The following is a 255,487-nucleotide window of genomic DNA, read 5'->3' on the forward strand; positions in this document are numbered from 1 at the left end:
TTTCTAATATTGTATTGATCTTCAAGACAAATTATTTTACATATAATGTAATTTAATTACACTCATAAGCTATAATATAGAGATAAGCCTTTAAATATTATAAACAAAGATTTATAGAATCAAGAAGCGATGAGCTAATCCCAAGTTTTCCTAATCCTTTTAAATGTTATCTCTGAACTTAAAAAAAACCTATGGAATTTTTTTTACTTAGATCCCTTCTAATCTTTTGTTACAATGTCTTTCCCTTCCTAAGAGCTGCTGGACACTTAAATGTACATTGATGTTACCACTTCTCTGCATTAATTTTTTAATGCTTTTTACTTATTGTATTGCACATTTTATGTATTGTAATAATTAAATTGAAAACTCACAGATTACAATTTCCTCTCGAATCTAATTTGATGAAAATGGAAGATTCTATTCACGATTAAATTCTGGGATAAAAGTGCTCAATCTGACAATGCTGAAAAATAAAACCAGTTTAGTTAGTATTAAATTATTAAAAATAAATAACAAACAAGTCTATAAGTTATATTAGTATAATATTTTGTTTAATGATAAACAGTTCACACAAATAAATCCACAAATAAATTACAAAATTCATCTTATGCTTTTTGTTATGAAGAAATTTGGTGGATTAAATTATAAGAAGTGAAATTAATTCATCAAGACATCTAAGTCTAGTATGTTGTGGTTTAACTGCTTTCAACGATGGCTGTTATTCTTCTGAATGAAAATGCATAACCTTACCCTATAGGCCACTCAAAGACTTTAGTTGTTGGTTGAAGTTGGAGATTTTTATTGTTATTCCTTTTGTTTGGACACTGCTTGAATACCTTCTCTTTATTAAGATAAAGATTTGTCTGTTAATTGGTATAATGAACTAACAAGGGGCTCAGAAATGGATGGGTGGTGGATTTCAAAAATCATTTCTACAAAAGTTGGTGTTGTGGTGCAACAAGTACCCGAGAGTGGAAAGTGACTAGACGAAAGTCTAGTGAAGATATGTTTGTAAGATATAGCGATCCAAGTAACAAAATATTTAGACACTGTTTTTTTTTTTTATATTACCAGAATTCATGTATATGCTATATTTGTCTATACATTGTGGAGGACTTTTCACGATAGCTTTAGATTTTTACTAAAGTAAAACTTGTCAGCTTTTATCCATTTGTCCTAACATTGCATAAGAAAAGCTGAACAATTTTTTGTAATTAAGAATTACATTAAACCTGATCAAAGTTTAGATATTTATTTTAAAGCATGATAGAGGAACCGCAGCTGATACAATTTTTTTTTTTTTTCATTTCTACTTACGTAGGAAGAAATTGTTGTTTGAAAAAAGTCAATAAAATGATTATAGACATTTATATATGTCATTTGCCATAAACAAAGGATTGAATGCAACAAGATATGAGATACAAGTCCCACAAAACGGCATCACCATTTTCTAGCGATTACCCATTGTCTTCTACCCAGAGTAGGCCAAGCCCACTGAAACACAGAAAATCTCTCACCTGTACAAGCGACACCTTCACTCTATTCAACACTGGGACTGGTCGTGTATGTAAATCAATATTCTTAATGAAAGTGAAAGTAATTGTATCTCTTTCATCTGTTGTGCTTTATATGCATCACCGCATTGTGATTGTGACAGATTATGTAATTAAACAACTTAAGATACAACTTCTGCTAGGTCACAGAGAATGAATTGCAAAAGGTACTTCACAGTTGGGGACAGTAACATCATGTGTTGCATCGACTACTCTTTTACCAGCATTAAATCGAATGAACATGTGATTTATGTGTAGATAGCTGATTGGTGACAGCACATTATCCACTTTGCTTCTACTTAATAAAACAGTAATTAATTCTTCTAATCTAATATCATTGCAGATGTAAAATAGTTATTTAAAAATTATTGGTTTTTAATAAACATACGAATAATCAAATGTTCTATTAAATGTAAATAAAACATAGTTTGTTTAAATTTAAACATATTGTCAGATATTGGAATAACACTAGACAAAAAAATTTGTATCTAACATGTTGCACAACTGTCCTTACTGTAATTTGGGTGCTGATCTCAAATATGCTATTGAAATTGTGTTATGTAAAGGTTTTACATAAATCGTAAATTTGTAATGTTTTTTTTATAAGAAACTCATTTTGAAGAACTGCTAGTTACAGTTCAGAGTGGCTTCTGCATTTTTACTTTTAAACAATATGCAGACATCCTAAATAAAGAAAAAATAAAGCAGTTTTATTAGATAATGGTAACAAACAAGCATCCATTCAAGCAGCTCATGCGGTTTACATAAAAGAAATATATGAAACTGTGGAATCAATATTAAAAGCAATAAAATACAAAGAGCATATATGCAAGTTTCCAGTCATTTGAAAGTTTTTGCGTTGCTTCTTGGTTTACAAGGAGAGTTTAAAAAATATTGTTTTCGTTGTTTTTGGGGTAGTCATGGTACAAAAAGTCATTACTAAGTAAAGAACTGGCCATTCTGGCAGAACTTTATGGCCAGTGAAAAAAATGTAAAGCATTTATTATTAATTATGAGTGGTAAAATCATACCGTAGCCATTTCACGTAAAACTTGGACTAATGAAAAATTTTATAGAGCCACTAGACAAAATGGACGAGGATTTAATCATTTAACAATAGGTTTTCCTAGTTCAAGGAGAGTACATTTATCAGTCCACAAATCAAAACAGTGCTTAAGGATATAACTTTTGAGGATAAACTTAGGGAATATGAGTTAGCTGCATGGAAGTCCTTCAAAGACATTGTTGGTATTTTTTAGGAAACAGTAAAGATGAAAACTATGTTTTTATATTTAATAAGCAGTTAAAACCCTACAAACATTTAGCATGTAGGATGTTATTAAGAAATTCATTTCCTACAGTCCCACGTAGACTTTTATCCTGAAAATTTGGGCTCTGTCAGTGATGAGCAGCAAGAGCGTTTCAGTCAGGATATTCTGACTGTGGAACATCATTACCAAGGAAGATGGGATCTTGGAATGATGGTCGACTATTGTTAGTTTTTATTTAGACAAACTGATCAAACATCATACAAGCGAAAACATTTGTCAACATATTTTAAAAATTCAGTTCCAATGATTTAAATGTTCAAAAACTCTATTGAATATATTTCAATTCATCTGTATTTGAATAAACAAAAATTTAGCCGATTTAAACAAATTATAAATAACTACACACAAATAATAACTTTTTTGAAATACTGTTATCACACTGATAACAATATCTTTGTGTAATTTTGTTATTACACAAGATTTTTCTAAGTTTTGAATTCAGCCCCCAAAATTTGTTAAAATCACCATGTACAATTCTAGATATACATTTTTTTTTTTAATGTTTTACTGCGTTTTAAAAATTCTATTAGACATTTACGGTACTTACTTTTTATTCAATCCAGATTTGAAACTACGGTTGATAGTCACTTTAATTAAAATTTTCCTTATCTTCCATAATCATTCTCCACTTTCAATATTACATTTGAGAATCAGTAACCATTTTTTTGTCACAGCTTCCACGAATTTAAAAGTACTCCCAGTACAGCACCTACAACTCAAAATCACTTGGCAAAAAGATTAGTAATGACTTAATATGAACTGTTCATTTTTTTTTTTTTTTTTTTTTTTTTTTTTTTTCGTAGGAGGAGGAAAAAGCTCTAACAGCCACCGTCTGCACCCGGAACAGACGGTAGTGTCGGGCTCTCACCGACTAAAAAACCTCCCCCTTAGGGAGGAGGACCCTATTAGGGATTGTGATCGCGGACGCGACTTAACTAATAATAAAATAATATTTACGTTGTACCTGAAAAAACATACACAGCATATACAAAATTTATATCTATTTTTATAAAACTTAATTTACACTCCTTATCTAAGTAATTTTAATGTAAAATTTATGTTGAACCTGAAATAGAAACATACACAAAAATAGACATAAAAAATTCCCTAAAGGAAAGTTCCTATCAGGGGACCCTACTGGGACTATGCACCTACCGCGATTTTATAAGAATATTATACTATCAACTTAAAAACTACACAACTTATTTTTAACATGAAAATTTATAATATTAAACAATAATAACAAAAGTAAGTACCTTTAGTAGAAAATTATCTTACAATAAAAGGGAGTACCACAATGTAAGGAGGGCCACTTACATGGCAGCTCTCCCTTAGAATATTAAATGAACCGTTGAGTTACCTGAAACAAAAGAAAATAAGACAAATTCAATTAGCGGTTGTGAAATTAATATAGTTTTGTTTTAATTATTAAATTCATTTCATGTATGATAGCATTGAACTTTTTCTAACAAAAATATTTATTAGGAATGATTAGGTGGTCCATTTTTACTCCTTAGATATTTAACCTGAGGTAGAAGTATTTATATAGACATTTTTTGCAGAAATAGAATCGCTACCTAGGTAGTTACACAAGAAAAGCTATACCCTCCTCCAGACTAGATAGATATAAAGAACACTGAATTTTTTACGGACCCCGCATCATTAGATATCCATTGAGAAATCATTGAAAAACACCCTTTTAATAGATCAAGGTAGAAGAAAATAAAGGGAAAAAGTGGAAGTTAGAAGGTTAGAAAGGAATAATCCACAGAATATTGCTATACATAACAACTTGCTCAAAAAAATTCTAAGCCCCTTTTAAGGCAGCAAAGATTCCTCTTGTACAAGATCAGAGCGCTTTACAAAGAATAGATGCAAAAACATTATTCTGAATTAAGGTTCACTGATGTAGATGGTAACAAATCTATATCGCATCCAGGAATGTGTATTATATGAACCTACTTGGCCGAGCTAAAATTTTCAGCTAAGAATAATGTTGAATGGTAACAAAAATCGATACAGGATATCGGTATACCACCTGATCCTTTTACTAATTTTTATATTATTTTTTTTTAAATCATACTTAATATTTTTATAGAATGAAATGCATCATTTATTTTCTTATTATTTTTTTGTAATTTTATATAGGTTTCCACTTGCTTTGATTGCTCTGGTATTTAAAATTCATTAAATATTTATGTGCCATCTACTTTATAAGTATATTCTACAAATTTTGACAAAGATGTGCAAGCATGGTTTCATTAAATTTACATTTAATGTAATAAAAATAGAGTTTAATACATACTGGAGATACAGGGTACTGCAAAAAACGGTCAGTGGAAATTAATATGGCAAGTTTAACTTATCTAATTACTGTGTTTTGGTGGTTTATATTTCAAATAAAATATTTATCAGAGACAAATTAGGCATTGACCAGATACTGTCATTTCTTGATATGTAACGCTATTATTTCTTTTCTTTATTATACTGTTGTTTCCTTTATTGCATTTATGTTGTAATTTGCCACACAAAATTTCTGTTTCGCATGACATTTAATGACAGATCTACCTAAAATTTTTTTTAAATTTAGAAATAAAAGTACCTGCAGTATCAAAAGAGAAAGTTGCCTATCAATGATATAAACTGGAGTCTAAACTAATGGCCTGACCCTCTCTTTTTCTGTTTAGCCTCTGGAACCACCATAAGGTATTACTTTAGAAGATGATATGTATGAATGCAAATTAAGTGTAGTTTTGTTCAGTCTCACATCGACTATTCCTGAAATATGTGGTTAATTGAAACCCTACCGTGAAAGAACACTAATATCCACAATCTAGTATTCAAATCCATTTAAAAGTCTTTACTAGGATTTGAACCTTAGAACTCTCGACTTTGAAATCATTTGACTTGCAATGACGAGTTAACCACTAGACTAGCCACAGTGAGCTAATGCCCTGACCTTGGCCCCTGGTACAAGGCAAGTGATAATGGTTGGCTGAATTCACAGAGTGAGTATTTCCATTACTTGGTTGCTCTAACTGAAGCTAAACATTATATAAACGGATGGAGTCTTAATAAATACTAGTATTATCATGAAATTATATGGTGTAGTAAAGAATTAGTAGTACCTTAATATTTTACCATTTGGCAACACAGCTATACATTTATCGCCACGGCTAATCCAAAGATCAAATCCATCGAGCAGCTGAAAGAATCGGTCAATCTGGTAGTCTGAAGAAATAGGATGCAGCATGAAGTGAAGAGTTGATGAGATGTGGAATGTAATCTGGTAATCTGTATTATTTCTAGTCTCATTTTTATTTATAGTTTGTAAATTTTTGTAGTGAGGAAGATAACGTTAATTTCACACTTTGATCTTGATCGCACTTTAATTTCACACTTTATTTACACCAATCACTTTATTTACCCCACAATTTCAAAATATGTGAAAATAAAATAATTACACACTAAAAACCAGAATCAGTACACGCCTTTTTAATATGCAAGACAAATATATTACATACAAAAATTATTAAATTTTGAAGTAATTTGGATTACTGTTTTGCTAGATGGATTTTTTTTCAAATAATCATTCTACTTAGGTTTTTACCACAAAAAAATGGTAAATTTTGCAACTAAGTTAATTTTTTTAATAAAAAAATAAGCAAATAAAGTGAAATAATTTATTATGGCACCTCTAAAATCAGCTGACTCTGGTTTGAAAAAATTAAACTAACATGCAAGCATGCATCTTCTCTGAAGCAGGTTGGCTGAATGCAGATTGGGGAAAGCAAAGGGGTATTCAAAATTTAAAATATTTCAAATAAAATAAAAAATTCTTAAAACTGTAATTAGATATAAATATGCTCTAACCTTCAATTTGATTAACACCTAACAAAAAAATTTAAGAAAAAGCTTATGTAATATAATATTATCAAATAAAAAAAAAAAAAAATTAAAATTAAACATATATTATATCCTACATGAACCAGATTTAAAAGCTGCATTTAATTAAGAAATTGCCTCTATATATTTACTTATTTTTTAAATTTTTTGAACTTATTTAAATGATTAATTTTGTCAATGAAATGAACAAAATTTAACTAATTTACAAAAAAGGTAATTTTAAAAACCCACTCATTAATATTTCAAATTAAATTTTATATAGCAATTAAAACTAAAAAAAGGAATTTTTATGTGATTAAATTTTTAATTAAAATATAAATTTAAATTATAAAATTTAATTTTTTATGAATTTAAATTAAGTTATAAGGAGGACTTCAGCCACTGGTAGTGAAGTGATGAGCTGAAAAGACAAAGAAACATAATAAACATAGAATAACTATAAATATTATGAATAAACTATTTCTAACATTAACATATATCACCCCCCCAATAGATATACACAGCACCCCCCCAACCGAAACAATATCGGGATGATGAAATGCGGTCGCGACGCGGTACGAATGCTTTATGTACCCAGATTTCGCGAGAACTATTCATTGCATACAACATAGATATTTACAATGTCAATATGTAATCAAGAATTATAATTAAAAATAATTGTGTATCATATTAGGTAACTGATAAGCTAAGATTTTTTGTCTGTATAGGTAACTGATAAGCTAAGACTTTTCTGTCTGTATATACACTCTAATCTGTGTGTTGTTACAGTTACATAATTTGAAACTGTATTTCTAAAAATGAAATCGAATTAGAAGACTGAACTAGGGAAATATTAACCAGAAGATTTTTGTTTTATAATTTCAACAGAAAAATGTTATCAATTTGAAGAAATATAACTTAAGGGATTTTTCTATTATTTTCAATATTAAAAATAGAAGATTTTTTAAAGAAATCAATTACTCAGAGAGTCTTTAATCATAATGAATTTACTTGTATTTTTCATATTTCTTTTTTTCCCTTTTGTACCTGTGCAGGTGTATGCATTACTATCCAGACCTCTTAATTACCCCCTTTAAGATTCTCTTAAGAATGCATTTTCACAGCATAATATGGCCAATCCCAATTGGAATTAAAAAAACAAAAGTCTATAATCTATATTATTGAAAAAAGGTAAAGTTACTAATGAATAGCAAATGGAATCAAATTGTGATCAATGACAATCCAAGTGAAAAGGGGGTATTAAATAATGCAAATACTAAATGTAATATTGAAGTTACCTTTATCTGTAGGATTATAGAAAAAAATTAAATCTTATTATTAAGTAATCCATAAGGAGGTCTTTTTTGATCAGTGATATGTAATATAAGTACAAAGGAATTCTATATGTGAACAGCGGGGGGTGCAGAATGATTAATAGCAGGTGACAGGTACCGATTAAATCACAAATTCTAATCTTGTATAAGAAAAGAGAAGGTGCTCGATTTCAGTTTTACACGGTTTGGAAAAATGGTTTATAAAAAATATACATTTATAGAAATAAAGTAATAATTTCAGTGGGCAAGATATGGCATATACTTTAGAACACTAAAACCAAGGGGTTTATATATATTTAGTTTGCTCATACAAAAGGTTTAATGTAGTGTATTTTTAGGTTTAATATTCCTGTAAAAGTTATCAAAGGTGTAATAGTGATGGGCCTTTTAAATAGAACTAAAATGATTCCTGACCGACATACTGTAATAGTTCCTTGATGTTTCTGGGCAGAAGACCAGTATATGTTCAAATACTGTGTGACAGTGTCAAAAATAGATTTATGTAATGTTAGATGCTTTTAGAATACTTAGGGTAAGGTAGGAGATGTTTTTAAATGAAAGCTAAAAAATCTGATTGTGTGTTGTATCCTTAAATTTATTTATATATATAGATAATCAAAGGGACATTTTGGATTTGATTTTGTTGTTAAGTATGATTATTTATTTAAGAAATTACTTCATATAATTATAAAAATGAAGGTGAATTCACAAAGAAAAATAAAACGAGAGACTGTTTTACATAAACAGATCTAATACGATTGGAAAAAAGCCAATACTATGAATTAACAAATCACAAATTTCTATTTATTTTTTAATAAATGGTAAAGTTGTATAAACAGTCTTAAGTGGTTTATATACCCTCTTCCTTAAAATCAATTATATTATAATTTAACCTCTCTGAAGACACAGTTCTAATTTAATACTTGAAAATCAAATTATATTACATTTAAATTTAGATATTCTACTCAAATACAGCAGAATGAATGATATACATAAAATACCCATCAACTAAACTTAAATTAGTGTAATTAATGTTAGTCAATGTTAGTAAAACAATTTTTTATGATAAAACAGTTATATTTCTAAGCTACATAAAAAGAACATGCAATTACAAACTACATGAAATTACTAGCTACATAACAAGTACATGCAATTACAAGCTACCTAATTATTTTATGTATATTATTCAAATTACTGTATATGAGCCTACAAAACCCTGTAAACATAATCTGTATATGAAATATACATAGCAAAAAGATTTATCTCTCTCCAAAGAGGTTAAATTTAAATATTTAATTAAAAGGTTAGGAAACTAATGCTTATTAATATTTTTGAAAAATTGTATTTGCATTACATTAAAAAACAGAGAATTCACATAAAGAACAAAATTACAGTGTACTACTTGTTATTATGAAAATAAATGGAACCTTTACAGTATATGGTCATTTGACTTTTTTCTTGAACGTATGAATATAAACTGGGATTGTATTTTTCTTCCTATATGAAGTTTTACAAACGGCTATACATAAATTCAGTAAAATAATTGTAACTGAAAGAAAAAGCAGAGTAAAAAATTCTAAATGATTTCAATGAAGAAATTATTTGAAATAATTGGCTAACTTTTTTATATGAATGTGGTGACAAAAGAGATATACGGCATTGTTACATTAACCACTAAAGTATCTAACCTAACAAAGTTAAGAATTACATAAAAAATATATTAAAGCGTAGAATAAAATTCACTTAGAAGAAAAATGAGTAATTAAAAAAATTATGCCCTTATTTTTTCTTTCTACCTAGTCATCTGTAATCAGAATAAATAAACAATTTGCACCTGCTTGAAAATAATTAAAAAAATACTATTAAACTTTTTTGATTGTATTACAGTATTCAGAAGCTTGAGTGCCGGTTGGCAATTCACTACAAATGGGAACAAGTATTTGGATTTGAATATTCTGTTTTTATTTATTAGCGAGCTGAAAAAAATTAAAATAAATTTAGCTAAAACAGGAATGGTTGATTACACAATAAAACAGCTTTACAAAAGATTTCTTTTTCAGGTTACAATCGAGAGACCCAGAAATGAATGCAGGTAACTACAACTGAGGTCCAGGAAAAATTTAGAAATATGGGAAACAAAAATAAATTTTAAATTATCTTTAATTAAGAAAAGATAATTTCTTATTATTATAAACTCTTGAAAAATAAATGAAGAATACCTATGCAATAATGGAAAATATTTGTACAAGTGATAATTGGGGCTTTTATTTCTAGAATTTTCTAGAGAATTACAGAAAAAAGAAATTGAACAACATAGATGTGAAAATGTGTGGATGTCCAATAAGATTTGGTTCAATGATTTTGTATGAAAGAAGATTAAGATTGTTCAAGTGGGGAAATAACACAATTATTATGATCTGAAAAAAACTAAAGAAAGATAAGAGTATTTTAAATATGATATAAAACTGCACATTATTGTTTTTTAATTCAAACTACAATCTTACCTTAATACAGTATTTCCTAATAATTAAAGTATTCGATACATCAAATAATAAAATTTGATGGTTCCTGCAAGATATTCATCGTACTAATGTATTTGTACTTATTTTCAGTAGACATTAAAGGTAGCCAAGCGCAAGAAAAAACCTATCTATTCAGTACATATAAATTACACTTAACTATTTATAAGTAATGTATCCAGATGTAATATAAAAATTAGGCAATTGCTATAAAATTATTTAAAATATTAATACATTTTATAGCATTTTCTTGAATAAAATTCATTTCAGTTCTTACATAAAATTCACCAGTAATTAATATAAAAATTTTGCCAGTTGATGCATCCATTTCAAAAAAAGATTACATCACCCCTGCTTTTTTTTTAATAAAACAAATTTTGTAAAATGTAAGATTATTATTTATCTATAATAGATATTAAATTAAAATAAAAAAAGTTCAAAAATAAATTGTAACAACGTGCTTTAGAAAACCACGTTAAATTTAAGCTGTAAATTAAGAAAGAAATGTTTAATTTAAAACCGATATATTAAAAAAAAAATAATAAATCTATGTTGCATACAATAAAATAAATGTCCCTCACTTAAAATAATGTCCTAAATTGTGTGGTTTTCTTTTCTAGTAGATTGTTCAAAGTCCACACGAACGACTTGCACACCGCAACGGATACGCCACGACTGAAAGAATACGACGGTCTTTTACTGCGTATGACGTTCAAAAACAAGTTAATTACCGTTCTGTGTTTCTGATTGGTCAATCATATCTGAGTTGTGTAGTCTCTAGAGACTCAAGCGCTCCCTCATGACGTATCGTAATCCGTGCACAGTTAAAACAATTGACAAACAACTATAGACAATAGACAAACGAATTGAAAAACAAGTTAATTACTTTTCTGTGTTTCTGATTGGTCTATGGTATTACAGTTTAATCGTTCTAATGAATCCCTCCGACATAACTTCTTAGTAATTTTGAATAAATAATCACGTGAAAATATAAATCTAAATTTAAAATAAAAAGAAGGAAATTATTTCAAAACTATTTTTTTTGCCTTTACCTGTATTAAAATATTTTATAAAAACAAATTACGTCATCAGAATTGTCGATGTAGTCGAAAATTAACCGAATTTTTTTTCAATAGTAATTTACAGAACTGAACTTTTGTTTTTTGCACCGATATTTATTTTTTTCTGTTAAGTAAAAAAAATTGGTAATATTATGCTCTCCAAGACAGAATAAGGTATTAATTTGTTAATTAATATCAGTGAAAATTGCTAAATATAAAATGAATTTTGTTATAAATTAATTTCCATACATAATATTTTTTATTAAATGGGATATATTAGGTCCGGCCTTTGCTAACACCGAAGGTCTCGCACAAAAATTCTCCCTATATCTAACTTCAATTACACGATGCACTCAAATCATTTTTGATTGTGTCTTTAAACGCCAAAAATACTATCCTCATGCTAACAAAACAAGTGTTGAATGCAACAACGACAGTTTTGTCCTACAATTCAATTTACTTAAAGTCGTCTTGATTTACTTAAAAATCAAGAAACTCATTTACAAAGTTAGTTAGCCTCTAATAAAAACATATCCTTCTCTCTGCTCTGATCCGCATTCGGAGTGAGGTCACTGCCTATCATTGACAATGACTCGAGGCCTTTTACATTTTTGATGCACTTTGACCTCCAGCCTTTTACTAACAGATTCTGACTGAAAGCTCGTTTTCCCTGTGCTATTCGGCATTTTATATCGCTCCTGCTTCGTCCATCTTTAGTAATTCTACTTCCCAAATAACAGAATTCTTCTACCTCCATAATCTTTTCTCTTCCTATTTTTATATTAAATTGTCCATCTTCATTATTTCTAATCCGACGTCAGATTCATCATCTGTTGTCGAATTACATTCGCGAATGGTGAGGAAAGTGTTTAATACATAAATGCATTTATTTGGGTGTGGTAGTTTCTTCGCGTAAAATGTAACGGTTTTTTTTCTTTTACAGAATGGATGAGGGTGCGCGTGCAACGCACACGCAGTCATCCCGCACTCTGATTAGTTGACAGAATGGTGGGAATCTTAAAAAAAGTCGCAATCGTCGCCTCCCGGTACAAACGCCACGATGACCAGAAACATCCTCGAGATACGTCTAAATTTTTATTCACACACACACACACACGCAATGACATTCAAATATATATACGAGTATAAATATTGTATGGTAGGTGTGCCGTCACATACTAACAATGGGACTATAATAATAGAGAAAAAAATTTTATTCACACACACAATCACATATATATATATTTGTAAAACGTCACAAGATGGTCGAAGTGTACTAATATATATTTCATTTTTCATGAAAAATCCCGATTCGTTAGAACATGTCTCTTGGTGGTCAGGTGTATACTTGTTATATTAATATGTATATCGAAGTTTTGGAAAAATTTAGTACTTTTTAACAGGATCCGAATTTTCGGAAGAAAATCTCAAATATCTCGAAAACGGTCGGTCCTAGCGCTCTGATAAATTTTCTCAACCCCCTAGACCAAACCCCATCCGCTCCCAGTGGTTCCCGACAGTTGATAATATTTTCAAGTGCACCCAGGGAGCCATTCGGAAATTGGGGAGGGGGTGCGATGGGGTGCCACCGTAATATCTCGGCAACCGCTCGTTCGATTTTTACGATTCAAACGGCGTAAGTATCGGTAGGTCGAACGCTAACTGTTTAACGAATCTGGTACACACTTGATCGACCGGATCTTGGTTATCCGGAAATTAATTCGTTTAGCCCTATGTTTTGATCGCACTCACCCGACGTAAAACGTACCGATCCGATCTTTCGCTAAATACGCTCAAACCTGTGCGCTAGCGAAGCTGTAAGCAATAAACTTATCAAGACTGAAAAGTGGAAAATAAAAAATATTATATTAGGACGGTATCTCAGAATGGATTTGATAAGCTTTGACGGTGATATGTAACATTATGTCAAAGTCATAGCTTCAAATTCAAAATTTGATGTTTTTGACAATTTTTTCTTATGCGTGATGAATGGTCTAAAGAGTGGGGTTCAAACACGCATAAGAAAAAATTGGAAAAATCTTTTCCGCCATATTGAATCAAACTTAATTTTTTAAATAGGAAGATTGACGTATGATACATGATTTCGGTTTAAAATTTTACAAGAAAAACAGTGGTGAACGCCATTTTTCTGTTAACGCCTTCGTTATCGAGTTTTAAGCATTCAAATTTGGAATGATGAAAAAATCGTGTTAATAATAAAACGCGATGCTTGATCAATTTTATCTGCATTCATAATGCAGACAGTAGCAAAGCTGTAATATTGGTAATAATTAACAATGAAACGACAAATTATATCAACTGATATTATTTTCAAAATAAAAATTAACTTCCTCTGCTAATATCAGCTGATATTTATAAAATTAAACAAATCAGCTGGACTTAATTAAAAAATCTGATGTGGACACCACATGACTTCGTTGTACGCCAATTAAATTACATATACACATTGTTTTTTTAATGAAAAGTACATCAAATTTTATTTTATTAATTTTTTTTTTTTATTGTTTTTATTGAATTATTATTTGTTGAATACATTTTTTTTACAATAGGAGGTTAATAATTATTAATAAATCAATATATTTAAATTGCAAAAAAAAGGAGAATGAAGTCTGATTCGAACCTAGGTACCTTCCCCTTATACATCCTAATATTTCATTAATTAAAATTTTATTTTGTTATAACTCTGGAACCAATAAGAATAAGTATTTTTGACTTTTTCTTAATTACAGTTAGCCCTCAATGAGAATTTTTCAACGATATATCATAATTGGTGCTTATTTTCATTGGTTCCAGAGTTACAGCTCAATAAAATTTTTATTAATGAAATATCTTTATCTTACAAGGGAAAAAGGCACATCGGTTCGAATCAGACTTCATCTCCTTTTTTTTTAAATTTTAATATATTGATTTATTAATATTTATTAACCTCTGATTGTAAAAAAAATTACAGAAAATAATAATTCAATAATAATAAAAAAAAAATTAGAACAAAATTTTATAAAAAAAAAACTAGTTGGTTGTTGTTGTTATAGGACTCGAACCCTACCACGACGGAGCGCGATTAATTGACGCCTTAGATCAATCGGCCACAGCAACTTCCCGGGAGAGAGGATAGAAAATGTTGTATATAAGTTGCGCGGGAGAAAAATGAAATAAATATTAGTATACTTAAACCATCTTGTGACGTTTTACAAATTTATATATATGTGATTGTGTGTGAATTAAATTTTGTTGTTGGTCGCCATAAGAAGCTATTGCTTGCCAGCGGGTGATTAGTGAAAGACAGAAAGCCGCAATTCAGGTAAGATTATTCGGTACTTGGCAATCTATTTGATTGACTACTTTGTTAAATAAATACTCAAAAATTATTAAATAAATACTCAAAAAATTACGGTGTTAATTAGTCAAGGTTAGCGAGCGTAGGTTAAGTTTGGTTAAATAAAATAAATAAATATAAATAACCATTTATTAAAATTAATAAAGAGACTGTTTTGAATCTATGTTAAACTCTATATAGGCCCATTTTCCACCGAAATCCGATTGACTACTTTGTTTTTAAATAAAGCCACGGCTCAGCCACAGATTGGCGACGTATATTTTATTAAACGAACTAAAATGTAAAAAATAATTTTAGGACGGTATCTCAGAATGGATTTGACAACAAGTTTTGATGGTGATATTTAAGATTATCTGAAAGTCATAGCTTCAGATTGAAAATTTTATGTTTTTGACAATTTTTTCTTATGCGTGATGAATGACCTAAAGAGTTCAAACGCATAAGAACAAATTGGCAAAAACATCAAATCTTTAATTTGAAACTATAACTTTCACATAATCTTACATATCACCATCAAAACTTGTTGTCAAATCCATTCTTTTTTCTCGCCTTAAAATTAGATTTTAACATAATAATTACTTTTGATTGATTTGGGCAGGAATTTTTGGGTGGTATAAAACGAAAAAGTAGTGAACGTAATATTCAGATATAAATGCAATGTTAACCCCATTACATTCAAGATCTCATCAACTTTTTACTTCAGGCTGCATCCTATATCTTCAGAGTACCAGATTGATTCTTTATTACTCGATGGATTAGCTGTGGTGATGTGTAAAGCTGTGCTGCCAAATGATAAAAATCACGGTACTACTAATACTTTACTATTACAGTATCTTTTTTTTTTGTCTTCAGTCATTTGACTGGTTTGATGCAGCTCTCCAAGATTCCCTATCTAGTGCTAGTCGTTTCATTTCAGTATACCCTCTACATCCTACATCCCCAACAATTTGTTTTACATACTCCAAACGTGGCCTGCCTACACAATTTTTCCCTTCTACCTGTCCTTCTAATATTAAAGCGACTATTCCAGGATGCCTTAGTATGTGGCCTATAAGTCTGTCTCTTCTTTTAACTATATTTTTCCAAATGCTTCTTTTTTCATCTATTTGCCGCAATACCTCTTCATTTGTCACTTTATCCACCCATCTGATTTTTAACATTCTCCTATAGCACCACATTTCAAAAGCTTCTAATCTTTTCTTCTCAGATATTCCGATCGTCCAAGTTTCACTCCCATATAAAGCGACACTCCAAACATACACTTTCAAAAATCTTTTCCTGATATTTAAATTAATTTTTGATGTAAACAAATTATATTTCTTACTGAAGGCTCGTTTAGCTTGTGCTATTCGGCATTTTATATCGCTCCTGCTTCGTCCATCTTTACTAATTTTACTTCCCAAATAACAAAATTCTTCTACCTCCATAATCTTTTCTCCTCCTATTTTCACATTCAGTGGTCCATCTTTGTTATTTCTACTACATTTCATTACTTTTGTTTTGTTCTTGTTTATTTTCATGCGATAGTTCTTGCGTAGGACTTCATCTATGCCGTTCATTGTTTCTTCTAAATCCTTTTTACTCTCGGCTAGAATTACTATATCATCAGCAAATCGTAGCATCTTTATCTTTTCACCTTGTACTGTTACTCCGAATCTAAATTGTTCTTTCATATCATTAACTGCTAGTTCCATGTAAAGATTAAAAAGTAACGGAGATAGGGAACATCCTTGTCGGACTCCCTTTCTTATTAGAGCTTCTTTCTTATGTTCTTCAATTGTTATTGTTGCTGTTTGGTTCCTGTACATGTTAGCAATTGTTCTTCTATCTCTGTATTTGAACCCTAATTTTTTTAAAACACTGAACATTATATTCCAATCTACGTTATCGAAAGCCTTTTCTAGGTCTATAAACGCAAAGTATGTTGGTTTGTTTTTCTTTAATCTTCCTTCTACTATTAATCTGAGGCCTAAAATTGCTTCCCTTGTCCCTATACTTTTTCTGAAACCAAATTGGTCTTCTCCTAACACTTCTTCCACTCTCCTCTCAATTCTTCTGTATAAAATTCTAGTTAAGATTTTTGATGCATGACTAGTTAAACTAATTGTTCTATATTCTTCACATTTATCTGCCCCTGCTTTCTTTGGTATCATAACTATAACACTTTTTTTGAAGTCTGATGGAAATTCCCCTTTTTCATAAATATTACACACCAGTTTGTATAATCTATCAATCGCTTCCTCACCTGCACTGCGCAGTAATTCTACAGGTATTCCGTCTATTCCAGGAGCCTTTCTGCCATTTAAATCTTTTAATGCTCTCTTAAATTCAGATCTCAGTATTGTTTCTCCCATTTCATCCTCCTCAACTTCCTCTTCTTCCTCTATAACACCATTTTCTAATTCATTTCCTCCGTATAACTCTTCAATATATTCCACCCATCTATCGACTTTACCTTTCGTATTATATATTGGTGTACCATCTTTGTTTAACACATTATTAGATTTTAATTTATGTACCCCAAAATTTTCCTTAACTTTCCTGTATGCTCCGTCTATTTTACCAATGTTCATTTCTCTTTCCACTTCTGAACACTTTTCTTTAATCCACTTTTCTTTCGCCAGTTTGCACTTCCTATTTATAGCATTTCTTAATTGCCTATAGTTCCTTTTACTTTCTTCATCATTAGCATTCTTATATTTTCTACGTTCATCCATCAGCTGCAATATATCGTCTGAAACCCAAGGTTTTCTACCAGTTCTCTTTATTCCGCCTAAGTTTGCTTCTGCTGATTTAAGAATTTCCTTTTTAACATTCTCCCATTCTTCTTCTACATTTTCTACCTTATCTTTTTTTCTCAGACCTCTTGCGATGTCCTCCTCAAAAATCTTCTTTACCCCCCTCTTCCTTAAGCTTCTCTAAATTCCACCGATTCATCTGACAACTTTTCTTCAGGTTTTTAAACCCCAATCTACATTTCATTATCACCAAATTATGGTCGCTATCAATGTCTGCTCCAGGGTAAGTTTTGCAGTCAACAAGTTGATTTCTAAATCTTTGCTTAACCATGATATAATCTATCTGATACCTTGCAGTATCGCCTGGCTTTTTCCAAGTGTATATTCTTCTATTATGATTTTTAAATTGGGTGTTGGCAATTACTAAATTATACTTCGTGCAAAACTCTATAAGTCGGTCCCCTCTTTCATTCCTTTTGCCCAGCCCGTATTCACCCACTATATTTCCTTCCTTGCCTTTTCCAATGCTTGCATTCCAATCTCCAACTATTATTAAATTTTCATCTCCTTTTACGTGTTTAATTGCTTCATCAATCTCTTCGTATACACACTCTACCTCATCATCATCATGGGCGCTTGTAGGCATATAAACGTTAACAATCGTCGGTTTAGGTTTTGATTTTATCCTTATTACAATGATTCTATCGCTATGCGTTTTGAAATACTCCACTCTCCTCCCTATCTTCTTGTTCATCACGAAACCTACCCCTGCCTGCCCATTATTTGACGCTGAATTAATTACTCTAAAATCACCTGACCAAAAGTCGCCTTCCTCTTCCCACCGAACCTCACTAATTCCTACTATATCCACATTCACCCTATCCATTTCCCTACAGTATCATAATCACAATATATTAATGACATCTAATGTTATATATTAATAACATATACTAATGACATCTCCACTTTCATTGCTGGTAAATGATATTTATAACCACTGATATTCTTATGCAAAATTTACAAAATTTGCTGGAGTATTAAAAAAAATGAACATATAATTATGGCGTTTTATTTAAGAGATATCTTTTGTGTAAATAATACAAGTTAAAGTGGATTGGTTATAGTGTGGTGATCTGTTTATTTCTAAGACCTGGAATTGATAACATAGAGTTTACAGTGAGTACGAATTTAAATAAATTCTTTTTCAAATTAATAGTAGAAGGGGAGATTGCATAGCGAACGAGTAGCGAGAAATGACGTTAGAAAATAAAATTAAATTAGGTCTCGCTGCTGGAATTAGCGATGTGTTAAAATATTCAATCGAGCAAAACTGAAAAGTAATCGTTCAGATTCTCTCATCATTCATCATCCAACTCCGAGCTAGTGAAGAATTAAAAGTAGCAGTAAAATTTACTGTTCACTGAACATTAGCAGCATTCGCCTACATTAGTTATAGTAATATTCCAAGCGAGAACATGATTAAAATGATATAGTTGGTAATTCGAGATATTTCAATAATCGACTTGTTACTAACTTTTCATTCGAGAGATTCTATCACTAATAGATGTTATCAATTGAAAATCATCAAACGTTTTAAATCATTTTTATTTGTAAGGGGTTTCTATCACGCTATAATAATTTTAATTATTAATTCATTTCAACTATCAAGTTTTCTCTTTTTCGTTTATTATAATATTTCTTTGAATTGAGATTTTATAATCTAAGAGACGAAGTGGAAATTGGTGTGTATTTTTTGAGGTTATATTCTGTTCTAGTAAGTTACATTTTATTAACGTACAAAATTAATAACAAAACTTAATTCTTCGTCGCTAATTTTCGTCTTATTTATAGTTTGCATAAATATAAGTACAAAAGTAAGTTTTAATTTACATAAATTTTGTAAATAATTTTAATGAGTTGAAGTGGTTTCTCAAATTTAGCGTTGAATGATTGTTGTTAGTTAAAGGGTTTAATCCATTCCGTGAAATTTAATTAAATGCAATCAGTAATCGTGATACAAGCCGATAATGGAATTTTTTAGTGTTTTTAAAGGAAGAAAGTATTGATTGTTCATTTGAAATTATAAATAACTACAATTAGATATTATTCAAAGTGTTAAAAGCTAAAATTTAACATTAGATGAGGAATTGGAGTTTATTGGATATTTTTGTGTTTGTGACTTATCAATCAATTGATTCAAAATCACTTTGATAACTAATAAGATAATTCAATTATAATCTAATTAATCACTGTAACAAAAGTAATGGTAATGTAGTTTATTAACTTATACCACATTTAGCATAAGAGGTAACTGATGGGCTTTCTATGGTAGTGAAAAATATGTAACAGTTTGTCATTGTTTTAATGTGCAAAAGTAGAGATGAATTGGTTGTAATTTTTTTGACTTACTTATTTTTAACAGCTTTCTTTGCAAACATTATGTGCATTTATTTACTACCAATACCAGGTGACTTTACATACTAATATTATAAAATATAAGACAATTTACAATGTATTATAGCGGTTTGTTTAAAAGATACCTCATAGCTAAGTATAGTGAAATAGTGATATTTTTATTATAATTAATACTCAAATCTGTCAAGGGATGTTGTACATTTTGTTAAATTAGTGTTGAGGATTGTCTAGTTCTCAAAATTGATAGGATAGTTCTTTTCAAAATTGAAAATTCTTATTGACTAACAAAAGAGAAAGACAAGTTTTAACAGTTATGAATACAGAGATAATTACATTTTCCATGTTAAAAAATTCACATTAATGTTATAGATCAAGTTGAGGTGTGGTTAGTTTTGAAAAGAGAAACCAAGCTAAATTTTATAAATAAAACATTTTTAATGACTTAAGAATATTTTATATTGGCCTTGCGATTGAAATATATTGTTAGCTTCACAATCGCATAAAGCAATCAATAAATACACATATAAGAGATCAGAAAACCAACAATGAGACATTCACAGTTCATCAAACCACTAAGTATTTAGAATTACGTATGATCCATAGATATTTAATTAATCAATCTTATCTGGAGGTCACATAGAACCACGTAATACTGTAAAGTTGTACCTAGCCCACACAAATAGGTACATCATACATAATTGACACATTGCTGTACATAAAAATACATCACAATTTATATTAAAGGACTGAAGAACTAGATAAAAAACTGGCAGCAGTGAGATCTTAAAAATAAACCGGGTAATTATTTAGAAAGATTAGGCACACTCAAAAGTCAATAATCTTGGTATATGTTTTAGTCATCATGTTAATAATCAATAAACAAGAAAAAGGTGTCACTGTACTGTATTTTCTGAATTTTACCATATTTTTGTTCTAATAATAATAATAACGAATTTTTTTTGTTTTTTCTTGACTTGTAAAAATTTTTAAATAAAAAATTACATATTCCCATAGTTAGGTAGGTAGTTTAGTAAAGTTTAGGTCAGGGTTACCCAACCCACTAGGTTGGTCTAGTGGTGAATGCATCTTCCCAAATCAGCTGATTTGGAAGTTTAGAGTTCCCAGCGTCCCAAGTCCTAGTAAAGTCAGTTATTGTTACACGGATTTGAATACTAGATTGTGGATACTGGTGTTTTTTGGTCATTGGGTTTCAATTAACCACACATCTCAGGAATGGTCGAACTGAGACTATACAAGACTGCACTTTTACACTCGTACATATCATCCTCGTTCATCCTCTGAAGTATTATCAGAACGGTAATTATCGAGGCTAAACAGGAAAAAGAAAGGTCAGGGTTACCCACCGGGTTGGTCGTGGTGAACTCGTCATCGTAAATCAGCTGATTTGAAAGTTGAGAGTTCTAAGATTCAAATCCTAGTAAAGGCAGTTACTTTTATATGAAAAGTTTATACCGAAGTTAGGTTTCAATTGCCACATATCTTAGGAATGGTCGACCTGAGACTGTACAAGACTACACTTCATTTACATTCATACATATCATCCTCTGAAGTAATATCTTATTGTGGTTGCAGAGGCTAACAGAAAAGAAAGAGGTCACAGTTAAAATTAAGGTTAGGTTAGGTAACTGACTGAACTTCATATGATATAAACATAACCTAATATAATGCTTGCTTTGCATGCTAATTTTGACTAATTAACCGTAAATATTAAATTTGGTGGTTTAAAATGTAAACAAAAGAATGTTGATACCAATTCAAAACATTACCCTTGCTGCTACAGTAATAGGTAATTTTTTTCATTTTGAAATCATCCAAAGTCAAAAACTACAGTAAAGTGACATCTTTTATATAATTTTAATCAGCATGGTGAATACAACAATCTACACAGAGATTATTGGCTTTTGAATGCACATCATCTTTCTAAATAAATCTTGCTAACCAATCTAAACAGATCATTTCACACTGAATACTATCATCAAAATGACACACAGTTCATTTGACATATATAAACTGAAATATTCCAACTGCACAGTGTTCTACATTGTTCAAACAAAGGCTCGGTGAATACATGAAAGCTCTTCTTAGCTATATATTGTCAACCATCTCATAGATAAGTCACAAATCCACCTATATTGATAACAGTGTTGATGTTTTATTAATAAATGAGAAAATGACCATGTTTTAACAAACTTTAAGATTAAAGATCACAGATTTACAGATACATTTCAGATTCTACACACTTTTTGACCACATTCAAAATTTTTGTCTATTTAACTAAAAATAAACCTATCAGTAATTATATCAACCCACTGGTTGGTGTTACTGCTTGTACGTTAGATGAATCATTTTTTTGTATCTGTGTTTGTGTGTGTGTGTGTGTGAGACTTAATGTTGGAACTGGTACTTAAAGGTTATATGGGACCCCTACTGAAATCCAATCATTTTTTGCGTTTTACTTATTCTAGTAAATTTTCATCATTTATCTATTAGTTTATTATTTATAACATGAATTTAGAAGTATAAGATAATAATTATATATAACATTTGAACACAATTCAGCACGATAAATCTTACATACGTGTAACTTATTGAATATAATTTTTATTTTTAATGTTAATCAGATGAGATTAGCAAGAGAAGTGAGCATAGGTTATGTTTGATTAGATTATGTTAATTCTGTGTAATGATGAATCGCGCATGAATATAAACATAACCTAACCAAACATAACCTATACTCTCTTCATTCACTAACCCCATCTAATTGACGTTAAGTTTACTAGAACAAATAAAAGGCAAAAAACAATTGCATTACAGTAGGGGACCTGTATAACTGATATAAGCACCTTGGAATTAATTAGTAAAATGGTTTTTAAGGTTTATTGTCCCAAAATTTATATTCATTCTAAATTTGTATATTATAGATTAATTTTTATATTTTACTTTTTTTTAGGTTCTTCAGTAAAAATGAATAATCTGTTTAGAAGAATTACAAACACTGCAACAAATTTAATTCAATTATCGTGTAATTCTGGTAAGCTTTAATGATTTTATCATTATTTTTTAGATAAGTACTGTTTTCTTATAAAAAGAGAGAACTATGCATATTCATGTAATATTCTTACATGAATATTATTCATTTTCATATTCTTTTTATACAACTGTTTTTTTCTTTAAAAAATCAATAGATATTCAAGAATTTGACAAAGAACAGCGTGGTTAGTAATCCCTTATTAACAGAACCAAACTGCCCATTGATTCAACTGTAACTGTTCTTTTTATAAATATTTCTATATTGAGGTTAAACTGTAATTTCATCAATGAAAAATTGTGAAATATGTGAAAAACTTTGTGAATCTTACTTATAATGAGTTTTTTATTTTCACAATTTTGCTTAATGGACATTACTATTAAAAAATCATGTGTGATGATGTACAGAATTTCATTTATGTCTCAAAATCACTTATATCTGGTGTATTTCTTAAAATATCATTTATACACTTAGACAAATTGAATTTTATTTTAGCAAGATGTAATAAATTGAATATAATTTGCAATCAGCAGTTTAATGGTTGTTTTTCATTTTTTTTAAATATAAATTAGAAAAATTGTTTATAATTTTTCTATTAAAGCTACAGATATATTGCAATGTTTTGCTGTAGACACCAAATTACCCAGTCCATATAAAACAAAATTCATTTTACATGTAAATATACAGATTATGTTAGGTTGGGTTTGATGGTAAACCTTATTTTTTATATATAGTACTTGGTGATTCAGATTTGGGTTTTAAAATAATAAATTGAATCACTTATTTCATACTAAGAGAATTTCTATACTATTTACTTTTTTTATTTAATGCACTTTTTAAGGAAAAACTGTCCCTTACTTTACATTTACATAGTAAATAAGTTTTTCTCAATCCTTTTGATTACAAATAATTAAAGACCTCTTGTCTTTCATTTGGAAGTTCAGGGTTTGAATCCCAATCAGACATGTCCATTTCCACACTCGCACAAACAAGTCTCAGGCTTATGTGTGGAATTAATTCATCAGGTAATTAGGGTCATCACTGTCAAATAAATATGGTGTGGTATTTGTTGGTTTTCTCTGTTTGCAAAATAATCAGCAGTGTTCCTAGAAATTGTGATAGGTATTGGTGATGTTGAATATTTTTTTAGGTGGGAAACAATCTCTTGTAGTGTTTCAGAGAATTTTTAATGAACAACTCTCACCTTTAAATTTTGGTCCTTTGAGTATATGCTCTATTTTCTAACTGACTAGAACTTCTCAATTTAGTTCTGGTTTATAAAGTGTGTGTAATATAATTTTCCATTTTAAAAGGCTTGAAGATAAATATACATGTAGGATCAATTTCTGTGGGCTCTTAACATGAAGAGAAGAGATTTACTTGATGCCTTGATGGATTGAATTTCATTGCTATGTTTACCAGTATACAATCAATTAGGAATTATCAATCTTCACTTCTATCAAATGTGATTTTTAATACACTGTACTACTATTTTACTTATTGTGCTATTTTTTATTTATTTTTTAAACATTTACAGATGAAATCAGTTGATATAATAAATAGTCTAATCTATCAACTAGATAATCTAATCTATAAAATATAAGCTTTGTTGTAACACCAGAGCTAGTAGTGATACAACAAAACCTTAGAAAATGGATGTGATAATGTAACAATGCATATGCATATAAAACAGATGGATGACCTAGTGACAAAAGGCTGCCTTGGTTTATGTTTAAATATTGCAGTTGTGTCTAGTTGGCCAAGTACTATGCATGCATTCTGAGCTATTGCACATGTATATTGATAAGGGCTGTTGGGTTCAGAAGCTAGTTTCTGGGGATGTCGGCTCAGCTATAGTCAAGTAGTTGCAGCTCGTCCGTTGGAATCGAACTGAGCTTCCCGTGAGTGGCAGCTGGGTTCCCACTACAGTGTTGCAGTAGTGGCCTGCACAGCCCCACAGTGTCGGATGGGCATTGATCGTCTATCGCCGGCACAGTCAAGGCAGCTTTCTCCAAGTGATCCCACTTGGACTGGGTACTGCAGATAGACCTGTTGATTGGTCCACCAGCCAGGGTGTTTGAAGCTCAGCAAGTTGGGGTGGGTATGTAGCATCCTCGCCCCATGGCTCAGCAGATTGACCAGGCCTGCTGCTCTGGCAGGGATGTTGGCACCTGCCAAGAGGTCCCACATTGGGCCTGCCAGGGAACTTCTTTCTTCTTCAATTTCTTCCTCTTCTCCAGGCAGTGATTGGTGATGAAATAATCTTTCATTTTGCTGCTACCAATTTTTTATAGGTGCCTGAGAATGGTGGGACTGCAGCACTGTTGTGATGGGAGAGTTGTGCAGTCAGCTGGCTTGGTGGAGATAAACATATGTGTAGGCGAGTAGGTAGATTGCAAGTCACCCCCAACATCTGCCTGCTAGCATTGCACTTCCTGATACTAAGCACAGCATGTGACAACAATATATAAATCAAGAACACACTAACTGCTAAACAGCTCTCCAATGAGAGTTTGGATGGAAAGTTTGTAGTTCAATTTAATTCAGTCATGCACTAAATGAATACACGGTTAGGAGATTGTTTTTTTATATGGAAGCCTGAGCCTGTTTGTTAGTGGCTTTTTTATTTAGAGGGAAAGCTGGCTTTTTTAACATATGTGTTTTAGGTTTTTGACATAAAATGTAATGTTTTGCTCCCACCCTACATAAAGATACCCTGATCTTCCAGTGCTTGCCCTGAGACACTTCTTTGGATAGGTTGTTTGACTCATCTTATGTGAACGTTGCATTTGGATCATCTCTGACTCACTATTCATTTGTTGCTCTTTCTTCCTTGTAGTATTTTTGGTTACTAGGGTTTGGATCATTTTAAAAGTATAGTGCTATTTGTATTTGGATTTTTCCAGGGGCTCTTCCTACAGACCTATCCAGTTACTTAACTTTCTCTTTGGTTACTTTATGTAGGGTTATAATGCATATTGGGTAGGTCGGACAAAATATATACATATATTTACAGTCAGATAAGTATTTTACAATGAAGTTCTATAATCTTTTATAAAGCTAAAGCATCATTCATAGAATAAGTAAAATTGGACAAATAATATGTTTAGTAATTTTAAAAAAACCAATAATATAAAAATTAATAAGTTTTATTTTTAAGTTTTATTATTGATTTACTAGTTGTTATTTTTTCTGTGTAAATAAGTAAATATTTTATTGAAATCAGATATAATTGTGCATTACGTAGATCAGAACCAGATTGATAGGCAACTTAATCCAATATAATAAAAAGGGATTGCTTTAGCATTAGGGTTCAAGAAATACTGTAAATAAACCTTGCATCACAACAGTTTTACTTAATAAATTGAAAAAGAAGATAAATAATGGTTAAAGTTCATATTAATATGCACCATTAATAGTTATTTTAAGAAATAATAGTGATACAACTATGTGATAATAAATAAATAAAATTTACACTGAACAAATAAACATTTTAAGGAAATCAGATTTTCCTAAATGATCAGTTATTATACAAGAAACGTAAAATATTCAGTTTATGAAAAATTTAGAGTTTATGCAAATTATAGAAAATGTTAATTCAGTTTACACTATACACCACATTAGAACATTCTACATTAAGTGTAGTGTTGTAGAAGGAAACACAAACTATTTTAGCTCAATATTAAACAATATGAAACATGCTATATGTAATTTTGATATTATAAACAAGTATATACAATTTACATCTCGTACACATTATGATTATATTATAATAATTATGGCCCAAAAATCATTATCTTGGACACTTCACCATGAAATTGATATGCATCCACAACATAAATTTATGAAAGTATTGTGAGATAAATTAAAATATGCTAAACGATATTATATACTGACCATATATTAAAATATGTTAACTTAGTTAATCCATTAATTTATAGATTTTAATAGGCAGAATAAAACAACTAAAAGTAAGTGGAAGAAACGTTTATATTAAATAAATATCGAGAAATAAACACAGAGCTTTTCTGTAATACACAGAATTGCATCACAGAAGTGGTACGAACAACTAAAAAAAAATTACAATCTTGCTTTGAGCTATATTTTCTTTCTAAAAGGATTCTATTCCCTGGTACTATCATCAACATCACAGGTTATTAAGTAGATCCAAGATAAGGATAATAAATGTCACTTAAGAGTGAATCATGATAGAATGACACAAATTGTTAAAAAAATCATTGGAACATGTTTATTATTACCCTACAGTATTTTACACAAACATCATACAGCTTGGAAAATGTTTTTCTTCAGTTAATTGTATTATACTAGAATGCTGTTTCACTCTTTAATAATTTTAAAAGAAACTTTAATTTTTTTATAGTTATTGAACGTGGATATGCATCATTGGGCCATATGCATAAAACTGGGCCAATATATAAGTATCGACCAAATAGAAACCCGCTTGAAGGAAAATCACAAGCTAAAGGTATTGTACTAAAAACATTGATTAAAAAACCGAAGAAACCAAATTCGGCCAATAGAAAGTGTGTTTTAGTTCGTCTTAGTACCGGTAAAGAAATGGTTGCTTATATTCCAGGTATTGGACACAATCTACAAGAACACAATGTTGTATTAGTAGAACCTCATAGATTGCAAGATACACCTGGTGTTCGATTAAGATGTATTAGAGGTGTTTATGATTTACCACATGTTATAAAAGAAACAAGGAAGTAGATATAATTTATTATGTTTCATTTGTAGTTATTTGTATTTTTAATTGTCTAAAAAAATAAAACATTTAAGAAATGTACTTGAAATGTAATATTTCTAAACAGTTCCTCAAATTTTACCATTATTCCTTGAATAGTAGATGTAATTTCACAATTTGGTAAAGTTTAATTAGAAGGACGAACCAAATTGAAGATTAATTTAATAGGTGCATCATGAAATTCTACTGGGACTTTCATAACCTATTCTGCTTGTGAAAATAGTGGAAAAAATTCATATAAACATGTCCTAAATGCTTCATTTGCAAGTTACGGCTAGTGAAAGATTTTGTTCAGATTTCTGCCACCCTGGTGAAATGAGTGCGTACTGAAATTTTTAGGATATTAATTAAGGGGCAGAATTAGTGATTTCTTATAGGTTTTGACTTGAAAAATAAAATAAAATAGGTCCCAGAACCGTATCTACAGTAATTTTGAGAAATCTGGTGTGAAAATCAATAAATTGTGGTAAAAATCTGATTTTTATGATTGATGACAACAACTTTGTTAAATGTGATAAACACATAAAAAATGTAAAATTGTAGAAAATTTAATTCTGAACAAAATGGTACAAGATAAGTTAAATGAAACAAAGAAAAGTTGGGATAATTTATTTAAAACTTTAATTTATTTGGGGAAATTTTACTATAGCACTTATATCACATTATTTACAATAATGTTATCATAACAGTGTTTATGGGATGTATTTACTTGCTTTGTGTGTATCTTCAGCCAGTCAATTTCATGCAATAATAAATATGTTTTACAATAACATTTATCCAGTCATGTATAATTCTTTTTTTATTTATTCTAAATGAGTAAGTGAGTTAAATTATTGTTTAACAGTAACTCCCCCAGCAGCTTCCTGCATTCACCCACTGTTCACACTGGAATGCTTGTGTTGTCACTTTACTTATTACTATATGCTGACTGATAAAGCCGCCTCACAACCATGTCAAACACACCTCGCAGCACTCGCTTATGCTGTGAGTATATTCTTACTGACCATCCCACTGATCCAAGCAGTGTTTATACACCCTGTTGAAGCATGAGAATTCTCACTGTCCCTTATATTTTCTCAGGAATTTCTATTACGGTTCAGTAACTCTTCTCGTTTAACAACAGCTGTTGGATGTGTGCCATTGACAGTATTACAAAGAACAATTGTTAAACAGACCTGTTAGCCTGAGAAAAGGATCTCTTTTAGTACCCTTCTGGATTCCATTCATAAATATTTTCTTATACTTTCTTAATTGGAAGGAATCAGTTATTCAGGTCTTTTTTTTTTGTTCAGAGGTGGAGTAATCCCATTTACAGATGAAGTGTTGAACTTGCTAAAGGTTTCACAAGATGTTATTAAATGCGTATGTGTGCCTGCGCCCCACTGACTAAACCTCCACTCCTGGTTGCCCTCCCCTTCCTGGGTACCACTCTTATTGCATTTCATCAGACCAGACAGTTATCTGTGCTGTCAAGGCCAAACCTAAAGAAGTAGGCCCTGAACCCCACATGGCCTGCCAGAAACTATGTGAAGCAGTAATTCAATGAGTCATGGGGCCTCTCACACCAGCACCTGACATCCTTTACCAACCTATGCATCCACCTTCCTTTTGAACTGTTGTCCCAGCATTCCTGCCATTCATTGAGTATTTCATCCATGAGTGTCTGTTCTTTCTTTTCCATGGGTGACAGGGGCCCCATCTTACGTAGTCTTATCCATCTGATGAGAAAATCTATGGGAAGGAGTCCTGCAAGAACTTCAGCTGCATCTTTGGATACAGTTCTGTATGCCATCATTACTCTGAGGCAGTACCTGTCAAGTGCCTCCAGCTTACCCCTGTACATTTTGTATCTGGTGACTCGACGCCATATAGCAGTGTGGAGTACACCATGCTGACCAGAAGCCTCCTTCTTTGTTGCTTGGGGCCCTTGTTATTCAGTAGGAGGCCAGGCACCAACTTCATTGTTCTACCAGTTCTTTCACATGCCTCATGAACATGAGCTCCAAAGTGGAGCCGGGCATCTATTCAGTTGCCCAGATATTTAACGCCTGCCATGTCACTATCCTCTGACCTTCAAGTGTGATTGTCATGGTACTCCTTCTCTTGGTTTTGGTGATTGCCATAGCCTTGGTTTTTCCGGCACCATACATAGCTCAACACCATTCATCCAGGTGCTTATAATATAACAGGCACCGGAAATCCTTTCCATGGCTTCTTTTCTATTAGCTGCCTCGACCACCAGGGCCAAGTCATCCACTTATCCTATCTACTTGACTTTGGGAGTGGTGCAAGGTAAAATACCCCATCGTATACAATATTCCATAGGGTCAGCCCAAGGATCGACCCCTGTGGTATTTCCACCGTACGTTCTACCATCACACCGTCCACTTCACAGCGCAGCCTACGCTCTTTCAAGTATGATAAGAGTATTCTTCTGAGACACCCAGAAACTCTGAAAAACATCAGCACCTGGTGTATGGCAGTGTGCAAAGTGCTGTTAAAAGCATTCTGCACATTTAAGGTAACAAGCACACAGAGATTGCCACTGGGCCGATTCCCTTCAGCTCCAACAATTCTCCCCAACCAATTGACAGACACCAGCTACTGCATCTAAGGCGGACCTCCCCTTGTGAAAGCTGTACTGTCTTTTGGAGAGACCACCCACCTCCTCTATTGCCTTTGCGAGCCTCTGTTGCAACATACGTTTGAGAATCTTACCCACTGCGTCAATCATGGCCAATGGTGTGTAATATGACGGCATATTGGGTTCTTTCCCTGGCTTAAGGATTAAGACTAGTCTCTGCATCTTCCATATCTTGAGAAATCTCCCCTCTTTGAGGTAAGCATACCTGCAACATTGTCTCTTGCTCAGCCAGCCTGTGTCACAACCTTAATCACCAGGTATGTGAGAAGGTCTTGCCCGGGGGACCTGTCTGCAAGCATACATGATGTCGCAGCAGTAAGTTCATTGCCAGTGAAGGGTGGGGTAGATTCCTCTCCACTCTCTTCATCTTCCACATCCTCATGTGGGAAAAGGCACCTGATGATGTTCTCAACTTCCCTTTTGCTCTGCTATGCAGGTGCTCTAAACTATGTCCATTATACTGGTCTTGTTACAATATTTTAACATCCCTATAACACAGAATTTACAGTAGACCCATCCTCCAGGTAGTCTGTCATCTACATGTGTTTGGAGTCCCAGAATACGCTAGAGAATTTAATTTTGCAGGAAGCTGAGTTTTGAATTTTTTTAATTGTGGTGATCTATAATGCCAGTATTCTGTGCTTGTCATTTTTGTTGTGGGTCTTATTGATACACCCAGATTTTATCTTCTGTTACAATATTAAAAGAAAGTGATCTCCCTTGTCAAGATAACATTTCAGAAGCTGTTCATAGCATTCTTTATGTTGTTGTTTGTTCTTTTCTGTTAGTTTGCATGGTGTCCATGGTGAACAGATTTTACAGTTCCCAAGTAGTGTAATAATGTGTCCTACTTGTCTTTTTGTTATATCTATCTGCATAGCGATGTGTTTTATATGATGCACTGGTCATTTTCATTCTAACTCATCTTTTATGTGACTGATGTAATTCATCTGTAAGATAACGACCATCCCCATAAAAGCTTTCGTTCAAAAGGAGCTATTCAAAAGTCTAGTTGGAAGGTGTTGCCTTATCCACTTTACAGTCCTGATCAAGAAATTTTTTTTTTTTTTACATGACATCAAGCAATTCAAGGATGACTCGAACACCAAGGTGAACAATTTTTTATTAATGGAATAAGAATGCTCACAGGAAGAGTGGAAAAAGTACCTAAATGAAACCTAGGATTTTGTTGAACAGTCTAGTCAGTTACATTCTCATTGAATAAATGATATTTTTTCTAGTCACTTGCCTCTTTGATTTTTGAATGATTCTTCACACATAATGTAATACATTTTAAGAGAATCAGTTTTAAGACTGCCACCTACCATCCCAAACTGAATCTGTCTGAAGATTTGTACACTAATGAAATGTTATGTGTGAGAAGTTTGAAAGCATGTCTTCTTTAAAATTGGAAATTGATATGTGAACTAGTTTAAATTATGGGAAAATATTTGACGCTAATAGAGATATGTAGTGAAGACACTTTTATTAATAATGTAAAGAATATTGATGGCAGTGAAGATATTCTATGGACGGTGAGCAAATTATTCAAGACTTACTAGGAGTTAACAGTGGACTATTTACACTGGCTAACAATTTAGCAAATAATAGGATACAGTTATCAATATTGTGTCTGTATCAAATAAGTTTGCTTTGATGGCAGCAATGATGCAGCAAGTCTTCCCTGTTAATTTCTACAATGCTTATGAATAACACAGTACCCTTGAAAAAATGTCATACATTATTTCTGTATAAATCCAAATAAGTTTTAAAAGTACTTTCTTTGCACCTTATTTTTCTTGTCCTGTACTAGGCATCTGCCATTTTGGTAAAAACTAAAATTCTTAATTTTTTTCACCTTTTCTTTTTTGTCATCTTCTATAAATACTGTGACCAAATGATATAAATTGTACCTCCACTTGTACTTGTTATTACCAATGTTTCTTATATAAAGAAAAGCAGCAGTAAAGATGTGTGGAGAATTGACCAGTTCCTTTCTCCTTTAGAAGCATAGAAAAAAGTGTTAATATTTACGATGATTTAAAAGATGATGCTTACAGATTCAAATACGTAATTTTATTATTAATTTTAGATACTTCAATGAGCTTAGACTATTATAATCAATCTATATTTATCTATTTTTCCTTTTGTAAAGCTGAAATTTATGTTACTGTAAAGGAATGGAAGAAATTGATAATAATCTAATAAATTAATGCAAATAATTTTTAAATTTGATCATAATCGTCTTCCAAACGTAATTTTCTGTGTTTTTATTAATATTTATATTCATTAAGATTTTTTTTTAAATTTGGAAGCTCAGTATCAAGGAAGTTTTTCTGTTGATATGATTATTACCAAAATAAGACGAGCATCAACATTTCCAAATTTCAAATAAAAGATTTTTGATTTTAGGGGCTTCCTTATTCTGAGGGGAAAATTTATGAAAAAATTATAAATACATATTATAAGTACATGAAAAGTATTTGCTTTTACCAGCTTCTGATGAAAAAAGTTTTATTGCCCACTTTCTCACAGTATTTTGATCAACAGTTTCATCTCTATAAACAGCTTTTAGCCGATAATAAATGTCACTAGCATTCATCTTTTCCACTGTTAAAAATTCACTCACCCCATGTTATTTAAGATGCGTTGGTAAAACAGGCATTGGTTTGCTTGGCATTTCTCCCGCAACCACCCCATTCAGTCACCCTAAAGACCAAATGTCTGTGCCACAAATGGCTACTGAGCCTCGAAACAGTTTAGCGACCAGTGTCCTAACTAGCTCCTAGAACTAACCTAAAAGCTTCAGCAGAATAAGCGTGGTACCATACACCACTCGCTTGCATGTCCCACCATCCACTTGTCATATATCGCTAAAATATAACTACTAAAACATATGACTTTCAATAATTAAATTTACCTCATCAAAGACAGCAATTCGCTGCCATGCCTAGGCTGCTGAATGCCAACAAGTACTTGTCCACCATTAAAGTGTTTGGAGCCTTAATCTGGCTGGTAGCCAGCCATATCTCTCAATTAGCTTCTAATTCTAGTTGAACGAAGCAACCGCATCAAGGAACTACCACACAGTTCGATAATGCAGCTCTCTCCACATTGACTCGCCGCTTGTGAGTGGCCAATTTTCCCCCTGACTGTAAGTTCCAGGGTGGCCTGAGTTCTGGCTTCCCCAAGAGCTGGGTAGTCGATTATCATGTGCTCGTTCGACTGGACGTCCCGTCCCGCAGATACAGCTCATTATCAGCTGCCAGGCGGATCCGAAACAAATATTGGTTTAAATTTACATGGTTGGAGAGCACTTGGACACCCGTTGCCCTTAAAAACGAAGGAGAGGCACACAATCACCCCAGATAAATCTAAACAAGGACGGACCTTCCCTTAGTTGTGGCGTGCCATTCTTGCTGTCATGCTTCCATCGCGAGGCTGTAAAGTTCCTCCACAGGCGGGAGATGGGCAACTGTTCGAAATTTAGAACCGGTGCATTGCGATCACTATTCTGCTCCGGTACAGCCCTGGCTTGAAACCGCATCACAAATACCTCGGGCCCCCTACCTCTTCGCAATTTCCACATGATCGGCCGAACTTTCACCACTAAATTGATTGGGAGAGCCTTTCTCAATACGGTGGTAGCACTGGTATGTTTAAAACAAGCGCGTAGGAGATTATTTTAAACAGACGAGTGCATACGATTAAGGCTCTGCGCTGGGCACTCCTTAAATTTTGAATAAGTGGTCAATTTCTTTCCAACTTATGCGCCCAAACGGACGCAGCATAAGAGGTCATACTTTCGAAGACACCTCAGAATACCATGTACAAATGACAGCCCGATAGCCCGTAATCCTTCCTAGCAATCCTCCTAAGTATGTGTATCACAGAGACGGCGTCCGCCGCTACTTGCCTAATGTGGTTGCTAAACAGCAACTTCTCATCAAACAACACACCTAGGTACTTATGAACTCTAACTCTGCTGATTGCACAGTCTTTATACTTAATCTGGGGGTTACGACTTTACGATAATTTGTCTGCACCCTTAAGAAGTATGCATTTCGTCTTGGGCACAGAAATCTCTAAATTTTGCATGTCCTTCCAGCTCTCTGCAGTTGATAAAGCCGCCTGCGCCCGGTCTTCTAGTTGTGGTTGTGAATTACCACTAACAGGAGACAGTTATCGACGAAAGACTGGGCGTGACCCCTTCTAGGAATATCAATCCCAGGAATCCGTCGAATACCAGGTTCCACAGCAAGGGACTGAAAACGGAACGCTGCGGGTTTCCCCTAGTGACGGAAGTTGTCCGCAACTAGGTGCGCATACTTAAACAGAGCCGTACGGTTAGACAAATAATTACGCAGCACGGCCTGCAGGGCTACGGGAACATTGCGGCATTCCAACTCGTAGAGAACAGAACTCCAACACAAGGAAGGAAATGCTGCCTCTATGTCAGTAAAAATTACCAAAACATATTTACAGTCGATGCTTTACACCTTGGCAAGAGCATTTAAGATGCGATCCTCGATGCCAACCCCTTTCATGAAGCCGTCTTGGCCTCGATTTAGAAAACCGTTCATATCGATGTTTTCCCAGAGCCGTTCTACAACCAGCCTTTTAAGCAACTTTCCGATTACCGGCAAGAGGCTGATGAGCCGATAACTGCCGACCTCACTCGGATTCTTTCCTGATTTTAAGAGCATCCTCATCAAATCCACCTTCCAACAAGTCGGAAAGCAACCCCATCTTAGGCACCCCGAAAAAGCCTGCCAAGCGGCTTTCTTATGACAGGCAGCAGATGATAGAAAATATCCGGGTTAAGTTGGTCAATCCACGATGTCTTAGTGCCATTCGAGAAACCACTCGGTGTATATCTACGGGTTCTACAGCCCATGCGCCAGGTAGTGGTGTCTCACTCGCCCTAACGCCGACTTCTGTCTCACCCTCAGGAGCATCTGGAATAAGAGTATCCAGAAACGCCTGGTAAGTCGGCACAGATGTTAAGGTATGGTTATGACCACCAAACCCGCATCGAACACTGGACAGCACGTGCAGTGGCTTTGGCTGGTAACATGACTTCGCGAGCTGCCAGGGGTTGCGCTGCAACTCGCGCATGAAGTCTTGGCAAAACTTGAGTTTGGCTTCCTTGATGGCATGAACGTACTCATTACAGGCGCACCGGTAGATCTGCAGACCCTCAGCGCGCACGTCATCAACGATAATCCCCGTTGGGGTCGACGCCGGTATCTTTTCCTAGCGGACAAAACTTGCGCGCAGCACGCTAAGGGCAGGACCACCACTTTTTCCGGTGTTTCCGCCCAGATACCTCCTCCTCCATGTGCCATTGCAACCCCTGTAAGGCAGCTGCACACTCGCATCGCAGCCTGTCCTGATCCAGGCCCCTCACTCATCACTCATACTGGCCTCAAGCCAGACAGTCCCCATGACCAAGGTGACATCGATGCAACTTTCCCCCAGTTTGGAAGAGAAAGTTGGCGGTTGTTCTGCATTGTTAAGCAAGTAGAGGTTCTTGGCTTCAATGAACTGTGCGAGACCAGCACCTCTGGGGTTAGGGAGTGGTGAACCCCAGGCGGAAGATTTGGCATAAAACAGGCATACTCAATTCCATAACAATGGTGACTTAAAGAACATTTCATCTAGTTTTGAAATTTCAGTAGAAAGGTGATGAAATTACAAGATCGCCGCATCTCATGGTTTGTGATATTTTGTTCTGTTATATTCCAGGTTCCATTTACTTTTCAGCCGCCCCTCATATATCAGATTTTATATAAAGAAGAGTTAACATTTTCATTTTGCCAACTGACATTTTTTAACAGGATTTAAAAAAATGTACAGTAACATTATTACTGCTCCTTATAACTAACACATACAACTCCTTATAATGAATTCAGTGAGACTGCATTATTTCTAGCAGAAAAATTCTGAACGAAGAATTATAACCTAACTATTTTTAAAAAGAAAAATTCTTTTTTTAAGTTATGTACTGTTGTTTACTACTGAAAAGTAATAATGTCTAAAAATATAAATAAAAATATGTTAAATTACAAAAATGCATGTAAAAAAAGTTAGAATTTAAAAGTTACCGAAGCATTTATTGAGAATAATTTTTTCAAACATTCAGTAGTAGATAGTATGTATTTAAAACCACTATTTGAATACAATATTTAAAAAATATTAAAATTAATTTTACTTTAAATCTAGCATTCCCTTATTTAAGAACCATAATTTGTTAAAAAAAGAAAAAAATCGCCAAAGTTTATTTCAATTGTCCTTGCTTATTCTTCTATTTTAACAAGCTAAAAAATATCTTTTAATTTTTTATTTCACTCTTTTTTTATCAGATAATCCTCTTCAGTCTTCAGTAACAGCTAGAATGTATCTGTGTGCATTCTAGCTGTTACAAACAGTGACAATACCTTATCATCTAAAACGTGTGGAAACAAACCTAACAATGTACAAGGTCTATAAATAAAGTAATGAGACTAGTTTTCTTTGGCAGCCGAACTGGCAACACTGTAAAGTTACTAGTAAAATATGGTTATATGAACAGTTGATTTATATTAGATATTAATATTTTTAGTCTATTGTTGCCACGTGAGATGTAAACAAACCTTTCGTGGATCAAGTTTTTGTTGTGTGTTACAAAAATGAGTGATACTAATTATGAGCAATGTTGTGCAATCAAGTTTTGTGTTAAACTGTGTGAGAATGCTACTGAAACTTTTTCTAAATTTAAAAAGGCATATGGAGATGACGCTCTGTCATGAGCCCAAGTTTTTAGGCAGTTTAAAGCATTTTCAGATGGCTGGGAATCAGTTGTGGATGATTCATGCTCTGGAAGACCGTTAATGTCAAAAAGTGACGACAGTGTTGAGTGAACCAGAGACCTAATACGGTATGACTGGCGATTAACTGTCAGAATGATTGCAGAACAATTGAATTTGAACCATACCCCAAACCATCAAATTTTGACAAATGAATTGGACATTAAAAAATTTGTTCAAAATTGGTCTCATAAAACCTCACTGTTAACAGAAAAACAACAAGGTGGAAGTATGCCATGATCTTCTAGGGCGAATTGAAACTGATCTGATTTTTTTTTTAAATGTTATTGCTGGTGATGAATCTTGGATGTTTGAGTATGACCCAGAAACAAAATGCTGGAGCACGGAGTGGCACACTTCAAACTCAATATGTTCCAAAAAAACCAAAAATGAGCAAATCAAAAAAACCATGCTAATTTGTTTCTTTGATAGTAATGGCACTGTGTCCACAAGGAAATTTTGCCTTCAGAACAGACTGTAAATCAATATGTTTACCGAGAAATTCATGAAAGACAGCAGAAAAGAGTTGCCCACATGAGACCATGACAACTGGATGCTGCATCATGACAATGCACCTTATCACACTGCACTCTCAATTAATGAATTTTTGGCAAAGAGAATCATTCCTGTAGTTCGTCAACCACCTTATTCACCTGACTTGAGACCCTGCAACTTTTTCCTGTTACAAACTTTAAAAAAATACCTTAAAGGACATCATTTTGTTACAGTAGAAAACATTTTAAAAAATGTAACCAACCATCTGAAGGATATTCTGAATTCCAATACTGCTATGAAGAGTGGGAAAACCGTTTGAAGCGGTACCTGGCTTCCCAAGGGAACTATTCAAAGGTGATAAGAGTCCATGTATAATTGGATTGTAAATAGAAAGTTTAGCTGAACCAGTCTCATTACTTTATTTATAGACCTTGTGTATGAAGCTTGTTTGGAAATTGGTGGTAGGATTTTTGGCTCAGATTTTTCATCATCTTCGCTATCTTTGTTGTCATGGATGAGGATACTTTCAATGATAATATCAATAATTTCAGCTGCTGTTGTTACCTTGTCAGTCTTTGGATATTCACCAATATCAGATTAATATATTTGAAGGTACTGGAGTAGATTAAATTGATTAATCTATTTGCTGAATGGCAGATTATTACTTTTATCACCTTCTTTAAAAACTTGTGCATAGTTAGATGGACATGCCAAAATTAATGTTTTATTTTTTTCAACTGTGTCCAGTTTCAAGCTTTTTGAAGAATGTAGATGGCATGATCGGGTTAAATGTTATTTTATCATTTCTTTTTCATCATTGACTGCATTTTTCTTCTCTAAGACATCTGATTTTCTGATCTTTTAGATTGATCCATCGGTTGTAGTGCCCTATAGTCTTAGCAGAGAGAAGACAGTTTTCATTTGCGCGAGTTTATTTTTCTTTTTTTCCCATCTCATATTTCTTCTTCAAATATTTGAGCCAAAATCCATGCATCCATTGGTTTGGATCTTCACAACAACATTCTTAAAACATTCAGGTTTATAATTGTTTATCACTAATAACTGTTGTTTTTCAGTTCCTGTCATGTTGGCACCAACTGGAATAGTTACTTTTTTTTATAATTATCCATCTGTGTACTTTACCTTCAACCCTAGTGCCGTATCTGGCAGCATTTTAAAAATAACTTTTTTCTAGACCACACACTGGTAACATTAATGTCACTATTTTCTGCTTCATGATTAACTTAACCAAATGTGAGGTTATGTTTAAATTTTCTCAGCTAGTCATCTGATTTTTTCAAAGTTTCTTTCTGTATCCTTCATTTTAGCAAAGAATTTTGCAAAGTTTTAAAAATCAGGCCATTAACTAGAAAGTGTGAATTTCGTTACAGCTGAGACCACTGAAAAACTGCTTCATTTAGACCTTCGTAAACTGATATTTGATTTTTTTTTTATACAATTTTTGTTTCCTTTATTGTGTGGTGTATTCAGTAATGTTTCTTTGTTGCGCTTAAGAAGAAGCCAAATTAAATCATTTCCAATGACTGAGTAGTATTAATTTTTCCTTTGATAGCTATAATCTCAAAAAAAAAAAATATATATAATTGAAATATATGTGAAACAAATATTTATTGTAAATACCAAACAAGCTGTAATTGTTAAACTATACAAAAATACAGTAACTATTCTAAACCATGAGTGCAATAATCATGGTAACTTTAATGGTGAAAGTCAGATTGTTCTCTGATATTAACACAGCACTGTAACCCATGTGATTCTGACTTCCTTGTCTGAGTGATGAAAAATAAATTCACTGGTATAGTATCTTTAGTAATAGACTACCTATGAAGTTGTTAGACAGGTTAAAAAATGTGAAGAATATCTTAATGAAAACTGCAGTACAGTACAATATGCATCACCTCATGGATAATTACGGCCAACATTTTTAGCCTATATGAAGCAAAGGGAGCTTTACTGTGCTGTTGAGTTGTCAGCTCATCCTTGTTATATACCAGGTAAAAACGTTTTTTTAAATTCATAGAAAGGAGAAAATCAATTTACAATCTAGTGTCCATGTTTCTATTAAAAGAGTATAAATACTTGGTTCATTAGTCATTAATTTGTGAAAAATGTCATGTCCTTAATGAATATAAATTTTTACTGTTATAGGAAGATCTTGCCCTTTTCTTTTATGTGTACAAAGGTTTCTAAAAGTGTATTGGTTTGAATAATATTATAATAGAAAATATTTTATTGAATACTATTAATTGTATTCTTTTGTAAAGGAACCAGCCAAGTTCTTTCGAAACAGAATATGAGAGTTCTGTAACAGAAAGCATTTACTACATACTTATCTTTATAATTATCCTGACAGTTATAAAAATTTTATAAATATATATATTGCTTTTTGGATAGATGACAAATGAATACAAAATGAAAACAAAGTTGAAACAATGAACCAGATCATGGATGACCCGGCAAAAGTGGTTCAAACTGTTGGAATGGTTGCTTTAAAAAATTTTAAAACACTGTACACAGTGTTTTATGGCTACTTAGAAGTAGCCATACAACCAGCTTTGAACTGGTTCCTAAACATGTAACATGTCTTTCAAAATTTTCAGATGAAACAGTCAAAGCTTAGTTGAACAAAGGTTACAAAATAAAGCTATGATCCTGGGAAGTTAGATATTATATCCTTATGTGGACTGAGTAGATGAGGGATATAGAGGACTGATTGAAAAATTACTGAAAAGACAGATAGATGATGTTCATTCATATATTCAGCCTGTATTTTTTAACAGTTTGCCAGTGATCTATAACTGCACCCTGATAGGCAAGTATATATTTTATTTAACTGGACAAGTAAAGTAATGTATTTGACAATTTAGTGTAGATGTATATAAATTTGTGCCTCCAGAATGATTATGCCCTTTTTTCTATGAAATAGATGTCATTTGAAAATTAATCATTTCATTTTTGCTAGAAAATGGTGAGCTGTGTCTTTACAGTTTGTGTATATTATTAGTCAAGAACAAATCAGTCTGAAATTTCATTGAAAAAAAAAAGATAAGCCATTCTGGAGTGCTACCTGAGTAAACTCTAAAATACACAGAAAAACTTTGGATGTAAATTTTGTGTGAACAGATTAGTTAAAAGATTCTTTGTAAATATAAGAAAATATACAAAAAAAATTGAATTTTTTGTTGTTTTCAAAATAAAAAAATTGTGGCCAGGTTAAATTGATTTTTTTAAAATCATTATTATCTTCACTATTTTTAAAAATTTTTCTTATTTATTAGCTCTTTTATCTGAAGCTTTTTATTATGATCTGATTTACACTACATTTGTTCAGTTTCAAATATTCAGATATGGTAGAAATCATGGTAATAAACACTCACATTTTAAAACAAAAAATAGTTTAGTCTAAGTAAACAGTATTTTGATATTCACTTTCTTTGGTATTCAGTTGTTACAGATTCATTTCTTTCCTGTGAGAAACAAGTAATGGTTTTTTTTTAGCTTTAATCAAAACTATGTGATATTAATTTTATTTCTGAACATTTATCTGTATTTACAAGTTCAAAAATAATTAGGTTGTGCTTGAGACTGTAACATTTAAACCAAACTATCCAATTTGCACTGGCAGACATGATTATTTTCTGCAATTGCTAATAATTATGTAGCAGCATGGTCAAGTCATTTACATTTAAACAACAGCCAAATGTTTAAAGTTTTATTGTACTCTTTCTTCACATCTGATTAACTGGAACACTTAAACCATTTACTTGTGGTTGAAAGTAGCAGAAGTGTAGATATCTCATGTAAAGGTTAATATATAGGTTTTTTGAATTTTTATCAATAATGGTTTGTTTGATTGTACCTCTAATGTTGGCAAAATTAAAGTGTTATGATGTTCATTTATAACTTAAATTACAATGTTAAGTTATATTGTCTTGTATGTTCATCAGTATGTTTCTAAATATGTAATATTGTTTCAAAGCAATGAGATTTTGTTAGAACTGTTTACTCCATCACTCCAACATTTTGTTTAACTGTCATTTTACTTGTCCCACAAGCTATAATGATTCTTGTATTGTTTAGATATGCATTTATGATAACTTAGTTTTCTACTGTAGAAAAATCACATGTTTGGTGGCTTATTGAATGCTAAGTTAGTAATTTTAGTGTAATTTGTAAATACATCGTCAGTATATTAAATAACAGTAAGAAGTTAGTAGTCAGTTCAAAGAAATTGTATATTAAATCAGGAGAAACTGAAACAAATTATACATTTTTGTGTAAGGAGTCGGTATTTTTTTAAATTAAGTTGCTGTAAGAGGTTGAACTGTGAGAATCTTCTTGTAAAGGGATGTACAATTCCTGAAGCACCATTTATTAGGTATTTATATTGTTCATTGGAATCCACTTGCAAATTCTGTAGTATTGCCTAATACTTTCTGCAGAAAACTCGTAAAGTATTCCTACTACCACCTGTCCATAATGATTTTCTTCTTCCACGTAATTCTGATGCCTTCAATTTCCTTCAAACTTTAATCCCGTCAATTCTCTCTTAGCTACTGTTCTTCTTTGCATTCCTAATTCAACACCTTATATTTCCTTATCTGTGCTTGATCCTTTACATTCAAAGGTTTTATTTTCCTTTCCTTTTTCATTTTTTTACGATTTCACTAATTCACTCTGAAAGTTTTTTTCAGTATGTTCATATTGGCCAGAGCTGCCTCCCCAATACTCACCTTCAAATGGGCAAATCCTCTTCAGTCAACCAACTTTAAAACTTTATTACTGGACAGTCAACTTTTCTTACAGCCTCTTTTAATATAATAGTTGTAAATTTGCCTCATTCAGTACTAATAAATTAATTTAGTGTGTGTTTTAGCTTAAATGCTATTTGTGCCAAATACAGGTGGCACAGAGAGAGAAACAGGAAAATTTGAAATAATTAGAAAAAATGAAGTAAAGTTACTAACCTGTATTTGATGTTGAAAATATGTTCTACAAGAGTTTTCAATATACATTACTTTTTAGAAATTACTTCACCTAATTGCTGTCCATTTTTCATTCAGTAAGTCGATTCTGAAAATGTTGCATAGCGCTGGGCAATTTGTTCTCCAAGATGTAGGTAATTTCCTCATCAATCTGTTTTCTGAGCTGGCCAAGGTATCTCGGTCTAGTTTAGTGTACAATCCTCTTCAGATGTCATCATAAAAAGAAGTTGTAGACTGGAAGGTCTGGAGACCGGGGCGACCAAGTGATGTTAGTAGTCCTTGGTATTATGCACTCTCCAAACAAACATCTCATTGTTGCCATAGACTGTCGGGCAGTATGTGAGATGGCTTCGCCATGTTGAAATAAGGTTTGCTGATGGTCAAAATTTGGAAGAGAGTTGAACCTAGGAGTAAAAAATGTCTCTACCATGTTGACATAACATTGAGATGTCACTGTGACAGCAGAACCCCCTTCATCTTCTAGAAGTAAGGGCCTATAACCCCACGACATGAAACTGCACACCATACAGTAGGTTTAGCATTGTGTAATGGAATCTGAGCAGGGTTTGTTTGTGCCCAGTAATAGAACTTCTGCTTTTTCATGTATCCACTTTAGTGAAAATGGGCTTCATCTAATATCCAAAGATTTTCAATAAAGATAGCATTCTCATTGATTTTAGTCAACAGTTTTTCACAAAATTGCAGATGCAATACATATTCGTTAGATTTCAGTTCTTGGACAGTTTGAATTTTGTAAGGATAAAATTTCAGGTTATGGAGTATTCTTTCCACTCTCCAACATCCAAGCTCCAATAATGAAGGCAATTTTCCACACTGAACGACAGTGACTCCTTACCACTATAGGTTTAACAGCATCAATGTTTTCTGGCGTACATACAGACAATACATGCCCACTAGGTTTTTCAAAGTCGAACCAGTCTCTTCAAAGTTACAATTCCAAGTTTTGATCGTGTGTGAAGAAGGAACTTGACCGCTGGGCAGGATCTCATGGTGTTGCTGAAATACTCTTAATGCAGCTGTTACACAGTCACCGTGTTGGTAAAACGCCCCTATGGGAACTGCATGCTCTACACCATTCCACTGCTCCATCATAGCTAAATTTCCAGTACTACTCTGCAGTTTATTGTCTTCTCCCACTTAGGTAATTACAGGGCTGCCAACATCAAATTCAAAATTTCCCATTTCTCTGTTCCATCCTGTATTTATCAACTTATCCCCATTGTTATTTGTTACATGTTCAACATATGATCTTGCTGCTAAATCACTCCAGCTCCTCTGAACTGCACTATTAAAATTACTGTCAAAATTACCTCTGACTACATGGAGTTTTATTCATATTCATTTCTCTAATATAGCTCAAAATTGTTTTTGGCCTTAAGAATAATAGTGAATTTATAATTGTCAATGGCATGATAAACTAAGTTGTAATTTCCTGGATTCCTAATCCGATCATTGCATCTTAGTAATTTACAAAAAAGAGTTATAGGGGTTTTTAATTTGTTATAATGAGGTGTACTGTGTTGATTAAGGCTAAAATCAAAGAGCAAAAGGGACAGTTTTAGTTGGCACATGGCTGTAAATTGATTCCCTATCTTTCTGTTTGACAGCACCACTAGCAAAGATCGGGAACCCTCATTTTATATGCGATTCATTACTGTTAGTTAAAGTTGAGAAACTGTAGTTTTAAAACCCTGATATCCTTTGTCATACATCCTGTAGCATGTATCCAGGTTTTGTAGAAAGTGACAGACTTTCTTCAATAAATTTTGCAGTCTGAAATAATTCACAACATACAAAGTTTCACTGACCATCTAAAGTAGATTACTGTATTGAGCTATTTATAAAAATTAAACCCATACAGAATAATTGTCTGTAGAAAATACACTAGGTTTTAAAATTAAGGAACCAATAAAAATTTAATAATATATTTAAAATAGATTAAAAAAAGAGATAAGATAAGAAACAGATTAAAAAAAAGATAAGTACTCTCAGCTAATGACTTCTTATATTTGTGTTGAAATAGAAAATTATGGGTGCTATTTTCAATTTTGTAAATACACCTAAATTTTTAAATTGTGATTTCTTAATAAATGACTATCTTTTTGGCCCGCTGAGATATTTTCATAAATTCTATTTATCAAAATACTTCAATTATTTATTTCATTTTTACAGTTTTATAGAAAAAAAACAGTGAAAAATTTTGTATATGATTGATAGTGTAAGGGTAAGAAGGAAAAGATATAATTATTATTTTGATTATTTTTAAAACTAATTTAATTAGAATATTCAAAAAGTAGTACAAATTACATATTTATTTACCGCACTGTTTCTTAAAAGAAGTGCATGAAGGTATCGGTGAAAGATGTTTTCCCTATGATGTTTGCTGAACAACCAGTACCTACAATTAAAAATTGTGAAAGTCTCAACTGTAGAATTAAATAACTTGCATTTTGATGAGTTTGACATGTTAATGTGCAAAATTAATTTATTTCAGTAAAGAAAAAAAATGAGAAACCACTTCATTTTTACATCGTAACCTGTTATCAAAAATTTTTATTCTTAAGTACGATGACTTTTTTTGGGGGAAGGATTGATTATGCCTCATCCTGGTCTCCTACAACTGTTTTAGCTTATGATATAGTCTATTGTGTTTATTGTTACAATTATCTTTGACAGATTTTTTTTTTCTCGCTTGATGATATAATTCACCACAGAAGCATACGGAGAAGGTTATGTGTGGGAATATGGAAATTGAGTTTTATAGCATATGAAAAAGCCATGCCTGACCAGGATTGGACCCAGGACCCTCCGGTTAAAAGACTGAGATGCTACCACTCTGCCACAGAGATCTGCAGAAAAAATTTAAAAAAGCAATAAAATATAAGTTTTAAATTTTTTACACCGCTTACATTTTTTTGTCCAATTTTCAGTTACAATTATTGCACCATACACAAATACGCATGTAATCAAGACCAGATCATGAAGATTCTTTATATAGACTTAATGTACCAAACATTTATACTGACGTATAATCAATATATTTTTCAACCGAAGTAATTTTTCAAGGTTGCTTAGAAAGTTTTATTTATTTTTAAGCTCAACATAGTTTCATATTCTGTTATCTGTTCTCAGACTGGAAACTATACTATAGTGCCATTAATTTAACCAAATTTTTATTGTGTGTTTTTTTAATGTGTTAATTGAATTCATTGAAAATTTATATTTTTTTTAAAACCGATTTTAAAAACCATAATTTTTTGTAATAGATAAGATCAATTTCTAATAAATAATTAATGAAACGTTTAATTACCTGTTGCAATTAAGTATTTGACAACCTAACTTTTGAAAAATGAACTTTGAAGTAAATTAATCACAGTATGCAAACCCCTCCTCCCTAGAGAAGAGTATGCAGAGATAAAAAAATTATTGCTTTGAATCTGCTATTAAAATTCAGATAGTTTTAATAATGTTAATAAAAATTATGTTGAACCTGGGATATTATAATAAACGTTTAAATAAAAACTAATTGATTTTTTATTTTCCGTCTGTAGCTCTCCTATCTAGTAGGTATAGCAAATTAACGAAATGTCCGAAAGTTTTTAAGTGGAGTTTTTTTTAGAATATCGACGTTTCTCGACCCGTTGAGTCCAAAAAACTTAAGAAATCATTAAAATTTTTGGAAGACATAATTAAGTACTTGTTGCTCTGTATTTTGATTAGTAACTCCAGATTGGCCCGACATAAAATGTAAAAAATGCAGAGGAAGTTTTCGCTTTTTTGTGTAGCGATCGTAGAAAATTGAGTTTTAGTACGATGAAAGAAAGTATTCACTAAGTTTTAAAATCGGATCTGGAGTTAGGGGGGATACACTATATTATTTTTACACAGTTTTTACCCGTATCTCGAAAATCCGTTTACAAAAAAGTTGAAATTTGACACAGATGTTTGGCTATTTGACTCCATCAGACAAGGGGGCTGATTCAGGTTATAAAAATAACAAAAAATATCTCGTGGACAAATGCCCTACCTTGCTTCTTTTTCCATCTGTTCGCCATTTTTTTTTTTTTTTTATTATGTTAAGAACGGACTGAAATATTTAAATAAAATTTGGTGTATATGTACCGACAACATGTACAAAATAAATCGCTAATTCTGCCCCTAATTAACGGCCTAAAAATTTCAATATGACCTCATTTCACCAGGGCAACTGAAATCAGAGCGAAATCTTTCAGTAGCTGTAACACGCTAACTAAGCATTTTGGGACGTATGTTTATATGAACCGTTTTCCATTATTTTCAGGAGCAGAATAGTTTATGAAAGCCCCGAGAGAACTTCGTGATACATTCTGTATATTACAAACAATTTATAGTTTTTAAAAAATACTAATTTTAACCGGGTTCATTTAGCGCCTTAACAAACACACATTAATCGTTTGGTTAAATTAACGGCGCTGTTTAATGGTTACCGGTCTGAGAACGGATAAGAGAATATCAAACTGTGAATGAGCTTAAAAATAAATAACATTTATTTAATCGCCTTTGAAAATCGCTTCGATTGAAAAAATATTGTTTTGATCAGTATAATCTTTTGTTTACAGTTTATATTCAGTAGCGTATTCATGATTTGACCTTGATTGTCCATGTGTTTGTGTGCGCTAACAAATAGCACCTGTCTATGTATTTATCTACATATAAATACATATATTGTATTTATACAGTACAGTAGTTCCCCCTTTTCCTGTGATCTGCAGTCTGCCGTGCACGCGTTTAGTTCTGTGTTTGACCCACTTATCTTGCCTGTCCCATTCACATCTGCTGTAGCATTCATACATCTGCCTTTATTTCATCTCATATCGTTTCACCTACTACACCTATTTCTTTCTTCCTCGAAAAATCATCAGCTCACTCCTCTTCCTTTTCCTCTACCGGGTTTTTAGTTTCCTACATCGACTGCTGTTACTGCCTGTGCCGAACCGGGACATAAGATCGCGACAAACAACAGGCCGGCTCTACTGTTCACCTCCCCCACCTACGGGAAATCTGCGCATACCTCATTCTTAACACCACCTACCCTTCTAACTGTTCATCAGCCTTTTACCTCTCTCTTCACTTTTTCCTCGCCCCTTACCTTACCCCACGTCATATTCCATCATCGTTCGGCTTCATATTATCCATTCTTTCAATTCGGTTCCTATATTTTATTATGATGTTTTCTTTTGCCTTTACTTTTCGTATTCCACAACCTTTTACCGACTGAGTATGTCATATGGCGTGGTGATCTTTATTAGCGGTTCACAGTACGGTACTAAAGATGTTTCTTTTTTATTGAATTAGGTTTTTAGTACGGTTAAATCGTTTATCTTCCTGTTAATATAAATTTATTTTTTTACCTGAAATAAAATTAAACGGAAACACGGGGCGCGTTGCCTGTGTAATTTGTACTATTATAAATGAATGCTTTAAGATGACGAAGTAAATCATTAATCTGATCTTTACATAAAATTACAATGTTTAAAGATCACGTCAAATAAATTATCGATATAAAAAACAATTTATATGATAAAAAATAAACGTATTTAAAGTTCATATTAATCATTTAAATACAAACGTGAAATAATGTTAGTAAATAAAAAAATTACTAAGAAATAATTCACAATTCAGAAGCCGCTATTGCAAATTATATTGATCAAATACACTTGAAAGGGATGCCGATAAATTGAGTTTTTTTCTTAATTAGTAGTATTCAAAAATTCATCGACAAAATAATATTGTTTCCGTAAAAGAAAATCTTTTTCGTGTATTTTAAATAAACCGGTAGGAATATTTCCACTATATCGATTTGGTACACACGCCAGGAATCCAAGTACAATATGCTTCCGTTATTAACATTGCCTTTAATTCAGCAGGGTCGAATCGATCTGTCAGCAACTTTCACAACGAAACCCTCGCCATTTTCACGACAAATGCCACCGAAAACCTACTGTTGTTGGTAGACACGACCAGCAGATTTTTGCGTCTCGAGAAAGCGTTTCATCGATTTTGACGATCATACCGTTTCCCCCTTCCCATTTTACCTTCCTGTGCTGTTCAATGTAGTCGAGGCACACTTTTTTAATGAAATTATTCCATTCGACTACTGTATTCGGACCAATACCCGAATCACAAGCAACATTTGATAACACGAATGCCCAACTATACAGAAAACGTATGACCGTCATGAAGCTGAGGTTCACAGTTTTCAGTCAGGTAGTGACAGGCATATTGACGTTTGATGCAACAAACACAGGAAATGCGTCCTTCGTAATGACCGGAGTCATTAGTGTGTCCATTGCGACATTTCCTGGTTTCCGGTAGAATCTCACGCAGTTGCAGAAAATCGAAATAGCATCTTGTTCGTAAGTCGGCAAATTCCAAACACTTGTGTTAAAAAGCGATAGCGAAATTAAACTTCCACGATAAACACACAGAATAAGTTCTACGTAACCGATGTAATACATTACATACAGATACCTAATTTAATTTACGTCATGCTGGTAATGAAATTATTCTTATCTTATCCTCACCGTTCGAGGCATTTAAATAAATAGCATTTCTGTACTGTTAAATACGAAATAAATTGGGTATTTAAACTAATGATGCTGGTATTCGATAAAAGTACCGGTTTTTTATCATTATTTATTTTATTATAATAAGTGGTGTTAATTATACTTAACTTTATGCCAGTATTTAAGTATGCTACAAAGAAGGGAGAGAGAGAGAGAGTGAGTGAGTGAGAGCAGCGAGATTTTATTTATCTATTGCATTTATTTTAACATGTTCTTCTTATGATGTAACTGTACAATAGGGAAGGATTTTTTGTAATTCCTAGTTTAAAGTGTTAAAATGGAGTAACAATGATTTTTTTTTAATTTTCGGTTACAAATTAAGATATCAACTTGATTTTTGGAGCGTGTAATCTTCATGTGAATATCTAAAAACGGATTTCTAGATTTTTTAAATTCCAAGTTTTAAGGGTTAAAATGGATTTTGAATTTTTTTATACCCGGTTATTTTTTTAAATTTCTCTGTAACAAATGAAGATATCAACATGATTTTTGGTGATTGTAAATATCTAAAAACCAATTTCAAAATTTTTCGAAATTCAATCTTGAAAGGGGTGAAGAAATGTAAACAATGCTTGCAAATTTTCCTCATTTCTGACTATACTAAACGAGATATTCAGTAGATTGGGACTTGCAAATGCTCTACAGATAAATATTTAAAAACCATTTTCGGTTTTTTTTTTAATTTCGATTTTTTAAGGGGTGCGACGGTGTTCGGCGGGTGGCTCAACCAACACAGCCACTGTTGTTGTATGTACGATGCAACTGGTGTATCTTCTTCCGGTACTTGACTAAAAACCATAAAATAAAAGTTATTAAGAAAAAAAAAATGAGAAAAGTACGGTTACTTCCTAATGGTGTTTGTCGGGTAACGATAAAAACCGGGCAAAATACATTTTTACCGTACTTCGTACGGGTAACTAGTAATAACAAATATTTTTAAGATGGAGGCCGACTGTTTTGAAACCCATAATCATAGATCACTCAAATTTAACCCTGTACTGACCAAATGTTTGCTGTGAGGAAATTACAATACACTAATAGTTTTTATAAATTGAACACCCTTTAATTCTTATTTATTATTATTTTTCTCGCAAGCAAGAATTTAGTGAATACTGGGGGTCCAGGGGACAATGCCCCTTGGCTAGACTGGAAGGGCGAGTGAAGTGAACCCGGACCGGCTAAACATCCCCTGACCGCGACTGGAAACGCAAGTAGCCATACAACGCGGGCGAAGCCGCATGGGTCTGCTAGTATGCCTGTATATGAGTGATTCATAATCAACAGCCAGAAAAGATTACCGAAGATGGATTGATGAAAATTTGTATACAGGTTCTTCTTACGGTGTAAGTGCACACTAGAAAATGATTTTTTGAAATTTCGAGTAAAGGGTTAAAATTATTTTGACGTGTGCAATTTTCATGTGAATATCTAAAATCCAATTTTTAATTTTTTTTTTAAATTCGATCTTGAAAAGGATGAAGAAAGATAAAAAAAATTTCGAACAATGATTACATATTTTCCCCATTTCCGACTATACTAAACAAGATATTCACCCGATTTGGGCTTGCAAATACTCTTCAGATAAATATATAAACACCATTTTGAAATAACCACTTTAATATTTCAAGAGGTAAAACCATTAAATTTTTTTGCCGTTTTTTGCTACGCTTATTGAATCAATCTTTATGAGATTTGGTAACACTGTGAAGGTAATTTATGTTTGTGATTCTGATTATCTATTTCGCTAGCGAAGCCGCGACGAGAAATCTAAAAAGCAATTAGCGGGTCCTGTATTGTAAACGTGTTGCTGGGAAGAAATTATAGAGCATTGATATTTTTTATAAATTTAATAAGTGTTTATTTAATTTTATTTAAGTTTTAATTTTTATTTACCATTATTATTCTTACAAACATGAGTTTAATGAACTCAGGGGGTCTAGTGCGCAGAGTCCCCTGGCTAGACGGGAAGGGCGAGCGAAGCGAGCCCTAACCGGCTAAATAACTCCGGACTGCGTCGGGAAACGTAAGTAGTCAAATAGCGACGAGGATGTTAGCGTATAATATATATATATGAAAGTTTTTTAATATATTTCGTAAACAATGACTCGCGTCAATATGTATTATAGTGTTGATAGTTGGACAACAGTTGACCACGGAACAAAGACGATATCTCCCTCTTTTATAACCCTTTTACCCTGTTAGCCTTCTGGATATGAGCCCTTCTGGACCTTTAGAGCCCTTCCTCTTCCTCTATTCTTCTCTATCCTTCTTAGTGTATGTGTGTGTCTTCTGGCCATCTGCTGACCACTCGCTCACAACTGACGGAGCAAAAACCCTTTTATAACAACACACAATTACCGCCCAAACAATTATCTGATTTTAGGAAGCACGCACCCATCAATTTTTCTGACCGACCCGTCTTTACTTATCTTATATTTCTATTTATATCCTAAAAATGAGAAATCATTTTTGTTATTGGACAATTTTCTTTAAAAACGACAGCTTCACAAATATATCTTAGGTTTTAAGGATTATAAATTTAGATGGCCATCTTTTGATCTCGAATTGTGCGTTATAGTTTAATTTTTTCAACCTGCAGCTGCTGTTGATGTTTGTGACTCGTGCTCCTTTGTTCAGATATATATGAAATAATTTCACTAATATCTTTTGACATTTTTTATTTTATTTATCTTTTCGTATAGCTTTTTCTTCATGTAATAATATATAAATAGGAACGCGATCTTTGCTCGACTGCTCGCCGCAAAGGAAGGTCATTTTTTTTACAATTTTTTTATAACTTCGTAGAGCGTAAAACGACTGGACCGACTTATATCAGATGAATGTTCATGATGTTACGAATGACAAATGATGGATGGCAGCCGCTATTTTTTTCCGATTTGAGAAAATTCATCAAAACTTATTGATTTGGGTATCAAAAGAAATATAATTGTCTTTATAAAATTAGGGCCTTATATGTGTATTTATACTCGTGTAAATTAAATTTTTTTAATGTAGAAGATAAATTTGTCACTAAAACACATGTGTGGGTTTAAAAAAAGTTGTATAACATGTTGAAAATACCGAGCCTGACCTGTATTCGAGTCCGGTTCATTTTGGATAAAAAGATGAAACGTTACTACTGCAACAAGTAAATAGTTTTGTTTTAGTAAAAGTAAATACTGAATTTACCGATTTAAAATTAATTTTAAATTAATTCATTTAAATTAAGCATTTATCCTTTAATTAATTACGCTCAAAATAAAATATTTTTAAATAATAAAAAAATAACAGTGACATTAATATTTAAGTTACTCTTTATTTTTTTGTTTTTAATTAGTATAAATCTTTAACAGTATTAATGAAACTTTTTTCTGAGCTCGAGAATCTTGTTCGTATTATTTAAAATTTTGTTTGTTTTTGTGCAATCAGGTTTTGTAAAATTTAAAAATTATCTTTTAGGTTTTATTATTACTTTTTTTTTATTTGTGTTCTTTCGTTGATCTTATCAATTGCTATATTTTCATGTGATTTTATTTATTATTTTTTTTTTTACTTTAATTCATTTATCTGGTTGTAATGTTTATACCAAATTTTTAATGGAAATATTGAACGTTTTATTCATCTCATCCTATATATATATATATATATATATATATATATATTTGTTGTTTTCTTAATTTTGGGCAGAAGGAACATTACACTAATTATAGTTCTAAAGTTAATAAAATTATAAATAGGCTTGCTCAGGGATAAAGTTTTCCAAAATTTTGTTTTTGGTTCTGATTTTTATTATAGAAAAACTGATTTAATGAGAAATATTTGTCTTATAAACGAAAATAGTAATAGTCTTTTGGATAACATAATTGCCATTTGCTAGACCAAAATAACTTTAATATTAATCAATGATCAGTTATCTGGTGGTCTGCCGAACATGTTTCATTCATTAGCTTTAGCCTTAGGCTTAGTAATGTTAAAACTTTTAAAAAAAATTATAATAATTCCTAATTTCACGATTACGATTGTCCATTCGTATTTTAATTATCAAGAAAATCTAAAAGAACCCTTAAGAGATCGTCATCACCATAATTCACTTTTCACTATTTTTTTCTAGGATTAAAACTATGTTATAGGAAGTTGGTATAAATGATAACAATGTTAAGCTGCCGTAGAATAAAAAATTACAACCCATTAACTAAAAAAAAATGATACCTGTACTTATACGGAAGTTAAATTTCGTATTAATAGCTTGTGCAAACCGGTTGCGATACAGTTTTTTTTTTTCTGATCTAGGAGATCTCGCCTAATTAACAAACTATTTAAGGTACTTACTCCCCTGACCAGATGAAAAGAGAATTTATATTCCCATGATAAGTTACGTATAAGTCAAATAGGATCAGGTTACTGGAGAGCGTTGTGCGGAGAGGCAAACAAATTATTTTTCATCATAGAGATCTAGAAATCAATGATGACGTTGCTTCTCTTCGTACCGTGACAGCGATTTGGAGAAGCGAAGGATAAACAGTATATCGTCGTCCGTATTTCGTATATTCTCGGGTATTATCAAGTTCTTGACCACCATACAAGAGTGAATGAGTTAAAAGTGTTCGCGGTACTTCTATCATAAAGACCTGTCTTTCTTCTTTTAATTTTTGTTTCTCCCTTGTCTCAGTAGATAGGTACCTTAGAATTCAAATTATAATTTTTAACGTTGTATCGACTTACAATCTGCTTCCTGTTTTCAGATTGTTCCATACCGGTTAAGTAAATGCATTTTCGTTTCATCCTACTAAAATGTATGGATATATTTCACCCGATAATTCCAACTGCGGATTGTTTTCGTGTAACTGCTTTATATTTCTGGCCGTACAGTTCCAATCAAAGTAAAAATTGATTAAAAACATAAGAATTCAAATAGATGCCTTCAACTTTAGCCCGGATTCAGTCTGAGTGTAATTAAGAGTGGGATGTTCTATCCTCAGAGGAATCGTAAAATGAGGTAACCAAACTAAAGGAGTGTTTAAAGAGTTCTTTCAGGACAAGGACGTGTTTCTAGCTCAAAATTCCGTAAAAGGTCAGGATATCTTTACCTAGATGAGAAAAAGGCTTTACTGATTAACGATTTATCCCGGCCTGCTGAAAAAAATCATTTGTTCAGGTTCAAGATTTTCTAAGGAGAAGCCTCCCTCATTCATATGGAGAATTGTGAGAAGTATCTAACTGAATCCCAACGGTGGATATTTTGTCTACTTTTTTGGTTTTTAATATGTTCTTGCCAAATTTGTTTTACTGAAGGTTTATTATAACAATTTCCAGAAAGCTAAATGCGAGGATTGTGTATTGATAATTATTACATGTTAATATAATGAGATTTTGATGTATATTAATATAATAGAAATGCTAATATTGATTTAAGAATTCTTATTTTATCTCTATGAGTCACAGATATTTGCATAAAGATGGTATCGATTGTTTATATGTTATTGTAAATTAGAAATTACAGACCATGACCTCTCGTAATCCAATTATTTGTTTTGCATCTGTGTAATAATAGGCAAATTTCTCTGCTTATCACACTATACATTGTATTTTCTTTCTCTCTCCTTTTTAAATATTGTAAACATACTATTATTATTTTATTATTATTATTATTATTTTTATTATTATTATTATTATTATTTTATTGAATATAGTGGGCATCGACTACTGGGGTCATTAGTCCGTGTTACAAACTAAAAACACTTCGTCCTTAATGAAAGTGACTAGGTCAAATGCCAATCTTGTCAAACGGATCATCCGGATAAACGGACTTGTCGCAAAACCATAAAATCTCAGAAAAACCATTAGATGACAAGGGTATATAAGGCCCTTCTCACTTAAAATGTGCAATCCATTTCTGTAGAAATGTCGTCAAATAATCAAAGCGGGTGTAAAGGGCCCGCAACTATTAAAACACATCCTTAAAAAATTCGTCAAACTAAAACACTAGAACACAAAACTGAAGAAAACATAAAACACAGTTTAAACAAAAACACAGCCAAAATTGATTTCCATGAATATCCATTTAAATGAATGGATCATAGTTGCTCCAATAGACCGCTTCTTCTGAGAAACTCGATCATTTTCTTTTCTCTTTTATATTTGTCATTATATGACAAATCGTGAACCAGTTTAACGGTTAGCTTGAGCCTCATTCTGAGATCTCTACACAACGTGCACTCTTATATTATGTGTTTCACTGTGAGGTGTGTATCACAGCTTCCACATATGTTCTGTTCTCCCGCTAACATGTAGGTTTAGTATGACCTATTCAAAGTCTAGTAAGGGCGACTTGTTCTCGTCGAGTTAAACTATTTCTAGTTTTAATTGGAAGTGGGTTATACTTAATGTAATTAAGCCTCGTTGTAACAGCATCCTACCTCCTTATCCATTCTTTTCTGATGACCTGTTTACTATAGTTTGTAAGGTCGAACTAAAGGAATATTGACTTCTTTGCTGTTTGGCTGCTTTATTAGCTGCTTCATTACCAGGTATATCGACTAGCCAGGTGTTCATATCAAGATACATTGTTTACAGTTATCTTTATGGTCGGTTTAATGCTGTCAGTATATCTTGATCAAGCGCATTATGCGTGAAACCATTCCTTAAAGCAGTGATTGCACTTAAGGAATCGGAGCAGAGAAGCACTCTCTCCTCGTTATAATGTAATACATAACGAAGAGCTTGCTGAATTGCGTATAACTCTGCTGTGTAGACACTGGCTATTGTTGATAGGCTCCAAAAGTGGGATTCGTCATGTACGACTAAACAGCTTCCGTGGCCGTTCTCGGTCTTCAACCCATCAGTGAATACACGGGTGAGGTTTTTGTATTCAGTAATAAGTCGTCGAAAAGCATTTTGAATATAAACGTCTGTTAATCCCTGTTCTATCTTCTCCTTCAAATATAAGCGGTCCTCCACCGTTATCAACCACGGCGGGGCTTTTCTTCCGGAAACCGGTAGAACTTCTGGCAAATCAATACCATAGCTTCCACTGATCTCCATTCTTCTTATACCAGCTGGTCTAGAAAAGGTAGGTCTTTTTCGATACTGTTCGGCCTAACTATGTTTAAAAATGAAACAAGTTTTATATGTCTTGGGCAAACCAAGACACAAGCTGCATATCTTAGTAGAATTGTTTCCCTTCTGTAATTTACCGGCATAACACATGCTTCTGACAAAATGCTGTCCATCGGGCTTGTACGGAAAGCTCATAAAGCAAGTTTGTGATTCCTTTGTTATGGATCACGTCGAGTTTCTTAAGAGAAGACATTTTGGCGGAGCCATCGTAATCTATTCTAGATTGGACCAATGTTTTGTAAAGTCTCAACAATACTTCTTTATCAGAGCCTCAATTCAGATTTGACAAAAACTTGATGAAATTTAGGGCTTTCTGACACTTAGTTACTAGTTCTGTTATATACGCCCTCCACGAAAGGTATCTGTCCAAAGTGAGACCTAAGAAACAAACTGTTTCTTTATATCCAATTGTCCATCGTCAAAACTGGACTTCTATACGCCGATCACTTCTTAGAGAAATGCACACAACAAGTCTTTTCAAATGAGAACCGGAAACCATTAATGTTTGCTACTTCGACGAGTTTGTTAATACCCGTCTGTAGCTTGTATTTAATCATTGCGGTTTTCTGCTGGAGTAGAAAATCGCATGGTCGTCCACATATAAACTTCTTCCAATGTCAGATGGTATAGTGGGAATAAGCTTGTTCACCGCGATTCTGAACAAGGTTTCGCTAAGCGGCAATCCTTGTGGCACACAGTTTTCTTTTGCACCGTTTCCTGAGCGACGAATATTCGTTTGCAATTCTAAGTGTCTTTCATCTAAATAATAGCTAATAATAGTTGGGAGTCTTCCTCTTATTCTCCAATCTTGTAGTTGTTTTAAGATGCCGTATCTCCAACTCATATCAAAGGCTTTCTCTAAATCGAAAAAGACGGCAACATATTGTTTTTTATTTATAAAACTGTTTAACATGAAATTTTAAACGTTAATCATTTGGTCTGTGGTGGATTGACATTTACGATATCCCTCTTGATGGGGTGAAATCCATTCTTCTTTTTCAGGGACTCACATGATTCGACAGTTTATCATTCGTTCTAAAATTTTTCCTAGAGCGCAAGTAAGCGAAATAGATCGACAGCTCCGCTCATCGAAGGGATTTTCCCCTTACTTTAAAGTAGGAGCTATAATCGCTTTTTTCCATAATCTTGGTTATACTCGTATGAGTATATCAGAAATCCAAATTTGGTTAAAGAGTTCTAGTATTTTCTTCCTTGAAGTGATATCTAGCACTCTGATCATTTCATATCGGATGTTGTCTGGACCACCGGCAGTGTTCGTTGTTTTACTCAGAGCATGATTGAATCTTCTTCAGTGAATTCTTTATTATAATACAAATTAGTTTAAGTATCAAACAATATATCATTTTCTGTTACAGCTTTGTGTTTTTTTTTTAAATCATCATCATAATTATCCGTTGCGCTGACAGCTTCATAGTGACTCGCAAATTTCTCGGCTATGTCAGAAGGCGAGTCAAGGAGCTTTTCTTTATCTTTCATACAGGTAACCTGATGGAAGGTTGATCCAACGGATACCGCTTTGACTTTGCTCCATACTTCTTCCTAAGTTGTCTGTCCTGATAATCGAGGAGACATATTTTTACCAGGCGGTTCTTTTTTCAGTTAAAATAACTCTTTCGGCGCTAGCCCTGCATTTTTTAAAATTTTCTTGCGTAGGATGTTTCTTAAAAATGTTAAAAGCCCTTTTCTTCTTCTTAATAGCTTCAGGTACAGCATCCGACCACCAAGGAACAGGTGGACGTTGCATTACCCCTGAGGTTTGAGGGATGTGCCTTCATGCTGCAGCAGCGATGACATTTGTCACATGTTCAACCTCGCTGTTGAAGTCTCTAGTTCAGGGTGGAGCATTTCCTAAACTCTATTTTTTTATGTTGAGCGGTTATTTAAAATGTACTGGAGACCATCTTTGGAACTAGCTATAAAAAACATTAAACGGCTGCCATTTTGGTTACGGTTGTAATCCGAAAATTTTGAGTTATTGTTTTTTAATAATCTTCAGCTGATCTGTCAGAACCTTATCCCTTTTCATTTAACGTTTTTGAGTTGCCCCCTAAGGAAACTTGGATGGAATAGTCTTGTATCGAAAAATAGATTTTTTCAAGGTAAAAACATTTGCTAAATTTAATTTGATTAAAAAGTTATTTAACGATTCACAAATTTCGTTAAGATTTTGTGTAACTGAACTTTGGCGACCAAATAACACTTTTAAAAAGTTATTAGTGTGAATAATTTTATAGGTATTTACCCATTCTTTGCGAGTATAATGCATGATTCGTCCAGTTTCATCACGGCAGTTTTGAAACGAGTGAATACTGTACGTTTAAAGTATTTACTTTACAGAAGGTATCTTTACGACTCAATTACTGGTACTTTTTTTACCCGTTCACGTCGACTACTTTTTAGTTAATTACTAAGACTACCGCAATTTAACCGTCCTTCTAATTAAATGCCTCGAATCCTTGAATGATATAAACAATAATAAAAGTTAACGTCACTGACTACTGTTGATAAACATAAAATTAAAATAGTTTATAATAATATTTGTTTATAATTTAAGTCAACAGTTAAATGCCTCCGGGATTGAATTTACGTTATGAGAATAGAAGTACATAGCGTCACAGAGCGCCATATTGACCTTCCAAATTGTAACGTACACAGTCTGAAGCAGTTTATTAAAAATAGTTATAAATTTTATGAATGATAAACATGTTGAAGGTTAATTAATTTTTCATAAGTTAATATATAATTTAATTTAAAGTTTATTTATGTAGGATTAACTAATAAAAAAAGTTGGTGTACGAGTTTACACTATAGTTAATTACTCTGCGATTTATTTAAATGTAATTAAATGTCTTTTTCGTTATTTATTAATTACTAGATGAAGTTTATGATTTTACTTGTTAAAATAAATATATTTTAAACAATTTTTATAATACTCAAAATTATTAGATAAAACTATATTTTATTACTACTTTTTTTCTTAAATATTGATTTAAATGTAGAATTTAAACACTGAAGAGGGCCATCTTGATTGTTTATTGTTTAAATTTTGCAACTACCGGATTTTTTTTAATGGCCTTCCCCTTTTCAATGAAATACCAGCAAATTCTTGTCGGTTAAGAAAAATTAATGTTTGTGAAGGATGTTGTTATACGATGTGATGATGTTCAATACATTTTTATCAGTGTGTTGTTTGCTATCCGGTTGGTTAGAACGTTTAATATTTTAATATGTAAACATGGGACTTGAAGACATTTAGTCATTATTAATTTAAATAGTTTTGTTAATTCCAGGACAAAAGAGTATTAAAAAACAATAGATATATTAGTGGACTTTATAAAGTACTAGAATCAGATAGAATGCGGCGCGATTAGACTGTTGTGTTAAATTTTTTTCTGTTTATTTGAAAGAAATGGTATTCAAAATCACCTCGAACTGTTATGGTTGGATGTGCACTTATATTGTAACCCAGAATAAATCGCTGTGAATTCCAAAATATTAAATTTAGTTAGGTTAGGTATATGTATATCTGTAACTTTTTGATGAGAAGTTTGTAGGAGAATCTTGTAAAGGGGAGAATTAGGTTGATTAATTAAATATTAAATCATCCGGGTTTAGTTAACTTGATGATAGAAAGTAAAAATTGTAGGAAAGAAAAGATTGTATAAAACAGATAGCTGAGGAACTAGGCTGTAACAATTATAGTCAGGCTAAAAGATTAACACAACAAAAAGTAATGAAGGATAGCATCAAACGACTGACAGTTTAAAAAAAAACCGGCAAAGAGTTTTTCGCGGCTCCGCCGAGGACTTACGCAACTCTCGACAGACTACTAATTAGGAGAAAAATTCGATCTCCGTGGCGGAGTGGTAGTGTCTGGGTCTTTCATCGAGGGTTCTCGGGTTCGAATCCCAGTCAGGTATGGCATTTTTCATATGCTACAAAATTCTATTTACATAATCCACCTACAAGCTTCGAAAAGCTTCTGTGGTGAATTAATTCACCAAGAAAAAAAAATTAAGTTAAACATTAAATTACATTACTATGCAAGTGAAGAATTACGTAAAAGATTATTTTACTCTGAGGCAAATTGTGCATTACGTGATTTTTTCTACCCGTCATCTTCTTGACCGATTATGAACAAATTTAAATCTAAGATCGTATTCAGAAGTCATCGTAATAACATTTAATAAAAATTAGTTAATCGGGTCTGAAGATATCGAGTAAAACGATAGATCAAGGAAAAGGCAAAACAAAAAATAAGAAAAATAGGTTTATTGTCCCCCGTCCTTTAATTAAATAATTAAATACATAATCAAAGTGACATATTGATGTAATGGAATCATCTAGTTGGTATATAATGTGACTGTGCCCAGAAACGACAGTAAATAGAAAATAATATTTTGCCTTCACCATGTACAGGGGTTTAACTAAGACCATCAGAAAGTATCTTTGCTACCTAAGGGGCATTAAATTACATAAAACAATCTGATGTGGACATCACATGACTTCCTTGTACGCCGATTAAATTACATATACACATTTTTTTTTGTTGTACTTCATTTTAACTTATTTCATTTGAAAGTGAAATACGATCCTCCAATTCTTTAAAGTGGACATTTACACAATTGCTGAAATATTAGTTTTTATTATCATCAAATATTTATAAATTTATTAATTCAACAATCTTATATGAAATATTAGGGTAGAGTAAATGTCCCTTTATTTCTCGTATTACTAGATCAGTATTATTCGTGAGTTGCTGATTAACAAAAGTTTCAGATTTCTGGTGTGTTGTATAAATAAAAATTAATAATAATTAAACTATTAAGTTTGGTGAACTCCTGCATACTGGTTACGTATGTTAATTTCGACCTTACGGTGTAAAATATTCAGGTTTTATTATTGGATTATTTTGTGAATAATCAAAAAAAAAAAAATCATACAGGAAAAAGAAAGATAATATGAAGAAATATATCGTATATATATATATATATATATATATATATATATATATGTTAAAACCAAAGAAAGAATAAAAATATTAAGAGAACATGATAAATATAAAGAAGAAGAAAACGATAAGACCAATGAAAGAATAAAAAGATTAAGAGAGGATGATGAATACAAAAGAGAAAATTTGAAAACTAGAGAATGTGTACACAAGTTAAGATCAGAAGAATTATATCAAACCAAAGAGGAATTAAATGATTGGCAACAAAAAACAAATAAAAGAAATGATGATAAACTCCAACTTAGGAAGAATTTTGTTTGACAATATCAGAGGATTAATGAACTAAAAGATAAGAATTTTTTGCAATTTATTAAAGGTCGGGCATGTATGCCTCAGTGTATATGTTGTTCTTGTGAGGGTCTATTTTTCTGTCACTTTGCAGTTAACTTTAATGTAGATAAAATTAAACAGAAATTTCAGAATAAGTAAATAAAATTAGACAGAAATTAAACTAGAAAATCCAAAAATAATACGATTCTAAATTATAATTTTCAATTAATATTAAATAATCAGATGTTTCACCAAATCTATTACATATACACATATGTAATAATGCCTCTCCCTCTTTTTCCTGTTTAGCCTCCGGTAATTACCTTTCAGATAATACTTCAAGGATGATTGAGGGTGATATGTATGAGTCTAAATGAAGTGTCTCTAAATGAAGTCTTGTACAGTCTCAGTTCGACCGTTACTGAGATGTGGGTAATTGAAACCCAACCACCAAAAAACACCGGTATCCACGATCTAGTATTCAAATCGGTGTAAAAATAACTGACTTTACTATGACTTGAACGCTGGAACTGTCGACTTCCAAATCAGCTAACTTTGGAAGACGCGTTCACCACTAGTCCAACCCAGTGGGTTATGTAGTAATACCTTTTTTTTTTTTTTTTTTTTTTTTTTTTCCTACTCTCCCCGACCGGATATCCAATTAAGTATACTCAGTCGGGGAGAGTGTCCTTTTACTCTCAAAGGAGGCGTCCCCCACCCGCCGGCTATACGTCCGGCACGGCGGGTTGGCCTCCCCGGTCTCGGATCTTTTGTTTTACATTGCCTGCCTCTAATCCCCCGCTTTAGAGCCAAGGTCCGGCTATGCCGTCCCCCAGCGCCTCAGCAGGGAACCGGGACTCGGTCTTTACGCCTTTGGCCTCTAATCGACAGCGCCGACCCCACAAAGAGCCTAGGCTCCCGCAGGGACGACCCCGCCGACCGGGACTTGGTCTTTTATTTTAACCCAAACTCAAACTCCCCTGGAGTTCACCCCCTTCTCAGGTACCCGCACACCAAGGCGTACAGGCCCTCCATGGAGTGACTGTCCGCCCTACCCTACTGTTTATACTCCCATTCTTCTGTCTTCATCCTCTTTGGCCCGCAAGACCTCCCCGGCGAACCTGCGGAACCATTTCCAGTTCCATTGTTGTACCCCAACCAGTTTATGAGATTTTCTGGTGTAAGACCATTAATTACTATTTGACCTCTGTTAACGGCCCATCTTGGATATATGAACAACGTATGTTCGGCATCGTCGTTCTCTGGACAATAGATGCACTGCGGGGTGGCTCTCTTCCCGATCCTATACAGATACTGACCGAAAGAGCCGTGCCCCGTCAGTAATTGTGTCATGTAAAAATTGACATCTCCGAGTCTATTGTTATTCCAGGTTTTAATATTAGGGATTAGGCGTCTGGTCCATTCTCCCACTCTGGATGGCTCCCGCCCTGTCCACTCTTCTTGCCATTCTTGTTCTATAATCCCTTCCATCTCTTCTTTCGACATACCGCTGTGTCTGAGGGTTCTGGCTTTTATCTGAAGGTCTATGGGTAGGACCCCGGTCAGTACGCACAGCGCGTAATACGATACTGTACAGTAACTAGCAGCTACACGCAGCAATGCCAGTCTATGGACACTTCTCAACTTCTTTTTATTTCGCTGTATGTTCATTGCCGCCCCCCATATGGGAGCCGCATACAGTACCGTCGAAGTGATAGCCGCGGTTATCAATCTTCGAATAACCATTTTAGGTGTGCCGTGGTTTTGAAATAATCCTCTTAATCCCTTTACAGCAGGAGTAACTCTCCCACAAATCATATCAATATGCTTGCTGAACCTTAAACTTTTGTCCAGAAGTACCCCCAAGTATTTTGTTTCTTTTACTTCATCGATTCTCTGTCCTCTGATATTTAGATTCACACTTCTTAATGGTCTTCTACCCGAGAGGACCAGGCAACAGGATTTATTAGGAGCTATTTCTAATTTCTTATCCTCCATCCATTCATCTATTGTTCTAAGCGCTTGGTTTGCCTTGTTCTCCAGTTCATTAATATCTCTGTCTTCTACTAATATTGCGATATCATCCGCGTATCCTACTATCGATACCCCTTCGGGGTAGTTCAGCCTGAAGATTTTATCATAGAAAACATTCCATAAGGTTGGGCCAAGGACAGATCCCTGCGGCACCCCTCCGAATACCTGAAATATGGCTTTCCTTTCTAGGGTTTTGACCTCTATGAACCTATTTTGCAGATATTGATCTATCTGATTTACTAAGTATTTACTTATTTGCATGGCTTGAAGCGCCTCAATGATGGCTGTCCAGGGGACCGTACCAAATGCGTTTCTAACATCAAGCATTATGATCATGGGGATTTTTCTAGTCCTCCATGTACCGCTTCTGCAATTTAATGCCCAGTTTTTTACCTTCTCGACTGCGGTCACCGTGGACCGTCCCTTTCTAAATCCGTATTGTTCCGGATGTAGACATTGTTTTTCCTCTATTTCCTCTCTAAGTCTATTTTCTAACAACCTTTCAACTACTTTTCCCATATTATTTATGAGCGTAATCGGTCTATATGCTGTGTTCTCTTGAGTTTGTCCTGCCTTTGGGAGGAAGACTGTTCTTGCTTCCTTCCAGCATTCAGGGAAGCTTCTATTTTGTAGGCCGCAGCTGACTACATCGACTATTTCCCAAGGTACGATCCTAGCTATTATCTTAATGATGGCCGCTGGGATGCCATCTGGGCCGGGGCTTTTCTTTTTTTTTAATTTATTTATAGCTTCCATGACCTCTTTTTGTGTAAATCTTCCTCCCTGGCATTCTATCACCTCTCTATTATATTGCTCCTCCGTTCTGGGGAATAACTTTCTGATCTGCAACGCAGCCGTTTCTTCATTCAGTGTCGGAGCTTGTCTCCCAAGCCGCTTGGTTACTATTTTGAAAGCCCTTCCCCACGGATCAGCATTCAACTTCTCGCATAGTTCTAACCATTTCCTTCTTTTGGCCTGCTTTATGAGGAAGTTAAGCGTCTTTCTCGCTTTCCTATATTGCTCTGTCGCAATGTTACATCCTATTTCCGAACCAACTCTAGCTCGCAACCTCTGGGCCGTCCTCTTGTGTCTTTGCATAATTCTACGCTGTTCCTCTATCTCCCTGGACCACCAGTAGACCATATTATGTTTAATATTATTTCTCCTCGGTATGTTCGCCATCTCTTCTTTAACTATATTTTGGAATATTTCAGGTGTTATCTGAGTACTATTTCTAATTCTATTTGCCGCATTATTAGCCACTCTATACATCTGTTGATCAGACAGTCTGATATTGTTATTTATCTGTCTTATTTCTGGCCGTTGCTCTCTGAAGTTAACAAAGATGGCTCTGTGATCGCTGGCTGTTTCGTCATTAAGAACCATGAAATCAGCTGCATCAGTGCGCATCCTTCCATCAATTATAACTAAATCCAGGACCGATTGATGCCCTCTTGCTTGGTAGGTGGCCGTTCCGTCATTAATACATGTCATTCCTGTCGCTGCCAGCAATTCCTCCAGGAGTTTTCCTCTAGCGTTCGAGGAGACCGCTCCAGCTAGAACAGTCCTGCAGTTAAAGTCTCCAAGGACTACAATTCTCTTCCGAGCTCGTATAATGACTTGTTGGAGGTCAAGGAGTCTGTTCTTAAGAGATTCCCTGCTGCAGTTAGGGTTGATATATACACCTATTATAATCTTATCGCTTACCTCAACAGCAATGAGTCCGTCACCTCTACCATACAGATCATAATCCACATTTCCAACGATCTTTCTAATTGCCACATCACCATTCCCATCGGTCAGCCACTGTTCTCTGGCCGCCAAATACACATTAGGTTCGGTGGCCACCAAGAAGTCCGCTTCGTATCTAGCTGCTATTTCTATGCTCAAATCACTAGAGAGTCGGCTCCTGTTATTATTAACTAGTATTACTTTAGTCATGACCTTTGTTACAGCACGGGTTCCCGGTCCTATGTGAAGTGGCTCCACAGTCCATGCAGATGGTCGCCTCCTTGCAATCTTTAATTACATGGCCGGGTTTACCACAGTTGAAGCAGAGGTTTGAACGGTCCTGGCCTCTGCACTCTCTTCTGCTGTGACCGACATCCCAACATCGATGACATTTCTCTATATCCGTCCGGATGTAGGCCCTGCAACTCACCCACCCTACTCTCAGCCTTGCTGCAATTAGTTTCGTTGCATTCCTTTGACTTGTGACCACCGTGGCATTTTTTGTGTTTCCAAATGCCTCCCTTAGTGATGTGACCTGAAAGTTTTCTCCTTGTCCTAGTACCTTCTCTACCGCTTCCCTGATCTCTCGCTCAGTAGTGTCGCCTAGCATGTCTTTTACATGAACGACTGTTCTGCGGTCTCCTCTTGTTCTTATATCCACCTGGAGATCCTCTGCTCTGTTCTTCAGCAGGGAGGAAAACTCCCCCGCCTTCTGCGCCCCACTAATTCGGACCTCTAGTTGTTGATCCCTTCCCTGTTTAATTGACAGTATTTCGCCGGCCTCCTCAACCTTAACCTTTTCTTTCATGGTTTTCAACAGATCGGCATAAGATTTACCGGGGGCCCTTACTACGACCGTTTTACTTTCAACGACCGGGGGGGTTCCCCTTCTTGTTGATACCGACCTCGACCTTGCCCTCCCTTGTTCGCTCAGGCTAGGGAGTAACATTCTCGGCAAGGTCTTACCCTTCCTCATCATGTATATTACTATTTTCCTCACTATGATGCCCGCTGGACCACTGGGAACCACAAAGACAGCTGACTCCAGCTTACCTACAGCTCTTCATAAGGCCTTTATAATATGAGAGGCCATTATCTTATCTCCTTCTCTAGAGTCATAGATTGCCGTGTACCTAGTTCCGGTATTTGTGATCTTAACATCTTCGAGGATGGTGGGGTCTTGTAAGATCATTGCCCCAGGTGCCGTCCCAGCATACCGGCTGGATGGCTTTAATCCATTCAAATCGATGAAAAAACAGCTGTCATCTCCTGGTCTTAGATCTTTCTCCTGGGTCAGCCTGTTCATTACCCAGGTTGACCATCGTGTGGGTAATCTGTCTATCAGTTGTTCATCTGTCAGCTCTACATTTAGAATATCTGACATCTCGTTCCTGCCATGACTTTCGGTTTGCGTACTTTGGTCGACTGTGTCTGGAGTCTCATCATTTATTCGTTGTAAATCTTTATAAATTTCTGTCAGCTCCCTCTCATGAGCCTTGATTGCCGTTACACTGGTTTTTCCAGTTAGTTGCCTAAGCTGTAATAGTGCATTACCCAGCCGGTACGTAACCTCCTTCAAATTAAGGGGGGCCTCCTCTTCTTCTGATGAGCCTGCTCTCGGCCACTTGGCGGTTCTCCCCTCTACTGTCTTCCACTTTGCTTTTTTTGATTTAATCCTGTAATGTCCATGTCTTCTGAGACTTCAGAAACACCATCCCTCCTTCCGGCAGTTCCCCTCGAGGGCCCAGCCTCTGGAGAGGCCTTATCTTCTATTGGAAGCGAGCTTCGTCTTCTCATGACTCGGATTCGAAATCAGGGGTTGATTCCGAGTCCTATGATACCCCACACGGGCGGGTGCCCCCCAAAAAATTTTGGGGGGGTTTGGTTTAGGAAGTAAAATGTATGTGTCATGTAGTAATACCTATTAAATTACATATACACATTTTTAAAAGTACATAAAATTTTATTTCCCTAATAACTTCTGATTTTAAAATATTTTTTTATTGTTATTATTGAATAATTATTTACTGCAATTTTTTTTTACAATTATGGGTTAATATTTATTAATAAATCAATATATTTAAAATAAAAAAGAAGTTAAAAAATATCAATTTAAAAAAGAAGTTAAAAAAAAGGAGATGAAGTCTAATTCGAGCCTATGTGCCTTCCCTTGTAAGATTCAGATATTTCATTAATTAAAATTTTATTTGGCTATAACTCTGGAACCAATGAAAATAAGTACCACTCATGATATATCGTTGAAAAGCTCTCAGCCAGAGTTTATTACTGCAGTTAAGAAAAAGTCCAAATCCAAACTTTTGAGCTTTTTTGGTCACTTTTGGTTCAGTCGATTGCAATCAAAAAGGGAGGTGCACAATTAGACGCTGCAGTCCTAAATCCAAAATTTCATCATCCTTCGGCTAATCGTTGTAGAGTTATGCGAGATACATACATACAGACGTCACACTTAAACTAGTCAAAATGGATTCAGGGATGGTCAAAATGGATATTAACGTCGATCATAATACTTCCTTTACTTCGTACAAGGAAGTAAAAATTTACCTACCTTTTAGTAAATTTTTGAGATAAGGAATTTATAAGGTCCGTATCTCTTTGCCCTTTCACCGATTGTGATCAAAATCCTGATTTGAATCCAGACGAGATTGTATGGTAGATTATTCAAATGTCAAATGCATAATATTTTTTTATCAAATGTTAGAAAATAATTGAGAATAAAATCAATACAATGCCTTAGGTGTGAAAAAGTAGTAAAAAAAAAAAAAAAAAAAAACATATGAAGCTGATTATTTAAAATTCAACTGATAAAAGATGAAATGACGGAAAAATTTATTATACGTGTAGACAGTAGTAGTCAAAATTACTATTTCAACGAAGATAGTGAACTTGCTAAAAAATTGGTTGAATGATGGACTTTTATTATTTTTTAACATTAACACAAAGAAGAACGAAAAGTTATATTAACTGTAAGGAAACATATAGTAAAATAATCAATAACTTTTTTATTTATTTATTGTTTCTGATAATTAAAATCAGGTGTTAATTAATCAATAAAATGATTAATTTGAAATACTTAACAATGAACATGTATTATACAGAGCGTTCGGAGAGTCGCTGTGCAGTATGCTTTAGAATTATGCGGTGTATTCTGTTCTTTCAGCGTTAGGTTGTTACCCTGTCGGTTCGTTGGGTATTGCTCAATAATAAAGCTCTCGTAAAATGAGTGTGTAAATAGGGCTCTAAACTATTGTTTAAGATATAAATTATTCGCAAAATTAAATTAAATTGTTACATTAATGAACATATAAAGCATAAAAAGTGCATTTAAGTAAGTAATTTGCAACATACAGCGCGTATCTATGTATTCCGCGCGCATAGTGCACATCCGGACGCGCGACTATATAACCCCGTTTTACTGCCTTACCTACCAACCAAGCTGACAGCCATTTTTACACATGCATTGTTTAATGTTAATAAGTGGTTAATCGGCTGACATATCCGCGATGAAACTTTTTGCAGAAATTTTAGCTAACTTTACACCTATCCGCCAACCCCTTCGCGATAACCTACCTGTCAGCCCTTTCAAACTTAGGTTTAGTACATTGTTAACGTTTATTGTACAAATTTTCAAGCACCACATCGATGGATAAGGTTTCCCGGAAAAATTGCACCTTTCACCTGTCTTGCTTCGTCCCGCTACCAAAAACTTGTTAGCCCGCTCGGATCCGTAACATACATCGATTTCTAATAAATTTTATCCTCCACAAAGATCAAACCACTTTTTCGGCTCTATCTCTCCGACTATTCGATTCGTTTATCGGAATCGATAGCGATAAACCTAACGGTTCTTTCGGTAGAGGAACGCATTTTTCTCGTTGAACAAGTCTTTCGTAAAGGTGACAAGTATACTGATTTAGTGAAACACAAGTATTCTGAAAAGTTTCCAAATACTCCTGTTCCTCATCGAATGGAGTTCGAACTCTTGTCGAAAAAGTTTGGGCAACAGGCTCTGTTGAAGACGCTGCTCGAAATGGAAGACCACCAAAACTAACTAACAGAAGCTTCTTGATATTTCGGATGCTATGGCCGAAACTCTATCAAAGTTACTGCGTAAGTTAGCACAGCATCAGGATATCGGACTTGCTACTGCACATAAAGCTGTAAGAAAAGAAGTGAAATTTTTTCCTTACAAAATAATGTGTTGAAGAACTGAAATCTACAAATCGTCTCAAAATACTAAATTATTGTCTGTTTAAACGTTTTACTGACCAAAATTCCGTAGGTATCCTCGACATTACGTTTTTTACAGATAAAGCGTGGTTTCATCTGGGAGGATATATTAATCCACAAAATACACGAATGTGGTCGACAACTAACCCCCGTGAATTACGCGAACAATCTTTACACGAAGCGAAAATTTGACTCTGGCTCGCTATGAGTAGTACACGCATTGTGGATCAATTTTTTTTGAAAATACTGTTAATAGTGATCGATATAGTTTTTTTTAAGAAACTCCATTAGTCAAATTGAATTTACTCCGCAGATTACTCTCCATGGAGGGCAGTGATCAAGCAATGTATCGCAACAGACCATGCACGATTGACGAACTGAAGACGGCAATAACGGCATATGTACGAGACATTCCAGTACATCAGCTGGTTAAAGTGTTTGAAAGCAAATTTAAACGTGTGCACTGTTGTATTGATGTTGGAGAAGGTCGTTTTCAACACCTTTTATAAACTATTCCAGTTACTGTAATATCCCGTTTTTATAAAATAATGAAATAAAAATACAAAGTAATAGTTAAAAAGTTTCGTCATTACACTTCCTTAATTTCAGGGCACAAGAACATTCCGAACGCTGTGTCTTACTAGGATACTGGTACTATTATTACACATTAGGTGGAATTTTTAATCTTATATTAGTTTCGCAGAGTTAATCTTTTAGATCGAGTAGTATGATGATTTCGACCTGTTTCATCATCATAAGCTTGTATATCCGATGCAACGTATTATGAACTACAACTACTTCTCTTTTTTATTTGTAATTTTTTTTTTGTACGTTGATATTTTCCGTCGGTTTCGCTTGATCCTTCCATGAAAATTATGGAAAAGTCCCTTTTTATTATAGGCAAAATAGCAAACCTATCTTGACGCGGTTTGTATAATTTTTAATTATACTATGATCCTAATAATAGCGCACTTTATTTTTTTTATGGGATAAGGGCAGGTTAGAAATACGAAAATATCGCTTCTTCTAGTTTTTGTAACACTCTTCTTCTATGCGTCTCTCATTTTTTTGCCATGATTTCATTTTTGCTCATCTGTTCATTTTCTTCCTGTCCTTTTGTCTGCCGCAAGAATTTTTATATTGTAAATTATTCTTCGGAGGTTACCCCTAACGCAACAGACCTCTTCTTCAGATTTATCTTTTGGAGGTTCTCTTCCATTTGTTTCAGGTTATTTGATTTGCTTTTCATGTTCTACACCTTATTAAAAAATGTGTTATCTAATCTGTTTCCATCCAGATCATATGCCTCAACAAATTTAGCCTTCTTCTCCTTATCGCTATTTCTAGGTCTTTTTGATTTTGGTAGAACTCCTTGTTAAATTTCAATCTGAATCCTTTCTTTGTTACCATCGGACAATGGATTACCCTTAAGTGTATTTATTTAGAATCCATGAAGATTTTCGATACGTGGAATTTTGTAGTCAGTTAAGTTATTTTCATTTCATTAGTTACTCTCTTAGCCGAGTTCCAATTAACCAGATCTTTTTTTCCTGATTACTACTATATTAATATAGTAAAAATTACAACAAAAAAAATGAATGCCAGGTTTATTAGAATGTTCTTATTTTAATTGTTATGAAAATCGGACGATATATCTGGATAAGAAAATGTTAGATAAGCTGAACAAATCTCACTGTTCAATCAGAATAGTTTTCAACAAAAAATTAGTTTTCAACTCGCATTCGATGGTTATATGTATTCAGGATTTTATTAGTTTTTCATTTATAAATAAAAACAGATAACACTAATTATTATTTTTTTTTTTATTTATTTTTAATGATTATAATTTTATCGGTTGGACGCTACTTTTGATTCCATTCTGTTCTCGGGTAATTTTTTAATTTTAAAAAATCCTGTTAACTAAATCAGTTAATAATGTTAACTAAATATGAATCCTCAAGCGACTGTATTGTTTATTCTAATATTTGCCTTCCTCTACAGTTTTAGCATCTACACATCCCCTGTATTACTCGATTAATTAAACCTTAATGCCCTTATTATTTGAACCAATGATTTAGTTATTACCTTAAAAAATTATACCGCAAATTCCTTTTCTCTTCTATTCTTCTTTATATCGTCCTTTATCGATTCACTTAAATTTCAGTTTGCATATTTTTATATTAACCTCTTATAACAACATATATCAAAAGTTTATTTATTCTACTTTTTTTTCATTTCTTGTTTGTTTTTCATAAGTGCTACTAAAAAATTATACACTCCTCTTAATTATTTTTAAGAATTCTACCATTCGCTTTTGATTGTAGTAAATATTATTGTTATAATAATATCGATACGATATTTGAAAATAGATATTTTTTAGATATGATACTATGTAATTTTCCCAATACGATATTTCATTTATAATCATCATTGGAATACTATCGTAATTTTTAACTTCGGAAATTATTTTTTTTCATAAATTTTTATTTTTTGTTTAATAATGGATTTAAAGGTAATAACAGATAATTTAGTTATTTTATTAATCCGTTAACATAATTTAGGTTATACATACCCATTGTACTTGGTTTTCTTTTTGTTTTCGACCCTTTCTTTATTCTGAACTATATTCTTATTTTCCTTCATTGTGTGTGAATAATTGAAAAGAGGAAGTTTGTTGTGAAATCAACCGTGTGAATGAGTGAGTGAATGAGTGGTATGTGTGTGTATGTGAGGAGTACGATTAAAAGACTCGGCTCGTGTTTTGTATGCACGTGCGTATGTATATATCTACGTATGTGTGTACTTGCGATCGGTAAAGCTGACATTAATCAATAGAACACATGCACAGCATATATATGACATATATGCCAATAACCATAGGATATTCACCCTCTTTCTTCACGTCAAACGGTATCACCCCTTCCCCTTTATGGCATACCACACATGTAGGAGGAACAGATGCAGGGGACCATGCTCAGTTCTGTGTGGTTTTCCTTCCGCTTCCGCAACCCTTTACTATCCCCCTTCTATCACTTTAGCAGGCTACGTAGCCCACCCGAATCAAATCCAATATTCACCCCCTTCCCTTTAGCAACTGTACATACTCTTCCTATATACATCATCTACCCTTAATATGCTGACTCAACTGTCAGTTTGATTGCATTTTCAAGCCCTTTCCTAATATATTTTTGCAAAAATATCCTGTACCTTTTCTGTTATTTTTATATCTGTTTACAACCAGTTGTTAACAAATGACCGTTATTTTTTGTAATGATATATTTTTTCGTAATTGTGTTTGCGTTTTTTTTATTGTCTTAAATGTGTAGCTTTTCTGCGGGTAGAAAATTGATTTTAGGTTTTTTACCTTCCACATAAAAAAAGATTTAAAAAAAAATCTGTATCAATACTATTAATAATGTTATAATTGTATTATATTACTAGTATTTTCGTACATTAACATAAAAAAAATTACTCTGTTCCTTGTAGATACACTATTTTTATTGATATTTCTACAATTACTGCAATTCATCATTAGAGAAATTTGTAAGACAGCGTTTCTCAACCTGCGGATCGCGGTGATGTGAAAGAGGGGTCGCGAAATTAGTCTACAGCTTTACAAGTAAACGATAATGAAATCACTGTATGAGAAAAAAATCATTTATTTTAAATATTTTACTTACATTTATTAGTACACATATAAAGAAAACAGATTAATGAGATGGTTGCGTTTGTTTTTCGTTTAAAAGTCCCTCCATACTTGGATTTATGATAGAAACACACAAAAGCAAATCGTTTTCAAGTGACAATAGACGATTCCTATATTTAGTTTTTAGAGCAGCCGTAGACGAAAAACCCTTTCCACAGACGCAAGACGTGGCGAAAGGGATTAATATTTTCAATACTTCTGCGACTAAATTTCCATATTCACTTCGTCCAGCAAGCCAAAACGTATCTAAATCTTCAGATGAGAATTGTAATTGTAACGTTTTATCGGTAGGTATTTCGTTGAATCTCAACCGGTAACTTAACAGCTGCATCAGTCTTTTCATTAGGTGGATTCAGTACCCCTTTCTTCGAGAAATCATTTTTATCTTCCGGGAAATACTTCCGCCAACTGAATTTTTAGCTCACACAAATGCATCTTCATGCTATACAAACTACGACGGTTAATATGTCTTCTTCATCCAATTTTTTTTCAATATATTTGGTAGTGAGTGAAAACATAAAAAATGTTTGCTTTGAAGGCGAATAATTCAGATATCAGGTTTCTTAATGAAAGCTTGAACTTTATCTGTCATTAATAAAATGTTTTTGTCACGTCCTTGTAAATTCACATTCAAGTCGTTTAAATGCGAAACAGCAACATGTACTCATTATTCTGTAAAAACAATTAAAATTGTGTTTGTTTGTCGTGGTTAATATTATTAAGTTAATATTATTAACTCATCTCTCGATTCCAATAACCGGGTTAACAGTTTTCCCTGAGATAACCATTTGACTTCTACGGAAAAGAAGAGATTTTTTTCTTTTCACCCATTTGATCGCATAGTTTAGCAAGCAGCCGCGGCTAAATAGTTTTAACTAGATTTCATTGGGTTGGGGTTGGGGGGAGTCGCGAAATGTTCATTATATATTTTTTTACTTTTTGTGAGTCGTGGTGCTAAAAAGGTTGAGAATCTCTGTTGTAAGATATTAACCCTGATAGGCTACATCCAAATGCATAGTATCTTTTCTAACTTATGATTTTTTTTTGAGGCTATTACCCATTCATTCTGGTTTTGAAGTAATTATTTTTAACCTCACCATAATTACTACAGCCTGCCTTTTCAGTTATTGGTTGTTAAATTCCAGCTTTTGTCTTCCTCTTCATTTATTTTGAAAACTTACCTTCTTGTGCAGAAGGTAAGTTAAGGTACTTGTAAGATAGGACTGTGCGTCCTATCTTACAAAATTAATTACATCTGAAGGTCGTAATATATATTCTCAGCAATCTTAGATCGGTTGCTCAACCAAGTTGTAAGAAAGGAATTATTCGTCTTTTTTCAAGTTTCTACTACAAATTTCTTTTCTTTCCTATTCGACTTATGATCTCATTATTTCGTTTTTTATCAATCTATATAATTCGTACCATCTTCCTGTAAAATATTCTTAACAGATTTTTATACCGTGCTTTTTTTATTTTTTTGTTTTCTTTAATTCATTGTACGAGTACAGGGATACGAAAAATACAAATAGCTTTAAGAATAAACGTCAGATGCGTAGCGCTTTAAATTATATATATATAATTAATCATTTTCATAAAAAAAGTAGCTGGTTCTCAATTCATAGATATGATCAAGCGTATGAAGAAATGCTATTTAATTTTCTTTTTTGACGGTCACGTAGTAAATTCTTTCCGTTATTTTCCAGTAGTTCCTATAAATAATTATTTAGTGTTGATTTAGCATATCGTAATAATAGGTAAACTCAAGTTACAGTTAAAATCCAGATATTTACGAGCGAAATTTCAGGAAATTAATTGGAAAATTTGACGGAAAAAATATTTTACCTTATTCTGTAGAGCCTACCTTACTCTCTTGTTAATGGTTAGTTAACATCATTTCTCTGCATTATTTTTCTTAATTTACATCAAGAGCCTGGTCTTTTCACATCTTGCCTTTCTTGCAAACTTTTTTTACGAGCGGTGGTTTTTTGTTTAGACCTGTCTAATTTTAAATAAAAAATAAAATAGTTTTAATGAAATTAAAAAATATATATATCAAAATCCGATTTGAAAAGACGCATTAAAAAGTAAAATAATACTATTTTATAAGTGTACCTAAAATGGTGGGATGGGCTATACATTTTCCGATTCTACGTGCCAAAATAAAAAAAAAATTGATTTCCCCTTCATTTTTCTTCTATCCTCCATTTTGTATTTGTTAATGAAAGATTTATACCTCGTGATCGTATTGAGGAATCACAATAATATTGTTACACACATATTACAACATTGTCTAATTATAAAATATAAATTTAAAATTGGCGGCCCTGTTAATTTTTCAATCCTTTATCTCGGTAATTGTCATAATATTATCATAGTCAGTATATTATCATAATACTTTTTTTTTACAAAAATGTTACGCGTTTTATTACGGACAAAATGGTAGGCGATTGTGATTGGAAGAAGCCATACGAAGGTGATAGTAAGCTGTGTAAATTCGGGGATAGAAATGTGTGTCGCGGCATTCGAATCGGTGGCATCCTGACAGAGGCCAAACTGATGACTGTGTTGTGTTATCAAGTTTAGAAGGTCTAACAGACGACCTACGACCTACCTAAAGCCCATCAACAGACGACCTACCTAACCACCTACCTACCTACCTACCAACAGACGACCTACCTAAAGCCCATCAGGACAAGGAACGGAGGGGGTGGTGTGGTGACCGGGATCGTCGCAAGGCGGGTGTCATCCCCTACGGGAGTCAGGATCTGAACAAAATTATAAGTTAGTTTTGAAAATCGGTTTACAAATAATCCGATAACAATATGAAAATTTTTTGCCAGATTTCATTTCATCTATTACATCAGATACGTGATTTATTATTTTTTTTAATTAGTTTCAAAATATGTAATACTTTTTTCAAGATAAAAGTAATAAAACATAGTTACCTGAGATAATCCAATAATTTTATTTTCAAAACAATAATTAAGATCATTTTAAATAATTAACTTTTATTTTTAAAACGGCAGTGATTATTAATGATTGTTTTAAAAGTCAATCGAAGATGTTCAAAATGTCCACCGTTAGAATTACAAAAGTCTCTACTCTTCTTCTGAGAGAGTATTATCCACTCAAAATTTCCAGTATTCCTTATTTGATTAAATCGATTTTGGATTCACAGATTTAGAATTAAGAGTAAGATTTAGGTTAAGAGTTGAAATGTTATTTTCTTTAATCTTTTTTATTTCAAAGAAGGTTTTTTTATGTTTTTATTATTTTAACCTGTATCTTTAAATAATATCTGTTATTAGTTTTCATTTCTACTGCTATAATGCTTAGACTACAGTTGGATGAACCTTATAAGAGTATATGCTTATGTATCCAATTTTCAAATTAAACACACTAAAAACATACAGGTTAATACTTCAAAAATAATCATTAATTGAAAAAGGTAAAAAAAAAAGTGCGTTTCGATATCTCCAAGCCTGATCTCCGTGTCAAAATAGTAATAAAATAAAATAAAGTCGTTTCCTTAAGTCTGTGTCAAGTCATTACAAATAAAAAAAAAAAGTTATTTATGCTAAAAAATGGTTCAAAATGTTAAAGCATACACATATTAATGGTATGTATTTATTAAAAATTGGTATAAATTTTGTTATTGTTGATTTCTATTTATTATTAATTAATTGCAATGATTTGATACAAACTTACAACAGAAATGTAATTATTATTCTTTTTTTATTGGTATTTTAACCTAATGATGCGGTTTTTAATATTCGCAGCAGTAAAAAATTCACAACGTTAAATTTCCAAAACCCTACTGACGAGAGGAATTTTATTCATCATCGGATAATCGCAGCCATTTAGCGATGAGAACACAAATTTTTAAAGATTAAAATTCTCTGAATTTATTTCACGTTCGACAGCATTTTTATCGCTGCGGATGTTTTTGATTCTAAAGAAATCTAATTTTTAAAAAGATAAAAGGTCTTAGGTTGTACAGAATTTGATAGAAATTGTACCTAATTTTATTTGACGCATCGAATAAGAATTACATAAATGTAAGGAAGAAACTCTGATTTGTTAGAGTACAACGCACAACCAACATATATTCAATTAACGAGCATCAAATTTAAACTCGCTCACCTCTGTGACACTGCATAAGCGAGTATGAAAAAAATACACAAAGAGATTATGTTGTCTGTTGTCGACTTTAAACTGAGCATAACTCAAGAAAGATTCAACCAGTATTCATCAAATTTTCACATGCACAACTTCAGTTACAGTACTTGAAATTTAATCAATAATAATTTTAGAAATTTTTGAGCCACAAATTTTATATGTAGGCATATATAAATAGAATAGTTGCATTTTAAGTGAACATTTGTCGTACTTCTCATACTTCAAACGCAAATAAAATTCAATTTCACCCCCAAATCCCACCGTGCGACCGCAGATAATATCGTACATTTCTTCGAAAAATAGATTGTTACTTTTCTTTAACAAGTGTGTTTGGAATTTCTAAAAAATCTAAACATACTGTAAAATATCCTTCATTTCAATCTGCAATCAGCCCTGTACCTCACAGTGAAGTTATTCCAGTTCCTGAGCCACCTGTGAATGTATGTTTCGAAAGCAGCGATGAAGAATCAGGCAGTACTGAAGACAATAATGATTTTGATTTTGAATTATCTTCCAATTAGCCACATCTTATATCACAAGGTGAATTAAATGACTCGGTTAGGAATTGAAATTTATCAAATAATCAAGCTGAACCGTTAGGATCAAGACTGCAAGGTTGGAATTTACTTCAAAAAATACAAAAATTTTAGGCTTTCGAAGCCGACAAGAACTTTCTCAGTACTTTATTGATGAAAATAATTTGGTTTATTGGGCAAATATTGATGAGCTTATGTCGCACTTAAGACAAATTCATAAGCCTGAGGACTGGCGCCTTTTCATAGATTCGTCGAACTATAGTTTAAAAGTGGTTCTATTACACAACGGTAACAAATATCCTTCGATACCGATCGCTTATGGTATTAATTTGAAAGAGACCTACGATGTGATGAAAGATGTTCTTGAAAAAGTAAATTATAAAAACATAGCTGGAACATATGTGGTGAGTTGAAAGTTATAGCTATTTTGTTAGGTATGCAGTTAGGCTATTCTAAGTACATGTGTTTTCTTTGCGAATAAAAACAGCACAGCCGAGCTAGGTGAATAAACATTATTTTACGAAAGAGTGGAAGAAACGAGACAACTTAACTCCAAATGGAAAAAAAAATATTTTCCATGAGCCCTTAGTTGAAAAAAAAACAAAAAAAAATCACTTCTTTACCCCTCTCCATATCAAGCTAGGACTAATGAAAAATTTTGTAAAAGCAATGAAGAAGGCCAGTCCCGGATTTGTGTACATCTGACAAAAATTTCCGAATGTAAGTGAAGGAAAAATTAAAGAAGGAATAAGGAATATTTGTTGGTCCTCAAATAGAGAGGAGAGGGTTGTCAAAAATGATGTATTTAATTCAATGTTAAATAATGTAGAAAGTGCACCTTGGGGTTCATTTAAAGACGTTTGCAAAATCATGTTTTTAATTTTATAATGTATGATTTTTTTTTATTTCATTTAACATAACATTTCCCAATTCAGAATATATCAAATATGTATAAAAATTAATTTTTCGTTTATTAATATCCGTGTTTTATTTCATTATTTATCCCGATTATTTTGGCTTTATTTTTAATGATAATAGCTGATTTACTTTTATCTTTAATGGAAATATTAATATAATTGTGTGTGAAAAGTAATAACACTAAGTTTAATAATATAAACCCACCGGGTTAGTCTAGTGGTGAACGCGTCTTCCCAAATCAGCTGATCTGGAAGTCGATAGTTCCAGCGTTGAAGTCCTAGTAAAGTCAGTTATTTTTTCACGGATATGAATACTAGATCGTGGATACCGGTGTTCTTTGGTACGCATCTCAGGAACGGTCGACCTGAGACGGTACAAGACTACACTCATACATATCATCCTCATTCATCCTGTGAAGTATTATCTGAAAGGTAATTACCGGAGGCTAAACAAGAAAAAGAAAGAAAGTTTAATAATATAAAATAAATGGTTTAAACTACGACCATAAACTTGGAGATTATGTTATCATCATGACACAAATCAATTTTAATAAAGATGAACTTAATATGACAGCGTATGCATACAAATATAACATTAAACCAGATAAAATAAAATATATAACGAAACAAACTATCGACGCACAAGATTATATGAAAAAGATCCATAATAATGACATAAGAGATAACATAAGAAATAATGTAACAGATTTGATAAATAATACTATTTATAATATTATAAAAAATAAATTCACAAATAATGATATAATAAGCAATATGTCTTCAAAAGAAAAACAAAAAAATATTAAAATTAAATTAATCAATAATAATAAAGCACATATAGTGAAGGCAGATAAGACAGGTACACCCGTCATTATGTACATAGAACAGAACAAACAAAAAATTATGCGATTTATAAATGATAACAATTTTATAAAAAAATTAAATCTTAAATCTAAATATATCATAACTGATAATAAAAAAAAAATAAATTAAAAAAAATATATTAATACATATGTGCCGTATATGAAAGCTTTACCTAAAATATATAAAATTATTACTCTTTTCACCGACATATATTTTAAGTAAATTTTGGCCAATACATTAAAAAATTTAATCAGATTAAGCAAAACATACACTTTAAAAAAATGGTTTTATTATTATATAGATCCTTTACATAAAATTAACATAACTAAAAATACAAAATCTTTAGATATTTGTAATATGTATTCTAATATAGATTAAATAAAATTTAATCATTTAAAAACAAATATTTAAATATACAGTGCGTAAATGAATTAATTGATATGATTAAATTATGTTGTGATTATAGTTTTTTTTTACTTCTAATGTTTTTTTTTTTTTTTAGTTTTTTGGTTTTTATACTTTTCTACCTTTTGGTTTAGCGATGGGTGAACCGTTATCGTCAATTATGGCAGAAATATACCTAAAATTTTTAGAAGGTACTTATATTACAAAAATCCTATCCCAACATGGTATTATGATATACAAATATTATGTTGATGACACCATAATCCTACATAATGAAAATAATCAAAATGAATCGGATACAATATTAAATAAATTTAAGAAAATTTACAAACGCATAAAATTTACTACGAAAATAGAAAATGATGATTGTTTTAATTTTTTAGATATAAAAATTTATAACAATAAAATAAAATTAGAGATACATTGTAAACCTTATTTAAATTAAACAATAATAACTACAATTCATTTCATCCATGATCCCAAAAGAAGGCTGTTTTAATGCACTTTTATATATAGACATACATTACCTGAAACGTGATAAAGTTTCTCTAAACAAAGAAATAGAAATAATTAAAAATATTGCTATTACTAACTGTGATAATATTACTAATTTAAACAAATTATACAGTAGAATAAATAATAAAATTAATACAACTAACAATATAAAATTATCAACAGATAAAAACGAAAAATATGTATAAAAATGAATACACTCCATTTAGTCAAAAAATTGGAAAATTGTATAAAAAAAATTAACATACCTGCATATACTACAAATAATAAATTAATTAAATATATTAATAATAATAATTATAATAAGATATCGTAGAAATAATGATGCTAATATTGTTAAACAAGGATATATAATTTGGGTTGTAAAGATTGTGACATGATATATATCGGGGTGATCAATCGTAAATTCTCTATACGTGCAAAAGAACACTTAGATAGTATTAAAAACAATAAAATTTGCTAAACATATATTAGATAATGGTCATACATACAATCCAAATGCATTTAAGACATTTCTTATAATTATTTATAATACATCTATTTTACAAAAATATCAAATTTACAATAATCATAAAAATTTAATTAATGAACAAAAGTTTTTAAAGGTGATACATTGTTTAAACGTGCCCTGAATAAAGAGATAGGTGCTATAGGTCGGAAGTTTTCCACGCGATCAGCAGGTTTCCCTTTTTTCGGAATAGGAATTACCTCGTGTTTTCTTCATTCACATGGCACATTAGATGACCGTACCTTGTTGAGGAACCGAACCATAATCTGTTTTGCTGAACGGCCTAGGTGGGTGAGGAATTCATCAGGCATTACATTATCTGGTCCGACGCTCTTTCCAGGTTTTATTCATTTTAGCGCTGCCTCCATTTCTGCTAAACTAAATTCATCGTTAAATAGAGCTCTGCAATATCCTGAGTCGCCTCACTTTGTGCCTTTAATTTTGCTCTATCACGTCCAGTTTCTCATTCCAAAATGGGTCGCACCGCTTCACCCTTCCTCATTGTACGCTTTACCTCCACACTTGAAGATTACCTTTATAATGTTGTTTAGGAAGAAGTCAGGAATTTCCTCGATGAGTCCTTGAGAGAGCAACTCATCGGTTAATTTGGCGTATGCATCCCAGTTTGCTTTTCTCAGGTCCGTTTAGATTTGCCGCCTTTATTTTTATCTTTAGCCTTTTCAGTGAATTCTATCGCCAGGATATTGTGTCCAAATCCTCCGGGTGCTGATAAAAGTTCATTTTTAGTGGGTTTTAAAGAAACGTGTTCAAAAACTATGTCGGGATGAGAATTATTTCCAGAGTGAGATAGAAAGGTGAGGGCGGAATCATTATTTTCAATATGGGCAGCTGGGTTTGAGTGAATGAACTCTTCCAACTCCAACTGTGGATGCATAACCCCATCGTATTGAGAGAGCGTTTAGGTCGCCGCAGAGAACGCACTTTGAATCCCAAGTTGCTTCAAGCCGTACAAGTTTGGGCTTGTTTCTAGGTGGATTATATACAAAAAGGAGGCGCCGGTGTTTATTATTCTTCTATATTTCCAACTCTACAACCTCCTCCATCTTATCCGCTTCAGTCATAACTTTCTTTGTACTAAAATAAACTTTAAGTGACCTCTTCGCAGCGACTATGATTCCTGGTGAATGGAGTCTGTGTCTTGGTAGAGCATCTGTCTGGTAGCCAAGTTATTTAAAGAAATTCAAGGATTCGAAGCCGCTCCGCCCTCGACTATGCCATAAACGTCAACATCTTCATTTGAAATTATTTTTCTAAATTCTGTGAATTTGTCGTCGATCAATCCACCCGCATTCCAACTTAGTACCTTGATATGGGTGTTGTAAGGGTCTTTAGAAAGACCGTTTGCGGGTGACCGTTTTCTTTTTGGTCCAAGCATGTTGTTGGGCTGCCTGAGGCGTTAGAAGCGATCGTTTAGTTTTCTTATTTTTCAAAGATATCCTGGGGGCACGTAGTGTTACCTACACCGGACGCAAAAACCTTGATTTCACAAACCACCCGCAGATATAAAAACATATAATTTTCTTTTTTCCTTTCCTTTTTTACAATTTATTATGCAAAGTAAATTGAATAAATAACGTAAAGCATGTACTTAAAGAAGGATACAGCACAATAGTCATCTGTAGGATTTTATTTTTATGAAATTGGATGTTGGTAACGTCATTTAAATGCTGGTTGGCTTTTATGATAATTTTATATATAAAAAAAATTATTTAAATGTTAAAAGATTAAATGAATGCAAAAATATATAGTATATTCATTGCCCACCACCCCACTCTACTTAATATCATTCCGCCTCTATCGTTATGGTTATACCGTTTCTTTTTTTCTTAGATTGGTTTAATCTGAGTTTATTTACTTATTTGATATCTTGAAATCGGTTGGTTATACTTTAGTCTCGAGATAGCAGCTGTTAAGGATAGTTTTTTTACTGTTATTTCCCACGTGAAGGCAAATGATGAATAATGTTTTTAGCGCGCAATTATTTACATTTACTCAACATATTATTGATACGTCTGCAAATTATTAATATGATTTCGTTTTACTACGTACATGTTATTTTTTGGTTTCGAACAAAACTAATTCAAAATGTTTTTGGATTAAAAGGTTTTACCCGTTTAAATCTGTGCCAGATCTCAATTTTTAGTTTTTGTTCGGTATAACCCAAAAGTGACGTAAGAATTTATAATTCATTAAGCTTAAATTTATTTTAATTAGACATAGTAATTTACACAAATGAAATCATAGAAAAACGTTTATAACTTTTGAAGCGGAACAGAAATTTTTTATTTGCTAAACAATAAAAATAATAAAATTTGGGAATATTTTCAAGCTCTCAAATGTAAAAGTAATTTATGCGTAAGCCATCTAACTTTTCAATTTCAGTCCTTTGGTTTTTTTATGTTTTTAAATCGAAAAACACGTTTCAAGTAGACATTTTGATATTCAATACATTTTAATTTCAACGCGTTTTAATCATCAGACATGCTCTAATAAAAGAATTTAAAAAATAATAAAAATGCTCTAATAAAAAAAAATTATTTTTTAAAATTAAAAAAAAAAAAAATTTAAATATTAATATTTCCTTGTAATTATGAATTATCAGAAATGTCGCAAGGCGTCAAGAAAAATAAAAATAAGGAATTGAATACGAAAATCATACGATTACATGTGTAAAAAACGTTTTATCATGATAACTAACAAATATTAACAAAGAAGTCATGAGAAAAAAGAAGTAATTTATATAACTGGTAATATTTTTCCTCTGGAAATGCAGGAAGGAAACATGTGTTGATACAGTTTTTTTATAGTTAGTCTGCAGGTTTATTTATTAGTGAGGTAACAAGTATAGTTTGTAATGAAGGAAGATGGTTTAAAGTTGTTATTGTCCTTTAAAAGATTTTTGCAAGGTTCTTTCTTACCCACCCCAAGGGAGACATCCGTCTTACCTAGCGGTGTTTAGAATTCGATATATACACAAAAATAAGGTCTTTCCGACCTCTGTATGGTGCCCCGTTACGCTAAGATTATATAGTAATAGTGTGAAAGTCCCGTTATTTTTTGAAAAAAATTACAAGACAACATGAACTACTTTAGTCGGTGTCTCTTTTAACCTCTCTTCTTTTTCCAATACTTCTTATTTTCTCTTTTAACAATATAAAGCCCACTACCATTAGAAACCAAATAAACCGCTATCTTTTTATTTGTTGTGTTAAAATCTGTGTAAAATATAAATTCTTTTTCATATTTACAATCCGTCCGTTTGTTTTCTTTTGCGTTTCTATTTCTGGCACATTTTTCCCTTGAATTTAGAATACAGATTGTCATATTTTTATAGCATTTTATCATATTTAAAAAAGATAAGTTTTACCGTTTACGTATACCGTATTGTATTTCATTATTCCATGAAACCGTTACTTTTAGTTCGTCGCAAAGAAATGGAGTATTGTAAAACGGTTAACCTGTTTTCTATTCTCGGTATACCTTAGTTGATTTATTTATAACCCTTTTACGTTATTATTTATGAATATATAAACTTAATAATATATTACATTTTAAGATTATGAAATGTCTTCGAACAGTAAATTACGAAGTTAAAGTACATTGACAAAGAAAACAATCCCTCTTATTACAAAATAACAGGGTAAAAGATAAAATTCATTATATTTACAAAAATAGCCGAATTAAGCAGAAGAAAAGCTGATGTTTTATTATTAAACATCGAAATTAAAACTACATTAATTAATTCATTAATATGAAATTAAAATAAATAAAGTCTATTAAATAATATAATATTATTAACACTATCGTGATGTGCGTCTGCGTCCATATACACCAACGATATTTAAAACAGCAATCTAATCTCATGGCAGAAGTTGTAATTACTAGTACTATTGGAACGTGACTGTACACAGCAGTAGTTCGTAAGCACTTCGAATGTGAACTTCTCTTTGTCGACTTGTATATAAAATAGCGATATAAATATAATTTATTGATTAACTTTTTTTTAAATTTAAATTGAGACTGTTTTGACGTGTTAAGTTTGTGTTAAATATTTAAGTATACTGGAAAAAACATTACACTCAAAAATTGTTAAAAGAAATTTTAAAAATCTAAAACTTGATGGCCATTTCGATTGTTAAACAATCAACTTCACGAAACACTTAAAAATTATTCATACAGAAATTAGTAAAGAAAATAAAGAAAAATACAGTGGATTCCGGGTAATCAGACCACTCCGGGACCGTGACCATGTGGCCCTATTAATCGATATTAGCAAAAAATTAGGAGATTGCACAAAAGCAGTATATACTATTCAAACACGATTTAATGCCGTATTATTCATAATTTTATTTCTAATACAGTTCTGAAGTTTACATAAACAGAAATACAAAATGATTAACTTGCTTTTGTATCTTACATCATAAATAAAATACAAAATTTATAAATAAAATAGAGGTACAAATCAAAATAATGAGTTATTTCTAAGGTCAGTAAAACACAAAAATATGGCTTTAATGTTCTTGGTTAAACTTATCGAAAAACCTTATCTACTTTGCTCTGTTATCTCATTACATTACCTGGCGTTCTACAAATTTGGCTCAGATCCTCAGTTCTGCAAACGGGCTTCCTTCGCTGTCTTCTTGTATAAAATACCGCAAAAATCCGTCAATGAACTTTTTGTACCTTACGTGTTTGACTTTCGGGTTCATCATCTTCAACTTCGTCCAGTTTTGAGTGTAATCTTTTTGATCATTTCGTCATCACTCACACACAACTTGAAAGAATTGCGTATTGTGCAGACCAGTATGTACTAAATTTTTCTCCTAGTAGTTAACGAAAATTTACTTCCCTCCTAGATAACATTTAAACAACGGTTAAACGACTTTAATAACGAATAAAATTATGTTATTTTACGAGTAAAATAAAAAACAAACAAACGAACGAACTAGGGGCAGTATAAGCGGCATTTTGGCCGTTAAACCGTCGCAAATTATACCAGTGCACGAATTTTTACACGAGTTATACCAATACGTCCAATAGGGTTTTTAAATTTTTTACCAAACTGGTCCAATTATACGGCGGTCCTGAATAACCAGTGGTTCTATTGACCGGAATGTAGTGAATAAATAAAAAAAATTAATTGATAATTATTCTTGCTTCTTTTTTCACTTGTTTCTTTTAATTTATTTACATATAGCTTACTGTTTTTCTTCTATGTTTATTGATAATGATCTTTTAACAATAAAAATGATCATCAAGTTTTACATTTTTAATAAAATTTTTGTAAACGCTTTATCAGCATAATCTTACTTTCCAATTTATTTTAATAATAGTTTTGTATTGCTCTTCGTTTTTATTTATTAATTTAAAGTTTAATAATATTTAAATACCACAGATTTATTTTAAAATTGTCATTGAAAAAGACTTTCATTAGTTGTTTCTTTATCTTATTAAAACAACTTGACCTTGTTGTTAGTTGTTTTTCAGTGTTTTATAATAAAAGAGATAGATTTTTGATTTATTTATAATAAATTAATCTGTTAATTTTTACTACCTATTCTAGTGTTACTCGTGGGTAAACCCATTTAAAATACCGGAGATGAAAGAGGAACCTTTTTTTTACTTGCCTTTTGTTGGAATAATGATGTTACCTAAGTACAGTTAATCGTTATTGTGAACCGAGTAAAAATGTTACTTGTGAGGCGGAATGGAATTTTGGTGAGATTGGCATGTCTGACGTGAAATCCTTGTTATTTTTAAGAACGGGTATGTTGTTTTAGGGAGTGTCTGATGTCTTATCTACGGATATCTACTACAATTCAATTATATCATCTAAAATTCATACAACCCATTTAGCTCAAGTTTGTGGAAAAAAAAATATTTTTCTAGCTCGGTTCTAGTTTCGTAGTTCTTCAATTTTCCATAAATCTTATTCTTCTAACCATATAATATGGCACAAAGTTGCTGGCTACACGCAAACTGATATATGATTCATAACTCACTCCTGAAAATGGTAAATGATTTTAAAGAATGACATGCATCCCGTACCGTTCGTATTACAAAAATCAAAGAATCTCATTTCTTTTCTCACTGATCTGAATCCTAAGATCGTAAACATATCAAGGTCTTTGAAATTCAAGTAATATTCAACTCTGCAAGAGATACTTCTGGCTGTGTAATGAATATCATTACTCCAAAGAAATTGGTTTTGATTGGTATTTTTTGAAACTCTAGTTTTTTTACATTCATCAAGCCATAATGTAAATACCTACTGAAGTAGGTATTATTTATAATAAATTAATGCCTTATTTCCTAAAGTAAAACAATGCACCGTGTAACATTCATTATCTTAACCCGGTAGTGAAATCTGATCTTTAGTGGTTTTCATTATAATAATACGTCAGATTGCCTTTCCAACATATTACCAATTGTAGATTGATCATATATCCCAGTTTTTCAAATAATTGTGTCACACAACAATTTTCTCAAAAGTTATATATACATTTCTGTGACTCTTATTCAGTCTTTCAGATCAAAAATGATCCCTTTTATTTAAGTTCCAAGTATTTCAATATGACTTTATTTTACCCAAGGAAATCGCTTCTTGGCCTCTGGCCCCGTGCTGTATAAATTTATATACTGGTACCGGTAGCGATTTTCTTCAACAAGTACAGCGTGCCTACGTTCACGTCGTCGGGGCTGACAACGTTCAGTAGCTGTCAGTCAACCTGCGCTGCTATGGAGTCTAGACTACGCAGCCGCATAGTGTGTTACAGTAATGCCACTGTCGGCTAAGTAAGGACGTTTCTTGTGCGCTGCTTGTTGGAAGGTGGCTTTGGTGAGGGTGCTCTTAAGATCAGGAAAGGATACGAGTGAGGTCAGCAGTTATCGGCCCATCAGCCTCTTGCCGGTAATCGGCAAGTTGCTTGAAAGGCTGGTTGTGGAACGGCTCTGGGAAAACATCGATATGAACTCACTTCTAAATCGAGGCCAGTATGGCTTTATGAAAGGGGTTAGCACCGAGGATTGCATCTTAAATGTTCTTCCTGAGGTGGAAGACGCCAACTGTAAATATGTTTTGGCAATTTTTATTGACATAGAGGCAGTATTTCCTTCCTTGTATTGGAGTTCTGTCCTCTATGAGTTGGAACGCCGCAATGTTCCCGTAGGCCTGCAGGCCGTAGTACGTGACTACTTGTCTGATCGCACGGCTCTGTTTAAGGATGCGCACCTAGTTGTGGAAAAGTCTGTCACCAGGGGAAAACCGCAGGGCTCGAGGTAATTCACGACCGCAGCTAGAACATCGAGCGCAGGCGGCTTTGTCAACCGCAGACTTTGTACATGCAGTACAAATGTACATTCAAAATTTAAAAATTTCTGTGCCCAAGACGAAGTTTATGCTTCTCAAGGGTGCAGACAAATTATCATACAATCGTAACCCCCGTATTAAGTATAAAGGCTGTGTAATCAGCCGAGTTCGATTTCATAGGTACCTAGGTGTTTTGTTTGATGAGAAGTTTCTGTTTAGCAACTACATTAGGCAAGTAGCGGCGGATGCCGTCTCTGTGATGCACAAACGTAGGAGGATTGCTCGGATAAACTATGGGTTGTCGGACCGTCAAATGTACATAGTGTACCGTGGTGTCTTCGAAAGCATGATTTCTTACGTAGTGCCCGTCTGGGTGCATAGTTTGGATATGAATAGAGCACTTGTTCAAAATTTAAGGAGTGTCCAGCATTAATTGGTGTTTTTAAAATAACTTCCAACTAGGCACCACCGTATTGCGAAAAGCTCTTTCAACCGATTTAGTGGTGAAAGTTCGGGCAGCCAAGTGGAGATTGCGAAGAGCCCGTGAGGCCGAAGTATTTATTATGCGGTTTCGAGCCGGGCCAGTACCGGAGCGGAACGGTGATCACAATGTACCGGGTACAAATTTCGAACAGTCTCCCCTTCTCCCGCCTGCAGAGGAGGCTTCAAAGCCTCGGGATGGAAGTATGGTTGCTGAAATGGCACACCACGTCTAAGACAAGATCCTTGTATAAATTTATACAGGATCTGGGAGGGATGGTATGCCTCAACTTCGTTTTTAAGAGCAATGGGTGCCCAGATGCTCACCAACCACGCCAATTTGACCAGTATCTGTTTGGTTCCGCTTGGCAGTTGATGAGCTGTGCGTCTTCGGGGAGGTCCAGTCGAACGAACACCTGATGTTTGACTGCCCTGCTTCGGGGAGCCAGAGACCGGGCCACCTTGGAACTTAGAGGTCAAGGAGAAAATTAGCCAATCACAAGCGGCGAATCATTATGGTGGGAGCCGCATTGTGGGACCGTGTGGGAGTTCCTTGATGCGGTTGATTTGTTCAATCGGCATCAGTAGTTTACTTAAGGGAAAGACTCTCACCGCATTGCTGGGGGAAGCTGACAATCAGTATTGCTGATCACTAGCCAATTACGGCTTCAAGCGCTTTAAAATGGTGGGTAGGTACTTGCTGACATTCAGCAACCTAGACGTGGCAGCGAATTGCTGTCTAGGACAAAATAAATTTTAATTTATTGCTGTCTTTTCTTTTTGTAGTTAACGGGGTGCGCCAACCCATTTTAGTAATATATGACAAGTGAGCTGTGGGACACGCAAGCGGGTGGTGTGGGGCACTGCGCATAGTCCGCTCACGCTGTTAGGTATAAGCTTTAGGAGCAATTTAGGATACTGGTCGGTAAATTGTTTTGAGGCTCAGTTGCCATTTCTGGAAAGGACATTCGATCTTATGCTTTGGGGCGACCGAATAGGTTGGTGACAGGAGAAATGCCTGACAAACCAATTGCCCTTGGAGCAGAAATCAGGTCGAAATGTTCGCAAGTTTTAACTCGAAAACGAAGCGTTTCCAGACTCATGTTTATCTTTATGAAATTCTTCCCGTTTCTTCATGAGACACCTTTACTTATATATATATATATGAGAAGTATTTTAGAAAGTTCTTCCATAACTTGTAGGCGTATTCCTCTCATTAAAGTAATGAAAATATTTCATTTAAACATAAATCCGGAAACACTTTATTTTCAAGTTACGGCTAGTGAAAGATTCCGTCCTAATTTCTTCGAATATTAAACAATGACTACGGACACAAATTATTGAGAGAAATTGTTTTATATGAAATATTACGTGAAAGAATTTAAAAAATTGTGTCTCAGAACTATATCTTCAGTACTTTTATAAAAATTGTTGTAAACCCCAGAAAATGGAATAGGAAAGTATTTTTTTTAGATTTGGTGCAAATTTGTTTTGTTAAATTATTAGTAACAGAATAAACTTCAAGATAACATTTGTAGAGAATTTTATTTTAGAAAATTTTTTTATTGAAGTCAATAAAATCAATTAAATTTTTTTTAAATCCATTTTTACTTAAAAGCAAACAACAAAAAAAGAATTTCTGAATATGTTGCATTTTAAATGATAGCCTTATACTTCCAAAACAATTTTAAAACAAAATTTAAATTATTATTTGAAATGTCCATCTCCAGTGTAAATGCAAATTTCAGCGCGATAGGTGTTCATAAAATTTTGCACTGGCCTAGTCATCTCTGCAGGCTTACTGAACTTTCTTTATTATACCTTTTTTCTCCACCTTTGGGCCGGACCTGATTTAATATTAACCCACCTTGAGAATGCACACATCCGAGGAAGAATCAGGGGTAATTATTGACACCTTCCCTTCTTCCGCCATCGGATGATATTGACTAACATCGTGAACACCGTGTGCCATAGTCCCCATGATGTTATCTGGAGAAATAACGCTGAATTCTGACCATCATGCTTCTCTATGCTGCAGGAACTGATCCCACACGAACACCGTGTTTTTGCGGTCTCCTCCTCCCCGCAGAGGGTCTCTCCATGCCCACAGATATTCTTAAATTGCCCGTGACCGGTAAGGAGTTGAGTCATCTAGTACCCCAGTTCCCGTGTTTGCGATACAGCCATGTGTGGAGATCTGTGATCAGTCTGTACGTCCATCTGACCTTCATCGACTGATCTCATTTATGATTATAATTTATATCACTTAATGGTTGTGATGCACAAACTCAGAAGAATTACTCGGAAGGACTATGGGCTGTCGGGCCGCCAATGTACATGGTGTACCGAGAAGTCTTCGAAAGCATGACCGTTTACGCGGTACCAGTATGGGCGCATAGAGTGGAAAAAAATAGAAAACTTATTATTCTACATTTAAGGAGTGCCTAGCGCAGAGCTCTCATTGAATGCACTGGTGTTTTTAAAACAACCTCCTACAGGCTACTACCGTATTGGGAAAGGCTCTCCCAATCGATTTAGAGGTGAAAGTTTGAGTAGCAATGTGGAAATTGCGAATAGGTCGGGTATTTCGGATGTGGTTTCGAGCCGCATGTGTACCGGAGCGGAACGATGATCACAATGCTCCGGATATAAATTTCGTACAGTTGCCCATCTCCCGCTTGCGGAAGAGGTTTCAAAGCCTCCCGATGGAAGCATGGCAGCGTGAATAAAACACCACGATTAAGGGAAGGTCTTTGAATAATTTTATACAAGACTTGGGGGGATGGTACGCCTCAAGATCATTTTTAAGGGCAACGAGGGACCAAGTGCTCACCAACCGCGTAAATTTGAAACAGTATACGTTCAGGTTCCGCTTAACATCTAATTAGCTGTGTGTCTGCGGGGATGTCCGTTCGAACTTAAATTTGATGTACGACTGCCCCGATCTTGGAGGGCCAGATCTCGGCCCACTCTGGAACATAGAAGTGAAAATTGGCCACTCATAAGCGGCGAGTCGTGTGGCGTGAGCCGCACTGTCGGACCGAATGGGAGTTCCGTGATGCAGTTGCATTGTTCAACCGGCATCAATAGTTCTTTTTTAAGGGAGGACTCTAACCGCACTGCTGGAAGAAGCTACCCTTGAGTAATAATCGACCATCGACCTATAGCTCCAAGCAGCTATAATGGATGGACAGGTACTTGCTGGCATACAGCGACCAAGGCGAGGCAGCGAATTACCGTCATTTAATTAAATCGACGAAATAAATTTTTAATTTATGACGCTCATATATTTTATTATAAGATGGGGTGCATCTATCCGTTGAGAAAATATATGACATTTGAACGTCTGGACACAAAAGCAACTGGTATAATAGGCCGTGCTTATACCGTTCACGCAATTAAGTTAGCTCTAGGAGCTATTAGCAACTGGGTCGCTTAAACTGTTTTAAGGTACAGTAGCCCTTCGAGGCACGGACATTCGGTCTCATCCTCTTCTTTCTTTCTTTTTCCTGTTTAGCCTCCGGTAACTACCGTTTAGATAATTCTTCAGAGGATGAATGAGGATGATATGTATGAGTGTAAATGAAGTGTAGTCTTGTACAATCTCAGTTCGACCATTCCTGAGATGTGTGGTTAATTGAAACCCAACCACCAAAGAACACCGGTATCCACGATCTAGTATTCAAATCCGTGTAAAAATAACTGGCTTTACTTCGGTCGGGGGGGGGGGGGTAATGTGGCGACCGGAACGTCACTAGGCGGGAGTCTTCCCCTACGGGGTTGGGATGACCACACCACGCCCCGTTTTTCCACTCATTTTATGTAACAAAATTTATCTAAAGTCCACAAATATTTAACGATCATAAAACTCTCCCCTATATTAAATAAAGGTAAAACAAATAAACTATTGTTTCAACTTTTTAAGAATAATATAAAAAATAATGTACGTATTCTTAAAATCAAAATTTTTAAAGAAGATAACCATTAATAAAGTTTTATTTCTATAATCTCCATTCAGTTCTATAGTATTCAATCTATTAAGATAAGTGTTGTACAAACAATTTACTTCTTTTAATAAATACGAGTATATGTGTTTAGGTTAAAAAAAGGATACTCTGTTCCCATTTCTTTGACTATTATGTTCTGCATATATGTAACCTATAAAATGTTTACTGATAACCTGACCTACATTTCCTATTGCAAAAAATAAACCTTTAAATGAAGGCCACACTACTTTCTCTCTCTTTTTCTCTCTATTCCTGTTTTCTTCCATTTATTTTCTTAGAATTCTTTGAATCCCTTAACTACTGTCACTAAGTACCTTGTTATATAGACATACAATATTTTGTTGACTCAGACCGGACGAACGTAGGCCGGCTATTTTTTTTTTTTTACCAGAATTACTCGGACCTACTGCCGATTGTTTATAAAACTGTGTCAACTAAAACCTATTCAAAACTCACCCATTTTTACTATTCTTGGATATTAGATTGTTTACCTTTTTTTCTCTTCCCTTTTTTTTATGATAAAAAATAAGCTGTTAAAATGAAAGCGTAACGTATTAGTTTTTGTAAAAAAAAAAATGGTGAACCAATGTGCAAAAACTTAATTAAAATTAAAAATAAATGGTACTTGCAAATGTAAAAAATATATATATCAGATTTTTCTTTGTTCCTAACCACCACAGCACCAGTTTCTTTTATTTTGATTACTCGTACTTTAAAAGACATGTAACATTTCTCCCTGCCTCTATGATGAAAAAGCACTATATTTTTCCCCGCTAGAGTTATTAAATTAATTCGGTAACTTAAAATTTAAATATCCAACTGTACTTATAATTATTATATTCACTATTCTCTGGATGGAAAACAGTTAATTTTAAATATTCATTGACATTTTCCACTTTTATTATTTTTTTTATACTAGTGTAAAAAGTTTTCTCGTGTAACTATGTTAAAAAAAATTGATGTGGACACCACATGACTTCCTTGAATGCCTATTAAATTATCAAATACACTTTTTTTTTCACTAATAACTTCTGATTTTTTTCTTTATTGTTATTACTGAATAATTATTTATTGTAAACCTTTTTACAACCTGAGTGAAAAATAATTTTTTAAATAGATTTGTTATCCTTCAGATTTAGAATTATAATATTGCAGGATAAAAAACATCCTGCATCTCGAGTAAATTAAAAATACGATATATTGTATAATTATAAATATTAAGACCCTAGTGTTACTCACGGAAATCATCTAATACATTACATTAAAAACCATTCTATACTTGATTTTAGATCGATGACTATTTACAGATTAATATTTAATACAAATTTCAGTGGCGTAAGAACTAAATCTTCTTATATGAATGTACAGTTTTGATCATGTTTATTAGTTTTCTGTTATATTTTCCTGACATTAGTTATTAATTCTTTTTTAGTGGAAAAATAATGAGATATATATATATATATATATATATATATATATATATATGCATTCACTTTGATCGGCTCCCCCACCTAAAATATCAAAGCATTTTTTTGAGCTACTTGCATTATTACTTTGCTTAGGATTTTTTTTTTTTTAAGTAAAAAGATTTCGGTTAAAAATATACAATAAACAAAAAGATAGTTTTTTTCGATTTTTGAGGAAGGGGAGAATTTGGGAGCAATTTTTTTTTTAAATACGATAATATATGCATTTACTGAGCTTAATAAAAAGTTTTTTGCAAAACTTTTAGAAAATTGACCCGAAAGAAACTATCTACTCCACCCACTAGAGATATTGACCCCAAACCTTTACCCACAAATTTCCCTATATATACGAATTTCTGTGCCAAATTTCATCAAAATCAGTTTTTCCACAAAAGTATTAACTTCAAACACACCAACACATGTACGTAGGTACATACAAAAATTATGCCCCACTTTTGTTTTTTGGGGTCCCTGGGTCATGAAACTTCTTCGAAAAATGCAAAACAAAAACCCATTTTTTAACTGATTACCACACCATTAGAGCTATGATGCCAGGAAAGTAAAACGAAGCAAGTATAAACTAATAATTTGAAATTATAATTCGGTTCTAATATCCTTTGAAATGGTCCAGAGTTTAAAGACATCATACAAGAAAGTTTTTGTCCTGTCGGGTTCAATGGGTATTGTACAATTTTATTGAAATTGTGCATAATATTAATTGATCTCTCTCTTTTACAAGTTGATCAGTAAATTCTATTAGAAATTTACAGAAAAACAATCAATCGCTAATCTCTACGAAGAATATAGGATCCAGAGTACGACCAAGATAAAATCTAATTCATACTTACTTTCGATCCTAAAGGACTCATATAAATCCTAAGAAATCTCATAGAACAGTAAAGTTTTACGGAAATTAATATATTACTTAAAGGAATTAAAGCTTCCTCTGTAAGTAATATTTCAGCATTTATAAAAAAAATAAAGACAATAAATTTATCTTTTAATTTATTGTCATTTGGTTCTTTAGATGTTTATCCGAAATTGATAAGTCTGATTTCTTGTTTCTCTAGGTTTTAAAACCTTTCTTTGATGGTAAAAAGTTTTCTTATGTTGCTAATTAACCGATTAAACCTTTTCGATTAGTTTCGTGTAAATGTTTTGTGTATAACTATGGAGTATTATTCACTTAAAGGTGGTATTTAAAAATGGAGCACAGGGACTCTCCAAACACTTGTATAAAATATCTCAAACCTTATATACTCGTTTAAAAACAAAATATGGAAGAAAAATAAATGAAATTTAGTGAAGTTAGTTTAGTCGGGCTTTCCAAAATTAATATTCTTTAGAAAATTAAGAAGAATAATTTATCATCTCATTTTTTTTGACTACTTTTTACAAATTTTAATAAAAAAAACTGTAAAGTTTTATAAAAAAAAATCATTCGTCTATTCAAGTGTTTAATTATAACAATTTAATTTTAAACCTTGTAATGACACATTAAACCAAATTTCTATAAACATTTAAAAATATTTTCTGTTTTTAAATATCTTGTTTTTTTAAATGTATATCGACTAAATTATAAAATTACTTATTAAAAAAGTAGTACAAAATTTAATCGTAATAATAAAAATTCAATTAAAAAGTAAAATATTATCAATAGTAGTTACACACCAGAACAAATAAATGTCTTAAGTTTCATTAGCTACTTATTTTCTTTAAAAAATATTTGATTAAGATCTTTAATTCGGCACGGGGGCCCCCTCCACCGCGTGTCGCTTAATCCCACCCCTCCGCTATCATGGTTTTAGCATTTCTGTGTTACTTTTCTTTTACTTACCTTAGCTTATAAATAGCTTTCTCCTTGTATTAACAATAGTGTCAACTGTTTTAATTTTCGTTTTTGTCCTTTTTCTCGTTCGAGAAAAAATATTCTATGTAATTTTAAACGTACATGTTATTTATTGAATAAAATTATTCCTTATTTACTGTAATTATTTGATAAATTCCCTTGTGTTGAGGCCATTACAGCTTTAACCTTTAGCTAGTGAGTGTTCTAGGTTGTTTTTTTTTAATGAAGATTTTGACCTTGGTCAAAAGAAATACTATGTAACCACCTCAAGGGTTGTAACGAGTGTTTCTTGTTCTTGTTTCTGTCGTTATTGTTCTTGTTGTCTTGTTTAGTTAATTCTTTAAGTTTTCTTAAAGTGTTGCCTTTCTTTTATCTATGAAATGTTCTTGTATTCTAAAAAATAAAAATTCCATTAATCGAGATAGAAATTATAAAGTCATTTATTTCATAAAATTAAGTCGGTATAACAATTTAATATAGATATTTAAAATAAATAAACAAAAGTAAAAGAAGTAAAATGTTTTATTAAACTTGTGTAAGGAACTGTTCATTAATTATATCAAATAATTATTTTCTATCTCTGGTTGTATTAACCGGTCAATTAATTTAGTTTAGTTATTCGTTGCGATTTGTTCTAGTTAAGTGAGAATATAATATGAAAAAATAAAACAGTTAAGGGGGATATACTGAGCGTTTGTTTTAAAACACAACCCAAGCAAATAAGTTTTAGAAACGTTAATACAATAATTTCGGATGAAAAGGTTGGCATCACTAGCTGCTGTTGCTGTTGTTTTATAATCACCTGATATAACATTATATTTATTTTTTGTGAACAGTTAGTTATTTTTGGTCTAGACAGTATCTGATTTTTTTTAAAGAAGAAATGATTTTAAACACGGAAAATAGGGTTTTTATAGTGGGAAAGTTTTTAACCACTAAATCTTTTATTTGGGCTAAAAAGCTTTTCAGTCACAGTTTCCGAGTAAGAATACACCAAATAAATCTTCGATTCATAGTTTAATAAAAAAATATAGAAGGATAGTTTCCAGGCTAAGAATAATTGGCCTCATATTCTTTAACGCTCTTAATGCAGACCTCTACCAAGAAATTGTAAAAAAAAATCATTTAAATTTTTAATTAAATGAAAAATATTCATTGTTTCACCAAGATGGGGACACATGTCACACGGCGAGAGCAACGATGGACCTTTTGAGAAATTTCTTTGGTGAAACAGTAATATCTATTGATTTATGGCCAGCTAGGTCACCTGTCTCCTCCTGTAGATTTTCTTCTCTAGGGATATGTAATAGGTTGTATGTTCAAAAATAATCCACATACCACTGAAGAACTGAAAGCCGATATAACTCAAGAATTACGAAAAATTGTAAGTAGTATAAATGTGCCATATTAACTAATCGTTTTTCATTTTGCTTCATACCCAATTTGGACTTTTTTGACCATCGATTTTTTTCTTGTTACCTGTAATTTTTTAGGTAATGTCTATTTCAGTCTAGAATTTTTTTTTAATTTTATTTAAAAACTGTTACGTTCATTTTAATAAGCTAAATTTGAAAATGTATATTCTAATAATAGATAATCATTAACACAATCAGGATGAAGTGGTATTTAAATTTTTTTCCGATGTCTATTGTATTAATTTAATGTTACTGATAGTAAAAAAATACTGTAAACATCACTGAATAATGTAGACCGCGCTGGCGGTCTACATTATTGTTCTGAACAGCTACCTGATTATATGTCAATGATTTGCTGATTTTTTTTTTGCAATAGTTATTATAGATCATCTGTGCGATATATTCGTTGTGAAAAATACTCGAGCTTATTTCATTCTTTACGTGACATGTATGTTAGTTAATTAACCGTTAAGGTGTCCTGACAAAGAGTTCATATTGCTTAGAATCTTAAAAGATAACAGGAATCCTGTGCAGGAATTACAAAGAAAAGACAGCAGTGAAGTGGTTTCTCGTTCCCATTTTTCACTGAGAGGAATATACTGTTACAGTATAGTATACCAAGCCTAGCGAAATGAAGGATATTTTCAACTTAAGACTGACCTCTTCACTCCATTCACCAGAACAACTGATTTTATTTCTTATTCCAGCTTATTAAAACGAACAAACCACCACTCAAAATGGTGTATTACCGGAAAACAGTTGATTAATATATTTTTTTATTTTCTTCACAAGTTTTACACAGCTATTGAAACTTAATAAGAAATGGCGCTTTTCTTAATTTTTTCCATAGATTTTTTTTTAACTTCAAGAAAAAGGTGGTCCTCAATTCTACTTGTATATTCGCTTTTTACGTTTGCTCAAGTATAACTTTTTACCAAGTAGACCAAATTTAATGGTTTTGGTATTTTTGAACAGACAATCTTTTCAAGCAGTTCCTATGAAATTTTGGTTTGGGATCAGTCCAATACTCGGCCAAGACTGTGGGCAGATAATGAAATTATTCTTCTGTGTGTTTACCTACATTTACAGATATATACTTCAATTTCTCAGAAACGAGTTGACGAATTTTCATAATTACTCTTTTTTTTTATTTGTTAGTGAAAATCCCATAAGATTTTTAATCTGTTTAATCAGTACAACTTCAGTTCTAGCGAATAATCAGTCATACTTTTTATAATTTTTGCCTACTTCGTGCACCGGTTGTTCAAGATCAGATTCACCGATTTCGAATATTCTTTTTTTTATTTGCTTTTATATAGGGTGTTCCTGCAGTGGATCGATAAAGTATTTTTTATCGGTATTGTGCCAGTACTCCGAGAGTATCGGTTTAACGTTTGCTTTCACGTATTAAAAAATGTTCTAAATGTCCGTTTCTTCCGTACGACGATTTCTCAAACGATAAGCGTGTTTGATTGGGCTACCGATAATTTTTACGAAAAAAACTTTTAAATCTTCATAGAAAAGAAACGTAAATGAAAAGAAAACACTGAGAATCGAGAAATTAAAAACATCAAAAAATAAAAAAAAAAAAAAACGTTAAAAAAGCGGACAAAAGGTTGCATAACTTTTCCGCTTTACTCTTGACATATTTTTATTTTCAAATAAACATAGTGTTTTTATATTTCTTACAGTTATGCAATATTTATAATGCAGTTGCGAAAAAAATGTTCAGTAAAAATATTCATGTCCGATTTTAACCTCTTGATCAAATGACGTTTCCATACATATTATGCAGTATGATAAAAAATTTAAATTACTAAGAAACAAAATTTTCGGTCTCTATTATCCCCTTGACTAAATAAGTTTTTATCATCAATATTATGACGAATTTATTTAGCATAATTACTAATAATCAAACTTTTTTCTTCAAAAAATTTGGAATACAACTACCTCATCTAACATAATTAATTAAGCCATAAGTTGAAAAAGAGATTGTGCATCAGAAATTACAAAAAATTTAAAAACACTTTAAAATTCTTAAGTTGAGTTCCATGAAACCCTCTTTTTAAAATAAGGGCCGTTATTGGCCCTTGTAGGGTCCCATTTAGTCTCTTTTTTGAGGCTTAAAGATATATTTAGGTAATTATTTACTTTAACAAGTCGGCACAGCTTGGTTAAACGTTTTCAAAAAAACTAAAATAATCGTAGTTTAAAAAAAAAAATAGTTACCATATGCTCTCTTGTTTAATGGAGTCGAAATCAAGCCAAAACTGGGATATATGAAGCCAGATTTCAACTTTTTTACTGACCGATTTTTTGAGATACGAGTCAAAAATTGTTTAGAAATAATATTGAATACCTCCCTACCCTAAATCCGATAAACTTAAAGTATGGAATTTTAAGTAACATAAAAATTACTTTCATCGTATTAAATTTAAGTTTCTACGGCCGCTGTACCAAAAATTAAAACTTGCGAAAATGAACCCTTCCCCTATTTTAATTTTATCCAAAATTAAGTATCATCAGTGCCCCGTATATAAAATTCTTTAGCCATATTCGAAGAATCTATATTGAACCAATCTGTAGGATTATTTAAAATACAAGCGAACACACGAACGTACATGCATACTATAATGCGTACATACATCTGGAAATTTCTAAATTTTTTTTTTTTTTTGACTGACGGTGTTTTGAAACGTCGACATTTATAAAAATCTTGATACCCAAAATTTCAATCGATTGCTATAATTTCCTTTTACAGTTGTGCTGCCAGGAGCAACTTCAATAGAACTACAGCTAGGAAAATATAATACTAAAAGTAAATGGGAAACCTTTAAATAAATTTTTTTAACGTCTGAATCAATTTGTAAAAGTCAAACCGTAAAGGTTTATATTTTGAAAACTAACTATTTCATATAATATATTGATGTGAAGCAATAGCCTCCAACTTATACATGTATTTATATTCAGAACGTTCCACTTTATTTGTAAGCGCATTTTCAATTTATCTCCGACTTCAAAAAATGTCTATTTAAATGTTCCGCTTTGACTTTTAACGCTATAATTTTAAGAAAAGTTTACACAATAAATTTTGTAGATTAATAGAAAAGTATTGTTGTGTAAAATAAGCCCATTTTTATTCGTTAATATAAAACTATCTGTTAACCTTTACTTTAATTACTATAGGATCGTGTTTTTTTTTAATCTTAGATTTACAAACTGAAGGTAATTAATTATTTGTATCTATACATATATATATATATATATATGTGTGTGTGTGTGTGTGTGTGTGTGTGTGTGTGTGTGTGTGTGTGTGTGTGTGTGTGTGTGTGTGTGTGTGTGTGTGTGTGTGTGTATTCAAATATTGTATTGGCGTTTTCGAGTTATATTTAAAATATTACATGAAAATTATTGTAACAGTGTTCTTTACTTTATTTAATATAATTTTTTATTATTATTATTATACCCTCTTTAATGATTTAAGTAAAATTTTATTTTCTTTTACTTTTAGGTCTGCTTATTTAAACAAAGTTTAATATAATAATAACGGTTTATATAATAAATTTTAGTACCTTAAAAGTTTATTTGTTGGATAAATAGGTGTAGAAATGGGATAACCTGTTGAATAGCACGTATGTTATTTTTATAGGCAAAATTATTTAAATATCTTAACAAAAATATTTATTTCCTTAATGACGTTTGATTATTAAATATTTCTTTTAAATTTCTACAATTATAAATATTTTAGATTTGTTTACTGTTGCTTTGTCGATATTGTACTATTTAAATTATTAAATTCTATTTTAAATATTATTAATGAAGTTCATTTTCTAATTTTTTTTTTTTAAATATGAAAAAGTATCAATTTTTTTTTAAATTATTTCTTACCTAACACAATTTTATGCCATGGATTTTAATGTTAAAAATGTATGAAATTGAATCGTACTACCTACATTGAATCGGCCATGAAGGGGAAGACACCGACCATGTGACAGATCCGACCATCACGCCACCCTCTAAGTATCCAGCACTTAGGGACTTTACCGGAGGCATCTTCATGGCCTCAAGACATATCTTATCTGACCGCTGTCAAGATGCCAGCGATGCGAATGCCACAAGCGACATTCACATCGGTGTACCGCGCCTAGCTCGGAGCCCACAATCATAAATAATTTTATCAGGTCCTAAACAGGACCACCCGACTAAGCCGATGCAACCGCTATCCTACCCGGTGTTAGGGACGAGTTCAGCACACAACTCAGGCATCCGACTTACTCACAAAATGATAAGCGACAAATTAGATAAACTGAACGTATAAATAAAAACCAAACTATCCATAATACAAAACACTAACCGATGAAATAACAATAAATACCAAACCAAAATAATGCCTACAGAACACCAAAAAAAAAGAAAAAGAGAAAAAACGAACTGTATAAACACAAAATATAACAACTAATAATAAAACTACACTAGAAAAAAAGTTTATTAACCCTAATAAACAAAGCGTAGACTCAAAACCTAATAAATCACAAACGAGAAACAAGAAGTGTGGACAGTCATAAACAAAAACTAAACAAATCACATAAAAACTAACAAAATACCTAAAAATAACTAAAAACTTATAATAAAACTACAATACACTTATAACAAAACAGTAAACGCAAAATTAAACTAACCAAAACAAGAATAAACAACATAAGAAATCTACACTAACTCCTATCATTAAAATCAGCTAATCATAACCCTAAAACCTAAGCTAAACAAAATAAAAATAACAAATATCGCAGAATAATCAAACCTACCAAAGCATAAAAAATAACATAATTCGTAAAACATAAACCTGAAAACTTAACACCCGGATGCCAGGAAAACATTTAACCCTACTACTAGCCGTCTACATATGTATTCTGCCACTCAAACGTTCCCGCACGTTTGTACGCGGGACATTCCTCGGAACGGCAATCGTGATTCGCCGACTTCCGGGATCGAGAGCAGCTTATGCAAGTGTGGGAGCACCGTCCTTTCTAACCTGACATTCCTTCGCCAGATGCCCGTCCTTGCCACAGAAAGAACAAAGTTCCCTCTCCTTGCAAATCCTGGCTACATGGCGAAGGCATCGACTGACATTTAAATAAACTTTAATTTTACATGACTGATAGTCTATAAACAATCTACCGGTTTCTAGGAATTTTTTTCACAATTGCTTCTCGCATTCAACTACATGATACACCACATTAGATTCTCACTGCGGCTAGCCCGGAATACCACCTTAAAAAGACTCGCAAATTCTTCTATAGACTTATCTGTATTTTAAACTCTTACTGTGTTAACAAACGCCTCCTCGCCGATATCTCGTGGAACGTCATATACAATCATCCGTGGTCTCAAGACCTTTGTGGTGACAGTCGTGATGGGATATTTATTTAACTCTTCATTGTTTCTGTTTCTTTTCTCAGTTTCACTATCGTTAGCCACGATTTGTACGCCTTTCGGGTTATCCCGAACACTAACTATCCTCAGTCTTTTTTCCTGACTTCCAAGCTCTTCACCACCTCACCCTTATAAGATAAGGAGGTGACACCTTCTGGCTTGTCAATCAATATCACCTTGGTCTCTGAGCCTTCACAACTTCTGCTGCCGTCCTCTTTGTCGGCGTCGTTTCAGTCATCCGTCGCTGTCCCATATCAGCCCTGAAACCCTCTATGTATCCGTGTAGTCTATCAACACGCATGGCTGTTAAAAAGTGTAAAAGTTGCAGCTTCCTCATTCGTGTCATTTTTTACGTCGCACCCCTCTCCCTAATGTTTTTTGAATCATCGACGAGCTCCTCAAACTCACAACAGAGTGTTGAACATCCCAGTCACCGCTGTCACCACGTCTGCCGAGGTCACATCGGATGACGACAATCGCGTTTGCAGATCATTCATGGCCGCTACTTCAACCTTTCTGGTTTTCATCCGTGGTACAACCCGTTTAGAGTGACTTGTCGACCGGCTAGTTGTAGGACCGAATAGTTCCTCCATTAATTGTAGGTCGGATTCTAAATCAGGATCCTGTGCACTTTTCTCCTCTTTTTCTTTCGCTTCTCTATCCTCCTTCTCCATTTGCCTCATTTCACTCTCCATTCGTCTGCAATGCCTAATATGCTCCGTTTGTATTTTCGATTCCTTTATCTTTTGCATCTTTTCGCCACAAATGTGGTCTTTCGCCACAAATAGCCAGGCGAACGCGGTCATTTGTCCGATTCTATTTCACTACTCATATTAAATAAATATAAACAATTAAATAAAGATCTATCAATGACAAGAAATGAAAACAAACCTAACAACCAATCGTAAAGTAAACAAAGCAATCAGCCAAACAAATTGCCAATATGGCCACCGAGTTGTCAAGCGGTTGCTACAATAATCAAAAAGATAATAACAAAATCAGCTATAATAAATGATTTATTTATACAAAAACACGTCCACACTGGCCAGAGGTGCGAGCTGAACCCGGTGAATTATTACAGTCATAGCAACATATGGAGTGTAATATGTCCCTAAAAATTAATTTATTAAATTCACACTTGGATTACTTTCTGGACAATCTTGGCGCCATTAGTGACGACCACGAGGAACGCTTTTAGTACAAATTTCAGACATGGAAAACCAGCGAAAGTGGAATGCAAGAATACTTGTATGTAGATTACTGTTGGACGCTAAGGAGGGATGTTCAAGATGTCAAACACAAAAGAAAACAACTATCACATTTTAGGTAAGTTTAACAGTTCCGTGAATGCATGTAAATTCTTATATTTTTTCAAAGTTTACCTCTGTATCATAAAACGGTGGGCAACACAAAAAATCTATTTACATATTTGAATTCAGCGTGTAAATTTCAACTGAGACAGTGGTAGCGCCAAGCGATGCAATCACATTTTTTCAAATTTCTGATGAAAAGTCCCTTTGTCATTGTTTATAGATATTTTCGATCATTCTGATATAGATTGAATAAAGTTACAAAATTAAATTGGAAAAAAAGAACAAAAATTAATTTTAGTACACACATTTCAGTTCATAAAAACTACATAATTGTAATTAAAAATAAATAATTATAAAAACAATTCACCAAAAAATACTAAATTTTAAAAAATAATTTTAATTATTATCATTCTATTAAAAAAAAATAAAATAGAAATTTTATCAGCCTGTTTTTGCTGATATTAAAAACGTAGATTAGTTAGAGAACGTCAGTAACCTGTACAAACTTGGCTTAGGCTGTTAGTGTTAATGACCGTTATAATTTAATATTTAACTTTTAATGATCTTTAAAATACGAAAAGGATTAAATAAAAATATTATTATTCCATTGGAAATCTTTCTAAAAACGGTATTTCTTTATTTCATTCATCACATTGCTTACCCGTAGAATGACTTAATTATCTTTCCTTATCAAGTTACTAGAATTTCATTCTTTTTACGTTTCTATTTGTTTATTTAAACAGCACATTTTTACATGAGGTTTCAAGTTTATTATTTTTTTTTTTTTGAAGTTACAAGTTTTTACTTTATTCCCCGTTACTATAAGAGGTATTTTATCTATATTATCGTTTTATAGTTATTTGCCCCTGTACAGGTCTCTTGCCTCATGTTTTTCTCCATTCTCTTCTATTTCCAATTAAATTTTTAAGTACCAGATAACTAAAATTTTTTTTTAGATTATCAATTATTTTTACTTTTCTCCATCATCTCTTTTGTGTATTATCTTTTAGTAAACCTTGTAGTGTAGTACTTCTTTTATAGTGTATCTACTCTTCTCTTATAGTATGATTCGGCCTATTCCTTCCCCAATTTATCTAACTAAGCTTATATTTTATTTTACGTTCCCTTTACGTCTGTGTGAGTTTAATCTTTTCTTCTCTTCTGATGCCAATATTTCATATCCGTAAGAAAGTATGTTTTAAGAGACGCTTGTTCAAGTGAAACTCCATCTATACACGCGCGCGTGCGCATCCTTTCTCTCTCTCTCTCTCTCTCTGAGTGTTTCACAAAAAAATTGAAAGAATTTCAGAGGATTGCTGCTGCCGCCGCCGACACCACCACCACCACTACTACTACTACTACTACTACTTTAAACATTCATGAAACGTGCAAATCAAACTTTAAACGTCCCTTACTAATCTCTTATCAGCTAAGCTTCTCTTTGTCTTCGATTTAAGTTTTTTCGATCAACGAAATTCAAGTTATCGCCTATTTTTTTTCCAGATAATAGCTATTTCAATCAGGAATAATTATTTGTTTTTAAAACTAAAAAAGAAAATGAATTTTTTACGAGCGGTATGATAAATAATAAAGTCTTTACTATTAAGGATTTGGAAATGAATGTAATTATAAATAACGTAAAACATCTATTTATTCTTATTTCAGCTTAAAAGTATGCTAATGTAAATCATTATGTAATAATGCATTTTCATAAGCAAACAAACACTCGTGTCTAAAAATTTAGTATGAATTCGTTTATGTACCTGTATCAATAAACTTATGTTGTTTTTGTAATTTGTGAAATTAATATATTCGAATTTAAATTAAAATTAACCTTCAGTTAGTTAAAATACAATATTATACTGTGACTATAATTAACGTTATATTAAAATAGATATCTTACCCGATTTGTTAATTAAATTATGTACTTGAAATATAAAAATAAAAATTTTAATTATGAGTAAATCGTTTAAAAGAATGTCTGTTTACGAATTCCAACTACCTTAAATTAAATTAATTTTAAGAAAATAAAATAAAATATAGTTTATGGTTGTGTCGCCTACTGTTCAACGCAAAATGCCGTGCTTAAAATGCTGGATGTTGTACATCATACTTTCCTTCGGCTTGCTATAGGTGCCTTTAGATTAAGCCCTGTCGTAAGCATCCTTGTTGACTGCGGTGAGCCATCACTTTGGAATAGACAAGACCAGGTTTTAGCATCTTATTTTATTCGTCTTAGTGGAAGTGGTCCTCTGTCTATTGCGGATAGGAGATACGAGAGATACTCACGGGTACCTGCTGTCAGGAGAAAATGCACCGATATGCGTACGATGCAACTGCCGCTTGACTGTGCGCCACATCCTCGTGGATTGCATATGTTATACATCCTTGCATCGTAAATTTAAATGGCCCAGGATTTTTTGTCAAATCCTGGGCAATAATAAAGAAGTTTTGTACCGGGTGTTTTCATTTCTCCGGAGCGTTAGGATTTTTCACACTTTTTAATAGTGTTGTTAAATTTCTTTACAGTAGTTGTATGTTTTTGCGTTTAATATTTTAGTTTAAGCTTTTTAATTTTTTTGTCTTTGTTTTTTATATTATAGTTTAAGTTGTAATCTTGTTTTTAAATTTCTACTTTAATTTTTTATTTTGTTTTGATTTTTATTATTGTTTTATTAGATGTTATAATTCATATTTTTGTTTTCCAGGGGATGATAACATGAAAGCCTCTTTCGCCCAAAAAAACTAAGGTTCTAAGGTTCTAAGGTTCTAAGGTTCTGGGATGTCTAGTAAGTGCATTTACTTTTACACGGATTTGAATACTAGATCTTGGATACCGGTGTTGTTTGGTGATTGGGTTTCAATTAACCACACATCTCAGCAACAGTCGACCTGATATTGTACAAAACTACACTTCATTCACATTCATCCTCTAAAGTAATATCTTACAGTAGTTGCGGAGGCTAAACAGAAAAAGAAAAATGTACAAATGTAATTGTTTAAGAGCTGATTTTCGAAGTTGAAGATTCTGACTTTCAATTCTTATAGTAAACGTTAATTGCTTTTATACTGATCTGATTACTAGACAGTGAATACCGGTGTACTTCTGGTGGTTGGGATTCAATTAATCACACGTCTCAGGAATGGTCGACCTGAGTCTGTACAAGACTACACCTCATTTACATGTCATACATGTGTCCTCATATTATTGGGTCCAGGGGGGGAGGGTTGCTTATTGTTCACTAGTTCAATAGATTGCAACGTACAAATTGGGAAAATAAAACTAAAAAAGTGCAGTTCAAACACCTAATTATTGGAATCAGCTGCTAGTATTGTCAACTTATGAAATAGATTATTTCAAACAAATCTAGATAAAATGATGTTTTAATTAGGTTTAAGGATGTCTTATAAATTGTTTTAATGATGTATTATTTTTTTATTTAATTCGTTTTTTTTTATATATAGAAAATTTAAGTTTCGTTTATACGTAATTAAAATCTGCCATAAATATGAAACATACATAATGAATAAACTTAAATAAATTTATTTTTAATAAACTTTGAAATTCTTACGTTTGTTTTTTTATCTGTCCCTCCGTGATGGGTCCACAGTGAAGCAAATAGTGTCGCGTCCGGAGAGGTGTCCTTCTGACTAACGGGCCTCCCCACCTACCGGCTGTATGTCCGGTATGGCAATTCAGCCCGTATCGTCTGGATCGCTTTTTATTTTTTTACCGTACGCTCTTTTTTGCTGCCCGGTAGTTGGAAGGTGGAGCCCGGCCCAGCTACGCTGTTCCTGGGTCCCCTTCCGCCTGTCCGAGTATATTCCGTTCTGCTCTGTCAGTTCTCTATTTACTCGTAAATGAGCGTCATTACATTTTTCTTCTCCTTGTTTCCATGTCTGTCAGGCGATCCAGTCCTGGCTTTCCTCCTCTTTTTGTTCGTAGGAGTAGGGTGACGTACCTTTGCACAGTCAGCCAGTTTTCCCGGTTTCTTATCATGTATGCCATCACGTTTTGTGTTGTCAGTCGATGGATACTTGAGGCATATCGGGGTTCCGTCCACCTTAGACAATGAAAGAACGTATTTTCTGGGGTGTCCACCTCGCCACAGTATAGGCAGTTGGGGAACGGTCGTCGTGTGATTCGGTGGAGATAGTCTCCGAATTCTCCATGGCCGGTTAAAAATTGTGTCATATGGTAGGACACCTCACCGTGTTTCCTGTCCAACCATTCCTCTAGTCTAGGAATTAGGGTTCTCGTCCATGATCCCTTCGTCCATGTTGAACATTCTTCTTGTCATTCTCGTCGAAGTTGTAGCTTAGCCGTTCCCCGGTCCATACCCTCGTAAACCCTTTTTCGATATCTTGCTAGTAAGTGAAAGGACGGTGTCTCTGCTATCACATTCGCCGCGTCTTTTGAAATCGTCCGTTACCCAGACGTTATACGTAGTCATTCTTCTCTGCAGTGCTGACAGTTTCTGTACATTTCTCATTACATTTAGTGCCGGGAACCAGGCCGGTACTGTATATAACACTATGGCCAAGGCCGCTGACATTAACAGTCTCCTCTTCGATGGGCGGGGACCTTTAGTATTTAGTCTTTGCGGATTTTATTCATACCATTCTACTCAGAATCAAATTCTCTACAAGTTGTTTTTAAAACGTTTTTCTATTGATTACTCACTTAACAAAGTTATTTTGCGCCAACAAAGTAGTGTGATTTTCTACCCCAATATTTTGTCTTTTACTCCAAATTTCTCGAAAAATACAGTTCTGGGGCTTATTTTTTTTTCCAATTTTTATGGTCAGATTTCATATAAAACCATTTATTCCTTAATTTAGGTCCCAAAAATTACAGTCTGGCTTAATTTTACCGAAGACGCAGAAATCAGAGCGAAATCTTTCACCAGCCGACACTCGCCAACAAAGTGTTTCCAAACCTATGCTTTTATGAACTTTCTTCTTCATTTTCATTAGTAGAATATGCCCTGAAAGTTTTAGATTCTTCTTGAATAATTTTGTATAAGGGCAACATATATTTTTGTTTTATAGAAGATTCGTTCGTAGTCCCATGAGAACCTTTCTATACATGTATTAAGGCAAGATTCTTTTGATATTGTTACTTATAAGATACGACGATAGATTGATGCTCTTTTCGTTATTATTAATTTATATTTGATTGTTATAGCGTAATATGATACATATACAAAACTATCTTTTTTTATCTTGAGAAAATTTGAAGAAAATAAATTGTAAATTTTCGGTTAAAAGGTAATACATATTCTAGGAATCCGGACAGCCTAAGCTCATGATCAGTAGCAGACCTTAACACTATTTTTATCAATATGAAGTTTTTATTGCTACTCTTACCAACTCGAAGATGAATGGTTGTAATTATTTTCTTAATTGTTAGTTTTAAATTAAAATTTACAAAGGTTCCATTTTATTTTATTAATAGTCTTATTAAATTTACTACTAATTTTAATCGGCTTGATGGAAAATATATACTAAGTACACCACGCAGTTAATTTAGTAATTATAGAGAAACTTTTCATCAAAAATTTGGCAAGATATGAGCATACCGCTTCAAATACCATCTCTCGGTTTTGTGTATTAGTAGGTAATCTGCCTCTTTAAATACAAATTTTAAACTTAAAAAATTAAAATCGATTTTTAAAAAATCAACCAATATGCATTTTCTTTAATTTGGTTTAAAAAACTTACTCCAACATACGGATCGATTTTGAAGAAATTTTTTATTTTAGAAGAATTGTAGGAAAAGTTCCTAATAATATCCTAAAAAGTTTCCACGATAATTTAGACTGAATATTATTTTTTAATAAAAAATTATCTCGTAAATTATTTATAAGCATTTTAACGCTTTGGTTTTTGATAATTTATTATTGAATTGTTATAATATGATTTATTCATTTATACAACAACAAAAGGCCGACGCCCAGTAACAGTTTCCTGATGCAAAATAATGAATTTTGAAAAATTCCATATCTGACCAGGGGTCGAACCTGAAACCGTCGGATAAAGACTAGAGAAGATACCACTCGGCCACGGAGATCGGGGTGATATTATAATCTTACAATCAAAATATTTTCATATGAAAATTCAACACAATTCGTCGAAAAAGTTTAAAAAATTAAAAAGTAATATATATTCTTGCATTGAAAAAGCCTTAACTAATGCTTGATAGTAGTCTCTTCATGTTGTTTTTCTGCATTCCTATTCCTATTTCTATCACGTTTTTTTCATTCTTGGGGTTTTTTTTTTGTTTGTGTATAATTGCTTATTTTATAGGATACCCATATTTTAAATTGTAAGAAAACAGAATTAAAACTAACCTTAAAAAATGAAACCGCCATTCAAAAGCCGTCTATATTAATACCTTTTTTACATTTCGAAAGACGAAAATTAAACAGAAAATCATATTATTAAGACGGATTCCAAATACGAAAACCTTTTCTTCGGTGTATTAGCATTTTCGAACGTAAAGGTCATTTCCAACATGTTCGTTTTCTGTTGAACGCCGAATAAATCATTGTATTGATGAACATCATGTGATTCAGCGTTGCCCAGGCACTAGTACAAGGCAAATTTTATGTCGCACTGGTTTTTAAATAAACAAAGTGTGGCATATCCTACGGAAATAAAATCTTTTTCCTTTCTGCCTGCAGCAGATTCAAAATTTGCGGCCAACAGATTACCCCCCAGCGGTTAAACTTCTGTCATTGGCTTCTAGACAACGCCGATAAGGTAAATTCAATTTTATTTGCTGATGAAGCCACTTTTACAAGAAACGGAGTCTTCAATTCTAAAAATAGTCATTTATGGAGCGAAGACAATTCACATGGTACTGTGGAAACTAGTTTCAAACATAGATTGCACATTAATGTTTGATGTGGCATTATTTATGAAAAAATTCTGGACCATTTGATTTCAATGAAAACCTTACTGGAGATGCTACGTTTATTTCTTGAAAAATAATTTTCCGGCTCTTTTTGAGGATGTACCTTTACAAACTAGATTGCAAATGATTTTCCAGCACGACGGTGAAATGCCACATTTTTCTATAGTAGCTAAAAATTACTTGAATGCTAATTTCTTAAACTGGATTGGACGCGGTGGACCAATCGATTGGCCACCACGATCACCTGACTTAACGTCATTACATTACTTCATTTGGGACCATATGAAAACGGTAGTATAAAAACAAAATATTAATACTAAAGAAGAGTTACTCATTAAAATACGAAATGCTATTGAATTTATACGGAACGATCCTGAGATGATACGGAAAGCCACCGGAAGTATTTTTACGTCGGGTAATGTCGTGTACATTGTGAAGGAGGGAATTTTGAACAGTTACTGTAACTGAGGTTTGTTATTCTGTTACCAATCATCATTTCAAGTATTTTATTTTTTGTTTTGCTATATTAAGAATAATCTTTATTAGTAACAGAAAGAATAATACGATTTTCTGTTTATTTGTCGTCTGTTTTGCTTCAATAAAAAACAGATTTTTAGACTTTTTATTTACTTTTTATTGGTTGTATTTACACCAACTTTATCAGAGTTAAATTCTCTACAAGTTTTGTGAGTAAATCTTCTGCATTTATTTGTCATTTAACAAAGCTTCTGTACTACAAACATTAAAAAAACTTGTTTTCCAACACCGAATTTTGTGTTTTACGTCGGATATCTTTAAAACTACTAGAGTTACAGTTCTAGGACCTGTTTTATCCTATTTCCCAGCTCAAATTGCATAAGAATCCACCAAATTTACTTCTGGGTCCTAAAAATTACAGTAGGACTTCTTTTTATTAGAGGAGGTGAAATCCGAGCGAAATCTTTCATCAGCCGTAACTCGAGAACAAAGCGTCTCCAGACCTATGTTTATATGAGTATTTTTTTGGTATTTTCACTAGTAGAACATATCCTGAAAGTTTTCCGTGTCTTCGTGGAACATTCTGTATTTATTCTCTATGACAGTAATTTAAAGGTTACTATATTTTTGGGATGGTTAAATTAAATTTTTATTAAATTACTACATTTACAAAAAGATTTATCCGAACAACGTTTGTTTTTTTACCAGAATAGGTATAAAATTTAATACATGAAAATTTGCGCAGCTGTTCAAAAAATACCACCAAAAAATACCTTCTGCTTTTGCTACAGTCGGGTTAGTAACGATTCTTAAATTTAATATTGGAAAAAATAGAAAAAAAGATGTTAGTTGTTTTAGTGTTAATCTGAAATATTAATTATTACATTAAGTAACGATAAAAAATTCAATAATAAGTAAGTAACCTGTTTCATTTACCAAAGTAGAAACATGTTATTTGTAGAACAAAATATCCTTGAAATGATTTATTGTTATTACGCATTAAGGAATTGTGTAACACCATTTAATAACCGTGTAATTAAGGAATTTTATTACCATTTACGTAAGTTTTGCGTATAGAAATTATGTTTCATTATTATAGAAATTAATAATTAGGAATTTCATTAATTTTCTTTTATCTTATAACATTGTGATCTTTATTATTACAACATATATTTTGATAAATTAACTTTTTTAGAATATTTATAATAGATTGATATAAAATAAAAATCTCTTCTGTAGTTCTGCTCAAGAAGACAGACTTTTCGTTTCCGACCTCCACACACTATTTAGCATTCAAAATCTCACTGATTTTCAAAGTACAACGCACAACATACGTTCGATTAACCTACACGCAAGCATCACGTTTCAACTCACTCACCACTGTGACTCACTGCATAGCTCGTATGAAAATCAACAACGACATATTCACCATAAACTCAAATTGAGATTACGTTGTCTGTTGTCGACCTCAAACTGACCGTAACTCAAGAACGACTCAACCAAACTTCATCATATGTTCACTTGCACAACTTCAGATAAACTGCTACTGCATATTTAAATTTCAATGATATTGATGTATTAGTTTTGGAGATTTTCGAGTCAAAATATTTTATAATATTTTATAATTTTTATGTATATATATATATATATATACACGAGGGTTATTTTTTTTCAAGATCCGATCGGTCACGAAATTAAAACCACGGTGAAAATAAAAAATGTTTTATTTTTTAAGAAGTACTTACATAGTTACGCTATTTCTCTTCATAGTCGCCACTCCGATTTAGACAATTGTCGTAGCGTGCTACCAACTTTCCAATACCCTCGTCATCGAACGGAGCCGCCTGTGTTTTCAGCCATGTTTCTACGCCGGTCTACAAGCCTTGGTGGAATTCATGGAACGTGGCACGACCATCACTGCAGCCTCATACTGCGTGACTCTTCAACGTCTACGAAGGGCAATTCAGAATAAGCGGAGAGGAATGTTGTCATCAGGCATTGTCTTTCTCCATGACAATGCTCGGCCGCACGCTGCAGCTGTAACAAAGAAGCTCCTGCAGCGTTTTCGTCGGGAAGTGTTTGATCACCCACCATACAGCCCGGACTTGGCTCCATCCGATTTTCACCTCTTTGCTCACATGAAACGCTGCCTAGGACAACACTTTGGCACAGACATCGAGCCGCAGACCAGCGTAGAATTCTTATTTATTCTTAGTTCTTATTTATTTACACAGTGATTCAAAATTACACAGCAGCCTCTCGGGACATGATTCTACAGCCAAAAATAAGAAAAAGATTTCGTATAAACAATAGGTAGAAAACAGTTAGCGAATTTCGGCTCGCGAAACATTTAGCTCTGCTTTCTGCTTTCTCTATGAAATTAAACCGTACTAAAATTCTTGGGGCACAAATCGAGGTGTAAATTTGGTACCTTCTTATGGTTTATGATCTAAGAAATTGAATAAAAGCGGTCCCAGACCTCTATCTCTCTTAGGTTTTAAGAAAAACGGTAAAACACCAAAAGTTTTTGTCTGAAAATACACCTTTTTATGTTCGGAATAAAATAGTTTTGTTCATTTATCAATAAACAAATAAAAATATATAGTTAATTTTGTAGAGAATTTAATCGTGAGTAAATAACGTCTAATAAAATTAAACACAAATTTGAGAAGTTCAACTTCAATTATAAACAAAACACACAAACCGGATGGGAAAAGCGATACGATTTTAAACGAACAGTATACACACAAATGCTAAAAATACATTTGAAAGACGTCCTTCTAAAACGTATTAAAAAATGTTATCATTTTCATAGATACTCCCACCACCATTCCAATGATATCATTAAGTACAACCCAAACAAAAAATACTAATCCTAAATTAAAAAACCAAAACTACACAAAATAAAACTAAAACCAACAAATAACCGATAATACACAGCCCATAATTATCTATTAAAACACATTAGCGTACAATACTTAAATCAGATATGTCCGTTCAGTTTTTTGAAAGGGAACCTAATTTCGTAAAAAGAAATATATTTGAGATGATCCACGTTAAAAAGGATATAAATTCTATAAATAATAGAACGGACATATCTGATTTAAGTATTATACAGTATGTATATGCTGATGTGTTTTAAATTAATATTTAAATACGGGTTGTGTATTATCGGTTATTTGTTGGTTTTAGTTTTATTTTGTGTAGTTTTGGTTTTTTAATTTAGGATTAGTATTTTTTGTTTGGGTTGTACTTAATGATATCATTGGAATGGTGGTGGGAGTATCTATGAAAATGATAACATTTTTAGTAACGGGAGTTTTGGTTTTTATTAGATTAGGTGGTGGGAGGTTTATAGTGTTTGCCGGTTTTGTTTTTTGTCACTTGTGGTTTGTCTTGATAAAGTCCTACACCTTGGACGAAACATTAAGGTTTTCTGCTTTTGTTTGTTTGGTTATTGACCTAATGAATCGCATTAGAAAATTTTCTATTAATTTGAATGATTTTCTAACTTATTTAGTTTTTTTATATTTGTCTAACCAAATAATCGAGTTTAGTTATTATTTTATATATATAGGAAGAGAGAGAGTTTATAAAAACTGCTTCAATAATTCAGGGGATGACCCGTCCCATATAGAAATTAAAATAAAATCTTTTTATCAACAAATGTCTGGAAACGCTTAGTTTACCATCTATCCGGCATTTTGTATTTTTAACGTACAAGTTTATTTCCCAGGAACGATTAATCGTATCGTGCTGAAATTTTGTTTACTGCTAGGATACCTTGAAGTTTACTTGCGTGAAAATAATGAACCTGATTTCTCAGTCTGTTTTAAAACGGCAGCCAAGTATACTTTTTAATAATTTCATACGAAATAAATAACGTACATGTCTTCAAAAAGTTGTAAAAAAAAATTAGATTTGATTGAAAATGTTAATTGTTCGGTAAAAATAAATCGTGTTAAAAGTTAATATTTTACAATCATTACGTCATATAAATATTTTAAAACATTTTATCAAAAATAAGAGTTCATGAAATAAGCGGAAGTTGTATTTTTTCCTATATGTTTAAATTAATAGAAAAAAAAATTAAGTAATATAAAATTTATGCGATGAAGTAATCGCAAGGAAAGCGCTCGTGAAAATGTATGTAAATTAAAAAGCAATAAATTGAATTATTACTAAAAAATAATTTTAACATTTTATCTAGCTCAAAATAATCATTTTTGAGAAATCTAAGTTTAGAATTTTGCAAATTAGTTATCGTGTCTTTACCACAAATGCTTTTGCTTCGGCTTAAGCTTCCTATGAATTACGGCTACGTTCTTAGGAATTAATTTATTAATATTACGTCATTTTATATTACCGATTACTTTGTTTGACTTTAATTAAAATCGTTTTGACGTATAGTCAGTGAATAGAGACAGATATCTTTATTTTTCCTTATTATTGTATACTATTGATGCAGATAACAGCTGGACCGTGACACCTTACACCATATCCCATCTACAATCCGTTCTTTTCCACCCCTACCCCCAGATCCATCTCTTTCATTTTACTCGAATGTGGTATTCTTAACTGCGGTTTTACAGTAAAATATTCTTCAATTCTACCTGAATGAACAGAACAGTTTCCGCTTCTGGTGGACATTTTACAAAGGGTTGTCATCTTAAAAACGGGTGGTAACAGAGAGCTAGTGAAACGGCTATCTACCTGAGAGATGCTGGCTTAATGATACCCAAAACATGTTTCAATATTACTTTTTCTGTGGATAACTGTTCAACAACCTAAGCCCACCCTCAGTGATTTTTTTTTCTTTCCGCGTGGTAAATAATAAATAGTGGTAGATCCTTAGCTTAGCTTACCTAACTAACGTTTTCTAACCTTTTCGTAAAATCTTTCAACCAAATGACTGACTGTTGTATAGTATTTCTAAGAAATCAATATTACAGTTACAGTTACAGTTTATTCTTTTGTTCGCTTCAGTTACATAAATCTGTTTTCATTTTTTCAGTTTAAAAAAAATATATTACACTTTTAATATTTGATGAAATACTGTTGTTATCACTTCGTTAGTATATTGATAATTGACTAATAGTTTATCGTGGATTCTATATAAAGTTAGATGAAAATAAGAAATAAATGAAATGTTTCATCGAATAAAAGCGACAAGAAAATTAATATATTTTAGAATTTAGAAAATTGTATCGAAGCATATATTTTAAATAATTTTAAAAAGTTTTTTAACTAGGTTTTCAATTGAAATTTCCATTGATTTATTCTGATAAAGTCGAGATCTCTACGAAAGCACTAAATGTGGAGGAAAAGAAAAAATAATAAATAAATAAAAGAAAAATTAATTTCTACAAATAATTAGTTCACTGCTAGGATGCGATTTCCTAGACTCTTTACTAAAGAAAGTTTTTGTTTTGTTTTTTTTTTTAATTTTATTATAGAATGTACTTTTTTGGAAGAAACACTAGTATTACCGGATATCAGAACTATTTATCATCCGGAAAATATATCTTCCCTCAATATTTCGAAATATTTTTCTTTTAAAAAAATATTAAAAATTGTATTTATTTTAATTTTTATTCATTTGAAATATTTTTCTGAAATATAATGTTTTCTGCTAAAACTGACCTCAAAAAAAAAGCAAATTTTGCTAAAAGGAGATGAACCCTCTCGTTTGAATATTTTAAAAAATATTTTCTAAAATAGTATGTAAGGTTTTATGTTTTTAATTTTTTATTGAAGTTCATCCTTAGTGAATAAAATAGAAAAGAATTAAAATAAAAAGGGAGATCTGAATCTCCATTAAAAATCTTTTGAAAGATCGACATAAGATTGGCTTTAATTTTTATCAAATTATTTTTTTTTTAATCAGCTAAGCTATTATTGTGTGATAAATTTGGCACGATATACAAATCAAGTAAGAGGTTAATTTGGTTAATTTTTTAATGAAACGAAAATATACGATAACAAACGTTATTTGTGTGTGTATTTACTGACAAAATTATTTTTTTATGATATAGAATAACACGTTGTCTTTAAAATGACAAAGCGCATTCAAAGAAATATGAATTATATTTTCTTTCCTAAATGAAATATTTGGAACCCTCCAAATCTTACGCGAGTTCATTTTTTCTGATTATTGCGCCATAATATATTATACGAATATATGGGTCAGGTGAAATTTACAAAGGTCATAAAATAAATTGCGTAACTTTCCCGGCTATGCCGTCAAATTACGCAGTTCATTCAAGTTTTTTCAATTCAATTATTTTAAGCTATATTTGTATTATTATGATAAAATAATTTTTTTTATTGAAAAACTATAACAAAAATTATAAATTCTTTTCTGTTCACATTTTTATATAAAAATCATTATTTTTAATTTTATGATACATGTTTATTTTTAAATAAATTAAAATGGAAATTTAAAACAAAAATTTCGATATATATATATTTTTTTTTAATTTGGGATTTCCCTCATCAGAGGAGAGTATTAAGTTATTTTACTGACTTTATTGTTTGACAAAAATACGTTTTGAGCATTAAAAATTTTAAATTGCAAGAAAGATTTTTTTTCATTTTGCGGGCTCTAATACCCAAGGGGAAGCATTCGAGTACAATTAATTTTTAAGAAATAATACTTAAGTGATACAAAAATTTTTTTTTAAATCTTTTTAAAATTTTTTTAAAAGTACAAACATACAGCCATAATTTTAAATAAACAAAATTGTAATTTTAGGAAGAGGGTTAACATTTTTTAACAATCTTTTTTTTCAAGTAATACTACAGTGTAAAGGCTATCAAAAAAGTAAGACATACATTTTAAATGCAATGGGTAACTTTTTTGCAATTTGGATTTACATTTAAAAAATAAATATTTTTTCTGTTACCACAGACCATTAGAGTGGAATGGGCAAAGATTTTTATAGTAGTTTCAAGGACTACTAATGTAGAAAATATATATGCAAAAAATTCCTGTTAACTCCTTTACTGAAACAAGATATAGTTAAAAAAATAAAAATATATAAAGATATTTTTTAGGGAGAGGATGTATATTAAATAGATTTTTTTGTTGTAATTTGTGATCTTGATACATAAACTTTAACATTTGTAAGAAACGTTTTTGAAAAATTTCGTACTTTCTCCCCCCCCCCCTCTCATGAAGATAGTAATGTACAGATAGTACATTACTAAGTTTGAAGAAAATCGGTCATTGGGGCCGAGAGTTATAAGACCAAATACTGACCATCAAGATACGTACATACTCACAAAGTCCGTCCGACAAAAATAAATCTTTTGGAGTTCGGAGATTTGGTATAAATTTTTTTTCCAAAGATTATTTACAATTTATTTAAATCAATTAATTTTTTGTTAAATTTTTTTAAAATCTAAAAACATAGTTTCACTTTTCATTTTACACTTTACACATTTCACTTTATTTTCACTCATACTTTACACTTTTTTAAAACATCAATTTTTAAGATTTTTTTCTTTATACCGATTTGCATGCTTTCCCGTTATAGCTATAGGAGTATATACCGCTAAAGCCGAAAAAATAAGGAATTAACATTACTTTCACACAATTTCAGGGAAGGTTGAAATTGTTTGTTTTTGTTTTTCATTCTGAACCCTTTACTTGATCATTGAAAAATGTCTAATTCCTTTAGAAAAATCTATTTTTTGCATTCATTTAACATGGTCTACGTAGAATTATTTTTCAGTAATTTGCTGCCAATTTTTTATAAATATTTTTCTAACTTCCAAGGGATTACGACAGAATTGGGATATACACAATGTCCTGTGAAATTTGGCGAGACCTAAGAGACTAATTCACGAAATCAAAATAAACAAAAAAGTTTATTTTGAAATCAAATATGTCGCCTAAAAAATCACGAAATCAAATACCTATCTCGCCTAATTCTCCCTTTCTCCGCTATTTTGTGTTTTTTCAATAAAACTAAAAATTTGTGACGATTGATGTTGTCTAAATATTTGCAAGCTTGGCGCCGTTCTGATATTCAGTACGTTTTAAAGAGAAACTAAAATTATTTAGAAAATTTGTTCTTATGTGTTCTATAAATAAAAGTAAATTTAAAAACAGATGTTTAAAAAACTTCTTTTGATTTATATTCTATATGAAAATACACGTATAAAATAAAAACTACAAATATTAATTTGCACTTCATAAAGGTTTAGTTTACGCTAACTGTCTCATTTATATTTCCCAGCAATTTTGTTTTTATCACACAGAAACTTTCTTGTAGGCTTATCCACGTTTAATAATAGATGAATAAAAATAAAATAAATTTAAGAAAACAATAATAAAAATAAATAAAAAGTGCAAAATAAATTTTGAAAAAACTTTACGTTACCAGCTATAAGGGAAAGTATGGTAATCGGTAAGAAAAAATCACGTACCGGAAATTTGACAAATCTCGACGTTTCATACCTCAGGGCCAAATTTCACACATTTCAAACATTACACACCAATTGAGATTTTAAAAAACACATAGACAAACCACAGAGTTTTTTTTATGGATGTAGGAGTGTACTGGTGCCGAAACGCCTTTCCGATACTGTTTTTTGAGAGAAATAAAAAATTTTCTTTTCACATACAATTTGTTTTAACTTAAGATCTGACTTACGTTCTTTTAAACATAAAAAACATAACCTAAATTATAAAAACCAAACTACACGAAAATGGTCCTTGCGTTTTAATATCTGTAGACAAACGGAGACAAAATAAATCACTAAAAATCAAATTTACGAAAAAAATTAAACATTTGACATAAAAAAGATAAATTATCACAATATTATCATGTATCCAGCCGGGCTGTGGCTGTGGACCATATTCTTGCGGTCTGCTGTAATAACAAATCAATGGTTCCAAAACACGAAAAAATTTACTATTGCACCCCTTGATGGATGTACGTGCCTACGTACTTAGGAAATACTTGTATCGCAATGTTTTTCGTTAAATATGTTCAGATTGGTTAAGTCTGAACATAATTTATTTGTTCAAATATAATTAGTAAGTATCTATCTACAAATAAATATGTTTATGACGCTATAGTCAGCAAAGTAAAAATTCCTTGTAGATAGCTAAAAAGATTTGTAGAATATACTATCAATGTAAAGTGAAAAAACCAACATTTATATGTAAGAGGGCTATACTATCAATAGTCTTATAAGCCTAACGAATGTAGCCTAATTAATTAAAGTAATTATTAGATTAATTTTATGAATGTAGCCGGACTGAAAATATGTGCTGTAATAAAGGTTAAGTGAGTAAAAGAAAATGTTAAAATTATGTTTGATTGCAGAAGTGGCAATTTTACTAGTTTCCCGTTTGGAAAAATCTGCTAAAATGAATTTCTGTTCTTTACTAAAGACTTTTGTGGTTTATATATACTGCTGGACGAGGCTGCAAATTATCCAAACTAGAGATAATCTCTCCGGGTGTTGATCTTTATCTTCTACTCTTCCCTTTTTCTTAACCTTGATCTAATCTTCCTAAAATTAAGGGCAATAATATTCGTCTTCTCTGTGGCTCCATCCATAATGACACCATCTAGTAGGAAAGCAGCTGCTTTTTATTGGGATTTATAGGATAGTAATTTTCCTATAGAATTTTCCAGATACCTCTACACAGAAGTAGATCAAGATTTTTTGTTCCAAGGGTTAAATATTAGTCGTAAATATAAGGAATAAATAAACAAAAATGTTGGTATAATTTCTTCTTTTTTTTTAATTGCTACTCCATTGTTATACGTTTAAACGTACATTTTAAATGCAACTAACATAAATTATAACTGTTAGAGTTTTGGAAAATGTTGAAAAGGGTTGTGACGTCTATATGATGGAACGGTGGGCAAAACTAAAAATATAGTGCAAAAATATAAGCTAAAAATGTATGACGGACCATCAACCACTATATTTATTGTATAATATATATATATATAAGAATAAGGTATTATTGAGCCGTCAAACTGTAACACATACACACATGCTTAAAAATATTGGTTGAAGGGGTTATTTAGGTCACATATATTTGGTGACAGATGAACGAACGAGTACCTACCCGTCACTAATAACACTATCTTCACAAATTCAGTTTCTATTCAATTCAATTCATTTTTCTTTTTGCAACTCTTATTCATTCGGTGTAACGGGTCTTTTACAGGAGGAGTAGGAGTAGTCAGAGATTTACAGGGGGTTTTTTCTTGACCTAAAAATTTTGCAGACTGGTACAACAATACCTTGTTTATGAAAGTTTTTGTGTACCTCTCACTATCAGTCTTTCCTTGTTTTTTCTTTCTTTCTTTCTTTCTCATTCTCCTTTAATGTATACAATAATTTTGTTTCATTTGATCCACTCACTTCACTAAAAATGTAGACTTACCCTTATTTCTATTTTAAAATTATAAAATATAACTTTTAAACAAAGTTAAATTTTTTTTAAGTTAAAAAGACTATCTAGGGATTTTTATTCGTTTTGCCAGTAATCTCGATAAATTTTTAAATGTTAATTTCATTTATGTCAACAGGATTTTGGTCTGCGTAAAAAAGAATTGAAAATGGCTTTTTTAAACTTATATAAAAATTTAATATTAATAAAAATTCAGATTTTGAGGGGGATTGTTTGTTTTGAAAGAAACTGCTCAAATACTTACGTAAGATAAAAAGAAAAGAGTTGTAAATTGACGACTTGTATTGTCAATAAATATTTAATGTATACCCCAGTAATATAAATTGTTTTATTGTGAACGTTCCATGAACGTTGTTCAGAACGTTCCATGAACATTTCAGTGCAATTTAAACATTATTTTCTGTATATTATTTCTCTAACCAAGAGTTCATACGGGTAAAAAATATTTAATTTTTTTTCTTTTTCTTTTTAGAAAGGATTTAAATTTTAATACATATGTCGGCAAAGTTCAATATTTTTATTTATAAGAATATATTTGAAACTACGAAAAGAACGATGTACTTTATCGGAAGGTCGACAAATTATCAGAAGCGATTGGGAAACGCAGACTTGTCTTCTACGGACGCTGATGACAATGGACGAAACCACCAGATTAACCACGGAAATGTTTAAACTAGGAAATAACATAAAGACTACTACCAAGTGGTTCAAACAAGTAAAGAAAATCTAAAATAACCAAATACAGAAACATATGAAATTACAGACACTACGTCACGTATTATACGTTCCGACAAAAACCTTTTACATTCAGACAAAAGCTTTTGTTTATTGTAATATTCTAGGAAAATTCTAGGTCGTGCCAAAAATAATGTTTTTGATACATTAGGATAATGTAAAACTTAAACGTCATGCGCCTATTCGTTAAAATTAAAATCCATCTATTTTTTTTTTAAGAATTGTATTTGATAAAAACTAGGTGAGTGTAGGGATGATTACATCCAATTTATTTATTTTTGACGTGACAACGTCTTATAAATCGATGAACGCCGGCAGCACGCACGAAAAAGCATGACTCGTCCCGTTCCGCCTGAGCCGAGCATACGAGCGAGAGCGCGGCACGAGCAAGAGAGAGGCACGATCGGCCTAAGCGTTCGGTTTGTGCCGCATCTATCTCTCTTCCCTCGATTTATTGTCATTGATTTGATTTCAGTTTATTTCTATAATTAATTATTCAAGATTACATTTAAACAAGTTATTTAAGTTAAACTTGCAAAAACTATAAATAATATTTAAAAATTGAATATTAATGTTTTTTTAACCAGAATTTCGATTTACTTAACACGAGTTTTAAAAATATTTAGAAGTTTTAATGACAAGTTGAACCGCCTAACCATCGTGCAATGGAATATACTATCATGTCAAGCACGTTTTGGCGGGCTTTTCAAAAACAGAAATTTCATGAATTTGATTTATGATTTCAATTTCATCGTTTTAAATTGACACTTTATCAACATTGATTTGATTAAAGTTTATTTCTATAACAAATTGTTCATAATTATTTTTGAACAAATCATTCAATTTAAACTTGCAAAAATTATTATTATTATTATTATTATTAAATTAAATGAAAAATGGAATATTAACATGTTTCATTAGCTAATTAAACAATCACTTCGATTCAATTTGTTTGTTTAAACAAGTAATTTTTTAAAACATCAAAATCATGGATGAATTTAATTAATTGGTATTTTCATCTAGCCCGACGTCAGTTTCTCAAAAAAACATGTGTTTACTTCATAAGGATAACAAGTTTTTTTTTTGCGACATTTCAATCATCGATGAATATCGACGATATTCGCTTGAGTTTTTTTTGTGGGTTTCATTAACGATTGGGTTTATGCCTTTGCCTACTAATCTTGTTGAGCTAAGACTTCGAATTAACGCCCCATCTGTAGGGGTAATGACCAACTTGCTGGCTACAGTCTGGAATGAAATCGACTAAATGTGGGATGTATTTCGCATTACAAATGAAAGCCATACCGAACAAAAGTGAATGTCGGGTGACAAACTTGATATGTTTTTCTATGAAATGACGCCCCAACCGAATCTGTAAGTTGTCTCAATAAATCTTTATATACTTTTAAAGTTGTGAAGTCCTTTCTGAATCACCCGGTATAATTATATACAACGCAACTTCGTTCCTTATTTCTAAAGCTACCTGAAAAATAAATTTAAATTAAGCGAATTATGTGTCCATAAGTTGTCGCTTCAGTATTTGATTTATGAGGTTCAAATTTTTAATTGTTTGCTACTTGCTAGTGATCGTAATTCCTAGTGATCGTTGGTAGTATTGTGGCAAATTGTAGCACATACTCGGATTTTTGGAACTAGAGTAATTCAATTAAAAAACATTGAACCTGTCATAAAAATAAAGAACACACTTTTCATGTTTTACATATTCTGTTGTTAACTTCATTCAAACAAATGTAATCAGCATTCCCAAATATTCAAACCTTTTAACCTATTCCAGGTTTACAAAGTCCGACGTAACTTCATTCTATCTAATTCAGTTGAATTTTAGTGATGTATATAACCTTACTTTTCTGGATACATACTTCTTCTATACCGAAATGTGTTGCCCATTTTATTACAGCTCTCTACAACTCCATGTGTGTTTCATAAATTAGGACAATATCGTCAGTAAATAGAAGAAGACGTAGTCACTTAATCTCCCTACTTAACTCCTTTATTAATCTCAAACTCTCTTGATTTCGCTTCTCTTATCTTATAGAGTTCATCTACATTTCTACATTCAGTTTGTACCTCCTAATCTTAGTTGCCATAGCGTTTCTAAGGTAATATTCTACTAAATAAAAAAAAAAGAATTTGAATTTTATAAGTGTGTTGAACTGAAATATAAAGAATCCTTGAAATGTCAACTTGTTTTGTCCAGTTCTTCCTAGTTATACAACAAATCTTTTTTCCTTCATATTCTTTTGTTGACATCCCTTTTTATATACCTGTATTTTTTTAATCTCTTTGGAATTTAATGAAGAAAACCGTATTCTTCATTTTTATGACAGGTTCCGTATTTTTTAATTGAATTATTCTATTTCTGAAATTCTGAGTTTGTGCTACAGCTCAAAATACTTTCAAAATTGATAATTTGCTTTGGTTCTATAGATTACGTATTACTGGAAGTGTCAATCTACTTTCTATATCCTTTGAACGGTTAAATTGGTTCAGATCGCGAATAGGGTTTTGTCATCCTTCTCGTATTGTGTTATATCTTTATGCTTGCCAACACACTAAAGTAAAATTTTTTCATATTACTATTTTGTTCAGTTTTATTTTATTGGTTATGTGTAATTTCAATTAATGATATCGTCCTATCAAAAAATTGGAAATAGTTTATTTTTAGATGTGTTGGTTGCACAGATTAACTTATTTCAATTACAATACGTTTCATTAAAGATTCGTCTCAATTAGTTTCATTTTAAATATTTAAAATTCTAATTTTAAATATTTAATTAGACTGTTTGTAATATTTGCATTAAAGAAATAAAACGTTTATATTTAATTAATAAATTTAAAAAGTTGAACGTAATTTAATTTTCACTAATTTTACTGATAAATATACAAAATAAATACGTACAAATTTGAATTCATAGAACCAATCGTGATTAATTTTTAAAACTTTTTCTTTTAAACAGTTATTTCTAACTCAAGATGTGTCCCCGTCCCAGATGCTCACATTAGCGGACTGTTTCAGCTGTCCAGCAGTACCGAAATTGTACCTCTTTTGTATCTAATTTACCGGTTGTACAGGTAATTGGATTTTTTCTTGAAAAATCTCTTTACTATCCAAATTTACAAATGCTGATCACTGTTATTAGAAAGAAAAAACCGGAGTGGATTTAATCGGGAAGTGTTTGGGTATTTCCCAAGTTAGTATCCACAGCAATAAAATCAAAACAACAAATTTATTGTTCCTGACACTTACTTTTGTCAATAGAGTTTCTTTCAAATTAACGGATTTTGAATTTTTAAATATCTACTACCAGTAAACCTAAAATATAGGTTTTGCAAAGATAAGCTTCCGTTACATGTAAATTATTAAATATCATATGTAAAGGTGTTTATTATTACAGTCACTCTCAAGAGTAATAAATCTCCTCTACCATGCGAGGCAGGATGAGAAGTTAAGTAGTTTCCAATTGGCTTTTCATGTCAAATATACGGTTGCTTATCAAACCTGCCGAAGTGCAGATGTTAGTCAGTCCTGTAACAGCTTACTCTTTTCACTCCAAATTCTGGCTAAATATTGAGCATCATTACTCCTAAGAAAAGCCAGCCAGCTCTGATTGGTGCCTATTACATCTCAGTGCTTTTCATTCATTATAGTCATAAAAAAAGACTGAGAGAGATAATTTATTGCAATAAATTAATGTACGGCTTTGTATTTTGAAACAGTGCGTTTTATACACTGCTTTAATTTATGATATGTACAGCAAATAATTTCTATTTTCAGCTGTTATTCTTATTGCGTTTTTCTTATTATCTTATTGAGCTATTATCTTATTGCGAATTTTCTCCTGTTGACATAATCAAACGCAGTCTTCTTCATAAATGTTTTATCTTTTAAAAACCAAAATTTTATCTACGAGTGCATAAATATCATTAAGTAATCTTCCGTGATTAATAATTGACTTCCGTGGCCTACCAACATTTTTCTTATCAGATTGTTAATGAGCACCCGCTTTTTTGATAATTTCTAAGAAATGGTTGCGTAAACTTATTATCGAAGTGAATGAAATTTTTTCCATAAATGAAATTCATTTTCTATGTATATATAACATTCCCTGTTCTATATATCTAGGAACTACTTATTATTCTACTACTTTTCCCTCTCAAATACGCTTGCATGACGTACCCTTCAGATCTTGACAAAACAGATACCGTATCTATAGATGGGCAATAAGATTTCTTATACTCGTAAGTTTTGTACAATAGGACCTTAAAACTGACATAAGCAATAACTTTTCGCAAGCGAAGAAAAATCCAACTTTAACTACTGAAATTTAGCTATATCAGCCCAATTAAACGCACAAAGCATTAACGGTTCGTAAAAGCTAAGGTACAATGTCCAGCACGTTAAAGAAATTTAATCCTAGTTTTTTTTATTATAACTCAAATTTTCCAAGTAAGTTAAACAGGTTTGTAGACACCAGATATGGTTTAAATATTAATTTTTAATTCGATATCATAAAAAATTAATTGCTTAAACTAATTCCAAGTGCTAAACAATGTTACAAACATTGCTAAATAATTTACAGAATGACTGGATAAAAATAATCCGAAACATAATCGTGGTTTTTGCGGTATTAGACATCAGTTTAAAAAGGTCCACTCATCTTGAAGAGAAAATTCGCATAAAACCCTATTTCCTCAAATAATTACCTCTAATTATCACCAACGGGTTTTCTCTTACTAATGCACTTATCTTCTTGACACGTTACTTCAAAAATTTATGAAGTAATACATAGTTCTTTGGATCCCTTTGTGAGGCATCTTTGCATTGTGATATTTATAGCTTTCTTGAAACAGTGTATGTTTTGAAATAACGTTTTTATTACTTAATTTTCTTTACAGTGCAACCCACCTCTATTTTATCCTACATCACCAGGGATTATCGAACATTCTAGAGATCACCAGAAATAATCTCAAAAAATGAGTTAAAAACGTACCTTACTAACACCACGTTTCCCCTCTCTACTTGAAAATATATTGTTAACCAGATATAACCACATGAATTTTGGTTTTGATGAGCTTAAGAAATAAAAAATTATTATCTCCACTGACCATTACCAATATTTGAAGAGTAACTAATATTTTAAGCATCAATTATATTATCCATTATAAAAGTAAAATAAATTTTTTCTTCTAGGCGAGTGTTTACAGCTATAAAAGCCGTTTCTCATATCCCAACCGCCAAACTCTTCTATCCCGCCAACTTTCCTCCTCCAAATTCTTTTTTCCATTGCCCCCATCACTCCAGACATCCACTGCCTTGGAGGTCGTCTACGTTTCCTCCTCTGTCCTGGAATCCATTCCAACGTCCTCCTAGGCCATCCATACTCCTCCATTCTCCGAACTTGCCCGTACCATTGTAGTCTTCTTCATTCCAAAACATCAATCACTGTACCGGTTTCCCCAATTCTTCTTCTGATCTCATTTCTCATGCACCGCATTCTAAAAACTCCATAACCCCTGCGCAGCACATTCATCTCCACAGCCGACAACCTTCCGTCATTTCGTTTTCTAATTTCCCAAGCTTCTGACCCGTTCAATAAAATGCTCTCAATAACACTATTGTTGTTTTGTTGGCTTATTTATTATTGGGTTTGTTGGGTGTCAACAAAACTGTTCTCAAAGTCATCCTTTGTATTACTATCCGCATCATCTGTAGGAACGTAGACTGCAATCACCACTATCGATTGACCCCAAATCCTAAATCCCATTTTTAAAATCCTTTCACTTTCTTCTTCCCAATTCCTTATAACTCTTTTAAGAGTTTTCCTTACTACAATGACCCCCCTTGCCTTAGTTCTTATGACTCTTAACGACTCCACTGTAGAACATCAAATAATTATCATATTGTTAATTTCCTTTAACCTTCTTCCTTACCTGTGTTAATTTTCCAATATCGATTCCAAACCTATCCGACTGTTGAAAAACCTCCCTCTATTTTGTTCTAATCCCCTGAATATTCCATGTTCCAAAGTTCATTTTTCTTTGATGTATCCGATATTTTATTTCCGAGTAATCCGGTCCAGCTCTTTTATGTTAGGTTTTATTGCGATAAAAACGTTTATGAGTGATGTAGTGCTCGCCTAACGCCTCAACCCCCAACTTGGGGCACCAGGAGTTTTCTATCTGGGTCTTCTTCTCCTAGTCTTTGGAGAACCAACTTCAAACTACAAGGCAGCAATGTTAGGTTTTGTCCACCCCGGGTATTTTATTTCCGCGGTATCCACTACATCTAGTGAATATTCTCCTATCCGCAACCTGGGGAGTCACCCGATCGGAGACTGACAACTCTACACGGGTAAAATAAATTTACATATCGATACAAAACTTTCAATGTTTTATACTTTTAATATGTGTTTCATTTCAGTTAAATCGCTGTAACTTCATAAAAGTAAGTAATTATTAGATTAAAGCTATTTCTTTTTTAAATTGTACTAATGTTATAAAATATATTGCATATTGTACTTTTTTATTATTGCTAGAATATCTTTTTATCCTTGAGATCCATCGTTAAAAATGCATCCAACGATTTTTTTTGGATTTTTTTATTTGCCTCATATCTTATACATTGAATGTTTTTTTTTTTCCGAAAATACATCATTAAGTAAATAACAAAAATAATCTTCTGCCACTTATGAAATTTCATGAAAAAAACTTTTCAGAATATCGAAAAGACACGTTTTGTTGCAGAAGGAGCTTTAATAGCCTAAAAGACAAAACTATAATTATTATTATTATTTATGGACGTCATTTAAATGTTAAATATATCGCAAGTACAATGTAATTTTAAATGTTGCAATGTCATTGGTATTAGTACTGTTCATAAACGTGTACTACTTAATTGTATGTATGTATATATATATATATATATATATATATATATATATATATATACCATCCTTGAAGTTGTTTATTTATTAATTTTCTTAAATATTATTATTATTTATGTAGTTAATAAAATAATAATTAACGGTATATTAACGATATATAACGGTATATAATGGAACTGCAACAATGATATACATGTTTATAGATTTGTCATTACTGAACACAGACACTATGTATTAAGAGAATTTATATTATTGTTTTTTTTTTTATTATTATATTTTTTTTTTTTTTATTACTATATAATTATGTTAATTTAATTTTCATAATTATTAGAAATGTTAAGATTTGTAATTTATCAAGTAATCTATTCGTGTTTGGTTTGTACGGCTTAAAAAATAAAAATAAAAATCGCAGTGGATATATATTTGTATAATATTAATATATATATATATATATATTTGTAATATATTTGTATATATTATTAAAATTTAACTTCATGTTTGATTGATAAAATACGATAATTTATTAACCTTATGACATCTTACTTAATTTTAAAAAGATACCAGTTTTATTATTAAACAAATAAAAAGTTATACAAATTTGGTCAAATTTAACTCTTTAAATCTTAAGTACTCTTTATCTACATACTTAAAAGACATAAAATTTAGGTAAGACAACCTCAAAGGAATTTGAAATATTGGTTTTTTTTTAAAGAAAAAAGGTTTTTTTATTAATTTTTAAAGAGAAAGTAGTAAGAAAAAGCTTTTATGCTTAAAATTACTCACTATAAAATAAATAAATGTTAATTAAATAAAAGTAGATATTATATGATTAATATAGGAAATAGACAAAATATTTTTAGCATATAAAGTACACATAAGAGAAGATCTTGAACTTCGGAAGGAGAGGAAGGAGAATGCACGTAACAAAGTTCTATTCACACACACGGTGACGTGCTCTCACAGTTCCTTTGCCGTGACAGTGATAATTAAGATAGCCCAATTTTCTGAAGATGAACTGGCAACTACAACCGTAATATTTAATGAAGAAGAGGAAGAAAGATTACGAAAAGAAAAGAGTTAAAAAGGGATACTGAAAGTAGAGTATGCTACACTTCATAAACTGTTTATTGTTGATAATACATATTTGAATAATTTAAAACACTTATACATTCAATCTATTGTCACCTAAATACGAGTAAAATTCTATCAGAAAAAACTAAAGAGAACCCTCTGGAGACGGATTCTATTAAGAAATAATAATGTTAGCACAAAGAATTATCAGTTAAAAAATAATTAGTTAAAAAAGTTACTAGATAATTATTAGGTAAAGATAAATTATTAGTTAATTAAGTATTATGGAATTATTAATTATATAATTATTAGTTATTAAGAAATTAGTTAAAAAATAATAATTCTAGCACAAAGAATTATCAGTGAAAACCGAAAAATATGGCTGACAACTAATTTCTATTTTCTGTTTACACACGTTCTGCATACTGACAGTGCATAGTACTGTAGTTTAATCTCACTGGATAGTTTGAACATGTCGATAACAAAATAAGAACGAGATTTTTTAAAACTGGAACTGATAGAATTTCACTGCGCTATAAGAATATGTCACTCTTGTGTCTGAATAGATCAATGTCGGCAATACACTTAAACCGGTGAAATATATTTTTTTAAAGAAAATTTGTAAACTCTCATTATATTGCATTGTATGGGTTTGTTTATTCCAATTTTATTACTTTTATTTAAAAAAGAGAACACATTTTTATTAAGTAAAACGTGTTTTGATTTACACTACTATAACAAAATTTACCTATATCTTTATCCGAAATTTTCTAAGATTTTAAATAATCAGAGAAATAGTATTTTCTTGCTGATTATAATATTTTTTAATATTTAAAAAAAATATTATAATCAACAGAAAACTACACTTCGTTTTTTGAAGTTATTATTGTTTTGAGAACCTAAGAAATCGGACATATCAAAATAAATTACGAAACAAAAATGATCTGTATTTTTTTCAATAATTTATTAGTGAAAATTATGTTTCATTGATGTAATTTTCAAAGTGCTCACCCACGACTGACTACCTCGGTATTAAGAGAAATATCTTAATCCGACGGAATACATTTAACACTTTTATCAGACAATCTATAGAAAAAGATCGGTTGTAGAAATTTGTAATAGACCGATAAGATTTTATGAGAATATTATGTATCTTGATAGATAAATAAACGTTCTTCGCCTAATGCTAAATTACACTTTCCAACCGACCGGCGGTTTTTCAGTTTAAAATCGTAACCGACATAAAAGACGCGCCTGTTGGTTAAAATATGTAATCTAAAATTCTGACGTGAAAATAATAACTTTTTTCTTACGGTTTGTTATATTTAACATAGTCAATCGTTATGTGTAGATTTTTTTGGTATAATTGTTTTAGAATTGGCTAAAACAATTAGTCTTCTAAGAGTGCCATCGAGTTGAAATATTGCGTATGTTTGAGTGAAAGTTGTAAATTAATTTTACTGATACTCCACGGAAAGCAGTTTCTAATTTGACTTTTCTTTTTTGCTTGATAATTAATTTACCACAGAAGCTTTGAAGCTTTTGCGTGGGAATATGGAAATGGAATCTTTGTAGCGGATGAAAAATGTCATGCCTGACCGGGATTCAAACCTGGGAACTCCAGGTTAAAGCCCGAGACACTGCTGCTCCGTCAATCTAATTTGATTAATTTTATCAAATTATATTTATAACTCGAATGAAAATATAAATCCAGTAGTATTTTTTCAGTGTTCAAGACCGTCTATCGATTGGAACGCAGATCTATCCCTACTTCCTCAAAAAAATCTGAAATCTTGCTAAATCTGTTAAATTGTTTATTTTAATGTATAAATCACATCTGTTTGTACCGATAATCGCTCAAAATTCAGGAACCGAAGAGTTACCTAAATGATTCTTTCATTACTATATTTATTAAATTTTAAGGAAGGTTTCAGGTTAAATTTATTTACTTAATTCCAATATATGGTGAGCGGTAAGGTTCATCGTAATCATATACAGACGGTTACAGCGGTGATCGAGGATATGTCGCGTTGTTTGTTGGTAATTAAATTAAAGTTTAAATTAGATTTTTTTTTTTTTTTTTTTTTTTTGTTTAATAACAATTATAATTGCAATCGGCTATCCTGCGGAGCCATAAGTAAGTTTCCTGACAAAAGCACGTGATAAGAAGGTCCTTAAGGAACCCTCACAATAAACAGTTTCAAGCAAACTTAAAGTCAAATACAAAATTTTAAGCTGTCATAAAAAACATACCATTAATTTTATCACCATATAGTCCACAAACAAACATTAATGACAAATAAAAACGAAAAAGAAAGGGAAGTAACAAGAAATTAGATACGACACCACTAAACTTGGTGTTAGATTCCAACTGTTACGCAGACCCTAAGTCGAGTACATGGGCTCGTTTCAACCGTCGGAGGTCTCTTCTGTTATCGAGTAGATTAATTGCAAAGTGGTTTCATGATTCTCAAGCCTCTGCAGGTATTTGACATTGCGCTGTTGTGCAATCTCACGAACCGACGGGAGCTCCAGATAATCCTGAATCTCATCACTCCGCGTGAACCACGGAGCTTCGGCAATTACCCTCGCAACTTTATTCTGAAATCGTTGTATAATTTCTACATTACTAGTACTAGCCGTTCCCCACAATTCTATACCGTACGTCCAAATTGGGCGCAGGATAGCCTTATAAATTAAGATCTTGTTGGATAACGTTTAAATTAGATAAATTTATTTTTTTTATTTTTAATTTGCTTTATCTTTGTGAATAAATAAAAAGCTTGTTTATTTTTATTCGTGATATGTTTTTCTTTCAAAAATAATTACTTTAAAAATTTTAAAAAAATTATCTTTTAACTTAGTTTTCTTACAATCATTCAAATCTAATTAAGAAACGCATTTTAATATAATAAAACAGTCTGAATTTTTTTGTTTATTGGATGAGAAAATTTTTAATTATATTAAAACTAAGAATTCGATTGCATGTGATTTGAGAAATAAAAATTATATTACCAGGCGCACCATTATCACCAGGATAAAATTCGTATCTGACTGAGGTTAACGTTTTATTTTTTAATTTGATTTCATGTATAGATTTGATTCTATTACTTTTTAGTAAATTTTGTAAACAAGGTGGCGAAATGTTTTTAAGGAGTGTCAAATGTGGATTAGAATTCGAATATTTGACTAGTACACGTTATTTGGTTTGGTTTAGTTATTTGGTTAAAAAAATACTATTGTTAAATGGTGATAATGAAACACTATTTTGAAATAAAAGAAAATCGATAAGAACATTTTTGGATTTTTATTTAGTTATAATTTGTTTGTCCTTTTTAATATCTAAATAAAAGTAACGGTAATAATTTTTTACTTCCTCATCGCTAAAGGAGGAATTTTATTTCTGAAAATTCTGGAAATGTTCATCAGTAATGTTGCCAGCCTATTTCTTTATATAGTTAAATTATTTATCTGTAAATTGATAATTTATTGATTAATAATATTACTTATATAAAATTTATTATCTAGTAATAATAATATTACATGCTAATTAAACTGTTTGCTGTACTTTATCTAACATTTTTGTTTTAGCTTCTGGAAAATTTTGGTCAAGATGGATGTGTATTTTAAAACAAGAAGGATTTCAAGAAAAATAAAGTTTAATAAATTTTTATTATCGGTAAGTACAATTTTTCTTTTTTCTTTTCAATTTTGGCCGCTTAAGGACCACGTTCCAATTTCCTTCAATTATTCCTTCTTTCCTGTTTTTTCTCTTCCTAGTACATCTTCATTCTCTCCTAATTTTGTTCGTTAGGTTTTTCCGACCATTTCATTTTCGAATTTTCTTTACTGGTGTTTTGTTCTTGAAACCCCTCTAACATCATATTTCGGTTTTAAAGGTGTCTGTTTTTAATATTTTTTCTGCGTAGTTTTAAATTTTAAGCCTTTTTAACTTCTTTAATTAGTTTAACTCATCCTGACAAGTTGACCAAAGAACATTAATTTTCGCTTTTTCATTGTTTTTTTATTTTTTTTCTACTTTTTGATCAATTTCATTGTCGCTTCTAAGTTTAAATGTGTTGCCATCCTTTATGGGACCGAATAATTTTTTAATTATTCGCCTTTCCTATATTTTCCATATTTCTGTTCATGTTTAATCACACGTATAAACACGTATTTATTGTATTATAATGTCTGATTTTCAGGGTTTTTTATAAGCATTTTATTTTATATATTTTTTATTACTCTTTTAGCTTTTAACTCTATATAAACAAGTTAATAAAGGTCAATAGTTTTTGTTAGATGTCGTAATCCTTCGAAAGTACGCGACCGAATATGTTAGATTAAATTATTTTAAAATTAAAGTATTTTGGTAATACTTAAAATGACTACTCCTAAAATGTGAATTTAATTATTTAAATGTCAAATAGTATAAATTAAAAAAATTGGGCTGTAAACCTATGTCCACTTCGTCTGGGCGTTCTATTGGATAGATCGGGGTGATTTTTTTTATTTTTATTCTGCTGGAAATGACCGACAGATATGCATCATTTAACCCAAAGTTGAGTCTTCTCTGAGAAATCTTTAAAAAATCCTCATTTATTGCTTAATTGAGGAAATTTCCGAGATTATTACTCACAGGAAAATCACTTTGAAGGTTTGTTGATGCTAGATGAAATATTTGTTAGGTATTCGGAGTAGAATAAAAAACATCAGCTCGATTCGTCCAGTAGGACGTCTGGACTGAGTAGAAATATGTTTTGAGCACGTATTTTACCTGTGGTAGGATAAGAAAGAGAAAAACAAGGGGATTGGGAGTGAGACTTGTTGTAAATGGAATACGTTTTTCAGCCGATTTTTTAAATATAACATTACTTTGTAATTATAACTGTGGAGCAGCAAGGAGTCACTGGTACTATCTTAAAAGAATTTTAAGATATTTATTTTTGCTAGTATTTATTTAAATTTAACCAATATTTTATTTCTTAATATATATTTTATTTATAAAATAGAAATGAGATCAAATCAATCGGTTTTAAATAAACATATAACATTTAGAATATATAAAAAGTAACATTTGATTTTAAAAAATATATTTTTGAATTGATAAAAAATCTACACATTATCTTACAATGATTAAACTTTTCAGTTTATAATAAAAACAAAGATTTACTATGAAATTTAAAATAAAATAAATGTTTTGTATACATTCATAGATTTTCCAAAAGAAAAGAATAGGTTTTAGGCTTAAATCCAATTACATTTTTATATGATTACATAAAAGTTTTTGATGTTTTGAAATTAACTTCAAATTGTCGACCACTATTTGTTATTAAAACATTTGTAAAGCTGAATTTTTCATGTTTATTGTCATTTCTTGCTAATATTCCACAATTCGTTTATGTTATACTGTTCGAGACTGCTAAAAAGATAAATTTATTCAACAGACTTGCATTTATGAAAATGTATTTTTAAAGTGATTGAACCGCGTTTAATGATTAATTGATGAACGAACAACTGTTTGTTTTATTCCTGCAAATAACTGTGAATATCCCTGAAACAAAAGAACAACGTGTCAAATCATAGATACAATATTGATCGCATTAAACAGTCAAATAAGTTACCAAACGATATGATTTGAAAAATCATATTTCAGCAGATAAACTTCAAGCGGTTAATCCTGAAAAATTATGACAGGCCTAATCGTGAAAATATTAATAAATTATTATTTATTTATTTTACAGAAAGGATCAAAATAATGTTTAAATATACTTTCTTAGTCCAATTTCGTAAAATTAATTTTTTTTAATCGGATTTTATAATAAAATAGATTTAAAAAATTAATTACTAAAAACTGACTTTAAAAAGTGCACTTAAAAGTAAAAAGCTGGTAACGGTGTTGCTGAGAGACTGAAGCTGTTTTTCAAAAACTAGTTTCTTGAACTATTTCATGATTTTCCTATTATATGACGATTTGCAAAAACTGGGGCCAGATATCTCCCCCAACTAGTTTTTTTTTAAATTTTCGCATTTAATTTAATGTAACATTAAAGAGGTCAAATAGTTTCATATCAATGTAAAATTTTGAGTTTTTTAGCAAAATTTATGAATTATAAATTCTATAATTTATAATTTATTTTTAAATTTTATAATTCAAGATTATGAATTATAAATTTCCAGAAAGAGGGATCAATTTTATCCAAACCTTTTTTATCTTTATAATGATGTTTTAACTCTTCTGATTATGAAACGTGCATACATAGTAATTATATTCCAATACAATTTAATTCAAGCGATTTTAAAACTTTGCTTAAAATTATCAGTAAATATTTGCGAAAAAATAAATTCGTTAAACTTCCCCTAACTCCTCGGAAAATTTGTACAGCATTTTTAATACTAAAAGGCCTGAAATATATATATATATATATATATATATATATATAATCAGTATCAGTATATATATATATAGGTAGATACTTACTGATTATATTTTAACAAAATCGGTTTAACCAATCTGAACATAATTAACAAAAAACATTGCGATGTAAGTACATACATCAACAATCCAGAGGTGCACTCACAAATCTTTTAGTACCGGAATGTTTGATTTTTTTATTATAGCAGACCGCAATAATATGGTACACAGCCATACTCAGGGATAATATTATGAAAAATACGCATTCATTTCGATGTTTATATTGATAAGAAGCAAAACTTATCTTTTTCATGTCAAATGTTTAATTTTTTTTCGTGAATTATATTTTTAGCGACTTATTTTGTCGCCGTTTGTCTACGGATATTAAAACCTAACAACCATATTTGTGCTGTCTGATTTTTATAATTTTGGTCATATTTTTTATGTTAAAATAAAACAAAAGCCAGACTAAGTTAAAAAAAATTATATGTGAAAGGACAATTTTTTTGTTTCTCTCAAAACACAAAACCGGAACGGTGATCCGGCACCAGTACACTCCATTGGAAAAAACTCTGGTTTGTCTGTATTTTTTTTATTTTTTAATCTCAATTGGAGTTTAATTTTGGAATTTGGTCCTGAGGTATGAAACGTCGAGATTTGTCAAATTTCCGGTAGGTGAATTTTTCTTTCCGATTACCATACTTTCCTGTATACCTGGTAAAGTAAAAATAGTATATTTTTCAATTCATCTTCACTTTCAACTTTTCGAAGATGGCAAAAAACATTTTAAAAATTTAATTAAAAGTAATTAATTGAAATTGAAAACTTTTTCAATTTTATTTTAAAACGTTATTGTAATTTTTTATATTATTTTTTTTAATTTATTTTATTTTTATTTATCTATTATTAAACTTGGATAAGCCTAAAAACTTGGATAAACTTGGATAACATTTCTGTATGGTAAAAAAAAAAATTGCTGAGAAATGAAATGAGACTAAAATTTAGCGTAAACTAAACCTTTATGAAATGCAAATTAATATTTGTAGTTTTTATTTTATACGTATTTTCATGTAGAATATAAATCAAACGAATTTTTTTGAACATCTGTTTCTAAATGTACTTTTATTTATAGGGCACATAAGAAAAAGATTTCTAGATAATTTTAGTTTCTCTTTAAAATGTTCTGAATATCATAATATTGACAAGCTCCACCTTGTAAATATTTGGACTACAACAATCGTCTCTGTAGAGCATGCGCAAAAGAAAAGATGCATTTTGTAACGAATTTTAACATCCTTAGAGAATACAACCAGGTTGAATTTATTTGGTTGTATTTTTATAACCTTGTTCTTTGGTTTCGTTTTCTTTATTTATTTGCTTGTTTGAAGTAAATGAATTAATATTTTCTAATCTTCCGTTTCTCATTCGTCATTTTTTTAATCATATTTTACTATGTTTTAATTCTGTAGAATCAGACCGGTATGAAAGTCAGGATTCTGTTATCCTTGTGAATAAAGTATTGCATTAAAATTTATATTAATATTAAGATTCGTTTTTTGTACAAGCAATTTCCTTTGTTGTGAATTGAAGGTTTTCGTTGGCGTCCGTAGGTTTTTTGTAATGTCAAATCGTTGTGTTTTAACAGTTATAAAAGAGGCTTCCCTTTTCAGATACTATATATGTTTATGCTTCGATTGAGGAATATTCTCTTGAGATAACTTACGGGATCTATTTTGATAAATACTGTCACCTCGTTGCGACAGATAGGTTATGATCATCATTCATATTTGAATGATCTAGTTTATTCTTTAAATGTTGTGAATATTGTTTATTATTACTGCAAAATTGTTTGATCGATAACGACGAACCTAAAATTAAATCATCTCTATTATGTATTAAATCAATAAATATATCAAAAGAGTGCTGCCACTAATACATTACCTCTAAATACAGGTATATTAATTGTCTGTAATTGTGTTTGATTAATTGGTACAATTGAACTAACTTCGAAAGTCATTCAGTCTTGTTTGAGACTTGGCTAGATGTGTTTTGTTTGGAGTTTATGTTAGTTATAGTTAGTATTATGTTAGTTAGTAGTACACCGATGGGATGTCGCTTATGGCATTCGCATCGGTGGCACCCTGGCTGACTGTAAGATGTCATTGCAGAGGTACTGAAGATGACTTCCGGAAAAGCCCATAAGAGCGAGGTACGGAGGGGATGGCGTGGCGACCGATACCGTCACATGGAGGTTGTCTTCCCCTATAGAGTCAGGATGTCCGGAGAGATTTATTCACTAATTGAATTAGAAATAATTTCTATTAGCAATAAGTGAATCTAAAATTATCAAACTGCATAATTTTTAGGATCCACTTAAACAATTTTGACAATATCTCAGCTGTTTATCAACCGATATGAACAAGTTAGGTTTCATTTTGTTCACAATAAAAGGTTTAACATTTATCTAATAAAACATTTGATAAGAGAGTAATATTTATTTTTCTTTTGCTAATAATGAATGGCCGCCAATTTGTGATTTTCGAAATTAATTTTTTTTGTGGATGATGTTGAGTACACAAAATTTCATTAAGATAGCTCATAATATAAATATAATAATATCAAAATATAATAGCTCATTCATAACATTTTAATTTTTATTGAAAAATTACAAAATTGCGGACAAAGGGAAAACGAAGCGAGATAGGTATTTGTCCTCAAAACGTTTTTGTTTATTTTGATTTCCTGAATTAATTTCTTAAGTTTGGTGAAATCTCCCTCGACATATTCTGATTCAGCCCTTGGAAGATAGGAATATATTTATCAAAAATTGGCAGTAAATTACTGATAAATAATTTTACGTAGACCATTCTAAGTAAATGCAAAACAAATCGATTTTTCTACAGGAATTAGATAATTCTCAATGATCAAGTAGAAGATTTCTAAATAAAAAACAAAAACAAACTATCTCGACCATCCCTGGAATTGTGTGAAAGTAGTGGAAAGAATAAGGAAATATTTATATTTGTAATTATTAAGGAAACTTTTTTTAATCTTTAGCAAAAATAATACATTTAAATAAATTTTATTTATTTATCTTAGCCATTTCACATTTAAAAACCTATTGCATTTAAAATGTAAAAATATTAAATTTTTATTAGCCTTTAGTATTTCTTGAAAAAAAAGATAGCCAAACGTTTTCACTCCCTTTCCAGAAAATTACAACTTTGTTTATTTAAAATGATAGTACCGTTGTAATTTTTAAACAATTTTGAAAAGTGAGTATAAAAGCCCCCGAAATGACAAAAAACCTATTTTCATAATTTTTAAATTTTTAATTCTCAAAACGTATTTTGTTTAACAATGACGCCACTAAAATAACTTAATACACCTCCCCTGATGGGGAGCTCCCAAATTAAAAAAAAAGTCGAAACAAATTTTCTTTAATTTCTATTTTAATTTATTTAAAATTAATTTAGTGAATACTTTAATAATTAAATAAGCCCCCTGATGCATGTTCTCTTTAATTTTCAAAAATTCGAAAACATATTTTTCGAAATTGTGATGCTAATACACTAATATTTAAAATTTTGGTTATTGTTTTATTTTGTTGGTCATTTTGGCCTCAAAAATAAATCGCATAATTTGACTGGTGTAGCCGGGAAATTTATGCAGTTCATTGCCGGCTTTATTTTAATTTAAAACTTTTTAAATTAACGAAATATAGATTTATATTAAATATATAATTGGCATTATCTGCAAAAAGGAAAAAAATTGAATTAAAATTTTAAACAAAATTTTACTCTAGCCCGAACTGGAGTGTTAAAAACTAAAATTAAAATCTATAACTAAACTTTATAATTAAAAATAGAATAAAAAACCGATTCGCGAATTTTACTAATTATCGGAACGTCTTACTGGATATTAAAATCTTTTAATTTTTTAATGTACGTGATGAAATGGTAGGATCTACGGCTGACATCCGAAATGTTCCACGTTCAAATCCCGATTAAATATATTACTTTTACATGCTGCAAATTATCACATCGCATTCCCTCTAATGATCTATTTATTAAATAATTAAAAATTTTAGTTAAATGAATTTTATAAATTCTTCTAATGTTATTATAATTTAACCTTGAAAATAAATAGGCTAATAAAATCACATTTACCAATAACTAACTGGTCGTTGTATAGACGTGTATGATAACAACTTTGATAAACAATATAATACACAGGTGTAGAAATAGTAGCCTATTTATTTACAAAAATACCAAATTTATATAAAAGTAATTTATAAAATTTATTAATAGTTTTAGATAAAATAACTGTCTAATCTTGCCATATTATCATATTGTCTTAAAAATAAAAATTAGTGTACGTGGAAAATGGCTCGTTGTCTTTGCTTACCTACCCGTAGCAATAAACTCGTGTTTGATATTCTCATACGTAATGGCTGTAATTTAATTTTAATTTGATTAGTTTTTTTTTTTATTTGAAATCAACGAACGATAATGTGCAGTCATTTTATTTTATTTACGTATTTTATATTCTGTTTATTTGTTTATATTTTATTAATTAAATTTTATTTGAATTTTATATTCTATTCTGTATAAGCTGATTTATGTGACGTTCAGGACTATTATTAATTTTACGGAAAGGAAGCATCATCAGTCAAATTTAAAAAGAAATATATTTATTTATATATCTTACAAACGTTTAAAGTTATATTTAATTCTTTATGACTGAAATCTTTCGATAAAATTCAAACCCTGTAATTAATTATTTAAAAAATACCTGAAAGAGAAGGAGTATCAGTTTCTAATAATAAAAAACATTTCTTTAGTCTTTAATTGTTTTCTAGAAAATTTTACAAAAATGCGAAAAAAATAAATCAATAGTTTTTGTAATAATAATAATTATAATAGAAGGCCCGTAATAATAGAAGAAATCCCGTTCAAAATTAACGTAATACAATTAAAAAATTTATATTAAAATTGTTTCTAAATTCCAAGAACGTATATTAAAAAAAAAAATTCAGTGGAACGCCGATTATCCGGGTTGACTTTTTCATGGCTGAATTCGGATAATTAGAAATATAAAAAATGTATCGTATGTACTGGACATATCATTATAATGTTTAATGGGTATCAAACTTAATAAAAAAAAAAATGAAAATACGAAAAATACAAATATATTTCAGTAAAATTAAAAAGTAACTAAGAACGTACGTACAATGTAATAAAAAACAGATACAACAATATGTTACAGTAAAATTGAATTCATTTAAAAAACTTTACAAGAGAAATTGAAATAAATTACTTTGTGTTATAAAAAACATGTCTTCAAACAAGATATTTTTATGAAGCCGATCTCCGTGGCAGAGTGGTAGCATCTCGGCCTTTCATCCGACGATCTTGGGTTAGAATCCCGGTCAGGAATGTCATTTTTTATATGCTACAAAATTTCATTTCCATATTCCTGCATTCAAAATTCTGTGATGAATTAATTCTTTTAAAAAATTACAAAAAATTTAAAAAATTGCAGTACGAATAAAACTTTCTGACAGTCAATGAACAAAACACCTTTAAAACACTATTATAACTTTAAAAAATCTGCACTCTTTACGATTTTCATTTATGAACTGCAAGAAAACGTATTTTTTTTATAATTTGTGTAGCATTGCATTCTTGTCACCCCAACCAGTCCATAGAGATAGACAAGCATTCATGAGCTTTTTTGTGTGACGGTCAAGGATGCTAGTCGTCCCTTCTTATTCAGCTGTTAGCCAATTTACTCGTACGACATTTACATCCTCGTCATCGCTCAAACTTTTTTCAAATTTTGACCTTGATTTGTGTCTGCTGATGATCCATTCATCGACATCTCGAAGTGGTAGTTTGTACAACCTGGTATTTCTTCTGCGAACTTCCTTATATTTTCGACATCTTTATTTCATGATAATTTCTGGAAAAATTCCTTGGGCATTATTTTATTTTGAAGTTTTATTCCACGCTTTCACCAGAATTCCACGCATCAATCATCATAAAACAACAGTCTTTCAAATCTATAACGTTAATCGTCTTAATACTACCGCTTCAGCCGGCCTCCATGGTGCGAGTGGTAGTATCTCTGCCTTTCATCCGGAGGTCCCCGATACGAATCCAGGTGAGGTATGGCATTTTCACACGCTAAAAAAATTTCCATTTCATCTCATCCTCTGAAGCAATATCTAATGGTGGCCTCTGAGGCTTAAAAAAAAAATAGTACATCTCATCAGTCAAAAGAATTTTTTTCATTAATTCTTTGCTGTAAAAGCTTTTCACGGCAAGAAATCTCCTGTCTAACGGTATAGGCTTAAAATATATCAGTGAGTAATACTGTAACTACGTCATGATTTCATCATGACGTCATGAAAATTACATACCCTATATAATGTTATGAAACTTGGATAAGGTAAAGAATACAGTAAGGATGTCATTTATTTTTACCTGTAGTATATGCACAGTAGAATAAAAACATACATCATAGTTCATTCGGAAGTTAATTTTATAGCCTAAATTTACGTATTTCTTGTGTTATACACAAATTGCATAAGTGAATTAAAAAACCTAGTTAAATCAAACATCGATAAAATATATTTTTGTAATTGCATTTTCCTGCTCAGAAATATTTTAGGTAAAAAGATTAAAGTAATATATTTTTTTGCATTCAGATAATCTTAGATCACACTCGCGTAGTAGTCTCTTCATGTTGTTTTCTAGATTCCTTTTCTTACCATTACCAATAGGTAGATTGCCCTTCTTTTGCGACTCAAGAGCGCTTTTTTCATTCGGATATTCTTTTTTTTTGTAGAATTATTTACTTTTGTCGAAGGCGCAGAAATCTGGGTAAAATCTTTCGCCAGCCAACACTCTCTAACGAAGCGTTTACGATTCTGTGTTCATGTAATCTTTTGTTTATTTCCATCAGTAGAACATTTCCTGAAAGATTTTTACATTCTTCGAGAATCATTCTGTATATACTACTTTAAATCTACTTGAAATCGACCTGCTCATGTTTTAACTTTTAATTAAATTCTTAAAATAATAAATATTTAATCACCGTCTTCTAAATACATACAAAAAATAAAATAGTGATTTTGTTAAATTTCGAAAGTTTGAAATCTGCAAAAGATTAATAGTTAGTATATTTCTAAGAGTTATTTATTTTTAATTAGGAGCCGACTCAAAAATTCGGATTAAAGAACAATAGGTTATTGAAAACGTTTCTTAGTGCCCATTTTGTGGCCAGTTATTTTTTAATAAATTTTTTTTCATCAGTACAGTTCTACATCGGTATCAGTTATCTATATCACATACCTAGTTACATGACAGTAATTACTTGATATTGTTTCGTCATAAGTGATAAATCAGCTTTTGTGTTGCAGAGGCTATTTTTATGTAACAAAATTTATGGAATAACCATGATTTTAAACCGTTAAACATAAATTATCTGTTTTAACCAAACAAGTACTGCTATTCAAATTAAGTTTATTTCGTTAAATTTTGTTTGATGGTGCTTACGTTCGTACAGAAACTAGTATTTAGTGGAACAACTGTATTAATTTTTGTCTCGATTTCACTAGCAGCCCACACGATTGCACATTTTACCCGTACTTTGCAATAATATTATGTATACGTGGAATTACGGTATTTGAATAAAAGGGAAAGTCTAAATTTAACAAAAGAAAGTATGCAACAATCGTCCATAAAAATCCTTTTCAGGTCTAAATTGAACAGCGGTAACTTTCAACTCAACCCTTGTCAACCTTCTTGCCTGATTATTGTTGGTCAACGTATCTTGTCATATTCACACTCTTTTCCCTCTATTTTATTCCTTTCTTTTTCTCTCATTTTTTGATCCTTTACCCTTTCTCCTCTTTATTCCTAACAATAAATAGCAAAAAATTCTTACTAACGTCTATTTTCTCTCTTTCAGTTATGTTACTCTATTATTCTAAACTGACACTAGTAAGCTTTCATAAAATGTCTACAGAATGATTTTTGTGTACTTCTAAATCAAAATAAGTATAGTACATCTAAAATAATTCGATACTTATTGTTTCTTCATAAATTTTACCGTAGGTAAATCAGTAATTAGTTTTAATGATCGTGATTTAAAAAAAATATAATTTGGCTTTCCATTAATGTAGGTTTTTTTTAATTTAAAATATTTTACGCTTGACTACTTAAAGATCTATGTATGAACGATCGTTTTATTAAAAGTAATTAAAATTTTGTATAACAACATCATTTTTTGTATAGCAACATCATTATATTTCTTTCTTTTTGCGAAGCAATTTATATCAAACTTCTTAAACTATCCCTCCCATAAAGATAAAATTAAATTAATGATAAAATAAAATTGTATATAATGTCTGCAACTACATTATCTTATAATACCGATCTTTTTTACTTAATCAATAAAAAAACTGTATTTTTGTATGACTATCATTGTTTATACTGCAATTAATTTTTAAAAGGAAAAAATAATATCAAAATAAGCAATTAATAATTTGTTTTAAATATATTTTTAGTAATGTTTTTAAGGAATTAGTTATTTTTATAGCGACACTTACTTTTCTACGAAATATGATTGATAATTCTTTCAGGGAAAGTAAGAATGTGCTAGATAAAAGTAAAAAAATGTTTAACTCAAGTAAGTACATGTTTAAATGTTTTCAAAATTAAGTAAAATGTTTAAATTTGTATACGAAAGATAAAGTTCATAAAAATGTAAATATTTATTTGTAGTTTTTACTTTTCCGGCAAATAGAATAATTATATTAAACAGGAATGTATGGTGATCATTTCAAAAATGGGGTATCGGGATTTTTTTTGCAAATCTTTACGATTTAGGGTCCAACTAGTTCATCTGAACAAAAAAACCTATGAATGTATGTATGGGTATGTATGTGTGTCGCACTGCTTTTGACCTTATATCTCAGGATTGATTTAACTATTTGAAAGAAGTCAGTTCAGTCAATCCTGAGATATAAGGCCAACTTATAATTAAATTTATGAGCCAGATTTTTGGCTCAAATATTTCTATATATGAGGCATTGATCATATTAGTTTTTTTCTAAATTCGCTAAGGAGATGAGGGATATCGCGAAAAATCCGATTTCGATTTTCTTTATATCCGTTTTAGAGAAAACTTATAAAACAAAATTTGTTACCTTTAATGCATATATAAATAATCAAAAAAAAATTTTTTTTAAATCTAACCCCCACCTCTTAAAATTTAAATACATGTTTTTGTTCTTTTGCTCTATCTCCCTTCGGTTAAAATATTTTTCAAAAGTTTTTTGAAAGCTTATACATCATATATAGAGCTCTCAAGAAATGTCTACATATTTTAAAAATTATAGACCCAGACCTAAAATGCAATAAGTTTTTTTTTGAAAATCTTATTTTAATTTTTATTAGAGAAATTATTAAATTTGGAAAAACTTTACTTAAGCAAATTTATAAGCGTAGTCTATGTATGAATATTTTCAGCAAAATTAGTTTTTGATAATTTATTTCACACCTCTAAAAATTATAATATTTGTTTTTTTGCTTCTAATTCTATTAATTTTTTTATTTATAAAAAAACTTTTTTTCATTGTCATTAAGGGCAATTAAATTTTTAGTTTTGGCTTCTATAATGTACCCCGGACCCAAAATAAGAGCATTTTTTTTCATTACTATCACAAAAGTTGTACTTAATTTTTTTTAATATATTGAAACAATTTTTTTTAACAATTACCTCTTTATAAAAAAAATTACAAAATTATCCGACAGAGTAAAATAGCCCCTCAAAATCCAAAATTTTCTTTTATTCGAAATTTAGAAATTTTGATGCTTAAATCTTAGTTTGGTAATCATTATAATTAACAGTAAAAGCCTCCTTGATATGAGTACCCTAAAATTAAAAAAAAAAAAAAATTGGAATTTATTTTTTGTTACTTATATTTAAATATTTGTTATGACAATAAAGATTAGACTTTTAATGATTGAATTGCGGACTTTCCGGCGAAGTCGGAAAGGTTTATCCAATTAAAAAGCTGTGCAAGGTTTGTTCACAGCTATAAATTTTTTTTGGTTATATAAATTTATACATGCAATGTAGCAACAAATTTGCTTTAATGAAGTTATCTTTAAATTGCCTTTGAAGAAAATTGATTTTTTTCGCGATATCCCCCACCCCGTTAACGAACTTTGAAAAAAATTAATATGATCAATTGTCCCATATATAGAAATATTTGAGCTAAATTAAAAAAAAAAGGTGGTTCGGTCAATCCTGGGATATTAGGCCAAAATAAATGCGACACAAACGTACATACGCACGCCCATACGTATGTACACATACCTCGCTTGTACTATCTCTTACCGGCGTAGCCTTGGTCATTCATTACTTGTCAATTAATATTTTCAATTATTACGATATTTCTTCCTTTTTTAAATTTATTCATTTGCTTATTTTCATATCTTACTTTATGCGCACTGTCTACCGATGATGATTGTTTAACAATCGAAATGACCATCTTAAATTTTAAGTAAAATTTTTGAAATGGTTTTTGGACGTCAAATTTGTCCCATTTAATTTCAATAACCGTTTAGAATATCTTTTTATTTCTTTTCAGCAAAACAATTTCCCCTCCCCTAAAAATAAATTTAAGTAGTTTTACTCTCAAAAATTATTTTATTTTATTATTACTTTATTTTAAACTTATGTTGTTATATTTAAGATACAGAGTATTTATAATACAAAATTATAACATATTAAATATAGCGGTGTGATGTGTTGTTAAGAGAGGTGTGTACACCTCCCACCATGAAGAGAGGCTACTACTCAAGACACACCACTTATGCCATCCCCACTTACATACATATCCGCACTACTACCACCGTATATCTTCTATCCCTTCAGGCAAGGCCACGCGACTCGCTTGCTTGCTATTGCCAAAATATATATACAGAAACTCAAACGTGATTGGTCCGTTTGAATAAAACTAGTTAGAAATAGAAGATATGACAGAAAGATACACATCTCTGTAATACTGTGTGAAAGCTGAAAACTTTGAAAATAGTAGCATTACTATTTTACCGCTGATTATAGTAACAGCTCTTGTCAGCGTCTCTTAGTTAACATTGCCTTAACTTATTATTTTATTTTTATTGTAAAGTTACCTCAGTATGGAGTCATCTGTTGTTTTATCTACATTTTACCAACGTTTTATGTAATTGTTTATAATATAAATCAGTGTCTACATAGAATTTTATTTTATTTTTTTCAAAAGTTTATTATTTGATATTAAAAATATTTTATTTTTTAATAAAAGAAAAATCAGTTTTTCTTTATGTCGTACTACCACTTCTAGCTGAACTGGAAAATATATTTTGGTTTTTCTTCTTTGGATAAAATAAATGCGTATCAGATCCTCAACTGCCTAAACATTGAAAATGTAAGTAACTATTAATTTATTTTATAATATTTTTATTTATGTTTAAAATCTGTTTAGTTTAAAATATTTACAAATGATTTTGTCGTCTATTCTACTGTTTAACCGGTTTTGTTCATGTCTTCAATCCTTTGTATTCTTTGCCTAATCTCTTAGCCTCAAAATATATTACCAAGATCCAAGTTCCTTAATTATTTATAATATCTTTCAAATTTGTCTCCTTTTACTGTTATTTCTTTTTTTACTTCCACTCTTTCTCTTAGATCCAGATTCAATAACTCTGGAGTTAATCTGTGATCCCAAATTTATTCTTTTTTCATATTTATCTTAAAATACTTTATTTCGTTTTATATCAACTTATGAATAGTCTCGTACAATACAAAATTTCAAAATCCTTTATTATTTTTTTCTGATTTTCCTAATATTCAAGTTTCGCTGTTGTAAAACTTTGTAGTCTGTAAAATAAATATTTTTTTTTTTAAATTTCATTCTAGTTCCGAAATATTTGTTTGATACTGGCAGATTTATTTTATGTTATAAAACTCTTCTGGTTTATGTAAATTTGTGTTCTGTTTTATCTTCATTATTTTTTCAATCCATCATAATTTTATTATCTAAATAAAATAAATAAATAAAGATTCAGGTGTACTTTGTATTACTTAGCATTAGTTTAATTTCTCTTTCATTATCCTCCTGTTTTATTATTTTTCTATTTAAATTAAATTTTTCACTTATTTATCAATCCTTATCTTTTTTCTATACTAATTTTTAGTTTCAGCCAAAAAAAAACACTTCATCGACGAATTTTTAAAAAAATGTTGTAATATTATTGTTATTATTTTGTGTTTATTTATTAAGATTTATTATTAGTAATAGTTTTTATTTGACAATGAGAAATTAACAGGATAATAAAACCTTCTTTATTCTTACTTTTTTGTAATAATTAATATAAAATAATATTAATTTATTTTAAAAAATGATTTGTGTCTAAACTCATTTGACTCTTTTGGATTTCGCTTTTTTTAATAAATAATCAACTAATTTTTTAATAAAATAACTCAGTTATTATTTTAATGTATTATTTGGTTTATGATTTAAAATATAATGATAAAACAAACATATTTTTTTTAATGAAACAAAAAATATTTCACAAAAAATAAAAATAAATCAGAAAAAACTATTTATATGACAAACGTTTTTTAATTATACTTAAACAGAGACCTTTAAAAGGTTCTCCTCCTTTGAAATCACTAAAAATGATTTTTATTGATTTTAAACAAAAAAAGATGTAATTTTTTTCTGACTTTTACCACTGAAAAATGGCTTAAAGTACTCCACATTTAAGGGAGAAGTCTTTTTTAAATAGCAATAATAAATCAGAAATAATTATTTTTTAAAGCATAATATTGTGAAGATGTGTGTATTTTTTTTCCATTTTGCTTGATGAATTAATTCACCCCAAAAACTTTGAATCGTGTACGTGGAAATATGAAAATAGATTTTGTAGCGTATGAAAGATATGTCATGCCTGACCGGATTCGAACCCGGGACCCCCGCTTTCGAATCCACTTCACCACGGAGATCGGCGAAGTATAAATACCAATAAAAATATTTTTATTTTTAATAAGGAAAAAAATCTATATTACATAGCAGATATGAAATTTACGTAGGAGAAGTAGCCTTGCTGATTTGTATTATTATTTAACACAAAGGAGGGAGGATTATAATTTTAGAACTTCCTTAAATTTCCATTCAAATTTTATAAAATAAAAGTAACAGGTACACAAATATATATGAATTTGTACGCACGGTTTATTACCTGACCTCCTTTTGTTCTATATACAATAATAATAATGTGCAGAAAATTAAATTACATTATATTATTCCATAAATTTCTCTTCCCTTTTGTATAGGATATTTATAGATAATCTTTGTACTTCTAATACTAATCAGTTAGCTTATTATTTTAATTACTTTCCACAAAAGTACTTAATGTGAAATAAGTGATAATACGTGATATAAATTGTGTAACATATAATATTAGTTTGTTAGCGAGAATATCCGGTTTCATTCGCATATTGTCATATATCCATGAAAACAGTAAATGTTGTTCGCCGAAAAACTTATACTTAAAATAACTATACACAGATAGTCAATACGACTCAAACTTAGGTTTCATACGTTTTTATTAGCGCTCTCTCCTCTCCTCGAAAAACATAAGTTTTAAAAAAGAAGGGTTTGAATATCCCAATCTTTCAATTTTTAATTAAAGGAGTTAAATGTCTTTTGAGGGCAAGAAGGATTTGAGGCTTTTGACCAAATGATTTTTTAGTTTTTCTGACTATAAAACACTTTTTTTTAAATTAAAATTTTTATTAATTGATAGGCCTCCATTTTTCTTTATTACTTTCCGAAAGTGAAATACATTTCATTTGATTTTAAATGGTTCTGCCAAATGCATTATTTCAATTTTTGTTAATTGATTAGATAAAAAGCTAGAGACCCTTGGAAGTAAATAGGGTTCAGAACTTCAGGCCCTCTTTATTTTTGTAAAGCAAAACACAAAAAAAGTATTCAGATATCTCAGTATTTCAAATTTTGTTAATTGAGGGATGGGTTTTGTTGTTATAGATGGCATAAAATCTTGGAGGTATAAAAGAGCTGGAAAATTTTACTCTGTTTACGTATATTTTTAATTTTCTTTAAAAAAAAAAAAAAGTACGGTTTTAATATCTAATACTTCAATTTTGTTAATTTAGGGAGCTGGTAGGTAGAAACTTTTTGACAGCATTATGTATTTAAATCTGTTTTTATAGTAGAATATTTTTTTAAACTGTTTAAATATTGTTAAATTTCAAATTTACTTTTTGAGGACACTAAGTGGTATGAATCCTTTTAGGGGCCAGAAGGCATAAATCTTTTTATTGCCTCATATAATTTTGAATTATTTCTTTTTAAATCAGAACATATTTTTTTTTTTGTTTAATTTCAAATACTTTACACATTTAAATTTTACACATTTAAATTTTGTTAATTTACTTGAACGGGGATGAGGTTAGTGGCCCGTAAGGGGCAAGGGAACCTGAACTTCTGCTTCTGTTCTAGAGTATCTTTATTTTATGTGAAGATAAGATGAATTCTAAAAAAATAAATTTGAATATTGCAGTATTTCAATTTTTTATAAATTTTGAGGGTTTCCTTGGTGGTTACGGGAATTTATAATCATTTTAACCCTAATGAGTTTATGCTTCTGGTTTTATAGATTCAGATTACAAAGTTTGGTAGATGACGTACAACTTCCTTACAATCAGACTTTTTTTTAGATGTATGAATATTTTCTGAAAGTATTTGGAGAGATTATGTAATTACTACATAGCCTATGACACTTCGGTTCGTAGTAACCTTTAAAACAGAGTAAAAATGTTTCATGTCGGTTCAGTAGTTCCAGGGATAAGTACAAAATAATTATTACATTATTATTAAATAAGGATAAGGATCCTTATTTAATAATATAGATTACTGCAGAGTGGCCGTTAAGTCTCTTTCCATGATAAACGCAGGTTATCTGAAACCATCTGATAGGATCATAATTTTTTGAAGGAAATCTAGATATTTTATACTTTAATATACTTAAAAAAAATTGTATTAGTTTCTGTTGATTGATTAATTTGTTTTTAATTAAGCATTGTCTGCGCTTATTTTGAATGTTCTTTTTCCAGTTTAGGCAACTGTTTAAGTATCATAAGATAGTTAGCAGGTGTGAGGATTCTTTTATTATTAAAAGCAATATCTGGATAGTTATCGTAATGTAATGAGTGTACGTTTTGCTTAATTTAAAAAAAAGCTTATTAAATAGCATTAAAATACATTACGTTAAATGTAATTGCATTACTATTAATATTAAAATAATGCAATTTGAATGTTAATTTCTGATTGCATGTAATTTAAAAGATTTAAATTTTGGGAAATACATTAGCATATTTTTGAACTAAACACTAAGTGATACGTAATGCGTACGTAATTTTATTCAGTTTTCTTCGTTTTTTTTAAACCTAGATATTCATTTCCATGTTTGAGAATCTCGTTTTCAGAAATTACAGTTTTCTAGTTCCTCTTCTTTTACAATAGTCTGTGTGTTTGTTTGATAGATGTTTTGATATAATTTTTTGGTAGCTACAACTTTGTTTTTGTTAATTTTAACACCCTAATTTTTTTATAAAAAAATATTTAAAATAAAAAATCTAATTAAAAAATTCCTCGATTTTTTTTCATCTAATGAAAATTTTTGTGGTATTTAAATTTTAATTTAATCATTTATTATTTTACAAAATAAACGAGATTCTTGTTTGGCTGAGTTGACTTCAAAGGTTTTTTAAAAATCGTTTTTAATTTTATATTAGCAGTAACGAATTTTAAAAACCACGTAAAGCGTCGCATAATTTCACCACCTTCGTACTTCGAAAATAATTCTTTTAAATACGTAAAGGATATTTTTTTTAAATATTAATAACTAACTATTAACATTACTTAACATCTATTTATAAAATGGAAAACGATTTAAGATTACAATTTTATATATTAGAAGAAAACTAACCAAATGTCCATACACATTTGTCTCTAGGGGCCTAAAACTTAATACAATCAAGATTTATGCATTAATATAGATAAATATTTTTCTAAGTTTCATGGGTTTTATAGGTGATTCTATTTGAAAATACATAACAAAACTGTAAAAAAATTAAGCTAATTATATCCCCACCCCTAATTCCGGTTGGATTCACACATCAGTTCTGTAAGCATCTTTAGTACTGGATTTGGTTCTTTAGTATTTAGTATTGAATTTCAAATTTCTATGATTCCGCCACAAAAGTTGAAATTTTAAATTATCGATATATATTCCAGTACCTTATTTGATTAATTAAAAAATTTAATGACATCAATTCACAATAAGAAATATTTGAACCAAATTTCAAGTTTTAATATTTAGACAATTTGGAAAAAAATATAGACCAATAGATATAAATAAATATAGACCAATATAGATATACATCCTTCCGGGCTTTTCCATGTGTTTTTCGGTTATAGGGATCATGAATCGTCGAGATTTGCCAAAATCACCGCATTCCAAAATTTTTATTTTTTTTTTATTATTATTTAAAAATACTTAAAATTTGTGTATAGGAATGGATGCTTAATTTTTTAGCGTATTAAAATTATCAAGCCTAACCGGAAATCTTCTGCAGGAGAAGTCTAAGACGCTACCATTTTGCCTCACAAGTCGGTTGAATTACCTCCGTTTAGGGAATTTAGATTTTATCTAATTATGTTGTTCCTTATTTGTATATTAGATATCTAAGAGTTATTTAGTTTTATATATTTGTTTATGTTAATTGTTTGAGAATTAAACATTAAAAGGTTGAAGTCCACATATGCAATTTAAAATGTACTTTGAATTATTATTATTATATTGAAAATATTCGTATTATTATGTAATTTTATTTATTTATGAGTAATTACTTTTCAAATATTCTAATATCCATTAACAATCTACTAGTATAATTTATATTTTACCCCATAATTTTGGTAAATTTATATAATTACTATTTTATCTTTATTTACGATCGGTTTTAAATATATTTATTTAAATTATTGTAAATAACAGGCAGGAATTATTTTTCAGTATAAAATATTCATCATACTATACAAACTGTTTTCAAAAGGAATTTTTTCGGCAACATTTTTTAATTTAAAAATAAAGAATTGTTTAATTAAAAATGTTAATGTTCGTTCTTATCATATAATTAAACATTTTGTTATAATCGATGTTGGTCACAACGATTGTACAATAGAAAATGCCTTTTATCTATCTTATCTAAGATGTCATACGAAAAAAATGAAAAAGTTCCAGGATATGTTCTACAAATAAAAATGAAGTAAAACTTTATGAACGTGGATCCTATAATGCTTCGTTTTTGTAGTTATAACTTGCGAAAAATTTCGTCCTGAATTCTAGTCTAAGGGTAAAATAAAGCCGTACTAAAATTTTTGAAACTTAAACTAAGAAGTAAATTTGTGGTATATCATACCATTTTTGACAAAAAATTGAATAAATCAGAATACTGTGACATATTGTATTGTGGTCACTACATTTTAAGTTTAATTTTGAGTATCTTTCGTGGAAAAGTCGACAAAAAAACAGAAATGCGTGCCAGAAAAATAGTATTATATTTTTAAACCAAAACAAGAACAATTTCAGTGTTGGGCAATATCTAGAAACAAAATAAATTATCAGATATAAATAAATAAATTGAAATGTAATGCAATAATTGTTCAAAATGTCCTCCTTCGCTGTTAAATAAAAATCGTCTGAATATTCTTCATTTGAAAATTGAAAAACCGTTTTTTTGAAAGTGATAATCATGCGATGCAAATTGTGGAAGCATACAAAACTACTTGAAATGGAATACACGAATTTCAATTGCTGATCCGTTATTAATACTGCCGATTTACAAAAATAAAAAATTTCTAATTTATTTTTAATATTATTTATTTCTAAACGAATAATTTTCTTTTTTTAATTTTTGAATGTAATAATATAGAGTATATGGTAAACAAGAAACACCTCCCCATTCATGAAGCCACAAAGAAAGTTTAGTTACTACGATATTACGTAAAAGAATATTATATACAAATCAATTATTATAATAAAATAAAATCGTTTATAAAAATCTAAAACTAGATTTTGACTATTTAGCTATCATGTACAAAGTTTACCAAAAGAATATGTAAGTAAATACAAAAATTAAAATTAAAAAAATCACCGGTTGATCTAACGGTATATTCGTCGGCATAAATCAGCTGATGTCGAAGTTCTCAAGTTCAAATCCTAATACAGGTAGTTGCTTTTATTCGGATTTGAATACCGGTATTGTGATATCGGTGTTCATTGATCGTTCGATTTAAATTAACCACACATCTCAGGAACAGTCGGCCTGAGTCTGTTCAAAACTACACATTTACCGGTACGACTACATTTCTATAATAAGTAGCTGATGACTTTAATTGTCAGTGAAACTATAAATAATTTTTTTTTTTTTAAATTAAAGAAAAATTAAAAAATAGATTAATATTAACGAATTATTATCAATAAAAAATACAATACGTTTAATTATTAATTTATTAATTATTTAATTATTTTTTTTTAATATTTCTTTCTAAGTTTATAAAAGATAATCTATAAATATTAACAAACCGTTGTTATCTATTAATTATTAATCTTATAATTATTAAAATACCTTCTTTACATTAATTTAGTTTTTTATTTATATTATTTTTTTATAAATCTTCTTGTTATACTAATCCTGATTGTTTAACAAGCAAAATGAGCATATAATTTTAAATTTATTTTTTTCTAAGCTATTTTTTTACATATTTTTTTGTACCGTTACTGTTTTTTAGTGCGGCTTTTTCCTTTACTTAGATTATTATAGATGAAAAATATTTTTTTTAGATTCAATAAATCTGGTACGAGAAGTAAAATAAAATAATTTCTTCAGTTTTAATTTTAAAAAGTTTTATATCGCGGATGAAAACCGGTTAATATATATTTTTATGAAAGAGCAGGCATCAACAGCTATGATTTAGCTCGGTGGAAATTGGTAGCGTATGAAATGATAGTATGGGATTCGAACCCAGGACCTCCGCACAAAATGCCGAGACGCTACCTACTCAGGAGAAAGTTATTTTAACTGAAAAATTAATATTTTTAAATGTATGGACTAAACGTTTTTGAGGATTCTAATTCTAGCGCTCTACTTGCTTTATATCATTCTATTACTCCAAAATCTTCTTCTTTTTTTTTATATGACGGACACGGACTGTTTCAGTCATTTTGCTCTATGAGAATGAAAATTTTAGTGTATGAAAAATGCCATGCCTGACCGGAATTCAACCCCAGGACCTCAGGATGAAAGGCTGAGACGCTACCATTCCGCCACCGAGATTGGCAAAAATCAATTTTATTTTTATTAGTCTCTTTATTCACAAAATAAAATGTTTTTAATACGTTAATTGTTTTATTTATTTATTATTTCTCGAGTTGAAACCGCATTAAACTGTATTTTAGGCGAATTACAATGAAATATTTTGTCTTCCCCGTTTTCGGAACGATCATTCGTAAACAGTTTGTTATTTGTACCCTAACAATTACAGTTTAATCACCAGAATGTAGTAGTTATTATAATATGTATTACATTGAAACATATTTTAGCATCTCAAATAATATTTACCTATCTACTTCATCTATAATTTTTTTTCGTCAGATTAAGTTTTGAGGTCATAAAGAATTCCTGAGAAAGGAATTGTAGTAAAATTTAAAATCTTTTAATATGCGGTTTTTATTTCTCGGATTAAATAATTAAGATCCTGATTATGAAGCAGACAAAAATTCATTATTTTGGATGCAGATCTATCCTTTACAGTTGAGATCCAAAAAAGGAGTCCCTAAATTACTTCTATAATATAGCTACTAACATTTTTCTAACTGTATAAATTTCGATATATTCTTTCCATTAAGAACTATTTAATAATTGTGAAACAATGGAAAATCTATAGGATTTGATTTCTGTATGATTTTTTTTAAAGCCAATACCGTTGATTTTTCATCAAAAAAATATTATATATCGATAAATTGTATTTATACGGTTGTAGATTGTTATTTTGGTAATTAATGTTCTATCGGGGAAAAGTGACTAAATTTATTTATGGCGAAACTATTATGAATTACGTGATAACGGATTCCTACTTTAACAAAATTTACGTAGTTCATTTTAAAGATTTATATACAATTATATTATATAATTTAAATTATATAATTATTGTATTATAATTTTATATAACAAAAGAATTGTAATTTTTCATTTAAGTAATGAAAAATAAAACGTTAAAAGAAATTTATAATAGAGGTATCGATTTTTGAAAATGTAAAAATATTAATTTTAGCTCCGGTGAAATATAGAATCCAGTTATACAACTCCAGGTATAGAAACCAGGTATACAATTATGATGTATAAAAGTCGTACAAGTATATTGCGTTATTAACAACAATTTAAACTAACTGTAGCCCTTGTACGAAATACGTAGAATTTTTTTCTTTTCCAGAAACATATGTTCTTTTATTTCATTTTATAAATATTACCTAATTTAATTGTGTATGACAGAAATACTTTTAGATTATTGTCAACCGGCTTTAATTATTTTTGTTTGATTTGTAAATAGTGTATTTATAATATAACTTGGTTTTCTTTATCTCTTTTGTTCCTTTCTTCTTCTTCTTCTTCTTTTTTTTTTAATGAGCTGATTTGGTTATTTAAATAGCATACAGTACAATAAAAGATTTGACATATAACGGCACTTTGTAATACGGAGAATATTTTAGACAGTTTTACGACTGGCTAACGAGTACCGTTAGGTGTTTGTATATGTAGGGATGTGCTGTTGCTATTATTATATAAGTGTGTGCGTTTGTGCATGTGTGCGCGCGCGTATGTAGTCTTAAGGGTATGCGAAATAATGCTTTCATCCCTCACTTAAAATCCTTCTTTATATCACTCTTCTGTATCTTTTTATCTTTCTTTCTTGAATGAGTGTTCTTTAATTTTTGAAACTTTAATGTAGTTGTTAAAACCGAATTAGACAATTTTCAATTCCGTTGTTTATTAACACTTTCGTACTCTTTCTCTTTCTACTTTTCTTTTTCTCACTTTCTACGTATAGAGTAGTTATCACATAAATGATAAGCCAGCGGCTTCTCTGGTGAACCGCTGATTTTTACTGTAAGCCTTTTTTTTTTTTTAATTGAGTTCTGCTATTGGTATAGATAATATTTCATAACAATGAAAATTATAAATTTAAACTACGAAGGTAATGTATAATAATAAATTAATAGATGAGAAAAAATAATAATAGATGAATTATTTTTTTATTAATATAACAAAAATTATTTTAAAAATAAAAAACTTATTTTTTTATTTGTCAACTATATTTATAAAACAATCACTAAAATCTGTTATTATTTGAGCACGATCTCTGAAATTCAGGAGTATTTATTATTTTTTTATTTTTACTTTAAATTTTCTAATTAATTTTCTTGATATTTCAAATAATACTTTGCAAATCATAATTATATAAGACTAGCTTTTTGTAACCAGCGTTGCTCGGGGTCATAATTTCTTCACAGGCCCATCCATTTATTTTTTACAAAAGCTGTAAATTTTAGAATATTTCTAAATATTCCAGAAAAACTTCTAGAATATCTCATAATGATAGAGAATGCTCTGAAAAGTATAGAATGATCTATAATTTTCAAAAATTTATGTAATGTTCTATGTTGTACATTGTTCCAAAATGCAATAATATTAAAAAATATTCTACGGAATGATCTAGAAAACTCCAAATATTTTAGAAAACCTTTAAGAAGTTCTAAAAAATTTCCAAAATGTAATAGCCTTTAAAATATTTTGGAATATTCCCAAATATTCCTGAATTTTAACCTTTTATAATGTTTTAAGGTTCTTACCCCTCCCGCTCTGGTTGCGGTAGGGATGTCTAGCACCCACAGTATTTTTACTCGGTTAGTGAGTAATAATTGTCACAAGTTTGGTTAAAGTCGGTCCTGTGGCTTAGGAGGAGATGAATTACCTACGTGCATGCAATGTTCTTTCTTATCATTCCTCTACATTTTTTTTAAGTTTTCTGAAAAAACTTTATCATCAGCGGGGAACTTCCTTTACGAAATAATAAAATGAAATAGGGTATTTAACTGAAGGCTTATAATCCATAATAAATTTACATACATAAAATTCCTCTTACGTGGGTATGTCTCGGTTGAAAATTTCCTCTTTTCCCGCTTCATATATAAAGCTATGAAAAAAAAATGGCTAAAATTTAAAAAAATTATAAACTCGGACTTTAAAACATAATTTTTTTTTAAATTCTATTTTTCTTATTCTAGCCTCTATTGATGGGGGTTTTGATTTAGAGAAAAATCTGTTAAGAAAATTTGTTAAGCTTAACCTATGTGTGAATATTTTTAGAAAAAGTGTTTCTTAAAATTTATTTCCCACCTCTAAAAAATATAAATTCTGTTTTTTGGGTTCAAGTCTTAATTTTTATTATTAGTAGCCGGAATAGTTATTATTAATAGTCATGCAATGCTTTGCCAGCTTTTTTTCGTAAATACTCCCCTAATTCAATAATGAATAATGTTTCTGCCAAATTTAATTTTCCTTAACATTGAGATGTACCTTTTTTGATATCTGACAACTAAAACTCTTCAGGTCATATGAATGATTTTTATTACTTTCCCAGCTATATATTAAGGGAAATATAGTGATCAGTAAAGTAAAAAATCACCTTCAGGTTTTCGTCTCTTGCCCGAAGAAATCTATTAAGACTAAAAAACAAAAAAAAAAACATTTTTCCAGATGGGTTGTCGTATTGTTTTTTTGCTAAATTTCTTCAGATTGAATACTAGATCGTGGATACCGGTGTTCTTTGGTGGTTAGGTTTCAATTAACCACACGTCTACGGAATAGTCGACCTGAGACTAGAAGACTACATTTCATTTACATTCATATATATCATCCTCATTCATCCTCTGAAGTAATACCTGACGGTGGTTCCAAGACTAAACAATAAAAGAAAGAAATATCTTCAGATTGGAAGGATCGATTTTGTTCAAACTTCGTCAGTATATTTCTACTTATAAGGCATTTATGGTGTTAAACTTCCGTGCAAATTTTTCGAGGGGGAGATTCCCTCAGGAAAATTTTTCCTTTAACCCTGAAAAGTACAAATATTCAACTTTTTTTGTAGAATATCTCAACCGGAATTAACAAATACGTTTAAAATAATCGGAAAGACACACTTTAAGTACAATTGTCTGCCAAACATATTTGTACATTTTTTAAACAAATTTGATTTTTTTTGGTTTTATAATGTAACTCATAAAATTATTTTAAAATAAAATATAGTAAATTGAAAAAATACGATATTTATTTATATTTAATAAAAGTTAAATGAAAAAAACTGTAACGCAAAATTTTGACGTCGATTGGGAGACTAGTTTTCAAAAGAAATACAGCAATTCGATGTAATTTAATATAGGCATTTAAAATATAATTCAAATCAAACTGAAAAATGATATCACAATTTTGTTTGCTATTTTTTTTTTTTTTTTTTTTTTTGTACAAAAAGAATCATACAAAAAATGTACGGTCTTAAGATTTAATCTGAAAAAAATCAATACAACCGTGTGTAGTTTGGCGGTAGTTGATTGATTGAAATTAAAAGAAAAAACTGCAAGTCCTATAAAAAATAGAAGGAAGATGTAGACGGTAATATTACAGACTACAAATAAAAAATCCTCGTTTTTTATTAAGTGGGTAACAGGTAAAAAAAAAATGCAATCGAGGTTATGTTCCTATCATACAGCATATGCATCGAAGATATCTCACGCACACATGCACACCACATACAACACAGGCACACACGTAGAACGTAACTACCTGTTATGACTATATAGACCAACATATTGAACTGTCTCGAGTGTTTATTTTTTCTTCTTCCGCGTTTATAAATATATATATATATTTTTTTTTTATTATTATTATTTGTACTTTTTTAGCGTAAAGGTCTTTTTTACCTGGTTTCTTTATATTTTTTCAATAGATTTATGTTTTTTTCCGAAAGAATAGGCAATACGGTATTTATTGTACTGAGTGCACTAGTGTTATGTAAGCATTATAAAGGAACAGGTATGTTTATCACAAGTCCCGTTATTTTGTCTCTTGGATGAAGAAAGAAAAGGTTAAAATATACCACCTCCCCCTCCCGGAAGGAAGTAATAGTTTCCTTTTTTGCATTTTATCTGGGATTCAGTTTTATTTTGGGAAACACCCTCACATGTGAATGTACAGTTAACTTTTGTATTATTTAGTTCTGCTATAACACCTTTTCAATACTAGTTTATTCTCCTATGTCTTTCATACACGTGATTTAGCATAGTGCTTAGGTGGTTGTCTGTGTATTCATGTTTAACACATTTCTAATATATCTTGTGTAAAGGGTATGTATTAATTTTGTGACTAATTTTTTTGGATTAATCTGAGTTTAGAATTAAGTAGCTCATTAATGAAAATTTATCCAGTTTCGATGCAAGATATCTTAAAAGTTATCTTTTGTATACATATTGTCTATAAATGAGTATAAGATAGTTCACAAAATCACGGATCTGGTTTCATTTTCGAGTTATAGCTTGCGAAAAATTTCCTCCTGATTTTTAAATATGAATAAAAGCCACATTTTAATTCTTGGAACTTAAATTAAGGGGTAAATTTGATTCCATATGAATTTTTTTTTATTTGAAAAATTGAATAAAGCGGGTTCTAGAACTTTAATTTAGAGAGAATTATTAAAAAAAAAAATTGGTTTGGAAAAATATAATTTTTTAAGTCTATACAATAACTTCGTTATACTTTCAGTAAACAAGTAAAACTTTGTAATAAAAGTTTAAGAAAATCTACGTAAGTAATGTTAACTGAACATGAAGAAGAGTTTACAAATTTTAATCTTTTTCTTAAAAACAAAGTACAACTAAATGTCTTTATTTAAATCTCTTTCCGTTTCTTCATTGAGGAGACACTATGTATTTTTCCCATATACAAAATTTGGGAACTTTACAGCTTTTATTAAAACCAAAAAGTAGCAGATTTTTAAATTTTATTTTTTTCAAGTATTTAGTATTTATGCAGTACTTAAAGTTTTCGAAATAAATAATCTTCTAAATAAGATGTTATAAGTATACATTTTGAATGTTTTATTAAGTCTTCTAATACTATTGTTTGGTTCTAAAAGTTTACAAAACAATGTTATTTTTTCGCCTCGAGACAAAAAATATAATATTGAAGAAAATTTATTTCATGGAAATTCTCCCGTAAATGTGTAAATGAGAAAGCAAAAAATAAGTTTTTATCCGGCTGGTTTCGGATGTTTGAGTAGTGTTCGAGTGGTTCATACGCGCTGCAAAGATTACAGGTTATGATCTAATTAAAAACTATATTTTGTTCTATTCTTTCTGCAGTAAAACAAAAAATTAGTTGATTTTATTTCCACAAATTCGACACAATAAATAACATAAGCAAACATATTGTAATTAATTACAATTAAAACTGAAAACTAATGCATTTTTTTCATTATTTTAAAAACTGAAGTAATTTTTTGCAATTCTTATAAGCAATGCTACCATTGATTACGTCTCAACTGCTGTTAGGTTGTATGCTAATTCACCCTTCTAAATATTAATACATAATCTGTGTCATTTCCCCTCCCAATGTTTCAAGTAATTACGAGAATAGGACCTTTACATCTATTTAATTTTTCTAAATTTACTTATAATTACAAATTTAATTTTTCCAATTGATTTTAACTTTTGAATACTTTGATTGGAAGGTTAGTAATTTGCTTCAAAATGGCTGCATTCATGAAATACGTTAAGTATATGAGTTAATTTATGTAGGTAATGATTCATTATTTTTTAATCTGCGAAAGGATTTATGGTCTGTAAACCAAAATCCTTTGAAAATCGTCAGATATATTAAGTAATTGTAGATAACTGATAAATACTGGTTATAAAGATTTCAAAAAATTATTAATAATTTTATTTTTTCATCAAAATTAATTGTGAACGTTAAAAATTATTATATTACAGTTTAATAAAAGTAATTATATAACATTTTCACAAAAATTATTAAAATAAATGTGAATTTTATTTAATAAGGTAATAAATATAATGATGTTATAAGTAGCCGATCTCCGTAACGTTAGTGGTTGCGTTTCGGTCTTTTACCCGGAGTTCCCGGGTTCGAACCCCCGGTCGACATTGAATTTTGCATACGCTACAAATCACATTCTTCTGTATGCTTCCGTGGTGGATTAGTTCTTCAGTCAAAAAAAAACTTTTACTTAGATTTAAATCGAATTACTGGAAATTCTTTAGATAAATAGTTACAGTTTCTGGAAAAAATTAAAAATTTACGGATTGATTTACAAATGAAATTTATAAATCAAACTAGTAGTAAAACTATAGATTTTATAAAAATTACTGTAATTTTGAATGAAAAATTTAACAATTTTTTTATATATATCCTGTATGTAAGTGACCCTAAGTAAAAAATATTTTTTTAAATTAGTTTCATATTTTAATAAATAATTCGTATTTTATTTGTATTCGTATTCGAATTTCATTTTAATATTTTAATCAAAAATTCGTTCAAAAACTGCTTACAGATTAATAAGATCTATAATCTAAAATTATTAAAATTTAATATAAACACAAAAGCTAAACGTGAAGAAAAAAAAGATTGTTTTTTTCTTTAATATTATTTAGTAATCGTAAAACTCCTATATAACCAATTTTTTCAAAAATTATATGATTTTCTTCTTTTTCATATTACAAATAATGTATTTATTCTTTTAATAAATATGTTAACATAACCGGCTGTAATGTGCTTTTATTTTAATTTTAATAGTTAATGAACTATCCCCAAAAATATCTTAGAATGTTTTGATAATGAAAATCCTTACAGTGTGTGTAAACGAATTTCGTTATTTTCATGGAAATCTTCATTTTTTTGCGTGCTTACATGAAACTTTTTCTCAATATTTCAAAATTTGGTTTACAAAATTGTTTAAATATTTAATCTAGAAGAATTTAAACGATGGACCGTAAACTATTTATATTAAATTTAATTTCTCTTATTTCAGATAGTTTATATAATGGATTGTTTCTTTCACAAAGGAATAAATTAATTTATTGCTTTACACTTTATATCGTAGTCTTTTTTGTAATTGTATCGCATGTAAATCATCTGTGGTATAATTATTGACAATAGTCAATTTCCTTCTCTGAAACTAATGATGATCATTAGACAATCAATTCCCACGGTGATCAGAATGGAGGTATAACTTTCAGCTCTGACATGTGAATAACATATGTCTATCAGTGGCTTTGTCAAACTTACTATCATATATTTGGCTCGTTGAAGAAGCCAACGGGAAACCACTTCACTCTGCATTCACTTTACAGTTAGTAAGATCGGGATAGCATTGACGTTATTCTAGAAATGGTTATTTATCATATTTTGGAATGATTATAACTATCTCAAGTTGCATACAACCATCCTGGCTATAACACATAATATATTAAATTTAATTTGATTGCTTCTCCCCTCTTAATTTATTTCTTTAGTAGAAATTCAGTATATTAATTTTTTTTAAATATTATTATTGTTATTTAAATAGTTTACTAATAAACAATAATGTTTATTTGTAAACTATTTAAATGATTTCTAGTAAATTTAAAAATGATAAACTCCATAATAGAATTTAAATCATAGTAACCCGTTTGGCCACTTTAACCTTTAAATCTGCGAAGAAAGTTTACACAATCATTAACGCGCATGCTTCAACAACAAAAACAGCATTAAAGGGGAACGAGAAGTACAAACATTTTGGGATCTTTTGGATCAAACAATAATAAAAGTACCCCCGCTGCAAGTAAAGATCTTAGTTGGAGATTTCAAACTAAAGTTTCATTACTAAAATGAAACTTATGATGACCATCCTAATGCATATATTAACCGTTAAATCATAAATAGCGGATGTATGAAGCCACCAAAGGTAATACAACATACAACATTAGCTACTTATTTATCTTATACATACAAGCTAATTCACAAAGAATGTAACGAACTTTCAGAACATATTGAAGTGGTTAAAATAAAGAAGAAAGTTCATATAAACATTGGTTCGGAAACACACTTCGATAGAGTGTCGGCTGGAAAATATTTCGCCTTGATTTCTGCACCTTCGGTAAAATTAACCCAGTCTGTAATTCCTGGAACCCAAATTAAGGAGTAAATATACTGGTTTTATATGAAATCTGACCAAAAAGTTGAAAAAAAAGTAGATCTCAAAACTGTATTTTACTAATTTTCGAGAAATCTTGGAAAAAGACTAAAAATTAGGGTCGAAAAACAGTATTTTATGTTGGCGTTAAATAACTTTGTTAAGTAGATAATAAACACTTAAAAAGTTTAATCAAAATTTCTAGAGAATTTGATTCCAAGTAAAATTGTATGAATGAAATTCACAGAAACGCAAGAATTGTATTTATTCTTTGTGAATCACCAGTAGAAGTATATCGTAAAAAATTATGTGCTAAAATACCAGTACAGATAATTTTATAAATTCATACTGAAATCCTGAGCAATTATGCATTTTATAACTAAATTATAATTTAAATATTTTTATTTGATTTGTATGAAAACCGATTTAGCATTCATATTTATTTTTCTTTCTTTTGGTATAATTTCCTTAACGATTTGTAAATTTAACTCTTGATTTATATTAATAAATAAATAAATGAATTTGTCTGCCTGTAGCTAACCAAAAATATATAGCCTTTGATTGAATTGTCACGTACTCTTTTAAATACATAAATTTACAAATATAATTTAGGCCTATTAAAAATATTTTCTTTTATGATAAAATAAATTTCAACTAATCAGTTAATTGCTAATATTAATATCAATATATATTGTTTACAAACGTACATTTTTTAAAAACGAGAACTTAATCTTTTTTCATTAATTTATTTCTTTAAAAATGTTACCTCTGGATATTACTTGTTTAAAAAAAATTAATTTAATTATAATTTCACTTTGTTACCTTAGTTAATAGAGCAAATTAGTTATTTGTTATTCTGAAGGTACTGAGTTCGATTCCCGGCTCGGCCTTGGTAGTTCATCATCTGCCACAATTTCATAAAATTATTTAAGTTCACGTACTAAGCTTATATTATAAAATATAATATTCAGTCGGTAAAAATATCAATTAAAAAAAATATAAACAACAATAAGCTCGAACGCGTGGATTTCATGTCGCCTACATTTTGTTGTCTATGCAAATCTGCAACACTGAATTGTTGTGCGTAATTTATAATACGCCTGGGATACGTTATATTCAGTCGGTTTATTTTTAATTAAAGTAATTTTTTGCGAATATATTTGGCTATTTTTTTTTTATAAACAATTGTTTTTTATTTATATTAACGCTTAATTGTTTTTAAATAAATGATTTCAACTAAAATTTTTGGAAGTTCTGGTAATGATGTGTTAGTCTCGAGCAACAACTCAGAGATTATCTGGAATACACACAGAAGAATCAAATTTTAACCTAAATCTTTTAAAATCCAGAACTACACCTCTTTAATTGGATTTCAAACAGGACTAGTATCATCATCATTGATTAGATATTATTACAACTAAATAATGATGATGTATGCCAGTCATTGGCCAATCGATGTACAAAGTAGTTGGATTAGTGATTTTATTATACAGATAAAAATTTATAAAAATAGAAAAATTCTTACATATCAATATGGTGAGAGTCGGTTGACTTTCAAAATAAAATGTACATTACAATTATAAAAATTAATTGCCTGCTTAAATGAGCATCTTCTGTATTAATAAAAAATTATGTGTTCCCTTAATTAGTGTTAAGCCTCAGATTTAATTTCATGTTCTTTAAATTTTATTATTAATGAGGAATTTTAAATTTTATTTAAAGAAGGACTTTTAAATTTTAAAGGTCCTTTGGACAGCTGAACACAGCTCCGGACAGCTGCATTCAGCTCCCTCCACGCTAAAAGCAAAGCTTTACTTTATACCGACTCCTACTAAAGCAGTCAGTCTTCTGCCAGCCGTCAATGACTCAACATATGTTAACACAATATTGGTATATATAATGTTATTACAAGTTCAAATATTATAATAAAATTAATTTACAATATAAAATAATAAAGACTATCATTTATTTAATTGAACCAGTAAAACAAAAGATTTAGAATAATTAAACCTAATCTTTTTTTTTTGTCTTCAGTCATTTGACTGGTTTGATGCAGCTCTCCAAGATTCCCTATCTAGTGCTAGTCGTTTCATTTCAGTATACCCTCTACATCCTACATCCCTAACAATTTGTTTTACATATTCCAAACGTGGCCTGCCTACACAATTTTTTCCTTCTACCTGTCCTTCCAATATTAAAGCAACTATTCCAGGATGCCTTAGTATGTGGCCCATAAGTCTGTCTCTTCTTTTAACTATATTTTTCCAAATGCTTCTTTCTTCATCTATTTGCCGCAATACCTCTTCATTTGTCACTTTATCCACCCATCTGATTTTTAACATTCTCCTATAGCACCGCATTTCAAAAGCTTCTAATCTTTTCTTCTCAGATACTCCGATTGTCCAAGTTTCACTTCCATATAAAGCGACACTCCAAACATACAAACATACACTCTCAAAAATCTTTTCCTGACATTTAAATTAATTTTTGATGTAAACAAATTATATTTCTTACTGATGGCTCGTTTAGCTTGTGCTATTCGGCATTTTATATCGCTCCTGCTTCGTCCATCTTTAGTAATTCTACTTCCCAAATAACAAAATTCTCGTACCTCCATAATATTTTCTCCTCCTATTTTCACATTCAGTGGTCCATCTTTGTTATTTCTATTACATTTCATTACTTTTGTTTTGTTCTTGTTTATTTTCATGCGATAGTTCTTGCGTAGGACTTCATCTATGCCGTTCATTGTTTCTTCTAAATCCTTTTTATTCTCGGCTAGAATTACTATATCATCAGCAAATCGTAGCATCTTTATTTTTTCACCTTGTACTGTTACTCCAAATCTAAATTGTTCTTTAACACCATTAACTGCTAGTTCCATGTAAAGATTAAAAAGTAACGGAGATAGGGAACATCCTTGTCGGACTCCCTTTCTTAATACGGTTTCTTTCTTATGTTCTTCAATTATTACTGTTGCTGTTTGGTTCCTGTACATGTTAGCAATTGTTCTTCTATCTCTGTATTTGAACCCTATTTTTTTTAAAATGCTGAACATTTTATTCCAGTCTACGTTATCGAATGCCTTTTCTAGGTCTATAAACGCCAAGTATGTTGGTTTGTTTTTCTTTAATCTTCCTTCTACTATTAATCTGAGGCCTAAAATTGCTTCCCTTGTCCCTATACTTTTCCTGAAATCAAATTGATCTTCTCCTAACACTTCTTCCACTCTCCTCTCAATTCTTCTGTATAGAATTCTAGTTAAGATTTTTGATGCATGACTAGTTAAACTAATTGTTCTGTATTCTTCACATTTATCTGCCCCTGCTTTCTTTGGTATCATGACTATAACACTTTTTTTGAAGTCTGATGGATATTCCTCTTTTTCATAAATATTACACACCAGTTTGTATAATCTATCAATCGCTTCCTCACCTGCACTGCGCAGTAATTCTACAGGTATTCCGTCTATTCCAGGAGCCTTTCTGCCATTTAAATCTTTTAATGCTCTCTTAAATTCAGATCTCAGTATTGTTTCTCCCATTTCATCCTCCTCAACTTCCTCTTCTTCCTCTATAACACCATTTTCTAATTCATTTTCTCCGTATAACTCTTCAATATTTTCCACCCATCTATCGACTTTACCTTTCGTATTATATATTGGTGTACCATCTTTGTTTAACACATTATTAGATTTTAATTTATGTACCCCAATATTTTCCTTAACTTTACAGTATGCTCCGGCTATTTTACCAATGTTCATTTCTCTTTCCACTTCTGAACACTTTTCCTTATTCCACTCATCTTTCGCCAGTTTGCACTTCCTGTTTATAGCATTTCTTAATTGCAGATAGTTCCTTTTACTTTCTTCATCACTAGCATTCTTATATTTTCTACGTTCATCCATCAGCTGCAATATATCGTCTGAAACCCAAGGTTTTCTACCAGTTCTCTTTATTCCACCTAAGTTTGCTTCTGCTGATTTAAGAATTTCCTTTTTAACATTCTCCCATTCTTCTTCTACATTTTCTACCTTATCTTTTTTACTCAGACCTCTTGCGATGTCCTCCTCAAAAAACTTCTTTACTTCCTCAACTTCTCTAAATTCCACCGATTCATCTGACACCTTTTCTTCAGGTTTTTAAACCCCAATCTACATTTCATTATCACAAAATTATGATCGCTATCAATGTCTGCTCCAGGGTAAGTTTTGCAGTCAACGAGTTGATTTCTAAATCTTTGCTTAACCATGATATAATCTATCTGATATCTTGCAGTATCGCCTTGCTTTTTCCAAGTGTATATTCTTCTATTATGATTTTTAAATTGGGTGTTGGCAATTACTAAATTATACTTCGTCCAAAACTCTATAAGTCGGTCCCCTCTTTCATTCCTTTTTCCCAGCCCGTATTCACCCACTATATTTCCTTCCTTGCCTTTTCCAATGCTTGCTTTCCAATCTCCAACTATTATTAAATTTTCATCTCCTTTTACATATTTAATTGCTTCATCAATCTGTTCGTATACACACTCTACCTCATTATCATCATGTGCGCTTGTAAGCATATAGACGTTAACAATCGTTGTCGGTTTAGGTTTTGATTTTATCCTTATTACAATGATTCTATCGCTATGCGTTTTGAAATACTCTACTCTCTTCCCTAACTTCTTGTTCATTATGAAACCTACTCCTGCCTGCCCATTATTTGAAGCTGAGTTAATTATTCTAAAATCACCTGACCAAAAGTCGTTTTCCTCTACCCACCGAACCTCACTAATTCCTACTACATCCACATTTATCCTATCCATTTTCTAGCCTACCAACCTTTTTTAAACTTCTAACATTCAACTCGTAGAATCTTATTTTTTAATTTTCTTGTGACCCCTTCCTTAGTAGTCCCCACCCGGAGATCCAAAGGGGGGACTAGTTTACCTCCGGGATATTTTACCAAGGAAGGCGCCTCCATCATTGCTATATGAAAATGCAGAGAGCCACAGTTTCTTGGAAAAAAAGCAGCTGTAGTTTTCCATTGCTTTCAGCTGCGCAGTACTCAGAGGACTGAGTGATGTTGATATGGCCGTTTAAGTCATTCTGACTCACGCCCCTAACAACTACTGAAAGAGCTGCTGCCCTCTTTCAGGAATCATTCCTTAGTCTGGCTCTCAACAGATACCTCTTCGATATGGTTGCACCTTCGGTCCAGCTACTCTGTATCCCTGAGCACTCAAGCCCCCTCACCAACGGCAAGGTCTCATGATTCATAGAGGAGGTAAACCTAGTCATGGTACTACAACAAGGTGGCAGTTATTCAACAAATAGTTTGACAACTGTTTAAGTCCTGCCTACCTCCATCTACATCTGGAAATGGTTCATGCAGTGTAAGTTTTTAGGATGTTTAGTGGGGAAGGAGGGATAGTTGTACCTGATGTTTTGTAGGATGTACTTTTAATTTGTCTCAGTTTTGTCCATCCTCTTTTACTTTATTATTTAAATTACTGAACTTGTAGTACGCTACACAATTCATTTATATAATGGTTTGATATAAATATCAATTTATATAAATAGCAATTATGTAAATAAATTAATAGTAAACATGGTAACCTCTAAATCAATCACTTTAATATTCAGTTCTTGAAATTATGTAGTTCTTTGTACATCACAAGAAATATGGGATAGTGGTTCTATTAACCACCTAACCTTATCTATCAAAAGCAGTCTGTCAGTGGGCTGATAATCACTTCTTAAAGATATCTCATAACTTTAGCAGAATCTATTCATAGCAATTATATAGGCAATCTATACTGATATTCAATTGAATATTAATTTAAATGTTTCAACAATTTTCTCTTATACACTTTTATATACTTATGCTAATCACTGATAGACAACATCTCTCTAATGTAATTAATTATTAAAGTATTTTAAAGTATTATTGCTGAAAAAAGATCTCCAGAATTTCACTAGTGTAGCATGAACCCTGTACATTGTATACTTTTTTTTTACAAAAAAACAAAAAATATTTTAATTATACTATTTCCATCAAAATCTATCTATTATTTCATTCTAGGAATGAATTTATTTAACTGTATTGCCGTTTTTGTTATTAATGTTTTTATTTTTTTATTGTTTTCTCCAACCAGTTTTCCAGCTACTGTCAGGTCTGGGTGTGTTTTTAGGCACCTGCTACTGGCTTGCCAGGACTGACATAGCTGCATTGTAAGTGTAAATGTACCAGTAAATATGTAGTCTGGAACAGACTGAGATCAACCACTCCTGAGAAATGTGGTTAATTGAAACCCAACCGCCAAAGAACACCAGTATTCATAGTATATCATTCAAATCCTTGTAACCGCAACTGCCTTTTAGAATTCTCATCTTCAAAAATTAGCTAATTTTGTGATGATTAGTTTAACCACTAGTCTAATCCAGCAGGTTTTTTCTTATTAATTTGTTATATTTTTTAAATTTTTGTTTTGTTACAGATAAATTCTCCACTATGATGGGGTTGATGGGAACACCACAGCAACCATTAGATTTTACAATGGCTACTGATTGTCAAACTGTATTAGATTTAAGAAAAGTTAAAGGTGAAAATGATCATTATAATCAAGAATCAGTTATACAAACTTTAGATTATCAAAGAACAACTTCACCAAATTTTTCATGTTATCCGACTACTACAACAATTTTAAATCATCAACATATTCACCATTATCAAAATCATCTTCAACATAGAGAATCATCGGAAGATGGTTCAGAAAGAGGTTCGATATCTCCTCCTTCTGTTTCACCTCCTACATCGATCACATCACCATTTTTAGTAACAAGTAGTATTATATCGGGCAGTATTAACAGAAACGGTAAACCAACTAGACCATTTAAAGCGTATCCAAAAGATCCGTTATCATTACCAGTTGTATCAACAGCAGAAGCCATATTAGGTCATGCATCGAATGAAGCATATGCTGAATTTCGTAGAAGAATGTTATCACAAGTACAAGCAGTTACTAATAACAATTCAACTAATTCAAAAATGAAACGCTCTGTTAGTCCAAATCAACAACCTACATCTTGCAGCGATCAGGAAGGTAAAGATGCTGCATATTGGGAAAGAAGAAGAAAAAATAATGAAGCTGCGAAACGTTCAAGAGATGCAAGAAGAGCTAAAGAAGATGAAATTGCAATTAGAGCTGCTTTTCTTGAACAAGAAAATATACAATTAAAGTATGAAAATGCTACATTAAGAAATGAAGCTGCAAAATTAAGATGTCTGTTATACAACAGATGATTTAAATTTTATAATATTTATATATTTTGTGATAGTTATACAATGCAATGACATTTTTATTGTTTAATTATAAATGAACTGTGGTTTGTGTATACAAATAGATTTGTTTGAAAATAACAAACTTAATTTTTACAATTTATGTTCATTAATTATTTATTTTATATCATTTTCAGCATTTATATTTATTAATTTTTTGCATAATTGCACAACGTTATATAGTTTTAATAGACAAAATTTGTAATTGTTATGACTTGTTGAATAAGACTAAATGTTTAAGAGACTGAAATGAAATTTTATTATAGCTATATCAAATTTAGATATGACAATGATTTTATAATTGCTATATGGATTGGGCTAAAAAAATTATTTTTTTTTTTTACTATCACAGCTGTTCCATGTTTTTTTTTTTAAATTTTTTTTAATCACTGTGGCTTCACCAATAAATTTCATTCAATAACTTGTTTACAGGAAGTATAATTTTTCATATAAAAATTACATCTAACTGATTTTACATTGTTCCTGTTTGAAGTAAGTGAGATAGGTGAAACAGAATATCTATGGGTAAATGAAAAGATATTTCACAAAGTTGAACCGATTAATTACAACAAAAAGGATCTTGTTTGAACTAATTGAAATAGTTTGTGTAGAGAATACTATCATATGAATCTGATTCATGGAGGAGTAAGAAAATGGGAAAGGAATTATTAGGTAGTTATGAAATATGGTTATCGAGGAGAATAGAAAAAGAGAAAAATGAGAAATTAGAGTATTGACAAGAATAGGAAAGAGAAGAGTATGATGAAGATGATAAGGAAGAGGAACACATCTTGGATAGAACTTAACGTAAATAGAAACTGTCATCATAGAAGAATAGGTGGAATGAATTGGAGGAAGAAACATTGGGATCACTAAAACAGGAAGAAGGGAAGAATTTATAAGGTAATAAAGGAAAATGTTCAGGAATATAAAAAAGAGGATATTCAGTTGAAATCAATTGGATGAAATTCTGAGAAATATTTTTGCAAACAGATTCTTTTAAAATTAAGTGAATACAAAATGAAATTAATAGAATGTATTATCTTCAACTGATATAAAAATCTATCAATAAAACTAATCTAATACTTTTTATCATTTTAAATTCTGAACAAGGAGCTATTCCACCAATCTATTTTTACAAATTAAACTATCATATTAGTAAGTCTACAAGATGACTATTTCATACATAACATTAAATAAATGGAGAAGTTTGAAAATAAATCAATATGACAAATTCAGAACAAAAACAGTATACATAATAAGTTTTAAATATATTAAAAAATTAATATTTTTATCTTAAAATGTTCATTATTTATTTTATATAATTTTCAGTATTTATATTTATTATTTTTTGCATAATTGCCCAACGTTATGTAGTTTTAATAGAAAGAAATTTGTAATTGTTATGACTTGTTGAATAAGAGTAAATGTTTAAGAGACTGAAATGAAATTTTATAGTTGCTAAATAAAATTTAGATAAGACAATGATTTTTTAACTGCTATATGGATTGGGCTGAAAAAATTTATTTATTTTTTGACAATCATAGCTTAATGTTGTATTCTGTTTTTTGTTGTTTTTTTTAATCAGTGTTTCATCAATAAATTACATTCAATAACTTGTTTACAGGAAGTATAATTTTTCTAATAAAATTTATTTAGATAAAAATATTAATTTTTTAATGTATTTAAAAACTTATTAAAATATCCATAAAATTTTAAAGAAATCTAAAATAATTGATATATTAAAATATTAACATAATTATATTAATTGAGATTTGTTTTTAAACATCTGCATAGTCATTTTAATTGTTAAAAAAAAATTTATAGCATTTATTTTGTATTTTTTCTTCAGTGATTTATGAACCTTTTAAATTAAATATGGCTTTGGTCATTGGGATTTTAGCTTTATTTCATGTCTTTTAATCTCTAGATGCTGCTTAGGGAGATGAACCATCAGATAGTAAGACAATGAAGTCTACTATCTTACCTTTTTAACCTTATTTAACCTTATTTTATAAAGAATTTAGTTAACGTTTGAATAAAAAAAAAAATCATGGAGAATACGTCTTTCATAACTAAGTAATGCAGAGCTTTATTGATAATGAAATATGATTATTACATAAACGTAATTATTTAACACAATTAATAGCTTTTTTATGGCTGTTTTAAAATATTTTTATTAACTTGTGTTCATGAATGCATATTATATAAATCAAAGTTAAATGTAAAGACTGATTTTTGAGAGTGTTTTTATTTGTAAATATTTATTAATGAAGATTTTTTTATAGTATATAATGAAGTAGCCATGTTTTATTAATTATGTGTTCATTTTGTTTTCATGTGAATTGTGTATTTGTAGATATATAGTTTATATATTTTATTTATACATAATATGATTTAATTGATTGTAAATACTTGCTATTAGTTTAATAATATGGTGCTAATACAAACACTGAGAAAAATAAAATATAATAGATCATGTTATGTTGGGTATTAGGCAGTTTTGTTTAATGAAATTTTAAATGAATGTTGTATATTGTTTATGTTAACACAGTGGACTGCAGGCTGTGAAATAGTATAGTGTTAGATTAATTTGTGCTTATGTGCATACTCTGTACATATTTTTTTGTACTGTACTTCAAACAGGTTCAATGTAAAATCAGTTACGGTATTTATACGATAATTCGTGACTCTAGCTTATCCAAGTGACATAAAATTTTATAATAAGAGTTATCCTTACAGTAGTAAATTCTTATATTTATGGTAGTAAATTTTATAATTATTACAAGACTGAATAACAATAGAGGATTAGACAAATTCATTTAATAAGAGTAACAAAAAAAAGTGAGAATTTATAAAAAAGAATTTAAAAGAAAGTTAACATTTATATTGTAAAAAAATTTTTATTTTTTCAAATAAAAAAGGAGGAAATGAAACCTGAGTTTTAACATAAATAATCAATTTTATGAAGAAACAGTCACATAAATAAAAAAATATATTATTAATGTATATTTTGCATGTATATCGATATATCAATTTATAATAATGTACAAGTATACACCTGACCACCATGAGACATGTACTAATGAATTGGAATTTTCCACTAGTAATTACTACATTCTGGTGCTAAGCTAAGGGGGATGCACACACAGACAGCCACACATACAAATGCCGTTTAGTAGGGTAGGATAAAATACATCAAATATATTAGCAAATGCAGAACCTCTACCTCAAGTTTCATACTTTCAAATTATATTTTTTCCTCTAGTTAGTTCTCTGGTTTTTTTATTATAATTTATATAAACTGATAATACAATCAACTGTATGCTGCAAAAATAAAATATTTTTTCAGATAGTTTTTAGCCACACAAATATTCATTCTTATGTATACTGTTTTTGTTGTGAATTTCTCATATTGATTTATATTCAAACTTCCCCATTTATTTAATGTTATGTATGAAATAGTCATCTTGTAGACTTACTAAAATGATAGTTTAATTTGTAAAAATAGATTGGCAGAGTAGCTCCTCATGTAGTAGAAATACATTTATTCAGAATTTAAAATGATAAAAAGTATTAGATTAGTTTTGTTATAGATTTTTATATCAATTGAAGATGCATTACAATAATATTACAACAATATAATAATAATATTAAAATAATAACATTACATTAATAGATACATTCTATTAATTTCATTTCATATTCACTTAATTTTAAAAGAATCTGTTTGCAAAAATATTTCTGAGAATTTCATCCAACTTTGATTGATTTCAACTGAATATCCTCTTTTTTTATTCCTGAACATTTTTCTTTATTACCTTATAACTTCTTCCCTTCTTCCTGTTTTAGTGATCCCAGTGTTCTTCCTCCAATTCATTCCCCCTTCTCTTCTATGAAGACAGTCTCTATTTAGGTTAAGTTCTATCCAAGATGTGTTCCTATTCCTTATCATCTTCATCATACTCTTCTCTTTCCTATTCTTGTCAATACTATAATTTCTCATTTTTCTCTTTTTCTATTCTTCATAACATATTTCAAAGCTACCTAATAATTCCTTTCTCATCATCTTACTCTCCATGAATCAGATTCATATGACAGTATTCTCTACAAAAACTATTTCAATTAATTCAAGCAAGATCCTTTTTGTTGTAAGTAATCCTTTCAACTTTGGAAGATCTTTTCATTTACCCGTAAATTTTCTGATTCACCTGTTTCACACGGCTTGCAATCAGTCATCAAACTTTCCAAATGCATAAATGACTTTACTTATTCCATAATCTTTCCTTTTAGCAATATATTAATAGAACTTTTCCCTTGCAGACTCAACTCTACTAGATATGGATACTGTGAATTAATCAAACATATCTCGTGCCATAAATTATGGTTATACTTTATACATTAATATGATCTTCATTTTATAAAAAGGAATTTAAATTATTATTTTAATTAATTTACTTAAGATATATTGTATGATTAGAAAATACTTGTATTTTTAAATAAAATAATGGTAATTAAGAAATTATTATTTTAGAATTAAATTCACTTTATTTTTAATAGAAATGAATTAATTTGTATATAACTGATGTCAATTAATGAATAATATATATATTAATATATTGCATAGTAATATTAAATTAACTAAGCAATTAACTCATTCACATGTATACGATTTGAATTTAGTCATAATTTTTATATTATTAGATTTAAGTAACTAATGTAATTTTATATGTAATTTAATGTTTAAATATAATTTTATATTTTTTAAATTGTTTATTTTATTTTATACAAAGACAACATAACCTTTAATTCTTACTTAACTAACTTAGTTGAATACTTTTTTACCCAGCGGATGTCGAGGAACAAAGAACTCTCCACTTCTGTCTATCATTACCCAGCTGTTTTATCTTACTAAGATCTCTACCTCTTGCCTGAACCATTGTATGCACCCCATCTCTCTGTGAATGTCTGATTTCCATATTTATGACTGAATTCTGGTCCAATTAACTTTTGCTTTTAATAATGATACTTTGCAATGATAATGATACTTTTGCTTTTAATAATGAAGGTGTGCAGCTTATTGGCCTATAGCACCCGATCATGATGGAGGGGCTGCCTCATCTTGCTGCTGGGAGTGGAAACCCAAAACTTCTAGTGAGTTGGTCATCTTAACAGCTGAGCACCATGTGTAGGTCATTTGTTGAGTTGGAGTGAGAGAGGTTATGAGAATCCTCTTGTATAATCTGTCTGAATTCTTATATCGCATATCATCACTCCTGTTTACCAGAGCCGAAGCCCTCCCAAGATAAACTCCTGGTGCCCACCTTTAATTCTTAAATCAATAAAAGCGGCAGAGTATGATCATAGCAGTGTTATAACATAATGGATACAAAAGGTGTCTTGTTATTTTCAGTTCAGTTTCAGATTAACTATTTTCTGAGCCATCAATAAAAAGAAAAAAACGATCAGTGGTTATCAAAATGTTTACAATTCAAAAGTGGTTAAACTCAAAATCACCCAACTACTTCTTATTTACTCATATGTTTTATATTTAACAATTATTATGGTAACAAATCAGTTGTGTAAACTATTTGTTAATAAATGGATTATCATTCAGTTTTTCATTATCATTACTTTAAAAATGTAGTAATCATAAATTTGATTACAGTATAAATGCAAAAAGTATATAAAATTTCATCCATTTGATTCACTTTATTATATTTAAATATACCATATAACTATAAAATAAGATTTACAATAATATATGATAAAAGTAAATTAAAAATGAATGAAATACACTATAATGAATTTTTTATTTTCAATAAAAAAAATTGCACTGACGTAATTGTAACAATCCAATCATCAGCATGTGTTTGGATTGAATATACACTTTAAATTAGAACTAATTTCATTTCACTACAGCTTACAACTACAAAATGTCTGAATAGTGTACAGTAGTGGGGCAAAAAAAATGTATCCATTCCTTGGAGATACCTGTAATTAAGAAAAAAAAAACATTTTGTTAGTTATAATTAATGACAAAGTTTGAATTATATTGGTTATATGAATACACTGATCAATGTAATTTTTGTTTCCTAACATGCAGTACATGATTTTAACGTGTTTTTTGATGCTGAAAATTAGTATGAACTCAGAAAATTTCTATCACCCACCATATAATTAAAAAAAATTTTTTTTTTTTTTTTGTCTTCAGTCATTTGACTGGTTTGATGCAGCTCTCCAAGATTCCCTATCTAGTGCTAGTCGTTTCATTTCAGTATACCCTCTACATCCTACATCCCTAACAATTTGTTTTACATATTCCAAACGTGGCCTGCCTACACAATTTTTTCCTTCTACCTGTCCTTCCAATATTAAAGCGACTATTCCAGGATGCCTTAGTATGTGGCCCATAAGTCTGTCTCTTCTTAGCTATATTTTTCTAAATGCTTCTTTCTTCATCTATTTGCCGCAATACCTCTTCATTTGTCACTTTATCCACCCATCTGATTTTTAACATTCTCCTATAGCACCACATTTCAAAAGCTTCTAATCTTTTCTTCTCAGATACTCCGATTGTCCAAGTTTCACTTCCATATAAAGCGACACTCCAAACATACACTCTCAAAAATCTTTTCCTGACATTTAAATTAATTTTTGATGTAAACAAATTATATTTCTTACTGAAGGCTCGTTTAGCTTGTGCTATTTGGCATTTTATATCGCTGCTGCTTCATCCGTCTTTAGTAATTCTACTTCCCAAATAACAAAATTCTTCTACCTCCATAATCTTTTCTCCTCCTATTTTCACATTCAGTGGTCCATCTTTGTTATTTCTACAACATTTCATTACTTTTGTTTTGTTCTTGTTTATTTTCATGCGATAGTTCTTGCGTAGGACTTCATCTATGCCGTACATTGTTTCTTCTAAATCCTTTTTATTCTAGGAGCCTTTCTGCCATTTAAATCTTTTAATGCTCTCTTAAATTCAGATCTCAGTATTGTTTCTCCCATTTCATCCTCCTCAACTTCCTCTTCTTCCTCTATAACACCATTTTCTAATTCATTTCCTCTGTATAACTCTTCAATATTTTCCACCCATCTATCGACTTTACCTTTCGTATTATATATTGGTGTACCATCTTTGTTTAACACATTATTAGATTTTAATTTATGTACCCCAATATTTTCCTTAACTTTCCTGTATCCTCCGGCTATTTTACCAATGTTCTTTTCTCTTTCCACTTCTGAACACTTTTCCTTAATCCACTCATCTTTCGGCAGTTTGCACTTCCTGTTTATAGCATTTCTTAATTGCAGATAGTTCCTTTTACTTTCTTCATCACTAGCATTCTTATATTTTCTACGTTCATCCATCAGCTGCAATATATCGTCTGAAACCCAAGGTTTTCTACCAGTTCTCTTTATTCCGCCTAAGTTTGCTTCTGCTGATTTAAGAATTTCCTTTTTAACATTCTCCCATTCTTCTTCTACATTTTCTACCTTATCTTTTTTACTCAGACCTCTTGCGATGTCCTCCTCAAAAAACTTCTTTACTTCCTCAACTTCTCTAAATTCCACCGATTCATCTGACACCTTTTCTTCAGGTTTTTAAACCCCAATCTACATTTCATTATCACCAAATTATGGTCGCTATCAATGTCTGCTCCAGGGTAAGTTTTACAGTCAACGAGTTGATTTCTAAATCTTTGCTTAACCATGATATAATCTATCTGATACCTTGCAGTATCGCCTGGCTTTTTCCAAGTGTATATTCTTCTATTATGATTTTTAAATTGGGTGTTGGCAATTACTAAATTATACTTCGTGCAAAACTCTATAAGTCGGTCCCCTCTTTCATTCCTTTTGCCCAGCCCGTATTCCCCCACTATATTTCCTTCCTTACCTTTTCCAATGCTTGCATTCTAATCTCAACTATTATTAAATTTTCATCTCCTTTTATGTGTTTAATTGCTTCATCAATCTCTTCGTATATACACTCTACCTCATCATCATCATGGGCGCTTGTAGGCATATAGACGTTAACAATCGTTGTCGGTTTAGGTTTTGATATTATCCTTATTACAGTGATTCTATCGCTATGCGTCTTTAAATACTCCACTCTCCTCCCTATCTTCTTGTTCATCACGAAACCTACTACTGCCTGCCCATTATTTGACGATGAATTAATTACTCTAAAATCCCTCGACTAAAAGTCGCACTCCTCCTCCCACTGAACCTCACTAATTCCTACTATATCCACCTTCATCCCATTCATTTCCCTTTATAAATTTTCTAGCCTACCAATCCTTTTTTAGCTTCTAACATTAAAATTTGTAATAAAATTTTGTAATTTTATTAAAAGAATTTTTTTTTTCATTTTTCAACATATAGTTAACATTTTAAGCTCCTATATTGTGTTTTGTTAGCTCATTTTTTATTGTTTAACTTTGTTAAAATAATTTGTAACCTATAAATAAACAATACTAGACAAAGAATTAAATCATATCACAGTCACATATTATGACATCATATCTAATACTGAAGAGTGAGCCTTCATGGACAAGATTAATCATGTCTGTGCAGGTCAAAACATGTAGCTGAAAACACAGCTGTGTTGTTTGTATTAAGCACTGGATTTAGGAATTAATTAATTTTGTTCAGTCTTATTGCTGTCTTAAGTTTGTTAACAGTGCAGTGTCATAATGCCTTGAAATTGTGTAAATGATGTGGATGCCTTTTTTTATGTGTGTGGTGAGTTTAACAGAAAAAACATTACACCTTTAATTAAAAAAGTATATCATTCGTACTTTCAGTGTAAAATAGGTGATCAGGATAAGACACGGACTCCTCATATAGTATGCACTAATTGTTCTGCATATTTAAGAGGATGGCTGAAAGGAACACGGAAGGCTTTGCAATTTGGTGTACCTACGTTTTGGCATGAACCAAAGGATCAATCATGTAACTGATTGTTACTTTTGTTTGACAAGTGAGTCTGGATATTCTAATAAATCTAAACATATTGTAAAATATCCTTCACTGCAATCTGCAATCAGGCCTATACCTCACAGTGCAATTATTCCAGTTCCTGAGCCACCTATGAATGTATGTTTCAAAAGCAGCGATGAAGAATCAGGCAGTACTGAAGAAGACAACAATAATTTTGATTTTGAATTGTCTTCCAATAAGCCACTTCTTATATCACAAGGTGAATTACATCACTGTTAGGGATTTAAATTTATCAAATAATCAAGCTGAACTCTTAGGATCAAGACTGCGAGGTTGGAATTTACTTCAAAAAAATACAAAAATTTCGGGCTTTTGAAGCCGACAAGAACTTTCTCAGTACTTTATTGATGAAAATAATTTGGTTGATTGCACAAATATTGATGAGCCTATGTTGCACTTAGGGCAAATTCATAAACCTGAGGACTGGCGCCTCTTCATAGATCGTCAAAGCATAGTTTAAAAGCGGTTCTACTACACAACGGTAACAAATATCCTTCGATACCAATCGCTTATGGCATTAATTTGAGAGACATACGATGTGATGAAAACATTCTTGAAAAAATAAATTATAAAAAACATAGCTGGAACATATGTGATGATTTGAACGTTATTTTGTTAGCCATGCAGTTAGACTATACTAAGTACATGTGTTTTCTTTGTGAATGGGACAGCCGAGCTACGAATAAACATTATGTTACCAAAGAGTGGAAGAAATGAGAACTTAACTTCAAATGGGAAAAATATTATTCATAAGCCCTTTGTTGAACCCAAAAATATATTTTTACCTCTTCTCCATATCAAGCTAGGACTAATGAAAAATTTTGTAAAAGCAATGAAGAAGGATAATCCTGGATTTTTGTACATCAGGCAGAAATTTCCGAATATAAGTGAAGGAAAAATTAAAGAAGAAATATTTGTTGTTCCTCAAATAAGAGAGTTGGTCAAAGATGATGTATTTTTGAACTTAGATAATGTAGAAGTCCAGCTTGGGCTTTATTTAAAGGCGTTTGCAAAACGTTTCTCAGTAAATAAAAATTACCACGATATTGTTAATCAACTTCTTACTTCATACAGAGCTATGGGTTGTAATATGACTGAAAATACATTTCCTCCACTCACATCTGGATTTTTCCCCGGACAACCTTGGAGATGTAAGTGACAAACACGGTGAACTTTGAACTTTTCTACCAAGACATTTTGGTGACAGAAAGCTGCAATAAAGGGAAATGGAATACTAACATGCTAGATGATTACTATTGGACATTAATTCAGGATGTGCCTGAGGCTACTTGTTGATTTCGTTGCCTGAGGCAACGAAATCATTCTAACACAGATATAGCCATACAAAGTTATAAATTTTACAGATTTTAATTATATTTTCCCTTAATTTTTTTTAAAGCATAATTTATTTAAAACTAAAGGTGATAGAAAAATTGTATTTACATATCTGTAATGTATACAAAAAAGCAATTCAAGAAATAGTATCACACTTAGAGAAACATTAAACTTTTTTTTGTGTGTGTGTTAGTGTAATTTATACTTTACTGAACATATTTACTCTTTACAAGTTTAGAGAACTGATATGAAACTCTTTTCATGAATTTTGATTTTAGATAGATATGCAAATAGGAACACATATGCATATAAAACATGCATAAATAGCATGTTAAGTAGGAACTAAGTTCCTAATTTTTGAAAAATTAGCTTTTTCATTGTATAGTATGGTGATTCTCAAACTGTGCATTACAGCACCCCGTGCAGCTGTAACCTCTTCACAGGGGCTCTGCAAAATATTGTAAAAGCTAAGTATGTTTATTAACATTAATCTAATGTTAATAAATTAAAAATTAATGAAGGTACACAAGTTTAATTTATTTTAATCTCTTACTTACGAGTAGTCATACTTTTACTTAGGGTAGAGTGCCATGGAAAATTTTAATTGAAAAAGGGTGCTGCAACTCGGAAAATTTTAGGAACCACTGGTATAGTATATTCATATTAAAAAAATAACAATGGATTACTTTCTGTGTATAAACAAATAGAAAATATCCTTTTGGAATAAGCAATGACAGCTTTTAAAGCTGTTACCATACCAGTAATCAAATTTTCTTATTATTTTATGTGTAGAATATTCTGCTTTTAAGTTTCACTTGCTGGGATTGAATCAGACTCCAAATGATTTAGAAGCCAGGTTGCTAACCACAAAATTTGACTTTTCTATATGATTTAAAAAAACACAATTTGAATATTTTATTTTCAAGACCAGTTATTTTACTCAGTTTTTTTAAATCTTCCTTCCATAAGTAATTTGTAAATTAAATATTATTTGTATTTTAGAAACATTTGATTATCTCGTCATCAATCATTACATTAAATATATTGATGAAGGAATACACAAAATTAACTCTTAAGATAAATATGAAATTTAGGGCAGAATCTTATAGAGGAAAACTCGTTTTTCAAAGGAAAATTGTTGGGCCATGTATAAAAATATTCAGATTAATTATTTTGATAATGGAGCAACAACTAGTAGAAGGTAAAAACTGTAGAGGATGTATAAAACAGATATTCAAGAATGCAGGTTGCAGTAAATGTGTTGTTAAAAGATTTGTTTGTATTAATGTTTAACACCAACACATTTCTGCTTTTTTCTGAGAAGAAAGTAATAGTACCAAACTATTCAACTACAGAAGAAGAAAAACATTGTAGATGATTTTTATAATTTATCAGTACTTGAAAAAAATTCGCTAATTATAAAAGTAATTTATAATTAATATTTTATTCAAGATAATTAAATTCATACCAACATTTTCTTTGTTTTTATTAATATAGTTTTTTATTACAAAAAAAAATATTTAAATAATAAACGTTTTACTGCAAATTGATGATTTTAACCTTTAGTTGCTTAGAATTTGGTTAAACTAAGCCTAATGAATTATTAGTACGTAAAATATTATACTAGCCATAATTAAAAAATAATAAAAATCCATGAATAAAAATTATACTGTGTTTAGTGCGTGGTAGCTCTACCTGTCGTAATGTGGTGTAACTATATAAACATAAAATAAAATATATTTAAAAAATATCAAGTTTGCTTCTGATTAGTCTTTAAATTAACTAATTCTATTAAATATAATTTTTATTGTGTTTAAAAACAAATTAATTTTAAATTACAGTGATGAAAGGGTGTGCTTTATAAAAAAAAAGTCAAAACTTCTCAAAATTCAGTTACATATGATTTGAATCAGGATACTACGGTTTCGAAACGTGCGTTAACTTTGCGCAGTGGCGATATCGTAACCGATGAAGTTCATCTGAGGTGCGATTATTGCTAGTTGAAAACTTTTACCAATACCCCGCTATGTGGTCGTGAAATATCGACCGCTACGGCAATTTTTGAAACTCCTACGGGAGTTGTAAATCAAAGTAATTTAGAATATAACCCAGAATAGTACGGTGTAAGATTGAATTAGGGAGAAATTCGCTTTAAACCTATGGCTGTGCGCCCCGACGCAGCTCTGTACCCGACTCTTACTTCGTTTCCACATTATTCTCGGCATTGTTAGATTCTTTCTTTGGTTCTCTAACGATTCGATTCCATTGCTTTATTTATAAGGTCTGTTGTGGAACAGTGCACACAATGTGAGCTATTATTTCAATCGACAGAATCAGGAATGTGAACGTGTTTAAGTGGGAATGATGATGACGGATGACCGATCAGTAAATAGGTGTTTTTTAATGATAAAGGTACAGTTGATCATATGACCTACGTTGTATATACTGTTGCTATTAATTTTATAAATTTTATTTCTATCTTAGCTTCATCCTGGTTCTTCTGCTTTTAACAATATCATAAGTGGCAATTGTTTTCGATGTTTCCAGTTATACCCAAATAAAATTGTAAATAAATATTTGGATCTTAAACAAGGGGAAAGCACATCGGTTCAAATCCGACTTCATTTCCTTTTTTTAATTTAAATATTTTTTTTTTGTCTTCAGTCATTTGACTGGTTTGATGCAGCTCTCCAAGATTCCCTATGTAGTGCTAGTCGTTTCATTTCAGTATACCCTCTACATCCTACATCCACAACTTTAATATAATCAATAATGTAAATTTTCATTTAACAATATTGATGGTGACTAAAAAGAATGTTTTTATATAAGAAATTTTGCAGCAAGTTGGTGTACTAGTTATTATGTAATTTTATCTCGGTTTTTATCCGTTAAAGTAATGTTAATATCTTTTTACAACAACTACAGTTGTTTTTATATTAACCAAAGCATAGGTATTATGCTTTAGCTTAGAATGGATGGTAATCCATTCTAATTTGCTTGCAAAATTCGTACATTTTTTTTTTATTACTACCAATACATTGCTCTACTGAGAAAGTAATAGCAGCAATATTCAATATTTATTAGAACAGTTATGTAAAACTATAAGTTACCGACGATTTAAATTTATAAACTAACTTTTTTAACGAAATAATATTTTTCATTTGTTTTCTGTTAATTATAATAATTATGAATTGTCATTCGTCTGTTAATTATACAAATTATGAATTAGCTATTTAGTATCTGTGTAAACTAACAGGTTTAATTAAAATAAGTGAAAATGGTGTTATAGAGGAAGAAAGGGAAGTTGAGGAGGATGAAATGGGAGAAACAATACTGAGATCTGAATTTAAGAGAGCATTAAAAGATTTAAATGGCAGAAAGGCTCCTGGAATAGACGGAATACCTGTAGAATTACTGCGCAGTGCAGGTGAGGAAGCGATTGATAGATTATACAAACTGGTGTCTAATATTTATGAAAAAGGGGAATTTCCGTCAGACTTCAAAAAAAGTGTTATAGTTATGATACATACCTTTGAAAGCAGGGGCAGATAAATATGAAGAATATAGAACAATTAGTTGTACAACTAGTCATGCATCAAAAATCTTAGCTAGAATTTTATACAGAAGAATTGAGAGGAGAGTGGAAGAAGTGTTAGGAGAAGACCAATTTCGTTTCAGGAAAATTTTAGGCCTCAGATTAATAGTAGAAGGAAGATGAAAGAAAAACAAACCAACATACTTGGCGTTTATAGACCTAGAAAAGGCATTCGATAACGTAGACTGGAATAAAATGTTCAGCATTTTAAAAAAAATAGGGTTCAAATACAGAGATAGAAGAACAATTGCTAACATGTACAGGAACCAAACAGCAACAATAACAATTGAAGAACATAAGAAAGAAGCCCTAATAAGAAAGGGAGTCCGACAAGGATGTTCCCTATCTCCGTTACTTTTTAATCTTTACATGGAACTAGCAGTTAATGATGTTAAAGAACAATTTAGATTCGGAGTAACAGTACAAGGTGAAAAGATAAAGATGCTACGATTTGCTGATGATATAGTAATTCTAGCCGAGAGTAAAAAGGATTTAGAAGAAACAATGAACGGCATAGATGAAGTCCTATGCAAGAACTATCGCATGAAAATAAACAAGAACAAAACAAAAGTAATGAAATGTAGTAAAAATAACAAAGATGGACCGCTGAATGTGAAAATAGGAGGAGAAAAGATTATGGAGGTAGAAGAATTTTGTTATTTGGGAAGTAGAATTACTAAAGATGGACGAAGCAGGAGCGATATAAAATGCCAAATAGCACAAGCAAAACGAGCCTTCAGTAAGAAATATAATTTGTTTACATCAAAAATTAATTTAAATGTCAGGAAAATATTTTTGAAAGTGTATGTTTGGAGTGTCGCTTTATATGGAAGTGAAACTTGGACGATCGGAGTATCTGAGAAGAAAAGATTAGAAGCTTTTGAAATGTGGTGCTATAGGAGAATGTTAAAAGTCAGATGGGTGGATAAAGTGACAAATGAAGAGGTATTGCGGCAAATAGATGAAGAAAGAAGCATTTGGAAAAATATAGTTAAAAGAAGAGCCAGACTTATAGGCCACATACTAAGGCATCCTGGAATAGTCGCTTTAATATTGGAAGGACAGGTAGAAGGAAAAAATTGTGTAGGCAGGCCACGTTTGGAATATGTAAAACTAATTGTTAGGGATGTAGGATGTAGAGGGTATACTGAAATGAAACGACTAGCACTAGATAGGGAATCTTGGAGAGCTGCATCAAACCAGTCAAATGACTGAAGACAAAAAAAAAAAAAAAATTTTTTTTAATTATATGGTGGGTGATAGAAATTTTCTGAGTTCATACTAATTTTCAGCATCAAAAAACACCTTAAAATCATGTACTGCATGTTAGGAAACAAAAATTACATTGATCAGTGTATTCATATAACCAATATAATTCAAACTTTGTCATTAATTATAACTAACAAAATGTTTTTTTTTTCTTAATTACAGGTATCTGCAAGGAATGGATACATTTTTTTTGCCCCACTACTGTACACTATTCAGACATTTTGTAGTTGTAAGCTGTAGTGAAATGAAATTAGTTCTAATTTAAAGTGTATATTCAATCCAAACACATGCTGATGATTGGATTGTTACAATTACGTCAGTGCAATTTTTTTTATTGAAAATAAAAAATTCATTATAGTGTATTTCATTCATTTTTAATTTACTTTTATCATATATTATTGTAAATCTTATTTTATAGTTATATGGTATATTTAAATATAATAAAGTGAATCAAATGGATGAAATTTTATATACTTTTTGCATTTATACTGTAATCAAATTTATGATTACTACATTTTTAAAGTAATGATAATGAAAAACTGAATGATAATCCATTTATTAGCAAATAGTTTACACAACTGATTTGTTACCATAATAATTCTTAAATATAAAACATTATGAGTAAATAAGAAGTAGTTGGGTGATTTTGAGTTTAACCACTTTTGAATTGTAAACATTTTGATAACCACTGATCGTTTTTTTCTTTTTATTGATGGCTCAGAAAATAGTTAATCTGAAACTGAACTGAAAATAACAAGACACCTTTTGTATCCATTATGTTATAACACTGCTATGATCATACTCTGCCGCTTTTATTGATTTAAGAATTAAAGGTGGGCACCAGGAGTTTATCTTGGGAGGGCTTCGGCTCTGGTAAACAGGAGTGATGATATGCGATATAAGAATTCAGACAGATTATACAAGAGGATTCTCATAACCTCTCTCACTCCAACTCAACAAATGACCTACACATGGTGCTCAGCTGTTAAGATGACCAACTCACTAGAAGTTTTGGGTTTCCACTCCCAGCAGCAAGATGAGGCAGCCCCTCCATCATGATCGGGTGCTATAGGCCAATAAGCTGCACACCTTCATTATTAAAAGCAAAAGTATCATTATCATTGCAAAGTATCATTATTAAAAGCAAAAGTTAATTGGACCAGAATTCAGTCATAAATATGGAAATCAGACATTCACAGAGAGATGGGGTGCATACAATGGTTCAGGCAAGAGGTAGAGATCTTAGTAAGATAAAACAGCTGGGTAATGATAGACAGAAGTGGAGAGTTCTTTGTTCCTCGACATCCGCTGGGTAAAAAAGTATTCAACTAAGTTAGTTAAGTAAGAATTAAAGGTTATGTTGTCTTTGTATAAAATAAAATAAACAATTTAAAAAATATAAAATTATATTTAAACATTAAATTACATATAAAATTACATTAGTTACTTAAATCTAATAATATAAAAATTATGACTAAATTCAAATCGTATACATGTGAATGAGTTAATTGCTTAGTTAATTTAATATTACTATGCAATATATTAATATATATATTATTCATTAATTGACATCAGTTATATACAAATTAATTCATTTCTATTAAAAATAAAGTGAATTTAATTCTAAAATAATAATTTCTTAATTACCATTATTTTATTTAAAAATACAAGTATTTTCTAATCATACAATATATCTTAAGTAAATTAATTAAAATAATAATTTAAATTCCTTTTTATAAAATGAAGATCATATTAATGTATAAAGTATAACCATAATTTATGGCACGAGATATGTTTGATTAATTCACAGTATCCATATCTAGTAGAGTTGAGTCTGCAAGGGAAAAGTTCTATTAATATATTGCTAAAAGGAAAGATTATGGAATAAGTAAAGTCATTTATGCATTTGGAAAGTTTGATGACTGATTGCAAGCCGTGTGAAACAGGTGAATCAGAAAATTTACGGGTAAATGAAAAGATCTTCCAAAGTTGAAAGGATTACTTACAACAAAAAGGATCTTGCTTGAATTAATTGAAATAGTTTTTGTAGAGAATACTGTCATATGAATCTGATTCATGGAGAGTAAGATGATGAGAAAGGAATTATTAGGTAGCTTTGAAATATGTTATGAAGAATAGAAAAAGAGAAAAATGAGAAATTATAGTATTGACAAGAATAGGAAAGAGAAGAGTATGATGAAGATGATAAGGAATAGGAACACATCTTGGATAGAACTTAACCTAAATAGAGACTGTCTTCATAGAAGAAAAGGGGGAATGAATTGGAGGAAGAACACTGGGATCACTAAAACAGGAAGAAGGGAAGAAGTTATAAGGTAATAAAGAAAAATGTTCAGGAATAAAAAAAGAGGATATTCAGTTGAAATCAATCAAAGTTGGATGAAATTCTCAGAAATATTTTTGCAAACAGATTCTTTTAAAATTAAGTGAATATGAAATGAAATTAATAGAATGTATCTATTAATGTAATGTTATTATTTTAATATTATTATTATATTGTTGTAATATTATTGTAATGCATCTTCAATTGATATAAAAATCTATAACAAAACTAATCTAATACTTTTTATCATTTTAAATTCTGAATAAATGTATTTCTACTACATGAGGAGCTACTCTGCCAATCTATTTTTACAAATTAAACTATCATTTTAGTAAGTCTACAAGATGACTATTTCATACATAACATTAAATAAATGGGGAAGTTTGAATATAAATCAATATGAGAAATTCACAACAAAAACAGTATACATAAGAATGAATATTTGTGTGGCTAAAAACTATCTGAAAAAATATTGTATTTTTGCAGCATACAGTTGATTGTATTATCAGTTTATATAAATTATAATAAAAAAACCAGAGAACTAACTAGAGGAAAAAATATAATTTGAAAGTATGAAACTTGAGGTAGAGGTTCTGCATTTGCTAATATATTTGATGTATTTTATCCTACCCTACTAAACGGCATTTGTATGTGTGGCTGTCTGTGTGTGCATCCCCCTTAGCTTAGCACCAGAATGTAGTAATTACTAGTGGAAAATTCCAATTCATTAGTACATGTCTCATGGTGGTCAGGTGTATACTTGTACATTATTATAAATTGATATATCGATATACATGCAAAATATACATTAATAATATATTTTTTTATTTATGTGACTGTTTCTTCATAAAATTGATTATTTATGTTAAAACTCAGGTTTCATTTCCTCCTTTTTTATTTGAAAAAATAAAAATTTTTTTACAATATAAATGTTAACTTTCTTTTAAATTCTTTTTTATAAATTCTCACTTTTTTTTGTTACTCTTATTAAATGAATTTGTCTAATCCTCTATTGTTATTCAGTCTTGTAATAATTATAAAATTTACTACCATAAATATAAGAATTTACTACTGTAAGGATAACTCTTATTATAAAATTTTATGTCACTTGGATAAGCTAGAGTCACGAATTATCGTATAAATACCGTAACTGATTTTACATTGAACCTGTTTGAAGTACAGTACAAAAAAATATGTACAGAGTATGCACATAAGCACAAATTAATCTAACACTATACTATTTCACAGCCTGCAGTCCACTGTGTTAACATAAACAATATACAACATTCATTTAAAATTTCATTAAACAAAACTGCCTAATACCCAACATAACATGATCTATTATATTTTATTTTTCTCAGTGTTTGTATTAGCACCATATTATTAAACTAATAGCAAGTATTTACAATTAATTAAATCATATTATATTACTCCAAATCTAAATTGTTCTTTAACACCATTAACTACTAGTTCCATGTAAAGATTAAAAAGTAACGGAGATAGGGAACATCCTTGTCGGACTCCCTTTCTTAATAAGGTTTCTTTCTTATGTTCTTCAATTATTACTGTTGCTGTTTGGTTCCTGTACATGTTAGCAATTGTTCTTCTATCTCTGTATTTGAACCCTATTTTTTTTAAAATGCTGAACATTTTATTCCAGTCTACGTTATCGAATGCCTTTTCTAGGTCTATAAACGCCAAGTATGTTGGTTTGTTTTTCTTTCATCTTCCTTCTACTATTAATCTGAGGCCTAAAATTGCTTCCCTTGTCCCTATACTTTTCCTGAAATCAAATTGATCTTCTCCTAACACTTATTCCACGCTCCTCTCAATTCTTCTGTATAGAATTCTAGTTAAGATTTTTGATGCATGACTAGTTAAACTAATTGTTCTGTATTCTTCACATTTATCTGCCCCTGCTTTCTTTGGTATCATGACTATAACACATTTTTTGAAGTCTGATGGATATTCCTCTTTTTCATAAATATTACACACCAGTTTGTATAATCTATCAATCGCTTCCTCACCTGCACTGCGCAGTAATTCTACAGGTATTCCGTTTATTCCAGGAGCCTTTCTGCCATTTAAATCTTTTAATGCTCTCTTAAATTCAGATCTCAGTATTGTTTCTCCCATTTCATCCTCCTCAACTTCCCCTTCTTCCTCTATAACACCATTTTCTAATTCATTTCCTCCGTATAACTCTTCAATATATTCCACCAATCTATCGACTTTACCTTTCGTATTATATATTGGTGTACCATCTTTGTTTAACACATTATTAGATTTTAATTTATGTACCCCAAAATTTTCCTTAACTTTCCTGTATGCTCCGTCTATTTTACCAATGTTCATTCCTCTTTCCACTTCTGAACAATTTTCTTTAATCCACTCTTCTTTCGCCAGTTTGCACTTCCTGTTTATAGCATTTCTTAATTGCCGATAATTCCTTTTACTTTCTTCATCATTAGCATTCTTATATTTTCTACGTTCATCCATCAGCTGCAATATATCGTCTGAAACCCAAGGTTTTCTACCAGTTCTCTTTATTCCACCTAAGTTTGCTTCTGCTGATTTAAGAATTTCCTTTTTAACATTCTCCCATTCTTCTTCTACATTTTCTACCTTATCTTTTTTACTCAGACCTCTTGCGATGTCCTCCTCAAAAAACTTCTTTACTTCCTCAACTTCTCTAAATTCCACCGATTCATCTGACACCTTTTCTTCAGGTTTTTAAACCCCAATCTACATTTCATTATCACAAAATTATGATCGCTATCAATGTCTGCTCCAGGGTAAGTTTTGCAGTCAACGAGTTGATTACTAAATCTTTGCTTAACCATGATATAATCTATCTGATATCTTGCAGTATCGCCTTGCTTTTTCCAAGTGTATATTCTTCTATTATGATTTTTAAATTGGGTGTTGGCAATTACTAAATTATACTTCGTCCAAAACTCTATAAGTCGGTTCCCTCTTTCATTCCTTTTGCCCAGCCCGTATTCACCCACTATATTTCCTTCCTTGCCTTTTCCAGTGCTTGCATTCCAATCTCCAACTATTATTAAATTTTCATTTCCTTTTACGTGTTTAATTGCTTCATCAATCTCTTCGTATACACACTCTACCTCATCATCATCATGGGCGCTTGTAGCCATATAGACGTTAACAATCGTTGTCGGTTTAGGTTTTGATTTTATCCTTATTACAATGATTCTATCGCTATGCGTTTTGAAATACTTCACTCTCCTCCCTATCTTCTTGTTCATCACGAAACCTACTCCTGCCTGCCCATTATTTGATGCTGAGTTAATTACTCTAAAATCACCTGACCAAAAGTTGCCTTCCTCTTCCCACCGAACCTCATTAATTCCTACTATATCCACATTTGTCCTACCCATTTCCCTTTTGAAATTTTCTAGCCTACCAACCTTTTTTAAGCTTCTAACATTCCACGCTCCGACTCGTAGAATGTTATTTTCTAATTTTCTGGTGACCCCTTCCTTAGTAGTCCCCACCCGGAGTTCCGAACGGGGGACTATTTTACCTCCGGAATATTTTACCAAGGAAGGCGCCTCCATTATTGCTATGTGAAAATGCAGAGAGCCACATTTTCTTGGAAAAAAGCAGCTGTAGTTTTCCATTGCTTTCAGCTGCGCAGTACTCAGAGGACTGAGTGATGTTAATACGGCCGTTTAAGTCATTGTGACTCACGCCCCTAACAACTACTAAAAGAGCTGCTGCCCTCTTTCAGGAATCATTCCTTAGTCTGGCTCTCAACAGATACCTCTCCGATATGGTTGCACCTTCGGTCCAGCTACTCTGTATCCCTGAGCACTCAAGCCCCCTCACCAACGGCAAGGTCTCATGATTCATAGAGGAGGAATTTAAATATATTGATATATTAATAACAGTGGGTAACGAAAATAATTTTTTTTTTTTTTTTTTTGTTTCAAGGAGATAAATGTGATTCTGATAGTATTTTTTCTCCTGAATTCAAATATGATATCCTGATGATACATGATATTTTGCAATATATAAGTAAACTTATGGATATATCGTCGCAAAGCTCTCAATGAGGGCTTATTACTGTAGTTAAGAAAAATCCAAATTTTTGGATGTTACATTTCCAACTAGATGTTATATTTAACCCATCATGCAAGATTTCCGAGAGACAGGCATTTATTTCAAACATTTTAATACTTTCTGCATTCTTAACTACACAATATTCAAACATTTGACTCACCTAGACTTACAATATTCTTTAGTTTAGATATACTCTTCTTTTAATTAAGTATTCCTAGGATTTTTTTTTCAGAGGTAGCTTAATTGTAAGGCTTAACGTTGAAAATGTTACTATGATTTATTTCTTTGGACATTTATAAATTTTTTTTATTTATACCATACATTGAAAATGTATAAACTATATAAATAAGAATAAAGTGATTTTCACGTAAAAGGTAGTTAGTGGCTCCTTTATTTCTTATTCTTTTAACTGGATTTTATCATTCTTTTCATTAACAATCAATAGCTTCAGTTAAGTATGAGGATTACCCTTAATATTAAGTCAAAATTAATTGTATTATTACTTCTTTACTCTAAGAGGAATTTACTTCTTTTCAATATTTTTTACTTGCAAAGTAAATGTTATATTTAACTAAACTCCTTTATTTAATTCATTCATTCATTCGGCTCTGAGAAAACATCGATATGAATGGTTTTCTAAATCGAGGCCAATTACAGCTTCATGAAAGGAGTTCGCACAGAGGATTGCATCTTAAATGCTCTTGTCAAATGGAAAGCGCCAACTGTAAATATGTTTTGGCAATTTTTATTGACATAGAGGCAGGCAGTATTTCCTTCCTTGTGTTGGAGTTCTGTTCTCTATGAGTTGGAACGCCGCAATGTTCCCGTAGTCCTACAGGCCATGGTACTTGTCTAACCGTACAGCTCTGTTTAAGGATGCACCCCTAGTTGTGGAAAACACCATCACCAGGGTAAGCCCGCAGGGTTCCATTCTCGGTCCCTTGCTGCGAAACCTGGTATTCGACGGATTCTGGGATTGACATTCCCAGAAGGGGTCAAACGAAGGGCTTTCGCCGATGACTGTCTCTTGTTAGTTCATGGTAATTTACGAACACAGCTAGAAGACCAGGAGCAGGCGGCTTTGTCAACCGCAGAGGGCTAGATGGACATTCAAAATTTAAAGATTTCTGTGGCCAAGACGAAGCATATGCTTCTCAAGGGTGCAAACAAATTATCAAACTGTCATAACCCCCATATTAAGTGCAAAGGCTGTGTAATCGCCCGAGTTAGAGTTTATATCTACCGAGGTGTTTTGTTTGATGAGAAGTTGCTGTTTAGCAACCACATTAGGCATGTAGCGGCAGACGCCGTCTCTGTGATGTGCAAGCTTAGGAGGAATGCTCGGAAGGATTATGGGCTGTCAAATGTACATAGTGTACCGAGGTGTCTTCGAAAGTATGACCTCTTATGCTGCGTCTGTTTGGACACATAGGTTTGAAAGAAATAGCACATATTCAAAATTTAAGGAGTACCCAGCACAGAGCCTTAATCGTATGCACTGGTGTGTTTAAAACAACCTCCTACGAGACTATCACCATATTGGGAAGGTCTCTCCCAATCGATTTAGTGGTGAAAGATCGGGCGGTCATGTGAACTTTTAAGGACATATTACAACCCAAATTTTTATAAGATGTTATAAGATCATTGACAATACACGGTAATTTTACATCTTTCAATTTCACAAAAAACTCTGAGTAAGATTTTTTAATGCTTGCCAAGCTGCTTTCTCCAGTAGATTAAATAGTTCCTCAAAACTTTTCATCATGCATTAGTGATCGTATTTGTGTACCCACAAATATTCCTTTTTTAATTTTTGCATCACTAATTTTAGAAAACTTCTGTTTTAAGTACATGAAACCAGGAGTATTGTCCATGGCCTTGACGAAATTCTTCATTAATCCTAGTTTGATATGTAACAGAGGTAGATACACCTTTGTAGGATTACACAATGGGTCATGTTTCATATTTTTCTGTTTAGGAATGAGTGATTCGCATTTAGGCCTTTCTTTTCTAATGAAATGATTTTTTTTCTGTCCCTACTATCCCATTCACACAAAAAACAATAGTATTTTGTGTGACCAAGCTGCAGAGACCAAGAATAATTGCAATTACCTTCAAATCACCACAAATATTCCATTCATACACTGCATATTGAATCTCTTTCAATACAAATTTAAAGTTTTCATATATTTCTTTCATACTAGGACAGTGAGCCACAGGTACTGATGGGAATTTATTGCCATTATGCAGAAGCACAGCTTTTAAACTAACTTTAGACGAATCAATGAACTAATGCCATTCTTTTGGGTTATGTTCATTACACAGTGTTTCCATAAGAGAAGAAATGTCATTACAACACTAAGCCATTTTCTTTAAAAAAATAGTCTAAATTCAGAATGACAATTACGATAAGTACATATCTTTGTATTCTTTTTAGAAGATTCCATCCTTTTAGCCGGGAAGCAAGCATTTCAAACTGTTTTTTGGATACCTTTAAATCTCAAATGTGATCGTTAAGATTTTCTTGAGTTAGTAAATGAGGCTAAGATGAACGCTTTGTTCAAAAGTTCTAACACCAGAATCTGTTTCTTTTTCTTCATTACTTCCATCAGACTCTGAGCTCTCTTCATCTAACTAATATCACATGTTCTGGAGGCTTCGTTGTGGGCAATTCTTCACAGTGTAGAATTGGTCTCATTGCAGATTGCAAGTTAGGGTACACCACTGTATGTTTTGATTTTGACAATCTCTTTAATGTTTGTTAAGCAGAAATAACAGTCAGAAGAGTGATCTTTGGGTTCCCTCCAAATTATAGCGATAGCAAATGGCATTGTCATGTGCTAGTTTTCCATGCAGTGAGAAGCCTAGAACATGATAAACAACAGATATGTGGGACCAATGTATACACAATAACACAATAAATAGATATGTAATACACAATAACTCAGACACACAAAGCAGTGAGTGCTTTGTGTGTCACATGTCATTGTGAGAATGATGTTTTTACTGTTTCACTACTATTTCACAACTGGCATCATTTGCTAGAACTTCACAACTAGATCACATTTGCACATGTCTATACAAATCTGAATCTGTACAACAGTAGCAATGCTACCTTTGAGTTATCTCATTTGGTTCATCATATTTACAATGCTCTAGGAGCTTTTACTTGACAATGGAAAAATGGACTAAAAAACATTTTAAAGTATTAAAAAAACTGTGGATGATGGAGAAATTCCAAATACATATGCAAAAACAGGATAAAAAAACTGCACAACTATTGGTACTCATTAGATAAAAATCATATTGATCAGTGTATTAACCTCAGATTGAAAAAACATATTTAAAAAATCAGAAGTTATTAGTGAAATAAAATTTTATGTATTTTTCATTTTAATTCAAAAATTTTTATAGTGGTTTATTAATAAATCAATATATTTCAATTAAAAAAGAAAAGTTTAAATATATATATATATATATATATATATATATATATATATATATATATATATATATATATATAGTGACATAATACAAAATTTATATATAAACTAATATAAAATGCTGATAGACACCACAAAACAATGTGATACAATGTGGTACCCACCGCAATTGTGTAACTGTTCACTTTATTAAAGAATTAGAGGATCGTATCTCAGTTTCAAATTAAGTTTAAATGAAGTGTGTATGTGTAATTTAATAGGTGTACAAGGAAGTCATGTAGTGTCCACATCAGACTTTTTTTTTATTGAATTATTTATTGTAAAAAAAAATTTACAATCGGAGGTAAATAATTATTAATAAACCAATATATTTAAATTAAAACAAAGAAAGAAAGTGAAGTCGGATTCGAACTTATGTGCTTTCCCCTTGTAAGATTCAAATATTTCATTAAACTTTTACTTGGGTGTAACTCTGGAACCAATGAAAATAAGTACCGCTTATGATATATCGTTAAAAAGCTTTCAGTGAGGGCTTATTACTGCAGTTAGGAAAGTCTATAATCCAAATTTTTTGGATTTTTCAACTAGATGTTACAACAGTCCTAAATTCAAAATTTCAACATTATACAGCCAATCCTTTTTTAGTAATGCGAGATATACGTACGTACGTTTCGGCGTGACGAAACGCCGGACGCACGTACGCCGAAATTAGTCAAAATGAATTCAGAGATTGTAAAAACGGATATTTTCGTTAAATCTGAAAACCGACACTTTTCGCTCATAATACTTGCTTTACTTCGTACTAGGAAGTAATAGAATGTAGCGCTACTTAGTGTTTTTTTGTCAAACTAATTATTAAAGCTTAGTCGTTCTGTTGAGAACGTTTAAAATTGATTGGGGAAATATTTGTGTGAGGAGTTCGTGTCAGTCGAAGAGTTTGTAATAACGAAACAATAAAAGTTCTTATCTTAGTTGTTTATGATGATCATTAGATTTATGATCTATATGTTTACAACCTCTACCATTTTTAAAATTAAACTAAGTGAATCTAATAGAATCGACCAATACTGAATTTATTGACTAATGAATGGTTAGTAAATGAAAATTTTTTATTAAAATTGTTTTGAAAAAAGAATGAGTTATAAAAAAGTTGAGTTTAATCCAAAAATACTTAATACATATACGGGTACGGGCACCGGTACTTATTTTTGTGCTAGAAACCATTGTTTACTCTGTAGGCTTTTTATAAGGATGATTTTAAGATCATAGCCTAGGAGTTGCAAGTAACCTAGTTTTAAAAATGTGGTTGAATGAGTTGACGTTTTGAGATCACTTTCTCGCATTTCTTTTTTGTTTTAAACGTCATATTACAAGTAAGTATTTTTCTTCGGATTTGAAAATATTGTTTTTTGTAATTAGTCAAAAATTGTAGCTAATTCATGTTTTTCATGAATCGTTAAAAAATTTAATTTTGAAAACATTTTTCAGTACTCCTGTTTAATGGCTTATTAACATTATTATAACTATACTGTTTCAAATTTTTATTTCAGCCTAGAATTGTATGCATTTTAAAGATGTTTTTCATGATTTAACCATTGGTAAATTAGAAATTGTTATAGCTCTTGGCCGCTAACATATTTCCCGCTTATATATTGAATTCTTTAGAAATAAAGTGACAAATTATTTAGCATTTTTGTTTGTGCTGCTTATGCAAAACTGCAGTTTTGTTAGGGTAGTAAATGACATGCTATATTTTTGTGTGTGATAGTCTGTGATAAAAATTGTTTAACAATATAATATTTCTAAACAAATCATACAATTTAGTATGTAATGTTCTCAAAGCTTATATCACAATGTTTCAGTAAAACATTTGGCTATCTTTAGTGACTGGTGTTGCTGTTCTCACCCTAGCATAAGCTAACAGTTTTTTACAGCTTTTTTAAAAAAATGTTGAGGTATATTAATTTTTAATCTTTTATAAAAAAAGGTATCCAAAATGAAATTGTAAAATAAATTAGATTTGAATTCCATTAGTTTATTCAATGTATAATGAACTATGTGCTTTTGAATTGTGTGTTAAGATGTGATAATTTTTTTCTGTATATTTTTATATTCAATATAACACTGTTGCTATTTTTGTTGGTGAATTTGTGTGTATGAGATGGTTGGAAAATGTTGATTGATATTATTGAGGGTTTAGATGTTCATTATATCAGTGTTCAAATGTAGGTCTCGTTTGATCATTTTAGAACACTGTACAGTTACCCACCTGGTTGGTCTAGTGGTTAACGCGTCTTCCCAAATCAGCTGATTTGGAAGTCGAGAGTTACAGTGTTCAAGTCCTAGTAAAGCCAGTTATTTTTACATGGATTTGAATACTAGATCGTGGATACCGGTGTTCTTTGGTGGTTGGGTTTCAATTAATCACACATCTCAGGAATGGTTGAACTGAGAATGTACAAGACTACACTTCATTTACACTCATACCTATTATCCTCTGAAGAATTATCTAAACAGTAGTTACCAGAGGGTAAACAGGAAAAAAAAAAGAATGTTGTACAGTTAGAGTATTCAATTTATATATTTCAGGTATATTGTATTTGGTAATTACTATGTTCTTTGCATAATACCTTGTTTTCTTTTTATTATTTGAAGGTCGCATTGTATCCAGATTTTTTAACATTTTTGTGATGCTTTCTTTACATTCTATTTTATGCACCTTAATGTAATTTTTTTTTCTTGCATATCATTTTTATTATTTTGTATATGATTATAATTGAGCATTTTATATGCATTTGCATGTGCTAAGTATGTTATAGTGTTGAGCACGTATATACTTATATTTCATCTTAAGGTGCTTAGTTAAGTATACTTCTAAAAGTTTATGTGAAGCAAGATTGTTTGAAATTTGCCCATTAAATGTTCTTTTATGATATTTTTCATCATTGTTGATGTCATTGGACAACAATGTTCTATGTCAACATCAACAATGTTCTATATATTGATGTCTGTATATTTTGAAAGTTTGTTTTTATTGTTTTTTCCCCTGACCACGAAAACTTATTTTTTTATTGTTTATATGTAGATGTAAAGTTTAGTTTGTTGTGCATTTCATTCCTGTTTGTGATTATATTTATTGTCATGCGATTCCTTGATAAAAGATGCTATTGTCACCATATCTTAGCTCAGCATATTTGTGCAAGAATTTTTAGGGTTTTTTATGTGTATTTGTTCTATACAACACCATAGGACAGTTTCATATATCCACCAGCCTTTCATTGTAGATCAAATCTGACTGCACAGTTATTTATAGTTCAGTGAAATGCAGGTTCAAACAAAGCCACAATTTATGCTTAAAACACTTCCATAGTAATTTAGAATCAACATTTATCAAACATCTCATATGTTCAATCGCAAAAATACTGACAATGACAACAAACAGAATTGATTTTATAAGCATATACAAAAAAAGGATCAAATATTAACACATTCATATTTAATGAAACATTTAACATGTAACAATGTGGTAAGTAGAAAGATATTATCATTCATATCCAAAACACTTCCTAACCTCATTCTAAATACTTGTTTACCTAACAAAAAGAATAATAATAAATAGATTTTGCTGATTGTGAGAACAACAATCATGAGGGCAGTAAAAATTTTGTCATGTGATGTTTATTGCTTAAATCATATGGTTTATTGTTAAAAAATTAAACATTTTAAGTACAATTTGTACTGTTGCATTTTCTTTCAGAAGTTTCAGAAGTGTTATTAAGAAAATAGTTTTCTATTAATTTTTTTTGAGTAATTTTTTTTATCTCATTTCAGGAATTCTTTAAAAATATGAATGAAGAAAGTATATTTAAGAAAGTTGGAGTAGGTAGAAGAATTCCCAGTGATACATTTTTTAATGCTGGAGATAAAATGTGTAAAATGATACACCGGGAGGGAATCGTTGTCTTTGGTGAAGATGAAAAAGCCAAGTATTATGCAACTTTATATCATTCTATTCTTATTTATTTATTTATTGGCATTTATAATAACCATTAATGTAGATTTTTATTGTATGTATGATAATATATTTTTCTATTTTCTTTAATTTGTATAAATTTTAATGCTTTAAAATTATTTTGGGATATAAATTTTGTAGTATGTTCTACATAGTGCTTTACTGATATTACCTATTATTAGTAATATAGCAGCCTTTAGGCTGCTATATTAGGTAATTAAAATTAGGTAGGCTGCTACTAATAATAGGTAATATATTACTAATATAGGCTGATGATTACTAATAATAGGCAGCAGTGATTTTTTATTTAATTGTACACCAGAATAAATTACATAAAAAATATACCATGAAATATTTGTTTTTGTTGCATATATATATATATATATATATAAAATGAAATTTTTTTGTAAAACTCCAGTTTTCAATCATTTTAAATTAATTTATTTGCCAGTGTATTACCAATATAATAGACTGAATGTTTTTTAGTTGAAATTTTCCCTTAATTGTAGGATTACTCTTTAAACTAAAGCCTCACTGCAACTGTATATTGTAGAAATGATGTGTAAATGTAGGTGAAAAAAATCTGTAAGATTTGAAGAACTTTTTCTTAGTTAACCCTTTTTAAGTTTTTATCAGTAAGTAGAGTACCAGAATGTTCCTTTAAATTTCCTCTTAAGAAAATGTCTGTAAAATCAATTAATTTGATGTTGTGGCAGGATCAACATCACACAAAGAAAACTTAAGTCTGCAATAAGAAAATATTTTTTTGTGGCATGCATTTCTCATTTATATAATTTTAAGTTTTAATACTCGGTAATAATTTTAATACTCGGTCATTATTAAAAATAATTGTTTCAGATTTATTTGATTTAATTATTTTTTCAGAAGTTTGCACATCATCCATTACCAATGTGTTTCAAAAAAAAATAAACACATTGGTAATAGATGATGTGAATAAAAAGTATAGGTTTTTTCCAGATTTCTAATAACTATTTAAAAAAGCAGTAAATAAAAATAATGTACTTTATTTAATTTTAGTAACAACTAGATTTTTTTTAAGTGTCACAAAAGGTATGCTTGTTTTTTTATTAGTACAAGCCGCAGCAATGTTCTTTAATATACATATCAGGAAAGTGTACAGCTAACGAAGGGAAGTAGATAAGCAGAAATTACTCTACTCCATTTTGAAATGAGAAAATCAATTTTTTAACAATTGAATTATTGCCAGAAAAAAATGAAACATGTAGTTGTGCTCTTTCACAGAATCACAGCAAATTGAATTCTTACAGTTCATAGGTGACCTTGGGTTCCAGAGGGGCATATCTAAGAACATCTATGTTCAACATACCATTGTCAGCAAGACACAGTAAACTTTGTAATGGATCAAATTATTGAAATCTCAGATAAAAGAATCCCTTTCCCTTGTACTACAAGAGAAATTAATGAAGCAAAGTTTCTGTGGCAGTCACAATTTCAGCTGTCACAACAGTAATAGGGACTGTGGATTGTGCACACAAAGATAAGGAAACTGTCAGTATTTGAGTTAATAGTTTTAATAACTAATATTTGTAGTGATTTTCTTTTGTATTGGAATAAAATGAAAATTAAAATGACCCGTTTTAGAAAAAAAAGTTTTACAATATACAATACCGGGGTACTAACGTGTGTAGGGGGGGTGCGCACATCCACACACCAATGGTCATACACTCACACTTGCAAGCATCACCATAGATAATTTTCTTTTACCTTTTTAAATTTAATTTTTATTTATTTAATGGCTAGGAAAAGCGTAAAATTACAATAATGCATTATGCAACGAGCCATTGTGGTAACAAATAATCAGTTGTGTAAATTATTTGTAAATAAATGAATATCTATTTATTCAGTTTTTCATTAATATTACTTTAAAATCTAGTAATCATAAATCTGACTAAATGTTGATCCACTTTATTATATTTAAAAATACCATATACCTGCAGAATAAGATTTACAATAAAATATGATAAAAGTAAATTAAATATTAATGAAAATACACTATAAAGAATAGTATGTTTTTGTTTTGAATAAATAAAACTGTACTATCGACAAGGCGAGGTGTGTATTTTGAGAGTTTATGAACTACTGCTGTATACAGGCATGTTCCAGTAGTACTAGTAAGGTAATTGCAACTTCTGGTGTGAGATTAGATTGCCGTTTTCAACATTGTCTGTTTATGGATGCAAACGCAAATCATGATGGTGTTACATAACATTATATTATTTATTAGACTTTATTTATATTAATTTCATATTAATGAATTAATTGATGTCATTTTTAATTTCAATAATAATAAAACATTAGTTTTTCTGATGTTTCACATCAGGTGTAATTATCAGCCTAATTACAGCTATTTTTGTATAAATAATGAGTTTTATCTTTTGCTTTGTTATTCTGTAATAAGAGCAATTGTTTTCTTAGTCAGTGTATTACTTTAAAACAAGGAAGCATGATAAAAATATATCATAGTATAAATTTTTTATGTCAATTGTTTTCGTTTAAGTAATGATATTATGATGAACAGAGATGGTGTGAGCCATGTAATTATGTATTAAAAGTTTAAAATAGGCATGCAGTTATTACTATAAAGAGATGCAACAATGAAAAGTTTTTGAGATATATTGAAAAGCAAGTTATCCCAGGACTACAGACAAATTGTATTTTCGTTATAGATAACACACCTTACCATAGTAAACAAAAATAAACCTCCATCATCCAATTCATTAAAAAAACTCATTCAAGAATGGCTCCAAAAGAAATTAACTGCCACCCAGATCTAACAAAAAAAAGAACCTATAGTAATTGTCAAACTAACCCAATTGAATTTATTTGGAACCTAGTTGAAAAAAAAATTTGACACCCAATATGTCCTACATGTCATTAACAGAACCGAGAGCTGTTACATTAGATGCAATTGTCATTTTAAAGACTGGAAAAGATCAGTGTTGAAAGTTAGAAAATAATGGATTCTTACTGGAAAACTTGCATTATTGGAAGATGCCATTGAAAGCACAATTATAAATAAAGGGATGGACAATGATGAGACATCAAATAGTGAAGACAAATTGGAAATTAATCCAGTGGAAGTGAGACTGAGTCAAGCTCAGAAATTGAGGGTTGTTGGCTATCACAAATGATAGTGCTACAGAAACTGCAGATGAAACTGGTTAAGGACTGTATGAAGGTAGTATTGATTGTTTAATTATTTAGTAAATTAATATAAAAATAAAATATTTATTATTCCACAGCTATATCCAACTTTTTGCAATTCCGTAGGCCTATATGTTCAAATTATTACTATTGGTTTTGAATATAATGCCCAGAACTATTATCATTTTAGTTAGAACGTTTACTTAATTAAATTATTGTAATTAATTGCAGCTTAAATTTATTTCATTTATGAATACAGAATGTAAATTATTATTTTTGTGTTATTACTGTAATCAGAAAGAAATTGCAAGTTATAAAAAATACAATAATCTATATTAAAAAGATAACATTAAAAGTACTGCGATCCCCCATAAATATGAACTCGCCTTGACTTTTACTGATGTAACTAACAATCCAATCATCAGCATGTGATTTGATTGAATATACACTGTAAATTAGAGCTTTTGTACAGCCAATTAAGAAATTTCCATGCAGTATGTTAACTAATTCTATTTTACTACATCTTACAACTAAAACTTCTGAATAGTGTATAATATTGGGGTAATAAAATGTATCCATTGCTTGGAGATACCTGTAGTTAAGAAAAAAAAAAATTGTTAGTTATAATTAATGACAAACTTTGAATTATATCGGTTATATGAATATCATAACTGTACATTCTTCTGACAGATGAATTTGACAAATTAGCTAATGGACAAGATAGATAATCTATAACTTAATATATGAATACGTTAGTCATCAACACTTAAGCATGAACTTATAATGCACATAAGTTTAAAAAATTTGTTTGCCAATTTCCACACAACCTTTGAGGTACAATAAGTAGCATGTTTTTTTCTGTAGTGATGTCCCCTATAGGCGTGCACTGTTTTTAGTTATACAGTGCAACTATTACATCAGTCATTTTTATCTGAATGAAAGTCATGTTATAATAACCAATTTTCTTGGTTTTAATAAAAAAATAAATAACAAACCATATTAAATCACACACACATTAATGAACCTGGTCAATATCAAGGACACAAAAGATTAAAAATATCCCTGTTTTTTCTTGAACAAGTATATCACAAAGTATATTTTCCTTGCATTTTTCACTCATGGGACAGATGTTATTTAATGAACATTTTTTTATCCCTAAAGACCTAAGCAATTTCTTTACTATCTCCTTAAATTTTCCTTTGTTCTTAATTTTTCATTCTGAAAAAAGGTAAATGTATCAGAAAGGAAAATTGTAACAATATTTTAATTTTTCAACAATTTATTTATTACCTATGAATCATAATTACGCAGTTTGTGTGAAATTTTATTACCATTAAAATTAATTATGTACCATATAAAATTAATGAAAACTTCATTTTATCTCCTATGATCTCAGTCTGTAAACACATTATGAAATAATAGTACGGTTCTCATTGATTATTATTAAAACTGTCACTGAGTAATTATATATGGGGGTCATTCAGTAATTAAACAGACAAATAGCTGTACAGCAAAAATGGTTTAATAAATAAATATCATTTTTTGTCTACTTTTCCACATAATCCCCACTAACTCTTCTGCACTTGTCCCATCTTTTTACAACTGTTCTTATCCCCTCAGTGAAAATTCTTTACCTTGACCTCTAAGCCAGTATCTCTTCATTGTAATTGTACTGGATGCCGCTAAACTTATTTGATCAGATCAAACAGATAAAAATCTGAAAGGGCAAGGTCAGGGCTGTAAGGAGGATGAGGTAGGAGCTCCCAATCCACTTTGCCAATAGTTTCCAGCATCAGTAGTGTCATATGAGGTTGAGCATTGTCTTGAAAAAGAAGCAGCACACCTTTCCTCTTCAATGTGGGCTTGGCTTTGTTCTCAATCATGGCTAAGTAGTATAGGCCATTGATAGTGCTTTGCTCCTCCAAATAATCACTGAAAATCGGACCATGGGCACTTCAAAAGATGGTTAACATGACCTTCTGATGATTGCATTTTGAATTTCTTACAGACAGGTGATTCAGGGTGTTTCCACTGCATGCTTTGACACTTTGATTCCAGCTCAAAATGATGTATTAAAGTTTCATCACAGGTTAAAATCCTGTCCAAAAATGTACCTTCGTTATTAAAACTATTTCTGAGTTCGGTGCAAATGTGAAATCTCTCAGCATTGTGATGGGAACCCACCTTGCACAAGTCTTATAGAAGTTCAGTTTGTTTTGATGATGGAATGAGTTGTGCCAACAATTACTCTATTTTTTCAGCAATTTCTTCAAGTGCAAGTTGTCGGTCTACTTGGATAAATGAATCAATATGAGGTTGAAACTGTTACCAGGATGCTCAGAGCGATTGTCATTGGTCATGGTTTTGTGGCCACTTTAAACTTTTCCACCCACGTATAAAAGCTCACATTCATGCAACTACTGCCATGTCGTTTGTTCATCCGAGAGAATATTTCTGATTGTACACTTTCCGAAAGTAAAAATCACAAACACTTCTTCAAAAGTACTTTTTAAACAGTCACGCCATCATAACTAAGAATTTAGAGGTTATGTTTACGTAAATATTAATCAAACAGCTTACTAACATTCTTCGCAAGGTTGCCAACTAACACTTAACAAAAGTTTCAATTGCCTGCATTAAGCACTTCCTTCACTAAAAATGTTGGTCTGTTTAATTATTGAATGATCCTTTTATTTCTTAATATCATTTTTTTTTTATATTATAGCTACACAAATCTCATGGCGTGCCACATTATTGATAAGAAGATTGTCCTTCCACCAACCTTATTCTGATGTGTTGGTCATCAACAAATAATAATATTGAATACTACAGTGGTTGTGGTTAACTTGTCATTGCAAATCAGCTGATTTAAAAGTCAAGAGTTCTAAGGTTCAATCATAGTTATACGGATTTGAATACTAGATTGTGGATACTGGTGTTCTTTGATGGTTGGGTTTCTATTAACTACACTTCTCAGGATTGGTCAACCTGAGACTGTACAAGACTACACTTCATTCACATTCATACGTATCATCCTCTTCATGCTCTTCAGTAATACCTTACGGTGGTTCCAAAGGCTAAATAGAAAAAACTTACTGCAGTACACTCAAGTATAGTATAGTTCTTAGCAGAGAATATTCCTTTTTAGAAGGCCAATTATATAATTTGTTTTCTCTTTTCACAAGATAAAATGACAAAATCATCATGATAATTTTGTGTCAAAATTGTTGTTAGGTATGATATTGAACTATCATGATCTAGAGGTAGCCTCTTTTTAAGTTAATGTTCTTTCCTTTAACTTTCCCCTCTTTCATAATCTGTTTCTGTATAGCAATAACTTTTCCAATCTGGAGTAGCAGAATAAACCAAACTTGTGAGCTATCAGGAAAGCTGGGCTTCCTAATATATATGAATTAAAAATCTGATGTGAGCACCACATGCCTTCCCCTTCTAAGATCCAAATATTTCATTAATTAAAATTTCACTTGGCTATAACTGGAACCAATGAAAATAAGTACCACTTATGATATATCATTAAAAAATTCTCAGTAAGACTTACTGCAGTTAAGAAAAAGTCTTTGATTTTGGGCTTTTTTGGTTCAGTTGATTGCAATCAAAAAGGGGGTTCACAACCAGATGGTACAACAGTCGTCCTAAATCCAAAATTTCAACATCCTATGACTAATTGTTTTTGAGTTATGCAAGATACATATGTACGTACGTACACACATCACCAAAACTAGTCAAAATGGATTAGGGATGGTCAGAATGGATATTTCCGTTGAAAACCTGAAAACCAAAATTTTTCATATATATACAATACTTCGTACAAGGAAGTAAAAAGTACATAAATTTCAAAAATAAATTACCCAAATAATTATTAAAGGGGTTACCTTGATCAAGAAGTTCTTATTTCATAAAGTATGTTTTACTTTTACTTTTTGTTATTAGCTAGTTATTTAAAATATAAATTAATTTTTTATTAGTCTATAATTAATTTTCTTAAATATTTCATTTATTTATAGTTACTGTGGCTTCTTTCACACCTTTTTTTTACTTTAAAGATAATATAATAAAAATAGAAATGTAATTACCACTTATCCTATAAATTGTATAATTTGTGAGAAAATCAGTAAATAAAAAATTGGAATATAATTTCTACTTTACCAAACATATTTACCCTTTACAAGTTTAGATAACACATAACATCTTATCATTAACATTGATTTTAGATGAATATGTAAATAGGAAAATACACAACTAAGTTCCTAATTTTTTGAATAATTAGCTGCTTCTAAAAAAATAAAGATTGATTACTTTCTATGTGTATAAGCAAATAAAGGATATCCTTATGGAATAAGCAATGTTAGCTTTTAAAACCGATACAATAACAAATAATCAAGTTTTCTTTTTATGTTGTGTAAAACATTCTGCTTTTAAATTTCACATGTTGGGAATTGCGGGTCCAAATGATTTATAAACTAGGTTGCTAAACACATTTGATTTTTCCATATGACTAAAAAAAACACAGTTTGAATATTTATAAATTATTTTAAGTACCATTTATTTAACTCGGCTTTTTAAAATCTTTCTTTCATAAGTAATTTGTCAATTAAATATTATCTGTATCTTGATTATCTCTTCATTGAACATTACCTTAAATATATTGATGGAGTATGTTGGTAGTTGTTTGTTAGTTCCATGAAAGTCAAAATTAACTCAAGATAAATAGGAAATTTAGGGCCGAATCTCATAGAGGAAAATTGTTGGGCCATATATTAAAATATCCAGGTTAATTATTTTGATGGAGGGACAACAAGTAGAAGGTAAAAACTGTAGAGGAAGACAAAATTTTAGTATGTATAAAACAGATATTCAAAAGTGCAGGGTGCAGTAAATATGTTATGTTAAAAGTTTGTGTTAATGTTTAGCATCAACATATTTCTGTTTTTTGCTGAGAAGACAGGAATAGTAACCAAACTATTCAACTACAGAAGAAAAACATTGTAGATAATTTTTATGATTTATTATTACTTGAAATTCACTAATTAAAAAAGTAATTTAAAATTACTTAATTTATAGTTACTATTTAATTCAAAATAATTAAATTCTTACCAACATTTTCTTTTTTTTTATAAATGTAGTTTTTAAAACTACATTTATAGATTTATAAATATAGTCACTAATTAGTCATAAGTTTTGCCTTTCTTTTTAATAACAATGAGCGTTAAAGACATTTTTCCTCAGAATTCAACATAATTTAAAAAAGGATAAACAGTGTTATAGAAATGTAGTTACCTATTGCTGTACAGGGTGGCACATGAAATGATCGAATATTTGGTTTTGTTTGAAAATATTTATTTGAATTGCAATTCAGAAAAGTAAAGTACGTGTTTACTATATACTCAGAAATTCTGCTTATCGCGTGTTCAGTATCACCACTTGGTATCACAGTACCATCACATAGCTTAGCAACTTCTTCAGCATGAACTCCTATATCGTTAATAACTGAACGACACATATCCTCAGTTATCACATTGCATGCCTCAATGATCAGCTCTCACAGTTCCATCAGTGTAGGAGGATGTTTAGGGAAAATCTTTTCCTTTAAAAATCCCCAAAGAAAATAATCATATGGATTCAAATCAGTACTGTTCGGTGGCCTATTCTGTCCACGTGCAAAACGATTAGGAAATCAGTTTGAAATGACATTTGCGTTAGAAGTTTCATCCAGAAAATGTACAACATTAGCTATGTGCGGTCTGGCTCCATTCTGCATGAACCACTCGTTTTATAATCGAAACCTTTTTGCAAGCTGAGGAACAAAATTATTACACAGCATGTTTAGTAATGTTCACTGTCCAAAAAAGAATGACCCTATTACCCCATGACTTGAGATAGTGGTCTGTACCGTAGTTCTTGGAGCATGATGCACCTTTTCATGAAGCATGTGTGGATTTTTGAAAGCCCTAAATACACATTTTGCAACCTTGTCTATGTGAAAATGTGCCTCATCTGAAAATCAAACATTGTTTAACAATACATCTTGGTACACAGACTGTTCAGCAGTGCTATTCTTTGTTTTCTTGTCAACCATTAATTTAGGCAAAACTGTTATTTTTTACAGATAGAAATGCAAATCAGTTTTTAAAATTCGTGGCACAGATCGCCTTGAGATCCCAAGTTGTGCTGCTGCTTTTCTCATTGAGTTGCTTGGGCTCCTCAGCAATGCTGCTCTGACAGCTTCGATATTCTGTGGAGAACAAACATCAGCAGCCCATTTGCACTTACCCTCAATATTGAACAATCACTATTAAAATTTTCATAAAGGGGGTATATGTATTGTTTCAAATGAGGGTGATCAAGTTGGTAAAGGGAAACAAAAAAACCGTCTTTGTGTTAGTACCACACTTTTTGTCTCATTTAAAAACAACAGTCTTTACATGCTGAGGATGAATTACTTCAGTGATTACTTCAGAGGATGAATGAGAATATGTATGATTGTAAATAAAGTATAGTCTTATACAGTCTCAGGTTGACCATTCCTTAGATGTGTGGTTAATTGAAACCCAACCACAAAAGAACACAGATATCTACAATTTAGTATTCAAATCCATATAAAAGTAACTCTCTTTGCTAGGATTTGAACCTTAGAATTCTCTACTTTGAAATCAGGTGATTTACAATGACAAGCAGCCACACTAGACCAGCCCAGTGGGCTGCTTGCTAACTACTAAGTTCAATTAAAATCAAAGTAAAGAAACAGCTGATACATTAAACAGGCTGTTTCTTTGATTATATCACTCCTAGCAACTTATATTATATAATATCTTATTGGTGAAATGTTGAATGTAGCGCGAATATAATGAAAACATGTAAATTTACAGTTCCTCCTACAGCAACTGATGGCGGCTAAACATCACACAATGCTAGTTATATAAGCAAGTGAATTATTATATATTATATATACAGCTCTAACAACTAACTAAACACGCTAAGCAAGTGAAACATATAAGCAGAAGCTTTACAATAGATTGTGTTTACGATTTTGGCTGCAATAGCAACTGAAAGATATTCCAAATTGATAACTAGATCCGAATTTCTAATTAAAGATTGCAAATATCTCAAACAGTTGTTGTAGTGCTTTGAAAACATTGCAGGAGGGAGCCACCTCCTGAGAAAAGGTTGAAGTTCTATTTCCCATCAAAAGGTAAAGTAGTTTACCCATACCTTATCCTGAAAGTTACAGTATTCTATCTGGAATAGTTTTAAAGTTAAGGGGTTTCCACACTTTTGACTCGCTCTGTATATAAAAATGTGAAAGTAAAACAAATACACTTCTGTTAGTGGTGTTGTGATAAATTTGACCATTGTTAGTTGTACAGTTGTAGGATAATTTTGGACTTTGACCTTGTATTAGCTGTACTGAACTTGTCAGTTATACTTGTCCCAGAAGCCTCATATAGTTTTTTGGGTGTGGATTTGTTAGTTGCACTATTGACTTGAAAATTTGTTCCAGAAGAAACAATATTTACACTTAAAATGGAAGCCTAGACAGTTCAGAAAAATGAAAAAAAAAACACCAATGAGGTCTTTATCAGTTATTGTCTTGCTTGACATAAGTTGGTGAGGGACTCTGTGCAGCAGAGGGACTGCTGTAAAGACTGTGTTTACAGTATTTTGACTAGAAATCCATTTATGTATGAATATATTGATTTTTTTAAAAATTAGTTATTGTATTATAGATTAATTATAATCTATACTTATTTAACCAAATCCTTGTATGTATAAATCTATATACATGTACACTTTATTTTTTCCAGATCAGTTGTGACTTTCCCATGTTGTATTCCAACTTGTAAATTAATTCTTACATCTTTGGCAGAATTTGAGATGCATTACAATTCTTGTCATCGTTTTATCTGTTCTCAATGTAAAAAATCTCTGCCTTCAGCACATCTTTTGGATTTACATCTCTCTGAAATACACGACTCGTTTTTTGAAGCTCAAGCAGAACGGAATTTTATGGTATGTTTTATCAGGTTTTTTAATATCCTGGTTTGTTGATAAGTTATTGAATTATTTTTAGAGCTCATTTTTTAACAATACAGGACAGAATGTCCTATGAACATAATGTTAGGATTACCTCCCAATTTGGATTTCATTTCAGTATCCAGGCTAAACTTTATCTGTAACCAGTATTAGGTATGTCATGTTAAATGAACTAGACTGTAAGAAAAATTGTAAAATTGTAAAAAAAAAAAAAAAAAAAATTTTTTTTTACAAAAAAAAGAAAGTATTTTGTGGTAGTGAAATCAAGAAATTTTGTATCTTATAATTTCTAAGATGTTTTCTTTTAATGTTTTGTTTATTTGTTTTTAGGAATAAGAGTTTCTCCATTAGTAGGATATTGATGTACAAGTTTTTTTTATGTCCAGTCATGCTAAAATTAAAATATGGTGTGTATAGATTTTTATCTTGTTTTCAAGGTTTATTTTTTATGTGTTTTAATTTACATATTTTCCAATGATGTACTTCTTTTAGGCAAGTTTGTTGCTGAGGGCATTTTGGTAACTTAGAATGGAACATATAACATTGGATTTCAGTAATTTTTTTAAAGAAACTTGAAGGATGGGTGGTGGGTGCTTCAGAATGAATTTTACTTTTTGTGCTTTAATGATGAGTTTGGTTGGTTTGCTAACGATGTCTTTAATTTGCAATTTGGTGATTTTTATTGGATTCTATGTAATTTCTATGTTTTGTTAATTCAATCTAGAACTATATTTTATTACTTAATGTGTTAATGTTGATGATAACTTTTACGTATTGTTTTATTTTACTTATTTATCTATATGTTATCATAATTTTTTAGGTGTATTAGCTTCAAAGTTTGGTTGTTAATATTGTAGTTGTATCTATGGATTCTATTTTTTATTTTGTAATGTTAGGTCATATCTTGTTTTTTGGATGGCTGTTTCTGAATTGAGGATAATTTTGTAAAAGTTGATGTACTTGTTGTGATACTTAAAATTATGCTTTAGGTGTTTTTTTATTAATTTCATTTCATCATTAATAAGTATATTTTTAATTTGTTTTGTAGAAAGTTTATGGGCACGGATGTTAATAGTACAAATGCGTTATAGACCTGAAACATTTTAATTTTTTTTTTTCAGACAGTATAAAGTTATACCTACCTTTTTGTAGGTAAAGTAATACTTACCTGAGGCAATGTGTTTGTTCCTGCTACATTGCCACTCCTGTTAGCAGTCCTGGTATACTGTTCTATAAAATAGCTCTTGACTGAATTTTCTATAAAATAAATCTTCAGCCATCTCAAACTATCAACTTTTAAAGGGATCTTGGTTTAGAAAAATATCTGCTGGAGTTATAACAGGTAAACATGGTGGCAGATGAATATTTCACTTGCATGAGAGATAATTCCTTAATTTTCAAGACAATCCTTGTAATTCCAAAGTTTATTCCTGGTGTAGCAATTAGCATAGTTAATGACAAAAATCCATCTTCACGACGTTTACTCGACCTGTCAAGCCTTTCTTTGAGTTCTAAATTTTTTCAGACACTTTGTGAAGATTGAAATCTTGTTTCCAGTTTGAATCCATAAATCAATGTTTCATCACGTATTGTAATTTTTTTTCTAAAGTTTTCAATTGTTATAACATGGATTCAAAAGATCTTAAAAGATGGCAACTTTGTTCTTGTATTACAAATCGTGGGACATCACTGCAGGTACCTGATGCAATAATAATTTTTTCATAAGAATGTCATGATATGATCCTATCAAAATACTGTACCCTTTTGCTACTTCCCAAATAGGGTACCAAAAAGTACCCTAAAATGAGATAAGTACCTAAATAGGGTACTTCCCAAGTAGGAAGTATCTTATTTTTAATTTTTATCACCTGTTATTTGGCAAACCCCAAATGCTCAAAACACAGAACTTCATAGACTGCTACAAAAGTGTTGTCACATTGAGCACTATTTAAAATAACTTGTGCACAGCATGTAAAATTCTTTCATTATTCCATGGAATCCTAAAGTCAAGTTTTAAGCAAAATTTATTGTTGATTCACTGTTTATTAATATGTCATCTTAACTGTTGTAAAATGCACTCTATAAATCATGAACAAACACCTTTAATTTAATGAAAACTATCTAATACAACCATAAGTTGATTAGCCAATAAGGACAATATGTAGAGAAGTGCATAGACTTTGTATTGGCATCATTGATACATTTTTTGTAATATTTATACTGGGTTTAGGATTCTTTTCAAATTATTTATATTTCTAATGAGATTTGTGATAAATTGTGTCCAAATATATTAGCAGATTGAAGATGTATATTTTGTATAATTCATAATAGAGTTATTCTTTATAACTACAAATTAAAAGATATCTTTTTATTTGTATGATTTCAGCTTTATATTAATTGTTTTATTTATACGATTGATTTAACTGTTCTATTTATATATTTAACTGTTTGTTTATATTAACTGTATAATATGTGTATATTATATATGTATTATCAAATGAACTGCCTCATTGAGTAATAAACAGAACTTACCAAATGAGAAAAGAATATTTTTGTCCTTAGATAGTCTTCAGTCTTAATTGTCAATTATTATACATCACAGAATAAACAGTACTTAAATTAATAATGCAGTAATAGTATTCTATAAGAAAAGGAAGAGAGGCTTGCATCCTCTTCACATATGCATATGTTCATATGTCATATGCCATGAGATATATACTTCCAAAACGTGCTGAAGTGATAAGAAATTTTTTTTCGTTTTTTATATACTAAATATTATAATAATTAAATTTAGTTTTACTCTTTCTGCTGGTTGCAATTATGAAACAAGATGGAAGATTGTCTAAAGATTGAAAGACATTTCTCCCCTGGAAAATTGTTCTATTTATTATTCTATTAAGTTGTTTATTAATATAATTTATTTATTCTTAAAAAAACTTATAATGAACAAAAATAGGTCAATTATAAATAGCAAAGTACAATTCCAATTTTAATGTACATCTATAGTTACTAATACAAACTCATACAGAATTAATAATGCATTATAGTAAGATAACAATCAAAATCAGTAATTCACTTTATAAATGAATGGTTTCATTTTGACCCCTGTTTACAAAGAACTGAATAAACAGTAAAATAATATAATAATAATAACATAATTATATTTTATAATTATTGTTAAAAACTGAAATATTATGATCTCTCTTCAATCATTTGCTATTTTACACCCACTCTGAATGCTCCCTCACATTCTCGCATATACTGCACACTGAATGGAAAACTGTTACTCAGTTGGAACTTGGCAGTATTTATAACTCCAGGCTTAGGGCCTAGCCTGCAGCACCAGTTCCTGACCCACCATTTTTTTGTTCATGCATAATGATTTCTACTGTCTTCACTTTCTAAGCTTTTCTATAAATTCTTTCAGGAAAAAATTCCTTATATAAACATATATATAAATTTAGTAAAATAAATTCTTTTTTTGTACATATCTTCCTCTGTACTAATTAATTCCAAAAGGATAAACAAAATTCAGTGATGCTGTACATTGGGAGTATGCAGTGCCAGGCATATGTTTTTGCTCGGGCGAGAGCTGTGAAAAATACAGCTTATGGCAGCGCCTGAATTGGGGTAAGCCTTTGAGGACAGACTCCACCATGCTGAACGCTTGCGCTTGAGGCAGTTGAATCTGCATCATGCCCGGGTGGCCACCAGTGAAGCCATGAAACCCCTTGAGGAGTACAACCTCAAGGACCTCTTGGTCCAGGAGCCGTAAACGGTTGGGGGTATGGTGGTTGGCTCCCACAGGGTGGATGTTATTCATTCTTGTGGGGAACGGCTGCTCTCTGCGGACGTGGTTGGCTCAGATTTATTGGGTATCTTTTGGATGCCCCAATGGTTGAATGAGCAATTCATCATGCGAGTCACGAGGGGTCATGTGTTGTTCTAGTGTCAGGATACTTCCAGCTTGGTTGGAGTATCGATGACTTGCTGGTGAAGTTGGGCAGGATTCTGGACAGTCTCCCAGGCACCAGAGTGCAGATTGCACTGGACACTAATGCCAAGTCTCCCACCTGGGGTTTACCACTCACTGACCCCAGAGGCGCTGGTTTCGAACAGTTCGTGGAAGCCAGGAACCTCTACTTGATTAATGATGCAAAATAACTGCCAACTTTCTCTTCCAAACTGTGGGAAAGTTACATCGTCACTTTGGTGACAAGCAACTTGCTGCGAAATAAAAGTAGTTGGACTGTGGCCCGAGACCAGTATGAGTGATCATAGGCTTATAACCTATGAGATCATTTATGGAGGTGGTCTAAGAGCTCCAGATTCGAGATGCTATTTATTTATTTATTTTTTTGACTCTCCTCCCCTGGGCCGGTCCGACTGGTTGGTATTGCGCCACCCAGGGGAGTGCCTGTGGTACTCAAATGGGCCTTCCCACCTACCGGCTGTATGTCCGGCATGGCAGGTCGGCCTAGCTGAGGAAAAATCCATCACCAGGGGAAACCTGCAAGGTTCCGTTCTCAGTCCCCTGCTATGGAACCTGGTATTTGATGGGTTTATGGATTGACATTCCCAGAAGGGGTCACAACCCAGGCTTTCGCCAATGACCGTCTGCTTTTAGTTCATGGTAATTCACGACCGCAGCTGGAAGATCGAGCACAAGCGGCCTTGTCGACCGCAGAGGGCTGGATGGACATTCAAAATTTAAAATTTCTTTGCCCAAGACTAAGTTTATGCTTCTCAAGGGTGCAGACAAATTATCGTACAGTCGAAAACCCCACATTAAGCATAAAGGCTGTGTAATCAGCCGAGTGAGAGTTCATAAGTACGTAGGTGTTTTTTATGAGAAGTTGCTGTTTAGCAGCCACATTAGGCAAGTAGCAGCGAACGGCATCTCAGTGATGCACAAACTTAGGAGGATTGCTCAGAAGGACTATGGGTTGTATGGCCGTCAAATTTACATGGTGTACTAAGGTGTCTTCGAAAGCATGATCTGTTACACAGCACCTGTTTGGGCGCGTATTAGGTTGGGTATGAATAGAACACTTGTTCAAAATTTAAGGAGTGCCCAGCGCAGAGCCTTAATTGTATGCACTGGTTAAAACAAACCAACCTCCTACGAGGCTACCACTATATTGGGAAAGGCTCTCCCAATCAATTTAGTGGTGAAAGTTCAGAAAGCCGTGTGGAGATTGCAAAGAGGCCGGGAGGCCAAGGTGTTTGGAATGCAGTTTTGGGCCAGGCCAATACCAGAACGGAATAGTGATCACAATGCACCAGATCAAAATTTTGTTCAGTTGTCCATCTCAGCCTGTGGAAGAGGCTGCAGAGCCTCGTGAATGGAAGCATGGCAGCTGGAATGGAACACCACGACTAGGGAAGATCCCTGTACAATTTTATACAGGATCTGGGGAGATGGTATGCCTCAAGTTCGATTTTAAGGGCAATGGGTACCCAGGTGCTCACCAACCATGTTAATTTGAACCAATATCTATTTCGGTTTCGCCTGGCAGCTGATGAGCTGTGCGTTTGTGGGCAGGTCCAGTCAAAATGAAAACCTGATATTTGACTGCCCTGCACTTGAGGGAGCCAGAGACTGGGCCACCCTGGAACTTAGAGATCAAGGGAAAAATTGGCCACTCACAACTGGCGAATCAGTGTGGCGAGAGCCATATTGTCGGACCGTGTGGAGTTTCTTGATGTGGTTGCTATGTTCAACCAACATCAGTAGTTTACTTAAGGGAAAGACTCCTAACGCACTGCTATGGGAAGCTAACCTTTATATATATATGGCTGACCCACCAGCCAATTACGGCTCCAAGCACTTAAATATGGTGGACAGGTACTTGCTGGTATTCAGTGACATAGGCATGGCAGCGAATTGCTGTCTTGACAAAGTAAATTTTAATTTATGGATGTTACATATATTTTTAGTAGTTGACAGTGCGCTTACCCATTTTACTAAATATATGACAAGTGAGCAGTTGGGACACATAAGCCAGTGGTGTATGGCACTACGCTTAGTCCGCTCACGCTGTTAGGTAAGCTCTAGAAGCATTTAGGACACTGGTCGCTAACCTTTTTCGAGGCTCAGTAGCCGTTTGTGGCACAGACAGTCTTATGCTTTAGGGTGACCGAATGGTGTGGTAGCAGTAGAAATGCCAAGCAAAGCAGTGTCTTATATGTAATAATAAATGTTAATTATTTTATTAAGTTTTAATGTGTACTTAATTTTTAATTTTAATCAACTGATGATGAGGAATTTCCTCAAGCAGTTTTCTGATATATAGAAAAGAAAAAAAAAAGATAAGGTAAGAGCTCGTATTGATTCTGTACTTTGGTGGATTGTGCTGAATTTTGTTTATGCTTTTGGAATATATATATATATATATATGTATATATTTTTTTTAAATTAATTTTTTTTTAAATTCAAATTCATTAACATATTGACCATTGCGCTAATTCATTCAGTATTCACTGAAAACTTAACCAACAAAATACAGTAACAGATAAGTAAATTTAAACAACTAACACCAATAATTGACTTTCACGGGATCCTGCATCAATTGGTATACAATTCTATACTATAAATACAGCAATCAATTATTAAAAAACTTAAAATTTAGAAAAAACTTAAATTATCACTTATATAACACAACAGCTATATAATAAAATCTGCGATTTTAATTAAATTATTGTATACATTTTATATTGTTTCAGTATCGTTGTTTCATCGAAACATGTAATCATCTGAGTAAGACACCTGATTATCGTCGACAACATTGTATTGAAGAACATAAGTTTCCTCCTCATGACTTTCGCTTTGATAATCATAACAAGTGAGTAATAAATATATGTAATTAATTGTAATCTGTATGCATAATTATGATTAATCAAGTCTTTTATTAAATGAATATTATTACTGTTATGGTTCAATGCTGGATTACATACTGATTGAATCAAACCCTTCAGCATGCACTTTGGTACTTAAAATTATTTGATGTTCAGAATTTTTGAACTTGAATCGCTCAAGTGAATTAAAAGGAGATGCGTGCAGCACCCTGCATGTTATATTGACTTGTTACATTTGATCTTCCACTTTTATGATCGCATTAATTTTCCCACTGAGAAATGCCCTCTACTGAGAACAAAATAATGATTATCATTTTTATTTTTTATTTTGAAAGTATTTTATTTTTACCCAAATATTTATTTTGGCTCTAGCCAAGTTCAGTAGTGGTTATAATGTACACAAGTTTACAGTATTAAAGAAAAAGAGTTGTGAAGAAACTGAAAAACAATGAAGAAAAATAGTATGTTTTTAAATGTATTGTTTATTTTCATTCTTATAAACGTCATCAAGGAGTTCTTTTTAGGATGATTTATTCCGTAGGATGACACTATAGTAATCTGTAAAAGATTTTTTTAAGCAAATAGTCCAACTCATTGCTGTTAAAAAATTTTATTTTTACCAGTTTCCACTGCAACAAATTTACATACTTGGATACAGTTTTTACTGCTGTTGTCAGTCTGGTAAGGAAAGCCATGTTTGTATAACGTCACTGTCTTTCCACACTTTGTTGCAACAAGTAGGATTTACTTGAGTCACTGTCTCTCTTAAAAATAATATAGATATATTATTAAATAAATACATTACTTTAACACCATCACTGGCAATATTTTCCCCCATTTCTTTTGTTTAATATTCCAAAACATTAATAACAGTTACTCTGCTTCAACTCCTAATTGACTTTCCTTATATACACTGCTGCTTGCTAAAATCATTCTAGGGAAAACTAACATAATTAATTTATTATTATTTTTGTTAAATATATATTTCTGTAACTTTTTTATATATAAAAATATAAAGTATAATAATAATAATAATAATAATAATTTTTCAGTTATATTAAGAATAAAAATTGAACGCTCAAATGATATACACTATATAAATATTCTAAAACAAAAAAAATTACTATCCAGCAATGCTTACATTGCCTTCAGAATCAGCCTGTAATTATTACTAAGTGAATAAATAAATAAATAAATATATAAGTTTATTTTATTAAATAATTTTGATGTTTTCAGTACAGTTTATCATTTAATTCCTATCCACTTAAACAGTAGCTCTTTCTGAATGTGTCAAGTTGAAAATTGTTTTTAAAGCGAAAGTAATGCTGTATTCAATTCCATTTACCACTGAACTTCTCACAATGCCTATATTGCAGCTTTTGCACAGATTATAACAATTTTTAATGGTTCTAAATTCTATAATGTTATTATAAAAATATGTAAAACACAAATTCAATTGTTTACTATTATATAATATTTCTCATGACAGCATATTAATATTAATTGCCATTAATTGATGTACTTACAGTATTTCTGGTGTACAGAAATTATTTTCTGTGCACCATTATTAATTTAATAGGCACTGTAAATTGTGGCCAAGCATCCTACAAAAAAGCATTAGTTTGCATTTATTTATTTGCTTTAGAAAAAAGGAAAAATGATTTTTTTCAAATGGTTAGCATTTGGTTGCGAATGTAATTCCTTACTCATAGTTACTCTTATGATTAGAATTATGGGAGGGGATATTTTAGCAATAATGGCAGCCAATAGATTATTTACATTCAAATCAGCTTTGCGAACAAACATTTTATACTGACTAAGTTAATAAGTTAATGTTTCAATCACAATTTTTGTAATTATATTTGTCTTGTTTTTGCTTCTCATCTTATTGGTAACAGATAGAAAAAAAAAAATTTTATGTTTCTCTAAGTGTTATACAATTTCTTGAATTGCTTTTTTGCGTACATTACAGATCTGTAAATACAATTTTTCTATCACCCTCAGTTTTAAATAAATTACGCTTAAAAAAAAATTAAGGAAAAATGTAGTTAAAATCTGTAAAATTTATAATTTTGCATGGCCATACCTGTTAGAATGATTTCACTGATTCTTTTCTTTTATAAATAGCCTCAGGCACATCCCAAATTTATGTCCAACAGTAATCGGCTAGCTTGTTACTATTCCATATCCCTTTATAGTAGCTTTCCATCACCAAAATGTCTTGGTGGAAACGTTCATCATGTTTGTCACTTACAACTCCGAGGTTGAGAAAATGTGAGTGGAGAAAATGTATTCTCAAAGACATATCACATCCCATAGCTCTGAATGAAGTAAGAAGTTGATAATATCGTGGTAATTGTTAAATTTTTGTTTGCCGAGAAAATGTTCGCAAACGTCTTTAAATGAAGCCCAAGTTGCACTTTCTACTTTATTTAAGATAGAGTTAAATACATTGTCTCTGACCAACTCTCTTACTTGGGGACCAACAAATATTCCTTCTATAGTTTTTCCTTCACTTAAATTTGGAAATTTCTGCCTGATGTACAAAAATCCAGGATTATCCTTCTTCATTGCTTTTACAAAATTTTTCATTAGTCCTAGCTTGATTTGGAGAAGGGGTAAAAATATTTTTTTAGGTTCAACTAAGGGCTCATGAATAATATTTTTCCCATTTGGAGTTAAGTTGTCTCATTTCTTCCACTTCTTGGTAACATAATGTTTATTTGTAGCTCGGCTGTCCTATTTGCCAAGAAAACACATGTACTTAGTATAGCCTAACTGTAAGCCTAATAAAATAGCTATAACTTTCAAATCACCATATATGTTCCAGTTGTGTTTTTTTATAATTTATTTTTTCAAGAATATCTTTCATCACATCTTATGTGTCTTTCAAATTAATACCATGATATTGAAGGATATTTATTACTGTTGTGTAGTAGAACCATCTATAAACACAGATTCGTCTATACTTGGATGAATCTGTGAAAAGATGCCAGTCCGCAGGTTTATGAACTTGTCCTAAGTGCAACATAAGTTCATCAATATTTGTGCAATCAACCAAATTATTTTCATCAATAAAGTACCGAGAAAGTTCTTTTTGTCGGCTTCAAAAGCCAGAAATTCTTGTATTATATTGAAGTAAATTCCAACCTTGCAGTCTTGATCCTAACAGTTCAGCTTGATTAATTGATAAATTTAAATCCCTAACCATACCGTGTGATATTAAGATGTGGCTGATTGGAAGATAATTCAAAATCAAGATCATTGTTGTCTTCTTCAGTACTGCCTGAATCTTCATCGCTGCTTTTGAAACATACATTCATACATGGCTCAGGAACTGGAATAATTTCACTGTGAGGTACAGGCCTAATTGCAGATTGCAATTAAGGATGTTTTACATTGTGTAGATTTTTTTGAAATTCCAGACACACTTGTTAAACAAAAGTAACAATCAGTTACATGATTGATCCTTTGGTTCATGCCAAAACATAAGTACACCAAATTGCAAAGCCTTCCGTGTTCCTTTCAGCCATCCTCTTAAATATGCAGAACAATTAGTGCATACTATATGAGGAGTCCGTGTCTTATCCTGATCACCTATTTTACACTGAAAGTACAAATGATATACTTTTTTAATTAAAGGTGTAATGTTTTTTCTGTTAGATTTTATGGTAAACTCACCACACATATAAAAAAAGGCATCCACATCATTTACACAATTTCAAGGCATTATGACACTGCACTGTTAACAAACTAAAGACAGCAATAAGACTGAACAAAATTAATTAATTCCTAAATCCAGTGCTTAATACAAACAACACAGCTGTGTTTTCAGTATTAGATATGATGTCATAATATGTGACTGTGATATGATTTAATTCTTTGTCTGGTATTGTTTATTTATAGCTTACAAATTATTTTAACAAAGTTAAACAATAAAAAATGAGCTAACAAAACACAATATAGGAGCTTAAAATGCTAACTATATGTTGAAAAATGAAAAAAAAAAATCCTTTATTTAAAATTAAACCATTTTTAATTATATGGTGGGTGATAGAAAGATTGAGTTCATACTTGTTTACAGCATAATTAAAAGCAGATTAAAATCATGTATCGCATATTAGGAAACAAAAATTATGTTTATCAGCGTAATCAACATCATTGACTAATTCTTCTTATAATTCTATTCATCATTCATAAAATGTTGCTAATGTTATGAGACGATCCACTTTATTTATTTGAACAAATAAATAAAGTGGATCATTTCATGGAGAGAACAATTTTTTTTTTTATTTCAGAAATTCTCAGTTGAACAAATAATACAAGGTGTGTGAGAAAAGTAATGAGACAGACATTTTATTTACCAAAGTTTTTATTTTTTTCAAAAAATAATATCCTCTTCAAAGTAAGTTCCCTTGAACAGCTATACACCGGCGGAGTTGTTGTTCCCACTCCTGGTAGCAGCGCTGGAAGGCTTCAACTGGTAGGGCTTATAACTGGTCGGTCACAGTCTTTTGAATGTTCTCCAGAGTTTCAAAATGACGTCCTTTTAAGACACGTTTCAATTTTGGGAAAAGGAAAAAGTCACAAGGACTCAAATCGGGTGAATAGGCGGTTGAGGAACCGCAGGAATGTGTACAAACACTTGGTTGACAGTTTGTCCTGGAGGAACAAATTCTTTATGCATGATACCCCTACTGTCAAAAAAGCAAATCAGCATGGTTTTGATCTTTGATTTGCTCATTTGACATTTTTTTCGAGATTACGGAGTGTGCCACTCTTCACTTTGCCGCTTCGATTCAGGATTGTACTCAAATATCCAGGATTCATCACCTGTGATCACACAACTGAAGAATTCTTGGTCATTGTCAATCCTTTCAAGAAAATCAACGCACACGTTTCTTCGATTGTCCTTCTGTTCCGTTGTGAGGTTTTTCGGCCCCAATTTCACACAAACCTTTCGCATGTCCAAATCGTCTGTCAAAATTTGATGTGCTGTGAAAGTGTTTAAATTTAACTGTTCACTCATCATCCTTATTGTTAAACAACGGTCTGATCTCACAAGAACCCTCACACGCTCAACGTTTTCATCAGATTTTGAAGTTGAAGGTCTCCCTGAGCAAGGTTGATCAACGTGTTCTCGGCCTTCCAAAAATGATTTGTACCAGTGGAAAATTTGTGCTTGATAAGCAATGTTCCCCATAGGCCTGTTTCAACTTTTCAAAGGTCACAGTCGCGGATTCCCCAAGTTTAACACAAAACGTGATTGCACAACATTGCTCTAAATTCCGATGCTCTATTTTTGTAACACACAACTTCACTGATGGTGCTGTCAAAAATAATGTGTTGGCTGAACGGAGTTGAAACTCGTACTGAGCATGTGGAAGGGATGAACAAACCGGTCTAGCACAGATCGGTAGACAGTGTTGCCAGATCGCTCGCAATGTTACCAATCTCATTACTTTTCTAACACACCTCGTATTTATTAAATAATTTAGGAAATTTTTAGGATTTTTTTTCATTTTGGAAAAAATTAGGTGGCCTAGGCTTGGCTTTACCCAATAGGTATTTCAGCCAGGCTTACTGTACAACCACTGGCATCCTCAGCATGGTCTGATTTTTAGGATTAGTCCTGCATCCACCAAACCAATAGCAGGGAAAGTGGAATCAGTGATAAAAGAAAAGGAGTGAGTAATTAGAAAAGATGATCCATCTTTGAAAGTAATTATCTTGCCCCAGGATCGTTAAATTAATAATCTGTAATACTTTTTTACCCTACTTATAATAGAAGTTGATTTCAATAAATCATTTCATAATCTATAGGATTTATCAGTAATAATATGTAGTATTATTCAGCAATCTTTTATGATTACATATGTAGTGCACATGCTATTGAGAATTCTGTTAGTTGCAGTAGGAGAAATGTGGTGATTGGATGGGAAAACACAGGACTTCCTTATAATTAATAATAGAGCACCACAGGATTTTTACTAAGTTTATATACTGTAAAAATTAATAGTAAAATAAACTATTAAAAAATCCCTTTCGGCATACTGGAAGGCAGAGGTAGATTTCACCAGTGTTAAGTAGGAGATAAAAAAGATTTCCACCTTAAAGTTAAGAAAAACTTCAAATTTATTCAGTACGAAAATGGTTGCATGTGAACAAGTTTCACATGTTTAGCATATGACCAGCCCTGTCTTCTTACAATTCCAGCAAGACTTTGGCCATCCCTTGCCATAAGGGTTGATCATATCAAAAGTTATTTCACACAGAAGTTTTAAGTAATGTTTAGAGGACTAACGACCACTTTAAACAGATTCGATACTGTGCCTATTAAGTGAGGTGTGATTCTTTTTTGTCTTTGAAACCCTATTTTTCCAACCCTCTGGGCCAATGGTTAGGATATAAAAAAATTTACAGATAAGTTTTAGGCCCTTATCCAACAGAATAGTAGGGATTTTAAACAAATTTGGTATTTTACTTAATAAGAAAGTATAGCAATATTTTTTTTTTGTAATTAATTAATTTCAACTCTCACAATGGTTGCAGTATTGTCAGATGCTTTAACCCTTATATTTCCAGGGAAGGATGTTAAATCCACGGGTTGGTCTAGTGGTGAACTTATCATTTCAAATCAGCAGATCAAAGTTGAGAGTTGAAAGGTTCAAATCCTAGTTAAGACATTTAGTATACAATTTGAATACTAGATCGTGGATACACCGGTATCCACGATCTTTGGTGGTGGGTTTCAATGAACTACACATCTCAGGAATGGTCAACCAGAGACCGTACAACACCATTTACATTCATACATATGATATTCTAAAGTAATATCTTATGGTGGTTCCAGAAGCTAAACAGACAGAGAAAGGGCAGGATGTTAATTAGAACTCCAATTAACTGCAGTGCCCTGAAATTTTAAGTTATAAATGGATTCATTTACATAATAGATTGATTTTTACAAAGCCAAGCATTAAATAAATGTATAATACAAAATTATGATTGTTAAGATAATTTTTGTTTTTCAGAAAAAACTTAAAAAGAAAAGGGGATGCTAAAATTAATGAGGTAGAAAAAATGTGTATTAGAGATTGTGATAGCGATCAAAATGAAGATAAGCACAGAGTACCGAAAGGAAAATTTACATTTGGTCAGTCATCTGTGAAAGGAAAGGTATTTATTCCACGTCAATGTAATGAAATTTATTCTAAGAAGAATACAAATATACAAAGTAAAGATAATCCAAAAAAAATTGGTGAATTAGAGGATGAACTAAATTGTTCTGGACAGTCATCAAATGATTCAGCGATATCATTGAGTGAATTAATGGATACTTTACCTCCTCCAGTTTAATAAAAATATTATTTTTTTGTAATAAAGAATTTGATGATTGTAATAAAGAATATAGTTTCATATTTACAAAATATGAAACTATAAATATTTTGTGGTTATTTTTTTATTAACTTTAAAAAAAAGAATCCTTTAATAACAAATCTTGATGGTTGGGATGCAGTTTTTAATGTCACTGTGTACATCTGATGCAATTGCAGAGCAATGCACAAAGTGGTTAAATGAAATGTTTAAGTGGTTATGGTTAAATGAATAATTCTACGATTTATAAACTACATGATTATCTACGAGGTGTGATCAAAAAATCCGGTGAATATTTTTTTATAAAAAAAACTAATAAGGTTACATAGAATTCGACTTAATCTCCTTCAAAGTACTGTCCTTGGCTAGCAATGCAGTTATCCCAACGTTGACTCCATGACTGAAGGCATTTCTGGAAGGCGTCTTTCAGAAGGGCTTTCAGCTGCTCGGTCGGCCCTCTCAATGTCAGTAATGGTGTCAAAACGTTTTCCTTTAAGCACAGTTTTAATTTTTGGGAAGAGCCAATAGTCGCATGGTGCTAAATTCGGTGAGTATGGTGGATGTGGACAGACAGGAACACTTTTTTCGGCCAAAAACTCACGAATGAAAAGCGAGGTGTGACACGGCGCATTGTCGTGGTGAAGAAGGAAGCCATTGGTCCATTTTTCTGGTCGCTTTCTTCGTACATCGTTTTGCTTTGAACGGATCCGTACTAGATGTTAAGGTCTTTCGATAGCTCTCGAATAGTCATTTGCCTGTTTGAATGAACCATTGTTTCCACTTTTTGCACATTTTCAGCTGTTTTTGAAGTTACTGGACGTCCTGCACGCTGCTCGTCTTCAACAGACTCATTTCTGTTTTTAAATCGATCATACCACTTGTACACAGTCTTCAAAGTTACCACATTATTGCCGTACACCGATTCTAACATTTCGTGAACTTCTTTGTTAATGTTAATGCTTTGTTCTAAATCCATGTTGCGCGACACTATAAACACAACCTCACTCTAGTGGCTCTGGCAGCTGACTGGCAAGCTCGAACGTGTTACAACTTGTCCCTGCCTGTCTCAGTTGATCACGCTATTGGACAAATTACAGCATATGGATGTAGCGTTGGCAGTTGCCGCTATAAAAATTCATTAACCGTATTTTTTGATCCCACCTCGTATCTACTGTTAAAAAAGCTAAGTTAAATGTTTCTGCTATCCTGGTTCTTATTAGAAAAAATTAAGCTGTAAAAATATATGTCGCTATCAGAGCAACATATTTTTATTTGTAAACTATTTGAAAAGCTTACTTTAAGAGAAGAAAAGCAAGAAGAAAGAGCAGGCTGATTAAAACATCTTCCAGTCTAATCAACCCCCCATTTCTAATATTTTTGTAACCCCAATACTCAGTCAAATACAATTGACCATTTAAAAACACACTACTTTAAACCAATGATGGCTATGAAAAGAACTGATCAATTATTAAGCAATAAATTCCAACTTATCACAATCCCATGTTTTTAACCAATCATAAGGTGTGAATAAACTTGCCAAAATGGCAATACAACAAATTTTGACCAATAAAATAGTTGTTCAGTACATAGGTCACTGTTAAATACGTAAAAGTTGCAGATTTTACACAATGAAATGAGTATTTTATGTTATCTGGAGACATGGTATTGGGAATATTTTGAGGCAGTACTTAAATGCTTGCCGTGGAGGCGAATCTCTCCTCCGTTCTTTAAATCTCCCACTTAGTCTGAAACAAGTGCACATCAACACAAATACAGCATCAACGAAAATTGAACTATATAATTTTCTAAACTTTTTTTATCTGTAGAAAAGCTTACAAAAGATAGTTTCCTTAAATGTGAGAAAATTATTAACATCTCTTGAGATTTTCAACAATTAATTAAACAATAACAAATCTCAAAGGTTACATAATTACATGTGTAACAATGAAACATATAACAGGACTAGTAAAAATTAAAAAATCTTTAAAATATATACTCATATCAGTTACTTTGGAAATCAATGGACATTGTAATAAAAGTGTGAAATTATATCAACACCAAAGAAATTTATACTTGTATCTCTCTATTTATATTAGTTTTTACTGAAGAATTGTGAGAGGTATGAGATATACCCTGGAAATTTTGCATTCAGGCCGCAAACACAAGGGAGTGAGTAATCACTAGTCTCAGTACGTTTATAAAACAGGACCAGAAGGCTTGAGATGAATAATAATCTTATTTGGTGATTACAAAATAATATTTTAAAACTGTTTCGGACTTTAGTTTTACAACTATATGAGTATGACTAGAAATATGTGTATCAATCATATAAGAATATTTTGTTTTTCCTGTGACTTAATATTTTACTTTTTCCTGCTGTAAATATTTAATTTTTTTCACAGTAAAAAATTTCTGTAATCATTTTCTATGATTATCAAATTCAAGAATCTCCTTATTTTCAGTTACAATTTCCATTTTATTAATCCTAGAATATCATGCTGTACTGTAACATTCATTCTTTGTTTTACTGCATCCTAATTAAACCAGAAATTAGAATAATTTAATGACTAAACACATCAGAAAGGATTTAGTGGTGTTTTTCATGACAGAATTAGCCACATCACAGAAAATTTAAGCCAACATATCTGTTTACATTGAAAGACAAGTATACAAATGTTTGTTTTATTTTTGTATTAATATGGACTAATACTATTGTTTTATTAATTAAACCACATGGACAGCCTTGTAAATACAGAAACACTACCTCATAAATTTCTAATGCAAGGATTTTTATATTCAAAACAAACCTTATATGGAATTGGATGGTATATTTGAAAAGTCATAATCTGAAATAAATCAGTGTAATATTTTACAAATTAATGAAATTTTACGGTAAATCTTAAAATTTACAATCTGGTAACATTTCAGAATAAGTTATATCATTTTACTTTTCAAATGCAAGTATGTTTTATCTAACCTATCAGAATACCCTCAACCAATCATAAGTATGAATACAACTGACCAATCAAAAAGTCCCTAATTCACTCCAACTGAAAAAGGAACTGACCAATTTTTAGGCAGTAAGTTCCAACCAATAATTATCCCTGTTTTTTAGCCAATTGCAGTGCAACAAGTTCTGACTGAAAAAATACATACCTCCCCTGAAGGCTGTTAACATTGTCATGTACAATCACAAAATGTTATATTTATCAGACACAAAGACCTAGTGAAAACTGTCCAAACAATTAATTTTGACCAAACACAAGAAAGAGAATTGTAATCGCCAATATTTTATCTGATAAGCATAACAAAATTATTTGTTAACCAACCCAAATCCATTTATAATTTAATATTTATTTATGTACATCAACCCACTGTATACATGTATTGTAAAATGTCAATGTAATATGTGAAACTATGTATTTCTATAGATCTGGTGCTTTTTGACAGGTACATACAAGAAACTTTTTATAGGCATTAGAAAAATGTATATTAGAAGTTTCATTGTTTAAAAGCAACAGCGATATCGTTAGCACTCCAGAGAATAGGAGTGTTTTTTCTCAGAATTGTGAATTAAATTTACAAATTTATAGATCATTTTACATGTTTCATTTACAAGTTGAAAAACCCTAACCCCATATAGTGGTGTTTAATTTGTGTTGCTCATTTGGAACAGAAATTGTGGTCGATATAATACGTCATGCAGAAAAATAAAATGTTGCAGACATTACACAATGATACAACAGAGTATTTACTTTCCCTAAGAAATCATGAGTGGTATGAAAATAACCAGGGAAATTTTCCATTCAGGTCGCAAACGCAAACCGACTTACCGTTCACAGCGGTCAGGCCGCAGTACACCGCCTCGACGAGGGTAATCGTGCATGCCCAACAAGAAGCAGTCGTGATGATGATGACATTTTGTACACACACCCATTTAATTTAAATATATTTTATTTTCACACACAAAATAATAATAATAAACAAAACCGAGTATTTTATAGTAGGCTTCCTGGGGAGAAATTTCACTTGTTAATAAAAAGATTTCAACGCGCCACGTTACTTATCTCTAGAGGGTAGGTCATGACGTCACAAGATGAGGCTATGGGGCCTGTGTCAGGTGACCAATTGCTGCGCTATGACACAGTATGCCTACTATTTCCCTGCTGGTAACTTATCAAGCTGCTTCCTTTTTTTCTCACTGACCGATCGCTTGTTCGCCCCTTCTCATTATATACTCAAACTAAAAGTCTACGGTATACGGTCCGTATTTATGTTTTGGTCCTTTTCGGATTAAGTGTTCCGATTATACTTTTCAGTCGGGCGACGGTTTCATCGAATCTCTGTTGATCGGCATGGTCTCGTATTTTTACCAATGGACAGCATTTCCATCCATGTCTATCCTTATTATATTAATGACTCATAAGATGACCGTCGAATTTCTCTCAAATGATAAAACGCGCTTATCTCAACGGTACCAGGTCGTCTTCGTCATCCGGATTAGCTGCGTTTATAACAAGAGCACCTTTGAAATCAAAAACTTTAAATATGTTTCGCTCTTCGCGTACTACTAAAACCCTCTAAAAACTTTTCGGCACTTCAGATTGATTCCTCCATGTTGACCGCATCATCGTAATTTTCCGCACACTCGAAATTGCAAATTCGTTTTTCGCGGACGTCGATATCTCTCTTCTCAGTGATTGTGAAGAGCCCTCCTCGCACTGATTTCGAGGTGACCTAATCTATTAACCTTTAACTCATATATAGAAACCTTACATTCTGTTCCAATTCGACCTTTGACCCGGACAACCAAATTGGAGCAGAATGTAAGGGTGTGTTTTCCACGATTACTCCCTGTTTGCAGTTAAATTTTCACGCTGAAAGAGTAGATTTACTGTAAAATAGATAGCAAAACACGGGTTTGAGATGCCCCCAAAATTACAACAAAGCACCAACAATGAAATTGGAGCAGAATGTAAGGCTCTTTTTTCACGAGTTTATTCGATACATTAAAGAACGGCTACTTTCAATGATGAATGTGTGTTCACGTTAAATTTAAATGTTGAAACAGTTGATTTACTGAAAAATTCATAGTAAAACTTATGTTTTAACTGAAACACCACGATTAATTTTAAATTTATGATGATGATGTAGAGGTACTTTCAGCGATATATTAATCGTAAATAAAAAAGGGCGTATCTCGAAAACGGTGCGTCCTAGGCCATTTTTAACGCGATTCTGAAAGGATTTAGATAAGTTAGGTTAAGCAATCACTAGAAACGATAGGTCCTAGTCCCATGCGTCTAGCGGCCACCTTTCTCGAGATACGCCCTTTTTTCAGTATTTTCGTATTTGATGATGATGTAAAATAACAAATTTATTTAACTGCATATATATGCATAGTGAAAGTTAGCAATACCGTACGATTACTAAAAGTGAATATGTGTAATATTAGGTACGTTTGTTTTTACAACCCTAGCATCCTGTACATCCTCCAGCACTAAAACCCACGCAACCAAAGAGCGTCCCTGCGGCCCGATCATGTATGCGTAAAACAAATCTATCCACGGTGTCGAGGGATCGCGGAAAGGTCGATTGTCCCGCATCAAGGGAAGTAGCATGAAGAAAAAGAATAAATTACAACGCTTCGGCCGATTTATATATTTTTAGAAGGGCGGCTCAACGCCGCGGACAGGCGCACATAAAACAGCGACAGTATGCAGTTGCCGCTATGTATCTGCATCTATATATATATATATCCTTTCTATTATATTTATATATAATTTTATATATATCTATTCTATTTATGTTTATCTCTATATCTTTATATATATCTCTTCTCCATTTTATATACATAGTTACTGAAAATTGTAATAAAATTAATTTATCTAAATAGTGACCTTGTTATTCATAATGAAGTATTACTTTTTAAAAAATAAGCATTTATCGGAAAACAAAAAAACTATGAAATTCGAACGAGTTAAGTTATCAAACAATTCTAACCCGTCTGATCTTAATATAGTAATCGGTTGCAAAAATTTATCTAACGAATACGATTTAATTATATTTTTAGATAACACACAAAATGATATTGAACGTTTACATAAGTACTCTCCCAGTGAAATTAATATTAAATTAAACTGTTAATGTATAAAAAGATTATTTTCAAGGCTTCCGCGAGAGAGATTTTTAAAGATTTGAAGGTGGAGAAAATACAACTTTTTGTTGACAATATATCATTTATTGATAGCGCTTTTCAAGATTTAACCGAACAGTATTTTGAATCGAAACAAACTTAAAAAAAGACATTTCTGATTTGTTGTATATTGAAATTCCAGATGAAAAATAAGCATTATGTGGTTCTTTATTAAAACAATCGTGGAATGTTAGCGATAAAAATCATATAGATATCTATGAAAGCGAAGGGTATTTGCTATAAAATGTCAAGCTGAAAAATATAAAGGAAACAATATTAAATATTATATTGTTGAGATGAAGAAATATGTAGATAAAGAATGTATTTTCTTTGAGGCTAACCTATAACGTAGTACTCGACACGTGTTAAATGTTTGTCAAAATCAAGCCAATTTGAATGAGCAGTGTTTAGAAGCTTATGAAAAAACTAACGAATCTTTCAAACGGGTAGCGGTTGGATTATGAATCAAATATTGAGATTGGATCTTTCAGTATCAGAATTCGATCCACTTTTCGGTAAAAACTAAATATTTACCATTACCGAAAGCTTTATTTAAGAAACATGCTGTAATAAATGTAAAAAATGACAATGAAAAATGTTTCTTATGGTGTGTTCTAGCCCATTTATTTCTTCAAATTAGACGTCATTATCGAGTTTCGTTCTATAAAAAATGTAAAAATCGTTTAAATATGAAAGGAATAAAGTATCCAGTTTATGTGAAAGATATTGATAAATTTTAAGCTCAAAACATATATTGGTGTAATTGTGTTGTTATGATATCGAACGCGATGAAGAATCATTTAATTCTAATGTATATGTAAAACGGTGCGAGTAATAATAATCGAAAAATTGTGATTTGGTTGTTATTATTAACCGATTTTGAATTAAATCGAAGTCATTATACACTAATACATATGGGAAATAAATATAATGGTTTATCAAGACTGTTGGGTGGTTTGAATAAAAGTCATAGAAAATGTGAATATTGTTTGTACTATTTTAAATCTTGGACTAGTGAAACGGAAGCGAAAAAAAACTCGAAATACATATTGAAGATTGTAAGCAGGGAAAGGTTTAGAGAATTAAAATGCTGAAAGAATGGATCGGTGAGGGAGAGAAACGTAGACGCGGTAATATTGTATCACATAGAGATTATTTTATTATTCTTCAACCTTACGCGCACCTTTTATATACGCAGATTTCGAATAGTTTATAATTCCAAATCATAACGCGAATCCTGAACCCGCCACAAGTTATACAACAAAAAGAGACGCTCATAAACCGCCTGGATATTGTTATGTTTTAATAGATGAAAGGATGTGTTGTGAAACAAAATTGTATAGAGCCCAAAAAATTAATGGTAATGTGATTGAAAAATTTCTCAGTGATTAATGAGAAAAATACGAGTATTTCAAAGATGAATTGGTACTTACGTATTAACGCCACCGCAGCTACAGCTTTATTTAAAAACAAAGTAGTCAATCGGATTTCGGTGGAACATGAACAGTCTCTTTATTAATTTTAATAAATGGTTGTTTATATTTATTTATTCTATAAATATAATTTAACCAAACTTAACCTACGCTCGCTAACCTTGACTAATTAACACCGTAATTTTTTGAGTATTTATTTAATAAATTCAGTAATTATTGCAATTATTTATTATTTAAATAATCAAAACACTCCTGTTAATTAGTCAAGGTTAGCGAGCGTAGATTAAGTTTGGTTATATATTTATAAACTAAATAAATATTACCCATTTATTAAAATTAATAGAGACTGTTTTGAATCTGTGTTAAACTCTATATCGGCCCATTTTCCACCGAAATCCGATTGACTACTTTGTTTTTAAATAAAGCTGTAGCTGCGGTGGCGTTAATACGTAAGTACCGATGAATTATTAATTGGAAGTCTTAACTATGACCGCAGAAGATGATGAAAGATTTCAAAAGGAGACTATATGTGGTGTGACATCATTCTCATACTAGTGGTAAATTTATTGGTCCTACACATGAAAATTGCAATTTAAATTGTAAACACATAACATTTATTCCAGTAGTATTTCATAATTTACGCGGGTACGATTCACATCACATCGTATTGGCGATGGATGCGTTGAAATATAAGTTTGAAATTTCTTCTTTAGCAAACAATAGTGAAAAGCTTATATCTATAACACTCGAGAATAAAATATCGTATGGATTTATAGATTCATATCAATTTCTATCTTATAGCCTTGATGAACTGGTGCAAAGTTTATTTCATAGTTGTAAATTGTCAGACGGTCACATAACACATATTCTTAAAAACAACTTATTCACAGTTTCAAAGCGAAATAAAAAAAATTATCGCGATAATAGAATAAAAAAAAGATAAGTTAAAGTTAATTCAACGTAAAGGTTCAATATATGTATCCATATACATATATTAATTAAATCGGCATCTGTTTTCGATGAAACACAACTGCCGCCCATTGAAGCGTTTTAGATGATTTAAAGCGACAACACATCTCCAAATCGGATTATATGCAAGCGCAAAATGTTTGGAATCGATTTAAATTAAAACGGTAGGTGAATATCATGATTTCTATTTGAAACTGGATGTCATATTGTTGGCTGATGTATTTGAAAGTTTTCGTAATAAAATGAATGAAATAAACAATTTAGATCCGTGTCATTATATATCTGCTTCACATTTATCGTGGTTCGTCGCCCTCAAGGCTACGAAGGTGCAATTAGAACTAGTTACAGACCCGGATATGTATTTGCTTTTTGAAAAAGGCATTCGCGGCGGTGTGTCAGTGATTCCCAATCGTTACGCTATGGCAAACGATCCCAACTAGAGGAAAGTTTCGATAAAAATAAACCTATAAAATTCATTAAATATTACGATGTTCAATCTCTTTACGAGCGATGTATGATGGAACCGTTACCTGTAGACGGATTCAGATGGTGTGATGAAAACGAAATTGAATATTTGTTTGTAAACCGTCTAAACGATGTGAAAGATGATGTGGAAACGGGTTATATTTTAGAAGTCGATTTAGCATATCCTAGACACTTACACAATTCGCATAAAGATTATCCACTCGCGCCAGAGAAAAAATCCATTCCCAATAGTATGATTTCTCCGTTTGTCTCTGATGAAAAACGAGTAGCGTGTCAAAATTATAGTAAACTTTGGAAGATAAGCCCAAATACGCTGTACATTACAGAACGTTAAAATTGTATCTTCAACAGGGTATAGTGTTGAAAATACATAGAACCGTTTGTTTTAATCAATATCCACGGTTGAAAGATTATGTTGAGAAAAAGTTTCATGCGTGGTGTGGAACAAAAGATAAGATTGACAAAAAGTTTTCAACATTGTACATGAAAAAACTATTGAAAATGTAAGAAAGCGAATCGATATGCATTTGATCAATGACGAATCCAAGTTTAAAAAATTAAACACTAGTCCAAGAGTTAAACATTATTATATTTACGGAAAGGTTGGAATATCAATGTTGAAGAAAAATACTTAAACAAACCCATGTATGTGGGTTTAACAGAACAGATTTTGCAAAATTAATCATGTATGATTATCACTACGATCATTTTTTACCTATGTACGGTCATTAAAACATAAAACGTTTAATGATACAGATTCGTTATTATACTCAATTATACCCAAAGATGAACATTTTGATCATTCTTGGGGGATGATATGAAAGTTTTGATTGAAAATAATCGAAATGTTTACGCATTGAGTAAATACGATATAGGTCGTTTAAAAGATGAAATGAAGTGTCAACAGATTTATGAATTTGTTGGGTTAAGAGCTAAAATGTATTCTTTACTTTGGGGAGCCAGTGAATATCGTTTACAACAGAAAAATACAGCCAAGGGTTCTCGTATATTTGATAGATTATACTGAACCTTTTAAATCAAGAAATGTATTTTGATGGCCTGTTGAGCCTAAAAATTCCACATGGAGTGGAGCTAACGGCATTTGTGAACAATCTGGCGATAGTTGTTAAGACAGTAGAGCAGGTGAGGCAATTAGCCAATAAAACTTTAGAAAGGGAGCTGAAAAAGCTTAATAATCCCAGCCAATAAAACAAGAATGGTACTCATGACAGTAATCTGAGATGACCCCCTCTAGGAGAGCCAGGTACCTTGGTGTCTGGCTTGACAGGACGACGGGGTTCATGGCACACGTGGAAGAGGTGTGCAAGAAGACTGGAAGGGTCACCTTGGCAGTAACCAGATTGATGACGAATATCGGGGGTAGAACTCTAAGAGGAAAGTTATAGCAGCCACGGTGACCTCCGTCAACAGGCAAAGAGTGCACAGTATCTATCAAAGACTGGCACTGAGAGTAGTCCAGGCATACAGGTCAGTGTCCCTTGAGGCAGTCCTGGTGATCGCAGGAATGCCACCTGTGGATCTCCTGGTGGAAGAGTGTTAGGTAGACACAAAGGCAGGGATCCTACGTACACTAGGAGAGACTTGGTAGACAAATGGCAAATGACAAATGGCAAAGTATAAAATAACTTAAAAAACTAAACATCTTTAGGTTTAAAATCAATGGTCCTGTGTACTGTATTTTTATAATGTTTGACCAATTCAATCTAATATACTTACCCATCAGTAATTTCCTGTTCAGTTAATACATGCCTCATGTTAGACTTGAGTTCTGTTGAACCGCTCAACTACTGAAGCTTTTTAATCAGAGTATGTTGAATGATGGATTGATACCATAATATAAAGGTTTTAATTTTGAATTAAACCATTCCCTACCATCATATGTTTGAAAATTTTTCATTTTGTATTTATGAAATGTAGATTCAAGGACATGATATGCTGTTTTTCTCTTCAATGGGAAAGCGAAAGCATATTTTGAAAAACAATTAATAGGTGTGAGAATGTATTCATATCCTTTATCAACCCTGGAGTATTCAATCATCTCTATTAAACCAGCTTGATACACATCATCTCAGCTAGACAGATCAAAAAATCTGTCAGCTAGACAGATCGGAAAATATCTATGAGCTTGCTTGTTGAAGCTCTTTTGCTATACCTTCTCTAACATTCATGGCTAAAAGCATGCTGGTATAGTAAATATGTTGCACATGATATAAATAAATATAAGAAATAGAAAAAACAAAAAACAAATTCGATTACAACTTTTTATTTCTAATCACAGCCATATTCATCAATAAATTTATTTTGATAAACACAACTGTTTTTATTTCAAAATAGAAACCTAAATAATACTGCCACTTATTTAATTCATAATGCAGTTCATCATATGAAATTTTAACTTGACCATGGCGTTTTCAATGTCTATGAAACAATAAAATTAAATGATTAAGTCAATGGATATATACCCAACATATTTATAATTGAAACCAATCATCAGAATGACATTTTTTATCCACCTTCTCCATGTAATCAATTGGTCATTCACTATTGGGCCGCTTAGAGATAATCTCTTTATGCTCATGCAACGGATTTTCATTCTTCCCACTCAAAAACCTCTACAGAACAATCAGGACAAACCATGTTGTCTAGTACACTGGTAAAATAGAAACTTGGCTTCCACCATTTTTTTTTTTGGAAAGAGTTGGTTCCAGTTATGAGAGTAGTCATCAATAACTTGTAGCAGACATGATTAACATCTATATGACTAATCAGTTACTTTACATGCATGATTGAACATTTTATAATTAATTCCATTATGTAATAAATTAGTTTTAGAAGTTATAGTCCAATCAAATTCTTTATACGATTCCAACAACTTCACTTTAAATTAAAACACATTCATTAAGAATTTTGATCAGAAGTGCGTTCAACTTTTGCTTAGCACACAAACAAGACAAACATTTTTTTAGATTAATATCTCAGACCTCTACTAATACCATGAAGTTTTAAGTTAAACTCTTAACGTTTCCAGTTCTTTTTTAAATGTATACAATCTGCAGTTCATTTCTTCTACAGCGTCTTTTCCCATTTGCGACATACATCGATCTTGAAGTGAAACAAACAATAGTTAATTTTTTCAATCCATATTTTTACTTTCACAGTCCCAGTCTCAGTTGTAAATATCAAAACTTCCTGGAAAAATGCTGAAAAACAGGAAATACTCATTATTATCTGTTTTAAATTAAACATATGTTTATGTCATATACTGAACTGTTTGAATTAAATAGTAGAATATCTGACGGCATGTACCACATTCATTCTTGAATAAATGATGATGAACAAATTGTTTTCATTGTTGATAACAATAGAATTGAAATCGATGAAGACAAAGTCTTATCGACCTTAGCAAGGAAGACATCAAGGAAAAAAATTATGTAAAATATGTCTAATTGAAGACATAAGCATTTTATAATTAAAATATATAAAAATTAAATAAAATTCACATATAAAATTAAATTTATAACAATTGATTGTCATTTTGTAACGTTAAAGTACCACTTTCAATTCCTTAATATACAGAGCAATCAAATATCTTAAATATAATACTATAAAATTAAATATTAAATACATTGCCACATCGAAAGGATATAATGATAATTTGATAGATTATACTTATAAAACAGACTTAGTTACTTTAACTTATGACTATAACGTTACAAAATGACAATCAATATTTATGTATTTAATTTTATTATATGAATTTTACATTTTTATATATTTTAATTATAAATTCCTGCTGAAGATGGCAGAATAGCCGAAAGCACTTAAGGAAGTCAAATGGAGTTCTGGTAAGCTGTTCTTAAAATTATGTGTATTTCTTTCATTCACTGAATTTTTTTATTGGTTAAGAAAACAGTGCCTACAAAATTGGCACTGATTTTCCAGTCTCCTCATTCTACCTATAAATAATCCTACAGAGAGCATTTCTGACATAAGGGATGACCACATGGCAAAAATACAATGCTTATGTCTTCAATTAGACATGTTTTACATAATTTTTTTCCTTGGTGTCTTCCTTGCTAAGGTCGATAAGACTTTGCCTTCATCGATTTCAATTCTATTGTTCTCAACAATGAAGACAATTTGTTCATCATCCTTTATTCAAGGATGAATGGTGGTACATGCCGTCAGATATTCTACTATCATGCTGAAAAAGAAACCAAATAGAAATGGTAAAACAAAACATATTCTTATTCTAAAAAAAAACACTTATAATAAAATAAAATTTTACCCCGGCATACTGAACATCCGATCAGTGGAACATTTTTTTTACATGCATTACAAATTGGATATCTGTAAGTGTTTGTAATATATTTTATACAGTTTACTTTAAAAAACTAAACCTCATCAAATCTCTTCCTCTTAAAATCAATCTGTTATTTTGATTTTATAAGCCACACCCCTTAAAGCATTTATTAATTACTTGTTTGATTCCAAAAGGAAACTTTCTTTTCAGTGAAGAAGGATGCAACATTTCCTTTTAAATTTTTGGTATATTTACCTCGGTCGCCTATCCTTAATAGAGTGCATATTGGTACACAATCCACATGCAACACTGATAAAGGTATTATCTTTTCCCTCCTGAAAAAAAAAAACAACTTAATCAACTCTGTCAATCTCATTGATGGATAATGTTCAAATTATATTGAAAAAATAGTTACCAAAGGATTAAACAACGCTTGACTCTAAATTGGGCTGCAATGGAACTCAATGAGGGAGAGAATAACGCCACATTCTCAAGGAGTGGTGAGGATTCAACTCAAACAGATTCTTCTAAGAAGAATCTGTTTGAGTTGCTGCCCACGATATTTCAGTATACTGGGCAGCCACAGCATTTGCTAATGCTTGTTCTGTTCTATCTGCTCAGCTACCACATCTAACATTCGATTACAAATGTCAGCAGCCCAAGGATGTTTTCCTTCACTACTGTCAGATTCAAAATTCATATCCAATCTTCTCTTTGCCTGAAAAGGAGTTGGACTAAACTGAGGTGAGCACATCTGATAAGTTGTTGGTAACTGCTGCCCTAATTGGGGTAACTCATACAAAATTTAAGAGACTCTCAATTGGAGGAGGAATTGGTATCTAGCATTTTCTCAATGCAGCTCTCACCATCTGAATCAAATATGTTCTGTGACAACTGTAAAACAATAAAATAGATTGCAAACAGTAAACTGACATATATATTTAAAATCCTTTCATAATAAAATTAAACTTACAGATATAAAAAGGTGCTTAGATAGAGATATACCTAACCACCAAGCTGTTTTTACTAAGAGTGTTTTTGAATCTATTGTATTAGTCTGGAGAAGAAAATAATGAATAAATCACTATTTACTTCAAAAAAAAAATATTATAATGAAATAGCATGTTAGTAATTGCATTTAAATATTCTCAAACACACTTACTTGAAATAAAACATTGATAACAGATTTAGCAATCAGTTAATTTTATTACTAAGCAGATTTTATTTAAATTGCCCGATTTTAACTCTAGCAACCGCAAATGTTAATTTTATTTGTAGTGTACAATTAAAATCTTGTATAGAAACTAAACTAGTACATTTGCTTATAAATATTATTTGAAGTGCTAATTAAACTGGAAAGTAAATTATATAAAGTGTGTATTTATTTTTAATGTATTATTTAATATATAAATTGCTTACTTATTAATTTACTTTAAAATGTGTAAGTATTTTAAAAGTTGTTTCACTCACCTGAATCATAACAAGATAGTGTAGAACAAAGATGGCATAAATAATATCAAAAAATAGAATCACAGTACAGTATACACTGAAGACTTTAAAAACTTGGTTTGATTGCATGAAAATTTGGTGAATATAAATCCATCAAGCTTTATCATTGACGCACATGCATTACTTCGATAACTTTGTAATAAACAAGTCCAATGCAACACAATGGAAATTATTGTATAACATGTGAATTCGCAGGCTTTAATCACTAATGTAAATGCATTATCACTAGGTAACTTTGAAATAAACAAATTAATTAGTAAACAAGGTTATTGTAATATCATTAAGCACGTGTATTGTGCACACGTTCCTGAAACTTTATGATGTATTTCCAGCAAGTAGCAATTTTTTTGTTTTTTTATTTAAATTTTTTTTTTGATGTTATTGGGTCAAAGGTCAAGGGTGTCTGTCCTGGAACTGGCATTTAGAAATTATTACTGGCTTTCATAAACTAGATGTTCTAGATGAATGTTACGTCTTACACTCATATTGCTGCAGCTCATGTAGTTTCCTTTAAACCAATAGACGTACCTCTGAATGGCACCAGCTCTAGTGAACATATCAGCAATGACAAATTGGAAAGTCAGCCAAATAGAGAAACTAGTCCAAAACCAAAATAGAAAAAACAATTTCTCTAAACAAAAGATTGTTACATAACCTAGAAATCAGCCTTCAACCAATAAAAAGGTGAAGGAAGAGTAGCTTCACTGCAGAAGTCTGAATATAATGCACCAATGGTAAAAGTTGAAAAAGAGAAAATTCCCACCATTCAGAAAGAAGACAATGTAATGATAATTGGAAAAAAAGTGTTGCACAAGCATCAGCAGAGCCTCCCCTGAGTGTTTGGAGGTCTCTAAAAGAGAGGATAAGCTCCAGCCACCCCAAAACAATGTTTGAGGAAGCTTTAACCAACCAAAACATTTTACTGGGAAGTGCATCAAGCCTAGACTGTGATGCAATACTCATCACACCATGTGGATTGGTATCATCTAATGCTGACAGCAAAGCAACCTCCATTATCTATTGCACAGATGGATTGAAAGATTCCATTTCCAAGAGCTCAGACACCTTGAAATCAAAGATAGAGGCCATCAGGAGAATGGAAAAAAAGCAAAAGGGATGGCCTCAGGGTAAACCTAGGCGACAGATCATGTGCTTGTAGTCAGTTTTATTATTTTTTCTGTCTAATTTCATGTAAGGATAGTTTTTAAATGATTGCAGAACTGTAAAGCTGTTTTGATTATTTTTGTTATTTCTTTAGAAATGGAATGTATGTTTTTAAGTGGCAAGGAGCCCTATACAACCTTGTTATCTTGTGTTCTGCGGTTTTAATATCTATGACAAGTCCATTTTTGTCTGACAAGACTAGTTTTCTGACTCAGGTAAAGTGAGTGGCTTTATTTTACCAGGGAGGAGAGGAATTTTTTTGTTTTGGAAAAGCGCTAATGACCACAGCAGTCAATACCCTTAACCCCCCCCCCCAAATACACAGACATATTGGTTATTGAAATAATATAACTAATTCACAAAATTTAATTTCTTATCAAACATTTATTTACCACAGCCTTACCACCATAAATTTAATAATTAAATTTACATAATAATAATAATAATTACAAGAATAGTAGTAAAATATACGTACATACCATGTAACTTATCCTTTAAAAACTACTAAAACAAACTATTTTATTAAAATAATAATCATAAAACTTGAAAATTGTGCATAAAATGTTTAGTTTATTATGGATCAAATTTGCATTACAATAGTCCCTTGGCTGGTATGATTTAGAGGTTTAGGCAGAAAGTTATTATTGTTATGCAGTTTAAGCCCCCTCACAAAAATCGTTAAAATTTTATTACTCAATTCTTTAATAATGTACTTTTTAATTGTACTGACATCTTTTTAACAATACAATTAATTCATGATTCTTTTTTATACTTATATTTCAGGAATATTTTAAAACATCAGCAGAATTGTTTGCTCTTTGCATATAAAAATTATACTTGTCTTAAAAAGTGGAAGCAATTCATAAAGAAAAAATAAACTTGACAAAAACCAAATCCAGTGTAGAATACGTAATTGTATTTAGTCCACAATGTATATCAAATTTTAGCAGATTCTTTCATACGTTACTTCATTTAGAACTTTTAAAAGCAAGAAATGCATCATTAATATTTAAAGAATAAAATGGAAAGATTAGGTTTTTATACCTTGTATATATAACTCCTAAAAACTACAACTTTAACAATCCCATAAAATACAAAGTTAAAAATGGACTTTCATTTACTCTCATATTATTTCAGTGACAGTTAAAATGACCTGTAGCATTTTGAAAGTATATTCAGTTATCATATTAAAATTATTTCTTAACAAATAGTATTTCAACAGAAATTCAAAAATGTCAAAATATATAAATTTGAATTACATCCTCACTATGCTGCTGTATGGTATTAAGCCTTAAAATGTATCTAAATCATCGTTGAAGAAAATTGACGCCTTTAAGGTGTGGTTCTATTGACAATTGTTTAAGATTATTCATAGAGATAAGATTCACTATGAGAATGTACTCAAAAGGTTGGATACTAATGCAGAGCTAGTTAAGATTTTTAGAAGTAAAAAGCTGGTGTACTTTGCAGATGTGATGGGCAAGACATCCAGAAATGTATTGGCTTCATATTTCAAGAAAAATCACAGGAACCAAGATTCAGGTAAATGAAGAATTTTACGGTTGACAAAATTAAGGAGTAGTTTTCCCTTAATTTGTTTTAGTTTTCAGCACTATAAAGTATTTTTCACTGGTCAGTAAGGTCTTAATCATAGGCCACTTAATGAAATAAGTTTTTACATTTTAAAAAATACATTTATTGTTCTAAACAACAGCTGATTATTGCCTTAAATCTGTTGATATTTTTAATAGTAATCTGCAATTTAAGTAGTACTCAAAATTTCATTCCTCTCCTACACAACCTTTTCAAAGCATTTAAAAAAATCTAATTCATTCAATATTCATAATAAATATTATAATCTAACTTAATAATCACATTTTTTAAATTTCTGTTACACTATTATTCATTTCTGTTACAAAAACATTTTTAACAGTTAACTAACGATGGAATTTTTCATCAGAATGTTCTGAGATTTTATTATAAGAGTAAATATAAAAGTATGTATTTTAATGTATATGGACTACTTATTTTACAAAACTGTTTTGTCAAAGTTACAAAATTCAAAAGTTTCATTTTCGACATGTTTCTCGAAATGTAAATGATGTGTTTCTTTGTTTAAATGACTTTTTGATAATGTAATGCAGTACAGAATGAGTTTTAATTTAGACTACATTATGTTTTTTAAAACAAACTCTGCTACAAAATTATAACAGCTCAAAATCAGGTGTCTTCTTTCATTAGCCAAACTATAATCAACACAGATTGCCTTGCCTTAAAACCCACTTAATCTATATCATGAATTTCCCAGGTTCAACTGCCAGCTGGGGCTTGACATTACATCACCACAGTTCTATTCTAATACCAAACAAAATACATGCATGTTGATCAGAAGATACACAAATATAGATAACTTGCAGCAGATGAACGATATATGATGTCATTTGGAGTTCTATTTTAAAAAACACTGACCATTATTTTCTGATTATGTCAATTCTAGAATAACTATTAATTAATCTCACTGAATTCATGAATTTTTAAAATTATATGACTAACGTATTTTGTATTGTAGGAAAACTTTGAATTTATTACTGTACCATTACCATTAGCAATTGTTAATGATGATACTTCATATCGTGTCAGCAATTTTGTATAAAAAAAAAATTATTAAAGAAAAATGAAAATTGGTTCTCTATTTTGATATCTACATTTTAAACATCTCGCATATTGCATCTGATATATAATGATCTTAATTGAAATTGTGCATTTAAAAATTATTTTATAAAATTCATTAACTTCTGTTACATAAAGAAATTTTTTTCAGAGGTTATAACTTACTTTTCAATTTCTTGGTTTTGAAATCCACAGAATATCTGTTAAAAATTAATCATAAATTAACTAATACAAAACATGATAAATTTTTAAATAATTATGCTGATGAAAATAGAACAAATTTTTTATGTAACTAATGTAACATAAGTTTACGATGTGGAAATCTCTGCAAAAGTACCACTAATGGTAAATGTCAGTTAAAGTTACGGTGTTAGTATATGTTAATAACGACCTACAACACAGTTAAAAAGAATCTGAGAAAAAGTTCTCAATTTACAGTATGTATGTTTCCAGAAAAATAACCAAGTTCATCAAGGGACTACAGTTCTTAAATAACAACTCTAAATATTAACATTATTCTTAAAATACATTCTTAATCAAGACTTTTTGGTATCAAGACCCTAAAAATGATGTAAAAATATACTTTTTAACAACATAATCAATAATCATTTTATGATCTGGAAATTATTTTTACAAACTATCTAAATATTAATACATAAAAATAAAACTTTCAAACTCACTTCTGTTACAGAAAAGAAACCAAGCAATTTATAAAAGATAAATAAACATTAACTCTTTCACTGTGGTAAAGCAAATTTGTTTTACTTTTCTGTACAGGGCTTTATTTAAATTAAAGAAGGTTTTTGAAATTAAAAGACCTCTGAATGGTGCAGTTTAAAGATATGCAATAATAATTACGTTTTTACAAAAAAAAAAGAAGAAAAAGATCAAACACAGATTCTGGCATTGGTATTCTAATTTCTATACCACATTTGGCAGAATGTAATTCATATTCTTGGTATAATTTAACAGTAACTATAGTAAATTATTTGAAAGCCTTTCAGAATCACACAAACAAACAAAATTTTTACTTAAGCAATTTCATGTTTGGTTAGAAAACTTTACTGTGGTTTGCAAATAATCAGCATGTGCTAAAAGTGTTGTTTAAAATTTAGTTGACACTGTCAATTGTATTTGAACAAATTAGTGAAAGAGTTAAAAAGGTAACAAACCACCATAATTTCAATATAAAAAAATAATAAAATATTTAACAGCTTTTTGTCATATTTTATTATCATAAAATATTCTAGCGGTAATCTAAACTTTAAGATGTCAAATTGACATTAAAATGACATTCCAGAAAATTGAAAAAAATATTTACAATTTTTAGTAAAATAAATCAGTAAAATTTAAAAATGAAACATGAACATAATCTGTTTTAATGAAACTTAAAGAATAAGCTTATTTTAACCAATGTTTGCTCTTTTTTCCTTTTTGAAATAAACCATCCCATTTTGGGTAAGCCATCTCTTAACAAATTTTTTTTTTTTTGAAATTTATTTACTGAGAATACATCTAAGAGGACAAATCCCTCAGAATCTCACCAGGACAAAAGTTAAACCTGTTGCTTTTTTTTATTTGCAAGAGGATCCAATTAGCAAAAAAATTCAGGCGAAAATAAGCAGAATTATTTACAAATTTCACAGAAACTCAAAATTTAAAATGAAAGTTCTCCATCTTGCTAAGACAGACTTTAGTGGTTTACATGTGAATGAATTTCAGTAAAAGATATTAGCTGACAAGAAAAAAATTAAATTTTAAACAATTTTCATTTGAAATAAGAATTTTGATTAAGGGATCAAAACGTATATGATTATATATATATATATATTTTTTTTTTTTAAATCAATTCTTTTAAGAATCATACTCCTCTGTACTATATACAAATAAATATATTTATTTTATTAGATCAACCAAAGTACAGAATAAATAAAGTAGGATGACTTACCTTATTCCACTATATATGCAGGAGCCCTTTCATGATTTATTCGCATCATCAGCTGCATTATATATTCATATATTGATCTCAAATTACATTATAAACTTTGTAAAATATAATAACATATCATGCATTTATTTAAAATTTAAAACGTTTAATCTTTTTATTTTGAACTTTGTTCGGTTAAATCAAAAATTAAATTGTAAAAGTTTTTTTTTATTTACGTAAAAATATGACATCAAGGCATAAAATCAAATTAATATTAAAAATCAAAAATTAAAATTAAAATCAAATAAAAATAATTTTACGTAGAGTAATTATGCATGTTGTCCATTTAATTGAATTTATTTTATTATACCGATTGAAATATATTAAATTATACAACACTATCAGAATAGACAGATAATTTATAATATGGAAATTAAAAAATATAATATGAATACAAATAGTACGGGATTAGACATTTTAAAAAGATACTTTATATACACATATATATATAAACACAAAAATAAATTTAATATGATCAACCTTCAGACAGATTATGAGGATGACAGTATTTTGAAAACTGCAGTAGATGGCACACAATCTATTTTGATAGTGATGTATAATTTAATATATTTCAGTCAGTATAGTAAAGTAAATTCAGTTAAATGGACAACATGCATAATTGCTTTACTTAAAATTATTTTTATTTGATTTTATGCCTTGACATCATATTTTTACATATGTAAAAAGAAAAATTTACAATTTAATTTTTAATGTTAATTTTAATTAATTTTTCATATTTTTAAATTTTGTTTAATTTTTAATTTAACTGAGTAAAAGTTTAAATTAAAAAGATTAAACATTTTAAATTTTAAATGAAATAAATAAATGCATGATATGTTATTATATTTTATGAAGTTTGTATTGTAATTTGAGATGAATATATAATGCAGCTGATGATTTGAGTAAATCATGAAAGCACTCCGCATATATAATGGAATAAGGTAAGTCATCCTACTTTATTTATTCTGTACTTTGGTTGATCTAATAAAATAAATATATTTTTATACAATTATATATATACATTTTTATCCAGAATAAATATCAACTTAAAACAATTATTTTAAGCCTGTATTTTATGAATCTGAACAACACGGAAAAAAGTAATGAACAAAAATTTGAGATAAAAAAAATGATACAGTAAAAATTTTGTTTAAGATGTATCTGTAAATTTAATTTTTTATATTTACTCGTATAAGTTTTTTGCAACAATAAATTTTTTATCAGTTTGTTTAGATTACTGACAATGTACAATAAAAATATCTGCACAGTGCATTTTTATGTTTCATACTTTATAAATGCACATTTCTGTATTTGTTTCATGAATAAATTTTATTACTTACGGAATAAGAAATATATAAATATTCAATAAATACAGAAATTGAAACATCATTTGGTCAAAAATAAAATTATAAAACAAAACGCTTACTTATTTTGAATAATTAGAAATAAATTTTATAACAAAAAAAGAATTAATAAAAATTCATACAATTAACACAGTTTTGTGGTAAGAATAACATTTATTTTAATTCCAACAATATTATGCAAAAAAAATGATTATTACCAATAGTGTAACACTATAATTACTACAATACAATATTAACTAAAAGTAACAAATATTTTACAATTTTAAACAAATTTAACTGATAAATCAATTACCAACATCATAATTATCAAAATAACCTTACCAACAGCAGATTTATACATTCTAATCTTATTTCTACCTTAAAATGTACAATATTAAATTTAAATATATATATTTCACACAAAATGACCAATGTTCATTAACAAATAAATTTCAGTTTAACATTAAAAAGAAATTTTTTTATTGTAAAATTTTTATTCTACTTCTCCAATGCTAAAACTGTAATGCGGTGTGAGACAAAAACTAGTCTGCAGAATGATATCACAATTTTCAAGATGTGGCTTGCTAGAAAAATGAGGAATGAAACTATGGTCTTCATCACATTAAAAATGAACTAATGCACATCAGCATGCAAATTCAACAAAATGCAGGTGATTTTCTACCCAGCATGTTCATCTTTCCACTATACAGGTTGACTGTATGGATTTATAGTTGCTTTTTCTGAAAATAATGAACAACATTATTTTCAAAAAAGCAACTATCTTTTACTTGAAATGATTTACATATTATGTCAGCTGTAATAAAAACTAGAATAAACAGTTTAAAGCCATAAATTAATAAAATTTATTCATAAATAAAATAATTTTTTTATAAATATTGTAATTAATTAGTATAAAAATTAATTATAATAATTTTAGATCTGTTCAGTTATCTGGTTTTCTAAAGCAAAAAAGTAATTTTAATTTGGGTCTCAGTATTAAGTCACTTTTAATATGACATGTAGTTAAACTCTCCATCCATATAACCCAGTATTTTGATTTTAAAAATGATTCGGTATTGATGAGCTAATCACATTAACTGTTGTTACCTTATATATGGCAACTATAAACTGAATTTATTAAACCTGCATCAATGCTACACTTCTCCACAGAACAGAATAGATCTGTTTGTTCTGATAACAATGTTACTTTCTTTTAATAAATTCAAAAATAATTTAAAAGAGATCTTTCTCAAATAATCCTACATGGGAATAATATGTTAAAATAATATGAATTGTGATTATTATTATTGTTGATAACCTCTTACAACTGTGCAGTGATGTGCAGGACCTCAGGTTCAATTCTAGTCTAATGTATGATTACTTTTAAATGGATCTGAAAGGTTATATAACCATTTGTATATTTATTTTTTATGAAAACATGTTTATGTAAAAATAAATTTATGATATATATATATATATTTATGCTATGCTAAAATAAAATAGCATAATAATAATAAAAAAGTGACAGTTATTTTACTATTATTAATTGGTTTTAATATTATACTCATTTTAATTAGGGTAATTTACTTCACTGACTTTTTAATCACAATAGTAAACTTCAATTTCAACCGACGAGAATCTGAATACAAGATTTTTTTAAGATTACTCTAATGATCAATATCAATCTGCAATAGGAACTGAAGTAAGAAGCTTTTTAAAATGCACACAAACTAAATATAGTAAACTATGAATTTCTTCACTAAATTTTTATATAAAGAATTAACTTATTAATAATTTAACATTGGACATTATGTGGTATTACAGATTTTATTATTTTTAAACTAAATAAATGTTCATATTCACTTAGCAATAATAATAATAATTAACAAAATACTTCAAATAAATAGTAGTAATAAAACTAATTAATGATACATTGCTTAGTAAGAAATTATAATATTTAAGCACATTATAGTAATTATGTAATAATTAATTTTAATAATTATATACATCAATATAATAATATTTAATATATATATATATATACATTAAAAACCATTAATATTACATTACATTATGTATATATAGATAACATATTACTTTATTCCATGAGTAATAATATAGAGTATATTAATAACAATATATTATATTAATTAATAATTATGTGCCTAAAAATGAAAATAAATATTTCTTTCTATAAGATAAGATATATGAGTAGAAAATATAAATGAGATCACTCCTACATAGAATTTTGTTAAAGTTTACTGTAATCATTGGATGGTTCTTAGGCTTTTGATAAAAAGAATTAAATTAAAAGAAATTACTATTTGTAAAATAAACAACTTTAAGCATTCTAGTAATGTCACAAAAATAAATTTAAGTTGGATAGCGAATATTAGACTTTAATTTTAATAGTGACAGAAAAGAGCTGGCTTTATACTGTAATGCCTTCATTGAGACATTGACAAATGTAATAATTTTATCAATCTTTACAAATATGCTTAAAATCCTCTTTTATCTGCAGCTTCTTTTAATCTTCAGGAGCGGATAAAATAAGGAAAACTTGAAGGATATAAAGAGAAGTGTTGGGATGCATACAGACATTAAGAAAAGGAGCTAGAAGGAAATGAAGGAAGATGATCAGAACCAAGAAAAATGGAGGGTTTTTCATTTGAGACTTGTTGAAAGATAAGTTTACCAGAGAAGAGGACAAATATTCTGCAATAAAAGATGGTTTAATAAAGAGGGTGTTATATTATTGATTGATGTGCAGACAGAAAGTAGCAAAAACTGTAGAAATTAATTTAATAATTTAATAGTAAGTTAAAAATATCTCATTAAACTATTTACTGTGAGTGGCCTTACCTTACAACTTAAGAAAAAAGTAATACATTTTTCACCCGCAATGTTACTCAGTAATATGCACAACCATTTGAAGTAAAACTCTAACGTAATTTTTCCTTCAAAAAAACTTTCCCTGTAATTTTTCCATTAATTTCAAACAAACTGCATTGAAATCAGTCAACCATGATCAAAGAAATGTGAAATCCCCAATTTCTTCCATCAAATTTAAAATAATAAATTAACTAACTTTTAAAAATTCAAGAATGTAATTTTCATATAAAAAACAAACATTGAACATAGAAGTGGAATCAATTGTTCTTCTACTCATCATGCAGTATTATAACTAATTACCTACATAAAATAGGGGAAAATATGCAAGAGATGTAAATAACAAAAAAGAAACTACTAACATAATTAAATTAAATTAAGAGTTTTATGCCAACATTAACAGTGAATTAATATCATTGCAAACCCCAACCCAAAATACTTATACTTAATTTAATTAGGAAGATTTATTAATTACCAATTAGATACTAATAAAAAAGAACCTGAATTAGTTGATTATAAAAAAACCAAAAAAAAAACAATAATTCCTTGGGATTTTCATAAGCTGAAATAAAAAATTGAACCATTTTGTACTTACTGGTAATAAAAAAAATATAAATAATGATTACATTTTATATAATTGAAGAAATATGTTGAAGTTTATTTAAATATTTTATTTTATTTTTAATTATGTAATTATTTATTTTTCCCTTAGAAAAAATAAAAATAAACTGTGCGTTTAAAAAACGGAAAATATCCTTTATTAAATAAATAAATCCAGCTAATATTGTTAAAAATACTAAGTAATTGTACAGTGTATTTGGCAAGTCACTGTTCACTTATCTAACTGCCAACAAATAAATTTCTTCAAATAATCAGGTATATTCTTCACAAAATTTGTTTTCTTTTGTTTGCTCTGTTTCTTCATAAAACTTTGAAAATATGCTTGAAGATACATTTTTATATATAACGCTTTAAATGTCTAAGTAAATTAATGTCTAGAATATGCAACTATGTTAATCTGAGATATCTTAAGTTTATAGAGTTAAACAAAAAAAAAAACTCATTATACTTTAAGACTTAAATAACATGTTCTGAAAAGTTGGAGTGTATGGGCTGAACATTATAAAAATAGAATTCTGGTTTGTATATTATTTCAAGAGATTAAAAATTAATCATTAAGAATTTATAATTTCATTATTTAACTCAAAGAAGTGAAAATCATGCTATCTCTAAAAAGGTGGTGTCACCCCCCCCTAGCTTTCAGGATATGATCATCTTACGTGGTACCACCTTTAAAGATTACTGCAGCTTTAAGGACTTTTAGCCCCTTTGAACACTGAGTTATTTCCTACAGCTATATTAAAGCACAGAATATTGCTATAAATAATAAATCTTATAATAACTGAAATCTCAGATAACTGCAAATGTATGAAGCATTTCACAAGATGAAACTAGTTAAAATGTTTGAAAAACAAATTGAAAGATATCTAAGATTGTAGGTAAAAATATTATCTATAATCTTTCATAAGCTGTTTTATGTAACTGTAATAAATTTAATTAAATTGCTAAAAATCAATTAACCTATGTATTCAAATTCACAGTGACTTTCTGAATCTATTTCATTACAAAAGGTACAAATCTGTATCCAATTCGTCAGGAACACAATCCAAGCAATTACATTTAATAACTTTTTTTGTTTTAGATACTTTATAATTTCAATTATCATATATTATTTTTTAATAATTATGAATATTTTTTTAAATTTTATAATACATTTTGTTATATAACTTTAAACAGGTTTTACCACAGTTTCCCTTTATCTGCCCAAGCAAAACGCTAGAACATTCCTTTTTATTTAATCCATGGACTATCCTACTCATTCATGATTTATCTATAAAATTTACTATTATGGATTGATAAGAATGAAACATTTATTTATTAGAATACCATCTATTTATTCACCAAAATACTGAATTTTTTAATAATAAATTTGTTCTAGTATTCTTGACCTAAATCTTATAAAGCTAGATGCAGGTCAACTTTTCCACTTTTTTTTAATAATAAATAACTAAGTTAGTAGTTTAAAATTTACATAAGTAAGTTTAATGAAAAAAAAAAAAAGATCTGAATAAGAAATAATTAGGAAAAGTAATTTTAGAAATGTATACAAATGATAATACATCTATACAAACAGAATAAATTTTGTTGGAGAAAAAAGTATAGAAGCT

General features: G+C 30.9%; 2 protein-coding genes and 1 non-coding gene across 9 annotated transcripts; all 3 read left to right on the forward strand.

Moving 5' to 3' along the window:
- The first annotated feature begins 14,849 nt into the window (after positions 1-14,849).
- tko (30S ribosomal protein S12 technical knockout) lies at positions 14,850-28,053 on the forward strand. 4 transcript variants are annotated; one of them, XM_075365124.1, is made up of 3 exons: positions 14,850-15,005; positions 23,166-23,246; positions 27,625-28,053. In XM_075365124.1, the coding sequence occupies exons 2-3, from the start codon at positions 23,180-23,182 to the stop codon at positions 27,975-27,977; spliced, it is 420 nt and encodes a 139-aa protein (XP_075221239.1). In that variant the 5' UTR covers positions 14,850-15,005; positions 23,166-23,179; the 3' UTR covers positions 27,978-28,053. The 4 variants fall into 4 exon arrangements, with proteins under 4 accessions (XP_075221239.1, XP_075221242.1, XP_075221240.1 ...); XM_075365127.1 differs by lacking the exon at positions 14,850-15,005 and adding an exon at positions 19,329-19,553; XM_075365125.1 differs by lacking the exon at positions 14,850-15,005 and adding an exon at positions 19,329-19,521.
- A 79,698-nt stretch (positions 28,054-107,751) lies between these two features.
- Positions 107,752-228,365, forward strand: LOC142324259 (zinc finger protein 511-like). 4 transcript variants are annotated; one of them, XM_075365129.1, is made up of 5 exons: positions 135,125-135,212; positions 202,639-202,793; positions 213,829-214,033; positions 220,784-220,902; positions 227,947-228,365. In XM_075365129.1, the coding sequence occupies exons 1-5, from the start codon at positions 135,147-135,149 to the stop codon at positions 228,269-228,271; spliced, it is 870 nt and encodes a 289-aa protein (XP_075221244.1). In that variant the 5' UTR covers positions 135,125-135,146; the 3' UTR covers positions 228,272-228,365. The 4 variants fall into 4 exon arrangements, with proteins under 4 accessions (XP_075221246.1, XP_075221244.1, XP_075221245.1 ...); XM_075365130.1 differs by lacking the exon at positions 135,125-135,212 and adding an exon at positions 199,576-199,897; XM_075365133.1 differs by lacking the exon at positions 135,125-135,212 and adding an exon at positions 199,578-200,180.
- On the forward strand, positions 186,010-186,149 carry LOC142324303 (U4 spliceosomal RNA). Its single transcript, XR_012756265.1, has one exon. It is a non-coding gene; the product is annotated as a U4 spliceosomal RNA (small nuclear RNA).
- Positions 228,366-255,487: the final 27,122 nt, after the last annotated feature.

Source organism: Lycorma delicatula, chromosome 4 (genome assembly GCF_047948215.1).
Source record: "Lycorma delicatula isolate Av1 chromosome 4, ASM4794821v1, whole genome shotgun sequence".
Lineage (NCBI taxonomy): Eukaryota > Metazoa > Arthropoda > Insecta > Hemiptera > Fulgoridae > Lycorma > Lycorma delicatula.

What these genes read in the sequence shown, in the direction of transcription:
- tko (XM_075365124.1), top strand. Translation starts at nt 23,180, where the DNA reads ATGAATAATCTGTTTAGAAGAATTACAAACACTGCAACAAATTTAATT. An exon ending in TCAATTATCGTGTAATTCTG is followed by an intron (nt 23,247 to 27,624) that starts GTAAGCTTTAAT and finishes ATTTTTTTATAG; the next exon opens with TTATTGAACGTGGATATGCA.
- LOC142324259 (XM_075365129.1), top strand. Translation starts at nt 135,147, where the DNA reads ATGGATGTGTATTTTAAAACAAGAAGGATTTCAAGAAAAATAAAGTTT. An exon ending in TTAATAAATTTTTATTATCG is followed by an intron (nt 135,213 to 202,638) that starts GTAAGTACAATT and finishes ATCTCATTTCAG; the next exon opens with GAATTCTTTAAAAATATGAA. An exon ending in GGTGAAGATGAAAAAGCCAA is followed by an intron (nt 202,794 to 213,828) that starts GTATTATGCAAC and finishes TATTTTTTCCAG; the next exon opens with ATCAGTTGTGACTTTCCCAT.